Raw genomic sequence first — 288,358 nt, 5'->3', positions numbered from 1 at the left:
ATTTAACCCAGATCTCTTGACTGGGGTGAATGTTTTGATTTGTTCTGCATTCTTTCCATCAATTGTGTGTCTTTTGCTTTCTCTCCCTGAGGGTTGAAGGGAGGCATTGATGGAGGCGCAGTTGCCTCTGCCACTAAGAGAGGGAGTGGTTTGTATGGTACCCAAATCAGGAAGGGATGCTACTGATCTGGCCGTGTATAGGCCCCTGACAATTTTGAACTTATTCATGAAGGTGCTGTGTAAAAGGTTTATGGATGGCTGCAAGGGGTGCTGAGGATGCAGGTGCATGAGAATCAGTGTGGCCTCATCCCAGGATGGAGCATGGCCATGAACTTACAGAGGTAGGCTTGTGTGTTGCTTTCGGTTGAGGATAGCAGTGGGGAATTGGTGCTGGTATCAGGGACATTGCGAAAGTGCTTGGTTGGGATAATCTGCTGCAGGTGTTCGGAAGCATGGGGTTTGCTTTGGATTTTTGTGGGATGGTGAAGCTCCTCTACAGTGCCTCGGGGGTGGAGAAGGGTATGCAACAGGGATGTCCCCTTTCCCCACTGCTATTTGTGCTTATGATGGAACCATTGACGGTGGGGCTCTTTAGTGACCTGCAAGAATATGGTATAAAGATAGGTGAAAGCGTGCATCTGATATCATTATACACAGGTGATGAATTATGATTAATTATTTTATTTATCCAGTATTAAAGGTGTCTTTCATAGATTCACATGCCTGAATCATTCCCCGTCGTCGAGACGGGAGCCTCCGGTACATAGAAAAGTAATGTCCTATAGACATACATAGAGAAAAATAGGCCTAAGGTCCTCCCCTTAGTAGCCTATCCTTGTCCTTATGTAAAAAGGACCAAACTCTTAGAGCCAGCCAATCAGCTAACACCTCCCTCTAGAACCTTCCTGTCAGGAGCCTCAGTCCCTCAGATTTTCTACCGCACGTTGTGCTAAGGGAGTCTCCCCTGAGCTCTGCTCAGATTCTGTGTTTTTTCACTTAATTTACAATAATTTTGCTTTCTACTATGGATTACCTTCACAGATGAATGAAAGAATTTTATTTTAAAGCCTGCGCTTCTTGCTCCAGAAGGTTGCTTTGCTCTGTTCCTCACACTCACAGGCCAAAGGCTGCAAGGTATGTTGCACTTTCTCAAGTAATTTCTTGAGGAGTCGTGAAGAGAGACTTTTAATATTGTTCAGACCAGAAAGGAGGTTTTTATTTTCTCCAGTTACTGCTATGAGGCGTGGCCCTCAAAGTCCAGGAGACCTCTAAAGAAGAGAATCTCCTCAGACTCATTCCTCAGGGGACCGTCCTGAGAAGGCCCTAAAAAAGACCGCTCAAGGGTCTTCCGGGCGCAGTCCTTCAAAAATCTCCTCACTCTGTGGAAAAGGAGATTAAAGGACTTGCTTTTGGAGAAAAAATCAGGTAAAAAGACGACTTCTGAGCCGTCAAAATCACCTCCACTGGTCATGGGATCATTCAGAAAGGCGTCTTCTATACCTCCTAAGGTAAAGACTAAGAAGCCAACATCGTCAACTGGATCGTCGATGACAAAACCACCATCATTGCCTATGACAGCCTCTTCGTCTACGATGGCCTCGTCTACGCTGGCCTCGTCTACGATGGCCTCGTCTACAATGGCACGTCGACGAGAGCGTCGACGACGACGAGTGCGTCGACGACGAGTGCGTCGACGACGAGGGCGTCGACGACGAGAGTGTCGACGACGAGAGTGTCGACGACGAGAGTGTCGCCGACGAGAGTGTCGCCGACGAGAGTGTCGACGACGAGAGTGTCGACGACGAGAGTGTCGACGACGAGAGTGTCGACGACGAGAGTGTCGACGACGAGAGTGTCGACGACGAGAGTGTCGACGACGAGAGTGTCGACGACGAGAGTGTCGCCGACGAGAGTGTCGACGACGAGAGTGTCGACGACGAAAGTGTCGACGACGAGAGTGTCGACGACGAGAGTGTCGACGACGAGAGTGTCGACGACGAGAGTGTCGACGACGGAAGTGTCGACGACGGAAGTGTCGACGACGGAAGTGTCGACGACGGAAGTGTCGACGACGGAAGTGAGAGCGTCGACGAGAGTGTCGACGAGAGTGGACGAGAGTGTCGACGAGAGCGGACGAGAGTGTCGACGACGACAGCGAGAGCGTCGACGGCGAGAGCGTCGACGACGACTGCTTGTCTATATGACGGCCTAGTCTATGACGGCCTCATCTACAAAGGCTAGTCTATGACGGCGTTGACGGCCTTGTCTACGACGGATCGTCTATGGAGTCGACTGCTCGTCTATGACAACCTGTCTACGGTATCGACGATGGCCTCGTCTACGACGGCCTCATCTACGAAGGCTCGTCTACGATGGCTCGTCTACGATGGCATAGTCCCGACGACCTCGTCTATGACGGCCTGTCTACGGCGGCCTGTCTACAGCGTCGACAAGGGCCTAGTATACGATGGCCTAGTCTACGATGGCCTAATCTACGAGGGCCTGGTCTACGATGGCCTAGTCTACGTGGCCTAGTCTTCGAGGGCCTAGTCTACGATGACCTAATCTACGATGGCCTCGTCTACGATGGCCTCATCTACGATGGCCTCGTCTACGATGGACTCGTCTATGATGGCCTCGTCTATGATGACCTCATCTACGACGGCCTCATCTACAAAGGCTAGTCTCCGACGTTGTCGATGACTGCTCGTCTACGACGGCATGGTCTATGGCGGCGATCTCGTCGAAGGGCTCGTGGACGAAGGAAGAAATCCGCCAATTCTGGAATCTCTTCTAAGGTGGTAGAGAGGGCTGCTCAACGTTTTAAGATCCAATAACCTCTCAGGAAGAGGCCTGTCTCTTGTTCGTCATCGAAGAACCCTTCAAGAAGGCAGTAAGGTCAATACTGATTATCTATTACCCATAGTCAGGAACGGTAAGGGTCATGATGTACCCCTCCTCTGTATCACTGGTGATCCCTCAGTTGGATAAGACGTATAAGGCGCCAGATACAGCACCGGCGTGTTTCACAGGAACATCCTAAGCCGGACTCCGTGGTGACACAGGCGGCCCAGAAGAGCTCCGGGACTCCTTCGGTCCCGTTGTCGCCTCCTCCTGATAAGGAGGGAATAAGAGTGGACGACATTGGGAACAGGCTTTCCCCAGCGAACGCTCTAACGCCCTTGGGACGCTATTGTGAACAATTGTGAGCACACATGCCCCATACCAAAGTGGAGTCTGCTAGATGGTGAAGCATCGGCGTCAAGCCATAGACTGCGCGAGGAATATCGCTATGACAGGGTTCCACCAGTTGGCTGGAGCAGCAGTCTTGCGGATCCAAGGAGGGCCCTTTCCGTCCTGAGGTGCGAACAACGTTTTTTGGGACAAACCATATGATAGCCAGTTACTATTTGGCACAAAAAGTTAACGAAGCAGACAATGCAAGAGCTTTGGCCACTCTTCAGTATAGGAACCAGTCCTTTAGTAGAAATGGAGGAAGAAGACGGTCTTCCTACAGAGGAAATTATCAATTCGAGTCTTCCTGCTCTTCAGGCCAGAATGGACTGCGATGCCCTCGGCGCCAACAATAGCAAAACAAGCGCTCTTCTTTTGCGAAGTTGTCCTTTCAGGGAGAGGACAGCGGAGATATCAAAATTTACGGCTGCTTCTTCGAGAGATCTGGATTATGCTGTAGAAAGGAGCTATGGCGAGAATACCTCCTCATAAGGGAAAAGGATTTTATTCCTGCTTCCTTTTGATCCAAAAAAAAAAAAAAAAAAAAAAAAAAAAAAAAGATAAGCGGTGGAGACCAATCTTAGATTTCAGAGCCATCAACAAATTCCTACGGAAGCATTCGTTTCGCATGATAATCCAGGAGGTCTTGCAAACAGGACGCTTACTCCCATGTCCCAATTCACAGGAATAGCTAACCGTACTTACGATTTGCAGTAGTGGGCAGACGCTTGCAGTTTCGCGTTCTGCCTTTTGGCCTCAAGTCTGCGCCGCAAACATTCAAGAAATACCGTTCCCCGGTGGCGGCATATCTCAGACACCAAGTCTTTCAGTATCTGAATGACTGGCTGGTCAAGGCTTCATCCTTAGAAGATGTGTCCAGGTCTTCCAACGCCTGTTTTCAGCTTTGATTGCTTGGATCTCACCCTCAATCAAGAAAACGCCTATTTTCAGCTTTGATTGCTTGGATCTCACCCTCAATCAAGAAAAATCGGTCCTAAAACCTTTTCACTACATAAGTTTCCTAGGTGCAACCCTGGACACACGGTCAGCAAAGGTTTTCCCTTCCAGAGAGTGATTGTGTATCCTCCTGATTCCTCACTGTCAACTACGAATGAGACCTCTACAGGAGGCGCTCTAGAAGCAGTGGGTCCACTGCACAGGGTCATCTGACGACCACATAAAAAATGAATTCTCATATGGCCGGAGCCCTACAATGGGGGATATCATCTCAAAACCTGTCTCAAAGCTCGTCATTCCTACTTCCGGCTGTTCCTCATGTCGTCACAAAAGGCGTCTCTTTGGAAGGCTCTGGAGTTTTTTCTGCAAGAGCTACAGATATGTGGAAGGTGGTCTCCTATGGAGAAGAAACTACATATCAATCTGCTTGAACTATGGGCGGTCTTCCTGGCCCTTCAAGCTTGCCTGCCAAAAATAGGACGGACAATGAGCTCGCAAAGGTGTTGTGCAGCCAGATAACATCGTCACACGAGTGGGAGCTTGTCCAACAAATCATTGGCCAAATCTTCTCCAGATAAAGCACGCAGCAAATTGATCTATTTGCAACGAGAATGAACGCCAAATGCCCACACTTCGCAAATTGGCAACCCCAGTCAGGGTCCCTAGGGAATGCATCTCCAATCGCATGGCGCAACGTCTTTGCGTAGGCCTTTCCGCCACTCCCGATGCTTCCCATGGTCTTCACTAAAATTTACTTGGAGCCTTGTATTCTGATTTTAATAGCCTCAATTTGGCCGAGGCAACATTGGTTCAAAGAGCTCCACCGTCTATCCCTGGAGCCACCGGCCCACCTGCGCCAGTACCTATCCCTGCTTACAATGAACTATAATCAAGTTCAACGTCCGGATCTGAAGTCTCTCAAGTTAGTCTCCTGGCCCCTGGGTTCAGAGTTCCACCATCTGAATATTCCACAAGACTGTGGACATTCTTACCAGAGCAGGGGCGGATACACCTAAACATATTCCCTGAAATGGAAGCGCTTTTGTGTTTAGGGTGCAGATCACGGAAATTGGCCTTTCTCCACGTCACCGGAGCAAATATTGCCTTATCTATTACATCCGGCACAGTCGGACCTAGCCCACTCCTCCAGTAAAGTACACTTAGCAGCAATATCTCGTTATGAAATAATTTCAACGAGTCCATCGCTCTGGTCAAGCGGGTTGATTAAGCAAGTTCTAAAACGATTATACAGATCTTTCCCGCCAGTAAGGATGTTGCCACCTCCTGGCATCTCAATGTGGTTCTTAACCAGCTCATAAAACATCTGTTTGAACCAGTACACAGAGCTGACCCAAAGTATGTCTCGTGGACAATCCACACCCCTCCTGGCGCTCAAATCCGCAAGGAGGGTCAGTGAGCTACAGGCGGTTTTGTATCCAGGATCCTTTTCTGCAGTTTAATAGAGACTGGGTGACTCTGAGATCCACTCCTAGGTTTATCTCAAAAGTTCAGTCGAACTTACACCTAAATGAACCTGTGGTTATGCGTTCCTTTTTTCCGAACCACAGCACGGCAGCTGAGAGATCGCTGTTTTTTTCCTTGGATCTCAAGCAATGTTTACAGTTTTACAGTGACAAAACGAAAACATGCAGGAAATCTAACCAGCTATTACGAACTTACAGCAGACCTAGGAAGGGTCTACCGCTTGCCAAGCAGAGCATCTCCAAATGGAATTCTGCAGCCATTGCTTTCTGCCATGACCAAGTTGGACAGCCATTGCATTCCAAAGTGAGAGCGCTCACCATGAGAGCTATGTCCACTTCTATGGTTCTCATTCACATTACAGGGCGACAACATGGAAGTCGCCGCATACCTTTACTAGGCAATTCTGCCTGGATACGGAGCTGATGAATGATGCAGCAGTGGGACAAACAGTGTAACGCCATCTATTTCGGTAAGGTGTAACGCCATCTATTTCGGTAAGGTGAGCCTTCCTCCGTCCCTCCATCCTACCCTGGTATGCACATTTCTTTAGTGTTATTTATTGTGGATACCTAGTGATGGTTCATGCTCTAGTGATGGTTCATGCTCGCAGGATGTCTTATCTAAGGACTTCTATATGCTGTTCCATCAGAAATGTGCACACTGCATTGCTTGCTACTCTGATTCAGGCATGTGAATCTATGAAAGACACCTTTAATACTGGATAAGAAATGAGTTACTTACCTGTAACTACAGTTATCCAGTATTGGTGTCTTTCATAGATTCACATGCAACCCTCCCGCCTCCCCTGGAAGGACTCACCTATCTCTCTATCAGTGCTACGCCTACTTAGCTTGGTGCGTACGAAAATCTGAGGGACTGAGGCTCCTGACAGGAAGGTTCTAGAGGGAGGTGTTAGCTGATTGGCTGGCTCTAAGAGTTTGGTCCTTTTTACATAAGGACAAGGATAGGCTACTAAGGGGAGGACCTTAGGCCTATTTTTCTCTATGTATGTCTATAGGACATTACTTTTCTATGTACCGGAGGCTCCCGTCTCGACGACGGGGAATGATTCAGGCATGTGAATCTATGAAAGACACCAATACTGGATAACTGTAGTTACAGGTAAGTAACTCATTTCTTACAGAGGCCGAGGGACTCAGAGTCACTCTTTCTGAACCACTTAGATGAATTAGGAGCTGTAGCTATGCTTAAGGCTAATAGGAATAAGACACTCCAGTTCCAGCTGGGGGCGTTATTCAATAGACCGGGACCTGAAGTGCCTTTGTTGGGGTTAAAATGGGAGACGAAGGCCTTCTAATACCTGGGGATTATGGTGGCACATGTTGTGGAAGAACAGAGGTGACACAACATTAACAGGATGCTGGGGGGACTGACAAAGTCAGTCGCCCTTTGGAACACATTGCCGTTATCGGTGGTGGGTTGGATTGCTGTCACAAAAAGGGTCTTTTGCCCTTGGTGCCTGCATATTGTACAGAACTCTCTTCATACCATTACCTATTGTTTGTTCAAGGCACTGGATAATTTGTTGATCTCGCTAGTGTGGGCGGGAAAGAGAAGCAGGGTGGCACTAACGATAGTTAGCGTGAACCAGGCATGGGCCTACCTGGCCTAAAGGTGTATTATTATGCTGCGCTGCACTGTGGGTGACAGAGGTGAACAATTTGTGAGAAATGGCTCTTGAGGGGAACTGCGCCCGAGCTGGAGTTTTTGATGGGGACGAGAGTGTCGCAGGATTTCCACACTTGGGGGCTCATTACGATAGCAGTCAGACTTCTGTCCATGCACCATCATTGCGGGGCTTGGGCAGGCGGCGGTCCCGCACATGAGATTACGATGCGACCGTCACTGTGGCAGTCGCATCATATATCTCTGGCTTCAGCACCCGCCGCAATGTTCGAAATGCACTGTTTGCATTTCCCTGCACTACGTGGCAGGCACCATGCGGTGCATGCCACCTGGTGCAGGGAAATTTAGAGGGGTACCATAGGTGCCCTCCCATTGCGAAAACAAAAGTCCCCCGGCACAAGGGGGGCCCACAGCGGTTCCCCAAAGTCAATCTCCACCACCCTTTGCAGAGAAACCGCCATTCAAAGACTGGCGGAATGCAGCATCGTAATTTGGCGGTGTAGGAGAGTAGGATCTGCTTCTTATAGTTACCCCCACTTTTTGCTGATGTTTCAGTTTTTCAACTTTAGTCTGGCTTTGGGCGTGCTATCCAGGACCCCAGCCTAGCTGCTTATGCTCTAAAAATATTGCATGTACTTTAGGTACACCACAGATTGGATTCTGGGGTACCCTTATAAGTCCCTAGAATATGGTTCCATTATATCCAGGGCACACCAGTGGCGTCTCAGGGGTTGCAGCATGTATTATGCCACCCTTGAGAGACCATACAAAATGACACAAAAGGTCTGCTACAGCAGCCTGTGTAAGGTGGTGTATGCACCCCTTACTCAGATATAGGTTCCCTGTATCTACCTTATCACTACACATATAAACCTATTAGTCACCCCTATGGCAGGCCTTATCAATCCTAAAGGCAGGGTGCTGGGTTTTGAGTGAGAGGGTGCCCATGCATGAGCAGAGCCTCCCTGCAGCCTTCGGAATCAATCCTCGGTAAATTATAGCTTGGCTGTAAATGCTAACCTTAATATGGCTGCACAGAACCATGTCGTGTTTGGTGTCAAACACCTTGGAATCATACCGCCACACCAGTAACTGGTGTGCGAGGTACGATTCCTCCATGGTAGAACCACTAGTGTGGGGCACCGGGCTTCCCGGTACCAGCTTTCCTTGACCCTGGCATCACACATTGGATGCTGCAGCCACAGACACGAGTCTGCCCTCCTTCTGCTGGACAAAACTCCGGCAGGGTAAGGCTTGATAATAGGTTTCCTGTCACAGGGTGGTGTGACCAACTCCCAGGCAGGCTTTAGTGTATTGGGGCTGGGTGGGTGCACTCCAAGAGTGCTTTGATGTCTTTCACTGGGGGCACATTTGGTGTCCCTGTGCATAGTCCAGCTCAAACCATTTGCAGGGGCACTCGGCCCCTGCTCTGGCATGAAACTGGACAAAGGATATGGGTGTAACCACCCCTCTGTCCTGACGCTCCCATAGGTGGGTCCCCAGACTTTTTCCCACCCCTTCCTTGGGTATAAAGTAGGAACCCCTGACTACAGGACTTAAGATTTACCTGGACAAAACTCTACTACAGAATCCCAGAACTTCAACTATCTACACTTTGTTGGATGACCAAAGAATCTCTCTTGGAGTAAAGGAGTTACTCCCCTGCAAGGCAGGCACCAAAGACTCATCTGTCCAGTTGGCAACTACGCAGCTCCTGAAGGACTCCGAAGGCTTTGAAACACAGGAGGTGGGTTGCCAAGCTTCCCTAAGAACAATAGGTGCTCTCAGCAAACCTGAGATCCAAAGCCCTCTTTGGGTACCGTGCAACCCGAACCCCTGGACACCATGCACATTTGCAGCATCTTGGCAATCCCTGAGGCTGTGCTTTGGTCTACTTATAGTCCAGACCCCGAGCAGTGATTCCACTGATGTTTACTGGCCTACACTCCACGAGTGACCCGTGGGCTGGTATTTAGTGATTCCTCTCGAGGCCCCTTTGCAATCCCTTGTCTGTCGACTTGTGGGTCCCTGAGAAGGGTACTGTCACTTTGAGTGGGCTTACCTGGTTGCTCCAGACGTGCCCTGACTCTCCATTGCTTGGGAAGTCACCAGGACCGTACTGGTCCGTCCCGTAGCCTTTTTACTCTCACCAAGAGGGTTGCTGTTGCCAAGGCTTGTTGGTCTCTGATCCGGACACCGAACCCCCAGCACTCAATATCCTTTGTGGGACAGCTCACCGGTGGACTCTGGTCATTGTTGACATCTCCTGGTCCCCGTGGCAGCGGAGTCAAGCTTCACCTCTTCGCACCTGAAACACTCGACATTGGTGGGCATTGGTCTACCGTGCCCCTGGTCACCGTGAAGTGACTCAGACTCTGTCCCCTCTGCTTTCAGGTTCTTCACAGCTCTGAACCAGGCCTGGATCACACCGGACACTTTTCCTTCCCACAGCAACAGCACTTTGCAGCAACTCACCATTGAAAACAGCAACGATTCCCGACACCATTTGGCACCCGGGGTGAGGTAACACGAGTCCTCCGGTGCTCACGTGGGTGCTGACCTTAGAGCCTTCTAAGTCTAAAAGGGTTTGCTCCAAGTCCTCTCTGAAGTGTCCTTAATCTTTAGTATTCCAACCGTGACTTTCCCATAGGATTGTATTGAGCTCACGGCTGTGTTCTCTCATTGCACGCGTCCCCCGTGGATCCCCTGTGTCACTACCATGGGTGGTTCCTTGGGGTCCCAGCGATTCTACGTGCTCTAGGCACTGTGTCTAGTCAAGTCGTGGTTCTTATACCACTTTCTTAATATATGGTTTGGTCTCCCCCTGGGGCCCATTGTATATTGTGCTATTTACTTATGCTCAATTGTGTTAATATTGTGTATCTTCCTCTCTAATCTCATAAAGAGGTTAGTAGAAAGTGTTTAGTATTAAATACATGGGGGCTTATTTACAAGCCGCTAGCGCCAATTTTGCGTCATTTTTAACATGGGAAAAGTGACGTACTGGTGGCGCAAGGGGCTTGTAACTAAGGCCCATATATTTTATGTATACCTTGTGTGGTTGTCCTTTCATTTAGACATTCAAGAGGTGATAATGTGGTAAAGCAAGCTGCTTTACACTCCTTCAAGACTTAGCCTGAAGGCTGCTCTCCATAGCTACCACTAGGATAGCTTTCAATAAAGGTTGTCTGAAACCGATCATCAATAATGTTTTTTTGGACTGGTGTAAGGGGCCCACTATAACTAGTGGACCGCATATACCAGGCCAACTTCTCACATTGGTGTGCAGTGGTTGGATTCAAGCTTGCTATTACTTTACCAGATAATCTAATTGAGTGACTAACTGAAAACCACTATGGGTACATAGGTACCTTATAAAACTTGTCTAGAATAAAGTAAGTTCTACTGAACTTGGAGTTAGGTAAGTCAAGGGTCTAGCACACCCTTTCTCCAACTCAAGAGAGTATTTAGTAGTCCCACTAGAGTAGGTAGGTGCAGACACCACACTAGTATGTCTTCAAAGGCTGAAGCCAGTGGCTCCACATTAACTAAGTAGGACCATGTCCCATTTCAAGAACTGAGAAACATGTGTGCATTTAGGAAATTGAAGACTGGGAAAAACCCTAGGACTCAAAGCCTCATGGAGGTATTGTTTTTAGATGACCTCAGAAAGACCGTAGGGTCTGATGAGGCAGGCAGGTTGGGTGGGGCAGCAGAAGAGAAAAGGCTAGGAGGTGAAAACGTCCAAGACCTAGACTCTGAAGCTGATCAGGAGGATCATAAGGATTCTAACCAGGACAATCCAACTCTCCCTGTGGATGAATATGGTCCTCTCTTCACTCCACCAGGAGGAGTTAACAGTGTGCCTAGAAGATCTAGATTTTCTTCTCAGGAATCTCATCATTCTAGCTCATCTGTAGGAAATCTGTTTCTTATAGGACCTCAGCTTCTCACAGGAGAGAGTCCTCCTATGATACAAAAGTGCAGACTGCTTGAGTTTCAAAAGCTAAGCTTAGGATCAAGAGAGAGCAGTTGGCCTTCGAAGGGAATCCTTGAGCTCCAGAGAGCTTCTCAAAAGTTCGGGCTCGAGCCCCATAGTGCAGCAACAGTGTCCCTAGAGGTCGAGACCATACTCATGCCCATCGGAACCTGAACAAGATTGTCCCTCCCTACCAGAGTGGGGATGACATCCACAAACGAATAACTGCACTTGAGAGGGTCGGTAAAGTACAGAGGGTCCCTCGGGAGCAGTGGGTACCAATCTTGTGGCTCTCCTTTGCAGACAAAGGCAGAGACAAGCTCTTTACTGTAAGAGAAGAGGGTGCTGATAATTACAATGTCTTGAAGAGTGCTCTGATTGATGGGTTTGGCTTAACCACTGAACAATACAGGATTAAGTTCAGAGACACCCAAAAGGCACAGACTCAAGACTGGGTTGACTTTGTAGATTGAGCTACTAAGGCTCTGGAAGGCTGGTTACTTGGCAGTAAAGTGTGTGACTTTAAAGGATTGTACAATTTAAATATGAGGGAGCAGATCCTTAATAATTGTCAAAATCAGCTGTTGCATCAGTACCTGGTGGACTCTGATCTCACTTCTCCCCAAGAATTTGGCCAGAAGGCAGACAAATGGATCAGAACCAGGGTGAGGCAGAAGGTTCAGAATCTAGGTGGTGACTCCAAGACGCAGGATTCTAAGAACTCTGATAAGTGTGGAGAAAAGGGTAAAGACCAGAAGTCTTCTCAAGGGCCCCAAAAATCTGCATCTGAAGTGGAGTCACAGTCAAACAAGGGAAAATGCAAGAAGAAACCATGATGTAAAACGTGTAAACAGAAAACCCATTGGACAAGTGACTATAACAAATCCAAGGACTCACCTTCCACCACCACTGCTCCTAATGCAACTGTTCCCCCTAGTTCAACTCCAAGTGGTAGTTCTCAGAATAAGGGAGTAGTAGGGTTAACCCTGGGATCTGAGCCTAGTCAGAGTTCCTACTCAGGCTGTACTGATCTGTGATGGAGGCATGGATATGACCTCCTTATTTGTAAGTCCCAGTAACTTGGGCAAATACAGACAGCAGCTTTTGATAAATGGAAAAGGGGCCTTGGCATTTCAAGGACACAGGGCTCCTGAGCAAATCATACTTGGGGAGATGTACCAAGTGACCAATGCTAGCAATTTCAGACAGACCATTCCTTGGCAGTTAAATTCACCTGGGGAGGGATAACTGGCCTTAAAAAAGTGGTATGTGCAGACCTCCCCGTTGAATGCTTGTTGGTCAATGATTTAGAAACTTCAGCTTGGGCTGAAGTGGAGCTCAGGACACTTGCAGAAATGTTGGGCATCCCCTCCCTGCAGATGTTACTGCTATGTCTAGGTCACAGGCAAATATGTCATCCACTGAACAGGCCCTGGATCCTGGAAGAATGAACCAGGCGCCTTCCCAGAAAAGGAGCAGTAGGGGTAAGGCAGTGTCTTCCTCCCTGACTCAGAGTACAGATCAATCTCTTGAGGGAGATTATCCTAGTCCTGAAGAAGGAACTGTCTCAGAGGAGCTTGAGCCTGATCAGGTGAGTTCTTGTGGACAGGGGCCCCTTCCAGGGCAGATCTGAGCCAGGAGCAGCTGAGCTGCCCTTCTCTTGAACCCCTCAAACAACAAGCTGTTGCTGAGGCTGCTGGGAGTGCTAGTGGGTCCCATAGGATCATTTGGGATGATGGACTCCTTTACTTAGAGAGTAGAGACCCCAAGCCTGGTGCAGCCAGGAGGTTGGTCATACCTCTGAAGTTTAGGGGCTTCCTATTGACACTAGCACGTGATATTCCTTTAGGAGGTCACCTAGGCCAAAACAAGACTTGGGACTGAATTGTTCCTCACTTTCATTAACTTTTCATGTCTGAAGACACCAAGGAGTTTTGTCGCTCCTGTGTCACCTGTCAAGCCAGTGGTAAGGCAGGTGATACAACAAAGGCCCCCCTGATACCACAACCTGTCATGGAGGTTCCCTTTGAGAGGGTTGGGATTGATATAGTTGGTCCCATGGATCCTCAGACAGCATCTGAGCACAGGCTTATACTGGTGGTGGTGGACCCTGCCACTAGGTACCCAGAAGCAATTCCCATTAGGACCACAACAGCACCTGTGGTAACAAGGGACCTCCTGAGAATATTTTCCAGAGTGGGTTTCCCTAAGGAGGTAGTATCAGACAGGGATGCAAACGTAATGTCTAGTTACTTGACAGCTATGTGAAAGGAGTGTGGAGTAAATTATAAAGTTACCACCTTTTATCACCCACAATACAATGATTTAGTTGAGAGATTCAACAAAACCCTCAAGGGCATGATTAAAGGTCTCCCAGAAAAGCTTAGGTGCAGATGGGACATACTTTTGCCCTGCCATCTCTTTGCCTTTTGCCCTGCATTCTCTTTGCCTACAGAGGGGTTCCATAGAAGGGTGTTGGTTACAGCCTATTTGAACTTCTATTCAGACACCCAGTTAGGGTCCATTTTGCCTAGTGTAGGAGGGATGGGAGTTACCTCTCAAACCCCCTAAACAGGATATCATGGACTATGTACTTGGTCTCTGCTCCAGGATTGCTGAGTACATGAAGAAGGCAACTAAAAACCTTGAGGCTAGCCAGGAATTACAGAAGGCCTGGCATGACCAAAAGGCTGTGCTGACTGTTTACCAGCCAAGGCAGAAAGTATGGGTTTTGGAGCCAGTGGACCCAGCAGCCCTCCAAGACAAGTGGAGTGGCCCTAATACCATATTTTAGCAGAAGGGAGAAGTCACCTATCTGGTGGACCTTGGAACTCCTAGGAGCCCCCATAGGGTGCTCCAAGTCAACAGGCTCAAACCATATGTTGACAGGGCAGACATGCGCTTGCTCATGGCTACTGATGAGGGGCAGCAGTACGGGAGTGATCCACTCCCTGACCTGCTCTCACAGAACCCTGATGATAGTTCAGTAGATGGTGTAGCCTTGGCAGGCAGCCTCACTGACCAGCAAAAAACTGATTGCAGAAAAGTTCTACAACAGTTCAGACATATGTTCTCACTGACTCCAAGTCAGACTACCTGGTGCACTCATGACGTGTACACTGGGGACAGTCTGCCTGTTAAAAATAAGATTTACAGGCAACCTGACCATGTCAGGGACTGTATCAGGACTCAAGTCCAGAAGATATTCGAATTGGGAGTTATTGAACCCTCAGATAGCCCTTGGGTTCATACAGTAGTCTTAGTCCCCAAACCTCACACTAAAGATGGCAAGAGAGAAATGAGGGTTTGTGTTGACTACAGAGGGCTCAATGCAGTCACTAGGACAGATGCTCGTCCAATTCCAAGGGCAGATGAGCTGATAGATACTTTGACCTCAGCCAAGTTTCTAAGCACATTTGACCTGACAGCTGGCTACTGGAAGATCAGACTAGCTGATGATGCAAAGCCAAAAACAGCATTTTCTACCCCTAGAGGACACTCCCAATTTGTGGAAATGCCCTTTGTTTGAAAAATGCACCTGCCACATTTTAATGGTTGGTGAACAAAGTCCTTACAGGCCTGGAAACCTACAGTGCTGCATATCTAGATGATATTGCTGTCTTTAGCTCCACCTGGGAGGATCACCTGGTCCACCTGAGAAATGTTTTGGAGGACATGCAGAAAGCAGGCCTCACTATCAAGGCCACCAAGTGCCAGATAGGGCAGAGTCAGCTTGTGCACCTGGGCCACCTTGTGGGTGGAGGCCAGGTTCAACCAATGCAGAGCAAAATCCAGCCCACCATGGACTGGGTTGCTCCAACTACCCAGACTCAGGTCAGAGTTTTCTTGGGCCTGACTGGGTACTATAGAAGGTTTGCCAAAGGTTATGGATCCATAGTGACCCCTTTGAATGACTTAACTTCTAAGAGAATGCCAAAGAAAGTTCAGTGGACAGTTCGCTATCAAAAGGCATTTGATGACCTGAAGCAGGCCATGTGCACTGCTCCCATTCTGCAAAGTCTTAACTACTCCAAAGAATTCATTGTCCAAACAGGTGCACCTGAGTTTGGGGGTAGGAGCTGTATTATCACAATTGAATGATGGAGGTCATGATCAGCCAGTAGCTTTTATTATCAGAATGCTAACCCCCAGAGAGAATTGTTGGTCAGCCACTGAGAGGGAGGCATTTGCTGTGATTTGGGTTCTGAAGAAGCTGAGGCCATACTTGTTTGGCCCTACATTGTTCAGACAGACCATAAGCCCCTCGTATGGCTAAAACAGATGAAGGGTGAAAACCCCAAACTTTTGAGGTGGTCCATTTCCCTACAGGGGATAGACTATACAGTAGAACAGAGACCTGGGAGTAACCATGCCAATGCACATGGACTCTCTAGATATTTTCACTAGAACAGGACGACTCAACTGGTCAACGTTAGTTTAATGTCCTTATGTTTGGGGGGGTTGTGTAGGAGAGTAGGGTCTGCTTCTTATAGTTACCCCCACTTTTTGCTGACGATTCACTGTTTTTCGACTTAAGTCTGTCTGAGGCCCTGCTATCGAGGACCCCAGCCTACTACTTCCTCTCTTAAAATGATTGCATGTACTGTAGGTACACCACAGATAGGATTCTGGGGTACCCTTATAAGTCCCTAGTATATGGTATCCTATATACCCAGGGCACACCAGAGGTGTCTCAGGGGCTGCAGCATGTATTATGCCACCCCTGAGAGACCATGCAAAATGACATAACAGGTCTGCTGCAGCAGCCTGTGTAAGGTGGTGTATGCACCCGTTACTCAGATATAGGTTCCCTATATCTACCTTATCACTACACATATAAACCTATTAGTCACCCCTATGGCAGGCCTTATCAATCCTGAAGGCAGGGTGCTGGGTTTTTTTGTGAGAGGATGCCCATGCATGAGCAGAGCCCCTCTGCAGCCTTCGGAATCAATCCTCCGGGGTTGTTAGTGATGCAGCCTAGACCATATACTTTTAAGTAAATTATAACTTTGCTGTAAATGCTACCTTTAATATGGCTGCACAGAACCATGTCGTGTTTGGTGTCAAACACATTGGAATCATACCTCAACACCAGTAACTGGTGTGGGACGTATGATTCTTCCATTGTAGAACCACTAGTGTGGGGCACCGGGCTTCCAGGTACCAGCTTTCCTCGACCCTGGCATCACAAAATGGATGCTGGAGCCACAGACACGAGTCTGCCCTCCTGCTGCTGGACAAAACTCCAGCAGGGGAAGTCTTGTTAATAGGTTTCCTGTCACAGGGAGGTGTGACCACCCCCCAGACAGGTTTTAGTGTATTAGGGCTAGTTGGGTACACTCCAAGAGTGCTTTGATGTCTGCACTGGGGGCACATTTGGTGTCCCTCTGCATATTCCAGCTCAAACCAGTTGCTGGGGCACTCAGCCCCTGCACTAGTGCGAAACTGCAAAGAGTGTCCTGTGCACACGTATATGTATAATGTCGTTCTCAAGTGAGAACTCAAAGAATGTTGGTGGAATTTCAATATATGAGGTCGGAGTCCAGCATCGCAAAGTGTACACATTTTTAATATTTCAGTGTTGATCAGTACAAACAAGAACAAATTAGCCGACACGTGTTTCGTCACACCGTGTTAGGGCTTTGACTCTTCAGGGCTGGGAAGGACATAATGAATACATGGATTCGCTGAGGTGAAAAATAATAAAACTTATGTTGACATAGATGGGATATATTTTGTGTAGGGGTATCTAAAGTGATGACAGAGTGAGGGATAAGGGACACCTCACACTAAGTGGAAACCCTATGTTAGTGAAAAAACACCTGGTATTGGGTGACATGGCATACACCGAAGCAACAACCAAAATCGTGATGTGACAGAGTGGTGATGAGAAATTAAGTCAAATCTCATTGGTAGTTAAAAGGCGCGAGTATTAAGCGGTTACTAACAAAATATTCAGTTGTATTTAAGAGAACACAAAGCAAAAACGATCCAATAAGCCTAAAATAACAGGAAATATAAAAGAGACTGAAAAGGCGCATAGGTGACAACTGTGTTCAAACAAAATATGAGTAAAACGTCAAGCAAAACACACTGTTATGTAGAAATGAGAGTACATAGGACGTGTACAGGTATAGGAAAATGAAGCGCAAACGGTAAATGTGAACATATCCCTGATATATGGAGATGTGTTGACAAAGCATGTCACATGTGTACGCAATAACGTTAGGCATTCGTTCAGAAAACAAAATATTGGTAAGGTCTGCAAAGACATCTAAAAGAAGACAGAAGGGTGTAATCAAACTTCAGTAATCCTACTAGAAGCCACGTTAAACATATTAATAAACCGGTATCACTTGAAATACTTATTATAAATGTGAACAAATATGGTGAAACATGCCGCGTGTGTGTGTGTGTAACACCGTGTAGCAGTTGTATTGAAAGTAAAATATTGGTAAGGTTCTCGAAGACATCTAAAAGAAGACTGAACGTTACATTCAAAATCGGTAATCGTACTAGATGTCACGTTTAAAGTCACACATAAACCGGTTTCATGGTTGTATCTAAAAGAAGACAACATTAGACTAATGTACAGTCTAGGTCAGGCAAGAAGCAAATCATCAGGATACAGTACATGCCTCATGTCTGTAATACATGGTGATTCAACAGGACTCTTGTTGCTGTAAATACATCAATAAAGGCAAAGTGGATAATATTGCGTGCAAAACAGCGTGCTTAGGTCTTAAGTGACATACAAAATTGGAGTATACCAAAGACCGAGAAGTATAGCTAGAAAAAGGTTCACCGAATGTCTGGAGGAAAATGAACACGAGATGGTGAATAACGTATGAGGCTCGTAGTGGGAAAAGAAAAGAGAGCTGTACAGATAAAAGGAGGGTATTTACCGGTGATATAGAAGATAAGAAGCTTGGAAAGTGACGGTGCTGTAGGAGAAAGAACGGGTACAACCAGAGGTAAGTATTGGGCTAATGCTGTGAAATACAAGTAAAGGAGAATTGAAACGGGTAGCTCACCGCCAATGTAGTGTAAAAACAGTCTGGCAGCGCGGATGGAGAAGCAGGCTGATAAGCCTGTACTTAACGGTGATTGAAGTCTCAGGACGGGTGTGTCCGTAATGGCGTTCTGTGGGCATAAAAAAGGGGAGAGCATGCCCGTCAGGCCAGAGTAACGAAGGATAAGAGTATTAGGGGCCTCATTTATGAGAAATGACGCATCGCTGCGTGAAAGCAGAGATGCGTCACTTCTCAGTGCGCACTCCTTGCGACATTCCTGATGCGTCATATTTAATGTGTGACGCATCATGTCACACGGAGTTACAGATACATCAGTATTTCTGACGTATCTGTCAGCGCAAAAGTGACGCATTGCTGGAGTGTGTCACAAAAGTGACGCAACTCCAGCAATGCGTCCTTTCACATGGGGCAAGCCACATGTGAAAGGGCCTGTGTCAGTCTTAGTCCTGCTGTGAGGCAAGCACAAGATTTTGACGCAACGGCATCCTAAAAGTGACGCAGTGAAATCTCATAGATTTCACTGCGTCACTTCTACGACCCTTCCTTGCGTCAATACGCCCCCTTGCATACATTACACCTGGCGTAGGTATAATGTGGCGCAGGGGTTTACAAAGTGACGCATCTACCTAGATGCATCACTTTGTAAATATGGCGCAACAAGGTGCATTTTTTACGCTGCTGGTGCTTCACAAAAAGTGATGCACTGGCGGCGTAAAAGTGACGCACGGCCTCATAAATGAGGACCCCGGTATCAGCGTAACGGAGAACATAGGGGTTCGTACCTGTGCGTGTAGGTGTGCTGCACGGGTAGGTGCACGGAGCTTAGATCCTCATCCAGATAGCGGATGGCCTAGTCAAGTAGTGCCGGAGTCATTAAGCAGTAGCGAAGTATGTGCAGGAAGTATCAGCGCCGGAAGGGGCGGGGCAAAAAGGGAGGCGTGCTGCTAGGAAACACTAGAGCGCTCATAAATGGTGTGATGAAGGAAACCAGAAGTGTGGTAAACGTATGGGACATTAGCGTGAAGTAACACGGGGTATGGACAGTGTAAATGCCAATGAAATTGCGAACAGGGAGAGTAGATCCTGTACGTAAGGGCGAAGGGAAAAGGAAAAGAGCTAGTTTAAGAAAGATAGTAGTAGAAAAAGGTAGTAGAAAGTAAGACAGAGAAATAAAATAAAATAAAATAAAATGTATGTGGAGGACAGTGACACGAATAAAATTTGAATGAAAATACTGAATAAATTCCAAAAGGAGCACATTAGTGGGTATTAATGATTAATAAGGAAATTAGATAAATCACTCAAATTAGAACACAACTGTTGGTTAAATACATAAGTTTCGATCTTTCCTCAAGCAGTGGCAACGTTCAGTTACAAAAGGATCTCACAGTAACCTGGAAACTCAAGGTATAAAATAATGTAAACACCAAAACAGTTCAGGAAATAGACTGTCTCTGAAGCCACCAAGGTATTATAGGTGAGCAGAATCCATCTCGAAAGGCTACAGCAAGAGTAGGACAGAGTAGCTGGAGTTAGTACAATAAACCTCGGAATTACAACCGAAATGGAAACTCGAGGTGCAAATAAAGGCAGAGAAATTATAAGTTATAAACTCAAAATTGAAGCCGTAGTACAGTGTCTTATGGAGTCATTTTGAAAGCATAGAGCAAAATCAGGAAGAGTAGCTGGAAACTAGTTTCATGAATGCTGCAGTGTGTTGTATGGTGCCTAATCTATTCCCACCTACGATCACATAGCATGTCTGCTGCAGACATCGTTGCCGATATCGGTGGTCATCCCTTCGGGATCGGAAGAGGAGGAGCAAGGAGTGAGAGCGGAGAGGCGCGGCGTGACAGTGCAGTGCAGAGAAGCTGCAGAACCGCCGCCGAATAAAACGAAAAGCCGAAAGAACTGTAGGAGCTGAAAAGCCGAAAAGCCGTACAAGCCGCAGCCGCAGGGAGAGAAGGCGGCGGCCTTTCGCAGCAAGCATCGGCGAGAATCGGCTTCAGGCTTCGACTTCAGTGCGGATACTGCCACCGCCCCCTGCCGCCCTCTCTTTCATCGACACCGGCGTCAGGCATCAGGATCAGCGGCTTCAAGGGAGGTGAGGTGAGGCTGCTGCTGCAAGGACGCGACGTGAGCGCGGCTGCCGATAAAGGCAGCCGCTAAGTAAGAGCCGGGGGGTTGACCTAGGTGGGTCTGACTAGGTCCGACTTTGCCTGCAGGTCCCCCCGAGTGCTCCGCTCACAGCTGCTTTCACGGGCTATCTCCCTCAGCCTTCCCTCACAGCCTTCCCACAGTCTTCCCACAGTCTTCTCACAGCCCCCCTCACAGCCCTCCCTTATCAGCCTTATCAGCCTATCAGCCATCACGGGGGACCATTGTTACCATTGTTACAAAACTTGTTACAAAACTTCGTCTATAATCTTCCCTTTTTTCTGGCTTCGGCAGGGGAGCAAACGAGGAAACGAGCTAGTAAGGCGCGAGGAGCAAGGTGGGGAGCAGCGGCTGCTTGCCATCGATACCCAGTGTGTGATACCCAGTGTGTGAGTGCCTCCCCCTTCTGCCGCCGCAGCCGCTGTTTGCAGCCCCGCCCCCGCCACTTCAGCCGCCATCGTGATCAAACCTGCTCCCCCCTCTCCACTGTAGCAGTCTCCTGCGGCAGCAATTTAAGCAGCATTTAGCAGCACAGCAGGAATTGCAACAACCCAGAACATCCAGCTCAGCTCGCTCGCACAAAACTCAGCATCCCAGCAGACATATCGGCAGGGAAACCGGCAAGAACTGCAGGAGCCGCCTACATTGCCTACATTGCCTACACTGCCTACGCTGCCATACACCCAGGAGCCCATCTACACCCTTGGAGAGAGTAAGTGAGCACCACGCGGCAGGAGCTGCTAAAATCGCGACAACGCTTTGGCTCTGGAGCGGCTGGAGGTGGTGTGGTGTGGTGGAGTGGTGTGACCGCAAAAGTGCAGTGGTGCATCACCAGCCTTGCCTTGCCAGCCTTGCCAGAAGAGCACCTCCCTAGCAGTCCCTGCTGTTGTGGGGTTGTTGAGGGCTGGCATCGGCCCGCCGGATAGCACACGGCGGAGGGAACAGGGCGCAGGCGGTCCGCCATGAGGTCTGGAAGGGAAAGAAGACCTCCAACGATTCAGACAAATAAACGGAAACGGAATAACATAAGCATATCCACAAGTCCAGTGTCCCCTGGAACGACCAAGCTGACCAAGCTGACCCCCTGTGGAACAAAGGAGCCCGAAAATACAATGGGGCACGATACCTCGCTCGAAGGAGCTGATGAAGGGCCTAGCATTAATCCACTCGATGGGCCAGCAGAGGGACCAAGATTGGGAGCAGAGGACGGTCTTGACACAACATCCGAAAGGACCGGAGACAACAAAACAAAAAATAGCCCATCTCCAAAACAAGGGAAGCGCAGAAGCTACAAAAGGAAAAACAACCAACAACTAATTAAACTACAAGGACAACAAAGTGAAACAAAATACAATTTTCAGCCAAAAATCTATACAAAATGTAATTTCCTAAAAAACCCAGGGAACGCAATCTATTCTTCAAATGACTCCATTACCGGCCTCCAATCCCCTCTGCAACCAGCCAGTGAGTCCAATGCTTGTCCCGCAACTACTAGTCACATTACAGCGGAAATTCACACGGCACCAATGCCGAACGAAATAATTAACTCAACTGGATATGGAGCAGACAACAGGGGAAACCTGGCACAACAATACATCAGGACACCGTTAAAAGAAGGCCGCATCAGCCAGGCACTTCCACCAGCGGGATGCTCAGCGGGAAGCTCAGAGGAAATTCAACTAACTAGCTCACCACACTCACCTGCTGCATCAAACAACCAAGTAAAAGGGCATGATGGGAACTCTGGGTCCCCCAGAAGCAACCCGTATCACCAGTTTGTAACAACAACCTACTCCCAACCCACTCAAGATGCAGCACCAGAGGAGGAAAAAATCTGAGGAATTGAGGACCATCAAGTTCAAAACACCCACGTAACCACAGAATCAAAGCCTCACAGCAACACAAGGACTTCCGACTTCCCAGAGCTAAAATTCGATCACGAAATCTCTTCACCAATTAAGGCTGACTTAGTCGCCTCACCCAGGGACATGACTTTCCTGACCTCAGAGGAATGGATCGACCTGGAGGCAGCATACAACGGCAGGCAGCCCATAAAAAACACCAGTGAAGAAAGTTCACACCCGCTTTCAGAGAAGACTACGGACCCAGTCAATACTTTTTGGATCACTCTTCTCAACACAATACAGCTATCTTCAACGGCCCTACAGTACCAATCCGATAAGTTGGACTTACAACTATCAGTCCTGCAAAGTTTAGCAGAGGCCACAATGGGGATAGATAGGAAATTGGCAGACCTCAACGGACTCATAAAAAGAGGACAAGAGTCAGTCAAATTAACCGAAATAGACAGAACCAGCTGTACCTGCTCGCCAATAATCGACAAGTTATCATCAATACCCACGATGCTGGGCAACCTTTTAGATGAAATAAAACTAAACACCACTAAAATCCCCCAATCGGAAGCCAGGTTGGGAAAGCCCGACCTAAACCCAAACGTGACGAAGCAATCTCCAACAAAGGCAGGGCCATTAGGAACGATTGTCGATATGCAAAAACTCAACTTGCTGGGGGGGTCAAACCCAAATTGTCACCCCCACAGCAGAAAAGACCATTCAGAACACCTTAACATCAGGACAAACAAATGAACCAGGGAGCCCGCAGAACGCACGGGCTCGTCGCAAGCAAAAAAGGAAGGGGCGCAACAGAAAGGTCAACGAGGACTGTCAAGGAGGAAACCGGAATCCCACAGCACCGGAAGGCTCGGGGTCACCAGTGACCGGCAAACTTCAAAGGAATGACAACCCCCTTTTACCAAAACCAGAAACCCCACTGCCCTCAATGGGAGCATCAATAGAAGGATTAGGAACCCACATCTACAGCCTGGGTCCAATAAACCAACTAGTGAGGAAACAGACTGTTAGCAGAAACGAGTCAACACGACTACACCAAATAGAGCCGGCATTAGGGCAACCGGATGGCCACTCAAGGGCAAAGAAAATAAACTCGGAGGAAGAAAAAAAGGATCGGGATGAGCCAAATTCCACCAAATACGACGTGACACTGAACAATTCCATAACACCATGTACTTGCAAGGAGACGAAGATGATACCCAGCAAAGCAAACTTCCAGACTCCATGCATCGTAAACCCCGAAGACAAGCATCTTAGCGATCAATCTCAGCGGGATATTTCAAACTGCAAACCAAACGAACAGAACATCAATCTCTTAGAGAGATCACGCACAACTGAGGAACAACCTCAACAGAAAATGTTGCCCCCAAGGGAAATAGACACAGAAACAATCTTTTTCATTCCCGAATATAAATCCAGGGGAAGAGTAGACATTCTAAACAGGGGCAATATATTAAAGTTAATCAATTCAATAGACAAACTAAAACCAATAAATTCCTCGTACCTGCTCTCAATCGAATTCCATCCAGCAACACACCCACAAGGGAACGAGAAAACAAGGGCCACGTGGAAAACCAGGGAGTTAGCAAAAACAATCATGGAGAAAGCATCCAACTTCTCCCAGTGGGGAATCCAGCTTGAACCAGAAATAAAACCAGCTTATCCTACCCCGCTTCTCGAAGAAAGGAAGGAAGAACGACCTCGACTGGTCAAGTCAATACTTAAAGGAGCACAAAGCCACTCCCCAGGACGGGAAACATATCCGGCGAAATCGCAAAACCTAATGTTTCAACAAGCAGCTCCTTTTAAAGAAACAATAACTCGCACAATAACAGGAAGCGACACCAACTGACAAACAAAGGCAGTTTCAGCCACCAAAACTGCGGCTTCCCTCAAAAGCAAAAACAAACTCAAAATTTGCAGTTGGAATATTAATGGACTAACCGACAAACTGGAGGACCCCGAAATATTGAACTACTTGCAATCCTTTGACTTGATTCTCCTCCAGGAAACATGGGAGCCTAACGACAATGCCCTACAAGGATATACAGCCTGGACACATCCGGCCCGCAAAGAACCACAGTACGGCCGCTGCTCTGGCGGCCTGGCAATTTTCGCGTCAATATCAGCTATAGGAGAAATCAAACCAACAAGCATAAATATTACCCCACCGAACGCAATACAGGCAATTTCACTCACAATTGATAATAACAAAGGAAGCCATCAGTTACACGTCATAAACACATATATCCACCCTAAGAATAAGCTGACTGTGTCAAACGAAATAGTTCAAGAGCTAACAAGACTCATGGAGGATGGGGTATCGGAAAACATACTACTGGCTGGCGACTTCAATCTCCATCTATTTGGTGAACCGGCTACCGACGACATGACACAGGAAATGGACACAGAATGGAAAATTCCAACTCAAACAATCCCTTCCAGACACAAACATAGCAACACTGCTTCACAGCTAGTAAAAGCTCTAGAACAATTGAATCTGCGCGTGCTCAATGGACGATTCAAAGAGGACATCCCTCCAGCACCTACTATTCGTCAATCACCTCATCCTACCTAGATTTCATGCTAGTAACACTCGTGCTGTATGACAAACTACAATCATTTAAAATAGGAGACAGAGCCCAGAGCGACCATTTGCCGCTAGAAGCTCAGCTAGCCCTGACCTGTAAGAATGAAGAAGCAGAAACAAGAAGCATGTGTACAGAATATACCGCTAACTACAAGCGATTACGATGCAAGATCACGGATATGGAAGCACTAGCAACCAGTGCAAAAACAATAATACAGGAAATATCCAATGTAAGCGATAATCCCCTTGTTCTTTGGGAAGACTTCATAGCGGTATTAGGAGAAAAACATGCCACAGGGAAGAAAACTCAAAAAGGGAATACCACAAGGTTCATGCCTGGCAAAGTAACAACTGCAGAAACAAAAAAGATCAAGCTCGAAATAAAAAAGACCCTCAGGCAACTCCGCCAAGATCCAAATAACAACGAAATTAAACTGCAGCTTCGCAGGTCAAAAGCATTGTTACAAAAGAAAACTTGGGAAAGGAAAAGGCAATTGAACGAAGACTTTTGGGCTAAAATTCTACATAATTCAAAGCAGAAGAACAGCTCTAGTTTTTGGAAGACCATCCACAGGCTCCAACAGCCATACCACAACGGCATCAACTCTGAAATACCGGAATCCGACTGGGCTAACTATTTAACAACTCATTTCAACACAAGCGACCCTGCAATGAAGAAAGTCAAAGGGGTTGACTCGGAAGAGGGAGTTCTCCATCAAAAGGACAAAACTGTCACACTTACTAAAAATGCAAACCAGGCGCTCAAAAAGGAACCAACCGGGTTCCACACCTCAATTGAGGACGAAGCCAGTCCAACGACAGCTGAGCCTAGAGTAATCGAGAACGAACCATTAGATCAGGACACAGCAGACATTATTCTTAAACAAATCATCAAGGGAAAACTTGAGGGGTCTCCAGGACCAAATGGGATCCCTCCAATGCTATATAAACAGGACCCAGCTTTTTGGAGCATTACCTTGACTCCAGTATTCAACGAAGTAAGGGATACAGGAAAAATATCAACATCTTGGAGTGGCTCGATAATAAGCCCAATATACAAAAAAGGCGCTAGGATCGATCCAAGCAGTTACCGTCTGATTGCCCTGATAGACGTAGAGGCAAAGTACTACGCAGGCCTCATCCTGAAGGATCTACTAACATGGGCAACAGAAAAGAACATCATCCCAGCTACTCAGACGGGCTTCCGGAGGGGCCAGGGTACCCTAACAAACATCATGGCGTTAACCCTATTGTTCGACGCAGCAAAAACGGCAAAAAGCTCCCTGTTTGTGTGCTTCATTGATTACAGCGCCGCATTCGACCATGTAGATCGGCACAAACTATGGCGGAAGCTGAGCTTATGGGGAATCCCTGGCCCCCTCCTACAGCAGCTGGTAATGTTACACACCGACACTTTGGTCCAAATAAAACTGGGATCTGGCACCCATCTATCAAGAAAAATAAAGACCAGCAAAGGACTAAAACAGGTCTGCGTCCTAGCCCCAACGCTGTTCAACCTCTTCCTCGCGGATCTTCCCGAAGAGCTAAAGACAGTTACATCACACGCACCTCGGCTAGGAAATATTACGCTCTCAAATCTGCTTTACGCAGACGACCTGGTCCTCATTAGCCGGTCTCCTATTGGCCTCCAAAATCTTCTGGACAGAACCAACGCATTTTCGAAAGCAAATTTCTTAACAATCAATCTGAACAAAACTAAAGTCATGCCAATGAATCATAACAAAAAACGGAAACCCGCATGGTTCCTGGACAAACAAAGACTAGAACTGGTGACTGCATATAAATACCTAGGAGTCACAATAGATGGCAATGGCTCCAAAAACTAGAGCCCATTCGCCGGAAGGGCATGACTTTTCAACTATCAACAAGGCCCCTGCAGAAAGCTCTCCCGGACAGGACATTAGCGCCACTCTTACAGGTAATAAAAGCTCGCCTACAGCCCATGCTCACTTACGGCAGCGAATCAATGCGAGGAAAAGATGCAAGTACTCTAGACAATACAATCAGCCGTGCATATAGGGCAATCTTCCATCTTCCTAAAAACTCTTCTCCCGCACAAATTTGTCTTGAATTTGGATTGCAGAAACAATCTGTGGAGAGGAAAGCCAATATATAAAAAGCTGGCGCAAAATTAAAGATGCGGAGCAAGGATCCTTAAACTCCAACCTATGGATTGAACTTACCGCCAAAGAAACTTCACCAGCAAGGGCCTACCTAACTAATTCCCTGGAGAGTCTAGGACTAAAAACGCTCTGGGAAACAAGAACGGATTTTGGGACCTTCAAAAAAGCAGTGTCGAAAGTCATCAAATTGGTCTACTCTATCCAAGAGAGCGCATGGATGGGTTGTGCTCGAAGGCTACAGAACCACAAAGCCACAAGAGTATCTATCAACGGGCCTCACACAAAAAACAAAAAATAAGTTCCTAAACATGCGCTTAGGCAACATACCCATAGCACGTCATTTGGCCCCATGGAAAAGGCCTAATCCATCAAGCGCATGTCGCCTCTGCAAATCTGCGAAGGAGGATCTCATACATATCGTCTGTATCTGCGAAGCTCTTGCGGACACAAGGCGGTCCACGCTTCGGCCCATATGGAACCAGAAGGGCGTAAAAACCTGCAGGCAAGCAGTGATGCTCTGTTTCAACCCTGAAGAGACTAAGTTAAACTGTAGAACAGTCAAATACTTCGACATAGTGGCCAAAAAACTAAATGAAACAACACTTGGGAGGAATAACCCAATCGCATCTGGAGAATAGCAGACTTCCCTAATGGCCTTAAAAACTATAAGGCCCACAAGTACCAAAGCCACGGCAATCATAATAAAAAATGAAATCACTCATAAGACTAAATGAAAAGACAGTTGGGTGCAACAATTTTATTATATCTGGAGAATAGCGACTTCCCCAACGGCCTTGCAACTATAAGAACAACAAGTAAGCCCATAGCCAACAGGAAAAGACTCACTAATTTACTATAGACTCACTGTGATTTTACTAATGTGAAAAACTGGTTTTAAGACTTTTTTATCTATTGCTTAATATTGTGAGTTTTTATTAACTGTACAATAAAATAAATTCTAAATTCTAAATTCTAGTTTCATGAACCCAGGAAGTATTGTAGTTTGTGGTCAATGTTAAGACCCTTCTTTACAGTTTGCAAGCGCATTATCCAGGTCGCCTCTAATCTCCTCAGGTTAAGTTCACGGTTGCCACCTCTCTTGTTGGGTTCTGTGATATCAATTCCAAAAAACGAAAGGATCTTATTCGGTCCTTGTGAGGGGCATGTATTGATGTGGCAAGCAACAGGTGATCTAGCGTCACAGTGAAGCATGGCTCTGATGTGTTCCATGATGCGTTCCTTAAGAGCCCTAATGGTACTTCCCACGTAGTGCCTCTTGCAGGTGCACTCAAGTATGTATACAACATACTTCGTGTTACAGTTTATGTTCTTTATGATTTTGTAATTCTGATTTCTCCAGTCTTTGAATTCCTTGGCACAACTGGATAGGTTGGTCATCCAGTTAGGTGTAATGTTCTTAATGGGGACTGTAGGGCTGAGTCTGTTCCTCAGTGTCCGGCCTTTTCTGAACGTGATCTCTGGTCTGTTCGGTAGATATTCCTTAAGTATATCGTCTTGGAGAAGGGTCTTCCAAAGTTTATTGAGACTCTGTCTCATCATATTGCTGATTTTGTTGTAGTCGGTTATGAGTCTAGCTGTTTGTTTCGTGGTTTCTGGCTTTTTGATGTTAACAAGAGTAGTTTCTCTGTCAAGATCATGTATTCTTCTCGTGGCTTTCTCAATGATTCCGGGTTTGTATCCTCGTCTGGAGAATCTTTGTCTCATATTAGAGATTTCTTTGTTGAATTCCGACTGTAGACTGCAGTTCCGTCTGGCCCTCGTGAATTCGCCATAGGGGATTGACTGTATTTGGTGTAAGGGATGTGAGCTGGATGCGCGGAGTATCGCATTACATGAAGTCTCTTTACGGTATAGTCTACTGTGTAGAACATTGTTTTTTATGTACAGTTCGATGTCAAGGAACAAAATATTTTTGGAGCTACAGTTGCAAGTGAATTGTATCTCCATGTTGTTTGAGTTCAAGTGTGTACAGAAGGAGTCGAGTTGGTCCTGGGAACCGGACCAAAGGAGGAGACAGTCATCAATATATCTCCCCCAGTAAATTATATATTCCGTCCATGAAGCCCCTCTGGTGCCCCAGATCCATTCCGTCTCAAGTGCGCCCATGAAAAGGTTGGTGAAGGAAGGGGAAAATTTAGAGCCCATGGCTATCCCTTTAGTCTGTCTATATTGAACTTCCACCAACATTCTTTGAGTTCTCACTTGAGAACACCATTATACATATATGTGTGCACAGGACACTCTTTGCATTTGTTTGGTAGGGAATTTGTTCTCTATTCTGGAAGGGGCTGTTTTCTGCTGGGTTTGTTCCCCTGACCTGTTTGCACCGTAGCTCCTCCATCTGTGAAGATTATCCACACACTAAGTACCCGCTGAGTGCCATTTCTTCCTGCTCCCATCCAAACCCAATCTCTCCTCTTGCTCTAGTGCGAAACTGGACAAAGGATATGGGAGAAACCACCCCTCTGTCCTGACCCTCCCATAGGTGGGTCCGCAGAGTTTGTCCCACCCCTTCCTTGGGTCTGAAGTAGGAACCCCTGACTACAGGACTTTAGATTTACCTGAACAAAACTCTGCTACAGAATCCGAGAACTTCAACTATCTACACTTCGTTGTATGACCGAAGCATCTCCCTTGGAGTGAAGGGGTTACTCCCCTGCAAGTCAGGCACCAAAGATGCATCTGTCCGGTTTGCAACTACGCAGCTCCAGAAGGACTTCGAAGACTTTGCAACACAGGAGGTGGGGTTTCAAGCTTCCCCGAGACCGATTCTTGCTCTCAGCAGACCTAAGATCCAAGGTCTTATGGGACCGTGCAACCCGATACCCTGGACACTGTGCATATTGCGGCAACATATGCTGAGGCTGTGCTTTGGGCTACTTGTAGTCCAGACCCTGAGCAGTGATTCCACTTAAGATTACTGGCCTACACTCCACGAGTGACCCGTGGGCTGGTATTTAGTGATTCCTCTCGAGGTCCCTTCGCAATCCCTTGTCTGTCAACTTGTTGTCCCTGAGAAGGGTACTGTAACTTTGAATGGGCTTACCTGGTTGCTCGAGATGTGCCCTGACTCTCCATCGCTTGGGGAGTCACCAGGACCTTGCTGGTCCATCCCAAAGCCTTTTTACTGAGTGGGTTGCTGTTGCCAAGGCTTGTTGGTCTCTGATCCGGACACCGACACCCCCAGCACTCGACATCCTTCATGGGACAGCTCGCCTGTGGACTCTGGTCATCATCGACGTATCCTGGTCCCCGTGGCAGCGGAGTCAAGCTTTACCTCTTTGCACCTGAAACACCTGACATTGGTGGGCATTGGTCTACTACGCCCCTGGTCACCCTGAAGTGGCTCAGACTCTGTCCCATCTGCTTTCAGGTTCTTCACAGCTCCGATCCAGGCTTGGATCACATCAGACACTTTTTCCTTTCCACGGCAGCAGCACTTTGCAGCATCTCGCCATTGAAAACAGCGATGATTCCCGACTCCATTTGAAACCTATGCATCCGGCTTCCCTGGGTGAGTTAACACAAGTCCTCCAGTGCTCACATGGGTGCTGACCTTAGAACCTTCTAAGTCTAAAAGGGTTTGCTCCAAATCCTCTCTGAAGTGTCCTTAATCTTTAATATTCCAACCGCGACTTTCCTTTTTTTTTTTTATAACATTTTACTTTTCAGAACCAGATAAAACAGGTACATACAAAAGAAAAAGTAGTCGAGATACAATAATATTATACAATAAACAATAGCTTTCATGTTTGATTTGTTTTCATTCTCATATTGAGAGGGAAAGTGAAATAAAAATGAAGAAAACAATAAAAAAGAAAAAAAAGAAAAAAAAAGAAAGGAAAAGGGCAGTGAATAGGCATATAAAACGAGATATTAGGGTAAGTCATTATCATACTATCATACTGTGCTAAGCCTCCTTTTCCAATTAGTGATGGGTTGCCAGATCGCCATACCACGCATAGCGGATCTTGGCCCTCTAGTGGCATAGATAGCACTTTCCTGATTGAAGACCCCGAGAAGGCGTGCTAACCACATTTGAAAACTCAGTGGATCTGAGTCTTTCCACCGTGCTGCTAGTATTACCCTGAGGACTGCCGAGCTTATAAAAAGCATTTCCTCTTCTTCCTTGCTCAGGTTTAGTGTATTATCAGTACCTAGCAGATATAGAGTAGGGGAGTCGGGTATTTTATGGCCAAACACTTCCTCCCAGAATTCAAAGATCATTTTTTTAATAAGTGTTAGTTGGTCGCATTCGCAGAACATGTGAATAAGCGTTGCAGGGCCTTTAAGACATCTGGGGCAGTGATCGTTCTCTCTTTTACCCCAGGCATATAATTTGGCCGGAGTATAGTATAGATTATAGATAGTCTTATAGGTCTGGGCTATTAAACTAGCTGACATAAGTAGTCGTGATGATAGGCAGATACTCATATCAATATCTACATTCGGATTGTCAAGTCTGTCTGCCCACGCAATTTCTGTATGTTCTAGATCATCTTGTATCTTATCCAGTAGCTGACCATAGATTGTACCTATTCTTGCTGTTCTTTTAGCGATAGTATCAATAATTTCAATTTTCTCCGAGTTAATATTAGGGTTCTTATGTTTGAGCATAGTATGAATCTGCAAATATTTAAAATAGTGCCCATTTGGAAGATTACATTTTTGTTGTAAATCAGTAAAAGTATAAGCCTCATTCGCACCAAAAAGGTCACCAACTGAGGTAATTTCTACAGAGTGCCATTTCTTTGTGATAGCATTGCTCCCTAGTTCGGGAAGAAGGTTAGAATGCCATAGGAGAGAATACCTGTTAAGCTTTGGGATGTGCATATATTTCGTAATCCTTAACCAGATTGTCCAGGCACTCGTGATAACTTTGAATTTATTTTTCTTGTAGTAGCTTCTCTCTACTTGTCTTAGAAAAAGACCTTTAGCTTTTTCCCCTAGGGATAGCTCGTATATAGATGGAATAGGTGCATCCTCCATAGTATCTGAGCTAGGATTCTCATAAAGTAGAGGAGCCATCTGTTGGAGAAATGAAGCCCAGAGATATAGCAGAATGTTTGGAACAGCTAGTCCACCTTTGTTCTGTGGTAGTGACAAAAGCTTCAAGGATCTTCTGGGTTTGCCCCGTTGCCACATAAATTTGGACATAATAGAGTCTAGAATTTTGAGGACCTTTTCTTCGGGTATCAATGGAATAGCCCGGACAAGATAAAGCACTCTTGGCAAGATATTCATTTTTAAAAAGTTTCCTCTACCAATTATTGACAACTGTAGACTATTAACCCGATCTAGATCTTTCTTTACAGTGTTTAGTAATGGCTCATAATTGAGTTGAGAGATTCGTGTAACATCGGGGCTTATGCTAACACCTAGGTATGTAGCATCATCAGTTTTCCTGTGATCATTACAAATAATGTTATCGGTACATAGGATGATTGTTTTTTCTTTATTCAGAGAATATCCAGAGTAGCGTCCATAGACTTGCGTTACAGCCTCCAATTCTGATATTGCCACAGAAGGATTGGGCGTTAGTACCGCAATATCGTCTGCATAGGCCAATACTTTGGTTTCAAATTTGTTAACAACTATAGGTGTGATTAGTGGGTTCTCTAAAAGTTTCAAAATTAAAGGGTTTATATACAGGGCAAATAATATCGGAGAACATGGACAGCCTTGGCGTGTGCCTCTGGATACTCTAATTATACTTGATTCAGAGCCCATTATTTGTAATTTTGCTATTGGTTTACAATACATAGCCATTATAGACTTGATAAATTTGGGGCCGAAATTATATTGCGTCAGGGCTGCCCATAAAAAGTTCCAGGACACCCGGTCAAAGGCTTTCTCGGCATCCAGAAGGATCATCGACATCTGGCCTCCTGTTGCAGACATTACATCAAACAGGGAGATTGCTCTTCGAGTATGGTCAGTCGTACCTTTGCCGGGAATAAACCTGTGCTGCCACGAGGAGACCAGATGTTCGACGACCCGTCCGAGCCAGATGGCCATTATTTTAGCGTATAATTTGGAATCCGAATTGATTAGGGAAATTGGACAATATGATGATAATTGATCCTGAGGTTTGCCTTTTTTGGAAAGATAATTATATTTGTTTCTCTCCATGAGGTGGGTGGGATACCACTCCATTGGATCCCTAAAAATAGATCATATATTAGTGGGCCCAGGGTATGACTGAGAATTTTATATAGTTCCAGAGGTATTTTATCGGGGCCTGCCGCCTTCCCTGAAGCCAGTGAAGACAAAGCAAGCTGGACTTCTATAAGGGTAATTTCTTTCTCAAGCTCTTCTCTGGTATTATCATCTAAAGTCTTGTTTACCCCTGGTTGATCAAGAAGATCTTTCAAGAATAAGTCTGCGTCTGCCCTGCTGGTTTTGTTATCATCCTGGTAGAGGGTCTGATAGTATTGTTGAAATGCCCCGATTATTTCTGGTGTTTGTGTGAACGTCTGCCCTTGTGATTGTATCTTTGTGATGGCATTATGGGACGTTTGCTGGTGTGTATGTAGTGCGAGATGTTTGCCAACTTTCTCCCTGTTCTCGTACACTTCTTTCCGGTGTGTTTTATATGTCTCAGCAGCTTTCTGAGTCAGGCCAGAGTTAAGCTCGGTTTTTAACACTAGCAGACGGTGCATAGCTAGCTTCACATTTTCGCCTTGAGCTATTTGTGCCATGTGCTCTTCTTCGGCTCTGGTCAAATCAGCCAATTGTTGATGATATCCCATATTGTTTTGCTTCCGTATTCTAGCTTGATAGCTCGTAGTTTCGCCTCTTAGAGCCGCTTTAAAACTATCCCATACAACAACCCTAGAGGCACTATATCTGTTTATATCAAAAAACTCTTGGGCCCAGCTAGTAATGTGAGTAATATAATCTTTGTTGGCTAGCAGCTTACTATCAAATGTCCAGATTCTACGTTCCCTTTTGATGGATCCAAGTTCAATAGTAAGAGTTAGAGCATTATGGTCCGAGATAATTTTAGATTCCTTTAAAATTGTGGCATTGTCAGCCAAATCACTAGTAGCAAATAGATAGTCAATCCTGACATATTTGCTATGGGGGAAGGAATAATAAGTGTAGCCAGGGTCCGGGTAGTTTTTTAGGTACCATACATTGCTTAACCCAAAGCTATCACAAAGTCTGCTAAGAGCTTTAAAGACTCGTGGCTTACGGCCAATATAGTGAGGATGCGTATGGCTACTGAATCGAGGGCCTAGTGATATGTTTAGATCGCCACATAATATAAGTGGGCCTTGTATAGGTGCTAGCTCGAGCTCAAGTGTCTCAAATATAGTCGGATCATCCTGATTAGATCCATAGATAGAGCAGATAGTGATACCAATGCCTAGTTTGATAATTACCCATCTGCCATGAGCGTCTACTATTTTATGAGTGGCCTGTCCCAGAAAAGTTTTAGCAAGCACTGCTACCCCCCTAATATTGGAGGTTTGTGTGGTACATGCTAATAAATTGTATCCTCTGATTTTAAGAAGGTGCCTTTTCAGCCAGGGCAGGTGTGTTTCTTGAAGGCAGATGATATCTGCTGGGTTTCGGTAGATTATCTCTCCCAGCCGTTGGCGTTTATCACTATCTAAGAGTCCTGAAACATTCCAAGTTCGTATAGTTAACTTCCCCATGGTCCTATGTTTAGCGAGCCATAATCAGCTAGTGCCCTCAGCTCATATTGATAGTGTGTTTGATCTGACTTGATTTTGATTGCCCTATTCCGTAAGAGTAATATTGATTGAAAATAAAAGGTAAGACTTGGATTGACTCTGGTTCTGTTTTTTAAGTTTCTTTTAACTGTTTCCCCCCTCCCCCACTTTTCTCCCCCGCCTCCCCTCCCCTCCCCCTACCCTCCACCCCTCTCCCTGCGAGACGTCCTGGGTCATAGGGCGCCCAGGTGTGGCCGTCGGCAGGGACTGAACGTCCCAGCACGCATGCACCGTGGCCTGATCAAGAATATATACATTCTGGGTACCTAGAATACATATAAGTTACTTCACTTTGTTGTCATCCTAACCCAAATTTTTACAGAATTGAAATGCTCTCCTTCTTTATCTTGGTCCTATCTTTTTGTTTATTTTCGTTTATTTATTTATTTATTTCCCCTCCAATGAACTGCCGATGTGTAATTCGCTGGCGTATATGTTCAATAAATTGTAATGCTGTGATGGTTAAGACCGTTACAGAATGCCTTTTGTTATTTTCCAGTGTTCTGCTTGCTTTTCTCAGTAATTTCTTTTAGATAGGCCTCAGCCTGGATCTCACTTGTGAAAGTTTTAATTGTTCCTTTATAGATGATTTTCTGACGCGCCGGGTTTTGTAGGTATACTGTTGCTCCAGTTTGTTCAAATGGGGCAAATAGTTGTCTCATTCGCCATCTGCGTTCTACTGTCGCGTGAGCGAAGTCGGGGCGCACAAAGAAAGTAAATCCCTTGAATTCTGTTTTATTTGACGGTCTGGCAATATCATAAATTTTTTCCCTTAAGATGAAATTTCCGAAGTTGACCAACATAGCCCTCGGGTACTGTGGGTTTGATGGTTACGTTTGGGGAGTTCCAAGGGGTAGCGATGTGCGCGTTGGATCTCTTTATTCAGGTTCCAAGTTTGGAGTTCGGGAAAAGATGTTTTCAGAAGATCAGCCATGAAGCCCCTTGGATCATTTCCCTCTGTGCCCTCGGGAATGCAGAGAAAGCGCAGATTGTTTCTCCTGCCTCTGTTCTCAAGGTCTTCAACCTTTTGCATCAGGTCTTTAATAACACCTTCATGTTCTTTTTCCTGAGTTTGGAGTTTTGTGACATCGAGCTCGAGATTTTCAGTACGGGTTTCGACAGAGGCCATTCGGTTAGCTATTTCAGAGCAAGTTTGGTCTACTTTTTGTACAGCATCTTGGAGTTTTTGTATAGCCGCATGATTCCTGTTGCTGTCCATTTTGACATCCTTATGGAAAAGTTTGATGGAATTAAGTACTTCGCTCAGAGATGGTTCATTTGTATTTTCATGTCTGTCACTGTACTTTCCATTTTGTGCTGAAGCCATTTCCAATGGAACCCGATTAGAACACATGTCTGATTCAGATTCTATGGACTTTTTAAATAGTGAGTCGTTCTGGGTATGGTTAGGTCTTTCTTTAGCATGTTCCGTATTACTCCCGGGGTCAGTAGTTTCATCATATGATAGTTTACGGTGTCTTCTATGTCTAGTTCTTTTTTTTTCCAGCTTCTTTTTGGGAGTGAGATTTTGACACCCTGCCCCTGATTTCCCTTCGCCTATGGTATCAGAGACCTCCAGCATTGTTTCTACCAGTTTGAGGCTTGAGCTTCTTTCAGTTGGATTATCTTCCTCTCCTGCCTCGCTTGAATCAGTTGTCGCACTAGAAATAGATACTACTGTCTCATAGATGTCCGAGTCAGAGGCCGCATCTATGGCGGGTACTTTTGGCTCAGGGTATAATTCGCCACCATCACTAGATGTTTGTACCAGGGGCCTTGCGGAAGAGTGTTCATCTTTCAGGGGTTCAGTTGAGAGTATAGGCAAAGATTAGGTCGCATCACTTGTATTTGCGGATGAGATAGTGTTTTTACTCGTATTTGCGTTTGAGTTTGCTATCAGTTTGTTCTGCCCTTCCTTGAATAATGGCGTAAAAATATTAGAGATCCTGGGCTGGGAGTCTACCTGCTGACCTGTGTTTTTGGCTGCTGCTTTCAGGTTTTTTATATTTTGCAACCTCCTTGCCTTTTTGGCTATCAACTTCAGATTCTCCTTGTCGTCGCTTTGTTCTTTTATTAGGATTACTCTGTCCTTTTCCTTTACTTTATCATTACCTTCATTTTTGTTCTTGCCTTTGTTGTTATCTTTATCAATGTTTTTTTCCGTTTTTTTATCAAAGGCCTTGTCTGTGTTTTTTCTGTCGCTTTATTTTTGTTTTTGTCCTTATTTTTATTTTTCTCCACATTGCTACTACTAGCGTTGCTTTTCTCATCGGGGTTTTCTTTAGCCTTGGACCCTCTGGTTTCAGGTCGTCGTTGCCCATCTTTTGGTTTTTGGACATTGTAGGTGTTATGTGTCTCTAAAGTGGCTTTTCTGGGTTCTTCTGGCACTTCTGGCCCTTCTGGCTCTGCTGGATTACCTTGTTGAGTGTTTGATTCGATTAAGTGTTCAGATATTTTTTCGGATATTTGCTCCGATGCCTGTCCCTCTACCCGAGCGAGATCTGCCATGTTGTATATCCTCTGTGCCTGAGTCAGGCTTTGGCCCGCAACTTGCCCGCTCAGCTGTGCCTGAGTTCGTTTGTGTGTTCTTAGGGCAAGAGTTATAGTAGCTATAATGGTTTTAGTGGGGAATTTAGAGAGTTTTGACCCCTTTGCTGCCACTACCTCAGAGGCCACTGATACGGCTAATGCCCTTCCCTTATGTTTTAGAAATAATTGTGGTTCTCGCGCAGACCTCACTTTTATGGTATTTCTATCACTTGGCATGCGGTGGAGGTAATACGGTGCGCATCTGCCTGGTTGGAGTTTGGCATAAGCGTTTGGCTGACCCGTCTGTCTTTTAAACTTCACAGACACCCGAGTGTCCGTTCTTTGAGCCCCCACTGTCCCCCCCAGTTTATCGAAGTGAGCCTGCACTCTAGCTCAACAAGCCTTTAAAAAGCCACCCCACCTGTATCTCTGGTCCGGAGTTAGCTGGAGTTAGCTGCTTAGCTGCTTAGCTTCTTTATTCTTCGTTGTTGGGGGTTTGGTTACTTAGTTGGTTGTTTAGTCTACCAGCCTTGACTGTTTTTAAGTTATTTTTAGGGTTATCTTTCTTGCCTCTTTGCCAAGTCTACTATGCCCTGAGCCGTACCAAATTAGATAGTCAATAGATAGTCAATAGATAGTCAATTAGTCAATTAGCAGAGCAGCACTGTAGACCTTCAGAATAGCTCAGGAGCAGCGCAGTGGTAGAGGCACATTGGCACATATACAGCACAAACACAGCGCAATACGTGGCAGCAGATTAGCATTGATAGTATTTGAAAAAACTCATGCAGTGCAACTGGCCTTTACTTATACTTTGGCTATTTTCCCTCTCTGAACTGGCCTTGGTTCTATTTTGTTATTCAGCTTTGTATTGGTTTTGCTTTACTTTTGTTCTTTTATTCATGCTCTTTATCTGTCGATCTGCCCAGTCTGTGTGACCTGTGTGGTCTCAGTTTTTTATCCTCCCCGGTTTTTCCCAGCTTTTTGCCACATAGGCCTCGGCTAATTAGCAGTGAAACTCAGATCAATTAACAATTAAAGAAGCAGCTGCTGAGAACGAGGATGAGAGTGGAGATGCCACGAAAATGCCACTGAAAGTGCCTGGATGCCTGTCAAAGCCACTAAGTTTTTCGAAATTGAATGATAAATTAAGCAAAAAAAAGGTCAGGGGCCCTTTAATCCTTAAAGCCCTTAAAGCACAGTGTCTCAGACTCTGCAGATGACGTGGAGAATCTGCCTGGAACACTCGAGTAGATGATCAGCTCCTCAGTGCGTATGCAACGCAGGAAGCCACGGAGCCACGGAGCTACAGATGCTTAACCAGTGATTTAACAATTCAATAAGCGCCTGATTCCTTCACACGGCCCCACGCTGCATGCCGTGTCCTTCCGACTTGCCGTGACCCTTCAGGCCGCCTTTTCAGCCGCCCTTCAGCCGCACCACAGACAAAAAAGGTACATGCGAGAAGCTGGGTGTAAAGCTGGGTGAAAGCAAGTGAAAATATAGAGCAGGAGACAGCGGGGAGTAAGCCTCGTTCTGCCGGCAAAGTGCTACATACAGCTGTACTTACACAGGCTTTTGAAGTGTCCTGAAATGTTTCAGCTCGTTTCGATCCCGATATCTCAGGCACGTCCGAACCCAAGCCCAAGCCAAGTCCACGCTTGAGACCTCAAGGCAGAATCACTGGTTGAAGGTCGACACTCTCCGGTTAATCCTTGTCCTTATCTCTCCCTCATTTCCGATGCTGCACTTTCCTCGCCGTGCAGCGCCTCTGCAGACCCCCCGTAAGATAGCGGTTGAAAGACGAAGGAAAGGGTGTTCTCTTTCTTTTTTTTCTCCCCACAGCCTACAGTCACCTACACCGTCACTTCCATATCACGCCGCTGCAAGTCGCATATTGCCCTCAGTGCCCTCAGTGCCCTCAGTGCCAGAAACAGAGTCTTTTTTTTTCTTAGCCCATCGGCCTCAACGCCAACTACCAGCGGGAAAAGCAGTAAGTCGATCAAAGCAGCAACTGGCAGAGCGTATTCCAGCATTGCTAGGAGAGACTTCAGATCAGGGCTCACGGAGCAAGCAGCCGGTACTTCCTCTCACTCCAACGCCATTTTCCCTACTGCCGGAACTTTCCAATAGGATTGTACGGAGCTCGCAGCTGTGTTCTCACACTGCCCGCGTCCCCCTTAGGTGCCCTGTGTAACTAACTTGGGTTGTTCCTTGGGGTCCCAGCGATTCTATGTGCTCTAGGCACTGTGTCTAGTCAAGTCGTGGTTCTTATACCACTTTCTTAATATATGGTCTCCCTCTTGGGCCCATTGTATATTGTGCTATTTATTTACGTTCTGTTGTGTTGATATTGTATATCTTGCTCTCTAATCTCATAAAGAGGTTAGTAGAGAGTGTTTAGTAATAAATACATATATTTTATATATACCTTGTTTGGTTCTCCTTTCATTTAGACATTCAAGAGGTGATAATCTGGTAAACCAAGCTGCTTTACACTCCTTCAAGACGTAGCCTGAAGGCTGCTCTCCAAAGCTACCACTAGGATAGCTTTCAATAAAGCTTGTCTTAAACCTATCATCAAAATGGGTTGTTTGGACTGGTGCAAGGTGCCCACTATAACTAGTGGACAGCATATACCAGGCCAACTTCTCACAGGCGGACATTGCCTGCTAGGCAAGTCACCATTTTAGAGATGCTTGGTGGGTACGCCAAGCAATCGGAAATGATTGCCTGCGGTGGACCCATGGTGGACGGACTTTGCGTCCGCCAGCACATCACCCACCATCGTAATATGGTGGGCGGGTAAGTGCTTCGAGATGGCGTTTTCACTGCCATCGTAATGACCCCCTTGGTGCGGCGAACTGCAGCAATATGTGAAAGAGTAATTGACAGGGTCCTGAAGAGGCCACCGTTTGTGACTGAGTTAAGTGTATGGTCATTGACGCCCTTTAAATGTATTAGTGAGAATAGGTCCATAGCTCGCTTTCGAGAAGAGGTCTGTGAGATGCCGGGTGACATATACGGAATTGCTGTTTGTTAAGTTTGAAGCTGGGCAAGCTGAGTTTGCGATAGTAGCGGCGCACTTTTTACAGCATGCTAAAATTGCCATTATTACCAGAGAGATCTGGACGGGTTTTCCGGAGGACCACCGCCAATCAGAAATGCTGCAACTGTTGCTAACAGTGGGAGATGCAAGGTGGCAGTTGTTTATGGCATGCTTAAGAGAGGCAGGGCTAAGGGGATTTGCAAGGCTAGGCACTTTTGGGTGGATGACTTGGAGAAACCTGCCACGGACACAGTGTGGGCTGAGACATGTTCGCTTGTGCGTCGGGTGTCATGTAAATTGATCCATTTCAATTACGTACACTGCACCTATCTGACACCAATTAAACCGAGTAGAATGTATGCTTATAGGTCAGCGGATTGTCCAAGAAGTGAGGCGCGCGGGTGCCTCCTTCTTGCACATTACCTGAATGTGTCCCACAGGTGCCTGCATACTAGGCACTGGTAACTGCAAGAATGAGCAGGGTGACTGGGATCCCGTTGGAGGAGGCTCCTGGACAGTGTCTTCCGGGTATGATTAAGGTACCTCATGGGGGGTGCAATACAATGGGCATTTTTGCAGCAGGCATTGGTCATTGCTAGGTCGCGTGTGGCAATGGGATGGTTGACGCCAGGGTCGGATTGGGATCACAATTTGGCCGGGGCACTGACGAAAAAAGTGGCCCACGTTCAAGGGGCGTGGCATACATTTAAGGGGCGTGGCCTACCATTAAGGGGCGTGGCCCACATTCAAGGGGCGTGCCCTTTCATGAAACACTGTTTGGTTACTCTTTGAGGTTTAATTCGTACAGAAATATTTGGTAAATGAAGCCTTTTAAAGGTTACAGAGCAAGTAACATTGGTAAAGATTAGGAGTACTGCAGTTCTGATAACTAAATACTTACTTGCAGTCTTAACGCCCTGCACAATGTCGTAAGATACTTTTTCCCAACCAGCTCTGTCCTAGACTCTAATCATCACATAAATCAGAAATCTAGTACAAAGTCAAGGAGAAAGGGTAAGACTGGAATCTCTGGGAACAGAACATGTAATAACAAAAGTAAGAATTCACAAATGAGGAAAAGGCAGTCTGGGGTGTAAAGAATGCTGAAAAAATGTATCTGTGCAATCTAGTCATACATTTATTTCACAGCGAGCACGTGATGTCTATATACAAAAAACACAGTTTTATTCATATCTGTTGCTGCCTTCAAGTCTGGGCCATGAGGAGACTGAGGATTACTCAATTAACCATGCAAATGATAGAAAATCTGCAAAAAGGAATTCTAACCTGAACATGCTAGAAAAGTGAATTCTTCTGCACAGAGAAAGAAGTGCCAAGTTTGCAAATTTTGCTTAGGCCTCGAACAAGGCTTAGCTTAGAATGAGGCTAAACAGCTCTCTTTTGAGAAATCACATTACACAAAGTCCTAGACATGTCCTGAAATCAACACACAAACATGTGGTCACATTCTGGCCTAGAACCTAAAATAGAGTGCAGTCAGACCTACACACTACAAACAAAAACTAACCAAAATGTACTAATTAATATTTTTGGCATATAGAGAAATATGCCCCTTGTGCACATTTTGGATGAGGCCTTTAAAATAAAGTTACATTGTTAACTGGCACACAAATGAATCAGTAAATTGTGCAAAGAAATGGTAAACAAAATGGTTCCTACCTGTTCTTTCTTGCTTCAGAGGAAGGGATCGGCTAGCAACACATTGCATTTCTGGGTGCTGGATGTGGCAAGTCAAGTAAACCTTTGAGGAAGACTTACTGTACTGAGTCTAGTGCAGTATTTTCTGGATTCGGTGGGACGGTGATTGAGGCACACTAGATGTAGCTTTGAGTACTGCTTTACTCAGCCTACTTTGGTCAGCCCTGTGGAGAGTGGGATGCCAAGGGGATTAGATGGCCCCTCTTGAGTTAGAGCTTGGCAGTGTGGTGCATCTGGTTAGAAGAGTAACCAAATAGAAAAGGCAGGGTGAACACTCTGTAGTTCTGTATGGGAGGGTCAGGACTAGGGTGACCAACTGGCATGGGTGCAAATTCAGGATGGGGAGTGTAAAAATTCAGGACAAAGGGTCAAAATTCAGAACAAAACTTCTGGACAAAAGGTAAGTTTTACAGACCCATCAGAGGAGGTTGCGCATTATTATGTAAGTAAGTAAATAGACAACCATTTAAGCACTAGTCAAAATAGGTGTATATCAGGTTGAACCAATTGTATACTTCACGGTTTTTCAGTATGCACGCAGCTTTGATCAACTGTGCAGGTCTTTTTGTGATATTTCATATGATAATAATCTATATATATGGTTACAGCACTGGGTTGTCCAGTCTGATATTTTGTTTACAATTCATGGTTCTGAGCTGGCATGTTTGGTGAGAGAAATGGTCGGGAAGATCTGCTTGGATAGTAATTGCGAGATGTAAAGTGGCAAACATAAGATGCCGCTAATCCAGATCCAAACATATTCAACCATTTGCAAACCTATCCATCATGTATTCTTCCATCCATCATTTCACTCATCCATCCCTCCATCCACCCTTTTACTCATCCATCCATTATCCACCCATTCATCCACTCTTCCACCCATCCATCCATTCACTCATCCATCCATTTACCCTTTCACCCATCCAGCCACCCTTTCACTTACTCATCCATCCACCCAGTCACCCATCCTTCCACACATTCACCCTTTCAGTCATCCATACATCCATCCTCACTTTTTCTCTCTATCCACCTTTTCACCCAATCCATCCCTTCACTCATCCATCTAGCCATTTTCCCTCTCACTCATCCAGCCATTCTTTCACTTTCTTATCCATCCACCCAGTCACTCATCCTTCCACCTATTCACCTTTTCAGTCATCCATCCTCCCTTTCTCTCTCCATCGACCCTTTCACTTAGCCATCCATCCTTCCTTCCATCCACCCAACTATCCATCTACTCATCCACTCATGCATCCATCCATTGATCCTATCACTCATCCATCCTTTCAATCATCCATCCATCTTTTCTCTCATCCATCCTTTCACTCCTTCACCCATCTATCCAATCTTTTGCCAATGTACCCTCCCTTTCACTCACTCATCCATCCTTACGGCCACCCTTTCACATATCTGTTCATCCATTCACTCTTTCACTTATCAATTAATCAATCCATCCATCATTTCACTCATCCATCCACCCATTCTCTCTCATCATCCATCCATTCACCCTTTCATTCATCCATTCACCCTTTCACTGATATGGACATGTTTTATAAAGTGTCCTCTTTAATTGTCATGGTCCCTTTGCAGAATCATAAAGCATGAACAAATGGTTATTTTTTATAGTTGTTTTACCATTTGGCAGTTTTAAATAGTGTAAATTCAGCCCAAGACAAAGGCTATTTGAGTTCTATTCATGAGTACCAATTACAGTACACATGATCTGATTTTTAGGTTTCCCCTGGGGCCGGAGCTCCTAGCTCCGCCCAGGAGAAATCTTATGTTACAACAGAGTGGGCTTGGGATTACACCCTCTGTTCCATTGGCTAGCTCCATAAATGGAGGCTAGCCATTGGAACAGAGATCTGTCCATCATGGCCGGACCAGATTCGTGGGCGTTCCCGAGATTTTTTCCCTCTCTGCCTCTGCGATGTCGTCATCGCGGCGGTGGGCGGAGTTTCATTTTTTTTTTTAATGGGTTTGTTTTCGTCATTCGACCACGGCCGCCGGAAGAAGTACAGGGGAGTGCTTTGTTTTTCTTGCCTTCCCGCCCCCCCTCTCCCTGTCCTTGTGCCCGTTCCCGCCCCCCTCCCGCTGTCCGTGTCCCACTGGAAGTCCAGGTGAGTGCCTTGCCATTCCCACCCCCCCTCCCGCTGTCCGTGTCTTTCCCGCCCCCCTCCCGCTGTCCGTGCCTTTCCTTGTTTAAACATGGGCTGCAGTCTCTTTCGTTCAGTTGCTGCCCGTGCCTTTCTTGTTTTTGTTTGATTTGCCAAAGATTTGGGGCATGCAATATTTACGTCAATGTTTACATTATTTAGCGTGTACTCCTGTGACAGGTCATTGGTTCAGGTAATTGATTATTTCCCGCCGGATCCTAACTCTGCTTCTTTAACGTCTGATTTCAAAGAGAGCACTAAACAATGGTACATTTTTTCCCTTTATATCCCACTGGAAGTCCAGGTGAGTCCCGCCCTCCCTCCCGCTGTCCGTGTCTTTCCCGCCCCCTCCCGCTGTCCATTCCTTTCCCGCCCCCCTCCCGCTGTCCGTGTCCTCGTAGGTGCAAAGATGCAAGGTCACTCCATGTACATAGCGTCTAAGTGACCCCATGCCATGCCCTAGCCCATAACATCAGCCCATGCTAGCTCTCCTAGCCCACATAACTTTGTGTGCTGTATTGTTTGTGCCATTCTCAAAGTGACAATGAAACTATAAATTGCAGAAGGATCGAGGGTGACGATATCATACATGAGACTACTTCACAGCTACATAGAATCAGAAGCATTTACGCATTGCTTTGTAGACAATTCTTGGTGTGGATTTATATTTCAGAATTTGGACCATGGCAATAATAACCCGGTATGTTAAAATGTGATGTTTTTTATTTTTGGAAATTCGAAAATGTGCTGCCTTGAGTTATGCTTAATTGGCTTGTTATGTATGCAATGCACTTATGAATGACTTCATGTCCTTTTCCCCATGATCTGCTCTTGATCGCATTGGGGCGAGGTTTACTGAGCCTATATGGTGCTTTCATCCACGCACATTGCATACAAAGTTGCAGAGTAAAATAATTAAGTACTGTTACAGGTGGGTGTTTAGAATTACAAAAAAATCGAGACTAATATTTGGATTGGTGATAAAAAAATGTTTTATTTTAAACGGGCAGAAAAGAGAAGAATGTCGATTTTTCATGGGTTTCAGAGCATTGAGGGAAAAAAGACTTTAAATGGGCAGAACCACAAAGAGGATGAAAGGCTAATAGAGGAACTCAGAAAGATAATTGAAGAATGTGGAAAAAAACATAGACGGTGACTAATGAAGATAGGTAAAGATAGGGCAGGCTTTGAATATGTTTGAAGGCAGTGCGCAGACACTGGAACTGACCTTGGAAAGGAAAAGGAATTGAGTGCAGAGAAATGAGATGGGAAAAATAGAAGTACCATGCCATCGGGACACAGCTTTTATAACTCTGTTCTTTCCTTCTACAAGAGCGAGTTTTCAGGTGTGTTACTCTAAAGTGGTCGATTGAGCTAAGCCTAGTGAGGAATGATTTTTATAGCGAGTCCATTGGTAGCCATGATGCCCACTTTATCCCTTTTGATTTAATAAAACTGTTAGAAACTACAGACCACATCAACAGTGACTAATTTCCAATGTATTACACCAGCTTAAAATACCTAAATAGTAAATAGATTATCCTGGTACAGCGGAAGATGCCCCAGGTGACAATTATTATCTACTGATTGTGTTCTTATGTTAGTACAGTGTTATGTCCAAGCTTACATCCAGTTGAGATACTGTGCACACTCGAACATCTGCAATCCTAGATTTGTGCACAGAGCATACAATCGTTTTTTATTGTGCTAAGACTCACCTCCAGTTCAAGGAAGAGTTGGTTATAAGTAAGACCACAACATATACACAACAAGAGAGGTAGGGTTTAGGAGACACTCCTCTACCCCAGTTCAAATATGAATAACAACGAAGGAGTGACTATAGATTATGGCAAAAAACACATAAGGGCTAGTGTCTTCAACCAAAAAGGAAAACAAAGAAGAGTGACAGAAGTGTACCGAAAAACCATAAAGGTTTTTAAGAAAACCCTCACTCACCCCTAGTGGGTGACATGCTTCATCATCGGGTTCCACCGGGCGGGCCAAATGCCTACCCATTGTGCTACAACACCTGCGATTGCAGTGGAGCTGGTTTTTCGTGAATCAGTGGTGAACTAGTGATAAATGTGGTTAAAACAGAGCGTACTGTAGCCAAAAATTAATTTTAATAAAGGCACAGCAAGCTCTCATTAAAATCAGATGTGGACAAACACTTGGCCATTAGTTTGAGCCAACTGTGTCCAAATGGTGATCAACGGTCGATGTTTCTGCTCAAGAAAGCCAAGTCTGCTGAGCTTTCATCCGGACCACAGAAATAGTGTAACAAACATTTACAATGCAACATCCAGTCGACTGGCAAAACCTGCGCGCTCAGCCAGCGCACCAGAACGCCCCAGATAAATAGGTTTAGTCAGTATAATAGCTGAGGGGATACAGCTGCCGGGAGCCTTAATTACAGCATTATGCTAATCGTCTCTGAAAAACATCAAAACCGATCCTTTTAACTTTTGTTTGTAAGCATACCCACAGGTCAAGCATATAAACATTTTTAATTGCGATCCGTGTTCCAAAAGAGAGCCCTCACCCGCTTTTTGAGCTGCGTATTGGACACCCCTGAAACCATCGCTCATTGTTGGAAGGCTGATGCAAACTGCAAGCCCGCTGTAAGCAGCTTAATTCACACAGTAGTGAAAAAAGACAGGGGTGAAGGTTAAGCCGTCTTTCTGGGTATTTTATTTTGTTCCTTGTGTTGCTGCGCAGCACAGTATTCCGCCCCCCCCCCCTCCCGCTGTCTGTTCCTTTCCCGCCCCCCCTCCCGCTGTCCGTGTGCTCGTAGGTGCTTGTTGCCCTATCTGGCAGCCACCTCGCATGCCGTAGCAGGTCCGCTGAAGCCGCTGGTCACCGGGTTCCGGTGGTGGCTGAAAAGTTGCAGCTGCTTGTTTTCCCTCTGGGCTTATTTTTGGCCATACATGCAGAATAATTACATCAGAGTGCATATATTTTTTACAAAGTTTTGTTTTTTCACTCATAACTTGTGGTTATATGCATGCTTGATTAGGTGTGCCTGCTTGTGTTTGTATATTCATACGTTTGGTTGTGTCCGAATCACATTGCTGTTTTTCCTGGCTTTCTCTTTGTGCCTGAATGTGTGTGGTATATGTAGCTAAAGTCAGTAGCACACATTTTCCGACGTTCACTGTAACGTGTATCAGTGTTTTGGCTGGCCACTTTTGAGCCCTGTTGTTGGAGCGTTGTGGGGTGTGGGGGGCATAATTTGCACGTCTTGGTTGTCATGAGTTACCTGTGAACATTCACGGACTCTGTGTACAATAAGCAAATGTATAAGCCTGGCAGACCTTGCTTTGCTGAAGGCACCCAGACCTATCAACACCCTGTTACCGTAGATAGTCCTCCTCTTGGTTTCCCTTCATTGAGCGAGCGTAATAACCTAGAACCCTCAACTATTAGTCTACCAACCTAACGGACTAACCATTACGGCTATGTTGTGCGCACTGTCTTGAATGCTAGAGTCTCAATTACATTTTTGGCCAGTTTCAGGAAAACACTGGCACTTAAAATCGAAAGGGATCGGTTTTCTAGAAAGAAATGATTGCATAGATTACCTAAAAATGGGATAATGACGAGCATCCCTACTAGTGCCCTGTGATTTCAGCTAGACACATACACAGCTTTCAAGGAAACATAATACACCAAAACATAATTTCCTATTTTTTGTGTTATTTGAACATGCATGTTCTATATTTCTGTTGCTAAAGTGTGGTGCTTGGAACACTTTAATAATATAAATCTAGCTTCAACTTGTGGTATTAACAAAGCCACAAGCTTAAAATATCTCTTTTGCCTGTGGTAGACTGTCAAACTTGAATTGTTTGTTTTCACTTGAAACTTTTGGCATCAGGGTTGGGACCGTTATGCATGACCCGTTGACGTCATACATTAAATGCCACAATCCTTAGCAGATGTCCTATTTTCCCTTTTTTCTGTTGCCAAGAACAGTTCCCCCTGAACACTTCAGATTCTAACTGGGCCTAGATTGATTTCTGCAGTTTTACTCTGGGTTTGGCTCTTCATTATTTCCTAGAAAATGTTATGCGGGAACTGTAAACACCTGTTCCAGTGGCAGGCAGCAGAAGGTGCGTGTTTCTGTTCCCGTCTGCGGGGGAGGGCTCTGTAGTAAACATTGCGGTGCTCTGGGTGGCACTGCCGTGGGAGCCGCGGATGATAAACTCACAGGGGGCTGGCAGCGCTGCCGGACATTGGAGGGCGAGCAAGGAGGCCGCGCCCGCGTCTCGCCACGAGACAGTAGCGACATGGAAGGTTGTTTGCGTTTGTGCATGTTCCCAAGTGGCAAAACTACATCTCGCAGTTACGCTGTATTTTGGAGGTGTGCTCTAATTGTATTACATCTGTCTTATTTATAAACCTGTCCGTCAGCATACAGCCAAGATGCCGCATGACACCAAACTACAAATTGTAATACTTCAAGAACATTATAGAATTAAAAATGTAAAAACACATCAAACATTTGTAAATATTATAGCGTTGTTTTCAAGAATGCGGTGCACAGTTCTAGAAGCAAATAGTATGCATATTTCTAATAACTTTCCGAGGAAAGCCGATCCTCAGTCACACCACAATGCTGCTTGGCATTTTTTCAAGTCGGGCCTGGCCTTGCATCTAGTGCATATGTGCAGTGTTTATGTATTCGAGACTCCAGAAGAATGGCCTTTTTGGTGGAGTCCACTTCCACCTTACTACTTCTTTGTCGCAGTTCTTACTTTATTGAAGTGTGTCCACCGCTTCCCAGGCGGACCCCAGTCCTGTTTTTTTTTTTGGTCTGGATTCCAGCAGACTACGTTGTACTTCTGGCTGAATTTCCTCCTTCTCTGGCCCTTGTCCTCATCATTATGCATGAGAGTGAGCGGAACTTGCTGGCAGAAGAAATGAGGGGTTCATTTTCCGTAATTTGCTTAACGGTGTTCCTGCTATATGCAACATGTTGTTTTCCAGCTCTTTGGTCTCACTGTAAACCTCTCCCCTGTGCTTCCGAGATAGTTGCCATGGTAGGCTTTCTAGATGTCCAGGTTTTCGGGTCTTACACTCCTGTATTTGGTCTTGGTATTGGGAATCGTTTGGGAGCAGCCCATTTTTTTGTCCTACATTGGATGGTTCTTCCTGCTTTGTCGTGTCAGGCAGGTGGCTTGGTGCTTATAGGCATGACCCGGATGAGGACTTACGTTCGAGTGGAGCACATTACCCGTGCATTCCTTCACCTATTGTAAGGTAAGAGACCACACCCGCATACTCTGTTCGTACGATGGATACTTCCCTACATCACTCGTGGGATTCCTCTTTTTACTACACCGTCCATGATTTAGTTCGCCGGTCCGGTTGCTGCTTTAACTCTTCCTCTCCGTTTTTGCAGCTCCACCTTTTGGACCTACACGTCCTGCCACGACCGGCTATTTCACCCAGAGCTTTATTTTAATTTTAAAGATATCCTTCTCGGACCGTCTCTAGCTGTTACAGTTTGTCAAGGTACGCGACACCAGACTCACCAGTATTACATTCTTTCACCACCCGTCATTACATGTATGTGCATTTTAACAGCGCCGTTACTGTTTCCACACAATCTCTATTCCTTGCTCCGCTACTGTCTCCGTCATTCACGCTCCCTCTACCCTGGGTCATTCGTCATACTGCACCGCTGCATGTTTCCCTATCCGCATTCATGCCCATGTACTGTCTCTTTGCCATTTTCCAGATCGCACCCTACAGCCACGTGCCTTTTCTACGTGCCATTCGTTATACTGTACATGCATAATTATGTTTGTGCACACAGGAGTTTCCCTCTACCAGCGACTTTGTAGGAGTGGACGTACCCAGTGAGTGCCCCTGCCCTACGGCTCCGCATTATCTCCACAGATGAGCTCTTCAGCGCGCTATTTGCTAACACCTATACTAATTGTAGTGCACATTTGTACATGTGTTCACACACAACCTTTCCCTAATAAGCACCTTTGTTTTAGTTTGTGTGCACCCCATTCTGCCTAGTCCTCTCTACACCGCATCTTAACCATTGAAATTTCACTACACACTGTGTTTTTCGACTATACACATTCATTGTAAAACAGTGATTTGTCTGCCTTCAGTTACTTTTGACCCTCGAATTTGGGTTTGTTACCACTTACCAATACCGAGTACCAGTGATGTTATAGACTTCTCTGGCATGTTTTGGTCTTCTCTTAGGAACGTACGGGGGGGGGGCGGGCTCTGTGTGTGTGTGTGTGTGTGTGGCTCTGTGTGCGTGTGGCTGTGTGCGTGTGTGGGTGCAAATGCAATAGGTCTCGCATTTGCGAAAGATTAAGATATTGACATTGTAAATGACAATGCCATTTATTTATCTGTTTTCAAAACTAACACATAAATAAACAATTTGTCATTTACAATGCCAATGGCTCTAACTTTGTCAAAGGCGAAACCGTTGCATTGTGTGTGTGCTGTGAGAGCTGTGTGGGCTGTGAGAGCTGTGTGGGCTGTGAGAGCTGTGTGGGTTGTGAGAGCTGTGTGGGCTGTGAGAGCTGTGTGGGCTGTGAGAGCTGTGTGGGCTGTGTGGGCTGTGAGAGCTGTGTGGGCTGTGTGGGCTGTGTGGGCTGTGTGGGTTGTGTGGGCTGTGTGGGCTGTGAGGGCTGTGTGGGCTGTGTGGGCTGTGAGGGCTGTGTGGGCTGAGAGAGCTGTGTGGGCTGAGAGAGCTGTGTGGGCTGAGAGAGCTGTTGGCAATGTAAATAACAATGCCATTTATTTATAAGTTAAAAAAAAAGAAATGTCATGAGCAATGCCAATAGCTCTAACGTTTCCAAAGGCGAAACCATTGCATTGTAAATGCTTGTTTATTTAAGGGCCTGGGCGAGGAAGTGATCTGCCCAGAATCACAGGTTGTTGAGCAGACGCTGGGACTCAAACTTGAATCCCCATCTCTGCAACTCTGGCGTTAGGCCACCTATGCCTATGCACAGACAAGGAATTAAAGTGACACAAGGCCAAGGTGACAATTGCCTACATGCTGAGCAACTGAAAAACCAGCAAGGCCCTTTCCATCACAAAATTATTCGAGCCCTCCAGCACAGGAGCACCTGAAAAGCAGCGAAGCCCCTGCTATTACTAACATACCCAGCCCTCCTCAGACCTTCAGCTCAGGAGCACATGAACAGCAGTAAGGCTCCTGCAATTTATAAATTAATCAGCACAAAACACAGCTGCTGGATCATCCACAGTAGCCAGGGGGGGCTAAGGTGAAGATTGTGCGCTTTCAAAACATCACCTGGCCCCCACAGCCAGACCCATTCTTCCTCGCCCACTGTGCCCTGAATGTGAGGGGCTGTGGGCGAGGTGTTAAGACTAACACTGTTTCCCCGGCTGTGTGGGCCCCAGGGGGGCCAAGGTGAAAATGGCTCAAAAGGCCTGAGCAACACCTGGCCCCCAGGGAGGCCGATTCTTGTAAACAACCACCCCTCCCCAGCCCAGCCTTAGCGTGATTGCTTTGCAGGGCAGGGGGTGCAGTAGAGGCCACAGCTGATAATCGCTGTATGGCCGCACAGTGAAGCGCTTTCATTTCTGTATCTGTCTCCGTGCCCTCTGTGGGCCGTTTTTTTCTCCCCTTTCCCAGTCGACAGAGAGCAGACAGCAGAGAGCACTCTCTGTGGACTGAGAAAGGGGAGAAAAAAAACGGCCCACAGAGGGCACTGAAACACCAGCCCTTCGGCCGATGCCCGAATGCCCGCAGTGCCAATCCGCCCCTGGTTGACGCAGCACATTCCGTAAGCCTCCCCGTGGGGCAGGGGTGTTGTAGAATGGGCCCTGGCTTAGAAGACTCATATTTGGGTGGGCAACAGATTGGAAAAGGATTTGCAGGTCTTGGTGGCGTAACTGGAAAGATTTTCAGGAAGCAGAAGAGGGCACACTGGTACTGACCGGGAGGGGAAAGATGAGGGAGGTGAACACGCTGGATGCACTTGGAGAGGGGGGGTGGGGGGTGAAACAGAGTGGTCAGGTGCACAGAAGGGGTGATACGGTCAGTGATGATGTGAGATGAGATTCTGAGGAGCCCCCTGCTGACACCAAGTACCATGGCCATGACTTTCATGTATGTAATCATTGCTTTGAGGGGCGTGGGGAGGGTGAAGACATGGCTCTCCAGTCAAGTGTTGACACTGTGATCCATTATCATTGCATTGCTGCTGATCGCAATGCTACAGTCTTGCTTTTTATATGAGTTAAAGCAATAAAAACATGTTTAAAAAAAAAAGATGACACTGGTTAATGGTTGCGAGTCCAGGCTCCTCCCCCTCCTTGACAATGGTAACAAATATTACATACTTGCTCCACATACCTGCATAAATACACACACAGACATGCACAACAGTAGTAGTGTAGTTCAGAAGTTTGTAATCATGTTTCTGTAGGAGCAACATGAAAATGTGGGTGGCAGCTTAAGCAAAAAACATAGGGCCTCATTTATGAGAAATGAAGCATCGCTGCATGAAAGCAGCGATGCGTCACTTCTCAGTGCGCACTCCTTGCGACATGATTGATGCGTCATATTTATAATATGACGCATCATGTCGCAAGGAGTTACAGATACGTCAGTATTTCTGATGTATCTGTAGGCGCAAAAGTGATGCATTGCTGGAGTGTGTCACAAAAGTGACGCAACTCCAGCAATGTGTACTTTCACATGGGCAAGTCCCATGTTGTTAGTGCCTGCGTCAGTCTTACGCCTGCCATGAAGCAGGCGTAAGATTTTGACGCATTAGCGGCCAAGAAATGGTGCAGTGAAATCTTCTAGATTTCACTGCGTCACTTCCATGACTGTTTCTTGCGTCAAAACGCCCCCTTGCATACATTATACCTGGCGCAGGTATGATGTGGAGCAGGGGTTTACAAAGTGACGCATCTACCTAGATGCGTCACTTTGTAAATATGGCGCAGCAAGGCGCATTTTTTACGCCACTGGTGCGTCACAAAAAGTGACGCACCGGCCGTGTAAAAGTGACGCACAGCCTCATAAATGAGGCCCTAGCCTCTAAATAAGCATTGTATAGACAAGCTTTAAACTTTTCCCTTCTTATGGTCCCTCTAGTCTGAACTGTGTCTATTAGAATTGAGTCAGACTTCCAAACATACGCCTTTGCTGTACCCGAGAGACATGCACGCATGGATGTGCTCACCTGTCTTGTGTTTCTCCGCAGGTTAGCTATGGCGCAATGGACACCTTGTTCAACAACCGCGTGTTGTTCCCTGCATTTTACCGGACTGTCCCAAGTGAGCTCATGCAACAAGACGTGATCATCAAGCTACTGAAGCACTTTGGCTGGACCTGGGTTGGGATGATTGTAACTGATGATGAGATCAGTCAGGGAGCGAGTGAGCAGCTGAGGACCAAGATGACAAGCAATGGCATATGTGTTGCCTTCTCAATAAGATTAATTCACAAAATGCGTTTAGAAACGCCATTCCAAGCTGTGAGGAACTCCACTGCAAATGTCATTATCACCTACTCCAACACCGAGTTATTCTATTACATACTTATTGCCTTGGATATGACTTCTGTAACTGGTAAAGTTTTCATCTTACCTGCTTCACTAGCCTTTACTGCAGAAAGCCTACCTGAACCATACCTAAAGCATTTAAATGGCTCGCTGATTGTATCTGTACCAAAAAGGGAGATACCCGGCTTAAAGGAATACCTTTCTAATGCCAGTCCCGTAAATACACCAAACAATCCTTTTCTTAATCGCCTCTGGTATTTAACATTTTCATGCTACCCAAATGGCACAAAAAAAAACATTCGTAACATTTGTGACGAGGACATAAGCCTGAGGACGGTGGGGCCCGCAATCTATGACGTGGAAAACTTCCGGCTTACGTTCAGCGTGTATGCCGCGGTGCATGCTGTGGCGCAAGCTTTGCACAATCTCTACTTCTCTGACTTGGAACCAGGAAAATCTCCAAACAATCTCAAGAAAACATTTTCACCATGGCAGGTAAAATTCGAGAATGTTTTACCATCCAGAATCAACTTTGAAGTGGAACGTTCTTTTCTCTCGCACATTGCTTAGACCACCGCCACTTTTGAGTGAGTTGCCTTTCATCTGCACACACGTTGATAAGCTCTGGCCTCCAGTACAAATATTGGGCCTCATTTATGAGAAGCCTCACTTCTCAGTGCGCCCTCCTTGCGACATGATTGATGCGTCATATTTACAGTATGACACATCATGTCACAAGGAGTTACAGATACGTCAGTATTTCTGACGTATCTGTATGGCTCAAAAGTGACACATTGCTGGAGTGTGTCACAAAAGTGACGCAACTCCAGCAATGTGTTCTTTCACATGGGGCAAGCCTCATGTGAAAGGGCTTGCCTCAGTATTACGCCTGCTGTGAGGCAGGCGTAAGATATTGACGTATTTGCATCCTTGAAGTGGCACAGTGAAATCTGGTAGATTTCACTGCGTCACTTCTACGAGGCTTACTTACGTGAGAACGCCAACCCTGCATATATTATACCTAACACAGGTATAATGTAGCGCAGGGGTTTACAAAGTTACGCATCTTAGATGCGTCACTTTGTAAATAGGGCGCAACAGAAGGCATGTTTTACGCCACCGATGCATCACAAAAAGTGACGCAACGGAAGCGCAAAACTCTTGCATGGCCTCATAAATAAGGCCCATTATATTTTGTCAAAGTTGATTAGCAATTCACTTGGTCATGTAGTCTTTTTATTAGTAACAAGAAAGCTAAAAGTCTAAGATTAGATTTGACAGTTGATCCTTCAGGATTACCGACTACCAGGCTTCTAGTGCAGGGGCGGCTCCTCCGCTAAGGTGGAGGAGCATCGCCCCACTGCTCACGGAGCAGTCTCATAAAATAAAATTATAATGACACAAGTTATTTCTGTTATTATCATTTTTGTTCCTCCTAGGTTGGGTGGGGCTGGTCTCCTGTGATGTCCAGGAGGAGGAGTAGTTGCTGCACACTCCAAATTGCTCATGACTGCTTGGATGCCCCCCTCGGGCCACCCGAAGCAGTCATGCACACTTTGTACATTCCTCACCAGGCTGCATTACACAGCCTGGTGAGAAACATGCAAACCCTCCCAGGTCCCGTCTGAGCGCCGAACTACGGCACTCAGACTAATCACAACACTGTTGTGATTGGACAGGGGAGGGAGCCTGGTAGCTTCCTGTTTCCGGATGGACAACACAATGGAGGAGAGGCGACTGCGGACTCAGTGAGAATGTAAGTAAGTTTTTTTGTTCATTTTGTAATGCTGCCCCCACCTAGCACGACCTCCACCCTCTTCTCCACTTCCGTTTAGTGTCAGCCGCTACGGGCTGCCACTGAGGTGAAGAGTACAGGGTCCCGATTGGCTAAACTTTGTACTAAACTGTGTAGTATGGAAAGGGAGAGAGCAGAAATGTACCATATTTGCAGAGATATGGTGCACTTATGCCTTGAGCTAGTGCATGAAATCCTTTTTAGGTCTCGCCTAGCCATGCAGCGCATGCGCTGCATGCCTTGGCGAGACCTATAATAGTCGGTTTGGTGGCCGAAGGTGGACAGGGATGTGCACGCTCATGGCGCCCGGACAGCCCATGTGCACGCTCATGGCATCTCTTTCAGCATGCACCTGGACAGCCGAGATGCACGCTCACGGCGTCTCTTTCAACGTGCACGATCTCAGAGACTGCTGGCATGCAGAGGTATTTTTCAATTGACCGACTGACACCCCTGAATGCACATAAACCAATGGGCTCATCTTTCACAAGCAGGCAGGCCCCTGAATCGGAAAGTGCGTGGTTTCCTCTCAGTTTGCACCCATCTCATCTGCTGATATTTTTGCCAAAGATTGAAGTCACTTTTGTTTAGCACTAGTGCTAGTAGCCCAGTTTATTCATTTGCAAAACATTAATTTGTTGAGGGAAGACAGCATTAGCAAAGCCACAGTGTCTGTATTAGTTCTGTGATTCCTTGGACAGCTTGGGAGACTGGAACTGTTCCAAAGGCTAAGAGTGTCGCAATAAATTATCTGCCAGGTAAACATTAATAAAAATAAAGAGTTATTTTCAAAAATTCTGCTCGAGACAGCGAGGTTCTGGAAACTGCAGATTCAACTCCAGGACTAGAAAGATCTGTGCCATTCTCATTTCCAAGGAGTTGCCAGGAACAGATTTATCCTATGGAACGTGTATTGAGTAAGGGCCCTGTGTGTGTACGTGCTAGGAATCGGAAGAAGCGGGATGTGTGCAAGTGAGCTTTGTATGAACAGGTGTAACACACAGAGGCGGAGCTTACAATAGAGCAGCAGGTGCAGTGAAGGCAGTGCCTAAGCATGTGATGGGCCCCCAATCATGGCTGTGCTTTTTTAATACCAATCCAGGGGAGGGGGCACCAGCTTTCCTTGCTTGCACGAGGGCCCATGGCACACAGATGTATTAATACAGGTGTAACATATTTATGTGTAGTATATGGTCATGATCATGCGTGCACAAGGGACATTTACGTAAAGATGTAGGTCATGTGCATGTGTTGGGCAAGTTCTGTGCCTATGTTTTGAAGTAATGTATATACTGTTTTTGTTTAAGTACTGGTTTCATATACTTGGAGGGAAGTGTACGTTCAGCATCCATAGCATGGATTTGGTAGATGTATGTGAGACATTTTGTAAGGAGGATAGGCAAGGGCCACTTGCTTGTAAAAAAATGGCACGTGTCTGTGCAAAGTAGGTTTCTCCGGCACCCTTCAGATGTTTCTCTGTATAAATCTGCAACCACTTTTACAGACCTCCTACTGGGAGGCCCTCCTGCACAGAATACATCCCCACCTCCCGGTGGTCAGAATGCAGTCTTGGTGACTGTCACCAGGTAGTGCAGCAGAGGGCCAGAGCACGCACAACACACACGTACACTCACGCACACCCTTGCTATGGTCAGACTCAATTATTTTTGTCATTAGCTCCAAAACTTTGAGATGCACCATAGTTTTACTGAGGACTGTCCAATAGGACAACGGAACACCCGTCTCATGCCCAATTAACTTGTTAAGTAAAGCATCAAAGAAAGGGCCCCAGGGCATCCTACTTTGCCCGCCAGGTTGAGACCGCCATCTCCTTGTCACTCACGGCCGGCTGTCTCTCGAGACTGTAATATGCCACCCTACACCAGCGTGGAGCGTCCCCACGCTTCCGCTCACCCTCGACTCCAGGCTCTACTTCCTTAGAGGTGGGCGGAGCGCACGAGCTCAGACTCCGGTGAGCGTAGCTCTGAGTCCACCAAACACAGCGTGGCTCGCCTGCACCACGGTGGCTGGGCATTGCCTCCTCGCTCCAATGGTCGAGGAGGCTTCGCCTCTTTCACTCCTTAGCAGAACAGACCTGTACATATATGACATAAGAGCAGCTGCGGAGGGAAGAGGGGCATGCCTGGTGAACCTAAAAGGTGGCAGTTTATGTTATCTTGGCACTCCCTCTCCAGGGAAAAACATCCACAGCCAGCCCTTCTCCTCTCCATTCTGGGGCGGTAGGGTGCAGACACCATGGAAATAAATTCCTGGCTACAACTTTGACAACACCGCGCAGCAGGCAATGGTCCGGCAAGTGCGCTCACACAGCGATGCGGAACTGTTGACAGTCTGACGAGAGGGACACACCTGTGTAGGTGACAGCCTTAAGGCATCGCCAACTTCAGAATCGGCCAATAATGCTACGATTAGGCCGAGTGGGAGAGTAACAGAGCTACAGTAGACAATTATGCGGACTCTGGATACAGAAATGTCTTTAGATCTCTTATCTTGCCACATTTGTAGTGCATTCAAAGACTAAGGTCTGTTTTGGTCGTAGCTGCCTACTCTTCCTTCCTGCTTTTGAATTGCATGGCCTGGCGTCAGGTTCCCTGCCTTTCTATGCTGCTACCGCCTCTGCCTCGAAGCGCAACAAGCATTTGCAAAGCAATAGGTCTCACAGTTGTAAGAGTTTTAGCTATTTGCATTGTAAGTAACAATGCCTTTTATTCATATATTTCGAAAACCTGCAAGCGGTGCGTAAACAGGCACTTTGTACATTGTCATTGCTTACGAGAAGCAAAGGTGGCAGTAACTGCACCTCTTATACTGCCAGCCTTGCTTCTCATAAGCATGAACTTATAAGTACAAAGTGGATGTTTACTCACCGCTTGCAGGTTTTCAAAGCTCCTAAATAAACAGCATTGTCATTTACAATGCCAATAGCTCAAACTCTAGCAAATGCAAGACCTATTGCATTGCAAATGCTTGTTGTGTCTGTGTGCAGAATGTTGCACATATGCTGAGAGGAAGTAACAAAGAGAAACAAAGCGTTTTCTCCTTGTTACGCCAAGGGTAGGTAGGCACACCATTTTCGCTCACTCCGCAGTTTACAGACTCTATGTAAATTTGGGTTTGTTTCAAAATCCATGTGTGGATGCTCGGGAATGCCTCTGTTTCACGATGGAACCCCTCGTTGATGCGAAGTAACGCAAGGCAGCGCTACACGCTGCGTTGTGTTAATTGTTTTTCTACAAAGCAATGCAAATCAGGCTTTGCGTGGCTGAGTAAATCCCGATTCATATTTTGCATTGGGGCTGTGTCAAAAAGGTGACACAATGCAGACTTAAACGTACAAGTAAATCTTGGCCAGCATGTCTTCAGTGCCATAGGCTACACTTGTGACAAATGCATGGAGTTGTGATCACAGAGAAAAAAAGCTCCACCTGTAGATCTTCCAATATTTACCTGCGGGTCCCACAGACTTTTTCGCTCCCTTTTTTTCTCACTATGCAAATGACAATGTGGGCAGGGTGAGGGGTGGAGTTCCTCTCTCTCTCTCACAAGAAATCTGTAGAGAGCAAGGCAAAGATGATCCACATTACAAGGTGGATGTCACTGTCACACTGGGCAGCGCCATTTGCTCTCAGTCTTGAGGAGGACACTCTCTCTAGCCAGAAGAACTCAACAACAACTCAGTCAAGCAGTTCTTTGAAGGAGTACAGGTAGGTTTTGAGCTCCACAGCCTGTGTACCTTCCTTTCCTCAGATTTAAACATCAGGACACTTTCCTACCTAATGTCTATTGGGGTTACTGGATGCATTCTTGCCCCTAGTCTAATTATTTCCCCTTTAGTGGTGCACCAACCTCAGCCAAGTCAAAATATGAAATTTTACCTGGCTGACAAAGTCAGTAAACAATAATAACATTAATATTAATGATTTATAGAGCACATGGCTTCTCAAAGAGTGTCCTGTGCTAAACAGACTAAATGACCCATCACAGAAAAGACCAGCCTACTGATGTGCTGAGTGATACAACTAAGATTTGAGATTGCGTTTAAAACAGTGCTCATCTTTCATAGACCATAGGTTTGAGGGAAGGGCATTGAAAGCTAATGGCAGCAAGGTAGGAGAAACGAGTACAACCCATCTTTTCCTCTTGAGTCGTGAAACCACAGGAAGTTCAGTGCCAGAGAAGCAAAGGGGTCTATCAGGATGATATGGAGTGAGCCTTTTGATCAAAAACAAAAGGCCACTCTGATGAAAGGCTCTGTGGGTTAAAATGAAGCCTTTAAACTGTATCCTCTGTTTGATCGGCGGCTAGTGAAGCTCCTTAAGGTGATAGCGAATATGTTCACCAATGGGGACTTTCAATAAAAGCCGTACAGCAGCACTGTACCAGCTGAAGTCTCTTCAGCTGGGTATGCCTGAAGACCCCAGTAAAGAGAGTTGACATAGTCTAGCCAGGAGGTGATGAGGGCATAAATTACCAACTTCTTGGTCTCAAGCGGAAGTAAATACTGGAATTTCTTTCTAGATTTTAACATTCCAAAGCAGGAGTCCACCACACCCGCCACCTGGAGGCCAAAGGCAGCATGATATTCAAACTTTACCCCAAAATTGTGCACTGTAGTAGCCTGGGTTGGCTGGGGCGGGACATGACTGGGAGAGGATTCGCCATCCCTGGGGGAGCTAAATAAAAGGATCTCTGTTTTATTGGGATTGCACTGTAGGTTACTGAGCTGCATCTAATGGAAAACGGCAGTCAGACTGGTCTTAAAACTGCTGAAGGCATTGGGCATGTTTCTGTCAAGAAGGAACAGGGTGTCACCCACATAAGACACAATCTCGACGACAAACGACTCCACCAATGAGGCCAAGGGAGTCATATATATGTTAAACAGCATTGGACTTAGAGCAGAGCCCTGGGGGACACCAAACTTTAGTGGCTTGAGATCAGAAGCAAATGGAGCCATCCAAACTGACTGGCTTCCATCAGACAAAAAATAACTAATCCAAGCCTGCGTAAATCTACCCATGCCTAATTTTCCAGACGGTGCAAGAGGATGGCAGTCAGACACCGTATCAAAGGCTGTGGATAAATGAAGGAGTGTCAGTGCGACTTGTTTCGCTTGGTCCACAGCCAGCTTGATAGTGTCAGTAACCTCCACTAAGGTGGTCTCTGTACTGAAGTACACGTTCACAAACAGAAGGAGTTGGGGTCAGACCATCCAGCCTCTCACAACAGTTGCAGTTTTTGACCCTTGTGGGTTTCAATGGAGTTTAGTTCATCTTGCTTCATGTGCACTTCAGTCCCATGACAAGTAGCATCCCAGATTATTCTGTGTCTCTGATAGAAAGAGTATAGAAGGCATCTCATAATACTTTTGGGAATGTTTATATCTGTCTGAAAATTCTCCAGACAATCATAAACGTTTGTTGTCTTCCCCTCTGAAAGAGCTGACTCCAGGAGGTAGGGATGCGCATTCAGCCCTTTGCTTTTGTTCAAGTGACATTGGTTGCCCAGAATGCTGTACACAGAAATGTCATTTAACATAAATACTGTGTCCTAATTTTAGATTAAAAATATTGTCACACTGGGTGTAGATTTTCTATTAATTCCAAACTAGTAATATTTCTGAAGACAATATTTAGGACTCAGTATTTATGTCAGACAATAGTCTGCCATTCTTTGAAATGGTGTTGCTTCATCAATCACACATGCTGACCGGTCCAAACTGTCTGTTCAACTGAGATAAGCACTGAGTTGTTTGGTTCAACACTGACACACAGCAAAACTCCATTATGGAAGGGAATCCCGCTGAACAAAGTAACTAGACTGAGGAGCTATCGTAAACGGGACCTACTTGGAATATTCAAAGGATGAGACTTAATAGACAGGGTGGAACTAAAACATTAGCACAACTACAAGACAAATACAAACTGATGAAGTGTAACATTTTAAATACATGAATACAACTCTGCTGTGCCCTAATAACATGCTTTGTACCCTGGTATGTGGTGCAGACATGACCTCATTGGAAAACAGAAGTATGCCAAAAAAGTGGTGGATGGAATCGTTGAATAAATCTCCGCCACTGGTATTTGCTTGCGCCGTATCCTAGACCATTGTTATTTTGCACAATATGCTGCGTCAGTTGGACCCAGCCATAGGCAACCCAGTCTTGGCAATGCTTCAATAGGAGCAGTTCAGTACAAACTGCTATGCCAGGACCTCCCTGAAGAGGAACACAAGCAACCCAAGACCGGTTTTGCCCTTCTTAGGGCTCATCAGTCGGGTATAGCTTGTTTTGGGTGGCACTGCGTTTATGGGACCTGTGATCGTCCTTGAGAGAATTTATTAGAGGGGCAGCCTCATCCACATACAAAACCCTAGCAAATAATTTGCCGGATTGGGTAGGTAAATTTAAATTGGCTTGGGAAAAGGAACACCACCACCTGAAAGACATAGGCAACACTCTGTCAGCTCTGATAAACCCAATGAAGATAGCTTTGAAAGCAAGGTTGTGCCCTGTCCAACTGAAGATATTACACAGAGATTACTTCAGTATGAGTACGAAGCATAGAATAGGTTTGACCAAATGGTGGCATGCATATATTGTAAATCTGAAGCTGGTACTTTTCTGCACCTAATATGAGAATATAAAGTCATCCAAAAAATTGTGACTGCTGAACTTCGTTACGATAGTTAATAGCAAAATTCGATTTACCCCTCACTCTCAAATATGTGATTCTGAGAATCCTAATAATATTGGCCTGTACAAATGTAAGCCTGTTTGTTTATTCACAGTGGCTTATGATAGCGAAAAGTTATACTGCTAGCTAATCGGGCAATCACCCATGAAACAGGAGTTCATGGCAAGTATTGATATGTGCATGGAAGCAGGGAAATTTGTCGCCAAAAGTAGAGGATGTCCTCAAAAATTTGGGAAAATCTTGAGCAATGTAGAGCTCATTATGACCTAGATGTTGAAGATGCTACCAATATAGGGGCTAAATGAAATGTTGGCCCGAGGCTGTCGAAGGACACAAGGAACAACCATTGGAAATGCAATAGGTCTCGTATTCGAGTGCGTTAGAGGCTTTGGCCTTGTTAATGGCAATGTCTTTTACCCATGAGTTATGGACTGTATGTATGTGATGTGTAGTGGACTTATGTGGGTTGGATTGGAATTGCTAGTTGTGGTATTGTGTGATGTGGAGTGGATTTGCTATATGGCTCCTGTTACCCATGGCGGCTACCGCAATCGCAGTAGCCGCCGTGGGTAACAGGAGCCATATAGCCCTGAAAATTCAATCGCAACGATCACAACAAATTCAACCAGAAGAGAAAACGCCACACAGGTTGACAGGCAGCCACAAAAATATCCCCAACCAGAACATGCATACAAATAAAAGAGAATTGAGATATATCAACGGCGGAATAAAGAACTACATCAAGGGTCTGGTAGAAGTTATAAACGAGACAGATAAGATATTGAAAGCTGTCCAAGTAGTCTGAGTAATACAATAGGAATGCAACTATATAATGCGCAACAGAAAGTGCATTCCAATTGAAATTCGATTTGAGTTCATATTGCCGAAATAAGAGACGATCTACTAAAATTTAAGATAGAAGAAGTGTATGAGGAAGGAAATATATGATATTTTGTCCTGATGAAGGTGGAAGAAAAAAATCTTATTCCACTGAAACGCGTCGACTCTTTGGTTTATGTTAAATCTGGAGCAGGACACAGAGCCTCATAATTGTATATCGGATTTGAGCCGTGTTTGTAGCATGAAAACAGATTAACAGCATTGAGGGCTGATACATAGGGCCCCAGTCTTTGGTTTCCTTTCATATAATGCTTTTTTAACTTTACATTGTTGATACACTGTGTGTTTTTCAGAATTTTATTCATTCTTTATGTGTATGAATTTGTTATGTATTTCGAAATGCACTATTTATATTGAGTGATTAGACGTAGAACAAATGTTTTTAACTATTTTGAACTAAATAAATTTGATCAGATATACATTTTTAATTGTTTTTGATCTGTTCCAAATCCATAAATGAGTGGTGTGTATGAGGTGTAACTACAGTGATCTAGTCCATAGGGAAACTTATTTTAACTAAATTGTTCACCTAGTTTCTTCACCATAATCGGAAAAAGTTATACAACTGATTGTCAGTATGACCCTTTAATTCATATTTTTTGCTTTTAAAAAGGACAAATGTGAGACTTATTAGCCATGCATAACCACAACCACTAAACATTTTTTTTTTTAACTCATACCTATTTTTGAAACCGGGGACCGAAGAAGATACCAACAATGTACAAGTGTAAAAAAAAAAAATGAGATAGCTCCCTGGACAGGGAGATAACACCTAACCCATAGTTGCTGTTTGTATCTCTCGAACGTGTTTAAAAAACCAGCCCATAAGCACTACTTACCTGTGTTTGGCATGGTTATAGGAATACCAGTACGCATGCGCATGGTTAAGATACTACGTTAGACAAGTCATGCAATGCAGGCTCATGGAATGAGACAATAAATACTTTAAATACAAACATGCAGCATGCCCACGCGATCTCCCTAGCATTAGCCAACTTTTCCCCAATAATCGTCCTTCACTGCAAAACAGATTCCGCGATGTAGGCTCACAGAATAAGAATAAGAATAAGAATAGCATGTTCTCGTTGCCCATCTATTGCCCTGTATTTTGCAGCAATATCCAAAAGAAAACGCATAATCACATCGTGGATCCAAACATGCACATTTCTAGGGTGTAGCAAATCATTACAATGCTAAGTGGAAAACGACTTGGACATGATATGGATATGGAAGAGGGAGAACAAACGTAAAAAAGGAGTTCCTCCAAACAATAGATAAACACTGCAAGGGTAAGAAAACTGTACTTGGCTGGTGCTCCTCAGCCTTGAATGGAAATTAAATTTTGGCTGCACAAACCAGTAGGAGGCAGTAAAGAAGAGCGACAGTGGAGTAAACCTATGGTAAGAAGCAGGCAGGAGCAAAGTCATGTTATTGTAAACAGAAGGTCTTGCCGACAGCGCATGCGCGCTGCCCAGGCTCAACCTAAAAAAGAGCAAATGGAGTGTTGATGAATGCTCTCCATGGTCTCTCACATAGCCCATGTGGCTCGTTTTACGTGCACCTTACCATGCAGTGCTGTATTCGTACCAAATTCAACTCGGAATCATTGTTTGGTTGTTTTGTTCCATTGATTTAAACAATGTTAAAAATATATTCCAAAAACAACCTTGACACTAACAACTTGACTATAATGGCCTAAGCAATGATGGGTGAGAGGAATGAGATGTGTTGGGAAATTCATGATGAACAGAGTAGAGAGTTGTCTCCATGTCTGTTTTTTCTAATATGGCAACCCAGCTTTGAGGGCCTAAATGTACACACGAAGATCTTTATGTACTCCACAACATCCTACACAAACAAGCACATGCACCTCACACTTTTGGAACCAGGGTCTCAGTCATGCCAGACTACACATGTTCGCCAGTGGGAGCCAGTAGGTAGCATCGCCAACCTGGGGTGCAGGTAAGAAAGCTTGTAACTATAAATAAGCTGCATTAAGCTGTTAATCATGTCATGATTTTGACACAGGGACGGCTATCATTACTCTTGAAATGAAGTTCACTTTGGGTGAACTTTTTCTCCAGCACTACTGAGTAATCTCCTGGGGTACAGCGTGATTGAAATACATGTAGAGCAGCTATTAGTGGACTTTGGATATCAGTTTAATGTGCAGGAAAAAATATTGAGTCAAGCAGAAATATTTAAATGAGGAGGCAGGTTGAATATGCTTACTTCACCACGGAGGTTTTACCCCAGGGGCAAGCCACCCCAGGGCTTATGTAGAGTAAAACCTATGGCGGAAGAGCCTTTTCCCAATGCCCATAGCCAGAAGATGATACATAAAATGATAATACCATAATGTTATTATCATTTTATTTATTGCTGTCTGAGACGTGCAGTCAGTATAGGGCGGGTGGTCTGGGCATGGGAGGGAGGAGGAGTAGTCTACTTATAAGTGTGCTTGTCTGTTTGGCCGGGCGCCTTGGGCCAGTTAAACAGGCATGCACACTTATGTTTCTCCACCTCAGCTGTGTTGCACCGCTGGGTTGGAAAAAAAGTCACAGGCTCCAAGGCACTGTCTGAGTGGCAAATGAGACTGCTCAGACCAATCATGGCGCTGCTCTCATTCTATGACAGCAGTGTTTGGATTGGGTGGGGAGTCTGTCCCTGGGGCCCATCCACGTCCGGGACGGATGGGAGGGGCAACGAGGCGGCTGGAAGCATTAGCAAGAGCAGAGCAGCAAATAGTTATTCTTTTATTTTAATATTATTACCCAACCCCAAGCCTCCTCCCTTACCACCAGTCTGCCTTTCCACCCTAGATAGGTGGTGGCCACCACTGCATAAGCCATCAATTAATGAGCAGAACCTAAGTTTTGTACTTGGACTGTGTCAAGATTTTGTGGTAGTTGGGCATCAGGCACTTGGTCCAGGACTTCTTCCAGCACCCCCTAGGCCAATCATTCCTCACTTACTACTGTGATGCAGCCCTAAATCTCACTAGAGTCTAGGGTCACCCAGGCACTCGTCAGCAGCAGACTGGACTACGGAAACGCCCTCTACGCAGGAGCCTCGGTCAAACTCCTGAAATGGCTCCAACGCATACAGAACGCCTCCACACCCCTGATCCTCGACATCCCCCACCGCAACCACATCACACCCCACCTGAAAGACCTGCACTGGCTCCCTGTCGACAAGAGGACAACCTTCAAGCTCCTCACCCACGCACACAAGGCCCTCCACAACACCGGACCATTGTACCTCAACAGCCGACTCAACGTCTACGCTTCCACCCGCCAGCTCCGCTCCTCCGACCGCGCCCTCGCAGCTGTTCCCCGTATCCGAAGAGGGACTACCGGCGGCAGATCATTCACCCACCTTGCAGCCACGACATGGAACACCCTCCTCATCCACCTACGGCAGACCCAAGACATGCTGACCTTCAGAAGACTCCTCAAGACCTGGCTCTTCGAACAGTAGCAGTCCCCCTCCACCCGAGCGCCTTGAGACCCTCGCGATTTAGGTAGCTCGCTTTACAAATGCCATGATTGATTAATAGAGAGATAGGGCCACTGGAGTGTAAAAGATCCCACGTCTCACTCAGTTCTGACTTACTTTAGCTGTCCAGTAAGGCCAGTTGGCTTTCACTGAGGTGGAAAACACATTGAGATCTTCATTGTCAGGTACTCCATGCTTTACCTGACTGAACTTAGGCTGTAGTACAATAGATGCACAGTGTTTTTAATCTGGCCCAAGGAGACCAAACTAAAAAGACAGAATAGCAATCATCAAAATGCCCTCTGCTCTATTGTTGATGTAGAGACAGAGGCCACTGGACAGCTGAGTGACAATGATTAGCAACGACATTTCTTAGACATTGGATAAATGTGGCTCAGCTACTAGCCCTAATGTCATTGCCCCTACTTGGTAATGTTTTGTTGCCTCCTCTACTCAACATTTGCCTCTTATCCATGTGCCAATATATGCTCATAGCTCTTCTCCTATAGTTATTAAACTCCTTAATCTAACTCAGCCCTAAAGTGTTGCAAATCCCCGGATGTAATCATTTTACTCATAATAAGGTAAACAAGTAATTCAAGTTTTTTTATCAGAGGTTGATGGTGGGTAGTACTGGAACACATCATAGTGTAAAAAGTGTTGAATTCGGGAAACATCCTTCATGACGCAACTTTTACAACGTAGTGCCTTTACAACGCGGTATTTACAACGAAAACCAGTACAACGCATTGCGCTGGGGGGCGCTCTAGGATAGGGAATATGTTTAATTTACTATCCAACACCTTCCCTAGTGTCCACGGGGACTGGAGTTAGAATAGTAAATTAAATTATTCACTATCCAGCACCCCAAAGCACTATGACCCACATGCATCATTGTTAGAAATTGTGATTTCTTATTTGCGATTGTTAAGGAATCGCAAATAAGGAATCGCAATTGGCTATTCATGATGATTTTCGCATTTTTTGCAGAAAATCGCATTTTTCTGCGAATCGCACAAAAAATGCGAATTCTTAATTGCGAATTCGCAAATTGCGAAAAACACCACATGATGAATTGCATTATTCTGATTGCCAGGAAGCCAGTAAGGCAATCACAGGCACCTGGGAACTGGTTTGACTGTGGCTCTGGCAGTTGGATTTTGAGGCTGCTTTGAGAGGTTGCTGCTGCAGTCTGTGTGCTTCACTTTTGAGGAGAAATTGAGATGGAAAATCATGAAGAAGAGGGGCCCTCAAGAAAAAGGAAAATTAAGTTTTCAGAGAAGGAACTTGAAATCCTTATTGAAGAGGTGACTGACAGGCATGATCAACTTTTTGGCAAGTTGTCACATAAGGTGCCTGATGTTGGTAAAAGAAATATTTGGCTCAACATACAAACCAAGGTGAATGCTGTTGGTGTTGCCCACCGTGAAATCAGCAACTTACAAAAAAGGTGGTACGACTTGCGCAGTCGCGCAAAGGAGAAGATTGCGTCCAGAGTGAAATCAGCAAATAAAACAGGAGGTGGTCCCCCTAAAGACATACCTACAACCCCTTTGGAAGACATTGTGGAAGGGACACTTTTGACTGAGGCTGTTGTGGGTGTCCACAACATAGACACGTCTGATCTCATTACCCCTTCTGAAGGTAAGTCTGATTATAAGATGTTAGAAAACATTTTTAACACAATTGTGGCCTTAGCCAAAGTGAAAATAGGGAAAGCTTGTTTTTCAAAACCCCATTTACTCATTACATTACATTATATGAAGTTGCCTGCTCCAGAGTACAAATGTTTTCATGCTTTAAGCAATGCATCTTGGGAAATGTAGTTTTTTTCTAGAAGTTGTAGGGTGAAAGGCATATCAGTAACTTTAAGTGAGACACAGAGCAATTGTAATGTTAATGAAAGCATGTCAAGGAAACAAGTAGACATAATGTAACTTTGTTTTTATTTTCACATTTAAAAAGCAACTTCAAAAGTAAAAATATCTTTGCCCTTTTTTCTAACAGAATTGCTTCAAAAATTAATAGAGCAAGATTTGCGGGATTTCAGTACCCTAGAAATCCATGTCAATGAAGAGGGGAATAATCCAAGTACTTCCACTGCTAATCTGCCAGTGAATGAAAGGCAAAGAGTATGCCAGTTATTGCAAACTGATTCAGAGGAGGGTAACAGTCAAAATAATCCTGTGACAAGATCTGAACCAAGAACAACAGTCACCAATGCAAGGCCTAGTAGGCGAAGGAGGCAAAGTCAATTTCATAGACGACGTCCTAGAACATCAAACTTGGCCACATTTGAAGAGGGGTCCTGCACTGGCAGTGTTGTTGAGGACAAAATATTGAAGATACAGCGCCTGCAAGGCAAAGATGTCAGAATTATTAAAGGCAAAATCGCACATATGTCTAAACAACTAGGTGGCATTCATAGCACTATGAATAGGATGGTTGAGGCTTTAAAAAATGGCCATGAGGCAACTGCTGAGAAACTTGACAGGATTGCTAAGTCTTTAGAATCAATGTGCATTGTAATGAAAATGCAACATAAGGAAAGTTTGAATAGGCACCTGAGGCTAATGACCAGCTTACATGGTCAGAATAGACAGTTGTCACGTATTTCTAATTGTGCAGCAAAAATCTGCAAACAAAATGTTGTCATGCATGAAAAATTAAATGATGTTTTTGTTGAAATTTCAAGGGGAATGGTGAGAGGGAATGATTTAGTACAAGCTACAAACAGTTGTGAACCACCAGGGATTTCTTTTTCAAATGTTAACAGTGTTGAGGGTCCTCAAAATGTAGACCCACCTGAGTGTGCCAATTCTGGGACAAGACGTAGTAATAGAAATGCGAAAGAAGGGAGCCTAATGGTTTTGGAGAAAGAAAAAAATGCTGGGAAGGCTTTAGGTCTGCGAGGGCGTAAAAAGTAACATGATTTCAAATTTATTCCCATGCATGACTATTTGGAGAATGTTGCATTTCCCAACAGTTTCATATTTACAAGAATTTTTTCCTTACAAACATGTCATGATTTGATTTAGTTATTTGCTGAAAAAGCTACTTTGAAAGCACTTCATCTTATGTTTGTTGAAAGACATTTATGGCAAAAACAATAATAAAGACTTGTACCTTATTCAAAAATAATTTTGTGTAATCTCAGCTCTTCTTCTCCTTCCTTCTGCTGCTTCTGGTCCATGTTTTCTGGCTGGGGGTTGCTGTGGTTGATTGTCATTTGGTGGTAAGACATCTTCTTCTTCCAAATGTATGCCTCTCTCTGTTGCCATGTTGTGTAGCATTGCGCAGACAGCAACTATTTTACAGCAAATTTTGGGATTATACTGCAAACTTCCACCAATTTTATGCAGTATGCGGAACCTTGATTTTAAAACACCAAAGGTTCTCTCAATGACATTCCGAGTTGATTTGTGTGCTTGATTAAAATGTTGCTCCTTTCTAGTTGCTGGGTTGAAGTATGGAGTCAAAATGTAAGACCGGACACCATAGGCACTGTCACCTTTTAAAAAACATAGATATATAAATGAAATTTCTAAAGCAATTAAAGTGTTTGACTTTTTGAAAGAGAATATAAATTGATTTTCCATATTTACCTAGCAAATAACCATCTCCAAACTGTCCAGCAAGAAGTCTTGCATGTATTGCGCTGTGCTTAAAGATGTATGAGTCATGGGCACTGCCAGGGTAACTAGCCACTATGTCAGTGATAATGGTCTTTGAGTTACATATCACTTGAATATAAAGTGAGTGGAAAGATTTCCTGTTACGGAATATATACTCATTTTCTGAGGGTGGACATATAGGTACATGTGTCCCATCCACACAGCCTATTACATGTGGGAATTGTGCCAAACTATAAAAATCTACTTTGGTTTTCAACAAATCCTGTTGAGAAGTAGGAAACTTAATATAATTCCTTATTCTTTGCAACATAGCACCCAAAAAAGCATTAAAAAATCTAGAAAGGGAGCTCTGGGAGACACCACCAGCAATGGCTACTACTCCCTGAAAAGAACCAGAAGCTAGGAGGTGTAGAGAGCATAGGACTTGTACATGAGTAGGTATTGCTTTTGTCCTGCGAGTCTCCCTTTGCAAAACAGGGTCTAAATCATTAATTAAATCTAAAATTAAATTACCAGTGAGCCGGTACCTATCATAAATCTCATCATCAGTTTGCCCAAGCAAGGTTATGCGTACTCTAAATATTCGCTCTTGTATCTGCCTTCTCCTCCATCCTGCTGCTACTCTCAATCTGTGGCGGCGTGCCAAAAAGAAAAGTGCTGCCATTGTGCAATGCTCCTGGAAGTTCTGTGAAGCCCAACAAAAGAGGGAACTTGAAAGACACCTGCCTTATATACTGTGGCTGCCAATCAGCAAGGCACTTGTGATATGTGTTCTGCCTTAAAGAGCAGTGCAGATGAATGAGAGTTTCAGAACATATATAACTATACTTTCACACCCAAATGTCTTTTAAATGTTAACATCAGCAATTCCTACGCAAAAAGATTTTTGGGTAGTAGCAGCATAAATGTATCAATACATATGTACAAGTTTGCCTACCAACATATCAAAAACAACATTGTGTTGGGTATGGAAGGGAGATCAGGACATCCCTCCTGTTACATATTACTTTTTAACACACCATTGTGTGCATGTGTGAGGTCAGACACCATCAGCCTTTGACATATTTTTTAATATAAGGCCTGTTTTACTCCATGTAATACAAATCAGTAATTTTGTAAGGCTTCTTCCACTTCCCTAAAGGCCCACTACAGCTGTTTTCATGCAGAACACAAGTTTCCCAATGACTGCGAAAATTTAACACCAAGTCAGACTTCTTCTTATTTTTGGAAATGCAATTTGCGATTTTATGTAAAATCGCAAATTGCGATTTTTGATGTATTGGAAAAATTCGCAAAAAAATGCGATTCGCATGAATTGCGAGACATTTAAGACATCGCAAATGTACTTGCGATTTCTTAAAATGCGAAAAACAACAAAAACAATCATGCATCTCAAATAGATAGATTGCATTCGCAAACGGGTGAATTATGCGATTCGCACCGATTGCGAATGCAATCTACTTTGATGCATGTGGGCCTATGCGTTGTAAAGGTTTTCGTTGTAAATACCGCGTTGTAAAGGCATGCGTGGTAAAAGTATGCGTTGTAACGTCATACATCGTTGAATTCTACTGTTATTGTTGAACTTTAGGATGTATTTGAGATCTATTCACTAAATGTTAGGGATTTCAGAGTGGGTGCAGGATTTTAAAGTGGGTTTCTGTCAGCCATAGATAATTAGCAATACCTGTCAACTGAATAATACTAACTCAATACTGAAGGTGTACACATCTCAGTTCACAGCAATGCCTTCTCAATGAATTACTTTTTCGCTCTAAAATAGGTATATCAAAAATGATTACCTAGTATTTAGGGGCCAGATGTAGGTAAAATCAGTTTTCCAACTCTTAAATACCGACTCATACCGAATCGGTATTTCAGAATCGGAAAACGGGATGTAGGAAAAAAATCAGTAAAAATTTACCGATTCGGTAACACTCGGAATATGTAATCGGTACTTACCGAATCGGTATTTTCCGAAACGGTAAATACCGAATCGGTAATACCCATTCATTCCTATGGTCCTCCTGGCCCATAGGAATGAATGGGATTTACCGAATCGGTATTTACCGATTCGGAAAATACCGATTCGGTAAATACCGATTCGGTAATTAGAAAAATAACCCATGTGAGCCTGTGAACCAATCAGGAACACCCACCACACCCCACAACAAAGCCTTAGAGGAACCAACCAATCAGATGCAACCACCCCTCCCCAGTGCCTGGGAGTGGCCACACCCATGCAGGTGCAAAGAAACTGAACTATTTGGAGACCAGGAGGAAATACAGAGGAGCAGGCTTCCCAGAGCATACCTGAGTAGCAGAATGGAGACCCAGGATGGCCAGAAGGATGCAGCTGAGCGCAGGAGGAAAATCAAGTTCAGCCCAGCTGAACTGCAGGTCCTGGTTGAGGAGGTGGCTAAACACCACACCCAAATTTTTGGAAAACAGTCACTGCATCTTGCAGAGTCTGTGAAACGTACCACCTGGCTTGACATCCAGTCCAAGGTAAATGCCATTGGGGTCACCCACAGGGACATAGATGACCTCAAAAAAAGATGGTACGATCTGCGGATCATCACAAAGAAAAAACTTGCTGCACAGAAAAAAGAAGTTGCAGCCACAGGTGGAGGTAAAAACAGAGGCACCAAGACTGACAGACCTTGAGGAACTGGTTGAATCCACCCTGGAGCCAGAAAGTATCCATGGGATTGGGGAAGCTGACAGCTCTGCCCGAGCTGCAAGGAAACAAGGTAAGATGCATGGACATAAACCCCCACCCATTTCCCTGTCCCCCTTCCCCACTGTGTGTGTCTGCATCACACTCCAGAACAGGTTTCACTTATGTCCAGCAATGCATCATGGGAGATGTAGTCATAGGTGCATACATCAATGCAGTCACCATAGAATTCAGCAAGGCATGCGACACACTACTTCCAGAAGCTTAGGGAGACTAGGCAATTGTGTTATAGGAATGTGATTTAATCATGACACACAGGTGAACTACACCACTGACCCAATGTCCATATCTGTCCACAGGAGAGTCATCGCGCAGTACAGCACAGGAGAGGGAGGAGATGCCACTGACAACTGAGAGGAGGGAGAAGACAAAAGACAGAGCAGGTCATAGCGCTGCTCAGCAAGACACAACCACAGCGCAGGCAGCCACTACACCTGAGCGACCCACCACACCACAGCCTCAGTCACCTCTGTTGTTCGGGACACAAGAGTCGGAACCAGCAGCACTATCCCCCACACCAACATCACAGTCATCTGTGCAGGGAAGGTCAAGGAGGCTTGATGTGCCCCCTCTCAGGATTCTTGAAACAACAGATGAGGAAGATGAGGAGGGTGTCATGCCAAGTAATCCACCTGTGTCTGACAACGCTGGGCAGCAGACTACTTCAGGAGCTGTGCGGGCCAGTGTCCGAGGACGAAGGGCACGGGAGAGAGGCGAAGGCCAAGATGGTGAGGGGGTCTTCTGCGGTCTTGAGGCCACTATGGTAAAAGTTCAGCACCTGCAGGCAAAGGCAATATTAGCAGTTCACAGGCAGGTTCGCAGTATAAATGGCAAGATGTCAAACATAGACCAGGGTATTGGCAACATGACAGAGGCGATGCAGTCCTTGGCAAAGGGGATGACGGACATGACCCACTGCATGAGTGATCTCTGCGACAAATTAGATGGAGACCACTCAGAGAGGCGCAGCGATCGTCAGTGTATGCGGCAACAGACAAAAGCAATGACCGGCTTTGCTACTGCAATCTCCCTGCTGTGTCGGCGTTCTGTCGCCATGCAGGATGCAATTGTGCACTGCTGCACGGATTTGTCAAGGGGGATGGGGAGAGTCACCTCTGCCATGGAGCTGATGCTCACACAACAGGCAGCCACTGCTGGAGACACAGGTGTCGGGGAAACAGAAGACTCCACCAGCAGGAGTGGCTCTAGCACTCCTGTCCCTGAAATGCGTAGGAGCAGCAGGCGCCAATCTGCTGACCCAGGCACCAACGAAAGCGTTGAGACCCAGCCTCCTGCATCCCGCACTGTAGTGCGTGGACGCAAACGTTGAACATGCCCTCAACCCACAGGACAGGTCACAGTGAGGTTAACTGTGACCACCCACTCCTGATCATAGACACTGTAGTACCATGGTGTTGTATTATTTAAATGCTGTAGTGAAAATTAAACTACGTACTTCAAAAACTAAGTCTGTCTGTATCTCCGTACTTAGAAATATCGGAGTGTGATCTCTGCCCGTCTCAGTCTCCCATCTGTTGCTGGTGTTGCTCCTGTTGCATAGGGCTCTCCCTGTTCTGTGTCATCATCAATGTCCTCATGATGTGTGATCTCCACCTCTGTGCCTTCCTTGGTGGCAAGATTGTGCAACATGGCACAGGTCGCTATCATTTTGCAGCACAGGATTGGAGTATACTGGCGTGCACCTCCGCTCTTGTGGAGGCAGAGGAACCTGCTCTTGAGGAGTCCAAATGTGCGTTCAACAACGTTGCGAATCGATCTGTGAGCCACATTGTAACGCCTCTCACTCCTGCTAGATGGATTGAGGTAGGGGGTGAGCACAAAGGACCTCAGGGCATATGCACTATCGCCTAGGTGGAAAAGAGAGTGCCATTAGTTACATACTCATGATACATACATCTGCTATTACTATCAGGGTGTGTCACACTCATTTACCTAGCAGGTATCCGTCCCCAAACTCTCCAGCAACAAGGCGTGTGTAAATCCCACTGTTCTGGAATATGTACAAGTCATGGGTACTCCCAGGGAATTTGGCCACAATGTCTGTAATGATGTTGCCAGTATTGCATATCACCTGCACATTGATGGAGTGCATTGACTTCCGGTTCCTGTATATGTGTTCTGTGGCTGCAGGTGGGCAGAGTGGGATGTGGGTGCCATCTATGCAGCCTATCACTTGAGGGAAGTGGGCCAGTTGATATAAATCTGTTTTGGTCTTTGCAAGTTCTGCAGGTGTGTCAGGGAAACAAATATGATGCATCCTCTGCATCATGGCCTCAAGGAACTTCCTGAAGAAACGGGACAGGCAGCTCTGGGACACACCACCTACTGCAGCAATCACACTCTGGTAACTTCCAGAGGCAAGCAGGTGTAGGCTACACAGCACCTGCACATGGGGTGGGGTGGGGTGTCGTTCACCCTTGGTGTTGGGTGCTCCAGGAGTGGGTGCAGGTCCCTGATCAGTTCCAGGATGGTTTGGGGGTGTAGCCTGTACCTTTGCAGTATCATCTGGCTCAGCCTGTTGGAAGAGTGTTATCCTCTGCCTGTACACTTGCTCCTCCCTTCTCCATTCCCTCTCTCCTGCTGCCTGTAGTCGTAGCCGCCTTGCTATGACGTAGAATGCCGCCATTCTGGTTACCCTGTTGCATTTTGGGGCCTTATTTTATAGCCTGCACCTGGTTACCACCTGCTTTCAATCCATGTAAATACCGACTCTTAAATACCGAATTTCATGAAATTCAGTATTTTTTTGGTTACTTACATCTCCATTGACATTTTTTACCATTTCTTATTGACCTATTCGGTAAATAAGAATTCGGTAACTAAGGATTCGGTAAATTCCGAATCTGAAAAATACAGACTCATATTTTCCGAATCGGTAGAGTTTTATCTCCTACATCTCCTTTACAATATACCGGTCGGTAACGTCCAAAATTACCGAATTTCGGCCGTTACCGACCGGTATTAGGCTACCTACATCTGGCCCTCAGTCTTTTATATTGTCTAAACAGCCCTAACATGAAGGGTTTAGTCACACCCTGCCTTAGAAGATTTTGGATAACAGTTGCCTTCATTAAGGAAACACATATAGACACTAACTGGGCACACACATTTGCAGATGAGTAGAGGCAGTTCAAATACTTTGGGGCTTATTTACAAGCCCATTGCACCACCGGTGTGTCACTTTTAATATGGGAAAAAGTGATATACTGGTGGAGCAAGGGGCTTGTAAATAAGCCTTTTTGTTTCCTAAAGCTCATTCTCTTATGGGGTGGCTATATTAGTTCACAGCAAACAAAATAAGATGATGGACAGAGTACTGAAACGTCTCAACCACTCACCCCCAGACAAGAGATCTGGGTTTAATCCATCATTCTTTTGTTCACTATGCCACAACAGTTCGGACACAGCCATATCCTTTTTTTTTTTTTTTTTTTTATTGTAAACAGGCTGACAAGGCAAAAAAAAAAGAAACAATACATGTAAATGTCCAAGACATGGAAAATATTAAGAGAAAATTATTATAATATACAATCAAATACATAGGAGATAAGAAGTACTAGAGTTATCATTAATAAAACACCAAGTTTACATACAAATTCATAAAACAGCAGGAGGAAAGTAGCTTATATATTTCATAATGAGTCAAATAAAGATAAGGCTTGATAGAGTCGTATCAAGTCGAGCAACAAGTTCCCCATTTTCTTTCAAATTTGACCAGAGAGCGTCCACCCCTTTTATTTGCTAAGGCAAATTCCATGGAATATATTTCCATTACTAGAGCCCACCAATCCCAAACCGTAGGTGGGTCCGTAGCAATCCAAGCTCTTGCGATAGTTAGTTTAGCACAAGAAATTAGTATAGTTGCCAAGGGAGATTGAGGGATTAGGGAGGTATTACAATCTAACAGAATTAAGGAAGCAGAGAGCATGGGCAACCCAATCTTCTTGATTCTGCATGTATCTTGGACCTTATCCCAAAAAGGCTTAAGCTTGGGGCAAGAGAATAGCATATGTACTAGATTAGCAGCTACTTCAAGACATTTAGGGCATTTTGTGCGATCTGTGAAGTCAGGATTAGGGGACCACCTAGAGATTCTTGCCGGAGTGTAATAGAGCATACAGGTTGTTCTAAACTGCTGTAGCCTAAGGCTGGAAGATCTAACTAACTTATTAATATTAGATAGCGAGTTCTCTATTTGCTTCATGGTGACATTTAAGCCAAGTAGGGCCCCCCATTTTTCCTTTATTTTAGACAAATCATTTGTTTTATATTTTACGAGTAGCTTATACGCCCCGCTAATAACTGATTTGATTTTTTTAGAATACAAACTAGTCCATATGTCACATTCCGTAATATTTCGAATCTTTTTTTTATTAATTAAAAAATCATGAATCTGTAAATACTTATATCTGGAATATTCTGGTAAATCGTATGTTGTTTTAAGCGTACTAAAGTCAGCAAACCCCTGTGGGCCATATAAATCGGCCAGAGTATTAATTCCCTTCTCGGCCCAAATGTTATTAGTAATGTCGGAGAAGACACTTGGAAGACCTGGGTTGCCCCAAAGCGGTAGCTTTGGATGAAAAAATGAAGTCCTGCTATAAGTCAGTATGTTTTTCCATATCTTTACTATATCCCTGGCCGTCTTGAACCTTACCCTCTTGAAATAGTTTGGGTCATTTACTCTAAACAAAAACATGTTTGACTCTTGTTTCAGCATAAATTGATGAAAAAAATTACTTTCCCCTTTAAGAAGTAAAGAACGTAATCGTAAAACAAATGAAGACCAAAAGTACAACTTAAAATCAGGAAAATTAAGCCCTCCCTCGTTCGTGGTGTTTTTCAAGTGTTTCAATTATCTTCTTGCTTTTTTGTAGGCCCAGATAAAGCTATTAAGGATACCGTCTAATTGTTGAAAAAAACGATTATTCAATGCTAACGGGATCGATCGAAATAAATATAAAAATTTAGGTAATACCTTCATCTTAATAAGATTAATTCTACCGATAATATTCAGAGGTAACCTATGCCATTTCTTTAGAATTGAAGCCGTGGATTTGATTAATTCGTTGTAGTTAATATGATTTATTTCTTGTATTTTGGCCGTAATCTTAACGCCAAGATAGGTAGCTACCTTGCAAATCTCTGGGGTGGCCGTAGATGGTGAATAATTGGCGATTACTTGAGTCTTTTGTATATTAAGCCTGTACCCAGACACTTCCCCAAATTTAGTTGCTTCTAATTTAATTCCTCTTAGAGCCTGATTTATATCGTGTGTATAAACAGCAATATCATCAGCGTAAGCTGTCAGCTTAAGCTCCTTTGAGTCTGAGCTGAAAGGAACAATCAAGTTTTGAGAGTTAAGGGCCGTTAAAAAAGGTTCCAAAGAAAGAGCAAATAAAAAAGGTGAGAGAGGGCAGCCTTGGCGTGTACCACGCAGAATTGGGAAATCTGAAGAAATTAAACCGGACACAGCCATATCCAAATCAGTCTTGACCCTGCACCTCATGGGAACAGTCCGGTCCGAACTGCCAGGTCAGGCCCTCCCTGGGCAGGAAACAAGCATCTTGGACCGGTTTCAGGGTATCACCCCTCATCAGCCATGCTACCGTCAATCCAGTGGCACAGCGAGCAAGGGACCCACATCTGGGCATACCCCTGGCCACTTAGGGTGAACTTAGCAAACGCAACAAGATGATGGGCGGAGTGCTTAAACTTTTCAACCACTCACCCCCAGTCAAGAGGTCTGAGTGTAATTCATCATTCTTTTGCTTACTATGTCACTCCTGTTTAGACTCAGCCATATGCAAATAAGTCTTGGCCCTGCTCCTCATGGGAACAGTCCAGCCTGAATTGCCAGGCCAGGCCCTCCCTGGAACAGAAAAATGCATCCTGAGGCCGGTTTCGGGTTATCACCCCTATTTGTCCAGGCTAGATTGAATCTAGTGGCACAGCGAGCAAGCAACCCGCTTCTGGGCATGCACATGGCCACTTAGGACGAACATAGCAAACACAAGTTGATGGACAGAGTACTGAATCTTTTCAACCACACACCCCAATCAAGAAATTCTAGTTTGATCCATTGTTCTTTTGTTAACTATGCCACCTCAGTTTGGACCCAGCCATATGTAAATCAATCTAGACCCTGCTCCTCAAGGGGACATTCCAGTCTGAACTGATAGGCCTGGTCCTCTCTGGACCGGAAACAAGCATTGCCTTCTTGCTGTATCACTGGATTCAAGCTAGCCTGGCTGATGAGGGGGATACCCCGAAACCAGTCCCAGAATACTTGTTCTGGTCCATGGAGGATCCGGCTTGGCCGTTCAAGCTTGACTGTTCACATTAGTGGCAGGGTCAAGACTCATATGCATATGGCTGGGTCCAACTAGGGGGGGCGTAGTGAACAAAAGAATGATGGATTTAACCCAGATCTATTGACTGGGAGTGAATGTTTGATTTATTTAGCATTCCCTCCATTATTTGTTGCCACAGCATTTTTTGCCCTAAGCGGGATGTGTATGCCCAGACATGGGTCCCCTGCTCGCTGTGAAACTGGATTCAAGCCAGCCTGGCTGATGAGTGGTGATACCCCGAAAATGGTCCCAGTATGCTTGTTTCTGGTCCAGGGAGGACCCAGCTTGGCAGTTTAGGCTGGACTGTTCCCATGAGGAGCAGGGTCAAGATTGATTTGCATATGGCTATGTGCAAACTGGGGTGGCCTAGTGAGCAAAAATGAAGATGGGTTTAACCCAGATCTCTTGACTGAGGGTGAATGTTTGATTTACTCAGCATTCCGTTCATTATTTGTTGCCACAGGGTATATTAGTTCACAAGTCACGCTTTCACCTTTGGGTGTGGGGGGGGGTACTATCTGTCACTGGGTCATTACATTATCAGCCCATCACTTTAAATAATAATTATGCTGTCAATTTGGATTTTTGCAGTCTTTGAAGGTAATGTTGCTGTCTTCGGGCAGCGCAGAGCCAGTAGTGGTGTATGGTGAGGAGAATTTAACTTTTTCATCAGCCAATCTATTTGGAGCTCCAACTCTAACAGGCTGCTCAAATCTGGCAGATTGTCACTGCGTGTAGATTTTGTGTTTCTGTTGCTTAGAAAAGCTGGTTTTGTGCTCTTTGTATAGTGTTAATCTATACTAATATAATAAAGAGAGAGCCCAAACCTTTGAGGCGGGTAATCTCAGGAACCACAGCACCAATCACAACACCCAATACAGCATTGGAAAGGGCAGTTGCAGCAGAAGGACATAGGCAATGCAGACGCCCACCATATACATTTAAAAGGTAAAAGAACCGTGCCAGCAAAGTAGTCCCTTGTGGGCGTGTCTGCGTTGTGCTGTGGGCGTGTGCTGGGGGCGTGACAAACGCTGGGGGCGAGTGGTACGCCCTTCATGCCATGTCTCATATCGTGTGCTGTGGGCGATTAATGGGGGCGTGGGCGTGTGCGGGCGCGGGATTACGGAAAAAAAACGAGCGTTGTGCCCAATATTTCATTGTTTTTTTCATTCCAGGTTCTGTACATTCCCGCTCCGGGTGTGCTTGCCCCGCGCTCCCAGTGACGTGCACCTGCTTTACTGTATGGAGGACAGGCATGGCGCTATTCCCAAGGGCCGGAAGGAGCGCAAACAGGGGCCATTGGGCAGGAAAGGTAATCTTGCCTTAACTTCCGGTGACGCCTGAAACGCACACTGGAGATTTTCCACTTCTGTTGCGCACAGGTCTTGCGCCACCCACATCCGTACACAAGTCCCGCCTCCACGGTAGTAGCAAGAATGGGACTATCCCTCCGCCGGGAATATGTGATGATATTCCGCAAACCAACATCCCGCATACCATCACTCCGCAATTTTTATAACGCGGGACTAGTACTCCGCAAAGACATCATTTCTAAAACTTTTACAATGCATAGGACTTTATCACGCATGCCATTATAACGCAAATGCATGTGTGTTAAAGTCATATACATTGTAAAAGTACATTATTAAAACATCAAATATATGTTTGTATATATGTGTATTTATATATATAAATATATATACACATTTTTTAAATTTAATTAAAAATGTTTTCTTTTAAATTGTATTATTTATACTATTTTTATTTATTATTTTATTTTATTACCCTTTACACCCTAAAAACTAATCCCACCCTGCTCCATTTAAATACCCCTGCACCCCATAATCATAACCCACCCTTACTCCTTAAAATACCCCAACACCCTTAAACACTAACCCATCTTAACCCTATAAATATACCCTGTACCATAAACCCCAAACCTATACCTAAACCCTAAAAATACCCCTGTACCCCAAAATCCAAAGCTAGCCCTGAACCCTATAAATACCCCTGTACCTCAAAACCCAAACCTACCCCTGAACCCTAAAAATACCCCTGTTCCCCAAAGCCCAAACCTATCCCTGAACCATAAAAATACCCCTGTACCCCAAAACCCAAACTTACCCCTGAACCCTAAAATACCCCTGTACCCCAAAACCCAAACCTAGCCCTGAACCCTTAAAATACCCCTGTTTTCGCCAAAACCCAAACCTACCCCTGAACCCTAAAAATACCCCCGTACCCCAAAACCCAAACCTAGCCCTGAACCTTAAAAATAACCCTGTACCCCAAAACCCAAACCAACACTCACAAGAAGCAGGGCAACAGATGGTAGATACAAGTGAGAATCTAACCATCATTAATTTGACTAAAGATATCCTTACAAAGGCAGAAGAAGAAACTCTGCAATTGGGATTACCTTTCTGCCCGAACAACAGAATTGAGTCTACTCAGACCCGAATCGATCTCTTCAAACTGATAAGAAAGATAAAATTGCATAAATTCCATAAATTAAAACTGACGACTGGAGAATACAAGAAAACCACAAAAAAGACAGAAGTACACCCTACGGATGTACTAACAATCGGTTATCTTAAAGTGGCTAATACGTTGGACAACCTGAGAGATGAGCAGATGCAGTCATCATCTGCTACCGGTGAATTTAGAGGAATAGAACAACAATCTCCTATTACAAGCTATCAATCTATTGCACTTTCCAACATATCGGAAAAAAAGGAACTATTATAAAACCATCCGATAAAGGGGGGAATGTTGTGCTTTTGACAAGGTAACAATATTGCCATGAGTCTTTACGACAATTAGAAGATGTGGAAAATTACTCGAAAAGCAATAAAGCAGAGTATCAGTCCAGCATTCAACTCTATCATGATCTATTAACTAAATGGCATAACAAACTTATGTTGGACACTAATGAATTTTTGTTTCTCCGCAATCCTGAACCTGTTACCCCAACATTCTATCAGCTCCCCAAGGTTCACAAGGATCTGGTTTGTCCCCCGGGGAGACCCATTGTATCCTCAAAAGGAGGACTGACTGACTGAGAACTTATCCATTTATATTGATTCCTTTTTATCTAGATTTGTTGTTGATTTGAAGTCTTATGTAAGAGATACCAAGCACTTTATAGAACAACTTGAATTGATTACTTGGGATACCACGTATGTGTTAATAACATTAGACATCACAAGTCTCTATACCTGTATTCAACACACACAAGGGATAGAGGCAGTCAGGTACTTCCTGAACAAAAGACCCGCGAAATACATGGAACACAGCACCATGTTGATTGAGCTTCTAGAGTTCTGTCTCAGGAACAATATATTTTTGTTCGAGAACGAGCTATTTAGGCAAATCTCAGGGACTGCGATGGGAACCTGCTTCGGCCCCAGCTACGCAAACCTTTTCGTTGGCTGGTGGGAGGAGCAGGTGGCCCTAGCGGGATCCAACATCAAGTGGGCAGAACACATCGTGGTATGGCGTCGATATATCGACAATCTCTTCCTAGTGTGGAGGGGCTCCCCCGCACAGGCTGAAGCATTTGTTAGGGACTTGAATACTAATAATTTAAACTTAAAATTTACTGCTGACATCAGCACTTCGGAAGTGCACTACCTAGATTTAAGGGTCTTCGTGAATAGGGAGAGGTTGGAGACGGCCTTATATAGGAAACCGACGGCCGGGAATAGCATACTCCATGCTAAAAGCAGCCACCCCCGAGTCTGATCCGAAGCATACCTTATGGCGAACTTCTCAGGTTGAGGCGCAATTGTTCACAAGACTCTGATTTTGCAAAAGAGGCAGAAGAGTGCGTCATGAGATTTCGCATAAGGGGATTTGATCAGGCTGAATTAGAGGAGACCCATATGAAGGTAGCTAGAATACCCATAAAACAACTACTAGAGAGTAAGAATAAGAAAGATCAATTATCTGAGATTAGCAACAAGTTGCGTATGATCACAACTTTCTCAGATCAAGCGAACATTCTGAGAAATCTACTCTAAAAAAACTGGCATATCCTCCGCACTGACCCTACAATTGGGAACGATGTTCCCCTGAAACCTCTAATAATTTTTAGAAAATTGGGATCCATTAAGGATAAAATCGTTCACAGCCATCTTACACCAGTAAAATCGAAAGTGAGTGGGACACTTAAGGACATGAAGGGATTCTTCCCATGTGGGAAATGCCGTGCCTGTGAAAACAGTAAACGGGTATTCTCATACAAAATTCCAGGAATGTCCCAATTGATGCCCATTAAGGAATTCATTACATGTACAACTCCCTATGTTGTTTATTGTCTTACCTGTCATTGCGGACTCAAATATATCGGGAGTACAATCAAAAATGTGAAAATGCGTATCTTAGAACATCAAAGAGCTATCATGAATAAAGATATTGTATACCCTGTAGCTCGACACTTTGCCAAGGAACATCAAAGTAACAGGGAGCTGTTACAATACTTTGGCCTGGATCACATACCCCCAAATCTCAGAGTGGGAGATAGATTACTGAGTCTCCGTAGACTTGAGTCCCGTTATATTATTGATATGCATACCAAACAGCCATTAGGGCTTAACAGTGGGGAAGAACTTAAAGTCCACCTAGGGAGATAACATTTTTTTTTTTTTTAAAAAACACAAAAATACAACTATTAAAAACTGGGCTTAACAGTGGGGAATAACTTAATGTCCACCTAGGGAGATAAAAAACACAAAAATACATCTACTAAAAACTGGATTGTTGGTTGATGTATTTCATTTCTTGATAATGGTTTTAGACGATTTGAACTTAATTGATATGATGGGGTTGGCTATGTTTTGGATCTCGAAGTTGCAACGAATTCTGAGATGTCAGACTATAGGAAATTAATTGTGTCAATCCTCCTTTTCCTCATTTCCCAGCCCTGTAGGGAGCGGTGATAAGAAATTTTATATATTCTAAATGCTATAATTAAGAATAAGATAAAGACATGCTGACACTTTACTTGAAATAGCCGATACACGGCATAACCCCTTTTTCCTTTTTAGGTAATTAGTCCACAGTACATAATGAATTGAAGGATGTACTTCGACTAATATATGTAGTATTTGTGGCTATTGATGTTTGTGGCTGTTGCATATACGTATGCTGAATCACTTGTGTGTGCTCATCTATTGACTATTACACAGCGAGCCAATCGATGATGTATGTGTAAATGCCGGTGACATGCCGATACACGGCAATATTCACAAACACGCACCGGCAGTAGCGGCTCTTATATTATATACGATCTTAGATGGGAGGCATTGTGAAATATCTATCACTAAACCTCCTTTAAAATGGCCGCCATATTCACATACACTTCTATATTGGTCCGTTGTCTGTTACACCTGGATGACGTGTATATAATGTTGTGCTTCCCACTGAAAAAGTGGAAGCATCCCCTAGCGCACAGCTGTTAAATCCAAAGTTCCTCAAAAGTTCAAAACAAATTTTTGACTGTTTGTATGTTTCTTTATTTTTCAAAGAATATCATATTTGATTAAATTCATCAACTTTTTCTTATGGATGCATTTTTTACTTAAGTCCAATGCATTTCGGTCATTTAGACCTTCATCTGGGACCACATGAGCTGAAACAAGGTATAACAGAAAAAACGTGTCACAACAATCATTCTACATAAAAATCATACTACATAGAAAGATAACTTAATACATACTCAATAATCATAGTGACTAATTGTGAAATACACCCCAGTGCGTGAACCAGCTTCTGTGTAATGGTGACAATTTATCGCAAAAAACGCCCATGTGGGCACTCACATTTCTAGTATTAGCCAGCGTCTCGTATCTTATGCTCGTGGTCGCATGGATAAAACTGTCAAGAAGAATATATGAATAACTTCAACATAAAGTCCACGTTCGTGATTCTAAATGCTCAAAAACTAAATAAATTCCCACTCGACGAGTGATTAACAAGTTATTCACTTACTTACTCGACGCAAAAAAACAGCGTCTTCTCTCTCCTAGTCTCGAATAACCAGCTCGGTCAATCTCCGGCATCCATTAGACGCCGGACCTATCCGTATCCATATAGCTCTCACTGCGCTAATAGTAGTTCACACAGTTACTGTGATTGGGCGATTCCCGGTCATGTGATCGGGATAACGTCCAATCCCAATCTATTACTAGTTCAAAGGCGAGTTAATAAAACATTTTAAAGCGTCAATATCAACTTAGACAGTATCTGATTTCATTAGAATGAGAACGCTTTGATAATGCATAAACTATGTTAAATAAAATGGTGGAGATAACAATAACATAAATCATCTTAAATGTTAAGCAAAAATCAGAAAACAAAAATCAGAAATGGATGGCTTTTGCATCCTCCAGTGTAGGTAAGGCAAAGCACAAAAAAAGTGCTTAATTCAACATATTATCCAGTTCATAAATAGCACATGAATTCTATCCGATCATTGAGTCCACAGGGCTTATGGGTATTCAACAGGTACATCCAGCTATTCTCCCTTTGTAGGAGAAATCTGTTGTTATCACGACCTTCTCTTTTTTCAATTACTTCCAAGATCGTAAATTGAAGTTGGGAAATATTATGTTTAGCTTCATTGAAATGTACTGCTATTGTAGACTTGGCATTAGCCGTTCTTATATTTGATTTGTGTTCATTTAGTCGTGTTTTGATTTTTCTGGTTGTTTTTCCCACATATGCCTTTCCGCATGGACATTTAAGCATGTAGATAGCATTGCTCGTGTCACAAGTAGCGTTGACCTGTAATTTTATATTGTGACCCTTCATAGGGTGTGTAATTGTGTTTCCTTTTATGATATTATTGCAGTGGCCACACTGCAAACATGGTCTTGTTCCTCTGTATATCTCATTTTTAGAAGTCTTCTGTTTCAACAGTTCTCCTAGATTTTTACTGCGGGTAAATGCAAAGATTGGCTGTTGTTCAAAACTGGGTTTGAAGTCAATTTCCGCTCTAAGGATACTCCAGTGTGCTCTTATGATTTTTTTAAATCTGTAACTCATGGTTGAGTATTTTGATACCACTGTCATTCTTTCCTGTTTGTTCTTAGTTTGTGTTTTCAAAAGGTCTGTCCTCGGTATCTTTTTCACTTTTTCAATTGATTGTTCAATGAGAGTATTAGGATATCCTCTTTTTCGAAACCTGTCACCCATCGTTTTCAAAGTAAAATCAACTTTGTTCTCCTCTGAAGTGATTCTTTTGGCTCTCATCATTTGAGATATTGGAAGATTGTTTTTTAGTGATTCTTGATGAAAGCTTTGGAAGTGAACTGTGTTATTTCTGTCAGTTGATTTTCTATGCATTTCCGTTTCAATTTTTCTGTCTTTTAGATTGACTCGCACATCCAGGAATGTTATTGTAGATTTAGAAGTTTCCCATGTCAATTGAATTCTGTCGTGTTTCTGGTTCAATTCCGTTAAAGCAAGTTGTAATCTCTCTTCAGTATTCTTCCATATTAAAAATATATCGTCTATGTAACGGACGAATATTTTCAGATTGTTTGTCCATGTTGGGTTGTTTAGTATATGCTCTTCTTCATAAGCCTTCATGTATAAATTCGCATATACAGGGGCCGCACAATTGCCCATCGATGTTCCGACTAGTTGTTGGTACCAATCATCATTAACCTTGAAGTAACTGTGGTATAGCGTAAAGATTATTAGTTCTAGAAGAAAAATTTGCATGGATTTTTCATGATCAGTTGCCAGGATAGCTTGTTCCATTGCTTCGATGCCACTACCGTGGGGTATCGAAGTATATAGAGACTTCACATCCGCTGTGCAAAGAATCAGTTCCTCATCATCTTTGAGTTCCAACTGGTTTAGCTTGATCAAAAAGTCGGTGGAATCTCTGATATATGTAGTCATGTTTTGGACTGAAGGTTGCATGTATTTATCGATGAATTTCCCTGTGGCTTCATGTATGCTGTTTTTTGTAGATACAATGGGACGCAATGGAGGGTCCATTAAGTTTTTATGCACCTTAGGTATCATGTAGAACGTAGGACTATTAGGATTTTCTTTCAACAGAAATTTCTTCGTTTTGTCATTTATAGTACCATTCTCCCTTGCTTTGTTGACTATGTCAGTCAGTTTTTTGATGTATTCTTTTGTAGGGTTTGAGTTCAATTTAGAATAGGTATTGGAATCAGCTAAATGTTCTTCGACCTTTTGTTGGTACATCGTAGCTTGCATTATAACAAGGGCTCCGCCTTTATCAGCCTTAGTACATATTATCTCTTTGTTATCAGCAAGTTTTTTCAAAGTATCCAAATCTTTATTGGTTAGGTTTCTACGAGGTCTTCTTTCAAACTTTATTTTGTTCAAGTCTTGCTTCACCATGGTTTCAAATAAGTCAAGGGTTTTATGACTTGATGGTGCCATAAACGTACTTCTGGTTCGTAATCCTTTTAATTGATCCTGTTCAGTTGCCATGGGTTTATCCACTACATGGTCAAAAAAATAACGTAACCTTAGTTTTCGCATCAGTTTGAAAAAACTAATTTCCAACTCCAGTGGGTTCGTCAAAGTGGTGGGAACAAAAGAAGTACCTTTTTCCAAAACTGTGAGTTCTTGGTCTGTCAATTTATAGTTTGATATATTGATCACTAGGTGGGTTTTGGTGTGGTCTTCTTTTTCTCTTTCTCCTTTATTTTCGTTGTCATGCTTCTCGTGTTTGGAGGTTCGTTTTCTCCTCCTGGATCTCCTTGTGGGTCTGGGCCTTCGGCTAAAAAATGATCCTCTGTGATGCCACCTGTTGCTGAGGTCGTCGGTTCTTCAGTGGGCTTATCTGTTCCAGTAGTTCCCTTCTTAGTGGTCCTTTCTTCATTGGTTTGTGCATTCTGTGTTGTTTTCTTAGGTTGATAGTTTCTATTAGGAGGTGGTTTGTTACTGCTATCGCTTCCTGATGATGAGGTATCGGTGTATGGGGTGTAAGGGCGATTTCTTCTTCTTTGGGCATACACATCTGCCCATGTGTACACCTCCCCAAGCTTATAGTCAAGCGTGTCCCTTTTAAATTTTCTTAGTTTTCTCTCATTGACTTCTTGAGTATGACGATCTATTTGTTCTTTAGCATCCTTTAAGGCTTCGTCTAGTTCTTCTGTGGTCATCATTTTTGATAAGTCTTCTGTGAGTTCCTCCATTTCTTTGGTCAAGTCTACCAGGATAAGCGACAGTTCCTCTATGATTAGTAGAATGAGATCCAATGAACAACGATTCAAAATGGCATACCATTTATCTTGGAAGGGCTTGGAGTTTTTGCACAGAGATGGTTTGAGGGCGATTCTTAGGCCTCTGGGTATGCGCTGAGCCTTATGGTAACGGATGAGCGTGCTTGCATGTAGTTTTTGGTTGATGTGACGCTTGGAAATGTAGATCAGTTGTTTCAAATTTTGTGCCTTTGTCCTACCGGAAGATGTTTGAGTCATCTCTTCCTGAATTAAAGAATAAATTCTAGAGGCTTCCCCCTCTTGAAATCCAAACGTGTCTGCCCTTGCTTCAGTACTCTTTGTAATCTCTTCATACTGCATTTTGACAATTTTTATCAGTTCGTAATTTTGCGTGCTGCTCACCTACGTGGCAAGAAAAACTTCAGAACTGAAAGAAAAATGAGGTTTTGAGCGCACTGCTTATTTTATTGACGTGTTGTATTCTGCCTTATGGTTTGTACCTTTTATCAGTTTTAGCGTGCAGTCAGGGCGGCGTCTCTCGCCTTCGGACACCCACTGTATAAACCAAAAAGTTGTGCTTCCCACTGAAAAAGTGGAAGCATCCCCTAGCGCACAGCTGTTAAATCCAAAGTTCCTCAAAAGTTCAAAACAAATTTTTGACTGTTTGTATGTTTCTTTATTTTTCAAAGAATATCATATTTGATTAAATTCATCAACTTTTTCTTATGGATGCATTTTTTACTTAAGTCCAATGCATTTCGGTCATTTAGACCTTCATCTGGGACCACATGAGCTGAAACAAGGTATAACAGAAAAAACGTGTCACAACAATCATTCTACATAAAAATCAACATTTAGCTGATTCCAATACCTATTCTAAATTGAACTCAAACCCTACAAAAGAATACATCAAAAAACTGACTGACATAGTCAACAAAGCAAGGGAGAATAGTACTATAAATGACAAAACGAAGAAATTTCTGTTGAAAGAAAATCCTAATAGTCCTACGTTCTACATGATACCTAAGGTGCATAAAAACTTAATGGACCCTCCATTGCGTCCCATTGTATCTACAAAAAACAGCATACATGAAGCCACAGGGAAATTCATCGATAAATACATGCAACCTTCAGTCCAAAACATGACTACATATATCAGAGATTCCACCGACTTTTTGATCAAGCTAAACCAGTTGGAACTCAAAGATGATGAGGAACTGATTCTTTGCACAGCGGATGTGAAGTCTCTATATACTTCGATACCCCACGGTAGTGGCATCGAAGCAATGGAACAAGCTATCCTGGCAACTGATCATGAAAAATCCATGCAAATTTTTCTTCTAGAACTAATAATCTTTACGCTATACCACAGTTACTTCAAGGTTAATGATGATTGGTACCAACAACTAGTCGGAACATCGATGGGCAATTGTGCGGCCCCTGTATATGCGAATTTATACATGAAGGCTTATGAAGAAGAGCATATACTAAACAACCCAACATGGACAAACAATCTGAAAATATTCGTCCGTTACATAGACGATATATTTTTAATATGGAAGAATACTGAAGAGAGATTACAACTTGCTTTAACGGAATTGAACCAGAAACACGACAGAATTCAATTGACATGGGAAACTTCTAAATCTACAATAACATTCCTGGATGTGCGAGTCAATCTAAAAGACAGAAAAATTGAAACGGAAATGCATAGAAAATCAACTGACAGAAATAACACAGTTCACTTCCAAAGCTTTCATCAAGAATCACTAAAAAACAATCTTCCAATATCTCAAATGATGAGAGCCAAAAGAATCACTTCAGAGGAGAACAAAGTTGATTTTACTTTGAAAACGATGGGTGACAGGTTTCGAAAAAGAGGATATCCTAATACTCTCATTGAACAATCAATTGAAAAAGTGAAAAAGATACCGAGGACAGACCTTTTGAAAACACAAACTAAGAACAAACAGGAAAGAATGACAGTGGTATCAAAATACTCAACCATGAGTTACAGATTTAAAAAAATCATAAGAGCACACTGGAGTATCCTTAGAGCGGAAATTGACTTCAAACCCAGTTTTGAACAACAGCCAATCTTTGCATTTACCCGCAGTAAAAATCTAGGAGAACTGTTGAAACAGAAGACTTCTAAAAATGAGATATACAGAGGAACAAGACCATGTTTGCAGTGTGGCCACTGCAATAATATCATAAAAGGAAACACAATTACACACCCTATGAAGGGTCACAATATAAAATTACAGGTCAACGCTACTTGTGACACGAGCAATGCTATCTACATGCTTAAATGTCCATGCGGAAAGGCATATGTGGGAAAAACAACCAGAAAAATCAAAACACGACTAAATGAACACAAATCAAATATAAGAACGGCTAATGCCAAGTCTACAATAGCAGTACATTTCAATGAAGCTAAACATAATATTTCCCAACTTCAATTTACGATCTTGGAAGTAATTGAAAAAAGAGAAGGTCGTGATAACAACAGATTTCTCCTACAAAGGGAGAATAGCTGGATGTACCTGTTGAATACCCATAAGCCCTGTGGACTCAATGATCGGATAGAATTCATGTGCTATTTATGAACTGGATAATATGTTGAATTAAGCACTTTTTTTGTGCTTTGCCTTACCTACACTGGAGGATGCAAAAGCCATCCATTTCTGATTTTTGTTTTCTGATTTTTGCTTAACATTTAAGATGATTTATGTTATTGTTATCTCCACCATTTTATTTAACATAGTTTATGCATTATCAAAGCGTTCTCATTCTAATGAAATCAGATACTGTCTAAGTTGATATTGACGCTTTAAAATGTTTTATTAACTCGCCTTTGAACTAGTAATAGATTGGGATTGGACGTTATCCCGATCACATGACCGGGAATCGCCCAATCACAGTAACTGTGTGAACTACTATTAGCGCAGTGAGAGCTATATGGATACGGATAGGTCCGGCGTCTAATGGATGCCGGGAGATTGACCGAGCTGGTTATTCGAGACTAGGAGAGAGAAGACGCTGTTTTTTTGCGTCGAGTAAGTAAGTGAATAACTTGTTAATCACTCGTCGAGTGGGAATTTATTTAGTTTTTGAGCATTTAGAATCACGAACGTGGACTTTATGTTGAAGTTATTCATATATTCTTCTTGACAGTTTTATCCATGCGACCACGAGCATAAGATACGAGACGCTGGCTAATACTAGAAATGTGAGTGCCCACATGGGCGTTTTTTGCGATAAATTGTCACCATTACACAGAAGCTGGTTCACGCACTGGGGTGTATTTCACAATTAGTCACTATGATTATTGAGTATGTATTAAGTTATCTTTCTATGTAGTATGATTTTTATGTAGAATGATTGTTGTGACACGTTTTTTCTGTTATACCTTGTTTCAGCTCATGTGGTCCCAGATGAAGGTCTAAATGACCGAAATGCATTGGACTTAAGTAAAAAATGCATCCATAAGAAAAAGTTGATGAATTTAATCAAATATGATATTCTTTGAAAAATAAAGAAACATACAAACAGTCAAAAATTTGTTTTGAACTTTTGAGGAACTTTGGATTTAACAGCTGTGCGCTAGGGGATGCTTCCACTTTTTCAGTGGGAAGCACAACTTTTTGGTTTATACAGTGGGTGTCCGAAGGCGAGAGACGCCGCCCTGACTGCACGCTAAAACTGATAAAAGGTACAAACCATAAGGCAGAATACAACACGTCAATAAAATAAGCAGTGCGCTCAAAACCTCATTTTTCTTTCAGTGTATATAATGTTGTCAGGCGGTCAAGAATGTAAACATTGACGAAGGACTGTTGTCCGAAACGAGTCTGTTACACTTGTTTGTGGGCTAAATAAAACTTTTGCCGCTTACCCCTGGAGTGCGTGAAACGTTTTCTTAACGGAAGCGACTTGGAGCTATAAATATATATATATATATATATATATATATATATATATATATATACACATTTTTTAAATTTAATAAAAAATGTATTCTTTTAAATTGCATTATTTATACTATTTTTATTTATTATTTTTATTACCCTTTACACCCTAAAAACTAATCCCACCCTGCTCCCTTTAAATACCCCTGCACCCCATAATCATAACCCACCCTTACTCCTTAAAATACCCCAGCACCCTTAAACACTAACCCATCTTAACCCTATAAATATACCCTCTACCCCAAACCCCAAACCTATCCCTAAACCCTAAAAATACCCCTGTACCCCAAAACCCAAACCTAGCCCTGAACCCTATATATACCCCTGTACCTCAAAACCCAAACCTACCCCTGAACCCTAAAAATACCCCTGTACCCCAAAATCCAAAGCTAGCCCTGAACCCTATAAATACCCCTGTACCTCAAAACCCAAACCTACCCCTGAACCCTAAAAATACCCCTGTTCCCCAAAGCCCAAACCTATCCCTGAACCATAAAAATACCCCTGTACCCCAAAACCCAAACCTACCCCTGAACCCTAAAATACCCCTGTACCCCAAAACCCAAACGTAGCCCTGAACCCTTAAAATACCCCTGTTTTCGCCAAAACCCAAACCTACCCCTGAACCCTAAAAATACCCCCGTACCCCAAAACCCAAACCTAGCCCTGAACCTTAAAAATAACCCTGTACCCCAAAACCCAAACCAACACTCACAAGAAGCAGGGCAACAGATGGTAGATACAAGTGAGAATCTAACCATCATTAATTTGACTAAAGATATCCTTACAAAGGCAGAAGAAGAAACTCTGCAATTGGGATTACCTTTCTGCCCGAACAACAGAATTGAGTATACTCAGACCCGAATCGATCTCTTCAAACTGATAAGAAAGATAAAATTGCATAAATTCCATAAATTAAAACTGACGACTGGAGAATACAAGAAATCCACAAAAAAGACAGAAGTACACCCTACGGATGTACTAACAATCGGTTATCTTAAAGTGGCTAATACGTTGGACAACCTGAGAGATGAGCAGACGCAGTCATCATCTGCTACCGGTGAATTTAGAGGAATAGAACAACAATCTCCTATTACAAGCTATCAATCTATTGCACTTTCCAACATATCGGAAAAAAAGGAACTATTATAAAACCATCCGATAAAGGGGGGAATGTTGTGCTTTTGACAAGGGAACAATATTGCCATGAGTCTTTACGACAATTAGAAGATGTGGAAAATTACTCGAAAAGCAATAAAGCAGAGTATCAGTCCAGCATTCAACTCTATCATGATCTATTAACTAAATGGCATAACAAACTTATGTTGGACACTAATGAATTTTTGTTTCTCAGCAATCCTGAACCTGTTACCCCAACATTCTATCAGCTCCCCAAGGTTCACAAGGATCTGGTTTGTCCCCCGGGGAGACCCATTGTATCCTCAAAAGGAGGACTGACTGACTGAGAACTTATCCATTTATATTGATTCCTTTTTATCTAGATTTGTTGTTGATTTGAAGTCTTATGTAAGAGATACCAAGCACTTTATAGACCAACTTGAATTGATTACTTGGGATACCACGTATGTGTTAATAACATTAGACATCACAAGTCTCTATACCTGTATTCAACACACACAAGGGATAGAGGCAGTCAGGTACTTCCTGAACAAAAGACCCGCGAAATACATGGAACACAGCACCATGTTGATTGAGCTTCTAGAGTTCTGTCTCAGGAACAATATATTTTTGTTCGAGAACGAGCTATTTAGGCAAATCTCAGGGACTGCGATGGGAACCTGCTTCGCCCCCAGCTACGCAAACCTTTTCGTTGGCTGGTGGGAGGAGCAGGTGGCCCTAGCGGGATCCAACATCAAGTGGGCAGAACACATCGTGGTATGGCGTCGATATATCGACAATCTCTTCCTAGTGTGGAGGGGCTCCCCCGCACAGGCTGAAGCATTTGTTAGGGACTTGAATACTAATAATTTAAACTTAAAATTTACTGCTGACATCAGCACTTCGGAAGTGCACTACCTAGATTTAAGGGTCTTCGTGAATAGGGAGAGGTTGGAGACGGCCTTATATAGGAAACCGACGGCCGGGAATAGCATACTCCATGCTAAAAGCAGCCACCCCCGAGTCTGATCCGAAGCATACCTTATGGCGAACTTCTCAGGTTGAGGCGCAATTGTTCACAAGAATCTGATTTTGCAAAAGAGGCAGAAGAGTGCGTCATGAGATTTCGCATAAGGGGATTTGATCAGGCTGAATTAGAGGAGACCCATATGAAGGTAGCTAGAATACCCAGAAAACAACTACTAGAGAGTAAGAATAAGAAAGATCAATTATCTGAGATTAGCAACAAGTTGCGTATGATCACAACTTTCTCAGATCAAGCGAACATTCTGAGAAATCTACTCTAAAAAAACGGGCATATCCTCCGCACTGACCCTACAATTGGGAACGATGTTCCCCTGAAACCTCTAATAATTTTTAGAAAATTGGGATCCATTAAGGATAAAATCGTTCACAGCCATCTTACACCAGTAAAATCGAAAGTGAGTGGGACACTTAAGGACATGAAGGGATTCTTCCCATGTGGGAAATGCCGTGCCTGTGAAAACAGTAAACGGGTATTCTCATACAAAATTCCAGGAATGTCCCAATTGATGCCCATTAAGGAATTCATTACATGTACAACTCCCTATGTTGTTTATTGTCTTACCTGTCATTGCGGACTCAAATATATCGGGAGTACAATCAAAAATGTGAAAATGCGTATCTTAGAACATCAAAGAGCTATCATGAATAAAGATATTGTATACCCTGTAGCTCGACACTTTGCCAAGGAACATCAAAGTAACAGGGAGCTGTTACAATACTTTGGCCTGGATCACATACCCCCAAATCTCAGAGTGGGAGATAGATTACTGAGTCTCCGTAGACTTGAGTCCCGTTATATTATTGATATGCATACCAAACAGCCATTAGGGCTTAACAGTGGGGAAGAACTTAATGTCCACCTAGGGAGATAAATTTTTTTTTTTTTTTTTTAAACCACAAAAATACAACTATTAAAAACTGAGCTTAACAGTGGGGAATAACTTAATGTCCACCTAGGGAGATAAAAAACACAAAAATACATCTACTAAAAACTGGATTGTTGGTTGATGTATTTCATTTCTTGATAATGGTTTTAGACGATTTGAACTTAATTGATATGATGGGGTTGGCTATGTTTTGGATCTCGAAGTTGCAACGAATTCTGAGATGTCAGACTATAGGAAATTAATTGTGTCAATCCTCCTTTTCCTCATTTCCCAGCCCTGTAGGGAGCAGTGATAAGAAATTTTATATATTCTAAATGCTATAATTAAGAATAAGATAAAGACATGCTGACACTTTACTTGAAATAGCCGATACACGGTATAACCCCTTTTTCCTTTTTAGGTAATTAGTCCACAGTACATAATGAATTGAAGGATGTACTTCGATTAATATATGTAATATTTGTGGCTATTGATGTTTGTGGCTGTTGCATATACGTATGCTGAATCACTTGTGTGTGCTCATCTATTGACTATTACACAGCGAGCCAATCGATGATGTATGTGTAAATGCCGGTGACATGCCGATACACGGCAATATTCACAAACACACACCGGCAGTAGCGGCTCTTATATTATATACGATCTTAGATGGGAGGCATTGTGAAATATCTATCACTAAACCTCCTTTAAAATGGCCGCCATATTCACATACACTTCTATATTGGTCCGTTGTCTGTTACACCTGGATGACGTGTATATAATGTTGTCAGGCGGTCAAGAATGTAAACATTGACGAAGGACTGTTGTCCGAAACGAGTCTGTTACACTTGTTTGTGGGCTAAATAAAACTTTTGCCGCTTACCCCTGGAGTGCGTGAAACATTTTCTTAACGGAAGCGACTTGGAGCTATAAATATATATATATATATATATATATATATATATATTCTCGCTCGCTGCTCGTGTGCTACTCAAGAGGTGGACAACCTGGAGCGACAATATATATATATATATATATATATATATATATATATATATACACATTTTTTAAATTTAATTAAAAATTTATTCTTTTAAATTGCATTATTTATACTATTTTTATTTATTATTTTATTACCCTTTACACCCTAAAAACTAATCCCACCCTGCTCCCTTTAAATACCCCTGCACCCCATAATCATAACCCACCCTTACTCCTTAATATACCCCAGCACCCTTAAACACTAACCCATCTTAACCCTATAAATATACCCTCTACCCCAAACCCCAAACCTATCCCTAAACCCTAAAAATACCCCTGTACCCCAAAACCCAAACCTAGCCCTGAACCCTATATATACCCCTGTACCTCAAAACCCAAACCTACCCCTGAACCCTAAAAATACTCCAGTCCCCCAAAACCCAAACCTAGCCCTGAACCCTAAAAATACCCCTGTACCCCAAAACCCAACCCTACCCCTGAACCCTAAAATACCCCTGCACCCCAAAACACAAACCTAGCCCTGAACCCTTAAAATACCTTTGTACCCCAAAACACAAACCTACCCCTGAACCCTAAAAATACCCCTGTACCCCAAAACCCAAACCTAGCCCTGAACCCTAAAAATAACCCTGTACCCCAAAACCCAAACCTACCTCTGAACCCTAAAATACCCCTGTACCCCAAAACCCAATACTAGCCCTGAACCCTAAAAATACCCCTGTACCCCAAAACCCAAACCTAGCCCTGAACCCTTAAAATACCCCTGTACCCCAAAACCCAAACCTACCCCTGAACCCTAAAAATACCCGTATACCCCAAAACCCAAACCTAGCCCTGGACCCTAAAAATACCCCTGTACCCCAAAACCCATACCTATCCGTAAACCCTAAAACTACCCCTGTACGCCATAACCCAAAACTATATCTGAACTCTTAAAATACCCAAACACCCCAAAACATATACCTCAGTACCCCAAAACATATACTCCTATACCTATACTTACCTTATCCGAACATTAAAAAAAAACATGCTTTTACCATTCATGCATTTACAACGAATTTCGTTGTAAATGTATGCGTGGTAAAAGCATATAAAATGTAATGCCATGCGTTATAATGGCATTGCGGAGTTATGGTACTTTCGTAATGAAAGTATGCGGAGTGATGGTATGCGGAAAGAAAGTTGCGGATTATTGGGTGTTTACCCTCCCCCGGTAAGTACATTGGTGGCAGGGCGGCCCACATCTCCAGCAACATACTCATATTTTTTCACCACCCATTTGAAAAATGCACAGGTCTCTCTCATTGATGGCCAGTACCGACATAAACTTTTAGACACACCTCCCGCCACAAGTTCTAGAATTGCGAACTTTAGCGCTGGGGACACTGACGAAGCCTTGAGTGAAACGCGTCTGTCGGGGGTGTAGGGGGTTCGGAAACGAAATAAAAAAAGAATAACACCTCATCCGAGTGCTGGCCGTTTTTTCTGGTACAGAATACTAGAATTGTGGGATGATATATATATATATATATATATATATATATATATATATATATATATATATATATATATATATATATATATATATATATATATATACACATTTTTTAAATTTAATTACAAATTTATTCTTTTAAATTGCATTATTTATACTATTTTTATTTATTATTTTATTACCCTTTACACCCTAAAAACGAATCCCACCCTGCTCCCTTTAAATACCCCTGCACCCCATAATCATAACCCACCCTTACTCCTTAAAATACCCCAGCACCCTTAAACACTAACCCATCTTAACCCTATAAATATACCCTCTACCCCAAACCCCAAACCTATCCCTAAACCCTAAAAATACCCCTGTACCCCAAAACCCAAACCTAGCCCTGAACCCTATATATACCCCTGTACCTCAAAACCCAAACCTACCCCTGAACCCTAAAAATACTCCAGTCCCCCAAAACCCAAACCTAGCCCTGAACCCTAAAAATACCCCTGTACCCCAAAACCCAAACCAACCCCTGAACCCTAAAATACCCCTGCACCCCAAAACACAAACCTAGCCCTGAACCCTTAAAATACCTTTGTACCCCAAAACACAAACCTACCCCTGAACCCTAAAAATACCCCTGTACCCCAAAACCCAAACCTAGCCCTGAACCCTAAAAATAACCCTGTACCCCAAAACCCAAACCTACCTCTGAACCCTAAAATACCCCTGTACCCCAAAACCCAATACTAGCCCTGAACCCTAAAAATACCCTGTACCCCAAAACCCAAACCTAGCCCTGAACCCTTAAAATACCCCTGTACCCCAAAACCCAAACCTACCCCTGAACCCTAAAAATACCCGTATACCCCAAAACCCAAACCTAGCCCTGGACCCTAAAAATACCCCTGTACCCCAAAACCCATACCTATCCGTAAACCCTAAAACTACCCCTGTACGCCATAACCCAAAACTATATCTGAACCCTTAAAATACCCAAACACCCCAAAACATATACCTCAGTACCCCAAAACATATACTCCTATACCTATACTTACCTTATCCGAACATTAAAAAAAAAAAATGCTTTTACCATTCATGCATTTACAACGAATTTCGTTGTAAATGTATGCGTGGTAAAAGCATATAAAATGTAATGCCATGCGTTATAATGGCATTGCGGAGTTATGGTACTTTCGTAATGAAAGTATGCGGAGTGATGGTATGCGGAAAGAAAGTTGCGGATTATTGGGTGTTTACCCTCCCCCGGTAAGTACATTGGTGGCAGGGCGGCCCACATCTCCAGCAACATACTCATGTTTTTTCACCACCCATTTGAAAAATGCACAGGTCTCTCTCATTGATGGCCAGCACCGACATAAACTTTTCTACACACCTCCCGACACAAGTTCTAGAATTGCGAACTTTAGCGCTGGGGAGCTACGTTCGAATCTCGGCATCAGCTCAACATCCTGTGATTCCAGGCAAATCGCTTTGTCTCCCTGTGCCTACCACAAATGAATGTGTTCTTCTGTAGTGTAAATAGTGATCATGCCATGTTGTCAGGTTCGCGCTATATAATATTGCAAGGAAAAAAAAATTGTAGGGAAACTCGAGTTCACACACTACTGAACGCTCACTCTTAAGTGCATCAGCAGTGCACTGTGAATCGGAGCGTTTCACAGGCCTGTCACAGATAAGAAATGCTATCAAACGAAATCCTACAAAACAATATACTACTGGCCGGCAGCAATTCATACCCGGACAACGTCGGGACGGGCTGCTAGTAGTTAATAAAGTAATTCATATATTTTAAATTATGTTTTGTTAATTTCTGGATTTTTGTAGTAGTTATTTATTGTTTTTAAATTATAATGTTATTTTTTTTAATTAGATGACATTTTTGTGGTCAATATTATTGTTACTGATATTTTGGTTATGTTGAATACATTTAATGACATCACAACATTTTGTGTTACTATATTTTTGTTGTCGATATTATGGTATTTTAGATATTTAGAGCAGCGATATTTTTGTAGACATTAATTGGGTTTTTTCTTCTTTAGGTCTAGGCTGGCAATGTTTTTGTAATCATATTTTGAACCAATATTAGTGTAGTTCAATATTGTTGCAGTTGATATTGCCATATAACTGCAGACGTTGTTCTCATTGCAATAAAAGTTGGCAACCCCTGCTCTACAACAGCTACAATCTCCCTTTCCACTGTACAAATAACACACTAAAGTGAAAACATGACCCGTTTAAGGTGACTGAAGACCAGTTTATGGTCCCAGAAATAGGAAATGCACATGAAGATCTCTGGGCACAGGGTGTAAAGAAGATGCACAAAGCTGTCTCACTCCTCAAGACTTCACATACCCATAGGCATAATCATTCGGCTTCTTATCACCAATAGCAGTCTTGGTGCTATAATTTAGTCCTTGTACATTCATTTGCACAGTTGGACCGCATGTGCTCAGACCCCCTAAATCGTTCTGAAAAAATGTGAGATGAGGGTGGGAACCAGGGACTTAAGAGATGGAGGACTGATACAGTGACTAAAGAAACCAGTCACCTTCAGCCTGGACATCCACCCCTGATAGTGTCACAAGAGAACACGCTCCTCTATGCCTGATATGCCACAAGAAGGCGGCATGTACCCCTGGTACTGGGACAAGATAATGCTCACCCCATAGATGGCAGGTGGTGCACCAAGGCTGCTGAGCATGAGAACAAGAATCACTGCCAAATGCAAGCCTTTGCAAAAAATCCATGCTGCTCCTGAAAACAATGCATCTCATGCATTGCACTGAAGGAACTTCCTAGGTTTTTTGTGTAGGCTTATACAGCACAAACTAGATCTAAGGGCATTGGAGAACTTTACATGAGCACCAGTTACATTTCACAAGGTCAAATTCCTTTTTTATTTTTTAGGAATGGGGGAGGTTGAGTGATTTGCCCAGAATGAGGGAAGGTTGAACCGATGCCTGTGCTAAAACTCTGTTCCCCTGTTCCAAAGTCGGCATCTATGGTAGTAACACCACATCCTCTCCCCTAAGGAGACAGAATAATACTCCCAATAGAACGCTGATCCAACCAAGGTAATGGCTGAAAGGGAATGACCCAAATCCCACTCTGTCTATTATTTGCCGGACATCTAGTAAACAGCTAAAGGAATCAAGGCAAACCTGAAAATAGCAATCTACAGAAAAACAACATAACAATATCCAACTTTAGGCTGCAGTCTACCAGGCAAAAAAACAACCTATTCATATATTTATTTATTTGGATTGTTTTTACATCACAATATGCAACCTTTTGATTATGGTCAGTGTATAAATCAGTCGTCGAGGCACTTGGCACCTGTAATACTCACACCCAAGGTTAAAGGGTACATCTGCAAGGATGTCCATCAGAACATCATCCTGAATATTATACCTGCATCTCTCTGTGCAAAAGGTGGAGCTGTTTGCCTCTGTCAAGTGACTGTTGCTATGGCCTGCTGCCAAGAGAAGGAGTATTAGAACAAAAATGTTGTAGGTATTTCTAGAACTGATGATTATGTTGGGTTATCAGAGACAAGTTTGGTTTGTACCACAATTTGTCTATACACTTGAGGTCCATCCTGAATGGAATCTAAATTATGATTAGGTCATAGGAAATGTCTCAAAGAAATTCAGAAAGTGGGAAGGTGTCAGCACAGTGAAGATTTCAGTAGACATCTTCTAAAGGGAACAAGTGTTCAGCATATAGCCACACACTTGAAGGAAGGACAGCAATGAAGTTTGCACCTCTCAAAATCCAAAGAGATCTAACCTAAACTCTAACAGCATGAACACCAAGTAAAACAACGTTTCAAGAACGATCAGCTCTTCCCCACGTCACCAGACACCAAATTATTTTTCCCTTCCCACTGTAGGTATCGGCACCATCGCTCAAATTTCCCATCCCTCACTTGGACTGTCACTGCAAAATTGAGTGTATCATTTTTCCTGATACGCAATGAATGGGAGGCTTCTTTTGCTCACCAGCTCTTCACGTCCCGGCCAAGATTTTCTCTCTCAGGCCTCACTATCAATAATACAACAAAACTCCTTTCTCTAGCAGTGAGATCATGAGAACACACCTGCAGAAGAAAGAACAAGCAAAGCAAGTAAAATGCATTTCAAGATTAAGGCCTTTAGTCAAGCTAACTTTAGTCGCGCATTTCAATGTGTACTTCGAATACATGATTATAGATGCACGTATAACTTTAAAAACAAGCACCAAACGTGAATAAATGAATTCATGGTTATATATGCAACATGCTTTCAAATAAATGCCATATAATTTGAAACATAAGCGTAAATATAAATTGAATCTACATGTATCCATGCTTAAGATAAACATTTCTATACACAAACGTACGAATATCTAGTTTCTACAGTGAATGCACTTCAGTAGTACGTTTAAAGGTTTCACGTTAAGAAAGTTATGCGCAAAAAGTATATGGTGCCAATTGCACGTAAATATTGAGCTTATGTGATGTGTAAGGGTCGAGCCAAAATTGCACTGCTTTAAGTGCAGCAAAAACAAACAACTTCAAATTACTGGCAATTAATGCTCAGTAGCACCCCACCCATTGGTAAAGGTAAGGAATTTGAGTATTTTGTTTGGAAAAAATCTGTACTTCACACCTTAGGAAAAGCCAATCCTCAGAAGTTTAAACGATAAACTAAACTCGGCAAGGATTGGTACCCCAGTCAGTGAACTTCAGTCACCGAGCAAAACTGGCAAGACCACCGATTCTCTTTCAATCGGAACATTGCAAACTTATGTACCATGGCCTTTCCAAAATAAAAATTGAAAAATTGCAGGAAATGCACAACAAGGTAGCAATGGTGTGCTTACATCTGAAAGAATAGTACAAAGATCCACATATGGTGGATCGTGAGAACCTAGCCAGGGAGAAAATTTAAGGTTTTCTGGGTGAGTGAGGGGACTCAAGAAAATAAATTTTCTTTTCTGACAAGGCGAACCCAAAGTTTGGTGATAACCTTAACGTTTCTCACTGGCTAGGTTCCCACGATCCACCATATGTGGATCTTTGTACTATACTTTAAAAACTTAGGAGGGTGAGCCTAGCTGTACCCTCCTTCTCCCCCTTTTTTGATAAATACATCTGAAAGAACACAGAATATTATCTCAAGTTTAAAAACACTCAATGGATTTTGGGTGAACAAAGACTATTGATGTGTTGTTTAGATGGACATAAAGGACCAGCATAAACCTGCACATCAGTATATTGCCAGCTTATTTTTGTGCGTGTCATCCCTTTGTGATTTTTCTGTTGAAGTTCAAAATGAAGAGACAGAAAGAGGAGCGGAGTTGCTCAAAGGAACACCAATTCCTGCTTTTTAGTATCTGTATTGTTCTGACAGCATTTATTATATGCATTATGTTATTGCGTCTGAATCTGCTTTGACGCCTTAATTTGCTTGTTATAGTTCTTTACTTTCATACTATGTTCTTGATTTGCGTACTTACTGGAATGATTATTAACTTTTAATAAACCCACTTAACTTTAGTTACCGATTCCCGGTCCTTCTTGTGTGGCCAATTGTGGTGCATACATTTTAAATTGTTTTATTAAATGTCAACTCACGTTTGCCTCTCAGTCAAGCAAAAGGATTAGTTTGATGAAAAATGGTAGCTGCTTTCCTGCGCGCTCCCAGATGGCAGCATGTCGGGTGAATGGTTACTGAAGCAAAGGGAGTTAGTGCATCATATTCTAGACGTGTCCAAACCCATCACGAGACCCTAAAGCCTAGGTCTTGCATCGGAGAAGCAGAGGAGTGAGTATAAATAGGGTCACCCGTTGCAGTTGCTTATGTTTAGCTTGTAGTGTTTTGCGGAGACTGCGTGGTGTGATGCGGGAATGTTTTAAGTTGTTGTGTGAGTATGGCGTAGCCTAAGATCCCAGGAGAGTAATGAACTAATGGTGTAGAAAACACTGGTTTGTAATTGTCTGGTTTGTTTTGTGCTGCTAGTTATGAGATGTTGTCGACTGCACAATTGAGATAAGGACATATACTTTGTGTGAGAGTAAGGTGTGGTAAGTGTAGTGGATCCTGTTGCGCGAGGGAGATGCTGCACTGATCCGGGTGATTCCCGCTGGTCGAGGTTCACTTGAGTGTGTGTCTGAGTAGGTCAGAAAGCCTCACTCCGAACCCTTTCTTGTGTGATTGAATACTTTGATTTCTTAAGTGGAGCAGACAAGCATGCACTTGTTTTGCATGCTTAATGTTGAGTAGTCGTGGCCGGCATGACTCGCGGGTGGGGGAGCGGGGAGGGTCACGCAGGGAGGGGGTGGCATGGGGGGGTTAATTTTAATATAAAAAAATATATATATATAACTTACCTTAGCCGGCCCGATCCGGTCCCATGGCGTCTCTGCTTCTCTGCTCCTCGCAGGGAGCAGGCAGCCTCGCTCCCCTCCCCTAAGCCAATCACAATGCTGCAATGGCTGCATTGTGATTGGTGGGGTGCGCCCAGCCAAGCACCTATGGGGAGTCCATGTTCTCCATGTAGGCTGCATGCAGCCTACATGGAGAAAATGGCAGAGTGCGCATGACTGGTTTGGTTGGCCCCAGAGGGCCGACCAAACAGTCAGGGCCCGCAACATTGGGTTAGCCACTCCTCCCCTGCCTGTTCTAGGACAGCCCACCCACCCACCCCCAACCAAACCCCTCAGCTTTCTCGCAGTGCGAGAAGCAGTAACATAAAATTATATCTATACCATTTTATGTTACTGCTTCTCGCACTGCGAGAAAAAAGTGGGTCGACGCTCCTCTGCCCACATGGAGGAGCCGCCCCTGGTGTTGAGAGAAGAGCGTGTTTGTGAAAATTGTAAAGGAAGGTGAACTGCCGCGAGGAGTGAGAACTACGTCAGTGTGTCACACTGATATTGGTCGGTTAGGGTTGAACTGCACTATTATTGTTTGACTACTTGATAGAATGCCATGCTGTTATTGACAAGGAACCACAATTGAAGGTAGAAAATGATTTCCCGATTTAAAACGAAAAGTCTGTTTCTGATTGTCGACATTATCATTATTGAAAAATGAAAGTCTTTAAGGCTATACGAGATCTGATTAGAGGACATGTGAAAATACCTTTTGAGAGGGAGAAGAGGCACCACCTGAAGATGTGCCAGTTTATTTTCTGACCATAAACATGTGCCTTCATACAAGTATTTGGCTGAATCAATGGCATATGATCACAGAGAAAGAAGGCGCATTGATGTTTCCACACTATGGCATATTTAATTTGACAATATTTAAGAATGTGAGAAGAGTACTGTACGAAATGAAACCGCCTCCTACACCAGCAAAGTACAAATCACTTTATGCTTAGGAGTGCGCAGCTCATGTTACGCAAAAGGAAAGGTGTCAGGGGAGAGCCCGAAATGCAGTTCTTACTTATACTTATGCTAGGTGGGATGCAGCACAAAAGAAGTTGAGAACTGACTTGATGGAGGGACCTACACTGCACCCTGCATTCACAGGTGGAGAAACTTAGAAAGGAAAGGAAGAGAAGAAGGGGGACAAGACAAAAAAACGGTGTACAGTCAAAATATCGAGTTTTTTTTATCGATTTACATTAATATCGATTCAAAAATATAGAATGGACACAGTATCGACTGGACAGAATATAGACTACAAAAATATTGACTAGAATATCAATAATATCGATTCCAAAATATAGAATGGACAAAATATCGAATAGACAGAATATAGACAACAAAAATATCGAATTATAGGTAAGTAAATGTGTTTGTATTTATATAACGCCTTATACCCAGAGGTCTCGTAGCGCTGTATTCATACCGCTGTGAAACCCTTCCTGGCTTTCCTATGAAATGTCCACTCCTGGGCACCCTCCAAGGTGAAGCCAGGCATCCAAGCGCTGCTGGGGCAGTTGTGGAAATTAAGCAAGCTATTGCCCAGAGTCACAGAGTGGAACCCATGATTAGACTAGGCACCGAGGCGAGAATTATCAGGTCCGGGGAGATTGAGTCCAAGAGCCGCCAAGACGGGAATTGAACCCTGGTCCCGGGCCAGACCTCTGCATCAGGGTCTGCCGCTCTAACCATTGAGCCACGCTTCAATTTTTTAAAGTGTTTTTTATGTTACTATATGTGTGAAAAGTGTATATTTAATTTAACATTTATTTTAAATAATTAATTTTATGGTATTTTTTTTCTCCGTAATATAAATCAGTAGCGGGTTGTGGGTTTATAGGGGAATAGGGTGTCAAGTAATTTAATTATAATTAATTGAATATGTTAATTTATTTATTGGTATTTATTTTTAATTAATTGTTAATTATTTATTAATTGGTAATTATTTAAAATTTAATTGGTGATTCATTTTAATTAATTGAATAATTGATAATTATGTTAATTATAATAATTTATTTTCTGTAGCGGGTTGTGGGTTTATAGGGGAATAGCGTGGGAAGTAATTTAATTATAATTATTTAAATATGTTAATTTATTTATTGGTATACATTTTTAATTAATTGTTGATTAATTATTAATTGGTAAATAATTGAAATAAAATTGGTAATTAATTTTAATTAATTGGTTAAATGGTAATTATGTTAATTATATCATTTATTTTCTGTCACGGGTTGTGAGTTTATAGGGGAATAGGGTGGGAAGTAATTAAAATAAAAATAATTAAATATGTTAATTTATTTATTGGTATTTATTTTGATTTAATTTTTAAATAATTATTAATTGGTAAATAATAAAAATGTAATTGGTAATTAATTTTAATTAATTGATTAATTGGTAATTAATTAAAATATAATTGGTAAATCATTGGTAAATAATTTATAATTGGTAAGTAATTAAAATATAAATGTAATTAATTTTAATTGATTAAATGTTAATTATGTTAATTATTTTAATTTCTTTTCAGTAGTGGGTTGTGGGTTTATAGGGGAATAGGTTGGGAAGTAATTTAATTATAAATAATAACATTGTTTAATTTATGTATTGGTTTTTGTTGTATTAATTTATTATTATTTTGTAATTGTTAATTAATATATTGTTAATGGCTAAATACTTTGTATTAGTAGTTAATATTTTATTTGTATTTTTAATTGATTCATTAATTTATTAGAAAACATTATTAATTATTAAAAATAATTATGTATTGTTAATAATATTTAATTCATTTTCGTTCATATATGAAGTACTAGCAGCTCGTCCCAGCGTTGCCTGGGGGAGAAAGGGGCTGGGAGCAGCATTGTAAGCCTCTGTGCACCGCACCGCACCGCACCCCCCCCCCACATTGCCCAGTCCGCATCCCTCCCGCTCCCGCTTTGACATTGGCTATACCGCCTCCCGCTTTGAGCCCGCCGCCCGCCGCCTGCGACCCGACATTGAGCATTGAGCATAGCGCCGCTTTGAGCCCGTCGCCCGCCGCCCCCCGCCCGACCCGAAATTGAGCATTGAGCATAGCGCATAGCACCTACCGCCTCCCTCCTCGAGCCTCGAGTCTCCCGCCGGCCTCCCGCCTCCTGCCCCGGCTTTGTAAACCCCCCCCAGGTCCCGACTTACCTCCCTGCGCTGCCACTGCTCCTCCGCTTCTCACCGCTCCGTATTGCTGTTGCTGGTGAACTCCGCTCCTCCCCTCAGGCGACGTTACTCATGTCCTCGCTCTTCCTGTTGCTGTGAACGACACTACTCCCCTCACGCATACGTTGCGGCCGGCGCTACTTGCAAGGGACTACTTTATTTTTATTTGTAAATATTTTAAACAACGTTTATTTTTTATTTTTATGTAGCCTATGTCCTTCTGCTTGCCCTGAGGTTTTCTAAGATGTCTTGGGTGTTCAGATTGGTGGTGTAGTTTTCGAGTTTACCTTGCCCAAAGGTGCAAGTTCTCTCTTTATAATAGTAGTATAGATTAACTTTCCCTAGGGTTGCACTCTCTGGAATGGGAATAGTAATTTTTACCCCTACGCTATCCAACGCTTTCCCTACTGTTGCACTCTCTGGAGTGGGAATAGTAATTTTTACCTCTACGCTATCCAATGCTTTCCCTACAGTTGCACTCTCTGGAGTGGGAATAGTAATTTTTACCCATACACTAGCCAACGCTTTCCCTACTGTTGCACTCTCTGGAGTGGGAATAGTAATTTTTACCCCTTCGCTATCCAATGCTTTCCCTACTGTTGCACTCATTGGGGTGGGAATAGTAATCTTTATCCCTACGCTATCCAGCACTTTCCCTACTGTTGCACTCACTGGAGTGGGAATAGTAATGTTAACCCCTACGCTACCCAGCGCTTTCCCTACTGTTGCACTCACTGAAGTGGGAATAGTAATTTTAACTCCTACGCTATCCAACGCTTTCCCTACTGTTGCACTCACTAGAGTGGGAATAGTAATTTTTACCCCTACGCTATCCAACGCTTTCCCTACTGTTGCACTCTCTGGAGTGGGAATAGTAATTTTTACCTCTACGCTATCCAACGCTTTCCCTACTGTTGCACTCTCTGGAGTGGGAATAGTAATTTTTACCCCTATGCTACCCAACACTTTCCCTACTGTTACACTCACTGGAGTGGGAATAGTAATTGTTACCCCTACGCTATCCAACACTTTCCTTACTGTTGCACTCTTTGGAGTGGGAATAGTAATTTTTACCTTTCCCTACTGTTGCACTCACTGGAGTGGGAATAGTAATTTTAACCCCTACGCTATCCAGCGCTTTCCCTACTGTTGCACTCGCTGGAGTGGGAATAGTAATTTTAACCCCTATGCTATCCAACGCTTTCCCTACTGTTGCACTCACTGGAGTGGGAATAGTTATTTTTACCCCTACGCTATCCAATGCTTTCCCTACTGTTGCACTCATTGGAGTGGGAATAGTAATTTTTTATCCCTACGCTATCCAGCGCTTTCCCTACTGTTGCACTCACTGGAGTGGGAATAGTAATTTTAACCCCTACACTATCCAGAGCTTTCTCTACTGTTGCACTCACTGAAGTGGGAATAGTAATTTTAACTCCTACGCTATCCAACACTTTCCCTACTGTTGCACTCACTGAAGTGAGAATAGTAATTTTTATCCCTACGCTATCCAACGCTTTCCCTACTGTTGCACTCGGTGGAGTGGGAATAGTAATTTTTACCCCTACGCTATCCAACGCTTTCCCTACTGTTGCACTCACTGGAGTGGGAATAGTCATTTTTACCCCTACGCTATCCAATGCTTTCCCTACTGTTGCACTCTCTGGAGTGGGAATAGTAAAGTTTACCACTACGCTATCAACGTTTTCCCTACTGTTGCACTCATTGGAGTGGGAATAGTAATTTTTACTCTCCCGCTATCCAACGCTTTCTCTACTGTTGCACTCACTGGAGTGGGAATAGTAATTTTGAATCTCCCGCTATCCAACGCTTTCCCTACTGTTGCACTCACTGGAGTGGGAATACTAATTTTTACCCCTACGCTATCCAATGCTTTCCCTACTGTTGCACTCTCTGGAGTGGGAATAGTAATTTTTACCCCTGCGCTATCCAATGTTTTCTCTACTGTTGCACTCACTGGAGTGGTAATAGTAAATTTAACCCTCTCGCTATCCTACGTTGAAAATATTGTATATGTTTTGTTAATAATATTTATATATATATATATACATATATATATATATATATGTATTAAAATTATTAAAAAAATGTTTTTAAGTTACATTCATTATTTATTAATTTTAAGTTTATTTAAGTATTTTAAGTATGTTTAAATTAATTATATTTATTAATATAATACTTTTAAATTACTTTTAAGACATTTAAAAAAATTCGATATTTTGACTGTCTATATTTTTTACGATATTTTGGAGTCGATATTTTTGTACTTACCTGTTTGAAGATAGGAAGTCGATATTCTGCCATTCTATATTTTTTCAACAATATTTTGGCAGGTCGATATTTTGTTCCTCGATATTCTTTCAGTGATCCACAGAAATTGTAGAGAGTGAGGGTGAAGACAGTAATAGTGATTCTAGTGATGGTATTTTGGATGAATGGTACAAAAGCCAGTGGACACTCTGGAGTAGCTACTGCACTAGTGAATGCAAATTCTAAACTGTTGCAAGAGAGTAGGATTAGTACCCTTAATAATCCTACTGTTTTTAATGCTCCAGATCCACTCACTGTCGCGGTCACTACTGGTTCAGTGGTTCCTTTGTATAAACCTAAATTGACATGAAAACCAAAACATATTTTGGCAGTCCCTACTGGATTAGGTATGACAGCTAGCGTACCTATGGGTCCAGGAATAGGAAGAGTTAATCTGGTCCCGCCTCAAGTGAATGCCCCTTGTGCTGCAAGTGCGGATCCAACAATGAATTGGATGGCATTTACCCCCACAAGAGGGTTTGCCCAAAGATCGCCCAAATTTGAGTTATCTATTTGAAACACACCTTCAAGTGTTAATCATAGAACTCCCTGGAAGATATAGTGTCTAATACCCCTGCAGTACAGAATGGCCTTAGTGCCAAGGACCTGGAAAATTGGCGTATGTTTATAAACGGGACCCCAAAAAAAGATGAAAGTTTAGGATTGGGTAAAGAAATAATTCAGTCTCCAGTGAGAGACAATGCAGTGGATATGATTACATTAAAGTTAGACCTGGATGAGATGATACAAAGAAGCCTTGATATTTCCCAATTAGGTGGCTACCAAGAGAGTGAACTTGTCATGTCTAAAGATGTTACCAAATGGGCAGGACAAGTCCATGAAAACCTGTCTGAATCAGCTCAGAAGTATGAGATAGATCTGAATAGGACCAAGTATATGCAGAAAGGCTACCGTGTATGCTTTTATGAAAATTACATAAGCAGCATGAGGACATTAGGGATGAAATGCAGAATAAGGAATTAATTAATAACATCTGGAAATGGAGTGAGCTAGACCAAAGGGAATGTAGATTGGCGAAAAAGAAAGCACAAAAGAAAATACAGGGGAGAACCACCTCCGTCCACTGTGAAGAGAGAGGGTGCTTCAACTTTTCCATTAAAGGAAGTGCCCGATGGAAGTTATGTCCATGTGCCTTGGAGTAGAAGTGATGTTGCGTCATTCACAAATAAGTTCTCCAAATTGAGAGAAAAAACTGTGGAATGGTATAAACAGATTGGTGGATTTGTAAAGATTGCACAGATTTTGTTGGTGGATTTGAATACTTTGTTCGATATTGTGGTTCTGAGTGATTTGTGGGCAGAATGCAAGGTGGCTATAGAATGGCAAGAAAAAGAGTCTCAAGCAAGTCCAGTATCAAATGCTCCATCACCATAGGTAATGGAAAAGTATCAACCAGTGATGACCTTATTGAAATGGAGGATTCCAGCTAAAGATATTGATAGGGTTAAGATTGACCGGATGACCCAAGAGCCCAAAGAGTCAGTTCACTCCTATTACGAGAGGTTCTGCCAGATGATTAAACAGCAAGTGGAGTGGAGGCTCTTTAATCTAAAGACATGCAGAATTTTGTGTCCCGTTTTGTGATGCGATTGAGACCTGAGATTAGTTTTATGATTCAACAGCAATTGATTTGTTGGCAGAACGACCCGGTTGATGACATTTTGAGATATGCGAAATATTGTAGTGATTAGTTGGAGATGAAGCAGAAGAGATTTAAGGAGAAATTGATGATGGCAAAGATGAGAGTCAGGTAGAGGGGAAATCAGAGTCAACCTTTTGTAGGAAATGTTGGAATTACACAAGGAGTGTATCAGCATGGAACACCTGTGATGTAGGGTGGGAATGGGTTCCCACAACAAGTTAGAGATCACGGTGTTTCAATTGACCCAAGTACTGGGATTGATGTGGCAACATTGAAGAGAATGAATCCTTATCATTATTGCAATAAAGTGGAGCATTGTAAGCGGAAATGTTGTTGCAATGCCAGTTGAATTATGAATGAGAATCAGGATCAGAATTCAGGGTTTAAGCAGCCCCGGGTTAATTCTCTGTACAGTCACAAAATGCACAGAGGTCAGTAATGTATCATTTTAATGTGACCCAAGCTCCAGTGGTGCAGGTTCCACAAGCACTGATGCCGCAGCAAAACACAAATGGTTCCAGATTTAAGTTAAACCAAGTCACGAATTTGAATCAGAATGCTTTCCAAAAACAGCCTGCATTTTGACAATTTCCTATGTTGGAAGCGTTTGAGGATATGGGTATGATCAGTCATAAGGACAGTGCCTGTGGAGGGAGGAATATTGCGTACTTGGTGCGGCCCTATAGAGAGATAAGAGTGGTCCATTCATAAAAGGTGAGGTGAATGGCCACCCCATATCATTCCTGATTGATACAGGTGCCACCCACTCTACTGTTAGAACAGTGGTAGTTCCAAACCTACCCCTCACTGGAAAAATAATCCAAGTTCTAGGAGTCGCAAATTAGCAAATGACAAGCCCAGTGATAGAAGAAGTATCTTTTAAAATAGGGTCCTTGGACGAGAATCACCAGTTTGTGATGTGATTTGAGCCCTGTAAATTTATTAGGGCATGACCTGTTGTGCAAATTGAACTGCACCATTTACTGTGCCCCAAAGGGCATAGAGTACCAGACTCATGGCGAAGATGTTGCCTTCAAATTAGCAGGACATGGTCTAAATATTGGATTGTACCCCTTGATGACAAATGATGATTTACCACCAGATCTTAAAGATATCGTGAAGCCAGAAGTCTGGGAGTTTTCAGGAAAGGACATAGTCTTACTCAAAGGAGTTGAGTCTGCCTGCATTAATGTAAAACCCAAGAACCCCACAATAAAATTTGACTCCTGAAACTACTGTTGGGATCACTCCAGTGATTGATTCAACTAGGCATTTTGAAGGAGATAATGGGTAGTCCCTGTAATTCACCCATCATGGGCTTAGAGAAGCCTACCTGTAAGTACCGCATAATCCAAGATTTGAGAAAGATAAACATAATAGTTGTTCCTTGTCCCATGGTGAAAAATTGAGCTATGATTTCATTTCCATGAGAGGCTGTACTCTGGGGCACCCACAGACCCCTGCCCACCCCACATCTTTCACAGGGCCACCGCAACCATCGCGCATAAACTACGCTGGACGATCAATTGCTCCCTCAGGACCACCACCTTCCCCGATGACTGGAAACATTCCAAGGTCAATCCCCTCCTGAAGAAACCCTCCACCGACCCTACAGCCCTCAAAAACCTCAGACCCATCTCCCTGCTTCCCTTCACAGCCAAAGCCATCGAAAAGGCCGTCAACACCCAGCTAGCAAATTTCATCGAAATGAACAATGTCGTAGACATCTCCCAATCAGGATTCCGCAGCAACCACAGTACCAAGACCGTCCTACTAGCCGCCACCAATGACATCTTCTCCCTCCTCGACAGGGTCGAAATGGCAGTCCTCATCCTCCTGGACCTCTTGGTTGCTTTCAACACCGTCTCACACCACACAATAGTCACCAGACTCCAAGACGCCGGCATCCGAAACAAGGCCCTCGACTGGATATGCTCATTGCTCACCAGCAAAACCCAGTGAGTCAGACTCCCACCCTACCTCTCGGAACTGACAGACACCAATCGCGGAGTGTCCCAGGGCTCTTCCCTCAGCCCCACTCTCTTCAACATCTACATGGCACCCCTTGCAACCATCATCAGAAAAACATGGGTTCAACATCATCACCTACGCCAACGACACCCAGCTCATTCTCTCCCTCACCAACGAATCCAACATCTCCAAACATTACTTCCAAGAAGGGATGAAAGCCATCACCACCTGGATGAAGAACAGCTGCCTGAAACACAACTATGAGAAAACAGAGGTCCTCATCCAGGGCTCCACCCCCTCCGCATGGGACAACTCCTGGTGGTCACCCACCGTAGGAGATCCCCCCATCCTGCCGGGCCACACACAAAACCTTGGCATAAAACTGGACTCATCGCTCACAATAAACTGCCAGATCAATGCCGTAACCCTGACCTGCTTCAACACTCTCTGCATGGTTCGAAAGACTTTCAGATGGATCCCTCCTGAATCCAGAATAAACGTCACACACACTCTCATCAGTAGAAGACTAGACTACAGCCACACGCTCTACGCAAACTTCAGACTGTCCAGAATGCCGCAGCCAGACGGATCCTCAACATCCCCCGCCACAGTCACATCAACCAACATCTCCACGATCTCCACTGGCTCCCAGTTGAAAGAAGAATACCCTTCAAACTCCTCACCCACGCATACAAGGCCCTACACATCACCAGACCAACAAACCTGAACAGCCACCTCTCCTTTCACGCACCAAAAAGAAACCTCTGATTAGCCAACTTCTCGCTGGCCGCATCCACAGGACTAGAACAAGAAGAAAGTCCTTCTCCTACCTCGCTGCCAAGGCCTGGAACGACCTTCCCCTCCACCTCCGACAAGCACCCACACTGTCCCAGTTCAGGAAGGACCTCAAGACCTGGCTTTTCGGCTGACCCCCAGTTCACTAAGGCGCTCATGTCCTGGCACTTCGGACAACCCCTACACTCAACTGAGCACCCCCCCCCCCCCCCCAGTGCCTTGAGACCCTCACATGTGAGTAGTTATTCTCCAACAATACTGAATGATTGATTGATTGATTGATTCACTGTCATCAATTTGTGTCAGGCCTTCTTCGCCGGTTACTCTTCAGCTCTCAGTTCCAGAACCATGTTTTGGCATTATGCTAAGTCCCACAAGGATATACGGCGATCTAAAATCAGATTCTTGAAAAGAATCTTGAGTCCTTGATTATTCACTGTAACCCAGTTTTAGTGCAGTACATAGACAACCTACTGGTTGCGTCGGGTACACAGAAAGCCTGCATGCAAGACACTATTGCCATGTTGTACCACTTGCCTGAGAATGGACATAAATTGTCCCCAAGTAAGTTACAATATTGATAATAAGAAGTCATATATCTCAGACATCACATTGAGAAGGGAACAAGGAAGGTGTCACAAGAAAGAATCTAGGCAAATCTGAAAATGGATCCGCCAACCACTCAGAGAGAAGTCAGGATGTTTTGGGGAATGGTGGGCTATTGTCGCCAGTGGATACCCAACTTTTCAGTAGTGGCCAAGTCTTTACAGAGGCTGACACACAAGGATGCGTTTGATCTGGTACCCAGGGATAATGATTGCTTGATTGCCTTCCTAGAGCTGAGAGAATGTCTCTGGTGCACCCCGGCACTAGGAATACCTGATTAAAACAAAGATGTAGCTATTTTCCGCAGTTTTGTCAGTGCTTACACAATTGCATGGAAATGCCCAAAATCCAGTGGTCTATTTTTCTGCTACCCTTGATCCTGTAGCTGCAGTGCTGCCTGGAGGCCTTAAAGCTGTGGCAGCCATAGGTGTCAGCATAGATCGGTGTGAAAGAACTGTGATGGGTCATCACCTTACTGCATTTGTGCCCCATTCAGTTGAAATATTGTTGACCCAAACCCAGCACTTGAGCATTAGCCGCCTGAACAGATATGAGCAAATCATACTGGCCACGGAGAATAGGAACGTGCAGAGTATGCTAACTTGAACCTTGCTACGCTTTTGCCCCTGCCTGAAGTTGAGGGTGAGGAAGGGGAGGTGGAGTTTGACTGCCTCAATGTCACTGAACTGTGCACCAAGCCAAGACCAGATATTCAAGATGAGCCACTGCCTGAGTCAATTTTGTACTGTTTGTCAGTGGGTTCCATCTATGAGACAATGAAAGAACCCCGAGAGCTGCATATGCAGTTTGCATAGTCTCAGGTGTAGTTGATGTTTCCTGGCATCAAGGAGCAACACCAGCACAAGTGGCTGAATTGATCACTCTTACTAGGTCGTGCTGTGTTTCCGAACAGCTGAAAGTGATGATTTTCACTGATAGTCAGTATGGCTTTGGTGTTTTTCATGATTTTGGACAGTTATGGTCTCAAAGAGGATTTATAATTTCTTCAGGTTCACCCATCCGCAAAGGTGAGAATGTGATGAGACTGCTTGAAGCATTACAGTTGCCTAGCCAGATTGTAGTTGTGAAATGTTCTGCACACCGCAGTGGAGTTGATTATGTGACAGTTGGTAACGAAGTCACACAATCGTGTGCCCATGGGACTTGCACATTTAATGGTGAAGATTCTGATTAAACTGAAGATGAGACCAATAACAACCTTTTGTTAACAACAGCTGACGTGGAAGGAAGTTAAGAGGTTAAAGGAAGAAGTGTCAGCGACAGAGCAGCAAAGTTGGGTCAGAGCAGGCTGTGTCAAAAGAGATGAGGTTTGGGTTTCAGGAGAGGGAAGACCTGAGCTGCCAGATAGTCTGTTGCCCCCAATGGCTATTCAAACACACAGGAGCTTAGAGGGTACAGCTAGTCATAGGTCGCCCTCCACTCATGATACAACAAATAGATGCAAGACCTAGACATTTTAGGCACTTCTAGACCTATCCTTCTGTTATGCGTATACCAATTTTTTGCAATAATGTTGCAAGAAGCCACTCCCCTTTCATTAGTTTGTTGGGGTAGTAGGTATAGCTCTGGATGGTGCCTTATTTAACAATCGCCCGTTCCAAGAAAAACAATTCAGTTGTGAGACGACATACACTTGAACACTTTAGTGTCAACCAATACTACATAAATGACAAAAAAAGTGAGTGAGAGCGAGAAAACACCTCACGGGCTCACCACCAACGGGAACCTGGCAGGTACTCACCAGGATTGCCCTGTTGTCATCATTGGTGCTTTCAAGCTCGAAAAAAATTAAATAAAGTCAAGTGTCCAAAAGACATAAAGAAATTGTGTCAAGAAATATGCAGTGAAAAGAGAGACAAGAATCAAACTGTGATCTACAACATGTAAAACCACATCACACAGCAACACAGATATATAACTTTATTCACTCTCTTGTGTTGGGTGTGAGAATCTAAAAATAGTAAGTGAGGTCACTAACTATCCAACCACCACTACTATACTTGCCGACATGTTTCATTGCCATATAAAGGTTTTGGCAATTTCTTCAGGGCGTCATTTACATTAAAGCCACTGCATATGGACAATTTAGTCTGCACAACTGAAATGAAAAATAAAAATACATACACTATTGTAAACAACCTGTGTGTGGGGCTCAAGCCACTTTACACCCAATAGCATACACCTTTCATAATTACCCTTTCACGGCCATATCCACTCATACCGGCCGGGGGATATATTTCTCATGAAGCTGTAATTGTAGCACTCATAAAAAGGCTTTCCCCATCAATTTACAAAAAAAAAAAGAGGGAGACAAAGAAAATGACTATACTGGTGTTCAATATCGATTTTTATACAAAGAGAGATATTTTGATCCCCAAATTCTGATTTCTAACATGCAGCGCCGTACCCCCGCGAGAGTATATCTCGCCGCGGTGCTTTCCGGCGTCTGGAATGGAGAATAACCTGATCCAAGATGGCGTCGTTGCTATCGCGAGATTACGCGAGAATAGCAACACTTATACCGGAACTGCTTTTCGGGAAACAAACACGGGCTGAGTTCATGCCAGAGGCTTCCACCAAGACGGTAAGAAATAGGGGTTCCGGTTTACACTGGGAGAGTGGCGAGTAAGCTTCGGGCAATCCCAGATCAGGAGACCATTAGTGGGAGCCAAACAAAATCTGCACTATAGCGTTAGTGTGAATATAGATTGAGATTGTTTTTCCCTTCTGTTATTTACACGCATAGTATGCCCTGCTCAAAATATGCTGAATAACCATCAATTGAGAAGACAATAACAGCATAAATGTTTTTTAATTCGAAATTATGTGCAGGATATTCCTGGGGATGTGAATTTCAAAACTCCATGATGAAAACAGCATATGTTGGTTAAAATGATCACAAGTTGGGGTTATACAAGCGAATAATAACAAATGGTATGTTTGTATTCCCCTCCCTTTTACTTGTGTTTGTAAACTGAACGTTTGTTTGTTTATCCCGCAGTAAATTGATGGGGAAAGCCTTTTTATGAGTGCTACAATTACAGCTTCATGAGAAATATATCCCCCGGCCGGTATGAGTGGATATGGCCGTGAGAGGGTAATTATGAAAGGTGTATGCTATTGGGTGTAAAGTGCCTTGAGCCACACACACAGGTTGTTTACAATAGTGTATGTATTTTTATTTTTCATTTCAGTTGTGCAGACTAAATTGTCCATATGCAGTGGCTTTAATGTAAATGACGCCCTGAAGAAATTGCCAAAACCTTTATATGGCAATGAAACATGTCGGCAAGTATAGTAGTGGTGGTTGGATAGTTAGTGACCTCACTTACTATTTTTAGATTCTCACACCCAACACAAGAGAGTGAATAAAGTTATATATCTGTGTTGCTGTGTGATGTGGTTTTACATGTTGTAGATCACAGTTTGATTCTTTTCTCTCTTTTCACTGCATATTTCTTGACACAATTTCTTTATGTCTTTTGGACACTTGACTTTATTTAATTTTTTTCGAGCTTGAAAGCACCAATGATGACAACAGGGCAATCCTGGTGAGTACCTGCCAGGTTCCCGTTGGTGGTGCGCCCGTGAGGTGTTTTCTCGCTCTCACTCACTTTTTTTGTCATTTATGTAGTATTGGTTGACACTAAAGTGTGCAAGTGTATGTTTTTCTTGGAACGGGCGATTGTTAAATAAGGCACCATCCAGAGCTATACCTACTACCCCAACAAACTAATGAAAGGGGAGTGGCTTCTTGCAACATTATTGCAAAAAATTGGTATACTCATAACAGAAGGATAGGTCTAGAAGTGCCTAAAAAGTCTAGGTCTTGCCCCCAATGGCTAGACATTATCATGGCCCGGCTAATGTAGGGAGGGATGCCATGTTCAGACTGTTTCGACAAACCTGGTTTAATCCCCAGTTCAGGTAGATGGCTGAAGAATTGTGTCACAGATGTGTTTTGTCAACAAATGAATGCAAGAAAATGAACTGTAATGATGTTGAGTAATGTAGGGAGATCAGGGGGTCCATTCAACAGGATATAGTTGGACTTTATTGAGATACCTGTGCCCGGTGTGTTTAGATATGTCCTGGTTGCTGTGTGCATTTTCTCATGTTGGGTCAAAGCCTACTGGACTAAAAGGAATGACAGTCTCACAGTAGCTAAGTTGCTGCTGAGGAAACGGATCCCTAGAGTCGGTTTCCCGACTTAGCTACAATCAGACCGAGGGAATCATTTCAATAATGAGATCCTGAAATTGTTGTGTATAGCATTACAATAGGAGCAAAGACTACATTGCAGTTACAGACCTGAGGCTTCAGAAATAGTGGAATAGGTGATGGCACGCTGAAATCTAGGCTAATTAAAGTATGTGCTTCAACGCCTTTGAAGTGGCCCAATGCTTTGACTCTTGTGTAGATGAATCTTCACAGTGTTCCCAATCAGCGGACTGTCCCCCCACAAAATAATAATGGAGAGAGCGATGAGACTGCCAACTGTACCTGTAAAAGCGCATGTGGACCTTACAAATGACATGATTCTTGATTACTGCAGAGGACTGGCTGATGTGGTCCATTCTGTGTCTCAGTAGGTTGGAGCCACCTCTGCCCCACCACACCAAGAGCAGGGCCATGACCACAGTCCCAGCGACTGGGTTCTGGTGAAGAAACATGCCCGGAAGAAAGACGTGATTGAAACCTCGATGTCATGACCCTTACCAGGTGATTCTAGTGATGACCACTGAGGTCAAATATGGAGGTCTCCCCAACTGGATCCACGCTGTGCACACTTGCAAAATTGAGTGTCTCCTTTATGATGTGGCAGCACCTCTCCCGGAAGTGCCAGCTGTAATCGATAGACAACGGGAGCAGGTTAGACAAGCTGAAAGGGATCAGCGAGAGTCTGAGACAGTACATGTTTGGCCTGAGGCGGGTCTTGAGGAGTCAACAGTTGAAGCTGAGGCAGGAGACTCACATCTGGTGGTGTAGACTGAGCCAGATTCAGACACTGACAAAGGGCCTAGTGCTGTGGTAATGCAAGTGGGAGCTGGAGAACGTTGGCCAAGTAGGCAAGAGAGAGGGAGACCAAATCTGCTGGGCGGACGTGTGCCCCACACCATTTCATAGAATACTGAGAATTCTGGCCTGAATGACAGGGAAGGGCTTGCACTCAAGAGAACAAAAGGAGCTAGAGTACCCTGTTGAAGGTACTCGTCCCCTGATTGGACATGCCTTGCTACTGATGACAGAGAGAGAGAGCTTTGGGATTTTGAGGATAACGGCCTACTGAGCATCATTGAACTAAATACTGTGGTTGAACCGCGTTTTGAACTTACTTTGTCACTGAGTAGACCGGCTTGCAGTATAATTGACCTGATTTCACTAAAGTGCGAACGGTACCTTTACTAAAGACATTTAAATAGACTTTGTTGAAAGTATCAAGAAGATTAAGTTGGCCCGAGGCTGCTGAAGGAGTGGAAGGGTGTTCTTTAGAAGAGCAAAGAGTAGGATTAATGAAGACTCACAAAGACCTTGTAAATAGTTTCATTGCAGATTAATGAACTTTGTTTTGCTATTTGCATAGGTGGAAACCAGCAGAGAAGACTCTGCTGTGGCTACTTTCCACACAATGGTCTGATTTTAGAGACGGATACCTTAATTTGCTTGTTATAATTCTTTACTTTCATAACATATTCTTGATTTGTGTACTTACTGGATTGATTTTTAACTTTTAATAAACCCACTTAACTTTTGTTACTGATTCCTGGTAGTTATTGTGTGACCAAATGGGCTAAATGAACTTCAAATCCTTCCATGCTCATGGCGAGCTGAGCTCGTCATGAGCCACGGCGCTCCTGTGCTCATGACGAGCTGAGCTCGTCATGAGCCATGGAACGCTCGCATGCGGGGATAATTTCCCTGCTGTGCTGAGCGTTCCACGGGAACGGGTGTGGTCATGACGAGCTGAGCTCGTCATGAGCACAGGAGCGCCGTGCCTCTTGACGAGCACAGCTCGTCATGAGCATGCGGGCGCCGTGCGCGCCCCCCTCCCCACTAGCACAGCAGGAAAATAACCCCCGCAGCGAAGTGGTTAAATTGTTTTATTAAATATGGACTCCCTTGGGCCTCTTAGTCAGCCAAAAGGATTCGGTTGATGAAAAATGGTAACTGCTTTCCTGCTTACTCCGAAACTTATCTAGCATCTCTATTTTTACACCAACAAGACATGGAAAACTCTACCTTATTAAGTGTATCAAGCTTTGGAGAGCCCTTAGGACTTACAATTCCATTGCGCCTCTCTGAGATGGGTTTGAGAGTCACGATTTTTTATTTCAAACTGTCATTGGTGTGATTCTATGAGATGGGCCACGCAAAAGTACAACAGGAGAGGTGACAGGACAGAAACATGGTTATCCCCAGATCTGAGCCCATCAGTGCCTCAGAGGAGAGAGATCACTTTGTCCGGTGGACTTTCACTGGACAAGGAAAAAGACTTCCTAACCCAAATGTTACATATTACACCACTTTAAGACACTAGTGCTTGTTGAATCTTTGATTGGATCAAAGGTGCCCACTGTACTGTCAGAGAGTCTTTCCACTATTTTATTTGTTGTTGTTTTACATTCTCATATTTTTTGTGTCCAAAGCTTTATTTGCGTTTTTAAAAACAAGAGAGTCCATGAATAACGTATTGTAATTACATTCAATTCAATCCATGACATACAATAATCGATAAAGACAAGAGAGTTGTAGCAAAAGCATGTACCAATTCATATAGCCCATGTTTTTCGGTCTCGCTGAGCCAGCGCATGCGCTGCATGGAGAGACATTTAGTAGGTGAGTTTTCAAAGTGCTACCGACTAGCATAGCGCTTGCGTTCACGTGAGCGTGCACGAGCACAGCCGCCATCTGTCTCCTCCGTCACGGGTCATTAAGTTGCTTGTTTTAATTTCCCGTGCTTTCCCCTCTGCCTCCGTCCGATTACTTTAACTTTCGTGCCTTTTTTTTCTTTTTCTTTCAGCACTCACCTTCTCTCCCTTGTTTGCTGCGTCCCCTTCGAATCCCTTTTCCTTGCTCTCTGTAATGCCCCAGGTTCATTTACTCCAGCCCCCAACCTTACCTGTCCTGCTCTGCTTTTTTTAAGCCCCCGTGGCTCCTCCCTTTCTCTCTTGTCTCTCATTGCTCCCTATCGGCAACGTTCAGTTGATCTTCCACCAGGTCTCCTTCGTTTCTCATCTGCCCCTGGAAGTCGACGCTGTCTCGCTGCACTGCACGATTCCCCCGACACAGCCCTCCTGAGGAGAAGGCGATCCACCCACGCACACTGCCCCCACCTCCATCTCGATTGTCCACCCACACAGCCTCTTTGTGGCTTGTCTAACAGTGAAATCAAATCCATGTCACTTCTGCAGAGAGAAATACGCTGGTCTGAGCGAAATATCTGTGACTGAGACAATCTGTCTGCTTCCCTCCCCAGAACGCCCACACTCCCGCCCCATGGCCCCCACCCCTTCACTCACAGTCACCTTACAGGAGCAGTGTTATGCGTAAATCCTCAATCCTGCACACAAACACGCAAGCAAAGCTCACGGTGAAGGGTGAAGACCGGCCATACACAAATTGACAAGAACATATACACCTCACAAGTACTACAAGTCAAGTCAAGTCAGAATATTTATATAGCGCGCTACATACCCAGAGGGTCTCAAGGCGCTTAAGGAAAGGTGGGAATTACTTCTCGAATATCCAAGTTTTAAGTTGTTTTCTGAATGCAAGGTGATTCTGAGTGAGACGAAGGTGAGTGGGAAGTGAGTTCCAGGTCTTAGCTGCCAGGTAGGAGAAGGATCTGCCTCCCATGGTGGTTTTGTTGATGTGAGGTACGGTAGCAAGGGCTTGGTTGGTGGATCGTAGCTGGCGGGGGGGTGTAAAAGGAAAGTCTTGTGTTAAGGCATTCGGGTCCAAGTTCGTAGAGTGCTTTGTGTGCGTGGGTTAGGAGGCGGAAAGTAATCCTCTTGTTGACGGGGAGCCAGTGGAGATTTTTCAGGTGGCTGGAGATGTGGTCTTTACGCGGGATGTCTAGTATGAGTCTTGCTGATGCGTTCTGGATGCGTTGGAGTTTTTTCTGGAGTTTTGCGGTGGTACCGGCGTATAGGGTGTTTCCGTAGTCCAGTCGGCTTGTAACCAGTGCGTGGATGACCATTTTTCTGGTTTCGGTGGGGATCCAGCGAAATGTTTTTTTGAGCATGCGAAGAATGTTGAAGCAGGATGAGGAGACGGCGCTGACCTGTTTGTTCATAGAAAGTGAGGAGTCCAAGATGACGCCCAGGTTCCGTGCGTGGTCCGTCGGGATGGGTGCTTTTCCAAGGGCCTCTGGCCACCAAGAGTCATCCCAGGCGGAGGGGGAGTTACCTAAGATAAGGACTTCTGTTTTGTCTGAGTTCAGTTTCAGACGGCTGTGCTTCATCCATTCGGCAACTTCTTTCATTCCTTCATGTAGGTTGGTTTTGGCGGTGGTCGGGTCTTTGGTGAGTGAGAGGATCAGTTGAGTGTCATCGGCGTAGGAGATGATGTTGAGGTTATGTTGGCGTGCGATGGCCCCGAGGGGGCTCATGTATACGTTGAAGAGGGTGGGGCTGAGTGAAGATCCTTGTGGTACGCCGCAGATGACTTCGGTAGCCTCTGACTTGAATGGTGGGAGGCGGACTCTCTGGGTTCTTCCGGTGAGGAACGAGGTGATCCATTCCAGTGCTTTTCCTTGGATACCGATGTTTTTGAGGCGCTGTAGAAGGGTGCTATGGCAGACTGTGTCGAAGGCTGCGGAGAGGTCGAGGAGGATGAGGGCGACTGTGTCTCCATTGTCCAGTAGAGTTCGAATGTCGTCTGTTGCTGCGATGAGCGCGGTCTCAGTGCTGTGTTTGGCTCGGAAGCCGGACTGTGAGGAGTCGAGGGATTTGTTGGTTTCGAGGAAGGCGGCGAGCTGGTTGTTGACAGCTTTCTCGATGACCTTGGCCGGGAATGGCAGGAGCGAGATGGGTCGGTAGTTTTTGAGTTCGGTGGGGTCAGCTGTGGGTTTTTTCAGAAGGGCGCTGAGTTCTGCGTGTTTCCAGCTTTCCGGGAAGGTGGCGGAGTTGAAGGAGCAATTGATGACGTCTCGGAGGTGTGGTGCTATGATGGAGTCTGCTTTGTTGAAGATGTGGTGAGGGCAAGGGTCTGTGGGGGATCCTGAATGGATGGAGTTCATCAGGCGGATGGTGTCCTCAGTGGAGATTGGGTTCCAGTCATTAAGGAAGTTCAAGGGGGGTGAAGGTCCTGCAGAATGTTGGGTGGGTTGGTCTCCGGGTTGGTTGTCGAAGCTGTTGTGGATGTCTGCGATTTTGTTGTGGAAGAACGAAGCTAGGGAGTCGCAGAGGGCTTGAGAGGGGGTGATGTCGTTGGAGTTGGCTGAGGGGTTGGTGAATTCTTTGACGATGTTGAATAATTCCTTGCTGTTGTGGGCGTTGTTCTCTAGACGGTCTTTGAATGCGGCTTTCTTGGCAGAACGGATTAGTTGGTGGTGTATGCGGGTGGCGTTTTTGAAGGCGTCCCTGGTGCTGGTGTTTGGGTCTTTTTTCCAGGCCTTCTCGAAGGAGCGACAGAGTTTCTTCGATTTCTTAAGATCATCGTTGAACCAGGAGGCGTTTTTGCTGCCTAGTTTGATTTGATGTTTTTTCAACGGTGCTAGGATGTCGGCGCTGTTGGATAGCCATTGGGTGAGGTTAATGGCTGCTTGGTCGGGGTTTGAGGAGTGGGCGGGGGGGTTTAGAAGAAGCGATGAGGAGATCTGGTCCGTGGTGATTTTGTTCCAGTTTCTTCGCAGAGAAGGTTGAGGATGGTTGTGAGTAGTGGTCTTATTGTAGATAAAGTGAACGCAACTGTGGTCCGTCCAGTGTAGAGTTGTGGTGTGACTGAAGGAGACATGTTTGCTGGAGGTGAAGATAGGGTCGAGTGTGTGACCAGCGATGTGGGTGGGGGTAGTGACAAGTTGTTTGAGTCCTAGGTTGGCGAGATTGTCCAGAAGGGTGGAGGCGTTGCTGTCATCGCTCTTTTCCAGGTGAAAGTTGAGGTCTCCCAGTAGGATGTATTCCTTGGAGGGGAGGGTGTGAGGGGTGATAAAGTCAGTGATGTCGTCGCTGAATTGTGCGCGGGATCCTGGAGGCCGGTAGAGGAGGGTGCCTCTGAGTGTGGTCTTGGGATCGGTGTGGATCTGGAAGTGAAGGTGTTCGGCGCTGGTGAGGTTGATGTCTGAGCTGGTTGAGATGCGGATGGAATTTTTATGGACGATAGCGATGCCTCCTCCTGTATGTTCGGTGCGGTCCTTACGGATGATCTTGTATCCTTCCGGGATGGCAATGGTGATGTCTGGAGCTGAGGAGGTGTTCATCCATGTTTCTGTTAGGAATGCGACGTCGGGAGAAATGGTGTCTAGAAGGTTCCAGAGGTCAATGGCGTGTCTGTGGACCGAGCGGGTGTTGAGCAGGATGCATTTTAGGTGGTTGGAGTCAGATATCTGTTGCGTGTTCGTGGATGAGGAGTTGTTCTTGTTGCCGTTGAACTTGCAGAAGTAGCAGGAGAAGGGTCCATGGGTGTGTCCAGGGGCGGCTTGGGCGCAGTTGGGGAGTCGGCCGGGGTTTAGGGCTAAGAGGGTGGAGGGGTCGTATGTAATGCGGGAGGGGTGGGTGGTGCGGGGGCCAGGGGGTCTGGCGCTGGGCGCGGGCTTGGCGCGGACGGGCGTAGACGGGCTTACCTTTGGCGCACCTTCTGCGCTACTGGGGCGCGATCGCTGCGCGTGAACGCTGCTCGTAGGTCCTACTGACATAAATGGAAAGTGGGGGGGGGCGGAGCGAGGGCGGGTCAGCTGGGAGGCGGGAGCGGGGTGGAGCTACGGGCTGGGACGAGGCACAAACAGCAAATGGCGGCAGCAAGGCTAAAGTGAAACCAGGGTGAGTTTCTGAGTAAACAGGCTAAACGTGGGCAGAAGCACCGTCACAATGGGGCAAAAGCTCGTCACACCACTCACAGCGCACCAGCAGATAAGCGCTACAGAAGTACATGTGCAGGAGCAAGCAGCAAGTTCCAATCAGGCACCAAATTACACTGCAGGCAAGTAAAGCGCTACGCTGATATCACAAAGCAGCAAGTATGCAAATAAGCCAGGCGCTACGATTCCAGCAGTGAACAAAGCAGCAGGTAAGCTAATAAGCCAGGCGCTACGATTCCAGCACTAAACAAAGCAGCAGGTATGCTAATTAGCCAGGCGCTACGATTCCAGCACTAAACAGAGCAGCAGGTATGCTAATTAGCCAGGCGCTACGATTCCAGCACTAAACAAAGCAGCAGGTATGCTAATTAGCCAGGCGCTACGATTCCAGCAGTGAACAAAGCAGCAGGTAAGCTAATAAGCCAGGCGCTACGATTCCAGCACTAAACAAAGCAGCAGGTATGCTAATTAGCCAGGCGCTACGATTCCAGCACTAAACAGAGCAGCAGGTATGCTAATTAGCCAGGCGCTACGATTCCAGCACTAAACAAAGCAGCAGGTATGCTAATTAGCCAGGCGCTACGATTCCAGCAGTGAACAAAGCAGCAGGTATGCAAGTAAGGCAGGCGCTACGATACCAGCTGAGGGAGCGACCGTTCCTGCCAGAGTCAGGGTGCTCACATGCCACTCCCACACAGATACAGACACAGGTACACAGCCATCATTAGGAAGTAAACAAACTGCTCATGCGCACGCCCACACACTCCGAAAATCACATGTTACTATAAAGAATACAGACTGGTCGCTCTTTCACACAGGCACGCATACAACTTCAAGTACTAACTGCTCCCATTTCACTCTTATTTAGAAGAAACACAACCCTCATTAGAAAATACACAAACTGCACGCACCCACGCACACACACATCTCAATAGATCGAATACAGGCTGGTCTCTCTTTCACTCAAACACGCACACAACTTCAAGTACTAAAACCAGCTGCTCACATTTCACTCTCACAATGACACACAACATTCATTAGGAAGTACACAAACTGCTCACACACACGCACGCACACACCTCACACAGAAGGGCTCTAACTGCTCTCATATACACACAAACACATTCTCATGTGGATGGAGATACTGCTTTCACCCGTAAGAAATGTTACAGACTGCTCAACTACTCATGCATGCCTACACTCATCACCAGGGGCGGATTGGCAATGCGGGCATTCGGGCATCGGCCGAAGGGCCGGTGTCTCAGTGCCCTCTATGGGCCGTTTTTTTTCTACCCTTTCCCAGTCTACGGAGAGTGGACTAGGAAAGGGGAGAAAACAACATGGCCCACGGAGGGCACGGAGACAGACAGAGAAATGAAAGCAGCCTCGCAGTGCGGCCGTACAGCGATTATCAGCTGTGGCCTCTCCTTCACCCCATGCCCTGCCAAGCAATCACGCTGAATCTGGGCTGGGGAGGGGTGATTGTTTGCAAGAATCGGCCTCCCTGGGGGCCAGATGTTGCTCAGACCTTTGAGCTATTTTCACCTCGGGCCCCCTGAAGGCCCAGAAACAGTGTTAGTCTTAACACCTCGCCCACAGCCCTTCACATTCAGGGCATAGTGGGCGAGGAAGAATGGGTCTCGCTGTGGGGGACAGGTGATGCTTGGAACTCGCACCATCTTCACCTCAGCCTCCCCCTGGCTACCGTGGATGACCCATCAGCTGTGTTTTGTGCTCCCCTACCAGGACATTGCCCTGAGGCCTATAGGGCTGCGGAGGACTGATTAATTTACTAATTGCAGGGGCCTTACGTCTGCTGTTCATGTGCTCCTGAGCTGAAGGTCTGGGGAGGGCTAAATAGGTTAGTAATAGCAGGGGCGTTGCTGCTTTTCAGGTGCTCCTGCCTGGAGGGCTCAAATAATTTTGTGACAGACAGGGGTCTTGCTGTTTTTTTTAGTTGCTCAGCATGTAGGCCATTGTCACCTTGGCGCTGTGTCCTGCACAAGAACAGTACCCACCCACTTTCATTCCTTGTCTGTGCAAATGGTGTTTCATGAAAGGGCACGCCCCTTGAATGTGGGCCACGCCCCTTAAATGTGTTCCACGCCTCATGAACATGAGCCACTTTTTTCGTCAATGTCCGGGCCAAATTGTGATCCCAATCCGACCCTGCTCATCACCCTCACGAGAAAAGGCATACATTGTTGGCAACTTTCTTACACGTGCAAATATGCACACCTTAAGGGGAAGGGGCTACCGCTCACCCACAGACGTACAGTCGCGCGCACTTAAATGTACCCTCTTATCTCATTTTTAGGTTTCGAACCTGGCGAGGGGCACAGCCCCTCCCAGTTTGAAAACTTTTGTTTTCAGTAGGGACGTCGGCCCCGCCTCTGCCTCTCATTGGTTAGCTCCATAAATGGAGGCTAGCCATTGGGAGACAGAGGCTGTCAATCGCGCTTTCTCTTGAAAACGCGATTCGGGGGCGTTTTTGGTGCTTTTTTTAAGCCCCGCCCCTTTGTCCCGGGCCGCGCTGCGATTGGCTGCCGGCCCGGGACACCCCCGTGACGTCATTCCCGGGCCGCGCTGTGATTGGCTGCCGGCCGGGACACCCCCGTGACGTCAGCCAATCACAGCGCGGCCCGGGACCTGACTTGTCTCTGTTGTTGCAGTCGAACTGGCTTAGCAGATCAGCGTGTCATGCACTTTGCACTGGGCTACTTGTTCTTCTTTGACATCTAAAGGTAGAGCGCTAGTACTTTTACACGTGCGTTGCCTTCTTGCGACTCCGTCTCTGCAACTGCGTATTTAACGTCCCGGAGAAAAGTCTCACAACATTGCTCTGTTTTCCAGACACTTGAGGTCCCTTACACTGCAAATAGTCACTGAAGTTCAATAGGTGTGTGGGGGTGGAATCTGTAATTAAATTTGTCAGACTAAAGCGAAATAATACAAGTTTCTTCCTCATCCAAGATGGCTTCTCCTAGCTAGTACTTTAGTCCCTTTTCTCTGTTGACAATAGAACTGTCTGACCTCTGACCCTTTCTGTGCTTGAAGACAGCGTGTGCGGTATACAGTGGTTCGTGCTTCAGGATGGCGGCTTCAACAGGACTGGGTTTCCACGAGATGGGACTGGAGGATCGACTACTTAAGGTGCGGGCGGAAAGGAAGTGGAGAGAAGTTGTAACGTCGCCGCTTCACATCAATCGCTTGCGCACCCGAATTGGAATTGTCCCTGGGCCGCCCTTTCTGATCTTGCCATGGGAGTTCTCCGCCTCTTGTCCCTGCGGTGCGTGCTAGTGACTTGCCATGACTGTGCCCCCTTGGTTCACTATCCCTTGATTGCCCCTTATAAAATCCCGGCCAGCCCCCACATCAGATCTGACTTTTTTATGAAGCTTCCTACTTCCCAGACCCTGCCACTGAACTCCCCCTCCTAGTGTTCCCTTACAGCCTCCTCTCAGACTGTCACATTATGTATTTGTTCATTCAGTCGTGCTTTTGTATAAGCCGGGCTCTAGGGTATTCAGAGTGCGCATCTCGAGCAGGGTCGGGCTGCCCTGCAAACAGCGCCTTGACTTTTCTCATTAAGGATTCAACCTGTTTATTGAATCTGGTAATGTCTGCAAACAAGCTTTCCAGGGATTAAAAGAGGGAGGGAGGGAGGGCGGGGGGAGGGAGCGGGCGCGGGCCTCCAGCGAGCGAGGGGCCCTCGCTTTCCTTCATGTAGGGCACTGTCACTCACAACCTCTTTTACACTCATTAGCAATTGTGGCCCCCAGGGGTCGGACTGGGGGCCCAAAATCAGTCCTGGTCCTGGAGAGACTGTTCAAAGCAGCCCCGCTTCGTATCTCTCTCGCTTTCTCATTTAATTCTCTCTGTCTCTCTTCCTGTCTCAGACACTCTCTCTCTCTCTCTTTTTCTCTCTGCCCCTCTCTCTCCCTCCTGTGTGCCGCCCGCCCGGTGCCTCACATCTTATAACGCAGCCACCCGATTCGTTCAACAACTGAGCAGCAAGAGTTGCAGCCCCCCGGAAATGCCCATTTGGACAAATAGTCAGTCCTACTCTGCGTGTGGGGATTCCTGCTGCATTTGAATGAGTATGTTTTGCCATGTATTACTTCAAACAAGAATGCGGCGCACATAGGACACGTCTGACCCTCCCTGTGGGTAACATCCATGGCAGCTACTTGCCATTAGATTGCTTGATAATATCCGGTCCACACACACTGCCCTCTGCTGGCCAGTGTGCGTCGTGCAGGGTAAAGTGCTTCTGCTATAGCAGTAGCGCTGGAATTAGAGTATCTGGGCTTCTCAGAGATTTGTAGCATCGTATGTAAGCCATTCATTTCGCGCGCAAGACACTTATTAACGTTCAGGGCGAGGCGAGGCACTCTGTAAATGTTAAGAAAACACAAGCAAGTTACTCGGACAGTGTTTTTAAAAGTACTGTTTAACACCTGTCCTCGGCGCCCTTCCCTGTCTGCTCCTGCGCATCGCTTTCCTTTCTGCATCAGATCTGGAAGCGGCGAGGTCTCTGCAGCATGCCAACATCCCACCTTTAATCCTCAAAAATGATTGTTTGCAAATATGCCCCAATCTCAGTGTGGGGGAAGAAATCCTTTTTTGAGCGCTGTGTGCCCTCCAGGTAGATGGCGAGGCATTCCCACCGGCGCAGCAAAACATAAACTTCGTTCTCCTCAAACAGTAATCAGCAATTTTTCCCAGAGCAAATATTTTTTCCTTGCATCTGTTTATGAATTGCTTTTCACAGCTTGAAATCACATTAGAACTTCATAAACCCCCCTTGTCTGCCTGAAATAACCACACACGCTGCTGCCCTGTGACAGCATCACTCGAGAGATTGTACCAGCTGGGCACGGTGGCTCAGCTGTGCAAACACGCGCCGTGGCTGGGGAAGGCAGCTCACAAATGCCAATATATTCATTCACAGAAAAAGCAAAAAAATCTGATTTTACAACTGCCCCATGCTGCGAAAACGTACCCCCTTTGCTAAAAGCTTGATTGCTCATAGAAGGTCCCATCGGGGAGGAGGCGCTGTGTCGCGATAGTATGGGTCATACGCTCCTTACCCAGCATTCTTCTGGCACTAGCAGAGCAGGCTGCTGCCCCAAGCAGCCCTCATAGCAGGCCATGGAGAGCATTAGCGGGCACAGTTACCACTGGTCTGATAACACGGCAGGTAACAGTGCATGCAATATTACAAATAGAAGGCGGTGTTTCTGCGCCTCTGCCTGGACGCTGTGAATTTTCATGTCTACGATGGGGAATAACATGGAAAAGTTGTATTCATTTACCATTTTGAATTCTAGCCAATTTTATGGACATCATGCAACCCACTTTTTTTCAAATGGATATATCGCCAGATATATTGTTGAAGGCAAAAATGAGAGATTTTGTCTAAAATTAGGATTAACGCCCATTTTGGAACTAAATGAGGGAGTGATGGCTCAGTGGGTTTGTTTTGGTGGGGATTCTAATGCCGAAGGACAGAACGAGGCACTTGTCAGTGATGGCTCAGTGGTTTATTTTGGTGGTGATTCTAATGGGGTTGTGTTTAATCCATGGGATGATTAGAGCGAGTTTTCATTGGTTTGGTGTTGTATGTGGTTACTGGTGGCCCTGCGAGCTTGTGCATGTATGTACCTCTAGGCCCCGCAAGAGGTTCTGGCGGTCACACAGAGGTTTATGCAGTACCTTTTGAGATGGGTCACTCAGAGGTTTATGCGGTACCTTTTGAGATAGGTCATTCAGAGGTTTATGCGGTACCTTTTGAGATAGGTCACTCAGAGGTTTATGCGGTACCTTTTGAGATCGGTCACTCAGAGGTTGGTGCGGAACCTTTTGAGATGGGTCACTCATAGGTTTATAGTGAACCTTTTGAGATGTGTCACTCAGAGGTTGATGTGGAACCTTTTCAGATAATGAGGCTCTTAAGGCTCAGAAACCGTCTCCTGTGAGGTGCCTTCACATGGTAAAGAGGCAAAGCTCCATGGGAGGGATAAACATAGGGTTATGAAGTTGGGACATGAATAAGAAGCAAGCAAATCAGAGTGACGAGGGAAAGCCAGTCAATAGTGAGAAATGGGCGGGCTCTAAGCTCTTCTATGTTCATGGTAATGCACAATATGCTCGCAACAGACCGCGCATGCATTGTCTAGTAAGCTTGACCCAATCATCTTCCCAAAACTCCAAACGGAATTAAAGGAATAAGTAACTTATTCAAATTCTCCGGAACTTTCGTCGCATGAAATGTGTCAGTCATTAGCGGATAAGGGAAGGAAATATTTGTTGTTAACTAGTGAGTTGCTGAGATCAGTACATGGATCTTTCTACATGTAACTACACATTTTAAAGAACATAACTGGCTTTGGACCTGACGGATTAAAAAGCTGAAAATATGTTTGAAAGAAATTACAAGCAGCCCATTGGGAGATTCATGTCTATTGTACTTTCCACATTTTCTTGCAGCAGGAACAGGACAGAATGGGGCCCAAATACTGAAAAGAGGGCATTTGTGATATTTTGACCATGTAGTATGCTCTACCTCCACCCTCTTACTCATTTTACTTCGATGATCTTCCAAATAACCATTTCTAGACTCTTCCCTCTTCTATCCTTCTTTTTTCATAGCTCTAACTTTTGCAAAGGCGAAACCGTTGCATTGTAAATGCTTGTTTTATTTTAATTTAATTATTTTTTACTTCTTAGTATGGCCCGTTGGTTCCCTTTTCACGGGCGCTCTCGGCGACCCCCCTCCCATGCATTGCTGCCGCGTTGGCGAGCCTCAGAGCCTCAATGTCTGCTCTGCGAGCCTCAGTGTCTGCTCTGACGCATTTGTTATTTATGTCTTCCCTCATGCCCCTTGCATTGTCTGATCGAACACTGAGATATCAAAGCTGCAATAATGTATCTCCAGATTTTTATCGCAAGCCAACCTGAAAACTACCTTTTTGACATAAATATGTCTGTCGGAGAGAGTGCCAAGTCGGTGCTGTGTCCAGCAGCAGGAATGAAAGTATTGCAACACTGCCGAGACTTCATAAAACCATCGTAAAGATGGGTGTACATGCGTGCTCATTTATGCACAAGCATCTGCTGCCATCTAAAACTATTTTTATTTTAAAGTTTTGCATAAAAGTTACATTGGCTGCTACATGTGTTCACCAATTAATAATTTTTTTTTCTCCAAAAAGCACACCTTGCCACTACAGCCCCTGTCACTGAAGAGGGCTGCTTTTGTGTAGATGTGCTCCTTGTGCGAGGCCTGCAAAACGCTCACGATCAAGTTAGCCAATGGCTGAAGAGGGCTGCCAGCTGCTGCTGTATGGCATAGTGGGTGGAAGAAAAGTGGGAATGTAAAACGGTACTGCTGGGAATTAACTGGTGTATTTGAACAGTTGGCTTATAGTCCTTATAAGTAAGTCCAATATTTGCATATATAAAATTAGACGAAAAGGTCTTGGCTAAATTCAAACTTAAATCAGCCTTTTGACTTTGGCATGTAGATTTTTATGTCATGGTTTGAAAAAAACTTTAGCATTAGGGGACCTGCCAGACCATCACCAATAAAAAAAATACATTGGCTGAAGGCACACATATATTGGAGTATTAAAAAACTCTTATTGCCGTACTAGTCCCTGCACTGAAAGGAATTACTTTGTTTGCAGATGTGCTCTTTCTATACAGTCACTCACAGTGAAGTTAGCTAGTGACTGCATTGGCCGACTTACCGTCCCATGCTGTATGGTGTAATAGGCAGAAGGGCATGTGAATGACACAACAGATGATGCATAAAAGAGTGCTGGCTGAAAGCCCATATAAGCCTGTGTATCAGATGCATAATTTTAGTAAAATCAAAAGACCTTAGCTACGCCAGGCATACATCGGTCTTGGGAGCCTTACAGAACAAGCATTGGCATAGCCAATAGGTCTTGCCTTTCAGAACTTATAATTGATTAGCCATGCAACAGTTGATGTTGTTGCACCAAGGATATTGTGCTACATAACTAAACACCTATAAGGTCCCAAAAGCGAGACCTGTTGGCTATGCCAATGCTTGTTTTTTAATATATCGAGATTCATGCAAACACATTTTTTTCACCAGGTGATAATTGTTTTGGTCCACAAGCAAATTTGCTAGTACAAATTTACCTCATATTTATCATGCCTCTTCCAGTGTCTGGCAACTGACCTTCTCAGATTGGTATTTTACATTGTTAAGCAATTTTATTTGTATTTGTTACTTTTAGCCTGTAAAGTGTTTACACTGATCCATTTGTAAAGCACTAGATAATCTATGATGGTCTGGTTCTCAACAGGCATAATGTTTTTCACCAGTGCCAAGCATACCTAGCACCGAAGTAAAATTTGATATTGTTCGATGTTATTGGTAAGTGTTCGTGATGACAATTTGCATGTCCAATGAGTTACTAATTCTAGATCTCATTTGATTTATTTTGTGACTTTACTGAAACAAACGAAGTGATAATTTTCATAGTTAAATGTACTATTTTGTTGGCTAAAATAATCCACATTAAAAAATTCCACTTTTTTGTTGAGTATGTGCATTTTTCTTTAGCTGAACAAACACATGCAAACCGTTCGCTTCAACTCTACTGGCGGAGATGACATTTACTTTGATGAAACTGGCAGCCTTCAAAGCCATTTTGATATTTTGAACTTTGTTGGATCAGAACATGAAATATTCAGTTATAATAAAGTTGGATATTCTTTCTCGGCCAATGGGTTTCAAGATATCTTCCTGAACGAAAGCGAAATCTCCTGGAACTCTCACTTCACGCAGGTACCTTTAGAGACTTCAAGAATATGATTGCAAAGTGATTTTATTTGTCAAGTGTAACTGTCAAACTAAAATTCTTCGCTCAAAATATATTTTTTACATTTCTGAAATTTCTGAATTATTTTTGCACATTTCCGCCTACTGACCGCATCAAAATCATATATTAACAAGCATTTGCAATGCAATAGGTCTCGCATTTGCGAGAGTTTGAGCTATGGGCATTGCAAATGACAATGTCTTTTATGTATGCCTTTATTTTTAAAACCAATAAATAAAAGACATTGTCATTTAAAATGCCAATAGCTAAAACTCTCGCAAAAGCGAGAGCTATTGCATTGCAACTGCTTGTTGTGTAGTGCAACCAGTAGTGAGCCCTGCCATGACTGTCAAACAAAAATTCTTCACTCAAAATATATTTTTAACATTTCTGAAATGTCTGAATTATTTTGGCACATTTCTGCCTACTGACCGCATCAAAAGCATATATTAACAAGCATTTGCAATACAATAGGTCGCATTTGCGAGAGTTTGAGCTATTGGCATTGTAAATGACAATGTCTTTTATGATTGTCTTTATTTTTAGAACCAATAAATAAAATACATTGTTATTTAAAATGCCAATAGCTAAAACTCTCGCTTAAAAGCGAGAGCTATTGCATTGCAAATGCTTGTTGTGTAGTGCAACCAGTAGTGAGCCCTGCCATGACTCTGGGACAGCTGACCCCAGATATCCTATCCTGCTCAGATGGGCAGACACTTGCAGTCACTACTCCAGTGTGTCTCACTCTCAGGGCTAACCAAAACACTTGTATAATACACAGGAGCAAGAACCACATTGGGATTGGGGTAAGTAATCTAAAAGACATGAAGTATCCCAACTGGTATTATTGGTGGACAATTAGAAAGGATATGTCATTGACATTATCAGAGAGAAAGTATGGAGACTCTGTAGATTTTTCAAAAGTGCTCATGGCATCAAGTTTATCATAAAACAGGGATTAGAAGGTTTTACAGTGGTATCAGCACTGTAGATAAACAAATAATACAACCCATAATTGTACTTGGTGCTCAAAATGTGCAAGTGATGTGCAGGATGGCGACGCAGGTGACAATGTGATCAGCAAAATTTGGCGCAAGGAAACTAGTGCATAAATATATTCAGTGAATCAATAAAGCAATATGGTTCCAGCTGAATTGTGTTGTTTCGGTCTATTCAGGTATGGCTGTCGTTTGAAAGACACACATTGTGTGTTGTGCCTATAATTGCGCTGGGTGGTCGACAGCGTTTCAATCCTCTTGAATCGGGATCTTCATCAGGAACGGGTTGAGGGTCCAAACAGTGCTGGACGGGACTGGAAAGTCCAATGGAAGCTGGCAAGTTGTGGAGTTTGACTGATGAGTAGGACTGATCCTGTATAGCGATGATCGGTATCGGACTGAATTAAGCCCAGGCCAGAGCGATCGGTCATTCGGTCCGAGGCGCGATCGTGTCGAAGAGAGTGAATCTCAAGGGTAGGGAAGTAGCATCTGACTCCGAGTGAATCGTATGTAGTCAAGCAAGACACACAATTCATTCAGATCTGGGTTTAATCCATCACCGTTCTTTAGCCCACTCTGCCACCCCAGTTCAGACATGGCCATATGCAAATCAGTCTGACCCTGTGCCTCATGGGAACAGTCCAGCCCGAACTGCCAAGCCATGCCTTCCCTGGACCAGAAACAAGCTTCCTAGGACCAGTTTCTGGCATTCCAGCCGTCTTCAGCCAGGCTTGCTTGAATCCAGTGGCAAAGTGAGGAAGGGACTCACGTCTGAGCATACCCTGCCAACTTATGGCGAACAAAGCGGTACAAAAGGGGGTGGTGATGGACAGAGCATCTGAACCAATCAAACACTCACACCCAGTTAACAGATTTGGGTTTAATCCATCACCGTTCTTTAGCCCATACTACCACCCCAGTTCAGACATGGCCATATGCAAATCAGTCTGAACCTGTGCCTCATGGGAACAGTCCAGCCCGAACTGCCAAGCCATGCCTTCCCTGGACCGGAAACAAGCTTCCTAGGACCGGTTTCTGGCATTCCAGCCGTCTTCAGCTAGGCTTGCTTGAATCCAGTGGCAAAGTGAGCAAGGGACTCACGTCTGAGCATACCCTGCCAACTTATGGCGAACAAAGCGGTACAAAAGGGGGTGGTGATGGACAGAGCATTGGAGAACCTGACCTTCGGGGCCAGGCAGCGCAGGGCACGCCTAAGATCTCCGGGTTCACCTGCTTTGGCAGACAGAGACACGTGACACTCTGTTAGGCGTAGAAAAGTAGATTTATTAGCTGCAGCTAAGCACAGTGGTCCTGTAAGTACATCAACTGGTAGGTTATTAGGAGACTGCCACTTCATTCCGTGGCGCACAGACTATTATAATACACAAGTTTACAATGCCAACTTCCAAAACATACAAAACTGACAAATAGGAATAGTTCGAAAACAAGTTATCGAATGTCTAAACACACCCTCCTTTCAGACCCTGTGTGCTCTCCTCCCTTCAGGTTAATCAACACTAGTGCCCATAATTCAATTTGCAGGTGTTAGAACATGTTGAATACTACAAAGGACGGTCTATGTAACAAGAGAACACACAAAGAGAATAGCGAAGGCCAGTTAAACAAGATAAAGTCAAGAAGAATGGTGGGACCCAAACAGTGGAGTAAGACATGGATTAATCAGTCTAGACATGGATTTACGAAACTCGGGAGACCCTGACATCGGTTTCATAAACATAGGCAGAAGTTATTCTTTAACAGGAAGGACACGTAGCAGCTGCAAAAGCAAAAACATCGCATTCACCACGTCCGCCGTGCTGCCTGAGTGAGGCAACACAAAATGGCGGTTAAATACAAAATGGCGGCAGGATACGAAGCGAAGTCGAAAACCACGTAATCTCAGACCCTCCTTTTGCCATGCTCAGGCAAAGCACAAGAGACTCATGTTAGTCTGAATCTATATCGATGGTCATGAGGTCATTGAGGTGTTGCTGCAACATCATTCTGATGTTCTCTGTTTCCTGTGTTACCGGCTTAGAAACACACACAGTGGCACAAAGTCCGCAAATAGCTGGACCGCACTGTAAACAGAGACAACAGGAAAAGATGATTGCCAGAATCGCTCCAAGGAAGGTTAACACCTTCCATCCCCATGTGGACAGTAGTCTCCAAAACCATCCCATCACAGACCAATCCCCAGTATCCTGATGAATGGACTCAGAGGTGACATGTAGCTTAGAGATGGCTTGGTATACTGTAGGGGCATTATCTGGAATGGAAACGCAGCAACTGGACCCAATCAATTTACAGACTCCGCCTCTATCAGCCAAGACAATGTCTAGAACCATTTGGTTCTGCAAAGTCATAAGGCGATACGCCTGTAGTTCAGCTGTCAAATTATTCAATGCTCCAGAAGTTATATTTATGGTAGCATCGACCACACGAACCAGGCGTCTGTTGTTTCTACTATTTGCCATTGGACCCCAAAAAAGGAAGAATTCCCTTCAGGAAATCTCCTCCTTCTTGTCCGGACGTGTCTTCCGCATCAATAACCCTTCTAACCAATCTCTTTCTATGGTGATCTGCAGGAGCAGTATATGTTGGAAGGAGGAGGAAAGCTATATAACATGTCCCTGAGAAATGTGTGGGAAGCCATGTATAAGCTTTATCATGACAGATAAAGTATGTGCCTTGTGATGGAACTAACGGTGAAGGAGTCAAGGGTGTATAGATGTATATGTGAGAACAATTACTCCTTTCTTGCTTAACTTTGGTATTCTGGCCATTTATTTGTAAACACAGATTACCTCTCTGGGGTAAAACCCAAATTGGTGCAAATTTCTTCTGTTTAATCTTATCAGTGAGACTAGTGACATACCGGGTCACGTTCCATCCATCATATATTCTCTTTTCGTCTTTGGGAATCTTGATAATATCAGCTATTTTTGCCATGGTCACTATTCCCTTGATCAAACAGCTATGACTGAAATCCACTCCACCATTAAAGGACCCACCAGGAGGATATCGGAGTAGGTCTGGTATGCATTAGAAAACATAGCCAGATAAGCCCAGGCAGAACCTTTGTACGTGAATGGAAGAACCAAATACGGCATTCCTCTCTCTGTATTATGTGGTATGAGCCCACAAACGCAACAATCACTAGTGTTCACTACCAATTGATGTTGATGCAAGAGTTGGATAAATGAATTATTAAAATACTCCATTCTTCTCATCTGCTCATGGTCTGGGAGTGCATAAAATTTATGTGGAGAAATAGTAGTAGAGGGAATCAAAGAAGTAGAAGTAGGGGCAGGTGTTGGCTGCATACTGTGTACAATCCATCCTACACATGCTAATAAACTGCATACACATACTGAAATACATAATGCTACGCCACAACGACTGAATAATAATTTCTTATAAATATTTATTTTCATTGTTTTAACATCATTCTCTTTTCCTGCGCTATCCATTACTCTAAAGGCGTTGCTCACGATAATCTTCCTTAATCACTTAGCTGTGGTTGTTAGCCGTCCTATGACACTGCAAGTCCTGTTGACCTAGTCACTATTCAGGTCACAGCCTAAGACTCCTACCATGACCCTGCAACTTGATGGATAGTGGAAAAGGAATCTTTCACTTGTTGACATAAGGCAAGAATTATAAAGTACGACTTTAATTGTTCCTAGGCAACCTCTCTCTCAGGTTGTATCGTCTCTTGCCAGGTATCCTCTCGTCTTTGAAAAGTCTCTGGATCCAATGTGTTTAATCGTAGATGTGGAGGTACAGCTTCCTGTAAAACGTCGTCGTCCTCTTTCTCGGAACTAGTCCAATCCAGGCGTGCACTGCTGAAAGGTACGAATCTAGGTACCTTTTCGCACTCACTGTCACCAACGCCTTCTCAGACCCACTGGTCGTAAGGTAAAGGCAATGGTACCCGCTTGCAGTGCACGCCGTGGATCCAGTTTCGTTTACCAACGACCTTCACTGCTGTACGGGTGGTGAGTAGGACTTGTCTCGGCGGCCCCCAACGAGGTTCCAGAATTTAATTCCTCTGGAAGTTTTTAAGACACACCCAGTCACCAGGTTGGATGTAGTGTCCTGGATCTGAGGAGGCCTCCGGCAAAGCGTTTTGGACCTGTTGACGAATAACACGCAATTTAGTGGTGAGGTCGTGCAAATAATCAACCAACAATGGATACGGAATGTCTGAGTACTTTTTGGGGCGAGGGACTCCCCAAACATTAGCAGGGCACCCAAAAACAATCTCGTATGGGCTAAGCCCCAAACGAGAATGGACAGTCGTTCTTGTTGAGAGAAGTGCCAAGGGCAAGGCATCAGGCCAGGAAAGGCCTGTACTAGTCTGAATCTTTGCTAACTTAAGTTTGAGAGTGCCAATATAACACTCTACCAAACCTGCTGACTGAGGATGGTTTGCCGCATGAAATTTCTGTCTAATACCAAGACCCACACATACTTTCTGCATGATCTGACCTACAAATTCACTTCCATTTCACTCCAGACAATGCGCGGCAAACCAAACCTCGGGAAAAACTCCTCCAAAGGTCTTTGGCAGTAGACAAAGCAGTATTGTCCTTTAGGGGGTAGGCCTCTATCCATCTGGAAAAGGCACAAACCACCATCAGGACATACTTGAGATTATTGAAGCGCTCCATATGGATGTAGTCTATTTGTAGTACCTCAAAAGGATACGTAGGGGGAGCAAAGTGACCTGCTGGAGTTGGAGTTCCTTTTCCTGGATTATGCATCAAGCAAACAATGCAATGCTTCACTACATTTTCTGCACATTTAAGAATATTTTCATTTTGCCATACTGGAGCTAGGAGTTTACATATACCCCTTGCATTAATATGAGCTGGTCCATGAGCCATAGTGACCACAGGTAACACATACGCATCTGGTAACAACCATCGCTGATGCTCTGACAATTCCGTCCAACATCCCATCGTATCCAACATCCTTGTACTTTCTTTCCACTTACTCAATTCTTTCTCAGTTGCTTCTTTCTGAATCATTTTCACACTTTCTACTGTGTCTTCACACATACCAGCCTCTGGGACCCAATTTGCCGGTCCTGCAACATACATTCGACCTTCAACATTCCGTGCCATTTCTTTCGCTATTTCATCCGCAAATGCATTTCCCCGACCCACGTCATCAGTAATCTTTTGATGCGCACTACACTTCACAATCGCTATTTGAGTGGGCAAGGTAAGTGATTCAAGAAGGTCACTCACCAACTGACCATGCTGTATTTTAGTGCCGTGGGAGGTAAAGAATCCTCTCTCTCTCCACAAACGGCCGAAACTATGGGCAACACCAAACGCGTATTGGCTATCTGTGTAAACAGTCACTCTTTTCCCTTTCGCCAACACACATGCTCTTGTCAATGCAATCAACTCTGCAGCTTGTGCTGAATTCTGTGAAATTTGTGCAGTTTCCACTATCGTATGTAGAGTTGTAACAGCGTAAGCTGCTGTCGTCTCGCCATTAGGAAGCTTAAAGCAAGACCCATCTGCCCACAAGATCCCATCCGGATCCGTAAGTGGTGTGTCTTTCAAATCGACTCGACCTTTAGTTTCTTCTTCCGTACGAAGAAAACAATCAAGCTGATCTTGTACATTTTTCTCATCCAAGATAGGCAACAATGTTGCTGGATTCCGAATATTACATCTCCTGATATGTATATGACTTGCTAACAATGTCAACTCATATCCTGACAAACGAGCACTCGTTAAGTGCTGGGTTTTCTTCCTATTCAAAAGAGTATCTACTGCGTGTGGCACCATAACATTAAGAGTATGATCCAACACCAATCCAGCAGATTGGCGAATAGAAATCGCTGCTTCCGCTGTTGCTCTAAGGCAGCTGAACTGATAATGCACAACCTTCCTTCTCTTGAACATAAAGTGTAAAGGGTTTACTTTAATCTGGAGTACCAAACACAGGAGCCGAACACAAAGCAGTACGTAAATCAGAGAAACTCTTTTGACATTCATCAGTACAAGGAAACGGTTGGGGCATATCTTTCAGAGTGAGTGCTAACAAGGGTTTCGCTAGTAGGGAGAAGTTTGGAATCCATTGTCTACAGTAAGAGGTAATGCCTAAGAAAGCACGCACCTCTCTTTGTGTGGATGGTACAGACATTTGCGCAATTGCTTGAATACGTTCTGGGGTCAATCGCCTTCCCTCCTTCGACAAGAGATGACCTAAGTAGGTAACCTCTTGTCGGCAATATTGTAACTTAGAAAGCGACACTTTGTGTTGTAGATCAGACAAATGTCGCAGAAGTGACACAGTCGCATTTTTACAGACATCTTCCGAATCGGCAGCCACTAAGAAATCATCCACATATTGGATAAGAGTAGCACCAGACGGCAAAGAAAAGGTGTCAAGCTGAGACTTCAAGGCTTGACTATAGATGGAGGGACTCTCACAATAGCCCTGAGGTGCACGCTTAAATGGAAAACTTTGGCCTCCAAGAGAGAAACCAAAGAGAACCCTACTTTCCTCAGCAATGGGAATGCTAAAGAAAGCATTTTTGAGATCAATGACCGAAAACCAAGCTGCCGAAGCAGGAATCATAGTAACCAAAGCAGTGATATCTGGGACAACAGGAAACTGAGGAACAACAATTTTGTTGACCTCCCGAAGGTCTATCACAAAACGGTACACAGGTGGCTGAGAAGGATCAGTACGCTTTTGAACAGGACTGTTACAAACATTTCCTCTGGTCTCCTCGACCACACTCTTCTCAACCAGGTCATGAACAATAGCCAACAGCGCTCTTCCACCATTGTTACATATTTTATATTGTGGAATGCGTGGTAACTTAACATCAGGCTTCACAGTAATCACATAAGGTGGAATTTGAAGCAAACCAACATCATTCGGACCCATAGCCCAAAGCGTAGCAGGGAGCAAATGTAGTTCGAGCGGCAGTTGGTCTTTAGATACGTACATCGGAGAAGTCAACTTAGCACCTAAAGTAAGATGTACACCAGATGGTGAGCAATACAATGTGGCATACAAACGTTTCAATTAATCCAAACCCAATAAATTCTCTCCACAACCCGTCATCAAAAGAAGTGGAGCTTCTAAGTCGTACGGACCAATGGAAATAGGCAAAGGACAAGAAACAGGGTTGCTAACTGGGCCGCCAGAGAATCCTACCAAAACATTTGTTAAGCCAGACAAAGGTGCCCCAGGGAGTTTAGAGTGGATAATAGAACTTCTCATTGCACCAGTATCCAAAAGAAATGGTTCTGTAACACCCAATGTTACAACATTAACATAAGGTCCCTCCTGATCCACTGGAACTGATACGACTCCCTTACTCTGTCTATGGCTGTCCTAGCAAGTGAGGAAATCAGCATTCTCACCATCTGCGCAATAATCATCATTGTAATACTGTGCAGACTGGGAATTCCGCTGGTCAAAATAATTCGTAGAGTCCTGAGGGGGAGAGGGACGTCGTTCCTGAGACAACGCACCACGCCCTCTACCTCTGGATACTGACCGAGAATCTCCACGACCCCGTGACTGTGATCCGCCATAACGTTGTAACAGAATCGGGCAATTAATCTTAAAATGACCTTCCTCTTTACAGTAAGCACATTGATTAGGACCCAATGGAAATCGCGGAGCTGGAGACTCAGGTTTCTGCAACAGTTTCTGAAGCTGTGGGGGTTGTTGAAATTGGGACTGAGCAGAACGAGGAAGATAAGCCTGGTGCAGAAGAACATTTGTTTTTAATTCTTTATTTTTCTTCTCCGCTTTCTCCTTGTCCTCCTTATCCCTATTCTTATAATATTGAGCAGTAGCCAATATCTGGGCAGTTGAGGAAACAGGCCATGCACTCTCAGATTGTTTCAATTTATGCAATAGTTCTGGAAGTAAATTAAAAATTAATTTATCTACAAATAATCTCTGTCCACCTTCAGTACTCATATCTTGACTACTATGGTCGATGAAAGTCTCTTCAAAACGAGTAAAGAAATCAGAGACACTCTCATCGACTTTTTGTTTGCACGCTGCTAACTTATCCCATTTAACGCGTACAGCAGGCATCATCGTTTTCATGAGATCTATTATTCTACCAAGCAACTCCGTGATCAAATTGTCAGGTTTGGCACCACCTACTTGTGCTGTATCTGCGGCCGCAATAGCAGCCCAATTACCACCTAAGGCTTGATCATGGTCTTGTCTACGAATTTTAGCCCATAGAGCTGGTGGGACTACATTTCCCATAAGCAAATCAATATCTGCCAAATTCATAATACACGCGTTAACAGTCTGAGACAATTTTTATAGTACCCAGCAGGATTCTTACGAGGGTCCAGTAAGGACTGCTTAAGCGCCAACACTTCAGATCTTTTCCAAGGATCATGTACCCATATGCGCTGAAAATGAGCGGGGACAGCTGGATTAGCGTTTGCGTCCGCCTCTCTCCATATTGGAGGAACTTCTCGTATGGGATACTGTGCCATTTTACGAACCGCAGGATCAGGCTCAAGAGAAGTTCAAGAAAAGAAGGAAGATCAGAAAGTAAAAATCTTCAAAACAGCAGATTCTACATCAGGACCTACAATAAGTCCCTCATCAAATTGATCCCGTATCTCGAATAACCCCTGAGGAGGTGAATCCAAATTCATATCATCCCACCCTTTGATAAGAGTGTTGCACTTAATATTAAAGACATACCTCTGCGTAGGCGCATTCCATTGCAGAAATGTGTCTAAAATATCACGCACACTATGCTGTATACTACTTGTGATCCAATTACGAGCAAGAGAATCTAACTTAGTCCGTTCTTCCAAATCTGGGATCTGACTACGAGATTGTCTTTGAGATGAAGCAGGAGAAAAGAAAAGAGATCCAAGAAAAGGTGACAAGAGACCATAAACAGTTTCAACTAAACGATGTCGAGCTGTAGGGGAATCTGACAATAAAACAGGAGACAACGTATTCTGTACAGGGGAGAAGAACCAGTAGCAACAGAGGGTAAAGGAAACTGAGGCACAGGAGCCTGAGGTACAAAAGTCGGTGGCAAAGGGGGTGGAGGTGGAATCACAGGAAGAGGCAACTGTGCAGGAACCAGAACAGCTGTATTAACAACAGGTTGTAATGGAGGTGCATTAGCGCCTAACACATAAGGTGGAGGTAACGTCAAGAGGTAGGACACAAAAGGATCTTCGTCAGAACCCTTAATTTTTGAAGCAGTAGGTAGCACAGGATAACATCTGTCTATTGCCATACGATGCTGTCTCTCCGAAACCTCAACCATCTGATCAGCTTCGTCATTTTTAAACTGTTGGGCAGCCTGTAAAATCGTCATATCCTGCTCTTTCTTATCTTTCTTCATTTGCTTAATTTCTTTCTGTTTAGATTCTTTATGCCAAAGGCGGAAAGAGTCAAACATGGCTTTTCTCTTAAACAGAATTGTTTCCAAATTGTCTAATATAGCAGTCTAAAAGGTGCCATTTTGTGGCCACCGTAAAACACCATCCTTTTTAGTATAGCGAATCCATGTTTCATTAAAAATAATAGGACCTAAACCATGTTTTGAATAGAGCTCATAAGTGGGAGTTCCAACCGGAGGAATCGGACAAGAATCCTCTAGCCAGGAATCCCTAATACAACCAAAACAACAACATTTCCTAAACTTACTTAATCCAGGCATTTTGTAACAAACTGGACTACTTACAAACATCAAGGGAAGGGATTTTAGACAATATAGTCACAGCACAAACGTACTTACCCCTTGGCTTCGGTTAGTGCACTAATCGAATAACAAAAACCAAAAACAAAAAGGTGGGCGCTACCCACAAATACTTAACTACATTTTTTCTGAAGCCAACAGGTGTCCGTCTAACGTCTCGCGATACTCATCATCACCAGGGGGCCAAAGCAGGGTGACAGTCAGGGCAGCAGTCGTCAGCAGCTGTCGGGAAGGAGTAGCCGCGCCTCAAAAGACCTTCAGTCCACTTCGACATACAAGGGTGGCTCACGTGGTTCGCGAAATCCTCCGGAATTTTCTTGCGAAGCTCCTCACGACCTTCGGGCAAAACTATTACAGCTGAAGTCACCCACACGTTGGGCCGCCAATTGGAGAACCTGACCTTACAGGCCAGGCGGCGCAGGGCATGCCTAAGAACTCCGGGATCACCTGCTTTGGCAGACAGAGACACGTGTCACTCTGTTAGGCGTAGAAAAGCAGATTTATTAGCTGCAGCTAAGCACAGTGGTCCTGTAAGTACACCAACTGGTAGGTTATCAGGAGACTGCCCCTTCATTCCATGGCGCACAGAGTATTATAGTACACAAGTTTATAATGCCAACTCCCAAAACATACAAAACTGAAAAATAGGAATAGTTCGAAAACAAGTTATCGAATGTCTAAAACACACCCTCCTTTCAGTCCCTGTGGTCTCTCCTCCCTTCAGGTTAATCAACACTAATAATACACAATAAGATCCAGTCCAAATAGCGAGCTAATATATCAGTGACTCAAGGGGGGTCAAATAAGTCCTACTCCCCACTACTCTCTTATACACATTATAATGAGGTAATGCACTGTGCTCTGCCCTGTTTAAAATATCTGTTCTCCAAGACAACACAACAGAACGAAGCACTCAGAGTGACCCAAATCGTAGTGGTTCACAACAGTCCACACCACACATTGGACCTTACTCTGAATAGAGGAAAAAATGTGCGAGAAGCAAGTGACCCCTCACGGAAACACCACCAAACGGGGTAACTGGTATGCAATTTCCAGACAGGCCCCTGTCTCATCATCGGTGGTCACCCGCTTCTCGGAGGAAAATAAGATGAAAGAAAAGAAGAAGTGTCCAAAACAAACAACATATAAAGTGCTACAGTGAAGTGCAGAGAAATCTGCTAGTGACAAACACACACAAAAATAATAGAGTGCCTAAAACCACACACAGTCCACCAATCCCTTAGCCACTTTTATTTGTAGGGTGGTGATCGCGTGCTGTTGATTATTAAAAAGGCTGGTAGCTAGTCATGCGTACCATTACCTACAGTGCCGACATGTTTCACTGCTGTATTGCGTAGAGCAGTTTCATCAGGGCTGCACTCAAGTGCTGCCACTTCACTCTTTTTGGACACTCAGTTCTGTAACGTGCTGTCAAAGGAGAACAGGTACGTAATTAAAAACATGTAGACTCAAGGACGGCCAGAGGCATACTCTGAAGGGAAACCCAGAGTGGTAATGTGAGGAATATTTACCCGAGAGCAGCAAAACTTTGCATACCAGCCACTCCGGTGTCAAAATAGGGCCCCTAGATACTTCTGACGTAAGTGTGCCCCTTGTTTTGTGATAAAAATATTTTATCTGTAGATGGAGAAAACATAAAAGCCATTGTAGTTTGCGTTGTGCTGCTGATTTTCAACGTGCCCCGTCGCACCTCATATACAATATACCGGTGCTCCAGACTGAGCACAAAGTGACCTATACACTCAACGCTGACCCCACAAATCAATGTATGGGGTTGCTACCCCCTAGTAAAGGTAAACCACTTAGGCGCTAGTTGTAAATACCGCTGTGCAGCGCACCTAACACATTGCCCCCAGACAGTGCAGCCAAAGCGGTCAAAACGACCCTAGTCTCGATCCTGACACACTACGCTCCGAGGATGTAAAACTGCATGGAGCCAGCGGACTCGAACATACTACATTTAGCCCAATTACAAAAGTCAGCAATATACTTCCCTGGCGCGTGGTTAAAGATCACCGCCTCACCGTCACAGGCTCGGAAGACGCCTTTCCTCAGCCGTGCCGGTAGCGGAGTCCCGGAGCAGTGTAAATTGGAGCGCCGGCGGAGCCACGCCCATAGCGTAACACCACGTGATAGCGCCTCCGTGCGTGGCGGCCATCTTAGCCTAGTCAAAGGGCTTAGAGAACTATGGGAGTCTTCAATGACTTAACCTCATATTGGGCACCCGGTGCTATACCACTGCAACACAACCCTATAAAGGGTCCTGGGTAATGGAAAAAGGCTCGGGAGACAGGGCCATAATACTAATAATTGCCTGCAATTCACCCCATAGGCATTATGAAAACAGTGTAATGAGATCCAGGGTTATTCCAGTAAGACACATAGCAAGGGAATGCTGTGCCATGTAGGGACCCTGACCACAGGGGGCATCTACTGTTGCCTCTATAGAGTCCGGATAATGGGGCCAGATAGGGCAAAGGCAAACGATCCTCATATGGCCTGGGAGTTTGTTAACTCATGTGGTACCCAGGAGTTGGTCCATGGAGTTAGAGGGGTTCACTTTGCAAGCTAAGAATGGTAACCTGGAATTTTATTTCTGGATAAGACCCTGATTCACAATTTAATCCTGTTCCATTCTATGATTTTGTTGAGCCCAACTCTATCCGTTTTCTCATTATAAATCCAGTGTGATTCTTTGGCTAACAAGATCTCATCAATATTCTGGGGGGAGCCTGTGATCTTCTCGAGCACTGTCCACTGGAAGGTGTGTTTTTCAGTAGAACAGTGCTGGACAAGCTTAGTTGTTAATTTGCCTGCCCTGATTGTGCTCAGATGTTCCTGTATACGCACTTTGATCTTGCGCGAAGTCAGACCTATGTACTGTAAACCACACTGGCACGTTAACCTGTATACAACTTGTGTGGAGTTACAGTTACTAAACTGATTTTGAAACCACTCCTTTCCCGATGTGAGACTCACACTTTTGCTCTTCTTAGTGAGTGGACATACCGAGCATGTCCCACATGGAAAATGGCCTTTGGGTACGGTGGAATTATGATCAGTTAGTGCCTGGGGGGCCTTCGAATGTACAAGTTTATCCTTCAACTTAGTCGCCCTCTTGAATGCAAATCTCGGTGGTGGCATACGAAACTCGCTGTTGGACAGAATGGACCAGTGCTTGCGGATGGACTGACGGATTTTGGTGGCCATAGGATCAAACGTCATGACCACAGGTATACAGTCGTCCCTCTTCTTGGTCACCTTTTCTAAAAGAGCACTCCTAGGTGTGTTGAGCGCTCTCTTTTTAGCTTGTTTTACTATCTTCATGGGGTAGTTCCTATTTGTCAACTTAGATGTCAGTCCTTCAGATTGTTCTAGGAAAGTCCTGGTGTTGGAACAGTTGCGTCTATACCTCAGGAACTGCCCTACGGGCAAGTTGTCCCTCAAAGCTCTAGGATGAAAGGAATCGTAAGAGAGCAAGGAATTCCTATCTGTGGGCTTTTGATGTACACAGGTGTTAATGGTGCCCATGCTGTATTCGATGTCGAGGTCAAGGTACACTGCCTTGTGTCTGCCATATGTCCAAGTGAACTTGAGGTTCTCATCTTGTGCATTCAGCCAGTTAAGGAATTCCAACAGGAGTTCCTCCGTTCCTGACCAGATGCATAGCACGTCATCTATATATCTCTTCCAGAGCCGGATCTGGCTCTGGAAGGGGTTGTTGTTATGATAGATGACGTGCTCCTCGAACTGTCCCACATAGATACAAGCTATGCTGGGTGCCATTGTAGCCCCCATCGATGTACCAGACACCTGGAGATAAAGCTGGTCTTTATAGCAGAAATAGTTCTTAGTAAGGGCTAACTCAATACACTGCAGTACGAATGTCTGAGTTGTGTCATAGAACCATTCCTGGTCGCCCAGGGCGCGGGCCGCTGCCACCAGCGCCGCGTCCTGGGGGATGCAGGTGTACAAAGATTCGATGTCAATGGTGACAAAGAACTCATTTGCAGGGTCATACTGGATGTCTTCAAGTACATTTAAGATGTCAGTCGTGTCTTTGACAAATGACTTTTGGTTGACCACAGACTCTCTAAGGAAGTAATCCGCGTATTGGTATAGCGGTTCCAGAATAGATTGAATACGCGCCACAATTGGGCGCCCCGGAGGTGGACGAGTGGGCTTGTGGATTTTTGGGAGGATGTAAAACGACAGAGTCCTAGGGCTGGTGTTTACAAGGAACTCCGCCTCTTTAACCGGAATCCACTTTCTTTCCTTAGCTATTCCGACCATGTCGCGGATGGTTTTTGACAATTCTTCCACCGGATCTTTATTGAGCGGTACATAGTTGGTCCTGACACTCAGGAGGCGTAGTACTTCGGCCTCATAATCAGTGGTATTGAGAACGACAATGGCACCGCCCTTGTCCGCCGATTTTATTGTCAGTGTGTGGTTGTTTTGGAGACTTTTGACTGCTTCCCAGTCTTCCTTCGTCATGTTTTTGCGATGAAACTGTCTCTGAGTGTGTTCTATTTTTTCTATGTCCTGTAGGACAAGAGACTCAAAGACCACTATTTCTGGACCCACCGTAGAAGAGGGTGGGCAGAAAGTGGAAGGTTTTCTCAAGTTGGAAGTATAGGTGATGTTCTCTGATTGTTGCTTGTCTTTGAAAAACTTTTTCAGCTTAATTTTCCTCATTGTTTCCTGGAATTCAATCCTACATTTAAATGCGTCATGAGTAGGAGTAGGAATGAAACCCAAACCTTTATTCAGTACTCTTTTCTCATTGTCTGACAGGACATGATCAGAGAGATTGACTACAATGTTGCCGCTTACTTCTGGGTCCTGCCTCTGCTGCGGGTCAACCTAGGCGAGAACGTCTGCCATTGCTTGCGTTGCTGGTTCGGCTGATTGGTGTGGTTTCCTCTGCCTCTTCCGCCTCCTTGACCTCCTCCACGGTTGGTTGTTCTCTGGCCTTGGGCTAAAAAAGGCCTAAGAAGTGCCCCCAAGTCCTCACTGTTTTGATTCTGTTGTTGGAATCTCACCCGATTGCCTTGAGGTGTTTCTTCCTCGTCCTCACTGGACGTGTTATCGAAGGTCCACTGGTTGGGGGTCCGTCTTGGTTGTTGTCTGCCTCCTCGGCCCCTCTGTCTTCCTCCAAAGGACTGAGATTCCTGAGGAGCTGTGTAGTACTCGTCCTTCACATAGGGAAAAGCCCATTCGTGTGTGTATCTCTCAAGATTACGAGTGAGGCCCTTCAATTTTTGGGTTACCATATAGTTTCGATATTCAGAAAGATCGTCCTGGATCCTTTGGAGTTGTTCTTTGGTATCCAACAAGGTGGTGTCCCTCTGTATGGATTCTTCCAGTTCCAGTATCTCTTTCAGTAGTTCCTCACTAAGCCGCTTGGCCGTGCTGATAATCAAAATCAGCCAATCTCTAGTACACTTGTTGGCGATGAAGCTCCAATCTCGCCTAAACCTGCTATCGTCAAGGAAGATGCGGGGTTCTATTCTTACAAGTAAACTAGCTGGGGCTGCACCTGCATTGTAGTATTCAGTCATAAGCGCCCCATGTAACGCAATCCTAACCTGCCTCTTTTTAAGAGTACTGAGCTTCTCCCATTCTTCCCTAGCTGTGGTGGTGCTAAGTAGTGGATTATCAGGTAGTAGTGATGGGCCTGCTAGGACGAAGAAAAGGAAGGGATTTCTCTGCACTTCACTGTAGCACTTTATATGTTGTTTGTTTTGGACACTTCTTCTTTTCTTTCATCTTATTTTCCTCCGAGAAGCGGGTGACCACCGATGATGAGACAGGGGCCTGTCTGGAAATTGCATACCAGTTACCCCGTTTGGTGGTGTTTCCGTGAGGGGTCACTTGCTTCTCGCACATTTTTTCCTCTATTCAGAGTAAGGTCCAATGTGTGGTGTGGACTGTTGTGAACCACTACGATTTGGGTCACTCTGAGTGCTTCGTTCTGTTGTGTTGTCTTGGAGAACAGATATTTTAAACAGGGCAGAGCACAGTGCATTTCCTCATTATAATGTGGATAAGAGAGTAGTGGGGAGTAGGACTTATTTGACCCCCCTTGAGTCACTGATATATTAGCTCGCTATTTGGACTGGGTCTTATTGTGTATTATTGACTGTGAGTGGAGGGCGACCCTTTCCGCATTCCCTCTGAGCTCCATTATTGTTTGAGTGCTTGGTACGGCGGCTCAGCCGTGAGAGCTTAGCATCCCCCTATTTGGAGGATCAGTGTTTTTAAATATTTCCTTACATGTGGACCCTGTGGTTGGCGAGGTGCTATACTACTGAAACAGGCTTTCTTTTGGGGAGTGTGTAGGAACCTGTGACCAATAGCGACCAGAGCTTGCTTTCCCTCCCTTTTCTTCGACCTCAGTGCGGGCTCCCACTTATCAATGGATAAGAACTGTCTGGCTTTCACAGAGGAACAGATAGCTGCTATCCTAGCAGGCCCATCACTACTACCTGATAATCCACTACTTAGCACCACCACAGCTAGGGAAGAATGGGAGAAGCTCAGTACTCTTAAAAAGAGGCAGGTTAGGATTGCGTTACATGGGGCGCTTATGACTGAATACTACAATGCAGGTGCAGCCTCAGCTAGTTTACTTGTAAGAATAGAACCCCGCATCTTCCTTGACGATAGCAGGTTTAGGCGAGATTGGAGCTTCATCGCCAACAAGTCTACTAGAGATTGGCTGGTTTTGATTATCAGCACGGCCAAGCGGCTTAGTGAGGAACTACTGAAAGAGATACTGGAACTGGAAGAATCCATACAGAGGGACACCTCCTTGTTGGATACCAAAGAACAACTCCAAAGGATCCAGGACGATCTTTCTGAATATCGAAACTATATGGTAACCCACAAATTGAAGGGCCTCACTCGTAATCTTGAGAGATACACACACGAATGGGCTTTTCCCTATGTGAAGGACGAGTACTACAGAGCTCCTCAGGAATCTCAGTCCTTTGGAGGAAGACAGAGGGGCCGAGGAGGCAGACAACAACCAAGACGGACCCCCAACCAGTGGACCTTCGATAACACGTCCAGTGAGGACGAGGAAGAAACACCTCAAGGCAATCGGGTGAGATTCCAACAACAGAATCAAAACAGTGAGGACTTGGGGGCACTTCTTAGGTCTTTTTTAGCCCAAGGCCAGAGAACAACCAACCGTGGAGGAGGTCAAGGAGGCGGAAGAGGCAGAGGAAACCACACCAATCAGATGAACCAGCAACGCCAGCAATGGCAGACGTTCTCGCCCAGGTTGACCCGCAGCAGAGGCAGGACCCAGAAGTAAGCGGCAACATTGTAGTCAATCTCTCTGATCATGTCCTGTCAGACAATGAGAAAAGAGTACTGAATAAAGGTTTGGGTTTCATTCCTACTCCTACTCATGACGCATTTAAATGTAGGATTGAATTCCAGGAAACAATGAGGAAAATTAAGCTGAAAAAGTTTTTCAAAGACAAGCAACAATCAGAGAACATCACCTATACTTCCAACTTGAGAAAACCTTCCACTTTCTGCCCACCCTCTTCTACGGTGGGTCCAGAAATAGTGGTCTTTGAGTCTCTTGTCCTACAGGACATAGAAAAAATAGAACACACTCAGAGACAGTTTCATCACAAAAACATGACGAAGGAAGACTGGGAAGCAGTCAAAAGTCTCCAAAACAACCACACGCTGACAATAAAATCGGCGGACAAGGGCGGTGCCATTGTCGTTCTCAATACCACTGATTATGAGGCCGAAGTACTACGCCTCCTGAGTGTCAGGACCAACTATGTACCGCTCAATAAAGATCCGGTGGAAGAATTGTCAAAAACCATACGCGACATGGTCGGAATAGCTAAGGAAAGAAAGTGGATTTCGGTTAAAGAGGCGGAGTTCCTTGTAAACACCAGCCCTAGGACTCCGTCGTTTTACATCCTCCCAAAAATCCACAAGCCCACTCGTCCACCTCCGGGGCGCCCAATTGTGGCGGGTATTCAATCTATTCTGGAACCGCTATCCCAATACGCGGATTACTTCCTTAGAGAGTCTGTGGTCAACCAAAAGTCATTTGTCAAAGACACGACTGACATCTTAAATGTACTTGAAGACATCCAGTATGACCCTGCAAATGAGTTCTTTGTCACCATTGACATCGAATCTTTGTACACCTGCATCCCCCAGGACGCGGCGCTGGTGGCAGCGGCCCGCGCCCTGGGCGACCAGGAATGGTTCTATGACACAACTCAGACATTCGTACTGCAGTGTATTGAGTTAGCCCTTACTAAGAACTATTTCTGCTATAAAGACCAGCTTTATCTCCAGGTGTCTGGTACATCGATGGGGGCTACAATGGCACCCAGCATAGCTTGTATCTATGTGGGACAGTTCGAGGAGCATGTCATCTATCATAACAACAACCCCTTCCAGAGCCAGATCCGTTTCTGGAAGAGATATATAGATGACGTGCTATGCATCTGGTCAGGAACGGAGGAACTCCTGTTGGAATTCCTTAACTGGCTGAATGCACAAGATGAGAACCTCAAGTTCACTTGGACATATGACAGACACAAGGCAGTGTACCTTGACCTCGACATCGAATACAGCATGTGCACCATTAACACCTGTGTACATCAAAAGCCCACAGATAGGAATTCCTTGCTCTCTTACGATTCCTTTCATCCTAGAGCTTTGAGGGACAACTTGCCCGTAGGGCAGTTCCTGAGGTATAGACGCAACTGTTCCAACACCAGGACTTTCCTAGAACAATCTGAAGGACTGACATCTAAGTTGACAAATAGGAACTACCCTATGAAGATAGTAAAACAAGCTAAAAAGAGAGCGCTCAACACACCTAGGAGTGCTCTTTTAGAAAAGGTGACCAAGAAGAGGGACGACTGTATACCTGTGGTCATGACGTTTGATCCTATGGCCACCAAAATCCGTCAGTCCATCCGCAAGCACTGGTCCATTCTGTCCAACCGCGAGTTTCGTATGCCACCACCGAGATTTGCATTCAAGAGGGCGACTAACTTGAAGGATAAACTTGTACATTCGAAGGCCCCCCAGGCACTAACTGATCATAATTCCACCGTACCCAAAGGCCATTTTCCATGTGGGACATGCTCGGTATGTCCACTCACTAAGAAGAGCAAAAGTGTGAGTCTCACATCGGGAAAGGAGTGGTTTCAAAATCAGTTTAGTAACTGTAACTCCACACAAGTTGTATACAGGTTAACGTGCCAGTGTGGTTTACAGTACATAGGTCTGACTTCGCGCAAGATCAAAGTGCGTATACAGGAACATCTGAGCACAATCAGGGCAGGCAAATTAACAACTAAGCTTGTCCAGCACTGTTCTACTGAAAAACACACCTTCCAGTGGACAGTGCTCGAGAAGATCACAGGCTCCCCCCAGAATATTGATGAGATCTTGTTAGCCAAAGAATCACGCTGGGGGGGGGCGCTAGAGGGCGCCGAGCAAGATGGCCGCACGTATGTGAGGCTCTGCCGGGACCGTCTATAATTTGCAATAACATCCTGCATTTTCCGCTGCCTTCTTCCCCCAACTCGACGGCAAAGCACTCCTACGACTCCAGGGGCACGGTTGGTGGACTTTCCCTCGGCTGAAAGACTGTACGGCTGAGATATTGGTCTCACCGTCGGCTGGCGGTTGGACGTCCGGAGCTGCGCGGGCTGGTGGCGCTGCCTGCACACCGGCTGGGTCCTTGCGATCTGCTTCTATCTCCCTGCCTACTCGTCTGTTTCTGTGCGGCCTGGAGCCCGGGTGCGGATTCGACAACTGCCTGACGGCGCCCTGGTGCTGAGGACTGGAGCAGTGGAGACCTTGCCCAGCGGGCGGCGGTGAGTGGGGAACTGGCGGACGCGAGGTCGGGGCTGCGGAGGTGGCGCTAGGCCTCGCGGGGTTTTTTCCTGCACGCTGCGCTCGGCTGGGAGGCGAGAGGGGGGCGCGCCGCGGCGGCTGCTGGCTGGATGTGCACGCAGCATTGGTGTCTTTTGAAGGCTTCTCCCACGGCAGCCCTATCGCGCTTGGTATCTTGCTGGCCCATCGGCGGCTGCCGGTGCGCAGTTCAAGGGGGCCCACGACCACGTGGGCGGTAGATCCTACGCCCGGAGGGCCATTATAGCTGCAGCATGGGCAGACCGGACCGTAACCAGCCCAAGATCAACTTCGAGGTGAAGAAAACGGCGACCTCCTCATCGCAATCGCCGCCGGACACTGGGACCTCAGGGGCCGTTGGCGGGGCCCCGAGCCTGGAAAACACTTTGATTGCAATGCAGAAAACACTGCAATCCATAGAATGCACCATGGAGGCGGTCAACCATAGGCTCGACCATTTGGCAACGCAATTCGATCGACAGAATGAACGGATGGGAGAGGTGGAGCAGAGGGTGTCGGCGACGGAGGACGGTCTGGCCACTATGACCACTAAGGTATTCAACATGGAGAGGGTGCTGGCGGTCATCCAGGCCAAGAACGAAGACTTGGAAGGGAGGTCCAGGCGCAATAACATCCGCGTCACGGGCCTTCCGGAGTCCACAAACGTGGGCCGCATGGAAGACCTCATGGAGAGAATGCTGGTGGACATTTTTGGCGCTGAGAAGTTCTCGAAGGTTTTCATAGTGGAGCGTGCACACAGATCTCTGGCTAAGCGGCCTGCGCCTGGCGCCAACCCACGCCCAATTATCGCCCGGCTCCTCAACTACAGGGACCGGGACCTTGTGTTACGCCTGGCCAGGGAGAAGGGCACCATTGACTACCAGGGCAACCGACTGGAGTTCTTCCCAGACTTTACTATGGCGGTTCAAACCGCGCGCAAGGAGTTCGCTCCGGTGAAACAACTGCTGAGGGACGAGAACATTCCATACGCCATGTTGTACCCAGCGCGCCTACGGATAGGGCCGCCCTCGGACAACAGAATTTTTGCTACCCCCAAGGCGGCCATGGACTACGCGAAGAAACAAAAGAAACGCAAGAGGGACGCTAATGTGCAGCAAGGTGGAGAGGACGACGTCATGGATGATGTCGAATAGCTGTGTGTAGTCCGAGGAGGTTTGCTATGCCGCTTGGATGCGTCATGGTACATTGATTCTTGAGATCTTGACTGTTTCTGCCTTTATGCCTGTTCTAGTTGGGCCGGGGGGCCACATATGTTATACTGCTACACACCGCTGCTGCGACGTTGGGCTCTGCTCTTATAGTTGACTGTTCACACTTTTTTTTTTTGTGTTGCATTGTGCTGAGGCTTAGCGTGGGACACTGCAGTCCTATCATGGAGCCCTCGTGGCATTGCTTGTAGCTATGGGCCAAAGATCTGATTGTTCTTTTATATGCTATTGCTGAGAGGGACGGTTGCATGACCGGCACCACTGGGTGGTCAAATTTGGCAGGAATAATAGTTGCTTTGCTGTTGGGGGGGGGGGCGGGGATGTCGACTATCGCTTGTACGGTCCGCTCTCTCGTCAGATTTCTGGCGGGAGCAGTGCGCCGCTACGTCCCGAGTATGGGAGATCCCCACACAGTTTTGAGCTCACAGTTGGGGTTGTTGGGGGACAGGGGAGGGGGTCGGCTTTGGCAGGTTGGGGATGCTGAAGTGGGAGGTGGGGGAATGGGGGGGGAGTTTTTATCCTGGGTTAGGTCACGGTGTTGCACTCGAAGTGCTGGGAGGTATGTGTGGAATAGGCCTTGGTGGGGGGTGGAGAGGGCCTGGTATTTTTTGAAGGGGTATGCTGTTCTTACTGCACTGTTGAGATCTGTACGAGGTGCCTGCTCTGCTTTGTGGGGTGGACTATTCTCCTTAAAAATATGTTACTGGGGTGGCTGAATGGCGGGGGGGGGTAAACTTGTTTGTGTTACATGGAATGTCAGGGGGTTGAATCGCCCTCAAAAATCTAGACAGGTGTTGGCGTTTCTTAACAGACATGGTGCACATGTTGCTTTTTTGCAGGAAACGCATTTGTGGGGCACAGCGGCAGAAACTGTGGGTAAGAAATGGGCGGGGGTTCGACTAGCGTCCAGTTATTCCTCGTATGCCCGCGGGGTAATGATCCTGGTTAAAAAATCTGTGCCTTTTCTTGTTCAACATGAAGAAGTAGATGTAGATGGACGCTATATAGTTGTACATGGTACCCTGTGCGGCTCACCAGTTACGCTCGTGAATGTGTATGGACCTAATGTCGATGACCCCGATTTCTATGTTACGCTCTGGAATAAGTTACATATTTTGCCTCAGTCGGCTGTGATTTGCGGGGGTGATTTCAATGTGATCCTGGATGGGGAGCTGGACAGGAAGCAGGACAGACCATGGGTGCGAAAGAGGGCGACTGCTGAGATTCTAGGGGGTATGCATGAGTTGGGACTGGTTGACGTGTGGCGTATGAAACACCCTGGGAGGAAAGAGGGTACTTGCTATACTTCTGCCCATGACACTTGGTCGCGTCTAGACTATTGGCTGGTGACTCGAGATGTGAGTGGATGGGTGTTGGGTGTTGATCATCTGCCACGTACGCTGTCTGATCACGCACCGGTCCGCATGCTATTGCAAATGCCACTGTGCACGCCTGCTCCGTTCACTTGGCGATTGTCGCCGGGTACTCTGACTGATCAAGTGCTCCGTGAGAGGCTTAGGACGATTATCGCGGAGTTTTTTGAAAAAAATGTCGGCTCGGTTGACGATGCATGTACGGTATGGGAGGCCTTCAAGGTGACTATTCGAGGGGCATGTATAGGCCTGCGCTCTGGGGTACTCACGTCTTTACGTGACTCCATGTCCCGGTTGGAGAGGGAGTTGACGGGGTTGGAAAGGCGTTTGGAGGACAGTCCTGGGGATGCCCTTCTGGCCGATATACGGTCGAAAGTGACTGAATATAATGAATTGGCTGATCAAGAGGTTAAATTCTTGTCTAAGCACACCAGGGCACGCTACTATGGCGAGGGGGGCAGACCGGGTAGGGGGCTGGCGGACCGCATACGACAGCCGTGGGCCAAGCATTGCTCTGTTCAGGAGATTGTGGAGGACGGAGTGGTCGTCACTGACACTCCTGGCATCTTAAACTGCTTTACCAGATACTATGAAGGCATGTATGGGTACACCGAGACGGCGTCGGAGGCAGAAATCGCTGACTACTTTGCTGATATAGCTTTGGTATGGCTCTCGAGGGGGCAGCAGGAATTCTTGATGCATCACATCACCGAGGAGGAGATGCGGGAGGCAAATGCAGCTCTACCTAATGGGAAGGCTGCTGGCACGGATGGCTTGCCGGCTGAATTCTACAAGGAATACGTTGATATTCTGCTCCCGCATTTGGCGATGGTACTGGAGGAATCTGTGGAAAGGGGCCATTTCCCGTCCACAATGAGGGAGGCCTTGTTGGTTGCGTTACCGAAACCTGGGAAACCCCCGGACCGCTGTGAGTCCTATCGCCCCCTCTCGCTCATGAATACTGACGTTAAAATTATAGCTAAGGTGCTGGCCACCCGGCTGCGGCTACTGCTCCCGGTGATGGTTTTGCCGGACCAGTCGGGGTTTATACCGCTTCGCTCGACCACCCACAACCTCAGGGCCCTTTTCGCTGTGTTGCATCTTCTCAAACCGGACCTGGCCGCCGTGGCGGTGTTGTTAGATGCTGCAAAAGCGTTTGACTTGGTGGCATGGCGGTACATGATAGCTATCTTACATCGTATGGGTGTTCCCTTTTTTTTCACGTCGCTGGTGACTCTTCTATATACCGACCCTATGGCACGGGTGCGTGTTAACGGCCATGTCTCCAACTCGTTCCCGGTGAGGAGGGGTACCCGACAGGGCTGCCCTCTCTCCCCTCTACTGTTTGCACTGGTTATGGAGCCATTAGCTTGCGTCCTGAGGCAGAGGTATGCTGCGGCGGCCTTGAAGTTTCCCCTTCGCTCGTTGGCTGTCTCTATGTATGCTGACGATATGGTGCTTTATGTGCGTGAGCCTGCCCTACATCTAGAGCCTGTCCTTCGGGAATTCATTCGGTTTGGGCGCCATTCCGGATTAACCATTAACTGGGATAAATCTGTCCTGCTGCCGCTCACGGATATAACCGTGCCATTCCCCCTGGAATTCCCTCTGGAATGGGCCGAGGACTCGGTACGGTATCTTGGGATCCAAGTCCACCGGGACAGTCAGGAGGTTATCAGAGCCAACTATGGGGTGGCTGTATCCAAGCTGGAGGACCAAGTGGCCCGATGGATCAAGCTTCCTCTCACCCTGGCGGATCGTGTGTCTTTAATCAAAATGGTTGTCCTACCGAAATTTCTGTATCTTTTTGTTAACATTCCGATTCGTCTGACTTCTCACTTTTTTGCACAATTGCGCTCTCTGCTGATCTCCCTGGTCTGGGCGGGTAAGAAGCCTAGGGTGACGTGGGAGGTGCTAACTAAGCCCTATGCTCTTGGCGGTTATGCTGTACCGGATATGAAATTGTACTACCTCTGTGCACAGGCACATTTTGCCGCCTATTGGATATCTGCCCCCCCGTACACCCCCCATGTAGCGCTTGAAACCAGTGCCGTTCTGCCGTTTCCGTTGAAAGCCATGATGGGTAATACCCACTCGGTGTTTGAGAAAGGAGAGGTGGATACTGTCCTGTCCACGGCGGCAGCATGGCATGAACTTGGCAGGAGAGCCGACAGACTGCCGCTCTATGCTCCCGCTATGCCGTTGCTGTACCATTCCGATATTTCGGTGTCGAGTGAAATTGGTGGTCTACAGGTTCTCCAGGGAGCCGGACTTCACACTATGGGGGCTCTCTTCCCGGGGGCAAAGTTCCTTCCACTACGAACAATGGCGGACCAGTCCACCAATGAGGTCATGGCTACTTTCCTTTATGTTCGGCTCCGTGCGGCCGTGCGCTCCTTGTACCCTACCTTCCCGGAAGAACCCCCGACGTTGAGCGCTTTGCAACTACTCTATAACACGACGGACAGGGTTAAGCTGCTCTCCAGATTGTACCGAGCTGCTCAGGAAGATGAAGGGGGAGGGGCGTTGCTGGCCAGGGCCAGGTGGGACAGGGACTTACCTGAACCTCTGACGGACGAGGAGTGGACCGAATCTTGCTCCATGACCGGGGGTTATGTGGCAAACGGCAATTTTCGCTTGCTTCATTTTAAATTTATCCATCAGTGGTATTACACTCCCAAACAACTGGTTCGGTACGGCCTTAGAGATACTGCGAAATGTGTTCGGTGCGGAGCAGAAGATGCGGACTTTGTGCATTTAGCATGGGGTTGTCCTAAGGTGTATGATTTTTGGCTGGCTGTGACGGACGCCCTCACTAAGATGGCGGCCACGGAGGTGCCGATGGATATGCGCCTGTGTTTACTAGGGATTGCATCAGGAGTGCCGAAAAAAGAGCGGAAACTGATTGTGCTGGCATTACAGCTTGCTAAGCGGAGAGTGGCTGTGGGTTGGGGAAGTAGGAGAGCGCCTGCTGTGCAGTTGTGGTTGACGGACATGGCCTATTGCAGGGACCAGTTAACATGTTATGCCGAAGCTCTACCGGAGAAGTCCCGGCCCCGGGATATTTGGGCCTCGTATACTGCCTACATGCTTGGGTTGGAAGATACTGACAGCTCTGACGATGGGGATGGGGGACGCTTGCCTGGGGACGGTGTGCCTGAGGGTTAGCCTGTATGCCTGTTTGATTGGTGAATGTCGAAGTGGGATGTCTTGATTTGCTGTGAATGTAGCTCCTGGGGGGTGATTTGGGTTTAGACTCTTTCCTGATCCTGCGCAACGACTAGTAGCATGGGACGCCTCGTGCCTTTGTGATGACGCCACATGTCTGCTTGTTAGCAGACTCATGCGTACCTTTTGCACTATTTTTAACTTCTGCACTACTACTAAGCACTTTTATATGACCTGAGACCGGGATTGTTGGGTTGGGGGTGGGGGGTTTGTTACTGTTCTTTAAAAACAATGCAAAATAAGGCCTACAGGGATTAAGTGGGGAACACTTGTGGAGGCTCATTTCTTTCTGGACTGTGGACATTTGTTGCCCTCTACAAACTTGGCTTGTCCCTGCCTGTTCTCCTCATTATATGCTTGCAGATTTACACTGTTGAAATATTAGCAGCCTGCCCTATATGGGTTGTAGGCAAATTGCTGTGTATGTGAGCGTATTTCCAATAAAGGTCTTGCAAAAAAAAAAAAAAAAAAAAAGAATCACGCTGGATTTATAATGAGAAAACGGATAGAGTTGGGCTCAACGAAATCATAGAATGGAACAGGATTAAATTGTGAATCAGGGTCTTATCCAGAAATAAAATTCCAGGTTACCATTCTTAGCTTGCAAAGTGAACGCCTCTAACTCCATGGACCAACTCCTGGGTACCACATGAGTTTACAAACTCCCAGGCCATTGAGGATCGTTTGCCTTTGCCCTATCTGGGCCCATTATCCGGACTCTATAGAGGCAACAGTAGATGCCCCCTGTGGTCAGGGTCCCTACATGGCACAGCATTCCCTTGCTATGTGTCTTACTGGAACAAACCCTGGATCTCATTACACTGTTTTCATAATGCCTATGGGGTGAATTGCAGGCAATTATTAGTATTATGGCCCTGTCTCCCGAGCCTTTTTCCATTACCCAGGACCCTTTATAGGGTTGTGTTGCAGTGGTATAGCACCGGGTGCCCAATATGAGGTTAAGTCATTGAAGACTCCCATAGTTCTCTAAGCCCTTTGACTAGGCTAAGATGGCCGCCACGCACGGAGGCGCTATCACGTGGTGTTACGCTATGGGCGTGGCTCCGCCGGCGCTCCAATTTACACTGCTCCGGGACTCCGCTACCGGCACGGCTGAGGAAAGGCGTCTTCCGAGCCTGTGACGGTGAGGCGGTGATCTTTAACCACGCGCCAGGGAAGTATATTGCTGACTTTTGTAATTGGGCTAAATGTAGTATGTTCGAGTCCGCTGGCTCCATGCAGTTTTACATCCTCGGAGCGTAGTGTGTCAGGATCGAGACTAGGGTCGTTTTGACCGCTTTGGCTGCACTGTCTGGGGGCAATGTGTTAGGTGCGCTGCACAGCGGTATTTACAACTAGCGCCTAAGTGGTTTACCTTTACTAGGGGGTAGCAACCCCATACATTGATTTGTGGGGTCAGCGTTGAGTGTATAGGTCACTTTGTGCTCAGTCTGGAGCACCGGTATATTGTATATGAGGTGCGACGGGGCACGTTGAAAATCAGCAGCACAACGCAAACTACAATGGCTTTTATGTTTTCTCCATCTACAGATAAAATATTTTTATCACAAAACAAGGGGCACACTTACGTCAGAAGTATCTAGGGGCCCTATTTTGACACCGGAGTGGCTGGTATGCAAAGTTTTGCTGCTCTCGGGTAAATATTCCTCACATTACCACTCTGGGTTTCCCTTCAGAGTATGCCTCTGGCCGTCCTTGAGTCTACATGTTTTTAATTACGTAACTGTTCTCCTTTGACAGCACGTTACAGAACTGAGTGTCCAAAAAGAGTGAAGTGGCAGCACTTGAGTGCAGCCCTGATGAAACTGCTCTACGCAATACAGCAGTGAAACATGTCGGCACTGTAGGTAATGGTACGCATGACTAGCTACCAGCCTTTTTAATAATCAACAGCACGCGATCACCACCCTACGAATAAAAGTGGCTAAGGGATTGGTGGACTGTGTGCGGTTTTAGGCACTCTATTATTTTTGTGTGTGTTTGTCACTAGCAGATTTCTCTGCACTTCACTGTAGCACTTTATATGTTGTTTGTTTTGGACACTTCTTCTTTTCTTCATCTTATTTTCCTCCGAGAAGCGGGTGACCACCGATGATGAGACAATGGCCTGTCTGGAAATTGCATACCAGTTACCCCGTTTGGTGGTGTTTCCGTGAGGGGTCACTTGCTTCTCTCACATTTTTTCCTCTATTCAGAGTAAGGTCCAATATGTGGTGTGGACTGTTGTGAACCACTACGATTTGGGTCACTCTGAGTGCTTCGTTCTGTTGTGTTGTCTTGGAGAACAGATATTTTAAACAGGGCAGAGCACAGTGCATTACCTCATTATAATGTGGATAAGAGAGTAGTGGGAGTAGGACTTATTTGACCCCCCTTGAGTCACTGATATATTAGCTCGCTATTTGGACTGGGTCTTATTGTGTATTATTGACTGTGAGTGGAGGGCGACCCTTTCCGCATTCCCCCTGAGCTCCATTATTGTTTGAGTAATCAACACTAATGCCCGTAATTCAATTTGCAGGTGGTAGAACATGTTGAATACTACAAAGGACGGTCTATGTAACAAGAGAACACACGAAGAGAATAGCGAAGGCCAGTTAAACAAGATAAAGTCAAGAAGAATGGTGGGACCCAAACAGTGGAGTAAGACATGGATTAATCAGTCTAGACATGGATTTACGAAACTCGGGAGACCCTGACATCGGTTTCATAAACATAGACAGAAGTTATTCTTTAACAGGAAGGACACGTAGCAGCTGCAAAAGCAAAAACATTGCGTTCACCACGTCCGCAGTGCTGCCTGAGTGAGGCAACACAAAATGGCGGTTAAATACAAAATTGTGGCAGGATACGAAGCGAAGTCGAAAACCAAGTAACCTCAGCATCTGAACCAATCAAACACTCACACCCAGTCAACAGATCTGGGTTTAATCCATCACCGTTCTTTAGCCCACTCTACCACCCCAGTTCAGACATGGCGATATGCAAATCAGTCTGACCCTGTGCCTCATGGAAACAGTCCAGCCCGAACTGCCAAGCCATGCCTTCCCTGGACCGGAAACAAGCTTCCTAGGACCAGTTTCTGGCATTCCAGTCGTCTTCAGCCAGGCTTGCTTGAATCCAGTGGCAAAGTGAGCAAGGGAATCACGTCTGAGCATACCCTGCCAACTTATGGCGAACAAAGCGGTACAAAAGGGGGTGGTGATGGACAGAGCATCTGACCCAATCAAACACTCACACCCAGTCAACAGATCTGGGTTTAATCCATCACCGTTATTTAGCCCACTCTGCCACCTCAGTTCAGACATGGCCATATGCAAATTAGTCTGACCCTGCGCCTCATGGGAACAGTCCAGCCCGTTCTGCCAAGCCATGCCTTCCCTGGTCTGGAAACAAGCTTCCTAGGACCGGTTTCTGGCATTCCAGCCGTCTTCAGCCAGGCTTGCTTGAATCCAGTGGCAAAGTGAGCAAAGGACTCACGTCTGAGCATATCCTGCCAACTTATGGCGAACAAAGCGGTACAAAATGGGGTGGTGATGGACAGAGCATCTGAAGCAATCAAACACTCACACCCAGTCAACAGATCTGGGTTTAATCCATCACCAATCTTTAGCCCACTCTGCCACCCCAGTTCAGACATGGCCATATGCAAATCAGTCTGACCCTGTGCCTCATGGGAACAGTCCTGCCCGAACTGCCAAGCCATGCCTTCCCTGGACCGGAAACATGCTTCCTAGGACCGGCTTCTGGCATTCCAGCCGTCTTCAGCCAGGCTTGCTTGAATCCGGTGGCAAAGTGAGCAAGGGACTCACGTCTAAGCATACCCTGCCAACTTACGGCGAGCAAAGCCGTACAGAGGTATATAGACAGAGATTGTATCCTGCGGCTTGCACGAAAGGTCGGACGCTCCAGCCTGGATGATACCTCTATCTTAATCTTCCAGGACTACACAATAGCAGCACGAAGTCAAAGAGTTTATTTCACAACAGTGAAGAGGGAGCTACAAGGTGTTGGTCTCCGTTATATGTTGCTCTTGCCTGCTTGGCTCAAGGTCCAGGTTGGCGACGGAGTCCTGTTTTTTAGCGATCCTTCTGATACCTGGGACTGGCTTGAGAAATACAAGGTGGATACAGATAGCAGGAGGAGAAATCGCCTCTGTGGCCAAAACAAAGTCAGAAACGGTGGCAAGTGGACACCAAGTACAAATGCATGACCAGAGACCAATCTGAACATGAACAACCTGTCACGATTGATGGGCGGCCTCACTGCAAACCTTGCGTGGACTAACAAGTGCATCTTTGGAGAGCATTGACTTGATGAAACCCCAGAGGGTCTCCTGTGAGGACCCAATGTCACAGGCTAGCAGACGAGTAATGGCCTTGCGGCCTCAGTGTGGGACTCCACTGGACCATGCATGTCAATGGGGGCATGCCTCCCATTCATCTTGCTGGAATTGGGCACCTGGTCTGCTTATTTGCGAGCTTGCTACCTGGCTGCCACTGTCGGAATCCTTTGTTGATATGATCGGACACAGTCGGAGGTGGGATGGGCCTCTTGAACAGATGTCACAATTGGACAGCCCCACACAGAACCCTTCCCCCGCCACAATGATATCAGGAGTTTGGTATACGCAATTCCTGTTTGTTTCTTGTTTTTGGCTAGAGCTTATTGTATCTCTAACCGGGGGAGAGCGAGCTGGGGAATTTTGCTTTGATCATATCCAGTCTTGGTTGAGACACATCATATTAAGTATCAAACATTTGGGTGCTTGTTGGGTGGGCGGGATGAGGGATCACTGGCTGTCGGGCAGGGGGGGTGATAAAGTTGGAAGAATGCGTTACCTGTGTAGCATGCTGGGACTAGCGACACCATGTACATTTATTTCCTGGAATGTCAAAAGGATGGGATCCATGCTAAAAGACGAAGAGTACTGTCCTTCTTCCAATGCAGAGGGGTGGATGTGGTGCTCCTCCAGGAGACACTTCGAACTGGAGCTAAGATACCTAAACTGCAAAAGCAATGGAGATGGGGTAGCTATGGTACCGGATATTCAACATTTTTCTGGGGGGTCTACTCTGGGTGTGAGCTGGGGTCTCCCTTGAGGTCAAGGGGACACACATCGCTCAGGAAGCCCATTATGCCCTCCTGCTTGGAAGACTCATTGTTACTGGATCATGCTAGGTAATGTCTATGCCCTAAGTGTGGACAGGACCCATACTTTGCTGCTCTCACCCATGACCTTTCTTATGACCAGTGGTGTGCCACTGCCACTGGGAGATGACTACAATTGTGTAGTGGACATCAACATGTACATATCCTTCCCTCTGCTTCGAGACTGGCCGATGATGTTGGCTGCACAGAATTTAAGGGATTAGATGGAACGCTGGAACTTACTCAACTTGTGGAGGTCCCAGAATGAGGGGCGTTAGAGTATTCCTTTTAAACTCCAGGGCATGACTTGTATGTGCATTTGGACAAAATATTGTGCTCCTGGGATCTTCACACCCACAGAGTACTTATGCCGCATGATATCAGATTATAACCCCTATTGGCCATGCTGTGATGGAGGCGGTACGCATCTCTATCACACCTGGTGCCTCTACCTTGGTTACCTACATGAGCCCACTTTCTTTTTTTTTTTTTTTTTTAATATCTTTATTCAAATTTTCCCCCCCCTTTTTTCTGTTACAATCAGTATATTTTTATCGTTACATAGTCTTTTAAACCAAATACAGATTTGTGTTTTTGAACAATTATATGCAGATTCTCGCATTAAACATGAATATGGTACATCATACGTCATATCTAATAATCTTATAGTCCATGCGAATTTCACAACTGATACCAAAAATAGTAAAGAAAGCAAAATTTTTTAGTTTTTCCTACTTTTCCATTGATCAATGGGAAACCATATCTTGCCCCCCAGAGCTTTTGCCTTTCTTCCTTTTCTGTCATATATGGCCCTCTCTAAATTATATGTAGATAGTAATCTTGCTATCCAGATCTGAAACGACGGTGCTGATTTCTCCTTCCACGCTTTTGCAACAATTATCCTATATACTGCTGTAACCATAAATAGGAATTCTGGATAAATTGTATTTTCTTCTAAACTTACGCCCAGAATTATCAATTCCTCAGTTAGTTTAGTTTTTATTCCCAACGATTTATCCAGAAACTCCTCTATTGCCAATTTTAAGGTGTATAGTTGCGGACATTGTGCGAACATATGTGTGATATTAGCTTGTGTTGAGTTGCATCGTGGGCAGATTATTCCAGTGGAACCCCCCCATTGGGCAATTCTAGCAGGTGTGTGGTATAATGAATAAATTGTTTTGTAATGTTGGGTTTGAAGTGTGGCTGAGCACAAAATAGTTCGACCAAAGTCTAGGGAATTTTGTAGATCTTCCGGTCGTGCTCTTACTTGTTCTCTACATTTATTACTATATTTCTCTCTGTCATCTGTTTTATAGACCTGTAGCTCTGCATACAACTGTCTTATTGAACATAAAAGGCTGCTTCCCAGGTAATCCATTATCCTACAGCTTGTCATCCCTCCTGCTCCCCCCACTTTTGTATGGAAATAGCTCCTCACTTGTAGATATTTAAAAAAACTCTTCCCAGCTATTTTGTACCTGTGCTGTATGTTTTGAAACGTTAAGAATACTCCTCCTGCGTCCATTAAGTCCCCCAGTTTCTTGATTCCTTTTTCGTCCCATTCTTTCATAGCTGTGTCCCTAAAAATTTCCATAGGAAGATCATTGTTCATATAGAGTCTTAGATATCTGTTATACCTTCCCAGTCCCAGTTTTTTCTTTATTGCTCCCCAGACTTTATATATCGCACTCAGAGTCTTAAATCTTGTATGTTTAAAGTATGCATAGTCCACAGTTGTTACTAAGGCGTTTTCTGCCGCCCTTCCTAACAGTGCTTCATATACATTCGCCGGACTTTTTCTCTCTTCCTGCTGAGCACTTCCACCTAATAAACCTTTAGAGTATTGTAGAACTGTTGCCCAATAGTAGAATCTAAAATCAGGTGCTCCCCAACCTCCCCTCTCTCGTGATAATGTCAAAAACCGATACGCTCTACTTGTCTTCCCCTGTGCCCAAATTAATTTATTTACCATTGATTCTATTTTGTTAAACCATATACCTTCAATAAAAAGTGGGATTGCCCTAAACAAGTATAGAAATTTCGGGAAAGTAACCATTTTAATAAAGTTAATTCTGCCCATAAGAGTCAAGTGTAAGTTGTTAACCCTCTCCAGGTTACTTTTGACCTTACCTAGCAATGGTTCCAGATTTATCTCTACTAGTTTTTCTAAATCTGCAGTCACCCTAACACCCAAATACTTTGTGTCTGAGACAACTCTTGCATCTGCAAATATAGTGTGTCTGTTCTGAACCACTTGTGTTTTTCCCCTGTTTATTGAATATCCGGACACCTCCCCGAATTTCCTTGCCTCCTGTTCTATTTCAATCAATGACTCCTCTGGTGTCGGCGTTATAACAGCCACATCATCTGCATAGGCAAATATTTTATACTCTTTCTCGTGTAATATAACTGGAGTAATCCCCCTATTTTGTGTAAGCCTTCTCAGGTAGGGATCTAAGTATATCGCGAATAATAGAGGTGAAGCTGGGCATCCCTGCCTGGTCCCCCGTCTGATCTGTACTGCATTGGAATAGGATCTATTAATACGTATCCTAGCACTAGGGTGTTTATAAAGTGCCTGGATTGCGGTTATAAATCCTCGACCTATACCAGCCCATTCCATAGCCTTCCATAAGTACACCCAAGAGACCCTGTCAAAAGCCTTCTCGGCATCCAAAAAGATAGCCGCGACAGGATCCCCTGAGGCCGCTGCAGCATCTAGAATGGTGATCAGCTGTCTAGTGTGTTCAGTAGTTCCTTTGCCAGGTATGAATCCATGTTGTGTAGGGGAGACCACCCTTTCTATCACTTTACTCAATCTGTTGGCCAGTGCTTTGGAGAATATCTTTGCGTCGGCATTAAGCAGTGTAATCGGTCTATAAGAGCCTGGTTCGGTGGGGGGTTTATCTTTTTTCAGGATCACTATTATATCTGCGCCCGCCCAAGATTGGGGAACTATTCTGCCCCCCTGTGCCAAACAACAAATTATCCAAATATCTTTAGCTAGCACATCCCAAAAAGTCTTGTAGAATTCTACCGGGATTTGGTCTTGTCCGGTTGCTTTACCAGATGGTAAACTAAATGTCGCATCTCTTATCTCCTGGACCGTTAGCTGCGTGTCTAGTTTATCCCTTTCTTCAATACTCAACCCCTCCTGTAGACCTTGCCTTAAGTATTCCAAGCTTTTTGCCTCTTTCTCTTCGTTGTTTTTATCTTGCTCATATAGCTTCTCATAAAATCTTCTGAACACCTCCTGCACCTCCTCCACTTTATTGACAGTTACCCCAGTATGGTCCTTAATTTCTTTAATCTCACCTGCTGCTAGCGTTTGACTAGTTCTAACTGCGAGCAAATGTCCCACCCTCTCATTACATTCATAGCATTTCTCTTTATTTGCTAGATATTTCCTTGCTGTTTTCTGTGCCAAATTAATCCCTGTTTCTGATTTCTGCACCTCTATAGACACTAAGATCTGTTCAATAGGGTCTTGCTTTTCTATTGCATCTACTAACATTTTTTCCAAGCCCATCAGAGTTCTGATCTCCTCTTCCACCTTCTCCTTTTCCTTTTTACTTCTTACCAGGGTGTAGCTTAGTGTCTCCCCCCCTTACTCCTGCTTTAAAGCTGTCCCACACCATATCTGCTGAGGCTGAATACCTATTTATATCCCAAAATTGGGTTATCCATTCTTGCATCCTTATAATGTACTCCTCCTCCTTCAGTAATCCTCTCTCAAACGTCCATGTCGAGTTTATTCTTTCTACTTTTTGTGATGCTGCTAAGCTTAAAACTAACGGATTATGATCTGACATTATTCTGGGGAGACATTCTATTTTAGCCCTACTAACTAATGAACTAGAGATAAAGAAGTAGTCCAGTCGGGCTACTGTTTGGTGTGGTGCAGAGTAGAAAGTGCTGCCTACTCCTAGAGGGTTAAATTCCAGCCATATATCCACCAGCGCATTATGTCGAGCAAGATTTTGTACTGCTTTATGCACCTTTTTTTTCCTTCCTTGATACCCGCCTCCACTCACGCCTATTACCCCATTCAATCCGTTAATATTAAAATCCCCGCAGCAGATCACAGGCTCCGGCCACAATGCTAATTCGCTATCAATAAAATCTAATAGTTCAGGTTCATCTTCATTTGGACCATACAGTGAGGACAATGTGCATCTTCCTGCGGCTGTTTCTATGTCTAACATCACCCATCTCCCTTCAGGATCCTCTTTTTTCTTTTTAATTTTAACAGCACCTTTTCTAGCCAGAACTGCCACCCCCTTGTTTCTCCCCTCTTGTCCTGTGCTAGCAAGAACCTCAAGGCCCATCTGGTCAAGCAAGAATTTATCTTCAGCTGCTACGTGTGTTTCCTGTATGCAAGTTATGTCAATTCTCCAGAATCGCAACAGTGCAGAAAGCTTCTGTCTTTTCTCCTTATTATTTAGACCACAGATATTAATCGTCATTATCCTAACTGCCATGATTTTAATTTTGCTTTTGCCAACACCTCAACCACTTTTTTATCTTTTTCTGTATATTTCTTTTCTGCTTCATTGCAACCTTTACAAATCTGTATCTTTTTACACCTCCACCTTCCACCAGCGACTTCTTCCCTCCCTTCTCCCCCCCTTTAAGCCCCCCCCACCCCAATTGCTGCCCCTCCCCCCCTGTGACAGGCAAATAGGTCATCCCTGACCTATGTGTGTCCGCTTAGCGTTGTAGAGTCGCTCCCCCTCTCCTCCCCTCTTATCTAATACTGCTTCTAATTTGTCAGGCTTAGTAAGTTATCCAACATTTGTATCTACTTAATTTTGAGCTTCTTCTGCTCCCTTCCCTGACTATTTTCTTCTGGCACCCCCTTGCTCTTTTAGTTCTGACAGAAATTCACCCGCTTTGATCTCAGAAAAAAACATTCTAGTGCGGCCCGCTGAGATAACCTTCAACTTTGCTGGAAACATCAGATAGGCCTCTGCTCCTTGGGACTGAAATGCGTTGATCAACTGTCTGAGCCTCCAACGTCTCTCCACTGTTATGTGACAGAAGTCAGGTCTAGCGAAGAAAGTTATTCCTTCCACCGTTCTTTTGGCATCAGGCCTGGCTTTCTCCATTAGTTCTTGCCTTGCCAGGAAGTTGCCAAAAAATACCAACATAGCCCTGGGTAGAGCTCCTGAACCTTCTTTGTGAGTTTTCCTTACAAAAAGTGGATATCTATGGGCTCTCTGCACTTCTTGTTCCCAGTTCCATGGCACCTCTGGGAAGGCTCCCTTTAATAACTTGACGACGAAACCTCTGGGATCCTGCCCCTCAATCCCTTCCTCTATTCCAAGGAGCCTGGCATTATTACGCCTCTGGCGATTCTCCAAGTCCTCCACCTTCCACTGTAAGTCCTCCACGATCTTAGTCTGTTCCTCTCTAGATGATTGCCAATCAGTTACCTCGTCCTCTAATCTACCAGTTCTTTCTTCAACTCCGATGACTCTTTCCTCCACTTCTTCAAACTTTTTATTTATTTTCCTGATTGAGGCTTGGATTTTTTTCGTATCATGCCTGGCCCTCCGACTTTCAGCTCTCGCCTCCATTTGTATCTGTTTTATTGTGGCAAACATTAAGTCCAATTTTCCTCCATCATTTTGTGTCTCTTTCTCATCTTCTTTATAGATATTGGAGGTAGCGGAATAGTCCCATACTAGCTTTTTATATGTTCCCTTGTGTGTGCACGTGGGGGAGCCTGCCCTTCTGGACGTTGTTTTACGCCTTTTTTGCGTGCCTCTTCCCCTAGAGCTATTGCTAGCTTCAGAACTAGAGGGTGAGTCTGAAAAGTCTCTCTCTTCCTCGCTGCTTGCCAGTGTCGATTCCGATTCTTCAGGGACAGAAAAGAACCTATCCCCATCAGCCCCGTCATTACAGTCCGCCACTGCCAGATTGTTATGTGGTCTATAACACGCATTGTCTGCCCCCAGCACAGCGCTATCCTTATTTTTAGCTTGTGCCTGCTCCTCTCGTATTTCGGCCTCCACCTCAATAAGGGCCTCTAGCATTTGCCCTGTATTAGACATCCCAGCCCCACCAGCAGCCTCTCTCACCTCTTTTGCCAAGTCCCGATCTTCGTCTTGCATCCCCTGTGCCTGCTCTTGTTCCTGTTCAGTGCCGTCCGCCTGAACCGTTGCATGACGCTCCGCTGGGAGCTCCGCTGGAAGCGTGAGCTCCATGATCCCTGGTTGCTTAGCAACGCCTCCGCTTGCGTCCTCGAGGACGCTCTGACCAGCTCCTACGGGCGGCATGGTTGCCGTGTTTAGCAGGGTTGCCGTGGAAGTCCCTGCTGATCCTGATGTTCCCGATACCTCCGCTTGGGTTTTGGCGCTGAAAACCTCTGATACTGAGGGTTGCCGATATACGGTATCGCTTCTCTTCTTTTCCACTGTGTCCCGCACCGCTGATGTATTATTGGCGCCTCGCGTGTCTTTGTTTTGGCTGAGCCCCTTCTCCTTCTCACCGGCTCTCTCCAATTTGCGCAGTTGTGTTTTCGTTAAGGTGGAGACTGTGGGGGTTGTCTTTTTGCTAGTAGGTGGCACTTTTGTTTTCGGGATAGTACCCGTTCTTCCCGCTTCCTTCTGTATTGCCTCTTTGTTTATACCGCCGGGTATGGAAATTTGTTGCTGCACTTTCTCTTTGCCGCGAGTGCCCATGTCTGCCATAAATACTTTGAGGAGCTTGATGTACCACAATTTCGCCTTCCCGAAAATGCGTGTCAGGCTAGTAATTCCTCCGTGCTGAATCAAAAATGCGGGTTGCATACTGCTCGCATATCTCCATTAGCGCCTGAGTTTATTCATCGGCAGGAGAGGGGTCCGAGTGCGACTTACTCCCACAGCGCTTCAGCGGCCATCTTGCCCCCGAGCCTTCATGAGCCCACTTTCTACGACTGTTTTAGGGAGCAAATATCAGATTACTTTAGAATAAATACACACAGTGACTCCATGCTAATGTTGAGTGGGATGCTTTCAAAGCAACTGTCCACGGCTACTGTCTTAGTCGATCGGTGGTGGTGGAACGTGCGCTTCGGAATGAGCTGATTACTCTACAGGATGACATACACAGGCTTGAGAGAATGCTACTGGACCACCCCACTGTTAATTTGGCACTGCGGGAAGAAATAACAAGGCACAACGCAGTGATAGAGAAACTGGGGGACCTGATGTGGCGCCAATACCGGACCACAGTGCATGCAGAAGGTGGGCAGGTGGGTAGACTGCTGGTGTGTTTGGTCTGACCTGAGGATAAAGGGCGCCACATTACTCAGATTATGGGTCTAGAGGAAACCCAGTGTACAGGGAGGAAGAGATCCACACAGTGTTCACCGACCACTACATGCGCTCAACGAGATGTCTGAGCAGGTCCAGGAAACTGCAGTTGATGCGTTCTGAGCCGTGGCACAACTACCCCAACTGTCTGTGGAAAACAGTAAGACATTGGGGGAGCGCCATCATGGAACTTGAGATTAAGCTGCCATTAAGTCCCTAGCCTGAGGAAAGATCCTTGTGACTGATGGCCTACTGGCCGAGTTTTATCAGACCTTTGCATTGCAATTGCTCCTGTGGCAGGCAGAGATGTATGCACGGGCATTGGAACGCTACCTGAGATCACTAAGGAAGCCCTAGTGTATCCATACCCAAGACTTCAGGAGAACCCACTGATGTGTCTGCTTACTGCCCCCTCTCAATACTCAGGGGCAGATTTACAAGCCCCCTGTGCCACGAGTACATCACTTTTCGTGACGTACTGGTGGCGCAGGGGGTTCCTCCATATTTACAAGGACAGGAAAAGCCACCCAGCGTGACTTTTCCTCTCCTTGTAAATACGGCCCCTTTACCCGCAGCACTTTCCATGGAAGGGGCGTTTCATGGGTATTGCTGTGGGTATCCCCACGCAACATCCATGGAACAAGACACATCTCCAGATTTACGAGAAATACGAACATTTGGAGTTGCGCCTGAATGCTACACCACCCTAGAGGTGGCATAGCGAGATGCAACGAGGAGAAATGTTTTCATTTCTCATCGTTTTTTCCTCTTTCAGTGCGTGCTACATTCTACAGCATATAACAAGAAACAATGTCCCACTAGGTATCAATAACAGAGACAATTCAGATTTTTGCATACAGTGCGTATTGCAAGAAAGGAACACCAGGGAGTCTCAATACATTTTGTGAGAAGGTTATTAATCACCAGTTACATTAAACAAGGGAAGCACAGTTAAAGGCAGCACTGTACATGAAAAGCAATCATGAAGCAACCCAAATGACACTTGGTGAAAATGTGATGACGCAGTGATAGTGACGACGCAAGTGAAAGTGAAAGACAGCGTGGTCGGCGCAAAGTGATAAAAACAATCAATTAAAGGCTTTCACATTGAATATATACACATAGACAAGTTCAATTTGGCATGGTGGTAAGCCTATTGGTAGTGCGCCGTGAAATCGCGCTGTTGTTGTCGACGGCGTTTCGATCCTCTATGATTCGGGATCCTCTTCAGGACAGGGTTGGCGTTGAATTAGGGTGCTGAAAAATAGGAGCATTAACTGGATCAAGGGGTCAGTCCTCCACAAGGTAGTGGGTCCGGAGCCTCGTATACATTAAACGAGTGTTATTTCAGGTATCTGTAGGGCGTCTGAGTCGCTGGAAGCTGAATGTTACCAATTGCGAGTCAACCGATCACGCTGGGGGGTTAATAATCCTCTATTTAAGTCGGGTGCCTGGATTAGTCTGGCGGGGGCTGCCGATTCAATCTTTGGCGGTAACGTCCCGCGCAGAGTAGCCTTTAATTGATTGTTTTTATCACTTTGCGCCGACCACGCTGTCTTTCACTTTCACTTGCGTCGTCACTATCACTGCGTCATCACATTTTCACCAAGTGTCATTTGGGTTGCTTCATGATTGCTTTTCATGTACAGTGCTGCCTTTAACTGTGCTTCCCTTGTTTAATGTAACTGGTGATTAATAACCTTCTCACAAAATGTATTGAGACTCCCTGGTGTTCCTTTCTTGCAATACGCACTGTATGCAAAAATCTGAATTGTCTCTGTTATTGATACCTAGTGGGACATTGTTTCTTGTTATATTCTACATACCCAGTCCCATTTTGGTCTATGGGTTATACTCCTGTCTTCTTCACACATTCTACAGCAAGCATTGAAAGAGGAAAAAGCCTTCAGTAATTGTTTTTGTGCAGGAAGGTGCCCCTTCCTGCACAAAAACAATCTTCCCATGGCGCAGGCATCCTTGCACCATGGTGCAAGGGTGCCTGTGCCGGCGCTTAGCAGCTGTTTGTGCACCAGCGCAGAGGAGAGCACAGGAATGCAACATATTCATATAAATATGTCACATTCCTGTGCTCTGAAAGTGCCGCAGCGTGGCGCAGCCAAAGGGCTTGCGATGCGACGCTGAGGCACTCTCTTGCAGATCTGCCCCTCAGTCTTGACAAGATTCTAAGTAAATTGCTGTCCAACCACCTCCTGCCTCATCTTCCTGTACTAGTACATGAGGACCAAAACGGTTTCATCCATAAATGAAGCATCTCATATAATCTCTGCCGCCTGTACCGCATACTGTCTGAGACTCCTACAACCTTTAGGGTCGAGGCAATGGTTCTCTCCGTAGATATCCAAAAGGCCTTCGGCACACTATGCCGGTACCACATGCACACTAAACCAAGATTTGCAAACAAGAGAACACGCAACCACAGAGACATGCTAGTGCATACTAGACCCGCAATAAAAAGACATGAAGAGAAAATCCCCAGACTGTGGAATAACCCTCCCATCACAGGCCACTACCCATGTGGTTCATGTTCTGTATGTAATTTAACCAAAGCGACCAAGGACATACAACTCCTACCTGATTTCAAGTGGACCATTCGATTGCACACGAATTGCAACACTAAACATGTCATTTATATGATCACCTGTCCGTGCAACATGCGCTACATAGGGATGACATGTCGGAAAGTAAAACAGAGGATATGTGAGCATAGGAGCAACGTGAAATGCAAGAGGAACACCACGAAGATGAGTAACCACTACATAGCGAGTAAAAACACAGTGGAAGATCTAAAGTGGATAATTCTGGAAACTCTCACAAGAACCCCCAACGCAGAGAAAATCCTCTTCGAGAAAGAACAGAGGTGGGTTCACAGATTGAAAACAGACACGAGTGGGCTGAATGATCTGATCCAGTGGCTTAGCCTCAATAACTGAATGAGACTGTAAATCCCACTGGGTACTAGTGCATCCCCACAACATAAGCTAAAAAGTGATTAGCTGGCAAGACAATTGCGTGATGGACACAGGACAGGTGACCAATCACTCTGCCAGTTGATGATCACAACATAAGACGAGTATGAACAATAGCCTTAACCAGGGGGAGGCGCTAGAGGGCGCACTGCGGAATGGCTGGCTGAACTGTCGGCTCCGCCGGGTGGACGCCACCATAACCGCCCTTTCACCCTTTTAAACCGCCGACCCAGCTAAACAAAGGGTAGCCCCAGGCGTCGGAAGGTACAGCCGACAGGATGATGTGACTTTGGGAGAGCTCTGTGAGCCACACGGCAGGAAATCGGCCGAAAAACGGGGCACCGCCAGAGCGCATTCAAGATGGCCGCGCCTGGCGGCTGCCGACTCGGAGCAGACGACTGGCCGGCGGAGCGCTGAGCGCTGCAGGATCGTGGTGCCAAGACGCGTCGACACAGCCGAAGGTACAGCGAGGCGGCGAGACACCGAGGACCGGTGGATGCGGCGAGAAACGGAGACTTCCGAGGTGCGTTCCACCGAATCCAAAATGGCGGCGGTGCTGGAACGCATAAGACCGGCGGTATCGCCTGCCCTCGGGACAGGCAACACGAGACCCCAGCAAGAGCAGAACTAACAGCGGACGTCGGATCAAGGCATAGCGAGGTGAGCCGGCTCGGCGATAGGCGTCGCATGACTAGACCAGCTGGCTATCCAGGTCGGCGGGCTCCCGGCTTTGCACGAGCGAGGGAGGTCCATGGGATTTCCCCAGAAGCCACGTGGCCCAGCTCCTCACCCCACAACGAGTGAGCTTTAGACTGCACGCTCCTCACGCCGGACACTGCCACCGGTCCATTAACGGACTGCAAACTATACAACGCTCCCTTCCTGCCACGCCTGGGAGTAAATGAGCAGACGTACCCAAAGGTGGGGGGCCCAGGCACCAGCGGGAAAAAGCGCGCAGACGGCTGGAAGCCCAACAACGGCTGAACACACCTCACCTCTGCCACTGCGGACTATGGGGAAACCGGACAAACAACAGTCCAAGCTCCCCTTCGAAACGAGAAAGCAGCCCAAAAATGTGACGACCACCCCAGAAACCGAGGGAGACGGTGAAATGGCTGAGGGATCTGCCTTGGAATCGGTGCTTCGCGCAATCCAACAAAGCTTGCAGGAAATGAATGGGAAACTGGACAGCGTGGTGCAGAGGGTGGACAATATGGCGGCTAAAATAGAGAAACACGATGAGCGCCTGGATGAAGCAGAACAGAGGATCTCCAGGGTGGAGGATGAACATAAAACAACGTCGAAGGTATGCGGTGGATTGGAGAAGACCGTGGAGACCCTTCGAGCGAAGGTGGAGGATCAGGAAGCTAGGTCCAGGCGGAACAACATCCGAATTTCTGGCCTGCCGGAATCCACCAACACAGGGAGGATGGAAACATACGTCGAAACGCTCCTAACAGACATATTTGGCGCCGACAAACTATCCTCGGTGTTCCTGATCGAAAGAGCGCACCGCTCCCTGGCGCCAGTTCCGAAACCAGGGGCTGCTCCACAAATGATAATAGCGCGCACACTTAACTACAGGGACAGAGACACAGTCCTCCGACTCGCCAGAGACATGGGTAAAATCACGCATCAAGGCAACACGCTAGAATTTTACCCTGATCATACTATGGCGGTGCAGCAGGCGCGGAAGGAATTTGCACCGGTGAAAAAGAAACTTCGGGACCTTGGTCTTGAATACGCCATGCTGTACCCTGCTAAACTTAAAATCACGAACCTGGGCAAGCCGGTCATCTTGCAATCGGTGCAGGCGGCACATGACTTCATCAAGCAGCAGGGGAAACGACGGAAAGAACAGAACAGAGCGGAATCGACAAGCGATGTGGAATGAACGGAGGGGTAGTAATGGAGCCGCGATGCACGTGAAATGGCTCGGATATCTCACTGGGCTCCTGCAACGTTTGGTTGGCACACACTGATCCACCCCGAGACACTCGGCCTGATGAAGCAGAACCACAGTCTCATATACTTTGGACATTACAGCGGCGGGCCAGAGATGACTGTCCTCGCAGTGAGTATTGGGGGAACATGTGGCCACCGGCGGGCGCACGAAGAGACTTCATGCCCAGGAGGCTGAGCAGCCCCCCTGTTTGTGGGGTATGTCACGGGGGTACTGACACTAGTCCTAGGACCAGCCCTCATTGATAGCTCTGTATTGAACTACCACAACCAAGTGGCCCTGGGGTATGCCAAATCAATGACATCTGAAATTGTTTGATGCAGTACTCTTAATTTTTGATGGTGGTTGGTGGGTGGAGGGTGAAAGAATTCACACACGACCTGTTAAGTCGGAATAGGCGTCTGTCCACGTCCACTACGTGGATGGAGATGTGTGAACCTGGCGACACCCCCAAGCGGGTGCGCCCCACACTGAGTTTTCAAGTTCGGACACAGTTAGTTCAGGGATGGCTTTGGCAAAGTTCGGGCGCTAAAGTGGGTGGGGGGGATGAGGGGGAATTGGGATTGTTTGATGTGTTAACTCTGTGTCTGAGAAGCATGGCGAACTCCATGACCATACATAACAATGTACATTGTATTAACGTTTTCACCGATCCGGCGAGGATCGCGCATCACACACTCCAACATTTACTGTCTGTTCGGACCAGTACGAGGCGGCCGCACATCGAGAGATATATCAGGGTGAGAACATATGACAATGTCACGAATTGATGCGTTAACCCTACTCACGTGGAATGTAAGAGGGCTAGGCAACCCGAAAAAGATCAGGCAGATGTTTGCCTATTTTGACAGATTGCATGCAGACATAGTGTACTTACAGGAAACACACCAAGCCGATACGCACACATCTACACAGGGGGCTAGATGGGCTGAGTCAGTCACAAGCTCTAATTACTCGACGTACTCCAGAGGGGTTAGTATCCTTATCCGTAAAGGGACACACTTTGAAATTACGAATGTGAACAGGGACTCGGAGGGCAGAAGTGTAATGGTAGAAGGGAAGGTCAGGGGACAGAGACTCCTGTTGCTAAATACGTACGGCCCTAATACAGATGACCCGGGGTTTTACAGGAAAATTTGGCAGACACTCGCAGACAAACATGTAGACCACATTTTATGGGGTGGTGACTTCAATGTTACACTGCAAGACCAGTTAGACCGGGCTGCACACACCACGGAACACCATAGCAATGCAAGACATATGCTGCAGGACGTCATAGAGGACCTCCAACTGATTGACATTTGGAGGAGCAGAAACGCCGGGGTCACCGCTGCGACACATATTAATGCTGCAAACAACAGCTGGGCGCGACTAGACTTTTGGCTAGGCACTCGAGAGCTACTAACTTGGGTTCAACACGTCTCACATCCGCCCAGGACACTATCAGATCACAACCCAGTATTGCTGAAAATAGGGGTTCCAACATATGAACCGCTGCCCTTCACCTGGCGTTTCAACGCAACTGCTCTGAAAGACCCACTGTATGTCACCACTATACATGCGGCAATAGTAGACTACTTCGACATAAACGGTCTGACAACGGACGACCCCTGTCTCCTGTGGGAAGCGTTTAAGGTCACACTCAGGGGGGTATGCATTAGCACGTCCTCGGGTATACTGAAGGACATCAGGCACCAACTACGCACGCGCGAAGCAGCAATACAGGAACTGGAACACACATACACGAATACAGGGGACGCTAGGGTACTAGGAGATATACAAACCCTACTAACGGAACACAGACAGTTCGCCTCGGACGAACTCAAGTACGTCACTAAACGGGCAACGACCAGACGCTACGGGGAAGGCGGCAGACCGGGAAGGGCTCTGGCAGATAAGATATGCTCGGGGAGGGCCCCACAGAACATAACAGCCATTTGTAAGGCCACGGGCGAAACGGTGAGCGACATTAAGGGGATTATGACAGAATTTAGGGCACACTACGGCGCCTTATACCAAGCACGCCCCTCGCCCACGCAGGAAGAATTGCTAGCATATATGGAGGATGTGGAATTAGCGTGGCTGTCAGACGGTCACAGAGCCTACCTAGCGCGCCCTGTCACGGTCGAGGAGGTTACGGACACAATCAAGCGACTGCCAAACAGTAAAGCACCGGGGCCGGACGGGTACGTGACAGAATTTTACAAAGAATATGCGGATCTGCTCGCGCCTCACTTGGTGAGGCTCTATGGGGCAGCGCACGAAGCCCAAACCCTGCCGGGCTCCATGAGGGAGGCCTTACTCATTGCGCTCTTAAAGCCGGGTAAGGAGGAGGATAAATGTGACTCGTACCGCCCATTGTCCCTATTGAAAGTAGACACAAAAATAATCGCCAGTCTACTGGCAGACAGGCTGAAGCCACTAATGCCTCTATTAATTAGGCCAGACCAATCTGGATTCATACCGGACAGAGCTACCACACATAACACCCGCACACTCTTTGCCTTGGCCCATTACCTATCCCCAGACACGAAGGCAGTGGCGGTGCTACTTGACGCTGCCAAGGCGTTTGACACCATAGGATGGTCCTTCATTCAGGCGGTCCTGGTGCGTATGGGATTTCCCCTGATGTTCCTGGGCTGGATCTCTATGCTGTATACCAATCTGTCGGCACGCATAAGGATAAACAGACATATTTCAGAACCCATTCCGATATGCAGAGGGACGAGGCAGGGCTGCCCGCTCTCGCCAATGCTCTTTGCATTGATCCTGGAGCCATTGGCATGTAAAATTAGACAGCACCATCACTATTCAGCCATACAGATGCCATCACGCCCTATTCACATATCATTATATGCAGATGACATGGTGCTTTATGTCAAAAACCCGGCGCAAAACCTGAATCCGCTAATGCGAGAATACATCAGGTTCGGGAGCCACTCCGGATTACAAATTAACTGGGACAAATCACTCATCCTAGCACTAACAGATAGCACACGCCCCATACCCCTAGACTACCCACTCGAATGGCAGGAGGAACCTACGAAATATTTAGGAGTATGGTTTCACAGGGACCCAGAAATAGTGATACGCACCAACTATGGGCGAGCGACAGCGGCACTGGAGGACAAAATAAAAAGATGGAATAAGCTCCCATTATCTCTGGCGGACCGAACTGCAATTGTAAAGATGGTGATATTGCCCAAATTTTTGTACCTATTCAACAACATCCCGATAAAGCCGCCAGCGGCTGTATTCCGCAATATAAACTCCTTAGTGCTTAGTCTGATATGGGCCGGAAAGCAGGCACGATTAGAACTACACACCATGACACTTCCATATGCCCGGGGGGGCTTCAAGGTACCGGACTTTTATCTGTATTATTTGTGCGCGCAAGCGCAATTCGCGCATTACTGGCACCACGAAGTACCCTTCTTGACCCACGTGGCGGTAGAGGCGGGAGACGCGGACCCGATACCACTGGCGAACATACTGCTCCATCGACGCCCCAAGTTGCATGACAGAGACATAAACACAGTTGACACCACCACGGAAGCGTGGCGATTGATGGGCAAGGTGGCACATGCGCTACCATTATATGCTCCGGCTCTTCCTTTGGCGCATAATCCACATATCTCAGTAACACAAGATAAAATTGGCATGGATCAACTGCGGTGGGCAGGCATAGATAAAATGGGTGACTTGTATCTGAACGGGGTCTTCCAAACATTGAACACAATGCAATACATTAGCAACCCGTCCCTCCTGTTCACATTTAACTATTATAGGCTGCAGCGGGCACTCAAGGACCATTACCCAACACACCCGGAGGAGCCGACGCCGCTAGCACCTCTGCAGCTCCTTCTCATGACGCCCACGGCATCACACCTGGTGTCCAAATTATATACTAGTTTGCAGGGAGCGATAGGGGAAGGCACTGACAAAGCCAGGGATAGGTGGAGCGAGGGACTAGTGACACCCCTCACTGAGGAGGAATGGGCTTCCGCGTGCATGCTAACAGACATGCTAACGCCAAACGGAAACCTACGGATTATACACTACAAATACCTACATCAAATGTACTACACACCTCAGAGGTTACAAAGATATGGGCTACAAGAAGATTCAAAGTGCAAAAGGTGTAAACAGGAGGGAGCGGACTTCATGCACCTGGCATGGCACTGTCGCAGGGTGGCGGGATATTGGGAACAGGTGGTGCAAACGCTGAATGAAATGCTAGAATCATCTCTGTTGTGCGATGCCAAGATGTGTCTCTTGGGTATTGAACCGAACTTGAGGGCGACGAAGCGAAAGTTCTGTGCAGTGGCGCTGTTACTAGCTATGAGGAGGGTTTCACTACACTGGAACGACACGAGAGGGCCAGAGGTTAAGAGATGGGTGGAGGACATGGTGTACTGTCGAGACACTCTGAACACCTATGAGGAGGGACTGCCGGCCAGATCAAGGCCCAAAGACTATTGGGTATACCTCAGAGCATACTTATTGGAACGGGGAGCGGAGGAGGAGGTGAATGCGGCCGTCTAGAAATGTTTAATGGAGGGTGGCCAGCAGTTGTACGCTGATAACGTGGTATGGAAAGGGAGGGAGGATGCTGTGACTCAGAGGATAAGTTTCCGGATGGCCACACCTAGTTAACGTTAAGGGTGTGTCCATCTGAGTAAAGTTGGGTGAAAAAGTAACCAAAAAAGTAAGATCACTAGCAAGAGCACAAGTGGCTATAGCACTTAAGTTTTTTTATTCTCTGTAAATGTGATTCAGTTGTAAAACGCCGCCGGTCCCATGGATGTCGGCTGATGGGCTGTGTACTTAACCAAACGAGCCCGATTGGGCACGCACACCTGTAGCCGGCCAAGAGTGGTTGTAGGCGAATCGCATGTGATGTATTTTCCTATGTGATAAGTGCAAATAAACTTCTTACACCAAAAAAAAAAAAAAAAAAAAAACAATAGCCTTAACCAGCCCATGATTTTTTGACATTGTTTCCCTTAACATTTTGCTTTCCTTAAATTCGTTTTTTGTAAAAAAAAAAATTCCTTTTCTTAATTTCGTTTTTTGTAATTCTGCTGGTATGTTCAAGCGCTAATATTGCAACATTAGATTTGCCCATCAAATCACATGTCTAAAAAGAACAGACTACACCTTTAACATTAAGTTTAGATACAGTAGTCTTTTTTCACTTTCCTCTCCAAACCCAACATACATACACAAACCCGGAAACAGAACAAACAATCCGGGCCCAGGAAAGCAGAGTCAGCACAAGTCGTGTTGAAGGAATGCCGAAGAAGGCATAACCAGACTTGCTGGCAGCCCGTAGAAGCAGATTCCCAAACTTCGGAAGGTACCGTTGGATCCTGCTTAAATGAGATTAATACACCTCATTTTCACTTCTCCTTGGTAACACAATATTACCGAGGTGCACACACTAAGAGACACCCACAGTCTAAGATCACCATCTTCACCTTGGTCCTGAAGAAAGCCCAAGTGACCTACACAGGCAAATCAAGGGCTGAAACATGTCGACCATTTTATATAACGTCTATTAGTGCGAGAGATTCTTAACTCTATCTCAGTTTTCAATTTCAATTTCAAAGATCTTTGTTCGGTTATTCATACAAAACAACCATAAAGGCACATTTGATAAAAACACAAATAAAATCCGAGAAATCTAAAACCACATATCTAAAAGTAACAGTCACAGTTAGTCAAGTACAGTATTAACAGCAGTTCTGAGCAATTAACCCTCCATGCTATTTCTACATTTTAGAGCTGATTTTAAAAAGCCAATTACAAATAAAGTGAATTCATGACTTAGCAGCTGCAAATAACAGAGTGCAGGTCTAACATGGGTAAAATTCAGTTTTTTAAGAAGGGGCTTAAAATAAAACCTCCGAGGTTTATCATAAAAAGAACAAATAAATAAAAAGTGCACCAGATCCTGCGGAGACACATTGTCGCAGCCGCAGGGCGGTAGCACTTGACCTCGGTGGCTACCTTTTGGAACAGCTAACTATAGATGGAAAAGGTCCAGACGGAACCTGGTTAACAAGAAACGGTCAAAGCCCGACATCGGCCAGGACAGATAGGGTTCCATACTTAGTGTGGTTTTCAAGACAACATATTTCCAGACACTACATTTGTTTAGTTCCACCTCCTCACGATACAAATGTCGTGAGAGGGAGAAAGTTTTCCTCACAAACTCTACATCAGCTGTAGTAATAGAGCCTGGGCTTGAAAAGAGCTCTGGGTGCCCCAATCCGTAAAAACAGTGTTTCAGATACTTTAACCACGGAATTTTAAGCATATTATCCCAGGATAAGGCTTCTCTCAGAAGTTAGTGATTTAGAGGCAGGTCTTTATTTAGCCAGCATTTTAACCAGCAAGTTAATGGCCGTAGTGCTATAGTATCACATAGAAAGGGGATGCCTAATTCTTCATGCACTATAAAGCTGGCAGTTCCCCTCGGGACCCCCAGCAGCTGTTTCAGAAAATTATTTTCTGGCACCATAAGGTCATTAACTGCCATTTGCCCCCATAACTCGCTTCCATAACAGCCTATCGCCACACTCTTGGCCTGATAAATTTTTAACAGTGCAGCAGTTGGGCGTTTGCCCATTTTCTTGGCAAAGTTAAAAATAACAGCATTTGCCCGAGTTATCTCCCCCCTTTTCCTCTGGATTGCAGGGCCCCATTTCAGCTGGTTATCAAAAAGAACACCCAGATATGAAAAGGTTTTTGATGTAGGGATCTTCTCCTCATTAACCTGAAATAGAACGTCTTCTTCTTACCTTTCTCTACGTTCATTACAAAGGATTTTGTATTGTTAATGGTGAGATCTCGAGATTTCATAAAACTATGAAAGGTGTCAAGTAAAGTTTGAAGCCCTTTTGCGGTCCTAGCCAACAGAACGGCGTAATCCGCGTAAAGTAAAACAGGTAACCCTTTGCGCCCAACATAGGGGTAATCAGCACCAGTATTTAAAAGATTCTCCTCCAAATTATTAATGTAATTATCAAAAAGAAATGAGGCCAAGATACAGCCCTGCCTGACTCCCCGTTGTACTCCAAAATCTATCTCAGCACGCACAAACTTTATTTTTTACCAATATCTCGAACTCAGACTTATTAAATACCTTCCTGGTTGTACGAGTATTTTTAAACTACACTTGACCCCTAAGAATCACTGATCACTACTGCACTAACTACGGGTTAACCTCCGGGTGGAGGCAGCATGAGCACTAACCCTATGATGATGCTACCACATGACTAAGAGGCGGAGAATCAAGATATACCGCCATCACCATTTTTTACATGTGGTTGAGGGTTTTTTATTGGGACAGAACACGAGGAACTGCTAACCTAAGTTATGCAGGACAAGTGATCCATTCCCCCCCCCCTGATTTTTTTATTCAGACCACATGCACACTGTCATGATCATAATGCCCCTGGGAGAGCGCTGGGGAAATGGGTTATAGTGTTATATGAAGATGTACAGGGCCATATAGGGCGCTGACATCTTGGACGCTTTTGGGGTGTTCTGGGACACTAGACAGGGCTGCCCGCTCTCACCCCTGTTATTTGCTTTGGCCATTGAACCTTTTCTGAGCATACTGCACATTGATAGAGGAGTGGCATTGTCTGACAGAGAGCCTGTGATTTTGCTGTACCCAGATATGCTCCTCTATCTGCGGGATGTTCAGATCTGTGTACCATGGTGCATGGATCAGTTAGAGGTTTTTGGGAGGGTCTCTGGGCTTTGCACTAACTGGTTGAAGACCTTTGCTTTTCTGATATCCCCTGACTACGGTGACCACCTTTCCCAATATGATTGCTAGGGATCCAATGGGCACCCAGGGTCTTTAAATACCTTGCCATTAAAATATACCATGCGGACAGGGACATCATTCAGGGCAACCAAGGTGTGGCAATACTCGGATTGAGAGGTAGTGAGGCATTGTGGCGCCCGCTCTGGTTCCCTATTATGGCCAGGATAGCTATGGCCAAAATGGTCATGCTGTCTAGAGTACTGTACTATTTTGCAAACATACCAACCTGGCTCCCGAAGTGGTGGTTTCGGATTTTGAATGCACTGCTGAGAGACCTAATCTGGGATGGCCAGTGCTGTTGGGTGTTGCTTCGCACGCTTCAGAAAGCAATTGATATATTGGGCTAGGTGTTCTCAGCTTCGAAATATACTACTATGCTGCACGGCTACAGTGGCTGACTCTGTGGCTAGCGGGAATAGGCCTGGAAGAGGTGGGGGAGTTTGATGGAGTGAGTAGGGAGGGCACACTAATACCACTGTTTTTGGGAGTGAAACTGGCACCGGCCCAAGGGCCAGCCTTCTTCACCTGGCACTCCGCTGCTGGAGAGGAGCACGTGACAGCATAGGTCCATCCCCCTGTGAACCCTAGCAGAGCCACCCACGCATGCCCTCCTGCAGATGCTGGTAACGTTTGGGCAGGGTAACCATTTGATCTGGTGGCCCTACAGAATGACGGGGGAATACAGGCTCTACTCACCCTTCGTGGCTGATGGGAGACTTATATAGGAAGGAAATTCGTGGGGAAAGACTGGGCTTAAATTCTAGCAAGTGCATACACATCAGCCCACAATACAAGTTTGAAATACACACAGTTCAACTACTTGCACTGCACCTATCTTATACCTCAGAAGACGAACATGAAGCTACACAATGTGAATGCCTGTAGCCCAGTTGCTCTCTGGTGGATCCTGACTTCATCCACATGGTGTGGGAGTGACCAGCAATCATGCACTGGACCCAGATGATGAATGACATAGAGCACACCCTAGGTAGACAAGTCTAGGGTGACCAACCATCTGTAAATTTGCCCGTTATTTGGGCATCTTGTCCGTTGTGCGTAAGGAGTTCTTTCACAGATGCCTTTTGCCCGTAATTTTAGGGATGACAGCACGCTGTGCTGTTCCCCTGCCACAATCACAGGCAGCTCACTCTTCTCTTTGAACTTTAGAGGCTGGAGCAGCCTCTCCCTGACCTCACTTAGTCTGTGGACAGGCCCATTGTCATTCTGAGTGTGGATGATTATCACATAAAGAATTACAATGGGCCAAAGGCGTAGTGAAGCACCCGCTATATCTGCTTAAGTGGGGCTGTCATGGGGTCAGATAAAAGGGTGTCTTGGCCCTTTCTGACTTTGCTCTGTGGCTCTCAGCTCAGCATAAGACAGAATAACAAATAAACACAGCAGAATAATCACTGTGATGCAGCTGTGGGGAGGGGGCTAAAGGGTGCCAAAGTAGCCAAAAGCAGTGACAGAAAGTGAATTGCACGATTGTCTCAACCTAATATAAACTTATTTTGAAGTCAACTTATTTTGTTGTCTACTTACTTACTTTTGTACTATTGTGCGACCTTCTCAGATGTGTCTGTATAACGTACCTTTTGTCCCAAACTTTTGTCCTGAATTTTGATCTTCTGTCTTGAATTTTTCTCCTGAATTTTTACCCTTTGTCCTGAATGTGTACACTCACTCTCCTGAATTTGCACCTATGCCAGTTAATGTGAGAAGCTGGCCTGCCATATGATGTCCACTATTCTAGTGGGCACCTTGCACCAGTCCAAACAAACCTTATTGATGGTAGGTTTAAGACAACCTTTGTAGAAAGCTATCCTAGTGGTAGCTGTGGAGAGCAGCCTTCAGGCTAAGTATTGGAGGAATGTAAAGCAGATTGTTTCACCGGTCTATAATCTTGTGAATGACCAAATGAAAGGAGAACCACACCAGGTATATATATATATAAAATATATGTATTTATTCTAAACACATCCCTCTAGTCTCTTTATGAGGCTAGAGGCAAAAGTAAATTCAATAAACTTAATTAGCACACAGTTAATTAGCACAATATACGTTGAACCCTAGGGGCATACCAAACCATATATTAAGAAAGTGGTATAAGAACCACGACTGACATAGAGATCAGGCCTAGAGCCTGTAGAAACGCTGGGGTCACCAGGAACCACCCAAGGTAGTGACACAGGGGACCCACGGGGGACGCGTGCAGTGTCTAACCACAGCCGCGAATCACCATTGACTTCTATGGAGACAGTTGCGAATTGAATTTTAAAGATTAAGGACACTTAGAAGAGGACTTGGATGAAACCCCTTTATAACTAGGAGGTTCTAGAGTCAATCCCCATGGGAGAACCAGAGTACTCGAGTTACCCCAGGGAAGCCGGGTGCATATGTGTCTTTTCGTATCTGGTTTTGTTGTCGATTTCTATGGTGAGCTGCTGCAAAATGCTGCTGGCGACCAAGTGCAGAGTGTCCGTGTGGATCCAAGGGTGGATCAGAGATGTGAAGAACCTGAAAGCAGAGTGGACAGAGTCTGGGTCACTTGCCAGTGACCAGATGCACGATAGTCGAATGTCCACCGATGTCGGGTGCTTGCAGGTAAAGAAGGTGAAGCTTGACTCTTCAGTCACGAGGACCAGGAGGTGTCAACGACAACCAGGCGCAGGATTCGAGCTGTCCCACAAAGGATGTCGAGTTCTGCGGTGTCAGTTTCCGGATTGGGCCCAACAAGCTTTGGCAACAGCAACCCACGCAGAAAACAGAGATTGGCTTCGGTGCAGACCAGCAAGGTTTGATGGACTCACCTCTTCGTAGGGAGTCAGGGCACTTCTGGAGCAACCAGGGAAGCCCAATAAAAGGAAGAGTTACCTTCGTGGGGACCACCAGTCGACGGACCAGGGATCCCGAAGGGGCCTCAAGCAGTTACCTTTGTGGGGACCACCAGTCGACGGACCAGGGATCGCGAAGGGGCCTCAAGCTGAAATGCTAGAAGCAAGCTCACGGAACACTCGTGGAGTATAGGCCCACAATCTTTAGTGTAGATGGTGTTCGGGGCTTGGGCTACAAGTAACCCAATGCACAACTTTGGGAAAGCTCGGGAAGTTGATGCACTAGCAAATGGGCACTGTGTCCAGGAGTTCCGGTCCCACGTCACTCGTGAGGGCTGCAGGTCTCAGCTTTGCTGGGATCTCGTGTCGGCCTCTGAGAAGTCTGGAAGTCCATGTCCTGAGTCGCAAATACTTCAGATTCCGGTGGGAGCTTCAAAAATGCAAATCAGCAAGATGCTTCTTTGGTGCCTATTTGAACAGGGGAGTCACTCCTTGACCCCATGGGAGATTATTCTGTCTTCTAGTCATGTAGAATGCCGAAGTTCCAGGATATATGTTGCAGAGTTTCGGCCAGGTGTAATCTAAAGTCCTGTGGCCAGGGATCCCATACTTATACTAGTAAAAGGGGTTGGACATGCTCTGGGGACCCACCTATGAGAGGGTCAGGGAAGAGGTTTGGTTACACCCCTTTCCCTTTGTCCAGTTAAGCGCCAGAGCAGGGGCTGAGCGCCTCTGCAACCGGTTTGAACTGGGGTATGTGCAGGGACACCAAGTGTGCCCCCAGCACTGTCTGAAAAGCACTCTCAGCTCACCCAGCTCCAATACACTAAAGCCTGTCTGGGAGGTGGTTACACCTCCCTGTGATAGGAAACCTATTGTGCAGGCCTCCCCTGCTGGAGTTTCGTCCAGCAGCAGGAGGTCAGACCCGTGTCTGTGGCTGCAGCATCCATTTAGTGATGCTAGTGTTCTTTTAGACTATTACCGGTTAGGTCAGTGTGTACATGTCTTTCCCTCTAGAAGGGTGGAATTCTACCCCCTGGCGGGGGGTAGGATTCCAAAGTGTTTGACACCAAACACGACATGTTTCCATGCAGCCATTCCAAAGTTAGCATTTACCGCGAGGTTATAATGCACTTAAGAGTATATGGTCTGGCTGCATCACAGAACAGCCTCAGAGAATGGGCTTCGAAAGCTGCAGAGGGGCCCAGCTCATGCTTGGGCACCCTCTCACACAAAACCAAGCACTCTGCCTTCAGGATTGATAAGGCCTGCCATAGGAGTGATTTATAGGTTTATAGGTGTCAGTGATTTAAGGTAGATATGGGTAACCTATATCTTAGTAAGGGGTGCCTGCACCACCTTACCCAGGCTGCAGTAGTAGACCTGTGGTGCCATTTTGGAAGGCTTCCCAGGGGTGACATAATACATGCTTCATCCCCTGGTCAGCCTCTGGGGTACCTATGCCCTTAGTACCTAAGGTACCATATACTAGGAACTCACTAGGGTAACCAAGTAACCAATCTGGAGTGTACCTAATGTACATGCAATCAATTTACAGAGGAAGCAGCTAGGCTGGGGTCCTGGTTAGCAGGGCCCCAGCCAGACTACAATTGAGAAACAGTGAAACACCAGCAAAGAGTGCGGGTAAACATAGTAAGCAGATCCTACAGTCACCCTACAGACAACAAGCACCTAGGGCAGAGACATGCCTCCTGGGTTGTACAACAGGCAGTCGGAGAAGAAGGCGGGAAATAGGTTCATGGACCTCGTCCTAGGCGTTGCTCACAGAGACATTGCACGCCACTGGAAGTCCCCGACTGGCCCGCCCCATAGTAGGTGAAGGACTGTGATTGAGACCTGGGCGAGAGTAGAAGGAGTGGCCCTTTGGGATGAGGAGTGGAGGAGGGTTCTTAAGCCTTCACTAGCAGAACAGTGGGTGGAAGTGCTGTCCAGTTTTGTAGAAGTAGTGGACAAGTAAGCAGATGTTATGTTATGTTATGTTAAAATGGGACTTTTATAGCGCAACGGCTACTCCAAGGGAGTGTCCCGGCGCTTTGAGCTCCAATCACAGAGGAGAGCAAGAAACATAACAATAACAGAAAGGGGCCTAAAAAGAAAGAAATTATCCAGCAAACAGCCAGGTCTTCAGGTCTTTCCTGAAAACAAGCAGGTTTGAGGTGTTTCGTAGGGACAGCGGTAGCGAGTTCCATAGCTGGGGGGTGAGGAAGCTAAAAGATCGGCCGCCTAGCCGAGCCTTTTTAATACGTGGTACCCGCGCCAAAGCTAAGGCTTCTGACCTGAGGGATCGTGTAGGTCGATAGAAGTCCAGCCTTCTCTGAAGATATTTGGCACCATTGCCATGTAAGGCCTTATGAGCAAGAGTCATGGCCTTAAACAGTATCCTCTTCCGCACCGGAAGCCAGTGGAGGGATGCAAGAAGGCTAGAGGCGCTGGTGCGGCGATGAAGGCCAAAGATGGCACGCGCAGCGGCGTTCTGGGTAATCTGCAGACGCTGGAGGAGATATTCAGGCAAGCCAAGATATAAAACATTGGCGTAGTCCAATCTGGACCCTATAAGGGCCTGAACAGTGATCCTCCGATGTTGCTCCGATAGAAGGGGAAAAAACTTACGCAGCATTCTGAGTAACCCAAAACATGTTCCCGTGAGAGTGGAGACCTGGGATTTGAGCGAGAGCTCATTGTCGATTTTAATTCCCAGGTTTTTCGCCCACATAGAAGACTGTGTGGGAGGGAACATGTCAGCCGGCCACCATCCTCGCCAATCTGGTTCTGATGTACATCCGAAGAATAGTATTTCGGACTTGTCCGAGTTGCATTTAAGACTGTTTTGTGAAAACCAGCTAAAAACAGCCCCAAGGCACTCGCGAATCCCTTCACCATCAAACTCTTCACCCTTGCGACAGGTGAAGAGGAGCTGAGTGTCGTCAGCATAGGAGACGATCCGGGCCCCATAGGATTCCGCTAATGTCGCCAAAGGGGTCATCAGGATGTTAAAAAGAGCGGGGCTCAAAATCGAGCCCTGAGGCACTCCAACTCCCAGTGGCGGCATCTCGGCGGATCCGGGTGGGACCCAGACCGTCTGGCGGCGGTTGGCCAGAAAGGAAAAAAACCAGTTGAGCACCGTCCCCCCTAGCCCGATGTCACGGAGCCTGGTGAGGAGATCCCCATGGGGAACGGTGTCGAACGCCGCCGACAGATCTAGCATTACTAACAACACCCTGCCTCCCATGTCCAGCACCTCTTTTACGATCTCCGAGACTTCCAAAAGCGCCGTCTCGGTGCTTAAGTTGGAGCGGAATCCCGATTGGGATTCATGGAGTAGATCATTAGACTCCAAAAAGTTGGAAAGTGCGCTGTGCACGTGTTTCTCCAAGATCTTGGTGAGTGCTGGAAGGAGCGAGATTGGCCTGTAGTTGGAAGGCACCTCTGGGTCAAGATTGGGCTTCTTAATCAGAGGGATGACCATGGCTTGCTTCCAAGTCTGAGGCAAAAAGCCCTCGCTCAGGGAGAGATTAAGAATGGGGTTGGCGATAGGGTTAATGACATCTGCCATTTTTGCCAGGAATTTTGCCGGGCACGGGTCTAGAGGTGAGCCCGACTTGAGATGCCACCCTGACATTCACACAGACTCTGACAAGTAACACCAAGACACTTCCTGAGACTTCTCGGAGCTCCCCGTGGCATTAGCGGGACATTGTCTTGCCCTTCAACCAGACCCAGTGCTTAATTTGAGCCGGTCATTACCGGTGCTCGGCACCTGCACTTAATTGTCAGCACCGGCACATAATTGTTAGCACGGGTGCTTATGACAGTCTGCCACATGGTGGCACTGTCTTTCTAATTTAGGTATGAGCACAGCAACATCTGTTTATTAATTCAATATACATTAACAATGACTGCCACCTGTCACCCAAGGCATTGTTATAGCTTTGGGTGCCTGGAATATTATGAATTGTCACACTTGTAAGAATGTGATGGTTAGTTGCTGTGTTGGTACTGCCACTGGCAGAGCTGGCAGTGGCAATGGGTGGTGCAAGCTGCAGTGTCCTCCTGACTAGGGCCCTGGCGCTTATTCTTTTACAAATTAAGCACTGAACCAGACAGTGAAGCTGACTGAGTATATCTCACAGTAAGTAAGTGCCTGACTTAGGCTAGAACGTTTACGAGTTTTAGTTGCACCCAGTGAATTGTATACCTTAAATATTAACATGCAATAAACCATGCTCTAAGGAGCAGATCTAAATGGAAGGTGATCGGCCCCTCAAAGACACTGAGATGAGATGCACCCCTGTTAGGGTGGGAAGCCCGAACATCATGAGAAGACCAATTGCCGAGCATGAACTTTACCGACCTACTGCCCGCAGCCCTCCTCCCTAGAATTATTGGATGAAGCACAAGCATTGCATATTGGTATGTAATGTAAGAGAAGGTATTGTTATTGCAAAATGAAAATCAATAAAATCAATGAATAGATGTTTTACTTAAATCTGTTACTCAGAACTTTAAGTGGGCCGGGTCTCACCGGTGCTGAGCACCTGCAGTTTTTTAAAGGGGACTCGAACCGGGTCTCTATCGGGCTCTGTTTGGATGTGCGCTGCTCACACTGCTCACTTGTCACTAGTGGAGACTTACGGCATGACGTCATGCCAGCTGAGCATTGTAGGGAAAGGGAAATCCTTTAAAGAGAATCATTTTCTCTCTGGATTTCCCTTCTCTTGTTGAAACTCATGAGCAGCAACATTGTTGTGGAGTCACTTGGGCTTTAAGTGGAAGCTTTTTCAACATCCTATACAAGCCATAGTTGCTGCTTATTTGTCTTATGCAACTGACAAACATTGACAAAGCCAATAGTCCCGACTTGTTGTAGGTATGATGTTACTTGTTGTAGGTATGATGTTACTTGTTGTATCATATATCTGGATGCAATGACAGAAACAGCACAATACAAGTTGGGCGGCACACTATGCTAAGCACAGACTTTTAGCTTATGTGTTTTTAATCCACGCCCTTAATTACATTGGCCACGCCCCTTTGAGAGACCCTCCAGTTTTGTCATCCCACTTAAAGCACTGCTGTTACTTTAAAAGTAGCATAGACATAATGCAGCTACTAAGCCCATGGTAACTTTGTGGATGCAAATAAGAAAACATCTGCCAGGAATAGGAAGAAAGAGCAAGAGTCTGTAGTATGTACAGTCTACTATCCAGGCCAATGTCCTTCATTTAAGATAAGTAGAAGTCAGGCATAGACAATATGGAAGATAGGGGACATAGAAACTAAGACGAGAACTAAGTTGTTCAGGAATAGGGGCAGGATGTCTGAGTTGTCCTAGCTTCAGGGATAGGGTGCAGGATGTCTGAGTTGATAGGGTAGAACTGCACTATAAGTCTCACATACGTTCTGTGAAGGTGCCTGGCAACAGATCCCAGTTGTTTCTTCTGACTTTTTTTATGGCTAGTTCATCACTTGGCCATGCGTCTCCTTGTGTTTCCCCTATAGGTTCACATTGTTCGCAGGCACACCTGTCCTTTCTTCCCTTAGCTCTCTTGCCTCGCTTCTCAGTGGCGGATCATCAACAGGAGCATCAGGACACAGTCCTGCCACCTGACAGTCACCACATAATGCCCCTTGTCTGTGCTCACAGTGCTAATTATTACATTTAACAGCGCTCATAAAAACACTACTTTTGTGCCTGCATGAACACTCTCAGTCCAAAAAGTCAGCCCTCTCAAGCTCTCCTGTCTCCTGATGATAGAAGGTAGAGGAAAAGGTGGTTGTGGGGCGGAGGCACAATACATCTGCAGAGTGATGCTTAAAACATGGCACTCTGTAGATGGATGAATAACACACAAGAACCTAGGAGGTCTATAGGCCAAGCAAATCGCTGGCAGAACTGGCAGGTCTATCTCTCTGTCAGTCGGTGCCCCAGTCACCATATAACAATGTATTAAGAGAGAGAGAGAAGAAAAAAGGAAGTAGTGATATCTAATAATCAATTGAAAAACTGATCAAACCAAATCCAATACATGTGTATATTGTGGATAACCATCAAACAAACCAAATGATCAGTCCTATCACTTGGTCGTCCACACTGTGACCTGGCAGGTCCTTAGATCATCTAGACCATATGCCACACAGTCGTAGTAGGTACTGGATGCGGTCCACAGTGTACTTCCAATTGTTGGTCAGATTATGATGGTCAGTAGGGAGTGGTGAGAATACAGTGCAACATACAAAAAAGTGGTGAGTCTTAAAATAGGGTGATATGTCTGAACAGATACTTTAATAGAAACCAGGCACATCCCTTAGTTAAAAGATAGGAACAGCGCAAACGACAGTATGGAACAAATGACTGTCGCAATTAGGACCAACATGTTTCTACCTACCGGGCAACACGTCCCTTGGCTTTCGTCAGGGCAACTGCTCTAAGAAGTTGCTACTATTGTATGTGTTAGAAAACAAAAGTGTATAAGACAAATCAGTGAAAAAGAGTACAAGAGTAAGGACGATACAACCTGTACCTACAGTTGTTTACTCATCCTCCTTGTCAGTAGGTGCTCAACGCGATCTAGAAAAACATATATGTTACACTCATATTAATAACAGAGCTTATCACACTTGAGCTCTCATCTTTTCTTACATTCATGGAGAACCGTTCGACAAAAGAATATATTAAAAATATTAATTTGCTCACCCAAAATGACAGGGGACTGGACCTCACCTCACCTGGACCGTGCTCAGGTATACGAGGCCCCGCACTGTGGAACAGATAGATGCGCACAGGGAAAGGCATCAAAACCCAATATTTCATGTAGAGTCTAAAAATGTCTAATTATATACCCTGTGGCAAAACGTCACACCTGTCCACCTATAAACTTAATGATGGAACAACACCCTAGGCATACGGCAAGTATCCCTTGGACAAATGTAAAATAATGTTAATATCATGTTTATCATGAATACCTTCTCATGTTGATAATATGTAATCCACTATAAGGCAGTACAAAATAAACTGAATAATGGCTGCTAGATGGCAAGAGTCATGAAGTCCCACAAAGGTGCAAAGTAAATGACTATCGTGCTAATGATATCAAATCTACTATTAGACAAACCAAATGATCTGAATTATGGCTGCTGAATTGCCAGGAAATGACAGGAATGGTGCAGTCCTACATAATAATCTCTACTTATACAAGCTTGCCCAACACACAGCAACAGGTGCTGAACTTACCTCTCCGTCGGTGCCACCAACCTCGCCTGAGGCTTGGGGGAGGCACCAAAAACATTATTATTCCTCATTCTTTTTTGTGGTACTTTTTTGCAATTTCTATAATTATGAAATAAATCGCACTTACTTCGGCTGAAGTGAGCAAGACTGGTATATGGTCGTGTGGGCTTTATAAAACTTCAAATAATTACGAATCATGTGGAAGATTGTACCCTGTATTATTTGTTTTAGCTTTTTGATTAACTCAAGCAAGATATGACTGTCTTGCATAAGCAAATAATGTTTTTCAAATGAGTTCCTTGTGAACATTTTTTCTTGTCTAGCATTAATACCCAGTTCACAAGGACATATGGGTCGCTCTTGTTGTTGTAAGAATTCATTGAGGAGTTGTAAGCAAAGGAAGAAAGGAAAATTAAAAAAAAAACTTCACTGTTGTTTCTCTAGGAATGTGAGAGTGAGTGTTTGTGAGTGTGTTTATGAGTGAGGGTGTTAATTAGAGTGAAAGTAAGTGAAAATCAGTGTGAGAGTATTTATGAATAAATGAGGGAGTGAGTGGTGGATCATGAGTTGGAATGAATAAGGTGCAGCTTGTAAGAGGGAGCGATTCAGAGGCACAACTAGAAATGGTGTGGCAGATGTAGTTGCACCAGGGCCCAGAGGCTGGAGGGACCTACTGAACCACACTTATTGAAGCAGAGTACCTGCACACCAAGAGTTGAAAGCATAATCCCCAGTATCCTAGAAGCTGTGAGTGATAGCCAATGAGTGTGAACGTGTGTAATTGTGGTTGTGAGTGAAAGTGAAAATCAGTGAGTGCGAGTTTGTTTATGTGTACGTGGGAGTGAGTATGAGTGAGAGTGAGTATGTGTGAGTGAGAGAGTGTGAGTTACAGTGAGGGGAGAGACAGTGATTGAGAGGAGAGAGGGAATGAGATGAGTGAGAGAGTAATAGTATGTTTGTTAGCATATTTTGTGCTTGAGAGTCTGCTGCTGACCTTGGCATACTCAAGAGAATTCTTGCCTTATGGGGACACCCAAGGTAACATGCTGTTGCTGGCATATTGCAGGTAATTCTTGGCAACTAATGCATTTTGTGATGGGGTAGGTTTGTGGGAAACAAACCATGGGAAAATGATGGCTCTGAAATAGTTGAAGTAATTTCTTACATGCGGGGTCATCCATGTTGTAAGGGCAGTATCAATGGCAAAATTATGATACTAGAATATTGTATTTAACTCCTCGCATAAGGGGGTACCCATGATAAAATGCTAGCATTGGCACACTGGAGGCAATGTTTAACATATTGCGGTGCTCAAGGCAACTTTTGAGAAAAATGGAGAGAGTCCATGGTAAGCGTCCTCTACCTGTCATCAGGATTCCAGAAAGCCTGCACACAGTCAGTGTACATGGAAGCACACATGTTATGTTTTAATGAACACTGGAAAATGAAAAAAAAAGCAGTGGGTAATCGTTTGGGGGAATTAGGTGGTGGCTCACAAGTGACAAGGTGTTGACCAAATACCCCTGGCGACAAGCCACCAATGCTAGGTGCCCTTTTAGAGCAAATGGCTTTTTAGCGAATGTATGTTAAAATTATGGTTTAAAATGCACTATTTGTCCCGCCTTTTTAAAACAAAATATTATTTAGGAAGAGCCCCCTGTAATCCTCGTGGATAAAGCCAGGCTTGCTTGGTTTGCTCGCATACTAGAATTACTGGTAAGCATAACGCTTCGACTTTCAGAGACCACACTTGCCACCACTGTTGCTCAGTGCCTTATCAGATGTATTTACCCATATCTGCATCCCACATTGCTCTCAAGGAAATGTTGTCAGCATGCTGCCTTTTCCATCTTAGCAATACTCATTCTTAACCTGAGTTTTCGGCTCTGAGCCAGTAACCTGGCAGGACCAGAGCTAGCCCTATCACCTTCCAACCAGGTGAGATGTAAGCTTGTTATGCATGTTAATACTTGTTTCTCCGCAAGATTCGAATAATAATTTTTTGTTTCTGTGTTCTATCAAGGTTACCGAGTAGTGGTTCTGAGACGAGCACTACCTGTTGTTGGCATCATTCAGACCCACTGTCTTGTCCTCTTCTTTTTCCTCAAGTTCCTAACAAAGTTATTATTATCCTGCACTTTTGTTGGAATAGGCGGTGTATTGGAAAAGTCGGATATATCATTTGAAGATCTCATCCGAGCCCGAATCATGACAAATGTCTTACTTTTCAGATTCAGAGACTAAGCTGTGGTAACATTTGAGTGCACACTTACAGAAGTGTTAAAACTGGTCCTTTTATAGGAAAATGAGCTTGCCTTTTTGTTTATCTATTAGTTCTACCTTGGCTGCCCGTGGCCGTTTGTATGCCCATGATGTAGTTCTGTTTCAAGTGTACGTTAAGGAAACGTTTCCTGTAGTCTTTGTTACTAAATGTAAATGTAAATTTATACTTGTATAGCGCACTACTCACCAGCAAGGGTCTCAAGGCGCTTGTACGAATACCGCTGTGGAACCCATCCTGGCTTTCCCTGTGAGGCGTCCACTCCTGGGCACCCCCATGGTGGAGGCCAGGCATCCTTAGCGTTGTGGGGGCCGTTGTGGAGATTAAGCAAGCTATTGCCCAGAGTTGCAGAGTGGGACCCATGATTGGAATAGGCACCGAGGCGAGAATTATCAGGTCCGTGGAAGTTTTGAGCCCAAGACCCGCCGTGGCAGGGAATTGAACCCTGGTCCCGGGCTAGACCTCTGCATCAGGGTCTGCCGCTCTCACCATTGAGCCACACTTCTCCACTAAATGTGACTTTTGTGTTGTGCACAATTTACGATTTACTAACTAAAGGGTCAAATATGGCAATTTTGTATTTTTTGTAGAAGTTCTCATGCAGTCATAAGTTGCTTATTGTATTGTACTGCAAATGCATTTATATAGCGCTTACTACCCTTTACAAGGTGTCAAAGCGCTTCTTCGGCGAGTAGCACGCTACTCCGGAACCCATAAAGGATTAGTGGTGAATTAGTATAGTGAAATATGAAAGTGATTTGCGTGGGGGAATATTAGTCTGTTATTTGGAATGAGAAGGATAGTGGAGGTCTAGAAGAGGGAGAAAGTTTGCATTTATATAGCGCTTGCTACCACTGATGAGGTGTTGAAGTGCTTTTTTGGCGAGTACCACTCTACTCTGGAACCCATAAAGGATTAGTGCTGAATTAGTATAGTGAATATGAAAGTCATTTGAGCGGTGGACAGGTTAGTCTGTTATGTGGATTGAGAAGGATGGTGGAGGGATGGGAAAAAGCTTGCATATAGCGCTTGCTACCCCTGATGAGGTGTTGAAGTGCTTTTTAGGTCGAGCTCTCTCGACCTATTGTCGCGGAGTTGCTCCTCAAGGGAGATCGACTGGTGCACGAGCGCCGATTGCACATCGTGGACGCGCACGCCCAGCCACCCCGGAGCCGTGCACATCTATTGCTCCAACTGTGCACAGCCAGTCAGCCTTTCAATCGCGCGCGTGCACACACCCCCACACACACACACAAACACACAAGCGCAAAGACACACACACCCCTTCCCCCTACAACTAAGCCGCACACACAGACACGCGCACACACACGCAGATTGTGGTCTGTGGACGCGCCCGTGAACACGTGCATGTGCAGAGCTCCCTTCATCGTCGCAAGCTTCACTTTCGTAATGCGCACGCACGCTACAAGCCCGGGAAGCGTTGTATTCAGCCGTCATGTCCCTCTAAGTACCCCTCCTCAGCAGTATAGATCACCCTCGCCCGTTAACGCTTACCGTGCCCTTCTCGTCCTCGCTCTGGCACCTCTCCCCGTACTCTCCTTCCACAACCAGGTCCGACCTGCGAGCCCCACAGAGCAGCGCGCCTCCCGGTCCCTGGACAGCCTCTGCCCGTTTTCGGTGATTTTAGCTTTCCTCGGTGGCCAGGTGTGGCCATACCTGCTACAGGGTCTCATCCATCCAAGCGGACTAGAGGGTCCTCTATCCCTGAGCATTCGAGCGAAGGCGCTCCACCCCCCACCTGCACAGTAGTCCATCCGGCAGGCGCGCGCTCGCGACTCCACTCCTGACCCGTTACAGGAACAGAGAAAGTTGCAGTCGTGTCCTAGAGACGGCGCGCTCCCGCCGCCTCCTTCCCTCGCTCTGACCGCAAGCGCCTGCGCCAGCCTGCACCTGGTGAGGGCAACGGCGCGAGACAGCGGAACCCGGGCAGAGCGCAAGATCCTGCCCCGCGACAATGCCTCCACAGCCCGAGTGCGGCAGAGGAAGCTTCCCCACTCTGCCCCGCCTGCCCGAAGAGGGTGAGTTGGGGAAGAAGGGATATTGCTTTCAACTATCTGTTCTAAAGTTACACGTCCCAGCAATCACAGCCTCTCCTACGGTGAAGCTTCAACTTTCTCTCAAACGTGTAATGCTGCTTGTACCCTGGCATAGCCAATTAATTATACCAAAGGGCCCTCTTTGCTGCTCATCTTCCCTGTGCACATGACTTCATCTTTCACGTTTCCTTTCTAATCGCCATCGCCGCCATAGCAGACATAACTTGTTAATATATTTGTACATATTGTGTTCATACAGTTCTTGTATTCAGCATTTCCGACTGCATCACACAAATTAAGCACTTAACTCATCAAAGAGAAATGTTTTGCTTTTGACTGCCATGCTTTTCTATATGTGTTGTGGCTTTCTCATTGGCACATACGCCCTGCCATTTCTGGTGACGTCACTGTGGGTGATGACATTTACAATAATGTCATATGGGTCAGATACAGGCACTCACAAGCACCCCAAGAAATGTTGAAGTTGGCATCTCTGACCACAATCAGGACATTTCTAACCCTGTTTCTGACGCAAACCATCATAGAACACAGACGCGCACCCCCGCCCCCTCGTACAATGTCCGCTATGTCTTCCCCTGCTCCCGGGATTGGCTTCCATCTCTGGGCTGAAAGAGACATTCATTTCATACGTCACAGACTGCGGCTCGTCAGCTCGAGGCATCTGATGGCCTGACCTCTGTAAATACTTCAAATGCTTTCGACTCTTTTGAAGGCTGCTTACGCTTGCAGCACAATACGAGGATATGACCGGGCGTGCAAAGAGAGAGCTGCGGTTGCTGGGTGTGGTGATGACCTTCCTGACAGGAACCCATTGGACAATGACGTAACATAAATGCATATAAATAGCATAGTCTTGTCTCGTTTCTTGATAATAAAGTCCCACTTGTTGATGCTGGTGATATTATTTAGACACAGGAACTTCCACAAGAGTTAAGCTTAGGCGCTGGGTTTCTTTCTTGCTACCCTTACTGTACAGCATGGCAGCACTACCCCTGCCCCCAAATTAATTCAAAAGCAGACCCTACCTCCCCACCACAGCAGACCATTAGGGCATATGTGCTAAAAAGAGAAGTGGGGTGACTAACCAAGTTAGGTGGTTTGCAAGTGACATAACAGAGCATGACATATGTGGCATCACAGGAAGTGGCATCACAACCCATCACCCCACAGGAAGTGACATCACAAGAAGACATCAGATATTAGGACCTCACACATGTATATCAGGTCGATCATGAGTACATTTGGGCGCATTATGATATTTAACAAATTACATTTTGCATCAGGGGTGTTCCAAGAGAGTGGCATAATCCCGACGCAAAATATGGGCCACAACATATACATTATTATTATTTTTTAAAACATTTTGTGGTATTTTCAATGTACCTTACCAGTAAGTATCCGACATACATCCATTGTACACAGGAGAATAGCATATTACACAAATTGAGACACCTGCAAGGTACATTTGGTTGTTTCCATTACATATAATAAATTGGGCACACCAGTGAGTGTCACCGGTGTAATGGTATCTATCTGAAAGAATTTGACATGAATAGAGCTGTGAAAAATAAATCCTGTCCCAGGAGAATTAACTCCCCTTGTGTAAAATGTTACTGAAAACGTAGTGACCATCAAGTAAGCAGATGTGAAAGAGGAAAAATGTTTACTACAATCCTATTTAAAATGAATATCCCATAACAATTTTGGCACTATCATAATTAAAATAACAGTCGTGTTGGGTATTTGATCACAGAATCCTCTTTGGCGGGTCAGCAGTGTATACCATCTCTGATACCTTCCGATATGCTATAATTTATATTTGGACTAAATTCCTCCAAAAGCAGGGCTTTAGGTTGGTAGGGTCTCAGGGATACAGACCCTGCAGTGATAAAAAAAAAATTATCGTGCAATTGGTCCTTATTCCGCTCTATATTCCTTTACATTTTGCCTGTAAAGTTATTGTTACTTTACATTTACAGGCAAAACGTTTTTTGATTTCTTAACAGTGTACACGCCGTTAAGGTAATTCATTTAAACGATATAGTCTCAGAATTTGAATTATTCACTAGGAAATCAACTTTTTCTCATTTACCTGATATTCAAAACAGGAGAGACCTATTGGGGAGGCTTATAGGTCTGGTTTGTTTTAGGTGCATACCCGTTACTGTGTCATACATTTGGATGCAATAGCTGTAAGCTCAGAGAGGGACCAAAAAGCTGGTCATGTGGCATGCTATACTAAGCACAGGCATTTTTATTATGTGTTTTAAGCAGCATCTGTTCTCTTCTACTGTGCTGATCTGCTGCTCTCTTCCACATACATCCTTCTGTAACCGCACACACACATACATACAACCACACACACAACCACACACACATCACCCCACACACAAACATCACACCACACACAAACACGCATCACCCCACGCATCACCCCACGCATCACCCCCACACAACCACACCCAACCACACCCAACCACACATACAACCACACACACAATACACACACCCAACCACACACACAACCACACCCACACAACCACACCCACACAACCACCCACACACACAACCACACAACCACACACATACACAACCACACACAACCACACACACACACAACCACACACACACACACACACACACACACAAATCTATCTATCGCCCTCACTCTATCTATCTATCGCCCTCACGCTATCTATCTATCGCCCTCACGCTATCTATCTATCGCCCTCACGCTATCTATCTATCGCCCTCACGCTATCTATCGCCCTCACACTATCTATCTATTGCCCTCACGCTATCTATCGCCCTCACGCTATCTATCTATTGTCCTCACGCTATCTATCTTTCTTTCGCCCTCACGCTATCTATCTATCTATCTTTCGCCCTCACTCTATCTATCTATCTTTCGCCCTCACTCTATCTATCTATCTATTGCACTCACTCTATCTATCTATCTTTTGCCCTCACTCGATCTATCTATCGCCTTCACGCTATCTATCTATCGCCCTCACGCTATCTATCTATCGCCCTCACGCTATCTATCTATCGCCCTCACGCTATCTATCTATCGCCCTCACGCTATCTATCTTTCTTTCGCCCTCACGCTATCTATCTTTCTTTCGCCCTCACGCTATCTATCTTTCTTTCGCCCTCACGCTATCTGTCTATCTTTCGCCCTCACTCTATCTGTCTATCTTTTGCCCTCACTCTATCTATCTATCTTTCGCCCTCACTCCATCTATCTATCTTTCGCCCTCACTCTATCTATCTATCGCCCTCACGCTATCTATCTTTCTTTCGCCCTCACGCTATCTATCTTTCTTTCGCCCTCACGCTATCTGTCTATCTTTCGCCCTCACTCTATCTATCTATCTTTCGCCCTCACTCCATCTATCTATCTTTCGCCCTCACACTATCTATCTTTCTATCGCCCTCACTCTATCTATCGCCCTCACGCTAGCTATCTTTCGCCCTCCCTCTAGCTATCTATCGCCCTCACTCAATCTATCTTTCGCCCTCCCTCTAGCTATCTTTCGCCCTCACTCTATCTATCTATAGCACCACCACGGCATCACTCAGGGGTACCACAGGATCACTCAGGGGTACCACAGGATCACTCAGGGGCACCACAACATCACTATGCGCTACCACAGCATCACTGAACGCTACAGCATCACTCGTCGCCACCACAACATCACTCAGCGCCACCACAGTATCAATCTGTGCAACCATTCAACAATAACTGGTTCAAATATTTTCTCTCAATGTTTCAAGCTGTATTACAAATGTCCCAAAAAGAGGTTATTATTTCACTTCTGTTCTTGGATTTTCGGCACAATAAAATACACTGAACATAATCTTCACAAATGTTATTTACAAAAGTTTAAGCTATTGCCATTATAAATTACAATAACTTTTATTTAAGTATTAATTATTTTAAAAAATTAAATATTTGTAATATCAATACATCTACGTCACGTAAATAAAAAACATGTTGCATTACACATGCTATAGGTGTCACATTTGCAAAAGATAAAAGTATTGGCATTATAAATGACAAAGCTATTAATTTCGCTATTTTCAAAACCAACATATAAATACAAAATTTGTCATTTACAAGACCAATAGCTTAAAAGTTCCTAATGCGAGACCTGTTGCATTGCAAATGCTTGTTGTTGAGTAGCACCCTACTCTGGAACCCAAACAGGATTAGTGGCGAATTAGTATGGGGAAATATGAAATTAATGTGAGTGATGGACAGGATAGTCTGTTATTTGGATTTAAAAGGAAGAGTGGAAGGATAGAAAAATGAAGGGTCTTGAATTTTTTTTTTATAATTGGGAGTTCATAGCAGTAGGAGGGGGTTTGGGATGAATAAAGGGGAGGGGGAGGAGTCAGTAGGAAGGGTTTAGAAAGGCTTGTTTGGGAGATATGATTAGTAAAAGAGGTATGAGATGATGCAAGAAGGGGTAGAGGAGGGAAGAGTCTAGAAAGGGTTATTTTGGGGATCATAGTAGTGGTACTGGGTTTGGGATGAATGAGATAGTGGAAGTAGATGATCTATTGATAGCGGTATAGCGTGAGAAATGGGCTAGTGCATTAGAAAGAGTACTAGAATGAAGTTTGACTTGAGTCAGAGAGTTGAGGTGAAGGATATATTGAGAGCGATATATGATGAGAAATAGGGTAGCAATTGGTATAATGAACAACATGGTCCTAGACATACTTTATAAACACATTCAATGAGAAATTTCTTGATTCTTTAGTTTTGTTTGGGACTTAATCCTGTAAAGTAAAAAGAACAGACAGCCAAATACGTATCCAATATTGATATTGGTGGTACCCACAACAAAAAATGATAATTCTGAACACAGTTGTTATCCAGGTCACATAAATTAGCAATTTATTTACACTTTATATACAATTATGAAACAACAAGAAGTTAGGGGTTACTGCCAGGTGCAGTATGGAGTGCAAAAGTGGGTGCTCAAGTATAGAGAAAAAAGGAAAGTAAAGAAAAATAAATTCAAAAAGGCAATCCAATAATTTTATACAAAGCTAAGGTTCTGCTTTCTTAGCAAAAAACGGGAAGCCTGCCCCACAAGTCTTTTTCAAAAGTATTGCTGTAGTTTGGACGGGGTTGCGGGGAATGAGAAAGGGCAGGGTGCAGGCCCCATAGGGGGGGGGGGCGGTCGTCAACGTTTCAACCCTTGCGCTGTGGAGGGAGGATTGGCACCTCAGCTACGGTCTTCCTCAGGACGGGATGGGAGGGGGAGAAGCACCTGGGGGAGACCAATTACAAATCAAAAACCATTCTGAATAAACTTGAAATCAGAGTATATAGCCCAGCTAATGGGATGGGTACGTTTCCTAAACAGGAGAAGAACAGTGCCCCAGCATTGAGGTCAGCCACCTACAAACACAAGCATTTGCAATGCAATGGTCTCGGCATCATTAAAGGTAGAGCTATTGGCATTGCTCATGACATTTTTTTTTCTTTAAATCAAAAATAAATGGCATTGTCATTAACATTGCCAATACACAGCACTCTGCACTCAACAGCACACAATGCTCTGCACACTCACTCTGCACTCACTGCTGCTATGCACACTCACTCTGCACTCACTGCTCTGCAAACTCACTCTGTACTCACTGCTCTGCACACTCACTCTGCACTCACTACTCTGCACACTCACTCTGCACTCACTACTCTGCACACTCTCTCTGCACTCACTACTCTGCACACTCACTACTCACTACTCTGCACTCACTACTCACTACTCTGCACTCACTACTCTGCACTCACTACTCACTACTCTGCACTCACTACTCTGCACTCAGCACTCTGCACTCACTACTCACTACTCTGCACTCACTACTCTGCACTCACTACTCTGCACTCACTACTCTGCACTCAGTACTCTGCACTCAGTACTCTGCACTCAGTACTCTGCACTCACTACTCACTACGCTGCACTCACTACTCACTACTCTGCACTCACTAATCTGCACTCACTACTCTGCACTCACTACTCTGCACTCACCACTCTGCACTCACCACTCTGCACTCACTACTCACTACTCTGCACTCACTACTCTGCACTCACTACTCTGCACTCACTACTCACTACTCTGCACTCACTACTCTGCACTCACTACTCACTACTCTGCACTCACTACTCTGCACTCACTACTCTGCACTCACTACTCTGCACTCACTACTCACTACTCTGCACTCACCACTCACTACTCTGCACTCACCACTCACTACTCTGCACTCACCACTCACTACTCTGCACTCACTACTCACTACTCTGCACTCACCACTCACTACTCTGCACTCACCACTCACTACTCTGCACTCACTACTCACTACTCTGCACTCACTACTCTGCACTCACTACTCTGCACTCACTACTCTGCACTCACTACTCACTACTCTGCACTCACTACTCACTACTCTGCACTCACTACTCTGCACTCACTACTCTGCACTCAGCACTCACTACTCACTACTCTGCATTCACTACTCTGCACTCACTACTCTGCACTCACTACTCTGCACTCACTACTCTGCATTACTACTCTGCACTCACTACTCTGCACTCACTACTCTGCACTCACTACTCTGCACTCTGCACTCTGCACTCACTACTCTGCACTCACTACTCTGCACTCACTACTCTGCACTCACCACTCTGCACTCACCACTCACTACTCAGCACTCACTACTCACTACTCTGCATTACTACTCTGCACTCACTACTCTGCACTCACTAGTCTGCACTCACTACTCTGCACTCACTACTCTGCACTCTGCACTCTGCACTCAGTACTCTGCACTCAGTACTCTGCACTCAGCACTCACTACTCACTACTCTGCATTACTACTTTGCACTCAGCTCTCACTACTCTGCACTCACTACTCTGCACTCACTACTCTGCACTCACTACTCAGCATTACTACTCTGCACTCACTACTCTGCACTCACTACTCTGCACTCACTACTCTGCACTCACTACTCTGCACAATATTGTGGGATACAAAAGCTCATTTAGTTCTTGGCTAATATACGTACTCAACAATCAAAATGTATTTCTTTGCACTAATTCCATCGACTGTTTATAAGGTGGATATGAGCTTGATTAAGGGTTTAAAGTGCATAGAGCGTAATAAAGGGCAGAAAGTCCATAAATGCATGACTCAGTATCACAGTTCGATTCGTGAATCATGTATCAGTGCATTCCTAACTTGATAAAAGGCAGCATTTGTATTCCTCAATCGATATAGAAACTATGCTGAACCAAGAAGCTGTTTATTAACAATTTTATCAGAAATAACAACTTCACTTGGATAATCATGAGATGCAATATACATATTTAAAAATAAGCATTCTTTGATAGTGTAGAACGCAAAGTTGCAAATAATTATAGGGAACCATTTGAATCAGTCATATCGTAAATTGCTTGGAAAACGAAATAACCAAAAGAGCACATCGGTTTTAAACCGATAGATTTAAAGACATTAGGCCCTCGAGGAAATTCGACGTGTAAAAACTAAAACAGTAATGCTCAAATTCCGCAATTCCGTGTTGGACGTCGTTTCAGTCTCGCTGCATGTGATCTCTGTGGCAGGGCATCCATTAAGTCGAACGGGTGGAATGTCTTTCGCACTATGCAGGCGATGTCAAAACACATCACTTGCACTTTCAACACGTGAGATTGCAGCTAATAACGTGGGAAGGGTTGACAATGCCCCCGGAATCCCGCCGCGGCCGCCCCGGAAGTCAGGCACGGTCGCCTGTGACGGGGGCGGGGCCACGTCCAGACCGGAAAAGGAGGCAGGCGGAGTCAAATGCGTCTCGCGCCCGGGGCTCCTCTGAGCGGTGTGGAGCCCCGGGGCCGCGCCAGCAGGAGGTTGGGCGCCGCGTGCTGAGAGCAGAGTCCCCGACATTGGCCAGGTAAGTTCCAAAAGGCTGGGGGGGCTTGGTGCACTTGTGTTTGTGCGTGTATGCTCGTGTGTGTATGCATGTGTGCGACGGCGGGGGAGGGAGGGAGGGAGGGGGGGCCTCGGTGCACTTGTGTGTGTGCGCGTGTGTGTGTATGTGTCAGGGGGGGTGTCTCTGTATGTATGTATGTATGTGCGTGCGTGCATGGGCGCTTGTGTGTGTGTATGCGCATGCGTGTGTGGTGCTTGAGCTTCCCAGGAGACAGCGCCTGGCCACAGCGCGCGTTCCCTTTTCAAATCGGCTCCAAGGATGCGCGCGGCCGAAACTGTCTCCTGGGAAGCACACTCGCTAACAAAAGATCTCGGCGAGACGCGCTTCCGCGCGTTTAGCCGAGACCTAAAAAACGCATAAGGCTAAGTGCCCATATCCAATTCAGAGGCACAAGGACACACACAATGCACAGTTAATTGTGTAATCCAAAAGGCGAAATCGGCACTCACCAGTCAATGATGTGCCAACCGTTCCAAATAGTAAAAGAATTTTATTCTCCAGTTCTATAAGACAGGAAATGAATTCTGATAAAATTCTAGAAACAAATAAATAGAATGAATGTATCTTCCAAAATACGATATAACCTAAACAAACAACAACTAATCTGACAAATACAATAACAAAACACCCACTCACCCGCTCTGGAAGTCGGAATGAGGATGAAAAAACAGGGGTAATAACTATTTTTATACCGCCGGTGAATCAAATCAAGGACGTGGTTCTGTGAAAACAAACAGACCCAAAGAGCCTATTAGTTAAGCGCTAACTCTCAACACTCAAGAGAAAACCCGACTAGCTGCTTCACTTAAATACCTGTCAGTAAATGACATTGACCGTCCTTCTTGGGTTCCATCAAACAGACACCCCGGAGGCAACACCAGCTATTCCTATATACCGCAAGCGCGCTGCGTGCACATGGAAACAACGTGCTGCGCGTCAGGCGAGCCACTCACATTACATGGAGTGGAATAGAAGAAATACTACTATGTGGTTTGCCGTGAAAAGGAGGTTATAGCCAGAGTGATATATATTGAAAAACATAAGATACAGAATCCAATAAGTAATGCAATAAAATACAGAATTCAATAAGTTTGCAGATATTTTCTAAAAAACACATAAGATATAAAATCCAATAAGTATTGTTCATTCACTAAGCGATAATATATGATGTATTCATGTTGTCAGCAATTGAACATTTTAACAAGTAAAAAGGTGAACCACATGGATAAAGACAAGAAGTCATATCCATAGTCATGGTGCCAATCCTCACTCTACAGCGCAAGGGTCGAAACGTCGACGACTCCCCCCCTTTGGAGCCTGCACCCCGCCCTTTCTCATTCCCCGCAACCCCGTCCAAACTACAGCAATACTTTTGAAAAAGACTTGTGGGGCAGGCTTCCCGTTTTGTCTAAGAAAGCAGAACCTTAGCTTTTTATAAAATTATTGGATTGACTTTTTGAATTTCTTTTTCTTTACTTTCCTTTCTTCTTTATACTTGAGCACCCACTTTTGCACTCCATACTGCACCTGGCAGTAACCCCTAACTTGTTGTTGTTTCATAATTGTATATAAAGTGTAAATAAATTGCTAATTTATGTGACCTGGATAACAACTGTGTTCAGAATTATCATTTTTTGTTGTGGGTACCACCAATATCAATATTGGATACGTATTTGGCTGTCTGTTCTTTTTACTTTACAGGATTAAGTCCCAAACAAAACTAAAGAATCAAGAAATTTCTCATTGAATGTGTTTATAAAGTATGTCTAGGACCATTTTGTTCATTATACCAATTGATACCCAGGTCCTCTGACTTGTCTGGGTCATACCCCATTTTTTCAATGAGAAATAGGGTAGTGCATTAGATATGCTGAATTAGAAGCAAAGTAATAAATACATAGATACGTAAGTACATGAAAGAAATATATATTATTATTATCTATATATAGATATATATCCATAGTAATATAATAGAGAGCCCAAACCTTTGAGGCGGGTAATCTCAGGAACCACAGCACCAATCACAACACCCAATATAGCGTTGGGAAGGGCAGTTGCAGCAGAAGGACATAGGCTATGCAGACGCCCACCATATACATTTAATAGGTAAAAGAACCGTGCCAGCAAAGTAGTCCCTTGTGGGCGTGTCTACGTTGTGCTGTGGGCGTGTGCTGGGGGCGTGACAAACACTGGGGGTGTGTGGTACGTTCCGCCCTTCATGCCATGTCTCATATCGTGTGCTAATCCCACCCTGCTCTCTTTAAATACCCCTGCACCCCATAATCATAACCCACCCTTACTCTTAAAATACCCCAACACCCTTAAACACTAACCCATCTTAACCCTATAAATATACCCTGTACCCCAAAACCCAAACCTATCCTTAAACCCTAAAAATACCCCTGTACCCCAAACCCAAACCTAGCCCTGAACCCTATAAATACCCCTGTACCTCAAAACCCCAACCTACCCCTAAACCCTAAAAATACCCCTATACCCCAAAACCTAAACCTAGCCCTGAACCCTAAAAATACCACTGTACCCCAAAACACAAACCTAGCCCTGAACCCTAAAATACCCCTGTACCCCAAAACCCAAACCTAGCCCTGAACCATTAAAATACCCCTGTACCCCAAAACCCAAACCTACCCCTGAACCCTAAAAATACCCCTATACCCCAAAACCCAAACCTAGCCCTGAACTCTTAAAAATACCCCTGTACCCCAAAACCCATACCTATCCCTAAACCCACCCCTGTACCCCATAACCCAAAACTATATCTGAACCCTTAAAATACCCAAACACCCCAAAACATATATCTTAGTACCCCAAAACATATACCCCTATACCCATACTTACCATATCCAAACATTAAAAAAAACATGCTTTTACCATTCATGCATTTACAACTAATTTCGTTGTAAATGTATGCGTGGTAAAAGCATATAAAATGTAATGCCATGCGTTATAATGGCATTGCGGAGTCATGGTACTTTCGTAATGAAATTATGCGGAGTGATGGTATGCGGAAAGAAAGTTGCGGAATAATGGGTGTTTACCCTCCCCCGGTAAGTACATTGGTGGCACGGCTGCCCACATCTCCAGCAACATACGCATATTTTTTCACCACCCATTTGAAAAATGCACAGGTCTCTCTCATTGATGGCCAGCACCGACATACACTTTTAGACACACCTCCCGCCACAAGTTCTAGAATTGGGAACTTTAGAGCTGGGGAACTACGTTCGAATCTCGGCATCAGCTCAACATCCTGTGATTCCAGGCAAATCGCTTTGTCTCCCCGTGCCTACCACAAATGAATGTGTTCTTCTGTAATGTAAATTGTGCTCATGCCATGTTGTCGAGTTCGCGCTATATAATATTGCAAGGAAAAATAAAGTATGGAAACTCGAGTTCACACACTACTGAACGCGCACTCTAAAGTGCATCAGCAGTGCACTGTGAATCGGAGCGTTTCACAGGCCTGTCACAGATAAGAAATGCTATCAAAACTAAATCCTACAAAAGAATATACTACTGGCCGGCAGCAATTCATACGTCGGGACAGGCTGCTAGTATATATATATATATATATATGCATAAGAAAGGAAATATATGTAGAATAAAGTTACATTTAATAAACTCCAGTTTTCAAGTGTTATTTGACTTTAAATTAAGGTATTTGTTTTTTATGCTTTGTAATTCCATAGTGAAGCAATTGTAGACAAATAGTACTGATAAAAGATTTACTTATTTATGTAGTCATTTATATATATTTTAAAGCAGAGAATGATGTAACTAAGTAATATGTACATTTATTTAAGCATAACTAATGAATATCTATATTTTTAAAAACATAACTATTATTCACATTTATACAAAGCAATATACATATGTAGGTACATATCTATAGTTCAAAAAAAAGCTTATATACAGAGGGATGTGCTGTATATTTGTTTGCTTATGGTGGTTATGCAGGGAAGAGCCAATTCTGGAGCAGTCTTCTGAAGATAAGATGGTTATCTGTGGATCTTATGTTTGGGGGTAAAGAGTTCTATAGTTTGCCTGTGTGAACAGAGAAGGATGTGCCACCCATGGCTTTGTCTTGTACGGTGGGATTTTGAGGCAAGGTGCCACTCTAGAGTGTAGTTTTCTTAGTTAAATGTATTCGGTGATTTTATTTCTGATGACGAGCGGTCCTGTTCCATGTATCGCTTTGTGTGTGATACAAAGCAGCTTGAGTGTGGATCTTCTGGCAAATGGTAAGCAATGTTTTTTGTCTTATACAGTGGGATTTTGAGGCAAGGTGTCACTCTAGAGCGGAGTTTTCTTAGTTGAATGTATTTGTTGATTGTCTTCCTGATGAAGAGCGGTCCTGTTCCATATATCGGTCTGTGTGTGAGAGATGTGGGCTTGTGGCTTTATATATTAGAGAAGTCTGGCAGCAGAGTTTTGAATTTGTTGTGGTTTTTTCATAGTTGTTAAAGGTGATCAGTGGTAAGGGCTATTGGCAGAATCCAGTTTGGACAGAACAAGAGAGATGGTGGTAGCCTGCACCTTGTGTGGAAATCCCAGATGGGGGAAGATGCGTTGCAGAGTTTTTATAGTAACAAAGCTTAATCTTGCTAGTTTCTCCACTTGAGCAGTCGTTGATAGCTTGAATTCCAAGGTAATTCAGATGTTTCTTATTTTCTTTGATACTTTAGGCTTTGTTCCCAGATCATTAGTCGGTGAGTGGGTCATCATCTTTCCAATAGCCACACATGAGTATTTCCGTTTTGGAAGCATTCAATTTGAGATGGTTCCATGTCATCCATTGATCCACGGCTCTGAGACAACTGAAAATTGGTGAGTTTCCTATGTCTTTGGGGTATTCCAGTTGAAGAAGTATAAGCATGTCATATGCATAGTTTATAGCAAGTGAGGTGAATTTTGATTGATCAGTGCCTGTAATAACTTCATGTAGATTTAAAAAAGCTTGGGTGAGATGAAAGAACCTTGAGGGACCCTGGTTTTGTGAAGTTCGGGTTGGAAGAGAAAGGGGAACATGGATGACATTAGTTCTGTTGTGAACAGGCCCGGACTGGCCGTTGCGGGCACCGGGCAATCCCCCGGTCGGCCGCATGGGTGGGGGCCGGTTTTGGGCCCCAGGGGGCCGTTTTTGTTACAGGGCCGTTTTTTGCAGCATAGCTGCAAAAACGGCCCTGTAACAAATCGCCGAAAACCGGCCCTGGCAATGAGTGCGGTCGCACCCCCAACCAAACCCCCCCCCCCTCCCCAACCCCCCCCCCCCCGGGAGGGGGGGCGGCCGAGCACTTTGCCAGGGCCGGTTTCGGTACCCAGTCCGGCCCTGGTTGTGAAAGTAGGATGTTATCTAGTCTAGACCAGACCCCAACTTACCAGAGATTGAAACACTACTTACTCACAGTCCAGAAAATATGAAGAACTTGGCTAAAAATTGATTTCCTTCTTAGGGATTCATAGGTGTGAAGAAGACCAGAGAGCCCCTCTTTATTTGTTAGCATCTTTTGGTGTTCTGAAACTGTTCACGGTGGATGTTTTTGTCAGTATTATCCTTGTTTCTTGTAGTCATCATTAACTCTTTAACAAAGCAATTGTTTTTAATTATATCACTCATGATAAGGAACTACTGCTAGATTAGAAGCTTAGTGTTGTGCAAGCTTTGACAGTTTGGGAGAGCATTAGTGTAGTGAAACTGGGAAAGAAAGACTAAATTGAATATCCTCTCTTCAACCCAGCAGATTGACATCTTATGTCTTTGGAGGAATCTTTTTTACACACGTCCAAAGATAGTGTGACAATATTTGGGAGGACTTTTCAGAACTGTGTTCTCCAAACAAACTGTAATTTTAAGTACAATATGCTTTTTGGCTCGTTTCTTTCATCTCATTCTTTCTTGTTTTTCTATTGCATTTTATTGGCTGTCACGGATCAATGAGCTTGGTTATTCCTTTGCTTGACATTGATATAGTTTTAGTTTTTCATGATGAGTGTACCTCTTTTATTTGCGTTTGTTTGCAATTTGACAATAAAGGAAATAAAGAAAGAAATCAGACTGTTTTTTACTCTGTGAAAATATGAGACACTAGGACGTGTCAAGAAACCACCTTAATTTTGACTTTTCTTTAAATGTTTCTTCACGCTTCACTCCACAGACTCCTATCTCAGTTTGCAATCCAAGCTGCTTGCCCGGATACAGAAAAGTCCATGAAGGAGAGAAACAAGTATGCTGTTACTCATGCATCCCATGTCCAGAAGGGGAAATTTCAAACCAAACAGGTATGCACTTGGTCACAAAGATAGAGGGGCATATTTACTAATCTTTCACACAACCCAGGGCAGCAAGCAAAGTTGCCACGCTGCTTTGCATGAAAGGGTGAGCAGAAATGCACCTTATTTACAAAGATATGAAGCATTTCCGCTTTTCGACGCATTTTCAGATTTACCAGCTTTAGTAAATCTGAGACTGTGCAATAAATAATCAATGGATAGATGCATGGGAACGCACTTGTTCCACCCATGGTATGCCGACAAAGTGAAAATGTAACATAACTCAGCGCAAACGGCTGCATTGTGTAACATTCCTTTACAAAGCCACACACGGCTACATAAATCAGGCCTTGCATGGCTTTGTAAATTCCAAACAAGCCTTTGTGCTGCCCTGCGTCATTCAAGCAAGGCAAAGCCTTAGTAAATATAGGCCTAAGAGAGCAATCTATATACTTAGAAAATGATTTAGCAGTAATAACACTCACTGCACCTGATCTACCAGAGTGTAAATTGGTGTGTTACTGAGTTCTGAGTTTCCAACCTACATCATCTCCCTGAAGGAGCCTTGGACTGCCGTGCCCTCACTACCTTGAGAGTCAAGTGCTGAAGGGGTATGTTGTTTTCCATTAGGTGCCATTTGTCTAAGGCCTCCCAAAAAAACAAGGCATCACCTATTCCAAAACGTAAGGTGTTTAGAGGTGGTGGGAAGACAAAAGACAACATACACAATGACAATATGTAGTGACTGAACAGGTACAGGAAGTTAAATATATGGGTACAGCTGACATGACCGCATATATGATAATGAGAGGACAGTGATCAAGATTAAGTCTGACTGTGACTTTAAGATGAAAGTGGCTCGCCTTGAAAAGAGCAGGGTGGGCCTAGTCTTGTTATGTTAGTGGAGAGACAGTATACAGGAATAAACACGTGACTGACTGAGACTGGGCACATGGAAGTCTGGGCTGTGCATTGAAGGGGTAATGCCTGAATTGCCTTAGGGAATTGCAACATTATCCATGCAGTATTATAAAATTAACCAAAATCAGTAGAATGCGCGCCCAGTTATTGCACATTTCTCCCATTACAGCTGCCCTCTAACGGAAGAGTAGAGTATAGTGTAAAAGAACATGATCCTAGTATTTATAAGAACACAAACTTGTAAAGTCAACTTTTGCAGAATCACTTCCTCCAGTAGTAGAAGGGAGCTGCATACAAATGGAAAACCAGACCCAGGGCTGACCAGTGTGACTGGTGCCAGGCCCTGAGAGGACAAAGAGTCCATATATTGCAAGGAACAAAGAGCAATGCAGCCTATTCCATCCTAGGATTACAACAAACAGACACATCACACAAACCTTGGAACCCAGAAACAGATGCCTGGTGAAAGATAGGGTACAGACCAAGACACTATGCATCATCAAAAAAGCACTGCGTGCCCGCAGTATTCACCATATCAGGAATTGGTGCATATTCTTTAAACTGACTAGACATCTTAGTTTAGTGTTCCACAACTGACTTGATTTTACCCCAGTGATTTTATTTCTATTTATTTATGGTTCTACTATAGTGCTGCGCTACCCGTATCGGGTGCAAAAGCGCTTTACAGTGTAGGTGACACATTTGATAAGTAACCGTTCATATAAAGAGCATTATCATTTCCTAAATATTAGTTTGTATGTATGTATATGGTATTTCTATAGCTCAAACCTAGTCAAAAGGCAGAGGAGCGCTGTAGTGGGTCAAGGACAAGTATAAAGTCCATAAGACATAGGAGAGGCAGTTGGTCACACTATTAATGAAATGTGACGTAAAGTTCTTTATAGAGTCAGTCTTTAAATCTTTCCTAAATTGGAGCTCCATTTGCCAGTCCTGATGGATAGGGGGATGCTCTTTCAGATCCTGGGAGCATATATGGAAAAAAACACGCTTCACTGTGCTTATTTTCTTTTTTACACTTTTTACTCTGCAGTCTGAAGGAGTCCTGGCTGCGGCTCCACAGATGGTGAGCCTGTCTGCAAAATAAGAGGGTGTGGGGGTTTGTAAATGATCCCCTATTTAAAAAAACTAGTTAAAAAACGAATCAAGAGTAATTGGTAAATATGTCAGAACAGGGAGGGAAATTAGAACAGGGCAGACGGTGGAATCAAGTTAAGTCACAATAATGGTCAGGTAATCGAGCTACACATTTAAATATTGTTAAATGAGAAATGTTCTTATATTTTTTTCTGAAGGGTCCAACTCTCTTCCACATCCTTAATCGCCCTGTAAAGAGTTCCACAGTGTGTGAGCAATGCCTGTGAATGAATTGTGTAACTCATGGTGCATTTAGATATTCAAAATGGCGACGACACGCCCCTGCAGCTTGCCTGAGGTCCAAAGGAACAAAGCGTCTGGAAACACTTGGGCGCCGCTTTAAATGTCCGACCAGGTTCCTACTGCGCACCCGATGACGTCACCTGACCCCTCAGTTCAACCTCTTGGTCCAAGAGGAGGCTCAGGCCTGTGGCGCTACTAAGGGCACCCCTCCCCTAGGCCTGGGGGGCGCATGTTCAGGCTTATCTCTGGAATCTCTTGAGCACCACCAATTTACATATACCTTTCTGAATTTACTTTTGGACTGAAATGTGGGTATGTGGTGCAGCAGGAGTGAAAGAGCAAATGGAAAAAGTGGGAGTCAAAGGCTGACTGAAGAGTGCCGTTAAAGGGGTCGTATGTGGTGGTGAAGGGGGGTACAGCCAAGTCATGGTGGATCTGATTCAGGGTGGACATGTGAGTTAGAGCTTGACCAGGGGCAGAAAGTGGGAAAGGAGGTAACAAATACTGTAGAACTAACCGGATTCTTTTTCAATACTTTTTTGTTTCAGCATAAAACTTTTTGTTTTGGAAAATATGGTTTGAAGAGAGCCATATCAATATTAAGCCCTCAGGTGTATTTCAGCTTTCTCTGTTTTTTGTGGACTGTGCATAACATTCTCTCTTTCATTCTTTTTCTTTTCCTCCTAGACATGGAAAACTGCATAAGGTGCCCCAAAGAACAATGGCCCAATGAGAGGAAGGACTCCTGTATTCCAAGGACCCTGGAGCTTTTATCCTATGAGGATCCACTGGGCGTCTCATTAGCCTGTCCCTCGGTCCTGCTTTCAGTAGTAGGAGCTGGTGTTCTATGGATCTTTATAAAAAACCATCACACAGCTCTTGTAAGAGCCAACAACCGAGACCTGAGCTACATCCTCCTTATTTCTCTAATACTTTCTTTCCTCTGTTGTTTAATATTCCTTGGCCGACCGGTGAAAGTAACATGCCTACTGCGACAAACAAGCTTTTCCATTGTTTTTACCATCGCCGTTTCTTCGGTTCTAGCAAAAACCATCACAGTGGTGATGGCCTTCAATGCCACAAAGCCTGGCAGCCAGCTTAGGAAGTGGGTTGGACCAAGACTTGGAAACTCTTTAGTCATCTTCTTATCTTTAGGAGAAGTTATAATATGTATCGCGTGGATCGTCCTCGCCCCACCTTTCCCAGATGTGGACACCTCTCAAATGGGGAAGATGATCCTGCAATGCAACGATGGCTCTGCTATTGCACTATACCTTGTTATTGGCTACATTGGAGTTTTGGCTCTCTTAAGTTTTCTTTTGGCGTTCTTCGCCAGGAGGTTGCCGGACTCCTTTAACGAGGCTCAGCTCATTACCTTCAGTATGATGGTCTTCTGCAGTGTGTGGGTGGCCTTCATCCCAGCCTACCTGAGCACCAAGGGCAAATACATGGTGGCTGTGGAGGTCTTTGCCATCCTGGCCTCCACTGCAGGACTGTTGGGTTGTATATTTATTCCCAAGTGCTACATTATTTTACTAAGATCGGATCTCAACACGAAAGAGTTTCTTGTTGGTAAAAAGTGAAAAGTTTTTCACTCAATAAAATATAGATAAAATATAGGTTCTTACATATGAGGCAATAAGCATTCTCTTCCATAGTATAACATTGTGAACAGTCTGATAAATAAACTTAACTCTGAAAATGAAAACTGTATCTATTAATTGACCTGAACTCCTAACTGTCCATTAAAGATGGCTTCATTGTACATGTGCCCAAATGACCTTGCCATCTCTTCTTATCACTGAAACTCCAATGAAACTCAAAAACATACACACACTGAGATCCTCATCTTCATAACTGACCTTTCATGATCTGAGACAATCACTTTGCTTCAGGAAGGTGCAGTGCTTACATGAAGTTAATATAAACACGCTTGCATTGTAGTCCTATAGCAGATCTGATGGTAGTGTGTGTTAGCCTGAACGGAGCTCAGATTGATGCTTGTCTGTTTTTTTTCTGAGTGTGAGCACATTTCACCAGTTTCTGTGCTTGTTTTATCTGCATGATGTGTAGGTGAGTTTTCTGTTCTGCTCCGCCGCCAGCAGAGCTGAAGCCTCCTGCCCTGTGGAGCTGTGCAGAACTGAGGGAGAAAGCTTTGTCAGTCAGGAGTTAGGAGTTGGAGAGAGAAGGAGTGAAAGCCAGGAGCTGAGTTTGTTTAGATGGTGACCTTGAGGACGCCCCCGTAGAGGTCGAGGTGGGCCGCTCTTATGTAGAGCACTACCCAGGACCTGTCTCAGGTTTCCCCCTAGAAACGCACCGGAGATGAGACCATAAACAGTGTTTCAGAAGCTGCCCTCTCTTCCGTAGTTTCGGCCCTGCAGTTTGAGGAATGGACTTACTCAGGATCCATTTAATGGTAGAACAAAGGCAAATTAATTTCCCGTTTTGTTTGCTTGATGTGGCCGATGAATCAGAGAGGAAAGAGAAGAGTAACTGAACGAGTGGGAGGGTGGTGGAACAGACATAAGTGTATTTCCTTTCACAGAGAGCAGTAAAAGTGCACAGTATCCACAGAAAATGTACTGCCATGTAGGATGTCCAGTCCAAAGAGAGTATTCACTGCAACTCAGAATGAATTTGACCCAATAAAATATTGGAACGAGAATGTCACCATGATTTATTAAATAAAATACTGTACATAACAACAGGATTTTTACAGTGCACTACAAGGGAATTGCATTCAGAGAAGTTGTCCTTTTTTAAATATACCCAATCTTTTTTTTTAACTGGAGCTGAATAACTTTCAATGATTCATAAACCCCCAATAGTGCTAAACATGAATCATTACACTTATAGGAAGATAAAAAAAAACATGAGGTTAGGCAGTATCTCTCTTTCTAAATTGTGCAGTCACCTGTTTATAAGTTAAATAAAAAATAATGCTTCACACCCACTACAGGGGTGGGCAGTGTTTTATTAAAGTGCAGCATGATACTCCGAATGTATGCAATTTGCCATTTTTATATGAATAAAAGGTTTTAGGTATAGTCAACGTGATGGCGCTATTATATAAAATAAAGATTCACTATGGAAATGTATATTCCCTGCTTTCCTCTATTGGTTAACATATGGGTTCCAAGAGTTTAGGTCAACTTGATCTGAGGCTACAGACAATACCCATCCCCTGTTTCATGTGATTTGGTAAAAATAGGAATGATCTTCATGTCATTTGCTGACTGTAGACCATAAGGGGTTCCATGCTTGATAGTGCAGAGTGACAATTTGTCAGAGTGAAGCCGTGGTGCTGGGATATATCCCTTAACGGATTCTTCAATCACGGTTGTACGGATGTATATCACAAGAGGCGGAAGCAGGAATAGGGGCGAAGTAGGGCGAGCAGCTTCTAAATGGGCATCATAGTTACGGATGACTGTTGAGCATTCAATGTGGTGGAACATAAGTGGCTGTTCATGAAACTGGAAAATTGTGTGGTGTAAATACTGCCCTGAATTACATTAAGCAGGGGCGGCTCTAGGCTCATGGTTGCCCTGGGCAGGGAGCGTAGGTAGGGGCCCTGAAAGAGGGGGTCCGGGCGGGGCGGAGCGCGGAGGCCAGTGAAGAGGGGGGGTCAGGGTGTTTGGAAGTGGAACAGAGCCAGAGGCCACCAAATCCCTGCCAGGGGCCGCCACACAAATATGTATCCATCCTCAGAGGATTATTATATTAAGGATATATATTGGCATAGTGGCCCCTGGGATTTGGTGGCCCTGTGTCGGTGCACAGCTTGCACATGCCTAAGGCCGCCCCTGCATTAAGCAAGACAACAAGCTAGAGTTCCTGTAAAGGCGGTTTGTGGCTGCTCTTCTTTAAGAAAGCTTAATAAAAATGAGGCAAATTAGTGTATTTACAAGCCTTCTTTTGAACTAAATTGGCTCCAATGCCATAGGTTTTGATGTGGCCCTCATGAAATACTGCAATCCTTTAATGGTGTGCCGAAGATGTCTCTCCCTCCGAGGTTTGCTTTAGGTCTCCCTTCTCCAACACAACTCCAAAAAAACATATTCGCAGAAAGTGGAGAATTGTTTCCCTATTTGTGCTAAAAAAAACTATTTGATGTAGTTAAAAAAAATCTGGGAGTGCATTTCCACATGGCGTAATATTTTGAAAAGGTATGTAGCATCTTTCTTTATTTCTACAGATCATTTTCCTTTCATCTATTCAGTTTACTGCTGCCAAGTAGTAGAATTTAAGTCTGGAGTATATACAAAAGACTCTATTTGGAAGAGCCATGGTGGAAAATTAAACAATTACACATAATTCATAATCTGAGGCCATAGACAGCAAAGTAAGGCAGAGTTAAAAAGGTTCATTCTACAGAGGTACTCAGCTGTGGCTCCTCCGCTAATGTGGAGGAGCATCACCCCACTGCTCTCCGGGCAGTTTAAAAAGGACAAATAAAATGATAAAGCAATATTATTATCATTTTATTTTTTCGTAGTGCAGTAGCTCAGTGTGTTTGTTTCGTGCGGGGCGGGTGGGGCTGGGTTGGCCAGAGCAGGGGGAGGAGTGGTGGGCACTCTCTAAGTGCGCATGACATTTTGGGCACCCATCTTGAGCCAGCCAAACATTCAGGCACACTTAGCATGTTCTCCACTAGGCTGTATTGTACCGCCTAAGTGGAGAACATGCACAGCCTCCCAGTCCCTGTCTGAGCGCCAAGCTAGGGTGCTCAGACCAATCACAACACTGCTGTCATGCTGGTGACTGCAGCGTTGTGATTTGCTAGGGGAGTCTGGGTGCCAGGGTGGTTCCTGCTGGCGGGAGCCAGAAGAGAAAAAGGACGGAGGAGAGGCAGTGGCCAGCCATACCCAGGTAAGTGCTTTTTTTTTCTTTTTCATTCCTCCACTCTACCCCCGCCCCACCACTCCCATACGGTAACACCCACCACTGGAGATACCACTCAGTTTACAGTGACCTTACAGTTTAGATGATAGAATATACTAATATTACACGCTCATACCTCAGACAGAAGTACTCATAATGTCATAACATTTTCATGAATATAGTTGTTGACAAAATACCCATACACAAGTTATGAAATTAGAAAATAGAGCAGGAAATGGCCTCTAGCATTAATGAGACCTAAGTAATCAATCAATCAGGGAATTGTACGCGCGCTACTCACCCGTGAGGGTCTTAAGGAGCTTGGGGGGGGGGGGGGTCTGTTTAGCCAAAGAGCCAGGTCTTTAGGGTCTTCCTGAAGGTGTTCAGGGTGGGGGCGCGTCTGATATCTGCCGGTAGCTTGTTCCAGGTCTTGGCTGCAATGTGAGAGAAGGATCTTCCGCCAGCTCTGGCTCTGTGGATGTGCGGGGTTTCGGGACAGTGTGAGGTTGGAAGAACGGAGGTTTCTTTTAGGTACATGGAAGTTGATTCTGTTGTTGAGGTATTTGGGTCCGTTGTTGTGTAGGCATTTGTAGGCGTGAGTGAGTATTTTGAAAGTGACTCTCCACGGGGAGCCAGTGGAGACTTCGTAGGTGTTGGCTGATGTGTTTGTGTCTGGGGATGCCGAGGACGAGTCTGGCAGCGGTGTTCTGTATTGTCTGGAGTTTTCAGAGTAGGGACTTGTTGATGCTGGGGTAGAGTGTGCTTCCATAGTCCAGTCTGCTGGTGATGAGTGCGTGTGTGACTGTCTTCCTTGACTCAGGGGAGATCCACTTGAATGTCTTGCAGAGGATGTGGAGGGTGTTGAAGCAGCTGGAGGTGACGGGCTTGACCTGTTGGTTCATGGTGAGTGATGAGTTGAGTACGATACTGAGGTTCTTGGCGTGGTCTGAGGGGGTAGGTGGGCTTCCGAGGGCGCCAGTCACCAGGTGCTGTCCCATGCAGAAGGGGTGGTACCGAGGACGAGGACTTCTGTCTTTTCGGCATTGAGCTTCGGCAGCTGTTGGTGATCCAGACTGCAACGTCTTGCATTCCTTTCTGGAAGTTGAGTTTGGCAGTGGTGGGGTCTTTGGTGAGGGCGAGGATGAGCTGGGTGTCGTCGGCGTAGGATACGATGTTGAGGCGGTGTTGTCGGACGATGGCTGCGAGAGGGGCCATGTAGATGTTGAAGAGGGTGGGGCTCAGTGATGAACCCTGTGGGACTCCGCAGATGATTTTCGTGGGGTCGGAGAGGAAGGGTGGGAGTCTGATCCTTTGGCTTCTTCTGGTGAGGAATGATCAGATCCAGTCAAGTGCTGTTCCTTTTATGCCTGCGTCATGTAGTCCGCAGTGGGAGACGGTGTAGAAGAGCTCTGATAGGTCGAGTAGGATGAGGGCTGCGGAGTGGCCTTGGTCCAGGAGGGTGCAGATGTCGTCTGTGGCAGCAAATAGGATGGTCTCTGTGCTGTGGTTGCTTCAGAATCCGGATTGGGACGGGTCGAGGACGGCGTTCTCTTCAATGAATCATGTTAGTTTCCTGCTGATTTTCTCTGCAACTTTGGCTGCAAAGGGGAGGAGCGAGATGGGCTGATAGTTCTTGAGTTCGGTGGGGTCAGCTGTAGGCTTCCTGAGCAGGGGTCTAACTTCTGCTCGCTTCCAGTTGTCTGGGAAGATGCCTGTTTTGAAGTTGGTGTTGATTGTGCATTGTAGTTCGGGTGCAATGGTGGCCGCGGCTCTGTGGTAAATGTTAGGGAGGCAGGGGTCGGTGGGGGACCCTGAGTGGATACTTTTTAAGGTCAAGGCGGTGTCTTCGGCCGTGATTGGTGTCCAGTTGGAGATGGTGGGCTGGCTGGTGTTTCTGGGGGGCGGGGGCCATCAGTGGTGCCTGGTGGATGGTCGATGAAGTTGTCGTAGAGGTTTTTGATCTTGAGGTGGAAATCGGTTCCAAGCTTGTCGCAGAGGTCTTGGGATGGGGTGATGTCTGTGGCTTCACCGCGTGGGTTGGTGAATTCTTGAATGACACTTAAAAGTCCCTTGGAGTTGGCCAGGATTTTGTTGTGGATGAAGTTCCACTTGGTGGCTCTGACCTGGTTGTGGTAGTCGGTCATGGCGTCCTAGTAGGTGGTGTGGTTTTCGGTTGTCATGGTGTTTCTCCAGTTCTTCTCCAGGCTTCTGCAGGTGCGTCTGGCTTTTTGGAGAGCGGTGGTGAACCAGGCGGCTTTCCTGGGGTGTTGTCTGTTGGGTTGCGTAGCGGGCAAGCTCGTCTGCGCAGTTGAAGATCCAGGTGTGGAGTGCTATGGCTGCGTCGTTTGCGTAATTTGCATCCGGTGCCCAAGTGTGGTTGTATTTGGTGAGGGTGGAGTTAAGTTGCTCGTCTGTAACCTTGCTCCAGTTCCTTCGTGGTGGGCATTGGGCTCGTTTGGGTGCCTTGGGTTTGTTGATGGCAAAGTGTATGCAGTGGTGGTCAGTAATGAACATTCCAAACTCACTGCCAGTTTTATTAAAGTTTTTGGTCACCCTTGCACCACGCAAGGGCGATGCAAAACCTAGATGAGATTTACTAAGCCCTGCAAGGTCACCTAGACTGGCCCTGCCTGGTTGGTAAATCTGGAATAATGCAAGGGGACACAAGTTTCTGCCTTGTGTTACGCTACATGGTGGGGGTGAAGCATGAGTGTTCCCATGCATCCACCCATGTATTCTGAGGCATTCCCAGATTTGTGAGGTGTGGCTCACTGGTTAGAGGCAGCAGACCCATAAGCAGAGAACGGCCCGAGACCAGGGTTCAATTCCCGACGCGGCAGGGTCGTGGACCAGGGTCAAACGGACTCGATAATTCTCGCCTCGGTGCCTACTCTAACCAGGGAACACACTCGGCAACTCTGGGCATTAAGCTTGCCTCATCTCTACAACGGCCCCCCACAGACGCCGGGGATGCCTGGTTTCACCTTGGAGATACCCAGAAAGGGACCATCTCACAGGGAAAACCAGGACGGGTTCCCCAGCGGTCTTCAGCGCCAGGATACTCCATGGAGTCGCAGTGCGCTTTACAAGTACACCCACATTTACATTTACATTTACCAACACTGGTAGACTTGGGAATGCATTAGTGGAGAAGTGTGGCTCACTGGTTAGAGAGGCAGACTCTGAAGCAGAGATCAGGCCCGGGACCAGGGTTCAAGTCCCGATGCAGCAGGGTCTTGGGCTCAATGTCCACGGACTCGATAATTCTCGCCTCGGCGCCTACTCAAATCATGGGTCCCACACTGCAACTCTGAGCAATAGTTTGCTTAATCTCCACAACGGCCCCTACAACACTGGGATGCCTGGCTTCACCTTGGGGGTGCCCAGGAGGGGCATCTCACAGAGCGAGCCAGGAAGGGTTCCACAGCGTTATACAGCGCCGGGACGCCCCGTTGGGGCAGCTGTGCGCTTTACAAAATACACTACATTTACATTAGAACAGTACGCTTTCCCACATGAGGTGCAACAAGGTGAAATATCTTTATTTCTCCGTGTTGCTTACTCTCTAAGTGTGGATTCTGCAGTCTGATAGTTTGTACCACAATGGCAAAATTTGGAACAAATGTGGAGCAATACAATGCCAGACCCATGAATGGCCTAACCTGATCTTTTTCAGTTGGGGAAGGTGCTTCATTGATGGAGACCACCAAATCTACCTTGGGACTTATTCCATCACCTGATATTGTATGCCCTAAATATGAAACTGAGCCTATCCCAAGCTTGCATTTTTCCTTTTCGAGCGAAAGACCTTTGTCCCTAAGTCTGGTCAAAACTTGACTCAGTGCAGCATCATGACTCTGCCTGTCATTCCCTTACACCAAGGTGTCATCCTGAAAAATCATCAGTGAATCAATTCTCTTCAACATCTCCTTCATAAGTCTCTGGAAACAAGCAATTGCCAAAGTCAAGCTAAATGGCAACCTCATAAATCTGTAAGCACCCAGGTGCGTGACAAACTGTCTGAGAGCACTTGACTATTCATGTAACCACATTTGTTTGGAGGAAGATAAAAGATCCTTCACACTGAAAACACAAGCGTATTTAAGCATAGCCAAAGCCTCTGTCGTTTTGTGTAAAGGCTGACGATCAACCCAAATGCACTGGTTTAGGTCCCTGAGATGAATACACATTCTCAGCTTTTGTGCCATTGTCCTTAGAAGCCAAAACTAAAGGAGCCAATCACCCTGAGTATTCAATCCCCTCAATAACTCCTATCTGTAGCAAATTATCTACTTCTGTCTGCAAAGGTTTCAACATAAGATTGAGTACCCTCCTCATTATATGAACTATAAGCTTCAGGGTCTTCTGTATAACAATTCTGTATTTGGAGTCCTTCAGAAGGCCTAGTCTTTCTCCAAATAGATCATGACATTCTTTGACTATGTCAACATCTTCACCAATGTTTGCTGTTAAAACAACTTGGTAGCGGAAATTGTGATTGAGGATATTCCCTAATTCTCTCCGGTAACGCCACTCAAGAAGATTATCACCACGTTTGGCAGCATAAATCTTTTTCACAATCTCTCTCCCCATGAAGTTAATGTTCATTACTCCAGGTTTATGTCCGGCAGTAACAATGTAATATTTTCACTCCCATACATCTTTTCCCAATTCTTATCCCCACCAGGGTAAATGGGGACCCAGAATCAGACAATACTATGAGAGTTTCCCACCAATAACAATTTTACATTCATGCATATTGATATATCCCCTATCAATCACTCCATCCACTTGTTTGACACTCACAGACGAGGGTACAACCTGTAAAAAAATGTTTTACTCAATTCAGGCATTTCAGTCAAACCATGTATCTTGACATTCAGACACACGCAAGATAATGCCCTCCTTTGCCAACACTACGACAGATAGAATAATGAGCATAACAATTTGAGGTGTTCAACAAATGAGTAGGACTGCGACCTATAAAAAATTGGAATTTAGAATCTTTCCCTGGATTTGGATTAACTTGAGCCACCCTATCACACTTCATTTTTGGACGAATCCCTTGTTGCCATCACTTATGTCTTTTTCCAAAGAAGGACTGGTAACTCTTTCTACAGAGAATGTCACATTGCCAAGCATTTCTCTGACCCACCTCGAAGTGTGTTCCATACATTCTACTATACCACTGCTTTCTTCATAGTGGGATTTTAAGATAATAGCTTTTCTTGTATTATTAGCGCCTCACACCAACTGGTTCAGGATGAGAGGATCAGCTAAATCCCCAAATTCGCAAATTCAGGCCAGGCTTTTTGTAGAGGCTACATAGTTTTCAACTTTTTCCAATTTGTCTTAGGTTCTCGTGAAAAATGTATGTCTTTCCACAACAACATTTATGTGTGCACAAAAATGTTTGTCTAACATTACAGCTGACATCCCATATGAACCTCTGGGCTCACCATCACTGTTGCCAATAGCAAATCTGTCCAAACTTTCATAAATATTTCTCCCCTCTATACCTAAATTGTGGAGCAACACTCCTTGTTTCCTTGTCAAGGAAAGTATCTTACCACCAATTGCAATACAGTACAAATCAAAGAGGCGTTTCCACTTTTTCCAGGACTATAAATGTTCACCTGATACAGACAAAATCTGTGTGGGTTTCGACATACTGGCAGCAGCTATTATTCTGTGTACTTGTAATAATAGATCTAAAATAACAGACTGAAGAAATTGAATGATAAAATGAGCTAAAATAGGAAACAAAATAAATAAACCAGTAAAACAAACTAAACAAGCATTGGAAATGCGATAGGGCTCGCATTAGGAAAGTTTGAGGAATTGGTCTTATAAATGATTTTTATTTATTTATGTGTTATTTTTTCAAATAGTTAAATGAATAGCTTTGTCATTTACAATGCCAATAGTTATAAATTTCGCAAATGTGACACCTATAGCATTTGTAATGCAACATGTTTTGTATTTACGTGACTTAGATGTATTTATATTACAAATAACAATGCTTTTAATTTTTTAAAATAATTAATACTTAAATAATGTATTTAATTTGTAATGGAAATAGCTTAAATTTTTGTAAATAACTTTTGTGAAGATTATGTTCAGTGTTTTTTATTGTGACGAAAATCCAAGAACAGAAGTGAAATATTAACATATTTTTGTGATTTGTAATAAAGCGTGAAAGCTTGAAAACAGCTTGAAACATTGAAAGAACATATTTGAACCAGTGATGCTGTGGTGGTGCTGAGTGATGCTGTGGTTGCGCTGAGTGATGCTGTGGTTGCGCTGAGTGATGCTGTGGTAGCGCTGAGTGATGCTGGGGTAGCGCTGAGTGATGCTGTGGTGGTACTGAGTGATGCTGTGGTGGCGCTGAGTGGTGCTGTGGTGGTGCTGAGTGATGTGGTGGTTCCCCTGAGTGATGTGGTGTTGTTCCTGAGTGATGTGGTGGTGTTCCTGAGTGATGTGGTGGTGTCCCTGAGTGATGTGGTGGTGTCCCTGAGTGATGTGGTGGTGTCCCTGAGTGATGTGGTGTTGTTCCTGAGTGATGTGTTAGTGTCCCTGAGTAATGTGGTGGTGTTCCTGAGTAATGTGGTGGTGTTCCTGAGTGATGTGGTGGTGTTCCTGAGTGATGTGGTGGTGTCCCTGAGTGATATGGCGGTGTCCCTGAGTAATGTGGTGGTGTTCCTGAGTGATGTGGTGGTGTCACATATTTCCAATAGTTGCACACACGAAACAACTCAGAAGCAATGTGTAATAAGTATACTAAAGATGTATGCTATAGCCATGAACCCAAATTTAAAAAAAACACAAAGGGATTAATTAACTCTTGCTGAAGAAGGAAACGCCACAACTTGTTCTTTGCCACACAGAAAATGATCTTGTGAAGTTTTGTGTGCCTTGCAATATATGGGAGGTAAAACATAATAAAATTACAAAGATATAGCAGATTTACTCAGGCTTGTACTTTAACTCGTTTGTTGGGAAATATCGTGCAGCGCCAGGACGCCGGAGGAGCCAAGCGGACCCTTGTGTAGCTGACCCCCTGTGGAATCTGCGCCAAATCCAACGACTCGCCGGACCCGCTTCGCGGGTCCCGCAGCGCGTCTTCGTCATCTGCCAGGAGGCAGCAACTGACTGTTGAGGAGGAGCGCGGGGCAGGTGAGCAACCAGCGGGGCTGCGAGCATTGGCAGGGGACTCCAGTGTCCAGGAGCCCCTGCGCGCCCAATTACTATCACCTGGGCTGCTCTCCCCGCTGGCCACGCCCCCCCGCCAACGGAGGTAAAACCAAGCCTCACCTTCCTGCCTGTGGGACTCGTTTGTTGGGAAATATCGTGCAGCGCCAGGACGCCGGAGGAGCCAAGCGGACCCTTGTGTAGCTGACCCCCTGTGGAATCTGCGCCAAATCCAACGACTCGCCGGACCCGCTTCGCGGGTCCCGCAGCGCGTCTTCGTCATCTGCCAGGAGGCAGCAACTGACTGTTGAGGAGGAGCGCGGGGCAGGTGAGCAACCAGCGGGGCTGCGAGCATTGGCAGGGGACTCCAGTGTCCAGGAGCCCCTGCGCGCCCAATTACTATCACCTGGGCTGCTCTCCCCGCTGGCCACGCCCCCCCGCCTATCACGTGGACTGTAGGGTATTAAGGAACCCAGCGTTCCCCGCTTCGCGGGAGCGAGCGGGAGCGACCGGGAGAAGCCCGGGACAAGGGCGGGACCGTCCAAGGCCGTCACAGGCCGGAGCAGGCTGGGCTGGGCCCACTCTTTTGGCTTTCCATATCGTGCAGGTACCTACAGACTTGATAATTTTGTTACACTCGTTTTGGGTGGTATAATCTGTCTGACCCCCCTGGAGTATAACTATGCCTTCATCAACAAAGGAGAGTACCCCTCAGAAGCCGGGTGGTGTGAAAAATGGGACTCTTGAAAATTATTTTGCACGGGCTGTGGGGGAGGCGGATAAAGAGGGAAATTTGTCTAGGCTAAGGGCGGATCGGAGACGATCAGTGGACAATCTGAAAAACACCCCCTTGGGAGAGTTATCTATCACTTTAAGGGAGGAGTCAACTCGTATTGAGGATGTTCCAGTTTTGTTAAGGGAAGGGATGAACACCTCTCAAATTGATATCACGAGTACTGCTCCACCTAGTAGTATTAGAACTAGCCCTGCTAGGGGGGCTACAGTCCTAACGCCACAACCACCCATAACCCGTAAAGACAAGCACCCCAAATCGAAAGTAGTCACCACACAAGCAATCCCAGGACCCCCTCCAAAAAAACGTAGGAGAAGGGCAAAGGGAGCACATGGTGGCAGTAAACCCAAGTCTCTACACCTAGAATTTGGGAAAGCCCCGCAACCCCAGGTTCCCACAGCAATACCGCCGGTAGAGTCACACTCTAAATCTAACGTGCAGGAAGTTTTAGCTCCCGCCCTGAGCACAGATGTAGGAACCAGCAGTGAGAATGTCACCCTTTCTGTTGTGCCACTGGGAAACCTGGAATTCCTCTTAAGGTCTCTGTTACTCCCGATCAGTGAAAGCGTAAAAAAGATCGAGATCAGATTAACCATACTGGAGGCCACATTGGGAAGCCTCAAAAATCGCAGTGTTCGACAGGAAAGTGATCTTACAGCCATCCCTAGCGCCGCAGTTGCGCAAGGGTTAAAACCCAGGGTAGCTAACCCAACGCCAATCCCACCTCAGGCCACAAATGGGGCAGTCCCACAAAAACCACCAAACCCAAAGCCTGTAGTCACCAATCCTCCCCAGGCTACCACTCCCAACCTACCCCTAGCATTAGTACCTCAGGCACATAGGACAGATAACATCATCCCGGATAATCAAAAAATGCCCCCTGCAAGACCCCGTCGTCCTAACCTACCACCCGAGACTAACGATCTCACAGTAGTTATGGCAGGGGTCCCCCAACTAGATGAAGGTGAAATAGAGGATTTTTGCACACTAAAAACTAGGGTCATTAAATGGCTAAACATAAACAGACCTCTCCCGATACATCTTAATAATGAGATTATAATGGTAAGAAGGGTCCCGTGGGTGGGGAGAAGTCGGAAATCCATTACTGGGGACTGTATATTAGTGAGTTTCAGGGACAAGGGCACGGTGGCTCACATTTGCCAAGGGGAAAACATATCAAGGGAATCTACCATCCATACCCTTCGCGTGTCTTTCTTTTTCCCAAATACCCCAGGCCCACAATATCCACCCCAACGACATGATAGATGGGAGAGAGTTGGCAGAAGAGGGCGCCATCAGGCTCCTCATCCCTGGCCACTCTTCGGTAGAACGGCACCATTACTCCCAACCTACAATCGGTTTAACTGTTTAAATGATCTAGAGGGGGTGGATTGACAAATAGATAGGGCCTGTAAGGAAACCGTAGAAGAGGGTGCCCAAGCAGAAACATCAGTGGTGCAAAGAAACCCGGCCCCGCAAACCCATTTACGTAGGGCGGAGGACTCTATGCCTGTAATTAGTGAACAACTAACACACACTCAGACAACGCCCGTAGCTCCAGTGGGTGGGGTGGAACTGACTCCATGTCGGTTTCTTAGCTGGAATGTGGCAGGGACTAGAGCCAAAAGATTGGATCCCACATGGATAGATTTCATAACCAGCAACCATGTAATTGCCCTACAAGAAACATGGGACACCGCACCATCTTTCTGTCTGGACGGGTTTATAAGTTTTATTATTCCAGCAACTCCTAGCAGTGCAGGAAGAGCTAAGGGTGGTCTAGTTCTCCTCTTCTCGTTAAAATTGGCAGGGACGTTTAAACAACTAGAGTCAGGCTCCCCAAATATTTTAATGGTAGAATGGACTATCTCACCAGGGCGGGTCTTAGTGGTCTTAAATTTTTATAATTCGTGGGCTAGACAAACAGACACAGCCCATGTGGATCAACTAGAAAAAGTTCTTTTTGATTATAGTCACAAATCTTGCACTAATTTCGATTTCCTAATTTTAGGTGATTTTAACATTCAAAAATGTGTTTTAAAATGTAATCTAGGCAACCTGGATGGTCAAACAGAAAATGGCAATCTGCACTTTGCTCACACCAAAGCGGGGGAGGCGTTGGAATTTCTCCTTGCCAGCCTTAACATGTCTGAACCCCTCAGTACTGGTAGTGACGAATCCTTGCCCACCTACAAAGGGTCTGAAAGTGGGTCTGTGATAGATTTCATTTTCGTTTCTCAGGGCTTAACCTCTAGGATGGGGATTTACGAGGTAATCGCCTCCCCACATAGTGATCACAACCCGGTCTCAGCACAGGTTCACTGGAGTGACTTATGGAGCAAGCACCTGGGCCTTCCCAGGGCTTGCACATCGACGGTGCCCAGTGACCAGGGCAGACGGCTCAAGTGGGGTAAGGTGGTCCAGGAAACCTTTATGGCTTCCCTGCGCCCAAAGATAGAGGAACCTATGCGAATCTGTTTAGACCAAAATGCCTCCAATGATGAGATTGTCTCAGCTTTTAATCTAATTTGCTCACATACGGCTGAAGAACTTACTGTCCCCAACTCTAATTTGCCACCCAAGCCATTTAAATGGTTTGATAGGAATTGCTCTAAAGCCCATAAGGAACTGAAAAATGCCCTTAAAATAAAGCCTAGGGATAAAACTTTAATCTCTAAATTAAGGCGAGAGTATAAACTGGTTGTTAAAAATAGAAAAAATGCAATTAAAAAGAATGCTTGGAATGATTTGCTTGACGTGGATATACTACGGAATAGTAAAAGATTCTGGGACATCATAAACAACCAATTCTTCTCTGGGGAGATCAACACAATCTCCGACTGCATCATCAGTGACGAGAAATGGGTTGATCATTTTAAAAATATATATGGCGGCAATGACCCTGTAAATGATAATGAGACAGGACCGACCAGGGGCCTAGTGGCAGTAGAATTTAATGAGGAGGAGGTATATAAGGCCATAATGGACTCCACGAAAAATAAGGCTCCGGGCCCGGACGGTGTCCCGGTAGACTTTTTTATATATGCCCCAACTACCTGGTCTAAAGTCCTTACAAATGTCTTCAGGGCAACAAATGGTGGATGTTTTCCAGTAACATGGAACACATCTGTCATAGTACCAATTTTTAAAAAGGGAGACAGGGAGAATCCAGGATGTTACCGCCCAATCTCCTTGATAGACTCTGCCTTTAAGATTCTGGGCAGAGTCTTATTGACAAAGTTGAGAACAAGCCTGGAGACCTGTGGGGATCTCGCAGAGATTCAATATGGCTTTAGGGAAAAACGGGGAACCTTAGAGCAATGCTCAAATTTACACCTCCTAATATCGAAGTACACGGTGGCCGGGGAAGGTTCACTATATTTGGCTTTTATGGACCTCTCCTCGGCCTTCGACTTGGTTAATAGGGCCAAGCTTTGGGCTATATTGCGCGAGCTTGGTATTGAGGAACCCTTGGTAGCCCTTATAGCAAGCTTGCACCAAAGCCTTACTGCGAAGGTCCGGGTGACCAGGGATGGGCGATGCTCTGATAGTTTTAGGTCAAATAAAGGTGTCCGCCAAGGCTGTATCTTGGCCCCACTTTTATTCACCATTTACATTAATGATCTAGGGAAGTCTTTGTTAGCGGGCAATGCTGATGTCCCGCGGGTAGATGGGAAGCAGATACCGGCTCTTTTATACGCAGACGATGCTGTTCTCATCGCCCGCACGGGCATTGGGTTACAGACCCTTTTGGAACTCTTTGGCTCTTTTATGGCCAGATTGGATCTAAAAATCAATGTAACTAAATCGCACACAATGATTGTGGGTCCACAAAAAAATAAGTTACATACAAAAACCTTTTTTTGTAATAGCGAGGCTCTCTCCAGGGTCCCGGTTTTTCCTTATCTAGGGGTCTTGTTCGACGAGAAGGGCTCCTGGGTCCCGCAAATCAAGGCCAAATGTATTTCTTTAGCCAGGTCTACAGCTGCCCTGCTGGATTTTACTAAAAGACTAGGGGCTAAACCAATGGAAGCCGTGTTAAAAGTTTACAAAAGTAAATGCATTTCAATAGCCTCATATGGTGCAGCACTGTGGGGTTATACTAATCTGGACAGTATGCAGATAGTAGAGAACAAACTTATTAGACGAATTCTGTCGGTCCCAAACTCCACACCTACCTACTCCATACATGAGGAAGTTGGCCTACCTTATATCATAGATGGATTGAAAATGGCCCCTTTACTTTTTTGGGCCAATATCTGGTTAAACACTGAGTTGTCTTTAAATCACACAATCCTTAAAGACGTGACTGCAAGGGAGGGGGCAATGAAAATAGCTTGGCTGAGATATATAAAGTCATCATTCACTGCCCTCGGAAGACCTGAGTTATATACAACACCATCCATAATCAAGAAAGCGGACATTGCGTGGATTAAGAAGGAATTCCAGGGGAGGACACGCTTAGAGAGAGAGGAATATGAGGTTAATAAACCGTTAGTAAGAGCACATCTGGTTTTGTCCTCTTCCCCCTCGATGGAACCCTACCTGCAATATGTCTCTAAACCCTTGCATAGATTTTTGTTAACCAGATTCAGATTGAATTTAATCCACTATTCATTAGGTTCCTTCCCTACGTGGGGTAAACCAGAACATGCACCACCCTGTGAGTGCGATCAGTTCTCTAATCAGGATACTCTTCATTTCCTGTTTTTTTGTGCATTTTACGATTCTGAGAGGAGAAAATATTTAATTCCCCTCCTGAAAACACTGGGCTTTATACAAGTGAGACCTGCCTTGCTTTACCTCCAAAGGTTACCGGACGCACATGTCACTTTTTGTGTAGCGAGTTTTTTAACAGCCGCGTACAGAGGTAGAAATAAAAGAATCCCTAGAACTGTTCTGTTTTAAATTAAAAATGAATACATTAACTGTTACTTTTTGTATGTATAATGGTGACTAATTCAGTGACTTTTTTATGGACACTATGTATAAACAAAATGAACTGTGGGTATTTTTAAAATGTCTTTTCAAATATATGTATGTTTTGCCTTTTATGATTTTAACAAAAATCGAATAAAGTGTATTTTGACTTGACTTGACTTGACTTGTACTTAACATCCAGCACTAATCTTATTTCCTCACATACGTTCACAGCGGGAAAGCAAAACTAAATGAATGTATTTAATAACAGGGCAGAACTATGACTTTATTGGATAGAAACTAAATAAGGTAACCAGCTGCAGCGCCTGAAGGATCATTTCCCAATCTCTTACAAATAACGAAAGCAATCTTTTGAGTGAAAATGTGCTCATCCGGCCACCGAAGTCAGTTTAACCTGGCCGGCTTGGCTGCCCTGTGCAACTTCCGGGTCTGGAATTAGGTAGTGCTGACCTGGTCAGGCCAATCAATATCTGTACTGCCAAAAAGATTGCAAACGCAGCAGCACAGAAATCTTAGGTCAAGATGCTCCTGAGATCTCAGTCAGCCAGCATCGTCGGAGAAAGTGAACTTTGGTAGGGTGAGTAATTGTAGTTGCATTTATATAGCGCTTACTACCGCTGACGAGGCGTCGAAGCGTTTTACCACAAGCAGCACCGGAACCCAGCTCCGGAACCCAATGCAGAAATCACAACATTCCGGGAAACCCTGTTTGTCTCTGAATTCGGACAATAAAATGCTGGAAAGGTGACCATAAAATGCTGGAGCGGTGACAGCAGGAGGTGGGGGGGGGCTCTTCTATTCTCACTAGAACTTCAAGTGAGTTGGGTCCCACAACCTGCCCTACAACAGATGTGCCTAATCAGGGTGCTGAGTTGCTCCGTGATCCGAGGGCTCAGATGTCAGAAAGCCGAGCTGACCACGCCCTTGTTACACATCTAGCGCCTCTGAGAAGCGCTGGGCTGTGCGCCGTAAAAACATCCTCTCAGTACACACATCACGATATGCCCAAGGAGGGGTAAGGGGGGCACCTCAAGCAGGCACTGTAAAACACGAGAGGGCTGCTGGAGGTGCATGGAGCGAAGAGGAGGGTGCGAAGGGAGGCGGGAAGGAAGGCGCGAGGCAAGAATGGAAATACCACGAAACCAGGCGCCCTAAGTGAGTGACAAAATTCTTTCAAACGGAGCGCCATAATTAGCAGAGGACTGCTAATGCACGTTTAATCTAAGCCAGCAATTACATTTGGAGCTGAAGGCAAATGCAGGCTTACGTTGAAATAGTGGCGCGTGGTATGGTAAGGAGCTTCAAGTTACTTAATGTTTGCGGAGCGCAAACCGTGATTAATGGAGTAACATGAATAGTGAGGAATGAGGCAATGCGCTCACGGATAACGTGAAGACTGGCTTGAATAATTCAAATGCAAGCCCAAATGCAGGCTTACATAAAAATAGTGGTGCGTGGTATGCTAAGAACATCCTAGTTACTTAGTGTTTGAAGGAGCGCTAACTGCGATAAATGGAGTACCACGTATCAGCGCAGTCGAGGATTACGTGATTAAAACAGCTAATGTGAAACCTACACTTATAATAGAAAGGGGCGCAAGGTCCGATAGAAAACTAACAAGAAGGGAAGAATAGAGGAGAGTAAGGGTGACGAGACGCACGGGGAGGAGAGACGCGAGACACAGAGACAAAGTGAAAGCGCAGCCGGCCGGCCGTGAATAATTAGGGGAGGAGCGGATACCTTTCAAGAGCTGCTGGAGGCACCACGCTGGGGAACAGATGGCTGGCTTTCATGTGCATGCGCTTTTAAGGTGATTGCGCTTGCGCATTGACATTGGTTTTCACAGGCACAGCATCAAATCGCCCGTTTGGTAAACTCTGGTTAGGCCCCTATATGTCTCGACCTCTGAATGCGCAAGCGCATTGCAGAGGTCGAGCCCTAAAAAACAACAGATTTAAAATATTGGCTTAAATTGTTGGTTGTCCTGTAATAATAACAAATTACCTGAAAGTTAGTGCTCAAATCAATGAAGCCATCCTCTGCCAGAGAAAGTCTTAATGATGGTATCAAAATCATACGCAGAAACCTTGAAACAGGGCGAATGTAGGCAATCCTTATAATGCAGACAAACGCTGTTCTGGGTGGCTTCTTATTTTTGATTGACAACGAAGAGCCACGTGGCAACTCTACGTCCAGCATTGCCATGTAGGGCTAGAGACAAAGGAGACCACACTACCCAGTTGTGGTCTATTTGCTGAGGAACAAAGTGGATCACATGACCACGAGACGTGGAGCGTGACCTCACAGACCACCATTATAACTTCTGTGCTGCCAGTACGCAATAGTCTAGTGGCTGGATCCTGCACACATGACATATTGGAGATCCTCCAGAACTCTTCAGTCGTGAGGCAGCATCCTTCACATGCGGATGATGGTGTGTATTTTGAATATAAACTGACAGCAGATGCATTCTATTTTTATCAAAAACGTCTGTCGAGTCATTACAGATAGGCTGCGTTCTTGAGGGATGTTGGTCGATGACCTACCCTTCGACAGGTAGCTCGACACCATTGTTGACTCCAGTCAAGTCAAAGCAGATGTGATTTCAAGCATATGTATTCCACCAAAGGATTAAACACATCCTTTCTCAGCCAATCGCCACAGCAACCTCCTCAACGGTGAGCAATGTCCTTTCCATTCCATGGTCACAATGCTACGCACACAGAGATGGGTCATGGTTAAGATGGAACACAGATCAAAGCCAATCAGATGCAGGTTACAACAGATTCCAGTTTTTTTGCATATTTTTTATTGAGCAGTGCATGTCAATATATAAACAATAAATCAAAAAAGAGAATTAAACAATAAACCAAATTATGACCACACAATAAATTACTATAAATGTTAACTTCTCAGATTTCTATACACAAAAACCGTAATACAGATACCAATAGGTACAATGTCTGAGCCGGCCATCAAATCTGGAAAGGAAGCAATATGAAAGGTGGACAAAGGAGGAGATGATGATGATATTATAGGATCACTGAAATAATATCGAGGGACAAAATATCGACTTGCAAAAATATCGTGGACAAAATATCGACAGTCAAAATATCGAGTTTGTATCTACAAACAGGTAAGTACAAAAATATCGAGTACAAAATATCGTTTACAATAATATAGTTGTAAATAATATCGACTTTATTAAAAACAGTGTTAAATTAAATTAATATTAAAATTTAATTACTAAAATATACTTAAAAATACTTAAATTAACTTATAATAATTAAATAATAAATGAAATTAATAAAAATAATTTTTTACAATCTTATTTGTTAAAACATATATATATAGTAACATACTATAATTAAATAAGATACTATTATATTACCGTACGATACCAGAAGTGTAAAAAATACTATTCCCACTCCAAAGAGTGCAAGCGTAGGGAAAGCATTGGATAGCGTAGGGGTTAAAATGACTATTCCAACTCCAGTGGGTGCAACAGTAGGGAAAGCGTTGGATAGCTTAGGGGTTAAAATTACTATTCCCACTCCAGTGGGTGCAACAGTAGGGAAAGTGTTGGATAGCGTAGGGGTTAAAATTACTATTCCCACTCCAGTGGGTGCAACAGTAGGGAAAGCGTTGGATAGCGTAGGGGTTAAAATTACTATTCCCACTCCAGTGGGTGCAACAGTAGGGAAAGTGTTGGATAGCGTAGGGGTTAAAATTACTATTCCCACTCCAGTGGGTGCAACAGTAGGGAAAGCGTTGGATAGCGTAGGGGTTAAAATTACTATTCCAACTCCAGTGGGTGCAACAGTAGGGAAAGCGTTGGATGGCGTAGGGGTTAAAATTACTATTCCCACTCCAGTGGGTGCAACAGTAGGGAAAGTGTTGGATAGCGTAGGGGTTAAAATTACTATTCCCACTCCAGTGGGTGCAACAGTAGGGAAAGCGTTGGATAGCGTAGGTGTTAAAATTACTATTCCAACTCCAGTGGGTGCAACAGTAGGGAAAGTGTTGGATAGCGTAGGGGTTAAAATTACTATTCCCACTCCAGTGGGTGCAACAGTAGGGAAAGTGTTGGATAGCGTAGGGGTTAAAATTACTATTCCCACTCCAGTGGGTGCAACAGTAGATAAAGCGTTGGAAAGCGTAGTTGTACTAATTAAATTCATAAAAATCACATATTAACAAATTAATCAATTAATATAAATTTATTAACAATTACTATTTAATTAATTAACACATAAATTAATTATCAATTATTTACTAATTACTATCAATAAATATATTAACATATTTAATTATTATTAATTAAATTACTTCCCACCCTATTCCCCTATAATCCCACAACCCGCTACTGCATTAAATTAGTAAAATTTACATATTTACCAATTAATCAATTATTATTAATTAATTTGCAATTACTATTAAATTAATTAACACATATAAATTAATTTACAATTAATTTTAAATTAATATCAATTAATTAATTTACATCTTTAATTAATTATAATTAAATTAATTCCCACCCTATTCCCCTATAAACCCACAACCCGCTACAGAATTACATTACGCAATTATTATTAAAACAAAATTCTTTTAATAAAATTATTTATTACATTAATACACACTTTTCACACATATTATTACATAAAAATACACTATAAAATATTATATATTATTAAAAATTCGATATTTTTGCTATCTATATTTTACACAGTCGATATTACTTCACTTACCTTAAAAACGATATTTTTGTAGTCGATATTCTGTCCAGTCGATATTTTGTCCAGTCTATATTTAAAAGTCGATATTATGTCCAGTCGATATTTTGGAGTCGATATTTTGTCTGTGCACCGATATTATACAATAGTATTAAACCATATATTATAGATAGTTAGAAAATAACATAGATAATATCATACAAATCCACAAATATAACATTTCAAGTGAAGATATTTCTGCTAACTCAATAATCGCAAATAGGTGAACAGTAAGTCCTAATTAAAATAACAGTGTTAATGGCAGATTCCAGGGTTTAAAAACAAATGGTTGCAGTCAACAGAACATAACCCCAAAATTAATAGAAGAATGTCAGTGTCTGGATTCTACTAGATGGGAAAATTTGGGGCTCATTATGGAATTTGTGAGTTTGGGCAATGTAGGCTCATTAAAGATGCCCTCCTTTGCTGCTCCTCAATATCTGCTGATGTCTGGTCAGTCCTGGACTCTTTTGTCAGATGGACAGCATGGTCTTGTGGCTCCTGTGTGACGTACTATGCTGAGATTTTATTATCAAGAACAGGGGTCCTTAGAGGAAGAAGCTATAAGGAAAAATAAATATAGAACAAATGGAACTATATTTTTTTGGGGGGAAAAAAGTCCAGCCGGACAATTTATTACCCTGATACAACAATAATCATGAAACAATAAAACACAGAGTGTGATAGAAGCGGGACACCAGCCGGTGTCCGACTAACACACTAAGAAAACGTACAACATGAAGAAAATAGCAGGCAATAACAGGACATCTAATTGGAATAAATCATATACCAGACAATCTGTAACATACACATATGCAATAGAAAGTGTAAATCAACTTATGCATTTAGTGTAATGGTGTCGACGACGTTTGGAACCATAGACAATAAAGGTTCATCCTCAGGACAGAGGGTAATTGCCTTAAAATTACACATTTGTAAGAGTGTCACAGTTATGTAGCACTCAATTTGAGAAAAACGGGTATTTTGCTCCAGGGCAAAAACTGGTAAATGATCGTAAATTATTTTTCCTTATAGTTTCTTCCTCTAAGGACCCCTGTTCTTGATAATAAAGTACCTACCCATGGTCCTTAGTATATTGCGCCTTGGGTTCCCTTGTCCTGGTCTAATAGTACTATGCTGAGATGCCCTCCACACACGGGCACAGCCAGCCAGGCCTTGGCTGGTTTCCATCTTGGCCAGGATGCCTGTTCCAGTCCAGGCAGCATAGCTTACTTCCTCATTTGGCATGAGGCAAAGCTTCTTCCCAGTCCAGGGCTTGTTCACAGATCTTAAGACAGAATGTCAACAGGAAAGGATCTGTCCATGGTGACATTCTACTGAGCAATGTTATAAAGGCTCTCCTCGAAGAATAAATCTTTGGCCCAGGGGCAGAGTATATATTCTTCTTTGGGAGAGGGGCAGGAGAATCTATTGGAAAAGCAAAGCCAACCAAAGTACCAGCTTCTTTTCAGGGCCAGACAGGTGGTCTGTGCACCCTATTTTCCTACAGATTCCTCTATTGATTTCTAATCCAGACGGAAGCATAGTGAGTTATTCAGACGAGGGAGCTTATGTTAGTTACATTAATATTATCTAGACTTTGTTTTTGACACGCCCAAATGCAAATGAAATACAATTAAATTGCAATTTTCTTTGGTTTTAATTTAATATTGTATCCACAATATGGCCTATCCCTCAAAGATCATTACGAAGACGTTTCTTCATCTTATTACTTTTTCCATACATTACACCAGCAAACCTATATATATTTTTTTTTATAAAACACGCATCTTGAATATCAGTGTATCACACAAAATATTTACAGAGAACGCTAAAACTAAGAACACTTAAACCTGAAAACCTGGACTGTACTGAAGTTTATTCACTCATACCATGAAGGGTGGTCAGGAGAACATTTCTAATATTTAATCTAAGGGATACGAAAAACAGCTTCTGTTAAAAAACATTTTTTTAAAACAACGGTTGTGAGATTTCCACACAATAACTCCTGTCTTGTTTTGGTTTATATAAAAGTTCTTCTTCAGGGCAGACAGGTGTTCCAAATCATTATAGTAGTGAACCTCCCGGAGGCCAACATTTTTGGGGTCTACTTTCAAAGGTGGATTGGTCATGAAAGCCCCTGATGGAGCGAGGTGGTAAAACTAAATTTTGTACACCACTCTCAAAATCAATGTTCCATAACGTTAATATTTACTAATGGCATGTTATTATGAATTAATCAACCATAGTATAAGATGCATACATTTTTCATACACAGGAATACTACTCTTGCTTGCATGTTGCAATAAAAGTAACTAATATGTGTTGTAATTGTGATGTAAATTAATGCATAGCTTAAATATAAACAAACGCATCTTAAATATGCTTATTGTACACGTTTTTGTGCCATAAAATCGTCGGATATGTAAGTATGAAACGCATATATGTGGCTTATTTGCTAGATAACATCTAATGGGGGAAACATTAGTATGGTGGGAAGTAAACAGAAGGGCTTTAGTTCCATAATTAACATGAATTTGTGTTTGTTTCTACGATACTTCCAAAAGTGGTCTTTGAGGCCTACTAAGAAAATGGCTGTTCTGATGAACCGCGAGGGAATATTAGACTGCTCATGTGCATCCAAAGCCTGCAAGCACGAGTGAGCCCACTGTGCTCGGATGGGAGGTTCAAGGACACCTTGCCCTGGAACCTAGGATGGGTGCCAAACATGGACGATGTAATGCTCTGATCATGGGAATATTTCCCTATGTTTCAACTGAAGGAAGCGCCTAGGCCACGGACTATCCTAAAAAAAGTCCCTTTACTTTTCTGCTGATTCATTGTGAAAAACATGCTGTAATGATGAGGAGACGCTCATCTACCCCAAATTTGTCCAATCAGAACTCGAATTGGTGATACTAGTTACTTTTTAGATAGATTAAGTTAAGAAATTAGTGTATAAAACCCCTGATTTTGCTTAGAGGCATCGCTCTTTTCAATTTCCTCTGGAGATGCTGCCGGACTGAAGATCGATTTCTGGATGTAAGACTTTGCTTACTGACTGTTTATTTTCCTTTGCAGGACTGTTAGGATAAGATGAGGGTGTTAGCTAGGGATGTTAGGAGAGAGTGAATTTGAAACTATCTGTTCTTTGCAAAACTTTACTGAACTTTAAATAAATGTCTATTTCTGAGTTGTTAAATAAATGATCATTTTGAAATAAAGTTAAAGATTCTTACTGAATAAAGAATTAATAAATGCCTAAATGTTGGACATACTAAAAGTTTGCTTTGAATAAATATTAGATAAATGGAGAAGTAAAAGCTGGTTTTTGATTTTTCCTACGCCTAGTTTTCGTTCTAGCAGATCCATTGCCATTATGGTGGTGTGCCGGAAATAAATGGTATTTAAATGAAACCATGGTAAATCGCTTTAAATTGCAAGTGTAAATAATAAATAGGTAAATAGGTTTAGACACTCCGCCAATGTTATAGTAGGACTCCTGGTTTGTTGGCCAAATCTTTGAAGACAAGTTTAAATGAACAGAGTAAGTGTGCAGTGTAATGGGCCCCACTGTTGAATGAATGTGTGTTCTGAGGATTCGGGGAAATGGCCACGTTGATTTAGAATTTATTTTTGGAGTCCCGCTGTAGCAGTTATATCTTGGTAGCAGAGTAGTGGTTGCTAAGGAAATTAGCTAGGATTATGTATAAAGTATTATATGGAGTTTAATGTACACAGTTATGAACTAATTTCTGTTGAGTTTGTATTATGTTATATGTAGTTCAGAAAAAGCTTCCAAGTGTTGCGTGAAGCTAGCGCCTCTGTCTGCAGGCAGAGGAAGTGTGGCAAGTAAAGTCGCACAGTGCATTGGTCTGTTTCAAAGAAGTAGTATCGTCGAACACTGCAGTGGTATTGTCGCATATCACTGTTTAGGGACATTAGGTGTGAAAGGATAAATGCATAGTGAAGGCAGTCTATGAAATCTTGGCTTTTAAGTATAGAGATCATTGCGTATCCTGACTAAAACTTATCGCTGAGGAGAGTAGTAGGACTTAACCTGAGCTTGATAGAAGGGTAAAGGAGTGGCGTCTACTTTACTAACGATAGAGGAATTCTGTGGTGGGCTAGAGGTAAAGCACTGCCTACTGGTGATACAGAGTTCATGTAAATCTGGGAAGGGATTTCTGTATGAACGTGTATAAATGAAAATGCAATATGCGTTCAATTGACACTTTGGGATTGTCTCTAAGGAGGTGAAAAAGATCTCTGTATGTGCTTTCCTGGAGAAACGAGTTCGGTATTGCCTGATAGAAGGGTAAGGCCATTAGTGTTGCTTTATCGAGGAGTTAGAAATTCTGAGGAGATAAGCGTTGTCTACTCCGGTTACAGAATACTTGTATAATTGAAAATGCTATCACTTTATAGCGAAACAGGCAAATTGTATTGTTTTGTGTAAGTTACTAATGAATTTTGTGAAATATCTTGTAAATACGGCTTCTTGAAAAAACCCTGTAAAGGAGGTGTAGGAAGGTGGATATCGGACTATGGTTGCCCCCAACTTTTTGCCTAGCGTTTGTCTGGTTTTCAACATAATTGGCCTGGGATCCTGCTATTCAGGACCCCAGGCTTCCTGCTCTCTCTGTTAAAATGGACTCCATGTACCTTAGGTACATAATCTAATTGGTATTGGGTCACTCTTGTAAGTCCTTGTACAGTGTACCATAGGTACCCAGGGCATAAGTGCACCCAAGGCCTACCAGGGGCTGCAGCATCTATAATGCCACCCCTGGCTGGCCATCCAAAACTGACACAACTGGCTGGTAACACAGCTGGGGCAAGGTGGTGTAATCACCCTTTGCTTTAGATATAGTATACCTATATCTAACCCTAAAATGGACACATATACTCCTATAAGTCACTCCTATGGCAGGCCTTAACAATCCTGGAGGCAGAGTGCTTGGATTTATGTGAGATGGTGCTCTAGCATGAGCTGAGCCTGTCTGCAGCTTTCGGAACCAAGTCCTTTAGCTGTTTCCATGATAACGCTATACCATATACTCTTAAGTGCATTATAATCCTCGCGGTTATTGCTAACTTTGGCATAGCATTATTAAAACATGTCGAGTAAGGTGTCATACGAATTGGAATACTACCCCCGTTGCCAGACCCCCTCGCTAGTTCTGGCGACGGGGGTAGCATTCCACCCTTTTAGAGGGACACGACATGTATGTAACTGTGACCCCCGGTTAAAGTTAACTCGAGCCTCAGCATCACAAAATGGATGCTGCCACCACAGACACAAGTCTGACCTCCTGCTGCTGGGAGTCCTTCCAGCGAGGGAGGCTTTCCTGCCTTGGGAGTTGCTAGCACCACCCCAGACAGGATTTTGTGTATTGGGTAGGACAGGGCTGAAAGGAATGAGACATGCCTGGGGCACACAAGGTGTCCCTGTGCATACACCGGTCTAAACCAGTTCCTGGGGCTCTCCAGCCCCAGCTCTGGCACAAGACCGGACAAAGGATAGGGGGAGTAACCACCCCCCTTCCTGGTCCCACCCATAGGAGGGACCTAGTCGTAGTACAGCCCCCTTTAGCAGGATAAAGGTAGGAGCTGGTCCCATTCCAGATTACATTAATCCTGAACTGAAACTCTACAAGAAGAAACTCTGGACTTCAACTTTCTACACAGAAGACTGAAGAACTCTCCCTAGTGGGCAAGGAGTGTCCACCCTGCACAAGCAGGTACCATCAGCGTCCAGCGGCTTCCCTTTGTCGTCTTCACTCGAGGATCCAGACTTCAGAGCCCGACGAGACCCGGATTCCCAGACCTCTCCGACCTCTACCTACATCTGCAGCACAGCTGAGATCCGTGGGTGCGACGAGACACGTAGGACCGGCCATCTTGGAAGAAGCAGCACTTCGCTCCAGCACGACTTCTGAGGTAACCTCGACCAAGTGCTTTGGGGACTGAGAACCCCCGACCCCGAGCAGCTCCTGCACCGAAGACCAGCCCTCCAGAATCCACAAGATCTGCGTGGGGCCCTTCTGCCTGTTTGCTGCTCGACGCGTTGTCTGGTCACTTGCTGGCTGGCTAGTGACCTCCTAGACGACGAATCTTGAAATCCAATCTGCTGGTCTGGTTGCTCCAGACTGGCCCCTGCTTCCCTGCAAAGGAGAAGCACCCCGGACCCTCCTGGTCCACTCCAGACGCCGTTTCCACTCACTGCATGGGTTGCCTTTGCCAAGGCCTGTTGAATCCAAATCTGGGTCCGACACCGCCGACAGCGAGAGCCTGCGTGGGACAGCTCGTGCCTCCATCCTGGTTGTCGAAGACACCACCTGGTCCACGTGGCTGCAGAGTCAAGCGTCCACTCTTCACCTGATCGCGACGACAGCCTCTGGTTCCACTCCTGGTTCCACTCCAGTCACTGGCTAGTGACTTTGAACATTGTCCCCTCTGCTTTCAGGTCTTCAGCATCTCTGATCCACCCTTGGATCACACCGGACATCTTCCTCCTGGTCGCCTGCAGCATCTTTTCTTCCAGGCTCCATAGACTTCAACGCCGGAACCCGACACAACTTCGCACCTATGCACCCGCAGCCTGTGGGTACTGTAACAAGAGCATTTTGGTGCTCAAGGGTAGATTGACTCTCCTAGTGTCCAGTTCCACAGTCGTTTTAGTCCTAACTAGTCAGGATTGTCCGTACTCACCTTTTTCTTGAACTGTACTGTCCATAGACGTTGTTACGCATCTCGCGTGTGAGTTCTCACTCTGCACACGCGTTCTGTGGGCCTCCTATTACTTACCTAAAGTTAGGGTAGTGTAGTCCCAGCGATCCTACAGCCTCTGGACAGCTCCATTCTTTCTATCGACTTTCACATTCCACTTACTTAGTATATGGTTTGTTGTGCCCCTAGGGCAACATCGTAATTGTGCAACTTAAACGTATTTTTCTTAAGAGTCTTGTCATGTGCTTAGCCCTCTGATCTCATAAAGAGTTCAGAGGTGTTTGTTAGTTAATAAATATCTTGTCTATTTTCATAACTACCTGTGTGGTGTCCTTTCATTTGGTATTCAAGGGGTTATATGTGGTAAAACAGCTGGCTTCACATGCCAAAAGAGTTTAGCCTAAGACTGCTTTGTCCATGCTACCATTAGTATAGCTGGTCTATAAGGTTGACTTACAACCAATCACCATAAGGATTGTTTGGACTGATACAAGGTGATCACTAGAACTAGTGAGCATCATATATCAGGCCAACTTCTCACAGTATTGAATTCCCATAAGATACGTCAATTGTCCACAGTAGTTGATCGTTTATGAACAGAAACTGCTGAAGAGTTCTTAATGATCAATACTGAAATGGTTGCGATCAGATCTATGGTTTTGCAAAATAGAATTGCCCTTGATATATTATTGGCCAAAGAGGGTGGAGTCTGTGGCATGTTGAAAGTTCAACACTGCTGTACATATATACGAGACAAAAGTAAAAGCATTGAGAGAAATACCAAGAATATTACCAAGATTAATAAAGATTTGACCCAACTGGAGGTTGACGGTGTGTGGGAAAAACTCAGTAAAAGTCTTTCCACTATAGGTAACTGTTTTTCTCCTTTTGGAAGCAGTTTATTAGGAAAAATATTAATCCCCGTAATTTCAATAGCATTGGTGATAATAATGATAATAATGACCTATAAATGGTACAAAGGAAAAATGGGAACTGGATCATTGATTGAAATCAAGAAAAGAAAGATGGGAAGAAAGAGAAAAAGGGAGGAAATCAAGATAGAGGAAATGAGAGACAATTTGTATGGCAAGATGAAAGAAATGAACACAAAAGAGAGAAATAAAGAATGCGTGGAGAACAATGTAGATACCAAGACTAAATAATGAAGTTGGCACTTAGTAATGATGGGTATTTTATGATGGCTCTAAAAATGCCATCAGAGGGGGGATTGATGGAGCAAGGATTCAAGAAAATAAAACTTGCCCGGATAAATCTCTCAGCAACAAGTCCTAACCACTAGAATGGATTTTTTTTTTTTTAAATAACATGCGTACCACATTCACATATGGGAAAGAGCTTTAAGCACGCTTAAATAACAAAGAATAATTTGCAATGCAACTGAATCCCGCATAAAACCGATAAACACTTTTGCGCATGTGTAAACCTGAACTACGCAAATAACCATGGGACTACCCAGTTTGAGAGGGAAAACTCTCATGCATGTGCAAGAGTTACTAACTGTAGGTCTTGAGGTACCGCGTGCCTGGCATATGCTTGCCTGAACTTTCAAAGAAGATGTTGCTGCTAATGATTTTGCTTAAAGAAAGAAAATATAAAATGGGATAGTGTAGAAGTTGGTGGTGAACAGTGATAATCACATATTTGAGAAATTAACATCTGTTTTGTGATCCCTTTATTAATAGTGTACGTTTGGGCCTGATGTGATAAGCCAAGGGAAAAAGATGGCGGTGGAAACGTAAACAAGCCGAGTCTGCGCACCAGAATTATGATGTGACCTATTGATCATCTAAGAAGGATGAAATTGTCCCCGCGTGGTGGTGGCGCTTACTAATTCCGGTAATTAGTTATATGAACTGTAATCTATAGGTGCTCAAGGGAAGAAGGGGCATCCACCCTTCAGCATAAGTGACCCAAGAAGATCGCATTCATAATGTACCACAAGCCCAAGCACACATATAATATCAATTACATTAATGTAGAATAATCTCAACCATCACAATAGTATATAAAGTATGTCTTTAATGTTCTTTCTTCTGTTGGTCCAGCCAACACGTGTTTCGTCACCCGGGAGTGGCCCGCGACTTCCTCAGGGCTGATAGACCTTTGGTTTGTGCAATAGGCTTTTGAGACGGTTATACTTCTGTCCCGGCCAAGAGGGCAAGGCAAATGCTATTGGTATCGTGCACTTCTAATGTTCGTCCTTTCAATGAATGCTAAATCCATGCCAGTAGGTGGTAATTGTACAAAGGCAATGTTCTAGCCCGAATTCAGGATCACAAATTAGTACTTTTGTACTTTTGAGTTTAGACGAATATCTGCGTCTATTTACCGGCACCCCGTATGGCCGCTGTGTATGACAGTGTAGGACGAAGATTAGAAGTACAAAATACCAATATCATTTGCCTTGCCCTCTTGGCCGGGACTGAAGTAAAACCGGCTCAAATGCCTACTGCACAAACAAAAGGTCTATCAGCCCTGAGGAAGTCGTGGGCTGGACCAACAGAAGAAAGAACATTAAAGACATATGTTATATACTATTGTGATGGTTGAGATTACTCTACATTAATGTAATTGATATTATATGTGTGCTCGGGCTTGGCGTACCCATTGACTGTGTTGTTGACAAGCTGCAAGGACAAGCTACTGTGTGAACACTAACCTCGACTGTAAAATCCTATTGAAGAATTGTTTAAATTGATACAACAAACGATTTGGAAAATAATAAGGCAGAATAATAAATGAGCTAAAGGGGAAGGGTTTTGTTAGACAAAGAATTAGCTAAGAAATTGAGTATGACTGCATGAGGTGATGACAACTCCCCAGTCCTTGTACAATCACAGTTCATGATCCACAGATATTTGCAACTTTTAAGGGTGAGACATGCAGAAATGAAGACTATAATTAAGGTGTCCGCAACATTAAGAGTTTAGTGCTACTGGAGATTGCTGTTTATGCTGAGAGAGAGAGAGAGGTGTGGGCGAGAGCTGCTGGAAGAAGAGAACAGACTTCTAAGATTCATTCCTAAAAGACAACGTGATTAGATTGAAGATTGCGGAAGAATATCGAGGAGGTAGAGAGAGTAAGAGAGGGATACGCTCCATTGCGTCTGGGTTCTAGAGAAGTTTTAGCAAGTATTACCTTATCCTGATCCTGTCCTATAGATTTGTCTCCTGATTCTTAATCAGGGGACCTCCACCAGTCCTTTGGCCAGAGGGTTGGGTTTCCTGTTTCACCAATAGATAATTATTATTCAGTCTCAAATTTGCATATCTTTTGCAAATGTATGATTTATTATGTCTTTTGTCTCTTAATGTATACACTCTCAATGCACTGAATTGTTGAATGTATCTGTGAATTAAATGTATTTGATAAATGAATTTTCTCTCCCATGAAAGTTGATGGAGTTTGCACTGTGAATCTGTATAAATGAGCGTTCGTTTTGACTGAGATATTAGATAAAATTCATTAAATCTTACCCAGAGTCTGTGGTTATTTCATTAAGATTTGTAAGTTAGTTAGTTAATTTGTTAATATCACCACCAACTATTCGACTAATGGTCCATTAACCAAAAGAAGAGTGTTGATCTATGAAGATTAGACAGTGATTAATCAAGATCAAAGTGAATATAAAACTTGACCCCCAGCAAAACAGCTAGGAAACGTGATGAATGTGTATGTGGAACCTTTTGAAATCTTTGTTGAATGTGAAATGTTTATCCCTGGCCTTTCGCTGGATCAGGTCCAGTCCTTGTCCTCAGCATTGCAGAGATCATGAGGCAGTAGGGCAGAACAGCAAAGCAGAAAAGCAGATCTTCCAGAGCAACAAAGTTGCCACTGCTTTGATTTTGATTGTTCTGGACAGCTGAAATCACCTTTAAAGAGCCCAGGACTGAATTGGCACCATGTGGCAGAGTAGGACACACAGATGGCTGAGTCCAGGTGCTGTTGCAGAGCTGAAGGAAGTCTTTCATGGGCCTGAGACTTCAGAACAGGGAGCAAGTCAGCAAGCCCTTGGAGTCCCTCTGGGTTCAAATGAGATGGGTCCAGTCCTTGTCCTCAGGATTGCAGAGATCATGAGGCAGCAGAGCAGCACAGTAAAGCAGAAAAGCTGCTCTTCAAGAGCAGCCGTCAAGCAGAGTGGCAATCCTTGTAGCACAGCATTCTTTACTCCTGGCAGAGTTCTTCACATGCCCAGTACTGTACTGTCTTGGTAGGGTCAGAGCCCCAGTACTTATACCCAAATGTGCCTGTGAAGTGGGGGATGACTTCAAAGTAGGCCCTTGAAGTGCACAGGTCTTCTATATCCAAGCCCCGTCTGCTAGGCTATCTATGGGGGGTTAACACCCCTTTGTATGGGAGACCGCCTATTCAAGTGTAAGTGTCCAGCCCAGGAAGAGCTATCAGAATGCAAATGAGTTCTCTGTCACACACACCCTTCCTATGTGTGTGGCTGTCAAGACGGAATGCAAAAAGTATAACTGTCACCCACCCCAGAAGTGTATTGGAGAAAGGCTGCAGGCACACAGAGCTAAGTTAAGAGCAAGGAAATGTCCACTTTCTAAAAGTGGTACTTCTAAAATAGTGATGTTAAATCCAACTTTACCATTAAAGAGGATTTATCATTACCATTTCAAAGATATGAAACATTCTGCAGCAATTACTTTCTAATCAGGAATTACAGCTTAAAAGTGTATTAAGGAATTTCCAATGCTAGCCTATGAGAGGAGTAGGCCTCACAGTAGTGAAAAGCTGATTTAGCGGTTTGTCACTACTAGGACTTGCAAAACATAAAAGTACATGTCCTACATTTTACTTACACAGCACCCTGCTCTTAGGGCTACCCAGGTCCTACCTTAGGTGTGACTTATGTGTAATAAAAGGGTAGTAAATCTAGGAAAGATCCCTGGAATAGTACTTAGAATAGCAATATGTGACGAGCAAATGCCCTGTAGTGCCCCCAACCCCCACAGGTCTAATTTTAGGGGACAGACCAAAAAACCAAAGTATGACGTTTACAATCTTTTATTAAAATAAAGATAAAATATTAAAATTTCAGGGAAAATTAATTCTTCTGAAAACACACGATATCAATAATGTACATCACATTTCATAAAACAATTCATTTTCTTTAAAAAACTCATACATAATATTATCTAGATTAAAGAAGAAAATTGCAGAAGGATATCAACGCAGAACAAATACAGAACAGTACAATGATATTAATAATACAAAGAACACATAACAAAAACCCCACTAGTAATACTCGCTCGAATATTGTTTCAACTGATCAGTGAGATCCAGTAGCCTTACTCGATTTGCATTTTACCACAGTTATTAAGTTTACGTATAGTTGCTATCTTCTGGGCTTTGTTGGATTCTCTATCTTTTCCGTGCGTCGACGCGTTTCGGTGTTAATACCAAGGATACGGTCACACCTTCCTCAGGACAATTAATATCGGGGTCCTTAGTTTTGCAAAAAATGAATTTCTTTCTGTGTATTAAAGAAATATCTATCATTATGGTATAACAGGAACTTGGAGTTATGCACTATTAGCATTAGCATCTACATGTCCATCCTAACATGAATTGTATTGTAAATGTAAATGTAATTGAGCTTATATAGCGCACAGCTACCCGCAGTGGGTGTCCCGGCGCTTGCTTAGGGAACCCGTCCTGATATTCCCCTGTGTGATAGCCCCAGCGGGTATCCACAAGGTGAAAGTCAGGCATCCCGCCGCGAAGGGCCGTTGTGGAGATTAAGCAAGCTATTGCCCAGAGTCGCAGAGTGTGAACCCGTGAGTCGAGAAGGCAGCGGAGCGAGAATTATCGAGTCCGTGGAAATTTTTAGCCCAAGACCCGCCGAGGCGGGGAATTGAACCCTGGTCCAGGACCGATCTCTGCTTCCGGGTCTGCCGCCTCTAACCCCTGAGCCACACTTCTCCACTATTCTATACATGTCAACAGAAAAATGCCATATGCCATTAGTTTTAACATGGATAACTGTGTTTCACACTGTATGTGGGTATCACGCCTTAAATCAATCTCTGGTGACTCCACCTTTTGTTGTATTGATGTCACCAGTATTAAAGGCCAAAATACGATATATGGGTATTTCCAACATATATAGGTATTTCCAACATCAATAATGCTGATAGATAGATACAATTTTACAGTACTACAGTACATCATACCCTTATTAGCCTACAGACCTCCGTTATACTTTGGTCAATGGTCTCTTTAAAATGGATACACAAGTGGAGACCCATAGGTTCCTGGTTGCTTGTTGTTTGTTTAAGAGGTCAAATTGGCTCCACTTCTAGTTTAGTCTGATTTTAATTTATAGTTGGTGATTCAAGTACCAATATAGGCTGCCAGAATCTTCTTACATTGTCAAAGACCAACACTTGGAGTGGTGTCTGGTTATTCTTGTTCTTCATCCCTTAGTTAAATCTATTATATTGCTAACCTTTAAACGTCTTGAAAAGAAGGCACAATAGCATACTTAAAATCTCCCCTTCGCTTCCCGTTTCCCTGGGTGCTGGGGATATCTCTGTATGTCGTCTAATATGGATCGATTTTATCTATTTAAACATAAATGTTGCGGCCATTACATTGACGCCCAATCTGACTTTTAATTCCATTTATTAGCACTATTGCCCAATGAACAGCTTACCTTCTGATAATGAGTTAAGCCTTTTCATATAATTCCTGTGATTGTAAATATTCATGTGGTCCCTTCCGCTCTTCTGGTTCCACGTACAAATACCTGGCGGGTATCTATTATTGAGAAGTAGGTATAAATTCGATTTAATTCCTATTCATATGTGTAAAAACCCAACCCCGGGTCCTAAGCATTAGATTGGTTGGCTTACCTTCTTTTTAATTTGAAGAAGATTTCCCGCACTTGTCCTTGGCTACAGGGGGCGGCTGTCTTAGACGTTTTTCAGCAGTTTGGACCCGATATGTTCTATGGAGAGGAGCATAGCTATGGTAACTCCGCTCCTATTAGTATTTTCTATTCTGTTTTCTACTGCTGGTATATTTTTTAAACAATAGAGGAAAAAGGACTACGCCAGATAACTTCTCTCACGTTCGCCTATTAATTAATTAATTAATTTGTGCTCGCTTAGTTAGGGCTAGACACCTACGTACTATTTCATGAATCATGAAGCTCCCTCGTAGCGTAACTTTCTCCTTTTGCTTCATTCTAAGCTTATAACAGTACCTGCAGGTTAATTTAGGTCTGTTCAGACCTACCCTTCTATCAATGTGACCCCCTTGTATACTCGGGACCCTATTACAGTTCTAATCATTTTATAGAGAAACATTTTTTGCCGAAGACCTTACTACGCCTCACTATGCTTTACAAATATCACGCTGTCTTAGAGATATTACGAACCCCAATTCCTATGGGCTGACCGATTCCTTCTCGGGGTCAGGATATTGCTAACAAACTTCTAGATGATAACGCCCTCACTGATCCATCTCCCTCCAAGTTTTTTGTACTCACCTGCTGCCTTATCGCGTCGTGCTTGCCCTCGTGTGTGCCGGTATTTTAATGTTTGCCGGGCTTGTAACTTTACGTCTATTTAAATAGGAATCGGTAACATGGTTCAGCTGTGTTGTGCGCGGTTGTCCTACGCTATATTCTCGCGCATGCGCACTATTGTTCATACAAGGCACGCATAGCTGCGGCCATCTTTTAAGGGGGTTTCATCTCATGATTTATGAGGGGTTTGAATCTGTTTACGTTATTAAATCTCTATCATGATGGCTAATATATGGAATATCATTAGTCTTCCTTCCATTAGTTAAATATCCCCCGTATATCCTCTATTTCAGAAATACACTGATGTTTGTAATATTTTATTTGCTAGCACAAATTTGAACGATTATAAGGGTAGGTGATCATTCAAATATTCAAGTAAGATTTTAACAACATGGTTCTAGTACGTTCAATACAGTATCCAGTTCTTTCTTGACATGCATGTATGCTGTCAGTTTTTGAGAACCTCTATTTTACCTCTACCCGGTTCTATTCTCGTACATACTCCAGTGTGCCAAGCTCTGTTTATCATCTATTTAGTCTGAAATACCCACATATCTTTTGGCAATTCACAATTATATATTGTACATCCATGTCTATAAACGTTACAGGGTGATTCCAGTCTTGAAATTATTCTCAATATGGAGGACCGGAATTCTAGTCTCGCCTAGATTTAATTTGTTGATTTTTACTATATATCTTAAATCAAAGAATCCCAATCCTCTCTTGTGTTTAAACCATTTTTAATGGTATTGAATTTTACCATGTACCACTGCTCTTGTTGTTTCCTTCTTTTTTTACTATCTCCCTGTCTGGTCTGTTCTTTAATTTTCTCCATTATGACCCATCTAATGTCCTTATCAGTGTGACTTTTTTCTCTCCAGTGGTTCACTAGTGGGACATTTTCTCTGTTTAGTCTAATTGCTGATTTGTGTTCCCCTATTCGTACTCTAAGTTCTCTTCCTGTTTCCCCTATATATCCTAGGCCGCAAGGGCACAAAATCAGGTAGATCAGGTTTTTGCTTCTACAGTTGTTCAGTGTGCATATCCTATGTTTTACCGAGTTGATGATAATAATAATAATAATCCACATTTGTAAAGCGCACAATCACCCGTTAGGGTCTCTAGGCGCTGGGGGCCGTCAGGAAGATTAAGCAAGCTATTGCCCAGAGTCATATGGTGCTGGACTAATCTGCCCCCGGTGCCAGGGATCGAACCGTGATCCCCAGCTTCCGGAGTCAGTCGCCCTGGCCGCGGCGCCACACCTCTTCCTGCAGACTTCTTTTGTTACAAGACACTGGTCGCAAACGCTGCAGTGTCCACATTTGTGATTTCCAACCGCTTTTTCTCCAATGAGAGTTTTCTGGTTATCTATAATATCTTCCCTGTAGGTGTGAACCAGGGTCGAACGGAGGTTCTTATTTTTCCTATAGGCATATAGTGGCCTGGAAGTATATTGTCTGCTCCGTCATTGAGGATCTTCCAATTGTGATTAATCACATTTTTGATTTGGTTAGAAATGGCAGAGAATTGGCTCACCATGACAATCTGCTCTACAGTTGATTTTTTATTTTTGTTCTCTAGAAGACTGTCCCTATTATAATAACGTGCTCGTTTTAGAGAGTGATTAATCAGTTTATTTGGATACCCTCTTTCTTTAAATTTTAGCTTGGTCTGTTCCGCATGTTTGTAAAAATCCTCTACAGATGTGCAATTTCTCCTCAGACGGAGAAATTCTCCAAATGGTATGTTGTCACGCTGACTTTTGGGGTGGTAGCTTTTATAATGGAGAATCGTATTTCGGTCAGTCTCTTTTTTATATAATTCCACTGCCAATCTATTGTTTTCATTTTTTATAGTAATATCTAGAAAGTCAACTTTAAGGTTACTGTGGGAGGCTGTAAATTTTAAATTTCTATCTCCCAGGTTGATCCACGTGAGGAATTCATTTAGGTTCTCCTCTGTCCCTGACCAAATAAAAAAGATGTTGTCTATAAACCTCACCCAGTTACGGATGTTCTCAAAGAAGGGACTGACTTCATTGTAAATGTGTTTCTCTTCAAATACACTAACATAAATACAGGCCAGGCTCGGGGCACAAGTTGCGCCCATACTGGTACCTTTGCGCTGTATGTAGAGGTCTTTTTTGAACAGGAAGATGTTGTTTAGGAGCACCATTGACACGCACTTGACTATAAATTCCTTACTTCCTCCTATAATTTCAGTTTCTTCTAGAAGTTGCTTAATGACTTCTATTGTATCATGTTGGGGTATGTTTGTATAAAGGGACTCTACGTCTAGAGTCACCATATACTCGCATTCTCCCGCAAAAGATAAACCTTCAACTTTGGTGATCATGTCAGATGTATCCTTAATGTAATAATAAAAGGGTAGTGTCAGGCTAGCCAAGCTGTATTAAATGCCATTTTGAAGAGGCAGTAAACTGCACACACAAGCCTTGCAATAGGAGGGCTGAGACAGGTTTGAAAGGCTACTTATGAGGGTTTATTTTTATTTTTAATCAGAGGGGGGGAGAAGGAAAAGTTTGTGATATACAGCTTCCTTGTCGTCAGTATCAAAATATCAAAGTGGGAAGGGATCACTTGCCCTGAGTAACCAGGGTTCTATTCTCTTATTCGGTTGCGGTGCCGATAAAAAAACCTCATTCAGGTACCAAGGCTCGATAGGAGGTATATCTTTATTCTCCGCCTTGTTGTTAGCGACGTGATAGCATCATCATAGGGTTTGATTGTATGCTTCATCCACCCGGAGGTAAACCACTGGTTAGTACAGTAGTGATTAGTGATCAAAAAGAAAAGGGGTAAAGGGGTGTATACAGTTAAAAAAGGCTTCTATTAACCAGTGCTAATAAAATTCTAATTGGTGCTGGAAAATGCCTTATTAAAAATATTGGGCGTGCGTAGGAAGCTTGATTATGGGGCTTCCGCATGTCCATAAAAAGGTCGACATGTTTCAGCCAAAATTGCCCACAAGGGGTCAAGTTGGCTTTTTTCAGGACCTCTGTCCCTCTGTCCCCGGAATTTTTCCGGGGACAGAGCGGCAGAGGCAGCACAAGTTGTGCACAGACTGCCAATGAGCAGGCCCAGCAACTCACAGAACGCCCCTATGTTGCATACTATGATCACCATAAAGGTACTATAAGGCCTTTTCCATCCCTAGAAGAATACATTCTACGGATTCAACCTCGAACGCAAGGTTACCCCAACCACCCCCCCCCCTTTTTTCACTAGGTCCTGAAGAAAGTACACAGCAAGTCGCCTACAACCACTGTGGGCCGGCCGCGTTCATAATATCAGTTGGTCTCAGTTTTTACAATTTTATTTAAATAACAATTACATAACATAACCAGATCAGCCCACTACCGCATTCCTCACTCGAACCAACAGATTAGTGCGTTGGTGTAGATAGTACCTTTGCATACCGACAATCATGCTAATTTCTTTTAAGTCATCCATACCATGTGTCTCTTAATCTTCTACTTGTGCGTTTAAATAAGTCGTGAAATATGTCCAGTAATCCCTGGGTCTAGATCTAGGGGGAAGTGATTCCTCATACGTCCTGAGCGTATCTTGGCAGTATGACATGTCCGCCAACCATTGCTTGATTAGGGGTGTGTTTGGGCTGTCCCAGCACATAGAAACTCTGCGTTTGGCTAATAGTAACGCTATAACACAGAATTTACGTTTCGACGCCTTCACATTATTCAGTAATCCCAAAAGACAACCTTTAATCGTGCATACAATTGGTACTCCCACCATTTTGGTTAACCTGTCCACTACCTCCACCCAGTAGGCCTGTATCTTCGTACAGTTCCAAGCCAGGTGTATAAAATCTGCTTGGTCGTGACCACATCTTTTGCATCTTGCCTCATCTCGTATGCCATATCTATGTAGTTGGGTTGGCGTGTAATATACCTGATGTAGGTATTTGAAGTGGATTATGCGCAGATTGCCATTTGGCGTGAGCAGTTTTGTGAGTGTGCATGTTGTTTCCCATTCTTTTTCTGTAAGAGGGACTTCTAGCACTTCGTTCCACCTGTCTTGTGCCTTGTTCGCTCTATGGTCTAATTCAGCCTGTGCCTGAATATATAGCCGTGAGACCAGATGTGATGTGTTTGGGGAGGTAATCAACAATTGCAGGGTATCCATTGTTGGTGGTTCGTCTGGGAAGGTCGGGTAATGTTGTTTTAACGCCCCCTTAAGTCTGTGGAATGTGAAGCGGAAAAGCAGTGTCGGGTTCTTTATAAAGGCCAAGTCCTGTTCTGTGATAATGGCACCGTCTTTATAGATGTCTCCCATGGTGCACAGTCCTACCTGTTTTAAAATGTTCACGCCCACTTCTTCACTCGTGACAGATAAATTCGGGTGGTGGTGAAGGGGTAGCGCCGGAGCATAGAGTGGCAGTTTGTGCATCATTTGGCCCAGAGTTCTCCAAGCCGAGTTCGTAGTGTTGATTGTGTTTATGTCGTTATTATGAAGTGGAGGCCTAATATGTGTAATGATGGCATCCAATGGGATCGGTGCAGCGTCACCCTCCTCCACCGCTACATGAGTTAGGTATGGAGTTCTGTGATACCAGTGTGTGGCATATTGGGCCTGAGCACATAGATAATATAACCAAAAGTCAGGCACGCCCCAACCTCCCTTGTGAATGGGCAATGTTAATGTGTCTAATTTTATGCGCGCCTTTTTTCCTGCCCATATCAGTTTCAGTACCATTGCGGTTATACGTTTGAATACCTCTCTTGGAGGCTGGATCGGAATATTATTGAAAAGGTAGAGGAGCTTAGGGAGCACCACCATCTTCACGATCGCCATCCTGTCAGCTAGTGATAGTGGGAGTTGGATCCATCACCATCTTCACGATCGCCATCCTGTCAGCTAGTGATAGTGGGAGTTGGATCCATCTTTTGTCTTCGAGAGCATCTATCGTCCTGCCATAGTTAGTTCTGATAACCACTTCAGGGTCGCGGTGAAACCAAATGCCCAGATATCTTAAAGGGTCCGTCTGCCATTCTAGCGGGTATTCAGTCGTGTGCTGTCGTGTGGAGTCAGTCAGTGGAAATATAGATGACTTGTCCCAATTGATTTGTAGACCCGAATATCCCCCAAATTTGATGTATACTCTTAAGAGTGGGCCTAGGTTAATAGCCGGGTTTTTGACGTACAGTACCATGTCATCTGCATATAATGAGATGTGCAATGGTCTGCTTGGGAATTGAATTGCCAAGTGGTGGTGTTTCTGTCTCACTATGCAGGCCAGGGGTTCCAGTGCCAGTGCGAATAGCAGAGGGGACAGAGGGCAACCCTGCCTTGTCCCTCTCTCTATGCTAATGGCCTCTGATACGTAACCGTTGATTTTAATCCTAGCTTAGGGCCTGGTGTACAGTAACTGTACCCATTGAATAAATATCCGAGGAAAGCCCATTCTGTGAAGAATCGTTATTAAATAGGACCATTCAATGGAGTCGAACGCTTTCGCAGCGTCTAACATAATCGCTGCTGCTTTTGTGGTCGGTGTAAGATAATGCGCTGTGGCAAATAGCGTTCTCGTGTTTTGCGTGGTGTTTCTAGAGGGGATAAATCCCGATTGGGCTGGGAGGACTAGTGTGGGCATGAGCGGTTGCAAACGTGTGGCAAGAACTTTAGCTAGTATTTTTGAATCCACATTTATCGGAGATAGAGGTCGATAGGAGTTGCAAGCGTCAGGATCTTTACCCAGTTTTAGTAACGCTATTATCATTGCTTCGCGCAGTGTGGCCGGAAGTATCTGAGCCTCGAGTGCTTCTCCAAACATGTCTACCAGATGCGGTGATAGTGAATCACTGAATGTTTTGTAGAATTCACACGTGAATCCATCTGGTCCTGGCGCCTTTCCGTTTGGTAGTGATTGTATTACTTCTGTTACTTCCTCTACTGTTAATGGCTGGGCTAGATATTGTCTCTGATTGTCAGACAGCCAAGCGATAGCAATATCATCAAGGTATTTTAGTGTTTCTTGTTGTGTGGCAACTGGGCGTGATGTGTATAAGTCCTGGTAGGTGTGCACGAAGCTTTGTAAAATGCCCGCCTGATCAGTGTGTGCTATTCCGTCTGCCCCAACAGTCTGTGTGATTATGTGTTGTTTGTGTCCAGTGCATATTTTAGATGCTAGAGCTCTGCCAGGTCGACCACCCTCACCGTATGATCTAGCCACATGTCTTTTACTTAAATACTTGATTTCGTCATTTGCAAATTTTTGATATTCGGTTAGTGTGTTTCTAATGTCACTCAGTATGGAGGGATTTGGTGTCAATTCATATTGACGTTCCAATGCACGGAGTGAGGATTCGCAACGTGATATTTGTGTTCTGATGTCTTTTAAAATCCCAGCTGTTGTGCTTATACATACCCCACGTATTGTTGCCTTGAACGCTTCCCATAGGAGGCCAGCGTCTTCCGTGGTTTCTACATTTAGTTGGAAGTATTCCTTAATTGCTTTTCCGATGGTGTCTACATATAGGGGGTCGGTAAGTGCACTGGTATTAAATCGCCAACTGTACGGTGGAGGTATATAATCCGGGATGTTCAATGATATTTTGACGGGGTTGTCGTCTGATAGAGTTTTGGGCATGTGTGTTATTGTGCGTGTCCATAATAATATGTCATCTGACCCCAACCAGTAATCTATTCTCGACCAGCTTCCGTGTGTCACTGATGTGTGTGTTGCTTCACTAACCCTCGGGTAGCGTTCTCTCCAGATGTCTTTCATGAATAGATCGCACATGATGTCCAGTAATTTGGTTCTGGCACGTGTGTGGTGTTCTGTCGTGTTCCCTGATCGATCTTATTTGTCATCTAGTGCAATATTAAAATCGCCTCCCCATAGCAGTATTTGATTAGTACTCGTATTTAGGTGTTGCCAGACTCCCTGGAAGAACTCCGGTGCATCTGTGTTTGGTCCGTATGTGTTTACCAGTGTTATTTGCCTGCCTCGTAGTTTGCCTTTCACTATCACATATCGTCCAGTAGCATCCAATGTTGTCGTGTCTACTTTGAAAGTCATGCCTTTTTTTAACCAATATAGAAACTCCTCTGGCATAGGATGAATATTTGGAACAATGCATTGATTCAGCCCACCGTCTCCCCACTTGTGCATGCGAATGCGGAGCCTCATGCGTTTCTTGAAACATGACAATGTCAATTCGACATCTATCTAAACATGCAAAAATGTGACAATTTTTTGGGGGGTTTGTGTACCCCCTAATATTCCATGATAGGAAATTTAACGCTAGGTTTGGTAGTTCAGGACTGGCCATAGAGAGTGCCACAAACAGATATATCCTTCCCTTTATCCAGACAGGGGAGAACCCATGGTGCATTATAGTAACAGTGCAGCAGGTTTTTGTGTACATAATAACAGGCGTGTCTCGGTTGGATGTAGGCAATGCATCTCAAGTAGTCTGATCTATAAATAAAAGTAACAATCCCCCCTTCCCCCCACCCCACAACAGCAGCCCAATCCTGCTGATGCCATACCCTCGATGAACATCCCAATTGCATTGAAACTGTGTCGGGGAACACCCAGTCGGGGGTCCGCCTGGACTACACATCTCCATCCGAACTAGCGGATGTGGACGGACATATTATCTTATACAGCTACTAAACCATAGCTGCGCATATTCCACCGGTATGTAACATCAGCACAACACATGAAGTCCAATTGTGTCGAGGGACAAAATGTCCTTATCCGCCCTCATCTGTGGTCATGGTCGTATCTTTATCCCAATACAGTAGACATGTGTCTGTGCAGACATTTATAATGAAATAACAGTATGGTGTAGTGTACCCAAATCCACCCTTCGTAATAAACATGTTAACCTTGAAGCAGTCCCATTATACGAGATTAATATGAGTATGTTCTCTGGAAAGTATAAATCTGCAGTTTCCATTACACTGTGTTTCGGCCGAAAAGATAGTCCAAAGTACCGCTATTATGAACAGTCACATTGGCACATTTTACAAAAACAGCCTGTAATTTCTGGTTGATGTACATCACATTTAAACAACGTTAGCCTCTTCCTCCCCATTGTCAAGCAGAGAGCATTAAGTCTTAACAGTGTCTAATGTGGCAGGTGAGTGTCATTGTCCTTGACATGTTCTGTTTACATCTCATATTATAACAGCTCTTTTTAAAGTATCTGGTCAGCATTTCCCCACAGCGCAAAAGTTCATACATTGCGGTCGTATCTTAACATGCGCTTTGCCCATACCATGGTGTGTGCATTAACTAGTTCAAACACCCCATGTGTCGCAGTAGTAGGGTTGTCTTATTTTCTGATAGACAATAATTAAATTCAGCCAAGACTTACCCACAGGTGTTTTGTCCGTACCTTTCCGTTAAATTTGGGAAGGGGTGTCGACGCCTCCAAGCTAGTCATCCCTTACCGCAAATGATACCCGAGGCAGAACATCCATACCACCTGTCTTCAGTCTTCATCTTGGGCCTGTTGTTGTCGTTGACAGTCTTTACGATGATTAATAATTTTCTTTATGAAGTCGTTCGCTGCTTTAGGAGTGGGGAGCAGTGTGGATTTACCTTCCCAGGACACTTTCAGTCTTGCCGGGTAGAGCATGGCATATTCCACTTGTAGTTCTCGTAGTTTCGCCTTTGCTCCGTTGAATTCCCTCTGAGCTTGTTGTACTGCTTGCTTGTAATCCGGATAGAGTTCAAGTTTGTTGTTTTGGAATTGAAGATCTTTCTGCTCCCGTGCCATCCGTAATATTGCGTCTCTGTCACGGTAGTTCAATATGCGAGCCACTATTGGTCTTGGCGGTGTACCTGGAGGCGGACGTGGTGCCAATGTTCTATGTGCCCTTTCCACAATGAATACGTGGGACAGTTTTTCTTTGCCGAACATGGTGAGGCACATTTCCTCCACATATGTCTCCATGTTGCCTATGTTCGGCGATTCCGGTATGCCCGCTATGCGCACGTTGTTGCAGCGCGATCTCGCTTCTAAATCTTCAGATTTAGATCGTATCACCTCCAGAATCTTCTCGAAGCCCGTGCACTTAGAGGCGCTTGCATGCGATTCATCTTCAACCGCAGATATCCGGGTCTCTGCTTCATCTAGTCGTTCGCCATGTCGATCTACTTTTGCTGCCATGGTGTCCATGCGTGTTGTTAAATGGTCCATTTTGCCGTGCATATCTTGCAGGCTATTCTGTATTGCCTTTAGCATAGCCTCCATGCCTTTGGGTGGTGTGTGCTCTGTCTCTGCTTCAGTATCTGAATGTGGGTGCAACCCTCTGGTTGGACGTTGTTGTTCAAAGTTAAGTTTGGGTTGTTGCTTGTCAGGTTTCCCCATTTTTATGATATACTACCCCTTTTGGTGATGTGCGGTGGTGTTTGTGGCTACTTCCGAACTCCAATTATGGTATATATATTGTGCCTTACGGAGTTGCACCGAAATGTAGAGCAGTGATTGGTGTTGTGGCTTCCACAGGTTTTGTGGCACCTGTAATTACGATTGTCCCGTGTAGTTAATTCCTTGAAGACGTTTTGCAATTTTCGCCTCTTATAAGCCGATCATGCGACGGTGGCGATTGGGTGTTTATTTCGCGAACTTTTACTGCAACATATGCTTCTATAATGAATAGGGTGTGCAATCAATAGGTGTTGTCATCTATATAAGTTGCTTCTTCTCCCCGACACGTTTATGGCATATGTATTCAAAAATGTCCGCTACTACACGTCGATCGTGCAAGTCTGGAGCCTCAACAATGTCGTGTGCGGTAGTGGTAACACCTAATACCACAGCCCATCATGCTATTTAATGCCTCTGTGATGTTTCAGGTACGGAAGGCGCTTAAGCCGAATCAGAGCGCTACTCACGTTTGTTGTGCCAAGTAAATAATGCCGCCATGTTCCCACGTAAGTGCAGCACACACATTGCGCGTTTCGACCCTGGACTGACGCGACTACAGTGATGGTAGGGGTTGTAGAGCAAGTCTTGTCCCGAGTTTGGTCAGATATAGCCGTAAGCAGCAGTGTCACTTTACGAAGTTTCCTGTAGCTCAAATAGTTTATGCTCCTTCGACCATTCCAGCCCCTACGCACAATTAGCGTCGTTTTGCAGCTTACAACAGATACGCGGTGATTGACAGGGGTATATTGATCGCTCGTACCACTCCAGACACAAACAGTAGACAATCCCGTGGTGCGCTATGATGTCGCTCATTCGGCTAGATCCTTTAGTCACAAACACGGCGCTGGTAAACAATTATACAGGTCTGGGCGCCGCCATCTTTGTGATCAGTTTTCGCGCCTTTATTTGTATTTGATTGCGTTTGGCCAAATCCTTTCTGCGCCAGCACTGCCGCCTGTACACCCGCACCATCAATCGTTGCACCTCTTACCCCAGTCGCTCAGTGTCCGCTTCTCCGATGCTGAGGTGCATATGTGGAGTCGGGTCAGGGATAAACAATCCGCTTGGAAGCCGTCATTACCAGTTAGCGCACATGAAGGTACTTTGTACGTTGTTGCCCAGTCCGCTCTTTATGATGTGGTATGTGCTCTCATGTCTTATCACCGCATTTACATGCCGGTCGGTTGTCGGGCATCTGAGTGTCCTTGCATGGATTCGTTCGGGGGTTCTGGTCGCTGGTTACGCCGCTAGACTCCAGGTAGCCGCCATCTTGCCTGCTCCGATCGCAATCATCGGTGATGTTTCCAGGTCAGATTTCTTCCATTACGCTTTGATGTCGGGTTAGATATTTACACCATTGTGTGCCGCTTTCCTTCCGCTACTCGATTTTCTATTTTGGCATTGGAATCCGTAGCTGTATTTTTGTTAATTACATAAATGTATGAGCCGTCCGGCGGAGCTGCCGAGTTAGCCAGCCATCCCGCAGTGCGCCCTCTAGCGCCCCCCATTGTCACCATCTTTAGGGGAAAGAACATGCACTTTAGCACTGGTTAGCAGTGGTAAAGTGCTCAGAGTCCTATGGACAACAAAAAGGCCCAGCAAAAAGGAGGTAAGCAGTCAAAATGTTGGGAAGACCCGGAACAGCTCTCCCATTAAGGCGGAGGAGCACCGCCCCACTGCTTTCTCGCTGTGCAAGAAGCAGAAAATAAAATGGTATTTTAAATACCATTATATTTTCAGAAGGCAGGGGTATGCCTGGTCGGGGGTGGGCGGGTGGTGAGATCGGGGAGTAGTGGCTTGCACCACTCTGAGTGTCCTGACTGTTTGGTCGGCCCTGGGGCCGACCAAAACAGTCATGTGCACTCTACATTTTCTCTATGTCTGCTGCATGCAGCCTACATAGAGAAAATGGCCTCCCTACAAGTGCCCGGCTCGGCGCTGTCCGGGACTCCGCACTAATCACAATGCTGCCATTGTAGCGTTGTGATTGGCTTACAGGAGGGGAGGGAGCTTGCATGTTCCTGTTCAGGAGCAGGAAATCGTGGGACCGGCCCCTGAGCAGAGGCGGCGCGGGACTGGGGTCAGGTACATTTTATTTTTATTTTGACCACCAACCCCCTTTTCCGTGGTAACACCAGCAGGATAACCCCGAGCGTGACCCCCCCCACACCCCTCCACCCGTGAGAATTGCGAGCCGCGACTCGGAAATACCACCACATTTCCTGATGAGGGAAAAACAGGGAAAAACATGGCATGATGTTACAGATGACTGTCTTAATTCTTTTCAAAATGAGGGTCAACACTTGTCCCAAGGCTGCCCTCCCTCACCCCCAATACTCTACCTACAACATTTGCCTGACCTAAAAAAAAAATGCAACGTCTGTGAGCCAAGAATAAGAGATGAATAGCACAAGTGCCACCATTTTCCAACTGGAAAGTAGGAGATTTTGAAAAGGAATCTGTGGAATGTATTTTCCCCACTGACATATTGAAGCAGAGGCAATTTTAGGGAGGACCCATTTTTTGGTTTAAAAAATAGTGAGTCTCCCGCTTGTCTAAAATAGTGGGTATTGGAAATTAGTACAAATCGTTGTATCTTAAAGGCAAGGATTGTATGATATCAGAGTTACTACATCGGATTGAATCCTCTATTGGGTGCAAAGTGGAATGTTATTCTATAGCAAATGGCTGCTGTATTATACTCCAGCTAAATTGCATAAATTCTATCCCGAGGTGGAGCCAATTGCTTCAGATGCAGGACTGGCGACTGGCTCCACATGATATTCAGCTGTAATCATCTACGGGAATATTGGCAAGATATTTTATCTCGAAATTAGGGGTTAATGTTGCACCAGATACATACAGAGCCCTTTTTAGGTTTCGACTGCAAAAAAGCTGCGCAAGCAGCTTTTGCGCAGGAGAAATCTAATGAGTTACAGTATGTTGCTCTGGAATCCGCCCTCTGTTCCATTGGCTATCTCCATAAATGGAGGCTAGCCATTGGAACAGAGAGGCGTCCGTCATGGCCGGACCAGATTCGGGGGCGTTCCCGAGAATTTTTGGCTTTTGGCTACGTCATGCTACGTCAGCCAAAAGCCGGGAACGCCCCCGAATCTGGTCCGGCCGGGCCGCAAGCAAGCCGGAAGTCCCGCCGCCGCTTGTTCTATGCCAGGGGAAAAGTGCCCAGGAGAAAGGAGTGCGGCCGCCAGCGAGGCCCCGGTGCCGGAGAGCCCCGCCCGCGGCACCCGAGAAGAGAGCCCAGGCCCCGGCAGAGGAAGGACACCGCAAGCGCCCCCGCCGCCTCCTGGGAGCAGTCCGGTGAGTTTTGAAGTTCTCCGTGTCCCTCCTCCCGCAGTCCCCTCTCCCGCTCTCCCCCCTCCCGCTCTCCGTGTGGCGCTCCTTGTTAGAGCGGTTCCAGTGGCAGAGCAGAGCAGAGCCCCCGTCCCCTGACATCTGAAGGCTGCTCCCGAGAGACGACGGGCTCTTCACACCGCACGCCACCACTGCTCTAGCAGAGGTATGTGCGTGGATTGTGGCCTCTGTCCGCGCCCCCCACGCACTTGCCTGTCTTGTCCCCTCACCATTCCAGTGCCACCCTTCTGTGACGGAGTGTGGCCGCTGTGGCGCGTGACAGGTGTGCCCCTCATGGGGCAGGGCTGGGCTCCGTGCTCCCTCACAGCTGCATTAGTTTATTAAAGAGGGTTAAGTTCCAAACTCCCATGAGGCTTTGCTCTAGCAGTGACGCTAAGTTACTTGTGATCAGGTCCAACCCAGAGGAAACTGAATGGCAGGTAAACTAAAGTTAGGGGTCAGAATGTGAAACACTCCTTGGAAAGGCCTTTGTGACATCCCTTTACTCCCATACTTTAAACTTAGAGTGAAGGTGAATCCTTAAGGGATAGCTGAGTTCTCTGGATTTGCTTATGAGATACCTGCAGTTGTTTACGTGGCAAGGTTCTAAACTGGCTCTTTCTGGGATTTTATCTGTTGTGTATGAATGGTCTAATTTGTTTTATTTGTACGCACTATTATATGTTTATTTATGTTTTATATTGTCGAGAATTTGCATTTAGTTATTAGAAAGTTTATGTTTACTGCTTGCATATGCACCCTTTCAAACATACCCTTGCACCTTGCAAGCACCCTTGGTTATCCCAGGGTCTCTGAAAAGTGTTCAGATTGTCTCGCCTTTCAGATCACTGGCTCTTCCCGGATTTTCTTGTTTCATAGTAGTATGGCCGAAACTTGAAATTTCTGCATCTTCCTATTTTCCCGACAAAATCGTCCATGAAAGATTGGCACCGCCAGCGCAGCCGGATTCGGGTCTGTGCACAGTAAGACATGGTCCTCGGCAGTAGGCGCTGAACCCACCGAGCTGTATTTCTGGTAGTCCTAACAGCACTGTGCTGCTATGTGCTGGCTGGCCGGCAGGCCCCACTAACAAGGCCTTCCTCAGCGCCGGGGAAGCCAGGCTGGTGCCTGAGGGGAAGTTGTTGATAGCCGTGCCGGAACGACTGATAGCGAAGACGGGGCTGGGCAGGGCCGCAGCTGGATCCTGCCGGGGGAAGAGCGAGCTGCTGCCCGGGCATTATCACAGCCCCACAGGCCTGTTTACCTTCCCCTCGCGGGGTGGGAGAGGTCTCCTTCCCACATGTGCACTTGATCACGGTGCGGGCGGTGCCCACCCCACCGCGGGCCAGGACGCCTCACTCCTGAGGCCTCGTTGGAGGAGGCGGCAGCTGCGGACTTGTGGCCTCCAGCTGGGCGGTTTGAAGACACCAGTTCCAGACCAGTTGTAAAGGGCAACTGATGTCGCCGGGAGGACATGAGCCCTGTAAGAAGCCAAGGCTCTCTCTCGCGTGGGTACCTGTGGCTACTAGACTTTCTCGAATGGCTGAGTGCTGACCCACTGAACTTGGCACACGGCAGCTAGAAAATGAGCATGTTCCTCTCCCAATAAAGGCTTTCTTCATCTGAGGTCTTTGATGACACGTCAGTCTGCTTGGAACATTCTGTTACACAATCTGTGACCAGCGAGCTTCGTGTGAACCCTCTTCCCCCTAAGACATCAGGGCTAGCTGCAGGCCATGCGCCTCCGGGACCTCTAAAATGTGGAAGCCACTAGGAGGTTACTCGAGGTAAAGCGCCAAGAACAAGGAGAGGCGCTACATCAGGAAGCCGCCTGTGGCCTCTGCGAACCCAACACCCAAGGAGGAAGCCCCTTGAGCTGTGAGGATGAAGAGAGCTCGGGCCTTACCGGCCCCCACAGCCGCCGCCTCTGGAGTCAGCGGGGCCACCTTCCTGACTGGAGTAAAGTCCGCGCCGCGCAGGCGTCCCGCGCTGCCCTCCCACAGCACCACCTGGGGAAGGAGCTTCCGGAGGCCTGGCCCAGGTAAGGAGCGGGCAGTATGATGCCACCCTGTGAAGGGCTCTCCATAGCAAGGCAAGATGACCTTTCTGGAGAAGAGGGCTGAGGCTGGCGTAGGGTGAAAGGGCTTGGAATAAAGCACCTCGCGACCTCAGATAGGCGCCTTCCCTCTCTCTTTCCCAAAAGATCTGTGCCAGTGCACTTTTCAATCACCCCCATTAAGCATACCATGATATAACCGGAAACCTAGAGCCCCCAGTCACTGATAAACTGTTAGAAGAAACTCATTCTGACTTACAAAGTGATACAAACTGAGGCGTGCATTTAGTGTCATTTGTACAAACAAAACAGTTGGTACACTTGCTTGTGGGCTTAGTATTTGCACGTGTATTTTGTGGCACGATCCTCTAGGCGAGGTGTTAGTATTGCTGTCAAAGAAAACTGAGACTTGTGTGCACATTTTTAATCTGGGGCACGGACGTTTCTGACTCAGGCCTTGACATTCATTCTGGGTCAGGGTGACTGAATGAATGTGTTTTTGACAGAGGCCTGAGGTGCCTTGGTTGTTGAAGGAAGCATGACCAACCCCTTTTTAAGGTTTCAAGAACAGCTGTATTTTTATAAAACGCTTTCTAATAGAGACCAGCGGCTTTATAGCACTTTAAATGGCAATTTATGTTAATACCAACTAAAAGGGGGGCATCTTATCCAATCTTTACACGTGGACTGGTACCATGTAAAGGGGCGAATGCCTAAATGATGCCCCGGGTCGTGAAGTGGCATCCTACAAAATACTGCCTGCTCAAAGAATGCCCAGGGCATGAACTGGCAGGCTGTAAAGGGGCTTCAGCCCAAAGGGTTCCCTGGGGCGTGAGCTGGCAACTTGTGGAGTGCAGTATGCCCAAAAGGTGCCATGGGCCTGGCAGGTTGCATGTAGAGAGCAGGCTGTGTGCCCAAAGGATGCCTTGGGCCTTAACTGGCAGCATGTAAAGGGCTTTTACCCAAGTGATGCCATCAAGTTAAACAAGCAGACTGTAAAGAGGTGGATTTCCATAGGATGCACTGTGCCCGAAGTGGCAGCAGGTAAAGGTCTCTATGCCTGGGAGTGGGGTCTAGCAGCATTTATAGGGCCGCATGCCAAGGGGGTACCCGAGGCACATACAGGAGAATTCATGAAATATGTAGATTGTGACCTATAAATTCTACCAGGCAGAATGCACGTTTCACCTTTATTTGACTTTGCGGCAGCGCGAACCTCTCCCTTACCTACCTCAAGCACTTCGTCAATGCACCAACTTACGAAAAAAACACATATTGACACCAGAGTGGCTCTATCTAAGTTTATTACACCGAAGTGTGTGACCGCTTCTGGTACATTATTTTACTAAGGGCTGAGCCAGATAATATTTTAGTGGGTTGGTTCCTTTGAAAGTAGTTGGGGTGTACCATGTTCGCCACGAGGTGCAATCAGGACTTTTATAAACCCGTCAACCTTTGGGAACCGACGAACCAGCCATTCCAACAGCATCTAACGCATAGGTCTGCACGACTCCATTCAAACTCCCGATCCAACCGCTGGACCCAATGAACTTTTCTCGAGTGCAAACATTCAATACAAGCATGGTTTCCGAGGTTCGCAGATGCCCTGGTGTTGTCTCATTAAGTAAAAGTCAATACGGGATTTATTGCATTGCCACACTTTGGGTATCTGACAGGGACCCTGGTGGCGAATAATGACTTCTTTTTATAGTGGATGGTTGGTGCTTTTATCACTAATAAACAATTCGCATTAATTGATTGTATGTTTCAAAGGCCATCTGATTGTGTTTTTGCCTACTATGTTATCTACCCAATTAACTTAATTAAATGTTTTTTTCTGCATCCGCATAATGCATTGGCAGATAAAAGTCTGGTCATTAATTGAGAAGGGCTGCAAGTAACAAGCTGTGCATGTCTGCGACCCTACTAATTCCTGCACACTACTTCACGATAAATAGTGCTCTGGGGAGACGAGGCCTTTTTTGGAATAATCAATTTCCATTTGTGTGGTATTTGCTGCGCGGAAACAAATACACACTCTGGCAAATGTAGGAATTTGTGTACATGTACGTGAACACCCATATAAACCATATGTTTGATCATAGGCAGGTAGAACATATGAATTATGTATATATGGGTTATTAGCGCTGCTGGTAGTGTGTGGTGCTAGTCTGTGAGGGGTGTGACTGCTACTCTCGGAGGGTTGTTAGCGCTGCTGGTAGTGTGTGGTGCTTGTCTGTGAGTGCTTGTGATATTGTGACTGCTACTCTGCTAGACTTTTAGTAGAGTAGGGTTGCTGGTCTTTGAGAGGTGGGAAAGTGCTATTGGTAGAGTAGAGAGAGTGCAGAGTAGAGAGAGTGCAGAGTAGAGAGAGTGCAGAGTAGAGAGAGTGCGGAGTAGAGAGAGTGCAGAGTAGAGAGAGTGCAGAGTAGAGAGAGTGCAGAGTAGAGAGAGTGCAGAGTAGAGAGAGTGCAGAGTAGAGAGAGTGCAGAGTAGAGAGAGTGCAGGGTAGAGAGAGTGCAGAGTAGAGAGAGTGCAGAGTGACTAGGGAGTGCTAGGGACTGCAGAGTGACTAGGGAGTGCTAGGGACTGCAGAGTGACTAGGGAGTGCTAGGGACTGCAGAGTGACTAGGGAGTGCTAGGGAGTGCAGAGTGACTAGGGAGTGCTAGGGAGTGCAGAGTGACTGCAAAGTGACTGCTAGAGATTAAGCTAATGGCAATGTAAATGACAATGCCATTTATTTATCTGTTTTCAAAACCAACACATAAATACAAATTTTGTCATTTACAATGCCAATAGCTCTAACTTTTCCAAAGGCGAAACCATTGCATTGTAAATGCTTGTTAGATTAGTCGTCCGTGAAGGAGACCAATCTATTAGACGGCGACAGTTAAAGTGCTGGTGCTAGATCATTGATTTAGCCAACTGGAAATCAGATAAGGCCCCCACTTATTCACAGTGGATGAACAAGATGAACCAGATACATACAGAGCCCTTACAAAGTGATATACGGAAAACGTACAGGGTCTATACAGAAAATGGTTAAAAATCCGGAAAACATGGGAGGTATCAACTTTTGAGTAGAGTGTGGGAAGGGAGACGGCAGACTATAGGGGACGCTTGGCTTTTGTACTGTATATACACAATATGTTATGTCTTTTTTTTACTTAACTTCTCGTTTTCCTTTTAACTCTTCATACCATTTTGAAATATCTATATATTTATTGATTGGCTATGCTGCATCGACATATATAATAAAAAAAAAAGATTCTCCCCCTTGAATTGGGTCTGTTGGCATGTATAGAATAGGAGTGACCCTCCATTCCATAGTGGCAAAACCAGAGACCACTCCTGTGCAAAAGATGAGAAAAGAAGAAACAGCTGTAGCCTCTGATCAAGCTTGACATCATTAAGGACTCATACTGCTGATTGTGAGTGTAAGTATCCATTGCTTGCACAGCAGACTCTCTATCCTTAGCTTCTGAGAACAACTGTACAGCCACTGTTACATGCTTCCTTACATGCCATAGTATCCAAGCCAAGAAGAGTCAGCTACTCCTTGCACAGGAAGAAGACAATCACCCTTCACCAGGAACTCAAAGGCCCATCAGAATACAAAGCCTGTTCCATTACCATCACGCAAAACATCTTCACGCTCAAAAGAAGACTTGACGCACCATGGAAGAATTATCTCAGCTCCATAGAACAGCCATCACCAGCCAAGAATGTTACAGGTTAAAGTTCATACATATTAGAAGATTACAATGGTTGTACTTCACCTGCGACTTCACCACCTTGTAAGTCTCCCAGCTAACTGGTCCGGCTAACATCAACTAAGGGCAATATAGACATTCATGTTATTTAAGGGTGACCTTACTGCCTCTATCTACCTGCCATTTCCATTGTGCAACACCCCCACCATTTGTAGAGTGTGTAACAAACTGACTGGAGGCAGACCATCAGTACCACGTACCAGTATCATGCAAAAGGCAATGAAGCATCATCCATCCGAAGCTATGGCCAACCAGCAGCCATCTAGTCACCTATCATAATCAGGCACAGTATTCAGCATGTGACCATGACCACCTAGCCAATTATCAGCCTGCCACTGGGCATCTAAAGCAGTAAACGTTATGCAAGATCCATCTACGTCAGTGTTTGTGCCCTAACTCACATCAGTTTAAGATGAACTTGGAAAACGACATGCTGTTTTAACTGGCATCTTTTATCCAGTTGTCAACTACTGTCCTGTTGATTTTATTTTTAGAATAACAGTTGAGTTCTGTTTTGCCTTTCTTTTCTTTTGCCTTGTATGAATCTTGGACTTTTGGGAGGAATGTAGTGTTTTGCAGACATATCACCGGACAATCCCCTCTACAAGAGGGCTATTCTAACATTGTCTACACAACATTCTTCATAAGCATCACCAGTCAGGCGACTCTGCTAGCAAAAGGGAGCTTGGAGCATGTGCTCCATTCCAGTCTACCCTCAACTAAGTGTCAGTGTTGTGGCTTCGCGCAACACAGGACACCACTCCCGGGCACATTTCAACATGTATCCCGAACCAACAGATATGTGCACTTTAACACACACAGCAATTGTTGGGTAGGGTAAACGCAGCATAAATTATAATTCTGACCTTTGTGCAAACAGAGATTTGCACGTGATCAAAGTTATCAGGGCACTCGTAATCAGCATCCTTGATTGTGAAACCAAGGCCCAGATTTACAAAACTGTCACATAATGCAGCACAGTGCCCAAAGTTCATGTGCCACAAGACTGAGAGAGCAGGAAAGAGCCACATCTACCAAGATATGGCACTATCCTGCTCTTTCCCCAGTTATGCTTCACAGTTAGGCTGCAGAGCTCCACACACACACACATTTATATTATAGAGCAAAGGAGCATGCAAGAGTCTAGCATAGGTTTTGCACTGTAGGGGTACTTTGCCAGAACAAATTACTATGCCTAGACAAACTTTAAAACGTTTCCCACTTCGGTTGTGTGCTGTACAGTGCAGCACACCTGCACTTTAGGAAACATTAAAAGAAAGGAAAGCATTTTGTCTAGTTAATGCTTGCTTTCATTTGGCATAATTTTTTGGTGCAAAACCCTGTTAGGACCACTGGAATTATGTGACTGCGCCTCCGCAGTGATTTTCGCACAATTATGGATTTGCTGCTCAAACAGTTCAAATGTTACTAAAAACAAAGCAACACATGTTGCCATGGAGAGGACGAACATTTACAAAGTTGACTTGTCACTTCTCTGCTGATTATTGCTATATTTGGGTGTTAAACTGGTACTAATGAGGTGCAACCAGGTTGGTTAGAGGTATTGTCATAACTCAACAGTTACCTGACAGAAATTGCTAGTTTGCAAGAGCAGAAGAGAGCATTGCTTCCTGAAACGGCCTGAAAGCCTAAAATGATGTTGATAGCCTACAAAATAAAAAGGCTGATCAGGATGACCAGGAGGAACCGGGGACGTATTGGGATGGCCAACGCAAGCAAACAATGAGTGAAATCACCTGGGCGTGACTGAAGCACGCAAAGGCGGGAAAATCAGACCCAACGAACTAAAAAAAACCTGTATTTCTAAATGGCACAACAACGAACAAATGGCAATTCACGGGCATGCTAAAAGCCGATAGAGGAGATAACAACAGGTCTTGCAGACAGTGATTGAACCCTGCCTAGGCTCAACCTAAGGAATGACAAAATAACAAAGTAATATTATCACAAAATGTGGCGCATTACGCCCCATAAATTGCCTTTCCTAGCCAATAATTTGGCCCACTTTATAATTCCAGTGGCCCTTGTAGAGTGCGACTGGACACGTCCTAGTGTTCTGCCTGCTGTACCACACACTTTACACCCACCCACAAGAGGCGTACCCGGTCAGGTGGCCATGCAAATAAAAGGGGCCGGGCGCACGTGCCCTGGGCCAGTTGCACTACGCCACTACCCTTGTTTGTGTGGTCAGTGTAATACAATGAGCACGTCACTCGCGATGACTAACTCCGCCAAGCATCCTCGAAGAGAGGCAGAACCAAGAGCCACGATGGCGCAGCCTCGAGGCGCAAGCACAACGCCCTCGAGTGAAGAGAAAAGGAGCACCGCGAAATCCCTGAGAAGGGGATGGTGCCCATGCAAGGTCCCCAAGAGGAAGAAGCAAGTCCTACTGACAGGACAGACCTGCGACAGGTCCGCAGAACAGTAAAGACCTTCCAAAAAACTGGACGCGACCAGAGTGATGTCCATGTGGTGCAAACATGAGACATGTGGTAGGGCGCCACATCCAAGTGAGGACCTGGTCGGAAAGAGAAACTGAGAGTGGCAGGACGCCACTCTGAGAAGGGAGAAAGAACAGTGGCACAACGCCATAGGGCAGATAACCACCACAGGCGCGCAGGAGAAAAGGAGCAGAGCGACAGGACAGAGGACTCGTACCACCACAAGATGAGTGCACCCAGAGACACCAGACAACTATCAAGCCGGACTGATATCCCTGAAGACAGCCCAATGGGAGAATCAAATGTAGGCCGCAGCTAGTGTGAACCGTGTCTCTCTCCACCGCTTCCCAGTGCGACCGTCTATTCCCGAAGCCAGACCGACGTCCCTGGAGATAGCCCAATGGGAGAACCAAGTGTAAGCCCCAGCCAGCGTGAACCTCGTCTCTCTCCAACGCTTCCCAACCGACCGTCCAGTCCCAAGCATCGGCAGTCCAAGTCGGACAGCATCCCTGCTTCTCAGCGCAGATGCCATGGGTGAAGAACAGCCTCAGCAAGACGAAGACATGGGCTGCAAAATCCCGCTAGTCCTCCTCACTCCCCAAGGTCACCTAAAGCCAGAGATTGCCGCCTGTTTGCCCAACTGATAGAAAATAACTATGTTCATCATCCAGGTGCATCATCACCAAGGAGCATCGTACCACCAGAGTGGATACCCGCACTAAAGACAACCGGAGTTCAACGAGGAGTGCCACCCAGGAACATTCTGTGTGCCCCCGTCAACCTGAAGCCTGCCGAAGTAGAGCATACCCAACCATTGGAATATCCACCCTTTGGATTACGCAAGACTTGGCCGCGGCCCTGTTGGGAGTTTCACCGCGCGGCATACGCAAAGGCCCTCACAGCCCATGCGGTCACGTGGCAATCCAGGGGAAAGGGCCTCGACTGAGTTCCTGTGAGAGGGGAATCCGAATAGGAGAGATGCGTTGGGAGCAGCTCCACGACAGGCACAGGAAGCATGGAGGTCACAGTCGAAGACTGGTCACCAAAGACCATCAGAGGAAGGCACAGAACCTGAGTCCTGACGGCGAGAACATCTAGACGGAGACACCAACCTCTGCGGCTACATGAGCGACTTGGCTGTGATTCCTGTTGGCAGTTTCTCAGCGACGCCTTTGAGCGGCTTACACAAAGCCCACACAGTCCACACGGTCCCATGGCAGCCCGGCAGGAAGGCCCTCCAGGAGGCTCCAGTGAGAGAGTAGTCCAGGCGAGAGAGGCAAGTCTGAAGTTGCTCAGCTATCAGGAGCGAAGAAGACCATCAAGCACGTTCACCTTCCAGGAAAGTCCTCACACACCGAGATCATCTCCAACAGCTGTAAGTTTGTCGTCCACCGGAACCTGAGCGCCTGAGAGATCTCCAGACTCCACCACTGCTCCAGATGCACTGAAACTTGAATTTTATACATAGACTCCAACACCGCGAGACCAGGCCGGTCTAAAGTACATCGACAAGGCGGACTAAAGCATCCTGACCATACGGTCCAAAGCTCCAGAGCTGCCTCGCTGACGACCAGAAGAGACTCATTTGGTGCTATGTGTTGTTTGTTTTCTTACAGGTTGGACTTTTGTTTGTTTCTTTTCATTAACGTTTGGGAGGGATGTAGTGTCCAGCAGGACATGTTCTAGTGTCTGCTGCAACCCACACTTTACACCCACCCACCACAGGCGTCACCGGTCAGGTAACCCTGCAAATAAAAGGGGCCGGGCACACGTGCCCGCTGGGCAAGTTGCACAACACCACTAACCGTGTCTGTGTGGTCAGTGTTCTACAATGAGGGCCTAGTGCCCGTCAACCTTACAGCCCTGACTATTGTTAGTAGGAAGGATTTTGCATAAAAAAGCACTTTGCACCACTTTCAGGTAACTTTCCAGCAAAAAAATAACTTTCGCGCTGGGAAGTGAATCCCCCAAAATACATTTTGGGAAGTTTTGAAAAAGTTTTAAATCTGGCTCTTAATTTATTCGTTTGTATTTTTATAAAGCGCGAGTACGGTACAAGGGCCAAAAGTCGTTTTCACCAGCTTCAGATGAATTGTTTGAATCCCAAGATGTTGGGCGGAGGCCGAGATTCGACCCTAGTTTTCTCATTACCTAGAGGCCAGCGATGGTTATTTCCGGGAAGCGCGCACAGTGTGACGTTTCACGAACCCCCAGCGTTCGAGCACTGAAGTGTTGTACATTCGGCGCAGAGGAAGCGCGTCACCAAAGGGCAGGCGGAACCATTAGTGTATCACTGGGTTTCGCCCGGAGCTTCTAGTGTGTAACGCTGAATCGGGGAGCACATTGGCAGCTGGCTTCCGGTTTGCTTGACGGCTCACCGGATCCTCGTTACACTTACATCTCGCGGCTAGGCAGCCCTGACACCGGCTTTCTTTGGATACACGCTGGACTTTCTGTCCCGCAGCCGCCATGGGGATCCTGGAGAAGATATCGGAGATTGAGAAGGAGATAGCACGGACGCAGAAGAACAAGGGTACGGGGAGATGGACTCAGGGGAGAAAGGAGTGTGGCTGGTGGTTTACACGTGAAAAGGGAGCATAGAGTGGTCAGTGCAAAAGGCGAGGTGAAGGAAGGGCTAAAGCAGTTCAGAGAAAGAGGCGACATGAGAACCACAACAGTGTTAGATAAATAAAGGAGTATAGGATGACGAAAAGAGAGTGGACAAATACTAACTTCTTATGCAGATTCGGAATGAGAGAGAAAATAGGCCGGGCACCAAAAAAGTGTCCCCCAATAGTGAATTTGATAGCTAAAGAAGTGGCACATATTTGCAAACTGGGGCATATTTTAACTTTTGAAGAAGACACGCTGTATATGTGTTGTGGATGATGTGGTGGACTGCATCCATTTGTGCTTGCTTCAGGCAATGCTTCTTTTAATGTCCAGGAAATCAACAGTAAAACGGCCCAGCAGACTCCTCATATCTTACTGATACGCTTGATCTGCGTACCTCACACGCCTCTCTTTCCTCTTCAACTCCCTCTTTTCACGTTCTTTTGCACGTATCTCCTTGCATCCCTTTAACGCCACCAATAACCCCCATTCATAGTGCACATACCAGTACACACTGCATTTTCTTTAACTTTAGCCGGGCCCATATGTTGGCCGCTATCTACCTTCTTTAAACACTTTTGCATATCATTATAGTTTCAAATGGCACACCTGACAGTTGCTCTGTGTGTTTTGCAGAGAGGCTAAGGATTGGATGAATATGTTTTCTGAACCCCGTTATGACCTGCTGACAGAGAAACTTGCCCTGCATTTGACCTAAACTCCACAATTCTCATTCGTAGTCACTCATAACCTGATTTGGTCCACTCATAACTGGAATTCACACAGCTACATAGGAGCGCCTCTTCTTACAGTACACACTATAAGAAGCACTAAACATGTTGTATGAAAAACTACAAAACACACCATCCTGAAAATAGAAACCCTTAGGGAGTGCAAGATTAAGTTAAATGTGACTTGTAAACAGGAACAACATTGCTGTTCCCAGGCTAAGAGGGCAGTGTCTGATTTAGCTGGCTGCGGCTGTCGTTTGTGGGTTGGCACAAGGGGAGGGCAGGACACTTACAGGTGGGGTACAGGCACCTGCTGAACCAGGCACTCCACCCTGTCCCCTCCCAGCAAAGCCACTGAAAAAAAGATTATCTGTACTTGGGACAATGTTCTAGAAGTCATTGGTGCTCTACTTTTAATTAGTCATTTTCAACACTACTAAGGAAGGCAGATTTACTTAAAAGGTGGCAGAGCATTGCCCTCTCATTTTCTTTCTATACCTTATGTAGGCCTGTACGACTTCGTTTATAATAGAACGGTATTAATACTTCTCATACTTTGCATTGAAGCAACCACCACCACATAACATAGCTGCTAGCAGTTTTATGGGGTACTAGAATCACTTCTTATTAGGGCTGTAATATTTTAATTGGGACAGTATGGGCACTTCTTGCCAAGGCTCCTTTGAATTCAACGGGTCAGTCCCTGCACTTCACACCAGCACTGGCTGAGCATAAATAGTACAGCTCCAGCTCTCCTATGCCTAAGCAAGATTGGTATGCTTTTAGGCGAATGTTACCACCCTACCTCAGCATCATAGCTATAGTTTGAATGAAGCAGTAATAACCCTTATCAAAAGTAACGCGACAAATAAGACAATATCATAACTTACCAGGAGAAATTATATTTTCTTTAATGCACCACCATAGTCACTTCTCATCAGGACTGCAGTTCTTTTAATTTCTAAGCTTGTTTTCTACACTTTGAGTGGATTGGGTAGACACAAAGGATTTGTGAGATTCACTATTAGTGACTCGTGCTGGGTCCCTGTCTTTTGACATTCTGCGTGTTTTGATTTATTGATCTTGTTCATTCCAAGTCACTCCTTTTCTCCTTCCTCGATGTTGGTCGGGCCTCTTCCTAAACAAGCATTTGCAATGCAATAGGTCTCGTATTAGGAAAGTTAGAGCTATTGGTATTGTAAATGACACATTTTTTATTTAGGTTTTTTTTGTGAAAATTGCGAAATTAATAGCTTTGTCATTTACAATGCCAATAGTTATAACTCTCGCAAATGTGACACCTATAGCATTTGTAATGCAATATGTGTTGTATTTACGTGACTTACATGTATTGATATTACAAATAACAATGTTTTTTATTTTTTTTAATAATTAATACTTAAATAAAAGTTATTGTAATTTATAATAGCAATAGATAAAACTTTTGTAAATAACATTTGTGAAGATTATGTTCAGTGTATTTTATTGTGACGAAAATCCAAGAACATATGTCAAATATCAACATCTTTTTGTTACATTTGTAATAAAGCTTGAAACATTGAGATAACATATTTGAACCAGTTGTTGTTGAATGGTTGCACAGATTGATGCTGTGGTGGAGCTCAGCGATGTTGTGGTGCCACTGAGTGATGCTGTGGTGGTACTGTATTGTCCAAACTAGTGGTCTATATTTGAGACTTCAGGTCATGGTGGCTAGTATAATAAGTGCAGATAGTCCAGTGTGACGGGAAGCTAGTGGGTCCAGGACCCCACTGCACCCCAATAATGGCTTTTACTTCCCAACCAGTGTACCCAGTTTCCTTTCTTGCTTTTGGTTTCACAGCATCCTTGCTGTACCACTGCTGGGGAGGTGTTGGCAATTTTATGACTAACCATATATTTTCATAACCGTATACGTAATGAACTCCTAAGAAATGTGTACAGCTGCAGGTCATGCAACTGTGTGTATGTTAAGGGCAACCCGTAAATAGCCTGTTGGATTGGTCCTGCAGCTATCTGCACGTCAGATTGTTTCCAAAGGGTAACTAATGCTCGCCATCCCGGCCACTGTCACCTGATCGCACTTGCAAACGGGCAAATGGATATATTCCATCAGCCAATACACTGTTGAATGACTGCCCAGTCTACCAAGAAATGCCCTGGAATGCTCACAGCAGGACTGGCATCCAGTGAATTATTGCTGCCTTTCTCTGGCTTTCATGTCCTGAGTCACTGATGGGTTTTCTTTGTGACGCCTGCCACCGTGCAAATGTGCCTTTCGATTTGGGGCAAGTGTGGAGGCTGCCATGAGCGGCCGGCGGATGCAGGGAGCTCGGAGAGCTTTGTGGTCTCTATAGCTCTGTCCTCTGACTTTCATTCTTAGGAGGCTGCTAAACAAATAAAAGAACAAACTAAAGAACCACGTTGCTTTAAAAAATATTCTGCCGGAGTTATACATAGCACAAACGTGACCCGACGGCATCAGAGCGCTTTACATGAGCACCAGTTGTGTTACACAAGGACACATTCGTTTTTGTTAGGCACGGGGGATTTGACCAGAATCACACGATGTTGAGCGTCATTGCCGAGACGCGAACCTGGTTCCCCAGGTTAGAGCTCGGCCGCCCTAGCCGTCAGGCTATATCCTTCCCAGCTGATAGTTTATTGGAGCTTTGTGGTGGCATATTGTTGAAGCTTCTTAGATACCATTAATAACGATAATAATACGTATAACAAGAGGGCCCTTGAATTAGGTAATAGTAACAACCGTTACACATGTACACAGGTGCAAAGATGCAGAAACCGTGGAAGGTTCTAGAGCAAAAATGTAATGCTATTATTCGTTTTTATTATATTATTGATATTATGATCAAATTTACTGCAGAGACATAGAAGTGAACAGACAGTGAAAGGTAAACAAGAAAAAGAACAGAAGTAGAGAACGGGTAATAGGAGCAAATATGGGCGGACAATGCAGGAAACAGTGAAAAGAGAGGAGGGTGGATGAGAAGAAAGAATAAAAGATGGAGGAGAGGAAAAAAGGTCGGCAAAGACAGAGATAAAACAGAACATAGAAAGAACGCAGGAAATACAAGCAGCAATATCGAGAGGTGGTGGGGGCAGGGTTAAGGGTAGGGAGAGAAGGCACAGGCTGTGATCTGAACGCTTTGATGTGGTGTGCGAGGCGGGCAGAAAGGACGGCCGTGGGAGGTGGGAGGAGAAGTATGGAGAGTGGTGCAGGCGGGGGGCGTGGAGCAAACCCTTTGAAGAGCGTTTGGCTGCCAGGGGGGGGCGGAGAAGCAGATTGCCTTCAAGGCAGGAGGCAGGCAGATGGCTCGGGCAAGCTCGTGCACGAGAGCACATGCACTTGTCAAAATCGGGATCGTAAATAGTCAGCTTTGTGGATGGACGGCATTAGGTCTCTCTACGAGACCTAAAAATCGGCCCCCATTTGTATAATGCCTTTCCTCAAATCACTGCTTCAGCGTAATTGCTATAAAAAGAAGGAGGGGGGGGGGACTTAAAAAAATGCACGCATTAGTTTACACTAGTGAAACGCACTGAAAACAAGTGAGGCCACTTCTGCACAGGCCCCCTGCCCCGCTCAGTATGTGCACACATTAATGGGCCGGCCAGCGAGACAAAGGCTGTTGCAAAACGGAGGTAACAAGCGCCCATCTGCCTCTAGAAAGGCCACTCAGACACCCACTGGGCACCTGGCTGTGTTCGAACAATAGAGACAGCGTCCAAATGGCCCACCAGACTGCTCAAAAAAGCAGCCCACAGCAGGAACTCAGACACCGGCCCCTCGGGCATTGCCCGAATGCCCGCGTTACCAATCCGAGGCTGGGCCTGACTGAGGCAGACAGCAACATGTGTGGCACAAACAGTTCCTAGCCAAATCGTGCCTTAGGTACGGTATTTGAAATACTTGGCCTGATGCAGGCGTTTGTGGGAGAGCTGTATACGTGCATGGTGAATGTGTGCAAGAGGAGAAATGGAGCCGTGACGTTTGTTTGAAACCGAAGTGCCTTGCTGTAGTAAATACCGTGGTTTAACAACAGGCCCATTCTCTGTGTCCATGTGTTGTTCCCTGGGCAATAGACCGACAGATATCTGTAGACCTAATTCCTAAACTCCATTGAGGTGTTAATATGTACATAGAGATGAGAGACAATGCGACCTTATCCTGAAGGCACGTGAACGAAGTCCAGACACCCTCTCATCTCTGAGGAGGCCCACTCTCCAAAATGCTCTGAATGCGGAACTTCAGCTTAGTAGATCAATCAGTGCATAGCATGTCACTTATCTGGGTAAAGATACCCTGCTGCCTTTGATTTCCTTTGTGTGAAGTGTGATACGGTTCCGAAATTATATTACCAGGAAAGAAAAAGAAATGCGTGTCTGAATCCCTATTTTCGAAAGATTAGTGTTTCGCAATAGAATTTGTATCATTTTAGCTGTGGTGCAGCAACAGTGCAATGGGCTCTGTTGCAGCGAGAAAAATATGCTCATCTAACTCCCAATTGGATAGTAAACAGCTATAATTTGGGTGCAGTGGCCCCCTGCAACCACTGGCCCCATGTGCCACTCCAGCTGTGCACTATTAACAGCTAGCCCCTTGCATTGCAGTTTTGTGAACCTGGCATGTTTGCCTTCAGCTACATAAATCCGCAAGGCGCTAGTAGTCGAGGTTCACACATTTTAAGCGCTCGAAGTGTAAACTCTCAACACTTTTTATATGTTGCCTAAATTATTTGGCAACCATCAGTTCTAATGGCAGATATTACTGTTACCCAGCTCACTGGTATTAATGTAACCTAACTCAAAAGGGACAATATGATTACCCGCCCCAGTAAAATGCTAGCATGGATTTGTGTGGCGAGTACACCAGCATTACACCTTTCATACGTGCATACGTGAGAATTTCAGAGAGATACTAACGCTGGAGAACTGTGCTTACAGGGAAGTAACTTCTTTTGATTTTCGCAGTACTTCCTTCTAGTAAATCCTCCGAGTACTTGAGGATACTTTGAATTAAATGATGTACTTTAAAATGCTTGGAAAGATGCTAGTATCTTCTCAGCGGGATGATGGGTGTCCGCCCCCCTCCCCCAAAGCGCCAGAATAATCTGCATGAAAGAATGACGGCCCTAAACAACGGAGCTCTTTGATGTTGAAGGCGGCCTGTTTAGGACTTTCCTAAGAAGGAAGGGCTCAATTCAGTGTAAATAACTTTATTGCCACAACGTCTTTCTGCGACTGTTAGCAATGCTACCACTGTATCAGAAATGGATATCTCATGGGCCATGCAGTGCTGGGTGTAGAGGGAACTGCCATGTGCAGCACAGGTGGGAACATATCGAACACAAAATCTGCTTCTGTCCTGTGCCCCTGGCCTGGTCGTTGGCTTGTTCCTTCTACACGTGTTAATTGGAACCCTTTTACTTTTTGAAACGGCTTGGGAATGTTTGTGCCCCCTTGTTTCTGACTCTCCAGTGGTGTGAAGGAGGAAATTACCCGACTTGCTCCTTTGTGCTCGTACATAGCACTTTGGTGAGAAATAGCAGAGGGAGTGTCCGGACCTGGAAGCTATTCTTCTACAGCAGAAAACAAAAGATCTGTGACCCTCGTGTAAAACTGTGACAACCATTCGAATCTGTGAAGCTTTGGAAACACGTGTCAACCCACAGGCATGCCAATAAATCATTGTTGTGTTCTCATGTATTTTCCCTACCTTCTGAACTTGTTCAATAGTGAGTTTACAATTCGGTGGCAATTGTATCATGTGCGAGTCGAACGCACGCGTGCAAAAACTTGGAGCCAATTTATTTTGAACACGTTTTGCTTTCTTGTTTAGTAAGAAGGACAAGCAGATCGTTGTTGGTGATCGTCGAAATTACTTGCATAATTAAAAGACGGATTTTATTTACTGGCACATTTTTTCTTTATGAATACATTCTCGATCAAGCTGGTTTTCCCTCAAGCTGGCAGAATAGCTCTGAGAGTTAAAGGTCTGGCTGCAGTCACGTCTTTCAAACTCAGGCGCTCCAACCCAGCATTTCACCCTTCATAGTCGACACATAAATAATAGGGTTTAGTTTAAACTGCGTATAAAAGTTACAACAGCGGTATTGTGCTCTGTAGACAGGGCACTATCGTTCACGTTCGGAAACTGGAGCAGACAAACAAGCAGCAATATCGAGAGGTGGTGGTAGCAGGGTGAAGGAGAGCGAGGGATAGAGAGGAGGCGGGGAGCAGAGCCGGGGAAGTAAATGCGAGGCATGGCCTGCGGCCGTGAATAAGTGACGGCGTGGGGCGGGGAGAGAGGAACAGATGGCTGGGAAGGGAGAAAGGCTGCTGGCAGGGGGAAGGCTCATGCATGAGAGCAGGTCACATGATTGGGATTCTCGTGAACTGCTGAAAATCCTCATCGTAAAAAGTCAGCTTTGTGGATGGATGGCAAAAGGTCTCTCTACGAGACCTAAAGTTGTTTGGAAAGTTGGAGGAGGTGGGAGTGCTTGCATGTAAGGGTTCATCCATCCTCTGAACGGTGGTGCACATGGTTGGCACACCTTTGGTTGGCGTTAGCCAAAATGAGGTGTTCTCCAGGTCGGATGCCACCTACGTGTGAGGCATCTCTTGCGTCGTCTGTTGCAGTATTCGGATTGTACCTCAATCGGTGTTATCTGAGGAGTTGCCTCCTGAGGACTCCTTGTCACTCAGTGCTTCTGGTGCTATGTAGCCTTCTTTTATGTAAGTGTACATTTTTTATTGAAAAAATCTTTGAGTTCTTCCCCTAATTTTTGTATCTTGCTCTGGGTAACGTGGTCCTTCAGTTCATTAATTTCTTTATTGATTTCATCCAGTCGCTTTGAAAACTGAGATATGTACTGTTGTTATTAATTTGCTCCACTCATTTGGATTTTTATGATTAGCACTAATTCTAATCTTGTGGCTGTTTTTAATAATTAAGACCAGGTAGTCTCTCGTACATCTCCAAGATATTGCTGCCCAATCTTTTCAGAATAAAATATCTTGCATGAGGATCCGAGGGCCATTATGGACCCACAGGCCTTTAGCTCATTCATTATGAGACCATGAATTGCAGTTTTGACTTGTTCTTTCGTGCTTTCTGTAAGATCTTCCCATTCATTAGTTTGAACTAAAGTTTGTGTGAGTTCAGTTTCTTGTAGGAGAGATGGTCCAGAGAGGATTCCATTGACCTCTTCATCTGTGTAACTGAGTCCTTGATTGTCTGCCATATTTAAATTCCGTAGCCGGCGTGTAAGCGGTGAGTGTATTCCAGCATAGAAAGGTTCAAGAAAACCTTGAAAGGTAGTGCTCAACGTAGAGATATTTTCTCTTGTTCAATAGAGTTCTAGAATTTTTCAAGTGCTCCAACAGCTGTGCGCTGCTTCAGTAGTCATTTAATCAAAGGTGGAAGGAAGAAGCAGAGATTCATTCGGCTTCCGTTGGATATAGTCAAAAATCAAAGGAGAATGGATCACACGTCCTGTTCTTACCAGCGTCTAGGGTTCTTGTATGGTGAAGACCCTCATTCACATTAAGCATAAGGTGCAGTATATCCTGATTCTCTGCTCTGTTGTTAAGTGAGTATTATCATCATTGGGTCTTTTATCACTTGAGTGTTCGGTTCTCCAAGTGATCTCCTTATTCTCCACCTGGAGGTAGAACGTCTGGTTTTTCGACCGTTGTGAAAAGTAAATGCGAAGGTGTTCTGTAAAGAGTGCTTCCTATCCTCGGTTAAATCTTTTATATGCCGAGGATGGGGCAAGATTAAAAATGTGAATTGGTGGAGCTGTAGTCGTAGTGTCTCCCACAGACAGCAAAAAAATGGTGGCATCTGATTGGGTGTATGCACACGTCACTACATGGCGTCGTACAGTCATACTGCCACCATCACCAGCCCATGCCAGGCTGCCTTCCGAGGAGTCTGTAGACGTGCTCTGCACGCACTAGGGGTCGATAGGCCCTTCATTCCCAAGTCAAGGGTCCCTTCCAACTGCCCCACTTCCACCCTCAATTACCCACACCCGATGCCAGGCTGCCCTCCGAGGAGCCTTTAGATGTGCTCTGCATGCACATCCACAGGCCGGCCCTTCAGTCTCAAGTCAAAGGTCGCTTCTATCTGCCCCACTTCCACCCTTAATTACCAATGCCAGGCTGCCCTCTGAAGAGTCTGCAGGCATGCTCTACATGCACCAAGTGTCCACAGGCCACCTCGTTCTCTCTGGGGCTTGGAACCACTAGCCCCAAGTCAGCACAGTGCCACAGAAAACAGGATGACTAGCAATCCTGTGCTATAGTGCTTGGCTTAACCTACCACAATGGACAATGTAGCAAACAAACACTCTCAGAAACTTTAAACATGGCTGTTTCAAAGTGGAATACTCTGCTAAAAGTTACCATGATTTAAGGCTGAAATGAAATGATTGGAAGTAAAATAAAGTGCTGCAATAATCCCGCAAAATGTGCAAATCTATGCCCTAATATCCTGGGGAGCCTGAAAGGCGATTCAGTCAAATAAAATATTTGCCTAGGTTGACACAATTTGAGACCAGTTTATGCATCAAGTGCATTCGTTGGATCAAATAGATTATTCAAGTCACTAGATCTGCAGGTCTGGTAAGATTTTGGTGATTTTTCAAGGCCTGCAACTCTTCTCAATAGGGACTAACACGAGTTACATCACTATGAAAACTCTCAGGGTTTGTCAAAGTGGTTGATAAACACTAACACTCTCCCTTGCTTGTTATGGTAATCTTTGAGATTACATGTAGCAAAAATTACTGTCTATAGCCTGTAACACAATGTGAAAGCAACCAACCGTTAAAGGCTTACTCGTTTTCACAAATGCTTTTCATAATAAGTAAGCTAGACCAACTGCCCTTGTTATGATGTTTCATAATTAGCAGTCCAGGCCAGTGGCATCAGGCATAACGTTTCAGAATGCAGCAGTCAGGCCCCTACAGTCCCACTGTTCTGAATGTAAGCTTTTTAACTAGGCAGGCATCAGGCACACAGTCATACAACTGTAACGGTATACAAAATTACAGATGACTAAGTAAAATTCTATCTCCTAAGAGGGATTCTC

At 45.0% G+C, this 288,358-nt stretch overlaps 2 protein-coding genes across 5 annotated transcripts in view; both read left to right on the top strand.

Moving 5' to 3' along the window:
- The first annotated feature begins 53,559 nt into the window (after positions 1-53,559).
- LOC147684939 (vomeronasal type-2 receptor 26-like) lies at positions 53,560-219,642 on the top strand. 4 transcript variants are annotated; one of them, XM_086940826.1, is made up of 5 exons: positions 117,768-117,810; positions 119,816-119,948; positions 134,846-135,070; positions 215,510-215,633; positions 218,631-219,642. In XM_086940826.1, exons 3-5 carry the CDS (start codon positions 134,858-134,860, stop codon positions 219,524-219,526), a joined length of 1,233 nt encoding a protein of 410 aa, XP_086796952.1. In that variant the 5' UTR covers positions 117,768-117,810; positions 119,816-119,948; positions 134,846-134,857; the 3' UTR covers positions 219,527-219,642. The 4 variants fall into 4 exon arrangements, with proteins under 4 accessions (XP_086796950.1, XP_086796951.1, XP_086796952.1 ...); XM_086940827.1 differs by having other exon boundaries at positions 117,785-117,810; positions 119,819-119,948; XM_086940824.1 differs by lacking the exons at positions 117,768-117,810; positions 119,816-119,948 and adding an exon at positions 53,560-54,339.
- Positions 219,643-278,070: 58,428 nt separating this feature from the next.
- DRG2 (developmentally regulated GTP binding protein 2) overlaps positions 278,071-288,358 on the top strand; it is a 107,392-nt gene continuing 97,104 nt past the window's right edge. Inside the window, exon 1 of the mRNA XM_086940823.1 lies at positions 278,071-278,429. Coding sequence (XP_086796949.1) covers positions 278,366-278,429 — 64 coding nt within the window. The 5' untranslated portion in view covers positions 278,071-278,365. The remainder of the gene's footprint in view (positions 278,430-288,358) is intronic.

This window comes from Lissotriton vulgaris, chromosome 10 (genome assembly GCF_964263255.1).
Source record: "Lissotriton vulgaris chromosome 10, aLisVul1.2, whole genome shotgun sequence".
NCBI lineage: Eukaryota > Metazoa > Chordata > Amphibia > Caudata > Salamandridae > Lissotriton > Lissotriton vulgaris.
Note: the sequence above shows the minus strand (reverse complement) of the source record. Positions and strands in the feature narration are given on the sequence as shown.

What these genes read in the sequence shown, in the direction of transcription:
- LOC147684939 (XM_086940824.1), top strand. Translation starts at nt 53,560, where the DNA reads ATGGACACCTTGTTCAACAACCGCGTGTTGTTCCCTGCATTTTACCGG. An exon ending in AAACATTTTCACCATGGCAG is followed by an intron (nt 54,340 to 134,845) that starts GTAAAATTCGAG and finishes ATTTTTCTTTAG; the next exon opens with CTGAACAAACACATGCAAAC. An exon ending in GGAAATTTCAAACCAAACAG is followed by an intron (nt 215,634 to 218,630) that starts GTATGCACTTGG and finishes TTTTCCTCCTAG; the next exon opens with ACATGGAAAACTGCATAAGG.